Here is a 288358-nt window from a genome sequence, read left to right as displayed (position 1 = left end):
CAATCACCTTAAGAAGCTTTTCTTCGCACGTTATCTCATTTACTTCACAAAGTTTAATAGATAAGTCACAAGGACTAGCAAAGACAAAGCATTTTTACTTTTTCAGACACTTCTTCTGCTATAATAAAAATACTCTACGCAAAAGTTCTTAAAATCAGAAAAAATAAGATTTTACTCACCGGTAAATCTATTTCTCGTAGTCCGTAGTGGATGCTGGGAACTCCGTAAGGACCATGGGGAATAGAAGGGCTCCGCAGGAGACTGGGCACTCTAAAAGAAAGATTAGGTACTATCTGGTGTGCACTGGCTCCTCCCTCTATGCCCCTCCTCCAGACCTCAGTTAGGATACTGTGCCCGGAAGAGCTGACACAATAAGGAAGGATTTTGAATCCCGGGTAAGACTCATACCAGCCACACCAATCACACCGTATAACTCGTGATACTATACCCAGTTAACAGTATGAAATATAACAGCCTCTCAACAGATGGCTCAACAATAACCCTTTAGTTAGGCAATAACTATATACAAGTATTGCAGACAATCCGCACTTGGGATGGGCGCCCAGCATCCACTACGGACTACGAGAAATAGATTTACCGGTGAGTAAATTCTTATTTTCTCTGACGTCCTAGTGAATGCTGGGAACTCCGTAAGGACCATGGGGATTATACCAAAGCTCCCAAACGGGCCGGAGAGTGCGGATGACTCTGCAGCACCGAATGAGAGAACTCAAGGTCCTCCTCAGCCAGGGTATCAAATTTGTAGAATTTTGCAAACGTGTTTGCCCCTGACCAAGTTGCAGCTCGGCAAAGTTGTAAAGCCGAGACCCCTCGGGCAGCCGCCCAAGATGAGCCCACCTTCCTTGTGGAATGGGCTTTTACTGATTTAGGATGCGGCAACCCAGCCGCAGAATGCGCCAGCTGAATTGTGCTACAAATCCAGCGAGCAATAGTCTGCTTAGAAGCAGGAGCCCCTTTTTTGTTGGGTGCATACAGGATAAAAAGCGAGTCGGTTTTCCTGACTCCAGCTGTCCTGGAAACATAAATTTTCAAGGTCCTGACTACGTCCAGTAACTTGGAATCTTCCAAGTCCCTAGTAGCCGCAGGCACTACAATAGGTTGGTTCAAGTGAAAAGCTGATACCACCTTAGGGAGAAAGTGGGGACGAGTCCTCAATTCTGCCCTATCCATATGGAAAATCAGATAAGGGCTTTTACATGACAAAGCCGCCAATTCTGACACACGCCTGGCCGAAGCCAAGGCCAATAACATGACCACTTTCCACGTGAGATATTTCAGATCCACAGTTTTAAGTGGCTCAAACCAATGTGATTTCAGGAAACTCAACACCACGTTGAGATCCCAAGGTGCCACAGGAGGCACAAAAGGGGGCTGAATATGTAGCACTCCCTTTACAAAAGTCTGAACTTCAGGCAGTGAAGCCAGTTCTTTCTGGAAGAAAATCGACAGAGCCGAAATCTGGACCTTAACGGAACCCAATTTTAGGCCCATAGTCACTCCCGACTGTAGGAAGTGCAGAAAACGACCCAGCTGAAATTCCTCTGTAGGGGCCTTCCTGGCCTCACACCACGCAACATATTTTCGCCAAATACGGTGATAATGGTTTGCGGTTACTTCTTTCCTGGCTTTTATTAGCGTAGGAATGACTTCCTCCGGAATGCCCTTTTCCTTTAGGATCCAGAATTCAACCGCCATGCCGTCAAACGCAGCCGCGGTAAGTCTTGGAACAGACAGGGCCCCTGCTGTAGCAGATCCTGTCTGAGCGGTAGAGGCCATGGGTCCTCTGATATCATTTCTTGAAGTTCTGGGTACCAAGCTCTTCTTTGCCAATCCGGAACCACGAGTATCGTTCTTACTCCTCGCCTTCTTATTATTCTCAGTACCTTTGGTATGAGAGGCAGAGGAGGGAACACATAAACCGACTGGTACACCCACGGTGTCACCAGAGCGTCCACAGCTATCGCCTGAGGGTCCCTTGACCTGGCGCAATATCTAGTTTTTTGTTTAGGCGGGACGCCATCATGTCCACCTGTGGCCTTTCCCAACGATTTACCAACAGTTGGAAGACTTCTGGATGAAGTCCCCACTCTCCCGGGTGTAGGTCGTGTCTGCTGAGGAAGTCTGCTTCCCAGTTGTCCACTCCCGGAATGAACACTGCTGACCGTGCTAAGACGTGATTTTCCGCCCATCGGAGAATTCTTGTGGCTTCTGCCATCGCCATCCTGCTTCTTGTGCCGCCCTGTCGGTTTACATGGGCGACTGCCGTGATGTTGTCTGATTGGATCAGTACCGGCTGGTTTTGAAGCAGAGGCCTTGCCAGACTTAGGGCATTGTAAATGGCCCTCAGTTCCAGAATATTTATGTGTAGGGACGACTCCTGACTTGACCAAAGTCCTTGGAAATTTCTTCCCTGTGTGACTGCCCCCCAGCCTCGAAGGCGGGCATCCGTGGTTACCAGGACTCAGTCCTGTATGCCGAATCTGCGGCCCTCTTGAAGATGAGCACTCTGCAGCCACCACAGTAGAGATACCCTGGTCCTTGGAGACAGGGTTATCAGCCGATGCATCTGAAGATGCGATCCCGACCACTTGTCCAAGAGGTCCCACTGAAAGGTTCTTGCATGGAACCTGCCGAATGGAATTGCTTCGTAAGAAGCTACCATTTTTCAAAGGACTCGTGTGCAGTGATGCACCGATACCTGTTTTGGTTTCAGGAGGTCTCTGACTAGAGATGACAGCTCCTTGGCTTTCTCCTGCGGGAGAAACACTTTTTTCTGTTCTGTGTCCAGAACCATCCCCAGGAACAGTAGGCGTGTGGTAGGAACCAGCTGTGACTTTGGAATGTTTAGAATCCATCTGTGCTGTTGTAGCACTTCCCGAGATAGTGCTACTCCGACCAACAACTGCTCCTTGGACCTCGCCTTTATAAGGAGATCGTCCAAGTACGGGATAATTAAAACTCCCTTTTTTCGAAGGAGTATCATCATTTCTGCCATTACCTTGGTAAAGACCCTCGGTGCCGTGGACAGTCCAAACGGCAGTGTTTGGAATTGGTAATGGCAATCCTGTACCACAAATCTGAGGTACTCCTGGCGAGGATGGTAAATGGGGACAAGTAGGTAAGCATCCTTGATGTCCAGGGATACCATGTAATCCCCCTCCTCCAGGCTTGCAATAACCGCCCTGAGCGATTCCATCTTGAACTTGAATTTTTTTATGTATGTGTTCAAGGATTTCAAATTTAAAATGGGTCTCACCGAACCGTCCGGTTTCGGTACCACAAACAGTGTGGATTAGTAACCCCGTCCTTGTTGAAGTAGGGGCACCTTGACTATCACCTGCTGGGAATACAGCTTGTGAATTGCCTCTAGCACAGCCTCCCTGCCTGAGGGAGTTGTCGGCAAGGCAGATTTGAGGAAACGGCGGGGGGGGGGGGGGGGGGGGAGACGCCTCGAATTCCAGCTTGTACCCCTGAGATACTACTTGAAGGATCCAGGGATCCACCTGTGAGCGAGCCCACTGATCGCTGAAATTTTTGAGGCGGCTTCCCACCGTACCTGGCCTGTGGAGCCCCCGCGTCATGCGGTGGACTCAGAGGAAGCAGGGGAAGAATTTTGATTCTGGGAACTGGCTGACTGGTGCAGTTTTTTCCCTCTTCCCTCGTCTCTGTGCAGAAAGGAAGCGCCTTTGACCCGCTTGCTTTTCTGAAGCCGAAAGGACTGTACCTGATTATACAGTGCTTTCTTAGGCTGTGAGGAAACCTGAGGTAAAAAATTTTCTTCCCAGCTGTTGCTGTGGATACGAGGTCCCAGAGACCAAACAATTCCTCACCCTTATAAGGCAGAATCTCTATGTGTCTTTTAAAGTCAGCATCACCTGTCCAGTGTCGGGTCTCTAATACCCTCCTGACAGAATGGACATTGCATTAATTCTGGATGCCAGCCGGCAAAATATCCCTCTGTGCATCCCTCATATATAAGACGACGTCTTTAATATGCTCTTATGTTCGCAAAATAGTATCCCTGTTTGACAGGGTCACAGACCACGCTGCAGCAGCACTATCTGCAGGTCTCAGTCTAGTACCTGAGTGTGTAAATACAGACTTCAGGATAGCCTCCTGCTTTTTATCAGCAGGTACCTTCAAAGTGGCCGTATCCTAAGACGGCAGTGCCACCTTTTTTGACAAACGTGTGAGCGCCTTATCCACCCTAGGGGATATCTCCCAGCGTAACTTATCCTCTGGCGGGAAAGGGTATGCCATCAGTAACTTTTTAGAAATTACCAGTTTCTTATCGGGGGAACCCACGCTTTTTCACACACTTAATTCACTCATTTGATGGGGGAACAAAACACTGCCTGCTTTTTCTCCCCAAACATAAAACCCTTTTTTAGTGGTACTTGGGTTAATGTCAGAAATGTGTAACACATTTTTTATTGCCGGGATCATGTAACGGATGTTCCTAGTGGATTGTGTATATGTCTCAACCTCGTCGACACTGGAGTCAGACTCCGTGTCGACATCTGTGTCTGCATTCTGCGGGAGCGGGTGTTTTTGAGCCCCTGATGGCCTTTGAGACGCCTGGGCAGGCGCGGGCTGAGAAGCCGGCTGTCCCACAGCTGTTACGTCATCCAGCCTTTTATGTAAGGAGTTGACACTGTCGGTTTATACCTTCCACCTATCCATCCACTCTGGTGTCGGCCCCACAGGGGGCGACATCACATTTATCGGCATCTGCTCTGCCACCACATAAGCCTCCTCACCACACAGCCGTTCCGACACACCGCACACACACAGGGAATGCTCTGACTGAGGACAGGACCCCACAAAGCCCTTTGGGGAGACAGAGAGAGAGTATGCCAGCACACACCAGAGCGCTATATAATGTAGGGATTAACACTATATTGAGTGAATTTTTACCAATAGCTGCTTGTATATTCAATATTGCGCCTAAATTTAGTGCCCCCCCCCTCTCTTTTTAACCCTTTGAGCCTGAAAACTACAGGGGAGAGCCTGGGGAGTTGTCTTCCAGCTGCACTGTAAAGAGAAAATGGCGCCAGTGTGCTGAGTGAGATAGCTCCGCCCCTTTTTCGCGGACTTTTCTCCCGCTTTTTTATGGATTCTGGCAGGGGTATTTATCACATATATAGCCTCTGGGGCTATATACTGTGATATATTTGCCAGCCAAGGTGTTTTTATTGCTGCTCAGGGCGCCCCCCCCCCAGAGCCCTGCACCCTCAGTGACCGGAGTGTGAAGTGTGTATGAGGAGCTGTGCGCTACCTTGGTGAAGACTGATGTCTTCTGCCGCCGATTTTCCGGACCTCTTCTTGCTTCTGGCTCTGTAAGGGGGACGGCGGCGCGGCTCCGGGAACGAACACCAAGGCCAGTTCCATGCGGTCGATCTCTCTGGAGCTAATGGTGTCCAGTAGCCTAAGAAGCACAAGCTAGCTGCAAGCAGGTAGGTTCGCTTCTTCTCCCCTTAGTCCCTCGATGCAGTGAGCCTGTTGCCAGCAGGTCTCACTGTAAAATAAAAAACCTAAAATAAACTTTCTTTCTAGGAGCTCAGGAGAGCCCCTAGTGTGCATCCAGCTCGGCCGGGCACAGAAATCTAACTGAGGTCTGGAGGAGGGGCATAGAGGGAGGAGCCAGTGCACACCAGATAGTACCTAATCTTTCTTTTAGAGTGCCCAGTCTCCTGCGGAGCCCGTCTATTCCCCATGGTCCTTACGGAGTTCCCAGCATCCACTAGGACGTCAGAGAAATAAACTGTCTGAGGTTCCATGATCGTTTTTTTTTTTTTTTTGCTTTATGTTGTTACTTAGATAATATAAAAAAAAAAAAAAAAAGACCACTTAATAAAAAAGGTGGTTCAGTAGTCAACAGCACCAACATTGAAAGTCGGTTTAAGAGACGTATACCCCTCCACAAATGCAGCTATACCCTGGGTTTTTTGCACATAAACACGCCCTAAGTTCCAGGTTCACGACCATGCTCCTGACTAGGGTCATGGAGCAGAGACCTGGGAATTTGCTGGCTTGCTAGACCTGGCAAAGTCCAGGTCACATGTCTGAAAGCAGCATAACTGGAGAAATATTTAAATCCCTATAACTACTTTTTGAGCACTTAAATAAGTCAGTAACCATCTCCCAATGCAGTTTGGACACATGCATTATAAGATTAACTGGGAAAGGGCGAGACGCAAGAAAATAAATCCTACACAGCAGTGCATAAAAACTGGAAAGTCCTATATAAAATAAAGGTTCTAATGCATCATTGGTCACGTTTACAAACGTACTTCTAATGACATAAGGTGCACACACACTTGCCCACATTTTCACCCTTCCTAAGAGACGTTGCTCACTTTCTCGGAAAGTGTGTATGCCGCCGCTGAGCAATGCCCCGTTAACGACCCTCCGTGTCGGCCGTGGATGCAGCTCAATTTGGACTGTCATCCAAGAGCTGCCTGCATGGCTCGGTGGCAGCGTGACGTTACTGAGCGATATGGTAGTCATATCGCTCAGTGTGTTTGCCCTGCCGCCAACCGCCCCGGCATGGGAGGGGAAACACTAGGCGACGTCGCTCAGAGCACGCCCATACCCACCCATATTGTACTTTCTTATATTTGTTGTTTGACATGGTTTGTTTGTTTTTTTAACAGAAGGAATACATCAGGCATGTTGCCAGGTGTTTTTTCAGGTGTTGAAAATATATCGGACTATTGACCACAAAATAATTACAGAATTTTGCTTAAAACATGAAAAGTATAAAAGCTCTTCTCATTTACCAGGCACACAGAAGAGTCACTTCTCTCCAAGAGTAACTTGAACTGTACATTTGCCTGGTTGAAGTACAAGTCAAAACTATAATTCCCATGCTTACTTAAGAACTATCATCAGTGAGCATTTCATTTTGCATACTCTAAAACTCATGTTCATCGTCGCATGCAAGATGCTGATTAATCAGACAACTGATACCAAGGGAAAAACCAAGGACCTGTAACAGTGTAGGGTTTAAAGGCACTGTAAGGCAATAATAACACGGTAGTCAGCAAATACAGTCTTCAAGATGAATCACGGATGACTGCAGCCGAGAACCAATGGTTGATGAGCTTTCTAACATTGCATTCAAGCAGGAAGTCAAAAGTAGTATGGGATTTAAAATAAAAATCACATGTTGATTAAAAAGGAAACAAAATTCAAGGAACAGCTTGTTAAGTGAACTTTGTACAAATGAATGCAGAAGTTACAAAGGATAACTAAACAAGTTAGCAGTTAAGAGATCACTATTTACTGTATATGGTGTACAACTGTATAATAGATATAAAAAAAAAAATATATATATATATATATATATATATATATACACACACACACACACACACACACACACACACACACACACACACACACATATATACATACACTGCTCAAAAAATAAATAAAAGGGAACACTTAAACAATGCAATGTAACTCCAAGTCAATCACACTTCTGTGGAATCAAACTGTCCACTTAGGAAGAAACACTGATTGACACTCAATTTCACATGCTGTTGTGCAAATGGAATAGACAACAGGTGGAAATTATAGGCAATTAGCAAGACACCCCCAATAAATGAGTTGTTCTGCAGGTGGTGACCACAGACCACTTCTCAGCTCCTATGCTTTTTGGCTGATGTTTTGGTCACTTTTGAAAGCTGGCTGTGCTTTCACTCTAGTGGTAGCATGAGACGGAGTCTACAACCCACACAAGTGGCTTAGGTAGTGCAGCTCATCCAGGATGGCACATCAATGCGAGCTGTGGCAAGAAGGTTTGCTGTGTCTGTCAGCGTAGTGTCCAGAGCATGGAGGCGCTACCAGGAGACAGGCCAGTACATCAGGAGACGTGGAGGAGGCCGTAGGAGGGCAACAACCCAGCAGCAGGACCGCTACCTCCGCCTTTGTGCAAGGAGGAACAGGAGGAGCACTGCCAGAGCCCTGCAAAATGACCTCCAGCAAGCCACAAATGTGCATGTGTCTACTCAAACAATCAGAAACAGACTCCATGAGGGTGGTATGAGGGCCCGACGTCCACAGGTGGGGGTTGTGCTTACAGCCCAACATCGTGCAGGACGTTTGGCATTTGCCAGAGAACACCAAGATTGGCAAATTCGCCACTGGCACCCTGTGCTCTTCACAGATAAAAGCAGGTTCTCACTGAGCACATGTGACAGACGTGACAGAGTCTGGAGACGCCAAGGAGAACGTTCTGCTGCCTGCAACATCCTCCAGCATGACCGGTTTGGCAGTGGATCAGTAATGGTGTGGGGTGGCATTTCTTTGGGGGGCCGCAAAGCCCTCCATGTGCTCGCCAGAGCTAGCCTAACTGCCATTAGGTACAGAGATGAGATCCTCAGACCCCTTGTGAGACCATATGCTGGTGCGGTTGGACCTGGGTTCCTCCTAATGCAAGACAATGCTAGACCTCATGTGGCTGGAGTGTGTCAGCAGTTCCTGCAAGACGAAGGCATTGATGCTATGGAGCCCGCCCGTTCCCCAGACCTGAATATAATTGAGCACATCTGGGACATCATGTCTCCCTCCATCCACCAACGCCATGTTGCACCACAGACTGTCCAGGAGTTGGCGGATGCTTTATTCCAGGTCTGGGAGGAGATCCCTCAGGAGACCATCCGCCACCTCTTTAGGAGCATGCAAAGGCGTTGTAGGGAGGTCATACAGGCACGTGGAGGCCACATACACTACTGAGCCTCATTTTGACTTGTTTGAAAGGACATTACATCAAAGTTGGATCAGCCTGTAGTGTGTTTTTCCACTTTAATTTTAAGTGCGACTCCAAATCCAGACCTCCATGGGTTAATAAATTTAATTTCCATTGATTATTTCTGTATGATTTATTGTCAGCACAATCAACTATGTAAAGAACAAAGTATTTAATAAGGATATTTCATTCATTCAGATCTAGGATGTGTTATTTTAGTGGTCCCTCTTTTTTTTTTTGAGAATATATTATATATATATATATATATATATATATATATATATATATATATATATATATATATATATATATACACACATATATACACACACATATATCTATATCTTTTTCTTTTTAAATCATGTGGATCACAAAATCAGTTTACAAAAGTTAGAAATTGGCCATCCACTAGAACATAGGTTATCAAACTCTGTCCTCAGGACCCTGAAATTTCATGTTTTCCAGGTCTCCTCACAGAACAAGTGACACACTAGATGTATGAGGCTTCGTTAAGGGGTATAGCGGTCTCTGCAGACATTAAGTTCTGCAGATCCAGCTTCTCCCCATGTATTAATTTGGGGTTGTGTGTTAAATGATTAGGGACGCCCTGTCATTATCGGTGCTGCTATCTACAAGATAGCGCGCCGACCTGACAGCCAATGTATGAATATAGTGGCCCTTAGAAAAGGCTGATTATGTACTGGAGACTACTCTCTCATTAGATTAGGTTGACTGTTTCTTGACAGCTAAGCCCTACCCCAACTACAATTACACAAAATAAGATGGTGAGGTGTCCATACGACCAATCCAACCAAAGTAATGACTTCAGTGTTCAGACATTTTCTTAAATACTTATGCTAGCCATACATCAGACCAACTTTCCTCCAACTGACCAACCATCCAACTTTTTGTCCAACTAAAACTCTGCCCCACACACCTAACCAACTTTTTCATCTGACCAGCCAACCTGCAAACTTTTTTTTATCAGGCCAGCCAACTTCTCTCCAACTTGTGATGTCACAGAAGTAGGCGGACAGTGTCTGCCTACTTCTGCATGTTTTTTTTTGTTTTTGTTTTTTTTGGGGGGGGGGTTAAACTTACATGTCTATTTATTCCAGTAAAACCTTTTTTTTTTTTTTTTTTTTTTTAGGGGGGGGGGGATTGGAAGTGTTACCTGTAAAGGGGAGGGTGGGGGTGCAGGTGTGCAGCACCATCTGTGGCAGGTGGGAAGGATTGGAGGTGAAACTTTCAGGTAGGAGCTAGTGCTGAACGGGGGGAGGGGGGCGTCGGTGGTCCTGTTGCAGGAAGAGTCTGAGTCCATCGTGGGCGGGGAGAAGCAGTGTTAAGGTGCTGGTTGATGGGAGCCTTTTGCGGGGCTTTTTTTAGACATACGCACAATTCTGGTAGCTTGGCCGAGACCTGGCAAAAACCTGGGATTCTCACTATGGGGAGGGGGGGGGGTGGGTATCCAATTAGCCACAGTAAATTACTGCGGCTAACTGATCCACTGGGGGCTAACCAATAAGCTAGCTCGATTTATCGGGGATGTTCTTTCACCTGCTTCCAGCAGCGGAAACCACATCCATGGAAACAGCCCCGTTTCATGCGAAAACTGAGCCGTTTCTAGCGAAAACACACAGGTTTCACTGAACCTGTGCGTTTTCGGGAGGTATGCTATTTTTTTTTATTTATTTATTTTTTACGGATAATCCTAATTGGATAGCACCCAATGTTTTTTCACCTCTAATTGGATACTCCCCTATCCCCCATGTCTGAAATGGGTATTAATCATCCTGGCTGTATTTTTCAGTGCTTATGCACAGTTGAAAAAAAGTGTAAATTACGGAACAAAAAAGGCTAACAATGCATTTGCATCAAACTATACACTAAAGCCTCTTACACACTTGACGATATTGTGAACAATATCGCTCAGAAAGGGCTTTCCGAGCGATATTGTGAACAATATCGCCTAGTGTCATTAACAATGCGACATGTACAGACGCGGGAGGTCTTTGTTAACGACAGCCATCCACCACACCCCTGACGTCATCAGCAAGTGTTTATGCACTTGCCAATGCTGGCACCCCGCTGAGTCACCGCCGCCACCAATATCGGCGTCGCCAGGGGCTTAGCTAGTGTATATGGGGCTTAGCAGTGCTAAACTTACAATTACAAGTAATGATAATTTGAAAAAATAATTTAAGTACCAGAGGTTGTAAAAATAATAATTTCTATGAAGGATATTCAGCTGATTGCATTGTCCATAAAGTGCCCTCCAGCGGAGGCCCAGAGCCATCGCTGGTGACAGGGGGGGGGACCCGGGCCCAGAGCCATCGCTGGTGACAGGGGGGGGGGGGGGGACCCAGAGCCATCGCTGGTGACAGGGGGAAGGGGGGGGACCCAGAGCCATCGCTGGTGACGGGGGGGGGACCCAGAGCCATCGCTGGTGACAGGGGGGGGGGGGACCCAGAGCCATCGCCTGGTGACAGGGGGGGGGGGGACCCGGGCCCAGAGCCATCGCCTGGTGACAGGGGGGGGGGACCCGGGCCCAGAGCCATCGCCTGGTGACAGGGGGGGGGGGGGGGGGGACCCAGAGCCATCGCCTGGTGACAGGGGGGGGGGGGACCCAGAGCCATCGCCTGGTGACGGGGGGGGGGGGGGGGGACCCAGAGCCATCGCCTGGTGACAGGGGGGGGGGGGGACCCAGAGCCATCGCTGGTGACAGGGGGGGGGGGGGACCCAGAGCCATCGCTGGTGACAGGGGGGGGGGGGGGACCCAGAGCCATCGCTAGTGACAGGGGGGGGGACCCAGAGCCATCGCTAGTGACAGGGGGGGGGACCCAGAGCCATCGCTGGTGACAGGGGGGGGTACCCAGAGCCATCGCTGGTGACAGGGGGGGGGGGGACCCAGAGCCATCGCTAGTGACAGGGGGGGGACCCAGAGCCATCGCTGGTGACAGGGGGGGGGGGGGGGACCCAGAGCCATCGCTGGTGACAGGGGGGGGGGACCCAGAGCCATCGCTGGTGACAGGGGGGGGGACCCAGAGCCATCGCTGGTGACAGGGGGGGGGACCCGGGCCCAGAGCCATCGCTGGTGACAGGGGGGGGGACCCGGGCCCAGAGCCATCGCCTGGTGACAGGGGGGGGGGGACCCGGGCCCAGAGCCATCGCCTGGTGACAGGGGGGGGGGGGGGACCCAGAGCCATCGCCTGGTGACAGGGGGGGGGGGGGGACCCAGAGCCATCGCTGGTGACAGGGGGGGGGGGACCCAGAGCCATCGCTGGTGACAGGGGGGGGGGGGGGACCCAGAGCCATCGCTGGTGACAGGGGGGGGGGGGGACCCAGAGCCAGCGCTAGTGACAGGGGGGGGGGGGGACCCAGAGCCATCGCTAGTGACAGGGGGGGGGACCCAGAGCCATCGCTAGTGACAGGGGGGGGGTACCCAGAGCCATCGCTGGTGACAGGGGGGGGACCCAGAGCCATCGCTGGTGACAGGGGGGGGGGGGGGACCAAGAGCCATCGCTGGTGACAGGGGGGGGGGGGACCCAGAGCCATCGCTGGTGACAGGGGGGGGGGACCCAGAGCCATCGCCTGGTGACAGGGGGGGGGGGGGGACCCAGAGCCATCGCCTGGTGACAGGGGGGGGGGGGGGGACCCAGAGCCATCGCCTGGTGACAGGGGGGGGGGGGGGACCCAGAGCCATCGCTGGTGACAGGGGGGGGGGACCCAGAGCCATCGCTGGTGACAGGGGGGGGGGGGGGGACCCAGAGCCATCGCTGGTGACAGGGGGGGGGGACCCAGAGCCATCGCTGGTGACAGGGGGGGGGGGGGGGACCCAGAGCCATCGCTGGTGACAGGGGGGGGGGGGGGGACCCAGAGCCATCGCTGGTGACAGGGGGGGGGGGGACCCAGAGCCATCGCTGGTGACAGGGGGGGGGGGGGACCCAGAGCCATCGCTGGTGACAGGGGGGGGGGAGACCCAGAGCCATCGCTGGTGACAGGGGGGGGGGGGGGACCCAGAGCTATCGCTGGTGACAGGGGGGGGGGGGACCCAGAGCCATCGCTGATGGCACGTTTTATACTTAAGGTGTGGACCCTACCTTACTGTAATGTTATACAAAGTTGTTGGCTCTATACAGTATGTGTTGGAGCTTTTCACCTCAGGACCCTTCCAGCAGGAGGAGGAGTGCAGTGAGGAGACTCTTGCAGCTGGATGGGCCTCCTGCAAAGACCCCGCTTCTGCACCCAAGGCTTCTGGATGGAAGATACTTTGGCGGCCCGACGTCCTCGCATCTGTGGTGCTCCCTCCACTTCCCCGACTCCTACCAATGATGCATTCCCGAACCCGGGAAGCACAGCCTCTCCCAAACCAGTGCTGCTGCCCGTGGTGATCGCGGGCGGGAGTATTCCGGTTCCGAGTGTCTCCTGGTGATGGGGTGCGAGCATGGGGACACTTGGTGTGGGTGATGATCGCGTGGGAAGGGGGAGGGAGGGCAGGTGCTTGGTGACCTCTAATGGGGTATATGCTGCAGTCCAGTGTGGGAAGGCTGACCGTGGGTACCAGCAGGATGGGGGGTGAGAGGGGACAGGGAGACTGACCTGCAGCAGCTCCTGTCCGTCCTCCTCCCGCTCCTCTGCCGGGGTGACAGGGGCAGCCCCAGGTAACCAGCAATGATGGTGACAGAAGTAGGCGGACACTGCTGGCCAGTGTCCGCCTACTTATCGTTCAGTTGGGGGAAAAGTTCCCCCTACACCTGAACAATCAGTTGGAAAATCAAACCGGTTTGATTTTTCCAACAAGTTGGACTGACCATTTTTGGGCGTTTTTCTGCATGTGAGAGCAAATGGCTGATTATCATTTTCTCCCACACAGTGCCCAACTATTGTTCAAACCAGCCAACTAGTTGGCTGGTTGGAACAATATTGTCTTGATGTATAGCTAGCATAAGCAATTGTCTCTTGTTCCATGTAAAAATTCATGGAAACCATGTAATGTGTTAAATCCGCATTTTATGCACGCGTCTGATAAATAAAATCATGATGTTTAAGCATAAGTGGATAAACACTAAATATTTTAACTGCATGTTATTGCACTTTACAGGTAGTCCTAGAGAGGTTTTAAATTGTATTAGCACATGTCAGTAGAAGTTATTATGCGGGCACTGTAGAAAAGCGCAACTGAAATACACATAAAGACAGCGGTCTATTCATGAAGCAGTGAGAAGAGTGGAGAAGTGAGCCAGTAGAGAAGTTGCCCATGGCGACCAATCAGTGCTGATGTAACATGTATAAAATGCATGCTCTTGAATTATAAATTCCATTTTTTAAATGCACAATTTTAAACACCAATGTGTACGCAGCCTAACAATGATTTCACTACATACTTTGTTCTTGAAGTGGACAGGCAACATATTTCTCACTACCACTGCCTGGATGAAACACCATGTGAAGAATTATTGCACAATAGCTGAGTAATAGTTGCCTTTGCAACTCACACTGGGAATTTTTCAGCTGTAAGGTAACCTACATAACTACAAAGCACAAGTTCTACAGCAATTATCAGATGCTCTCAATGGTTTTTGTGCAAGTTCCAGTTTTTACAAAAACTTGTTATTATGCGCCAGATTTTTAGTTGTATCAAATGAATGGCAGACCTCCAGGACTTAACCAAATAGGGAATGACTGGCAGAAGTGTAACAAGGTCACAGGATACGTTTAGCAACCCTGTTAAGCCAACTGTACAAATGAACACAATACTTATGTGTAAACTCTCTGAATGCTTTGTTATTTTATCAGCATACCATCAATTTTTTCCAGTACAAAACAGGCCGCTTATAAATGATGGTGCAATGTGTATTACATTTTCAACCCAACTGGTTATTGATGCTAAAAGAAGAGTTTAATGATTATGAAACCAAATATAGAAGAATTTAAAAAATAAAAAAAAAAATATTGAACTCTGAAATCAATGTAACCCAGAGGGCCCACATTTCCAACACTTTTTTCCTATCATTTCTGCATGTGTACACTTAATCCAGAGGAGCACCATACTTGGGAGTAGGACTTTTCCTTAATTATATAATGTTAAGTTAAAGGGCTGACTTTATAGGTAGTGGGTATAATACAAAAATCAGGGGTGAATAGATAAACACTTTAGTTTGTACAAAGGCAAGTAATCTTAAGGGCCCCATACACTACAGCGATATGTCTGAGGCTGAAGTCGGAGACGATTTCCCTTGAACTCTCCCGGGAGTGGTTCCATACGATTTGGTACATTTTGTATGCGATAGATCGTATGTGATCCCAGCCATGCCTGAGGGAACTGACATATCACGAGTGCAGCACTAACGATCTGGGGGAGCCGATCCGACCCTCACGAGAACATTGGTCGGATCGGAAACACCTCCAAAATGCCCGATTTCACACGATATATCTGCCCGAAATTGGATGATATCGGGCTTTATCGTTCTAGTGTATGGGGCCCTTAAGAGACACTTCCCTAAATATCTGAGAGCTAGAATGCAAGCGATTCATTCATCACATTTTATACCACTTTCAGACAGAAAAGTCTGAAAGTCCTGGCAATTACCCACTATTTCAATTTTGGGTCATTTTGCCGGGATCTGCCTGACCCCCTCTTTCACACAGACATGCAAATTACTGGGTCGAGAATTTTGACCCGGTAATTTGCAGATCAACACAGGTATTTTGTCTGTGTGAAAGGGTCTGCCCGTGTTGAAATTCCTGTGTCTCTGACCCTGGTAGATTCCAGGGTCGAAGTCTCAGAAATTTCAACTTAGGTCGACTCTTTCACACAGAAAAAGGACCAGTGTGTTACATGAAATTATCGGGTGGAACTGCTTCACCCGGTAATTTCATTTTCTGTCTGAAAGGGGTATTAGTAACATCCCTTTCATACATAAGCAAAAACCTGGGAATTTGCTGGGGCACAGCAAGTCGACCCGGGTCCTGTTTATGTCTGAAAGGTCAGACAAAGATTGACAGTCCAGGATGCATGAACCTGCAATGGACTAGGATTATTCCCGGGACTTGCAGCCCAGGTCAGTTCCCTGGCTTGTGTGTGAAAGGTAAGACCCAGGTCATGTCTAAAAGGAGTTCATTGGCGGTCACAGTTCCGCTTGGAGAGCATCCACTGCTAGATGAAGACCTAGGTCCGGTGTCAAGGTTGACAACCTGGGTCCATCACGGGTGAACAAGAGTAAAGAACTGAAACACCGGCTTCTACCGGTTTTCTGTGCCCAAGCAGGGATAAAGTCAGTATTAAAATCTGTAAGCGGTATAATAAACAGGTTTGGAAAAGAGACAAATGTTAAGAACATAGGCCACATAAGATCACTTTTGAATTAGAAAAGGCAGGTGAAACAGAATCCCTGATAAGCCGTGGCTCGCATATGCTTTTTGGGGACAATAGGATAGACCCCCACTATTCAATTACCTGCGGAAAATGACTGCGGGTAATTGGATACTGGCCAAAGACTACTAACACACAACATTCTAGCATCTTAAACAGTACATTATCTGTTGAAATGGTACACAGTTTTATTATCGTATTGCAGTAGCAATTACATTTATTCAGCATGTGTAAAGAGGAGAAGTTAATGGTGCACATTGCCATGGAAGGCAGGTGATAATCAGCAGCAACTGGCATATTTAGCTGGTTTGACCAAGCCACAAGAATTGCAATTCAAATGCTTCATTTCTGCTGGACAATTGTGTTTCTAGGCGACTTATCCAAACCAATGTGATATAAACACCAATACTTAAATTATTGGCCTAACAGGAGTAGTCACAAATGTGACCATCTACATAAATGGTAGAGTGCATTCCTCTAAATAGTATGAATATGGATTGTAAGTGGAAAAAGCTATAATATGTTGAAGGTGTAAATAGCTATAAATAAAGAGATAATTCTATCATTCTGTAGTGAGTGTTATGTAAAGAAACGTTACAGGCAGCTGAAGTGAAGACGGAGTATGTAAGATCACACAATGTGACATTGTAATTGGTGCAGTATTGGAGTCCCATGCATATCAACTAGGACAAACATGATTTACAGCCTGAAAGGTGAGTTATCGTTAGAGAGACTCAAGAAAGCATCAGCATAATTAGAAAATGAAAAGAAATGGACATGTTTTCAGGCAACACAGAAAACAATGAATGGGAGGTAAGGTCACCTACTCTATGAATACAGTTTTCCTTTCATGTTTAACAGTCAATTTCATAAACAACCATACGTGCATTAAAGAACTCCCAGTACCAATGAATGGATATACCGAACTGGGTGAAAGAGGCCTAGATTTTCCAGTCTCAAAATTTCTGGAACAGATCATTTAGATATATATGTCCATAGAAGCATGACAGCAGCACAGGCAGGAGATTTCCTTCCTCTACTGTAAACAGCCCATTCCCCTTCTGAGGGACACCATGCCATCTACACCCACACTACATACACATACAGAGAGCAGCCAGACCTCACACAATACCTTTCCCTGTACACATCCCTATGCTTGCTGTGTAGAGATGGCAGTCACACGGGTCTGTGCCCATGTACACACTTATTCGTGTCACAATACAGAGCAAAAGGTGTGCAGTGTGTAAGTGCATATGACGTGTGTCAGGGACTCAGGCTTCTTCCCCAGACCCCCGCCAGCTCCTCACACAGAAGCCCCAGGCCCTGTCTCTGCTCTAGATGGTAATCACTCAGTGACGCCGCCAGGCTGCGGAGGTGCATTACATGTACGGTGTTACACAGCAGGAGCACACTGGCGGCAGCATACTGGAAATAAAGCTATGGCGGTATCTATGTACATAGGTCCACACACCGGGGGATGATGAGAGGGGAGAGCTGCAAGCTGACACCCCCGCCCCGGGGATGGGGGTAACGGAGGGGGAATAGCAGGAGGTGTGACCCCAGACCTAGCAACACACACGGGGATAGTACTAGTGGCCGCACACTTACGTGTAGATGATGGAGAGGAAATGCATGAACCACAGCACGAAGAACAGAATGACGCCGAAGATGGCGAGACCCTGCAGAGCCAGATCCAGGACAGCCATAGCCAGGAGCACAGCACGCCGGATAGATCCTTCCCCTGTGTAGCGAGTGAAAGGCGAGGTCCGGGCAGCCGGTGACCAGTGTCAGCAGCCTGTCACCGCGCACGGCATGGACACGGCGGAGGGCGGCGCTAGGGAGCGGGGTGCCGGACTCTCTCGGTGACCGGTCTGGGGCTAGCGGGCGTTTGGTAGGGGGTCTCCGGCCGCTGCTGCTCTGCGCGAGGGGAGAGGTAACTGACACCGGCGCGAGACAGAGCAGCGCTCCAGCACAGCCACAACCACCCTTCTCCGCCACACACGTGACCCCGCCCACTGCTCGAGCCACGCCCACTCCATGTCCGGCTCGCTCTGTAAGCGCCAGCACCGTCCCCACCACTCCTGCGCTCGCCTCTCCCGCGTACACGCCCACCATGGCTTCACGATAACCACGCCCCTAAACAGAAACCCTCCTCCTACGTGTAAAGCAGCAGGTGGGCGCGTCTCCCTGCGGAGGCAGCCGTGCAGGATGGGTTTGCTTTTACTGTCAGCCGGACACCATTACATCAGCGGCAGGGGGCGGCGCCGGGTGTAGTGTAGTTATAGTATACGTGCGTGGGGCAGCAGCTGCGGGCTCCGGGTGTGTCATGTCTCATTACTGGCAGCATTTGCTAGGTGCTTCTTCTCCTGCTCGGAGTGATCTCCAGAGGCATGCCCTATCACCTCCAGTGCCTCTACCCGACCCCATAGTAGCACACGCCACATGGCTGCTCCCTGCTGGTGCTGCTGCCTGGCATCAGAGCCAGCTACTAATTCACATTTATATTCGGGACGGGTTAGTGTCTCTAGTTATTTACATATAGTACAGTGGCGGAACATGTGCGACAAAATGCTTTGGGCGCCCCCCCCATCTAAGTCCACCGCCTCACCCCTGGAGAGGATCTGGTGAGGGGGACCTGCTCAGGGCCAGGGAAATGGATACCTAGCAACAGTGCCGTAATTAGTCATTTTAGTGCTGTGTGCAAGAAACGGCATCGGTGCCCCGCTCCTCTATGTAAAACGGGCAGTGCGCGCCGCAGGCGTGCAAAAAAAATAGGGGCGTGACTTCATGGGGAAGGGGTGTGGCCACAAAATAATACCAATTCATATAACAGTGCACAGTAGTCTTAATTATTCAAATTACGCCGCACGGTACTACCACTGCACCATGTAGAGACCCTTTTACACATTATGGCGGACAGCTTCCCCTTTTTTACACATTACGGCAGACAGCGTCCCCCTTTTTACACATTACAGCAGACAGTGTCCCCTTTTTACACATTACGGCAGACTGCGTGCCTTTTTACACATTACGACAGACAGCGTCCCCTTTTTTACACATTACGGCAGACAGCGTCCCCCTTTATTACACATTACGGCAGACAGCGTACCATTTTTTGCACATTACGGCAGACAACGTCCCATTTATTACACATTACGGCAGACAGCGTCCCATTTTTTGCACATTACGGCAGACAGCGTACCATTTTTTGCACATTACGGCAGACAGCGTCCCATTTTTTACACATTACGGCAGACAGCGTCCCCTTTTCTCTGACGTCCTAGTGGATGCTGGGAACTCCGTAAGGACCATGGGGAATAGACGGGCTCCGCAGGAGACTGGGCACTCTAAAGAAAAGATTAGGTACTATCTGGTGTGCACTGGCTCCTCCCTCTATGCCCCTCCTCCAGACCCCAGTTAGAATCTGTGCCCGGCCAGAGCTGGGTGCTCCTAGTGGGCTCTCCTGAGCTTACTAGTAAATTTATTAGGTTTTTTATTTTCAGTGAGCTTCTGCTGGCAACAGACTCACTGCTACGTGGGACTAAGGGGAGTGAAGCAAACCTACCTGCTTGCAGCTAGCTTGTGCTTCTTAGGCTACTGGACACCATTAGCTCCAGGGGGTTCGAACACAGGCACCTGTCCTCGATCGTCCGTTCCCGGAGCCGCGCCGCCGTCCCCCTCGCAGAGCCAGAAGAACAGAAGCTTGAAGATGACGAAATCGGCGGCTGTGTGCGCCATTGCTCCCAGCAGACTTACACACTCCGGTCACTGTAGGGTGCAGGGCGCTGGGGGGGGGGGGGGGGCGCCCTGGGCAGCAATTGAAGTACCTTTTGGCATTAAAATACATATATACAGTCTGGCACTGTATATATGTAAAAAACCCCGCCATTTTTTACACAGAAAGCGGGACATAAGCCCGCCACTGAGGGGGCGGGACCTTCTTCCTCAGCACACCAGCGCCATTTTCCCTTCACAGCTCCGCTGGAAGCAGCTCCCCAGGCTCTCCCCTGCAGTATCCAGGTACAAGAAGGGTAAAAAAGAGAGGGGGGGCACATAAATTTAGGCGCAAATAAGACATATAAAGCAGCTATTGGGTAATCACTTATTATAAGTGAAAATCTCTGTGTTATATAGCGCTGTGGTGTGTGCTGGCATACTCTCTCTCTGTCTCCCCAAAGGACTTTGTGGGGTCCTGTCCTCAGTCTGAGCATTCCCTGTGTGTGTGCAGTGTGTCGGTACGGCTGTGTCGACATGTTTGATGAGGAGGGTTACGTGGAGGCGGAGCAAGGGCAGATAAGTGTGGTGTCGCCCCCGTCGGGGCCGACACCTGTTTGGATGGATATGTGGAAGGTCTTAAACGACAATGTAAGCTCCTTACATAAAAGGTTTGATGACGCTGCAGCCTTGGGACAGCCGGGGTCTCAGCCCGCGCCTGCCCAGGCGACTCAGACAGATGGTTGACACAGATGTCGACACGGAGTCCGACTCCAGTGTCGACGATGATGAGGCACATTTATAGTCTAAAATGACCAAGGCCATACGATACATGATTATTGCAATGAAAGATGTATTACACATTTCTGAGATTAACCCTGTTAATACCAAGAGGGTTTATATGTTTGGGGAGAAAAAGCAGCCAGTAACTTTTCCCCCATCTGATGAATTAAATGAATTGTGTGAAGAAGCGTGGAGTTCCCCTGATAAGAAACTAGTGATTTCTAAGAGGTTACTGATGGCGTACCCTTTCCCGCCAACGGATAGGTTACGTTGGGAAACATCCCCTAGGGTGGACAAGGCGCTGACACGCTTATCTAAAAAGGTGGCCCTGCCGTCTCAGGATACGGCCGCCCTAAAGGAGCCTGCGGATAGAAAGCAGGAAGCTATCCTGAAGTCAGTGTATACACACTCTGGTACTCTACTGAGACCTGCTATTGCTTCAGCCTGGATGTGTAGTGCTGTAGCAGCATGGACAGATACTCTGTCAGACGACATAGATTCCCTCGACAGGGATACTGTTTTGCTAACTCTGGGCCATATAAAAGACGTCGTCTTATATATGCGGGATGCTCAGAGGGACATTTGCCTGCTGGGCTCTAGAATTAATGCTATGTCCATTTCTGCCAGGAGGGTCTTATGGACTCGGCAATGGACAGGAGATGCTGATTCTAAAAAACACATGGAGGTTTTGCTTTATAAGGGTGAGGAATTGTTTGGGGACGGTCTATCGGACCTCGTGTCCACAGCGACAGCTGGAAAGTCGACTTTCTTGCCTCAGGTTTCCTCACAGCCCAAGAAAGCACCGTATTATCAAATTTAGTCCTTTCGTTCTCAGAAAGGCAAGAGGGTCAGGGGTGCATCCTTTCTTGCCAGAGGCAGGGGTAGAGGTAAGAAGCTGCACCATGCAGCCAGTTCCCAGGAACAAAAGTCCTCCCCTGCTTCCACTAAGTCCACCGCATGACGTTGGGGCTCCAGAGGCGGAGCCAGGTGCGGTGGGGGCGCGTCTCCGAAACTTCAGCAACCAGTGGGTTTGCTCACAGGTGGATCTCTGGGCTGTACGAATTGTATCTCAGGGATACAAGCTGGAATTCGAAGCGACTCCCCCCCGCCGTTACCTCAAATCAGCCTTGCCAGCTTCCCCATGGAAAGGGAGGTAGTACTGGCGGCAATTCACAAGCTGTACCTCCAGCAAGTGACTATCAGGGTGCCCCTCCTTCAACCGGGGAGGGGTTACTATTCCACAATGTTTGTGGTACCGAAACCGGACGGTTCGGTGAGACCCATTCTGAATTTAAAATCCTTGAACACTTATATAAAGAAATTCAAGTTCAAAATGGAATCGCTCAGAGCGGTTATTGCAAGCCTGGAAGAGGGGGATTTTATGGTGTCACTGGACATCAAGGATGCTTACTTGCATGTCCCCATTTACCCACCTCACCAGGAGTACTTCGGGTTTGTGGTACAGGACTGTCATTACCAGTTCCAGACGTTGCCGTTTGGTCTGTCCACGGCACCGAGAATATTTACCAAGGTAATGGCCGAAATGATGATACTCCTTCGGAAGAAGGGAGTTATAATTATCCCGTACTTGGACGATCTCCTCATAAAGGCGAGGTCCAGGGAGCAGTTGTTGATCAGCGTAGCACTCTCTCAGGAAGTGTTGCAACAGCACGGCTGGATTCTGAATGTTCCAAAGTCGCAGCTGATTCCTACGACGCATCTGCTTTTCCTGGGCATGATTCTGGACACAGAACAGAAGAAGGTGTTTCTCCCGGTGGAGAAGGCCCAGGAATTAGCATCTCTGGTCAGGGACCTCCTGAAACCAAAACAGGTATCGGTGCATCACTGCACGCGAGTCCTGGGGAAAATGGTGGCTTCATACGAAGCCATTCCCTTCGGCAGATTCCATGCGAGGATCTTTCAGTGGGATCTGTTGGACAAGTGGTCCGGATCGCATCTTCAGATGCATCGGCCAGGGTGTCTCTTTTGTGGTAGCTGCAGAGTGCTCACCTTCTCGAGGGCCGCAGATTCGGCTTACAGGACTGGGTCCTGGTGACCACGTATGCAAGCCTCCGAGGATGGGGGGCAGTCACTCAGGGAAGAAACTTCCAAGGGCTGTGGTCAAGTCTGGAGACTTCTCTACACATAAATATACTGGAACTAAGGGCCATTTACAACGCCCTGAGTCAAGCAGAGCCCCTGCTTCGAAACCGGCCAGTGCTGATTCAGTCAGACAACATCACGGCGGTCGCCCATGTAAACCGCCAGGGCGGCACAAGAAGCAGGATGGCAATGGCGGAAGCCACAAAGATTCTTCGGTGGGCGGAGAATCACGTGCAAGCAATGTCAGCAGTGTTCATTCCGGGAGTGGACAACTTGGAAGCAGACTTCCTCAGCAGGCACGACCTCCACCCGGGAGAGTGGGGACTTCATCAAGAAGTCTTCACACAGATTGCAAAGCGATGGGAACTGCCACAGGTGGACATGTGGCAGACAATGTACCATTTTCTGTGTCCTCCATCTGGGGGACGCTGCGCCGTTACTTGTGGGTTAGAGGTGTGTGGTAGTGGAGTTTGGCACAGAACTATCAAAAGCTGACTCCTCCCCCCTCTAACCCCTCCCATCTCCTTCCTGCTCAGCCATATTCAGTTTTAGTTTTGTGCCTGTGGAGTACAGACACAGTTTTTATTTCTCTTTAGGTTTTTAATTCTTTTAACAAGTACCTAGTCCCTGTTTACAGGTGACAGGTATAACAGTGGAGGGGGTTAGTATCCCACTCCAGACTGCTGTATGGAGGCCACTATACCTTGGTCACCGGGGCCTTCAGGGAAGAAACGGCAGAATCAGGTACCGGACAGCCACAATCTGTCACTGACAGTATTGGGCTGTCCCTACTTCCTATTTCCTTGGGGTTTTACCATTTATATGTGCACCCCCCCCCCCCCCCCCCGGAGCGCGCGACCATCCACTGACAGCCGGACAGACTTTAGGTGGCTGAACTGAGATGGATTGTGGTGGGGGCGGACTGTGTTTAGGTCCGGGAGGGTGTTATACACTCCCTGGGACCGTTACTGTGCTACCGTGACAACCGCTCTGTGTAGCGGCGTACGGGAGCCGAACTTCCGGTTTCGCCGGAGAGGGGAGAAGTTACGTCAGGCGGGCAGGCCCGTCTTCCCGCCCAGCTCTGCCCGCGCGCGCGCTGCTGTTCACGGCGCCATCTTCTCTGCCTGCAGACGGGGGGACGCTGTACTACGGACACTTACACAAAAACCGCAAGTATATGAGGGGGGGGATCACACAGACTTGGGGGGACAAGACATAGTACATCAGGGTACAGGATGACCAGTAAGCCAGAGAAACCTGCAAAGGGAAAAACAACCTCAGTGGTTTATTTTTCATGTTCACAATGTGGCACAAAGCTGGCTAAGGGGAGTGCTGACGCAGGGGCCCTCTGTACATCATGCTCTGGTGCACCAGCGGCAGATCAGCAGGGCAGCTCCACAGATCAGTCGATGCCCCCTTGGGTCAAGGCCATGGTGGATGCAATTTCAGATTTGCGTCAGTCAAGGTCGGAAGCAGCTTTGGCCCAGACTCAGGTGGAACCGCTTTGGGCCCAGAATATGGGAAAGTGTCTCACTGATTTGACTCAGTCTGTAAATAAATTTGTAAATTCTGCCAGTAGTTCGGCGGCTTCTAAGCGAACGCAGCCGTTGCCCGCTATTACGTTTCCGGGAGAGGAGTTGGATACTCTGACATCTCCATTGGAGGAAGGGGAGGTAGATCCTGAATGGGACGAAAATTCGGCTTGGGAAGATGAGGAATTATCTACTAGTTCAGGTGTTAGGTTACTAATCGAAGCCATTCGTCAGACCCTTAATATTCAGGATGAGGCAGTAGCCGAGACTTCTTCCCCTTTCTTCAAACGACAGAAGAGACAGGTTACTGCCTTCCCTTCTTACTCGCACTTTGCGGATATTTTAAAAGAACCCTGGCTAAAACCGGATTCTCGTTTCCAGGCTCCTAAAAAGCTACGGTTATTCCGTCAGTACAGTCTGTGACTTTAAAAGACTCTACCGATAGGAAGATAGAAGCATTACTAAAATCTATGTTTTCCTTATCAGGTGTCTCTCTCCGTCCAGTTCTGGCGAGTGCCTGGGTGCTTAAAGCCGTAGATGAGTGGCTTGCACAGGTTGTATCTGGGATGCAGTCGGACGATCCGTCGGAGGCCATTCAATTGGCAGAACAGATTTCAGAGGCTCTTACTTACGTGGGTGAGGCCTTATTGGATTCGGTGGCGCTACAGTCCCGTGTTTCTGCCTTAACAGTATCCGCAAGACGGTCTCTTTGGCTTAGGGTTTAAAATGCTGATTCGGACTCAAAGCAGACCTTGACGGCAGTTCCTTTTGAAGGCGAGTTTCTCTTTGGATCAGAGTTAAAGAAGATTATTTCAGATACTACGGGAGGAAAGAGCCCTTTCCTTCCGTCTGCTCCTAACAAACCAAAACCTACAAGATTTCGGTCCTTTCGTACGCAGGGCAGAGGTAACTTCCAGTCCTTTCGCCCCTTCTCCAGATTTCCACGGAGGGGATCATTCAGAGGTAGAGGAGCTCAGGCTACTCGCAGACTGGCCATTAAGCCTGCCGACAAGCCTGAGGCATGACGCTTCGGGCCCTCTGGAGGGATCAATACAGGTTGGGGCTCATTTACTTCAGTTCAGGGAAGTGTGGCTCCTATCGAAACCAGATCGGTGGGTAATGAGGGTCATTTCTAGAGGATATATGTTGGACTTCGAAGAGACAGTCCCAACCCGACTATTCGTCACACTTCTCCCAGACGACCCCTCCAGACGTCAAGCTCTCCTTCAGGCAACAGCAACCTTATTACAAAATGGAGTAATCCTTCCGGTCCCTGCCCCTCAAAGAGGTCGGGGCTTTTACTCGGGTCTTTTTCTCGTGGACAAGCCGGACGGTTCGTTTCGACCCATTCTAAATCTAAAAGCTCTCAATCCGTACCTCTCATCCCAAAAATTCAGGATGGAATCCATTCGCTCCATTATCGCAGCCATGGAGCCAGGGGAATATTTGGCTTCAATAGACATAAAGGACGCATACCTACATGTTCCAATTTGGATAGGACATCAATCTCTTCTGAGATTTGCAGTAGGTCCGTGGCATTTTCAGTTTTGGGCCCTTCCCTTTGGTCTCTCTACGGCTCCCCGGGTTTTTACAAAGGTCCTGGGTCATGTCGTCGCAGTTCTCCGTTGCCAAGGGGTCAACATCACCCCATACTTGGACGACCTGTTGATCAAGGCCCCGTCACCGGAGATTCTCAATCAGAACCTGCGTCTAACGACAGAGACCCTACAGTCGTTCGGGTGGATAATCAATTTTCCAAAGTCGTCTTTACTCCCGTCACAGAAAATGGTTTTTCTGGGTCTTCTATTCGACACCAACAGCCAGAGGGTGTTTCTTCCTACAGACAAGATTCAGGACTTACAAGCCAGAATCAGAACCCTGTTAAAATTGCCGGCAGTGTCAGTCCTCAGATGCATGCAGGTACTGGGCAAGATGGTGTCCTCATTCGAGGCAGTTCCATACGCCAGATTTCATGCCCGACCTCTTCAAGCTCAGATTCTCCACTGTTGGACTCGGACGGATTCACGTCTCGAACTGCAGTTGATACGCTTGTCGGTAAGGACTCGTCAGTCGCTCCACTGGTGGCTTCACAGTCGCAATTTGAGGAAAGGTGCGCCGTTCACAGTCTGGTCTTGGATGATGGTAACCATGGACGCAAGCCTCAGCGGTTGGGGAGCAGTGATCCAGACTCATCATTTACAGGGGCGCTGGAGCACTCAAGAGTCAAAACTACAGATCAACATTCTGGAATTGAGGGCGATCCGGTATGCACTCATTCGGATTCAGACCATGGTGCAAGGCCATCCAGTTCGGGTGCAATCCGACAATGCCACGGCAGTGGCTTACATCAACAAACAGGGAGGAACTCGCAGCTGGTCCGCAATGAGAGAGGTTGCTCAGATTCTCACGTGGGCGGAGCGTTGGATTCCCGTGCTTTCAGCAATTCACATTCCGGGAGTCGAGAACTGGGAGGCAGATTTTTTGAGTCGTCACACGATTCATCCGGGAGAATGGGAACTTCACCAGGAAGTGTTTCTTTCTCTAGTGGATCGCTGGGGAATGCCAGACATAGACCTGATGGCGTCACGCCTCAACAAAAAACTTCCTCTTTACGGATCAAGAACTCAGGATCCTCAAGCATTTCTGATCGATGCACTAACAGCTCCGTGGCAATTTCAGCTGGGTTACGAGTTCCCGCCAATTCCATTGCTTCCACGTCTACTCCAACGCATTCGGCGAGAAGGCCTTGCAGTAATTCTGGTGGCTCCAGATTGGCCGCGCCGACAGTGGTACACTCTTCTAAGCAGCATGGTCGTCGGAGATCCTTTTCGCCTCCCTCTGCGACCAGATCTTCTTCTTCAAGGACCTTGTCGCTACCCAGATTTAAATCGGCTGGCTTTGACGGCTTGGTTCTTGAATCCAACATTTTGAAAGCAAAGGGTCTTTCTCGTGCGGTTGTTCAGACGATGATTCGGGCTAGAAAACCGGTGACTTCTGGCATTTACCATAGAGTATGGCGTATTTACATTGCTTGGTGCGAAAAAAGGGACTTGACTCCGCATTTGTTTAGGCTTCCTCGCCTGCTCTCCTTTCTCCAGGAGGGTCTTGACAAGGGTTTGAGACTTTCTTCCCTGAAGGGTCAGGTTTCGGCCTTGTCGGTTCTTTTTCAAAAGAAATTAGCAATCATCCCAGAGGTTCAAACATTCCTGCAGGGAGTACTTCGAATTCAACCACCTTTTGTTCCTCCGATTCCTCCCTGGGATTTAAACTTGGTACTTACGGCCCTTCAAAATTCTCCATTTGAACCTTTAGAATCTGTGGAACTACGTTATCTAACACAAAAAGTTGTTTTTCTTTTGGCTATTGCCTCAGCTAGACGAGTGTCTGAGTTGGCGGCTCTTTCTTGCAGACCGCCCTTGTTAGTGTTTCATGAAAATCGGGTGGTTCTGCGGACAAAGCCTTCATTTCTTCCAAAGGTTGTTACAGCATTCCATTTAAATCAGGACATTGTTCTTCCAGCTTTTAATCCGTCATCTTCTCAGGGGGAAAATTCCCATTTGGCCCTCTTGGATGTTGTTCGGGCCTTACGTATTTATTTGTCTCGCACGGAGTCTTTCCGTCGTACAGATTCCTTGTTGGTATTGATTGATGCTCCCAAACGAGGTTGGCCTGCCTCTAAGAACACTGTGGCCCGTTGGGTAACTTCGGCCATCAGACAGGCTTACGTATCCTCAAACGTTTCGGTTCCTGACTCAATTAGGGCTCATTCGACTAGAGCAGTTGGAGCGTCTTGGGCTGTTCGCGGTGGTGCATCTGTTGAGCAACTATGCAGGGCGGCGACCTGGTCGTCAGTCCATACGTTCACAAAGTTTTACCGGTTTCATACTTTTGGTTTGGAGACTGCCTCTGTTGGGCGTCGTATTTTACAGACGGCTATGCCGTCAACGTCTCCCTCCTCTCATTAGCTTGCTTTGGGAAGTCCCACAAGTAACGGCGCAGCGTCCCCCAGATGGAGGACAGAGAAATTGGGATTTTTGTTTACTTACCGTAAAATCTCTTTCTCTGAGTCCATCTGGAGGACGCTGCGATCCCTCCCATAGTTTGTCTGGTTTAATTGGTTAATTTTTTTATTCTGGTCTATCTCCTTTGGCTTGGCTAAACGTTAACTGAATATGGCTGAGCAGGAAGGAGATGGGAGGGGTTAGAGGTGGGAGGAGTCAGCTTTTGATAGTTCTGTGCCAAACTCCACTACCACACACCTCTAACCCACAAGTAACGGCGCAGCGTCCCCCAGATGGACTCAGAGAAAGAGATTTTACGGTAAGTAAACAAAAATCCCAATTTTTGCACATTACGGCAGACAGCGTACCATTTTTACACATTATGGCAGACAGCGTCCCATTTTTTGCACATTACGGCAGACAGCGTATCATTTCTTGCATATTACGGCAGACAGCGTCCCATTTTTTGCATATTACGGCAGACAGCGTCCCATTTTTTGCATATTACGGCAGACAGCGTCCCATTTATTACACATTACGGCAGACAGTGTCCCATTTTTTACACATTATGGCAAACAGGATAGATAGATAGAGGGGGGTGGAGGGGGAGCATCCCAGCATTCACAGCAGCGAAGGGCAGCCTATGGTAAAGGAGAGGGCCAGCAGCAGCAGCGCTTCTACCAATGACATAGCGCTGCTGCGGCTCCCTCCTCCACCCCCCCTCCTCCTCCCAAAGCCGGTGCGCATCCTCTCCTCGGCGGCGGCACACAGCGGCAGCCAGGCGGTATGTAATGAGTCAGTTTGACTCATTACATGCCGCTCTGGCTTTGGGCCCCTTGACAGAGGCGGGCCCCAGTCTGCACTGGCACTAGTTCCGCCTCTGATATAGTATATATGATAGGACTTTCATCTGCGCTTATGAAATATATATGAAATATATATATAACGTTACACTGCATTATATGGGATGATAATTTGTGACAGCAGTGTTTTATTTTTACAAGAATTGGAAGAGTTGGTTACTGATCATGCACATGTACAGCCCTGGGTACATGTCAGAGACTGCTGCACCTCACACCCCTCTGCACTGTAATATGCAGCTGTGTTGTATACAGTATGATGTGACACACAATCATTTGCTTGTCTACAATCTTGTTCAGCGGTCAGTTATCACCTTAAGCATCTCTCACCTACATGAAATGTTCCTGGCACACTTTAGTCACGCTGGTATAATTGTGGCAGCAAGGGGCAGGACTGTAGAAGGCAGCTGTCTTTGCAGCTACACATTTTACCTCATACATGTGATCAGGAGAAGGACTGGCCATCTGTCACTTTGGGCAAATGCCAGAAGGGCTGATGGGCCGTCCAGCTCTACAGCACCCAGAGAGACAGGAGCTGCCAAAGCAGCTCCACCTCCTGGCACGCTGCTCGACCACCCTGCATACAGAGAGACTGGCCCTGTCCAGGCATTCGTGACTCGTGGCACACCCCCTTGAGATGTGGCCATACCCCCTTGTCGCGCACAGTACAGTGCCAGGGCTGATGTAGATGGGATGTAGTTGATATGCTGGCACTCGGGATCCCGACGGTGAGCAAGCTGACGCTGCAATCCCGAACACTAAAAATACATACAGTCGTAATGCCAACCCACAGGCTCTATTCCCACTCGTGGGTGTCCTAGGGGCTTTGTTGCGCTTGCCCCCCGCCGGCATTCTCGTTGGGATCTTGGCAGCCGATATACCATACCCAATCCATTTAGACACCCAGTCCCGTCCCTGCATGTTTTAATATGGACGCAATGGGAAATTTGTCAAATTTTGAAGAGAGATAGATAGGACCTGATTCAGAGGTGGACACACTGCCAATGTCAGACTTATACCCCTTTCACACCGCAAAAATATTCTGGTATCGACCCAGCATATTGCCGGGTTCACACGGGTCAGTGTGCGGTGTGAAAGGCCATGGTCGAATTTCCGGGTCACCTGACCCGGTAATTCCACCCTGGGAATAAAGCAGTGTTATTCCCGGGTTGAATACCGGGTCAGTGGTAGCGTAAACTGGTTTCCGGGAACCCATTTACTACAATAGGGAGAGGCGGTGCGGAGATGATCTCATCTCCCAGCACCGACTCTGCCCCCCGCCGCTATGGTAACCCGCCCGGCATATTGCCGGGTCAGGGAAGCCTGCTGAAGGGTCCAATGCTGTGAAAGGGTTATAATACTGCTTTCACATCGCAAACCCAGGTTGGACCCGGCTTTTGAACCTGGGTCCATCGCGGGTCCGAGTATCCTCAGACCCTATCACATTGCAGTTTTAACCCGGTATGGTGCCTTTCACACTGAACCTGGGTCACCCATGTTAAATACTGTGATGTGATTTAAAATGGACTTTTCTGGCTCACATTGACGAGTGTAGATGTGCTGTAAATCAGGTAAGACTCATGGACTCTGGAGTGTAGAATAACACATTTACCTGGTTTCACATCAGTAACTGAACTGACTAACAAACAGGAGGAAACTCCCTCCCATCATGCATAGCCCCAGGTAGAGTCCTATGCTGCAGGGTCCTAGCAGGATACACATCTACATCCCTCCCTTCAAGAATATAGTAAAAGGGTAACAAAGGGTAAAGAGAATGAGGAAGAGAATTGGTGAAGGGAATTTATGTAACATAGCCCTGGAATCGGGAATTAGGTTTGCATAAATGTCCTGACTTGGTGGTACTGTATACAGGTAAATCATGGGTGGCTGTTCATTGAGCGTAATGGCTGGAGGTGCCATTGAGGCAGACAGTGTTTCACTATCGACTGAGAAAGAGATAGCTGACAACCCAGAGTGGGATGTGGTGTGAGGAGAGTCTCTGACATCCACTGTTACACTGGGCGCAGTAATAGTCTCCTCAGGTAGACTCAACAGGTGGCAACAATTACGTTCATACACAGTTCCATCTGCCTGGACAACATAACTGTTGGGCCGGCTGGCTTCCTTTAAGATGGTAGCAGGCTTGTCATATCCCCAAGTGGTCTGTATTCGAACAGCTTATCCTGGAAACAACTGAGGAAGGGCATGTGCTGTACGGTCATAATTTCTTTTATTATACATGCGCTTGGAGGCAAGCGTCATCTGCACTTGCGTCTAATTTAGGTTGTAATTGATGTTTAGTAACTGGAATTTGGATTCTGGTGTGATGTGATAATAACCGTTGGGCAGGGGTGGTATTCCGTCCTGTGGTGTGTTGCATAGGGTTAAGAGAGCTAAAAAGATGTCAGTCTGGTCTCGTGTGCATTTCTCCAATAGATGTTTGGCTGAGCCGGCAGCTCTCTCTGCAAGCCCATTGGATTGTGTGATAAGTTTCTGAGGTATTACATGTGTAGCAAAGTGTCCTTTGAGCTTGGTAATAATGGTGGGGCTTGTAAAAGTGGGCAAATGATCAATCTCGAACCACCCTAAGTAAGAGTCTACAAGAACCAGGTACTCCTTACCCTTTCATACAAAAATATCAGCTGCAGTGGTGGACCACGGAAGATCTGGGATGTCATGTGGATGCAGAAGTTTGTGTGGTTGGTGTACATGAAAAGCCGCCCATGGGCCACAAACAGAGAAGGTCATTAAACATGGTGTACAAATAGAGCAGTTCCCTGGCCCTGCACTTGGAGGCCTCCAGGCCAAGGTGTCCTTGGTGCAATTGCTTGGTGTAGTACTTTTGTAAGGTGTAGGGTATAACAAATCCCTTAGCTCTCAAGATGATCACATCTGACAGAGATAACTCATCTCGCATGGCAAAGAACGGGTGTAAGTCTTGGGGATGTTCCTTTGTGGACTGAGGCCAGCCTTGCAGGACAACCTGAGATAGATGTTGACACAAATCATCTGCCAGAGAGTCTCTTCGCAGCTCATCCAAGCAAGCAGAGGACAGGATTTGCACAGATATCACATCATAGTCATCGTCAACCTGCAGAGGTGCACAAACATTTCTTTGCCATGTGTGTAGACGATGTCTAGGTGGTACCTCTGTAATTTGAGCATCCTCCTCGATACGGGCAGGTGCATTGTGCAGAGGCTTTCTCATGATAGTGATGAGCGGTTGGTGGTCAGTTTCGACACAGTGACTGGCCGGCCATAGATGAAGTCATAGAATTTGTGGCAAGCAAAAACCGACGCCAGCAGCTCTTTTTCAATCTGCGCATAACGGGATTCTGTTTCCACCAGTGCCCTGAAATGAAAAGCAATTGGTCTATTCTTTTGGAGGCAGACTGCACCCAATCCGTGCTGCAAGGCGTCAGCTGAGATTACCACCAGCAAATGTACATTGAAGTACTGCAGTACAGGAGGGCTGGTGAGCATGCTCTTCAAACTTGACACTGCAGCATGGTGTGGTTTTAACCAACACCACTCTGTATCTTGGTGTAGAAGTTGTCATAGGGGTGCAGTGATCTCCTTGTAATTGGGGATGAATTTGAATAGGTAATTAGTCATTCCTAAGAAACATTGAAGACTGAGTTTGTCCACCGGCAGAGGCACCGCCGTTTTGTCAGGGTTGGGTTTAACACCTTGGTCTGTGAGGAGGTAACCTACGTACGGAACTTCAGCCACTCTGAATCTGCACTTGTCTGGGTTGAACTTTAAGTTGATTGCTTGTATTTTTTCCAATACCTGTCGGAGACACTCATCATGCTCTTGCTTATTACGGCCCCAGATGAGGATGTCGTCAACTATAATCTCACAGGGGTATCCTGCAAACAATTGTTCCATACACCTTTGAAACACCTCACTGCCAGTAGTCAGGCCATATGGCATGCGTAAGAAAGCATATCTCCCAGCTGGTGTCATAAAAGCAGTGAGAAGTGATGGTTCTTTGTCCAACTGGATTTGCCAAAACTCACTTTTGTCATCTAATGTGCTGAAGACCTTGGCTTCCGGCATGTTAGCAATGACTACAGTTCTCAATGGGTGACGGGGTCTTAGTAACGCTTTATTGAAGTGCACGGGGTCTATGCAGATCCTTACAATCCCATCTTTTTTTACAGCATCTACCATTGCAGATACCAACTGGGTTGCTTCTTCAATAGGGGTTATGATGCCAAGTGCGGTAATGCGCTCCAGCTCAGCTAGGACTCTGGGCCTAACTCGGTAAGCAGAATTTGCAATTCTTTTGTTAGCATGCTGGGGGCTGTCCATCGTAAGGCAAGATGCCCAGCATGCTGACCGCCCCCCCCCCCCCTTTAACAAGCAGAAATTGCTTATTGGGAAAAATGACGTTTGCTTAGCTGCGCCTGCAGGAGGCCCGCCACCATATTTCCGATCGAGGCTGCTGCTTGTGACATCACGTAGCCACTGCGATCACGCCCATTTCCCCCCCCCTGTTTCTCCATCGCCATCCCCGCAATGCTCTGTCTCCGTCCTGGAACCGGAGCGTTGCCGGACACCCCCTCACCGCCCTGCGACTGCATCTGCCTAATTGACAGACACTTTTACATATTTTTTGCGGTTGGATTGCACACTGTGATCCAACCTGAATGAGGTCCTTTGTCTTCATAGCGATTGGAACCCGCCGAGGTGCACACACTGTAATGATAACAGATTCATCCAAGCGCCATGTGGTAGATGACAGGTAGCTTGCCAGTGGTGTCACAAGTGAATAAGTCCTTAAAGTCACGGAACTCTGGGGTATCTTGCTGTATCAGGTGTACTTCTGTCCCCAGATGTATCAGCCCAAGACGAACACTGTCAGACAGTCCGAGCAATGGTCTAACATCACTATGTGGAAAAGCAACGTGGCACACATGTATTCGACAGTGGCTGTGCCTACGGTTTTGATAATTTGACCTCCATATGCCACTAAATTTACAGTGTCTGTGTGGTCTATTGTTGCCTGAGGGCTAGTTTGGTGCAGCAGGATCCTGGACATTACGTTGCATTTGGCATCGGCAGGGGTTAAAGTGGGCCAGCACGGGGCGGAACTGTGTTCCGTCAGTTGTATTGGGAGGCAGAACTAGTTCCGCCACCTCCAGTCCACTTTACCCGGCGATGTGACTCTAGGGGCAACGCTGCCTGACTGACTACACCATCCCCGCCTCTCACTGTGCGCTGCGCCGTACTGAGCCACCTACATTAATAGATCGGAAGGGCGGCCAGCACTACTTTATAGCCAGCCTCTGCAAGTTCCCCTCCAATAGCGCTGGCCGCGGCGGTGGGATTTAGATGATGCAGTGTCATCACCACCTGCCTGTCTTTCCTGCCTTGTAAAAGCACAAGAGGACAGGAGACCCACGCTGACGCTGTTAGTGGCTCTCAATGGCAGGGGCAAGCGACGAGAGTAATGGCACAAGGAGAAAGAGGTAGGAAAAAGGGGCTGGCGGGAGAGGGAGGGAGGGATGTTGTGCACTGTGTCATGGATTAAATGTGCTGGGGGGAGCTGTATGTGGGATTACATGTACTGAGGAGGGGGAGCTGTGTCAGAGATTATATGTGCTGGGGAGGGTAAACTGTGTTAGGGATTATTTGCTGGGGAGGGAGAAATAGTGTCAGGGATTAAGGACCTCATTCTGACCTGATCGCACGTAGAAACTTTTTGCTGCCCGTGCGATCAGGTAGATGCCGCCTATGGAGGAGTGTTTTTGCATAGCAAGGCTGCGTTCGCTTGTGCAGCCCTGCTATGCCAAAAAAGTTTTGTGCAGAACTAGACTAGGGTAAGAGTTACTCAGCCTGTGTGATCACTTCAGCGTTGCAGGTCCCGGAATTGACGTCAGACATCCGCCCTCCAAATGCCTTGACACACCTGCGTTCGGATCTCCACGCCCCGATAACAGTGAGTTGAAGCCCGGATTCGCCTTCTTCCTGTCAGTCTTCTTGTGGTCGCCGCTGCGACCGCTTCCTTCGTTGGAGGCGTTGCAGCGACGCACCTGCGCAATGTGGCCGCCGCACATTCGCTGTTCCGACCCGATTGCATGGCTGCGAAGAAGCTCATCGTGCGATCGGGTCGGAATGACCCCCTGAATGTGCTGGGAGGGTGAAGCTGTGAGTGGGATTATATGTTTTATTATTATTTATTATGGGATTATTATATATGGGGGGGAATTTGCTGTGTCATGGATAAATGTGCTGGGGTGGAGAGCTGTGTGTGGGATAAAATGTGTCGGGGAGGGAAAGCTGTGTAAGGGATGTGTCGGGGAAGAGCTGTGTGAGGTATTAAATGTGTTAGGTGGGGAGAACTGTGTCTGGGATAAAATGTGTGAGGGATAAACTGTCAGGAGGACGAGCTATGTGAAGGATAAACTGACACATTTTCATGGCCTTTTAGAGCATCCGCTTCAATCCTGGCATTAAGGGGTTTTTTTTCAATCCCAAATCCTGGTATTAGTAAAATGGTGCTGGATTGGCTTCCCTAGTGCAGCCCTTATAGTTGTAGGGTTGGTTCTAAATTGGAGTGGGGTAAGGGACCTTTGACATCACCAGGGGGTGGAGCTACGTCACCTGGGGGAGGAGCTACGCCCGAACAGGGTACCCGAAAAGTACTGTTGCAGGCTCGCTTCGCTCGCCACCAGGTTACTAAAGGTAATAGTTGGTGGCGTGGATAGTAGAAGAACTATCCCGCTGGCCTAGTTCCTCCCCCTGGTGACTTGGCTCCTTCCCCTGACATCATAGGTCCCTTAGGCCACTTGGATCTAGCATCTACCATAGTTGTAGTAGTCCCTAAAGGTTCCCCAGGGAGGGTCTGAGATTAACATGGTTCATCCAAAGCAAAGGAAGCAGTGACAAAATTTCGATAGAAATTCCTGTAACAGGGATTAGTGAGTCAAAAGGACAGTAAATCGCATTAGACTGTCACTGGCAACTTTACAGGTGAAATATCCCACTGAGGGATAAATTGATGAAGATATGTGTATTGGGGGGTCCCTTTTGGCTGGGTGCATCAGGGGACACTCCTCCCTGTTGCTCCAGCCTAGATCTGGTCTGCACATACTGTAATACAAGTCTAGCCAGATTGCAGAGGTGTTTGGTGGACTGTATGATCCAGTTACACAGAAATGTTGGTCTGAGGACAATGAGATGTGTGAGTGTAGAAAGAGAAAATAGATATATATATTTTTTTGTGGACTGTTAGAAGGTTATTGGGTAGGATAGATTATGGAGGTAGTGGTTGTTCTGGAATATGATAAACTGCCTCAAGGATTGCTTAAAGGTTTGGAGACCTGAAGAAAGTCTTGTGCACAGAGTGGGTGCTGCAGGAAAAAAGTCCTGGAACTGCGACTGAGAGCAGGTAATGCGTGTGTGAGATACGCAGATCTTGTGTATAAGTATTTTATATGGAAATCGGTAAACTACAGGAAGACAATGGAAGGACTGACAGAGTGGAGCAGCAGAAAATGTATGTATTGCAATGTGGGCAAGAAGGTGAGGGGCTAGGAGTATGGCTTCTGCCAGGTGGGCAAGAAGGGGAGGAGCTAGTGATATGGCAGAGGGGTTGGGAGGGTGAGTTCCACCACCTCCCTAGGACCACTTTAAGCACTGGGCAGCGGTGTCAATTTTAATCTTCAAGGTATTGGCACAATTTTTATCATACAGGTCAGTGAAAATCTCTCCTTGTTTTTCAATTCACAATATATGGTCTCAGCGGTGTGTGGTGTGGACTCCGTGCCCATGTGATTTACTTTATGCATTTGTCTTTCTCCCTGCGTCACGTGTGGCTCACTGTGGGTCTAATTCAGGTAGGCGCTTAATTCCAATGATGCAACCATTTATATAAAAAACAATGTATTACAAGACGGGAAATAAAAAACTATTTAAAAACAGTGATATAGACCAAGATGTATAGTATACTATTTCAACCTGAGGCCTATGATACCTCTAGTATATATAGCATACACATTTTATATTAAAGAGAGTTTCACTAATAGTAAAAATAAAATAGGTATAATACTTTAAAAATAATCGCTGATACTCGTATATAGGAGACTCTCAGGATAATTCTGTCAGTCTCTCAAGCTTAATTAGCAGCCCACAGTGTAAATATGGATAAGTCCTCCAGCTGATTAGTTCAATGTATATAACCATACAGGGATGTATCCTGAACCAGTATGGACTCTATCACAAATGAAAAATGTCCATCCACTTTATAATCCGCTGTATCAATATGGTGAGTATACAGTTGTATATACACTAAGTGGTTGTTCCTACTCACTGCACCAGTACTGGCTGTCCTTGCGACAAAATCGATTGTGAAGAAGCCGCTCTGTACCACCCTTTGCACGGGTGAGATGTCTGTTAGCGGCGCGGTCTGGTGTGTGCTGTTCCCGGCAAGTGGTGATGGGTTCTTGCAGGGGCGGATTGGGAACAAAAAGCGGCCCTGGAAAAATTTGTTTTTAGTGGCCCCACATAGGCAGCACCAGAGGTGTAAGGTCTAGCCATGGGCCATGGCAGCAGCACCCTCCACCCAAGACTTTCCAGATAGTGGGGATGTCCAGCATCAAGGGGGAAGTTAAAAAGAAATAAAATTAAATGTTATGAGCACATTATATGATACACCTTCAGAATTTAGGAAACTATATCATTCTTTAGAATTATTACACCAACCGTATCCCAATCACTATTCAATCTTATATGTCAGCCAAGCAGGCAGACAGAGCATACACTAGATCATCTGCAATCACAGGCTAAGTGGCAATAATTTTTATATATGCAAATTATTTTGCATCTTATTCATTATGTCTATAAAAAGGACCACATGTCCTCAAACAAAACAGGCCCCACGGGTGCGCCGGCCCACCGGGGATCTTCCCTGTAAGCCCTATGGCCAATCCGCCTCTGGGCTATTGATAAAGCCACCCTGTGTGCGGAGAAATGCATTGAGGGTACAGAGAGAGGGATCGCTGATACCTATAGTGCCCACAGGAGAATACATCACCTCCAATAGCTGATTGTTCATCACCACAGAGCGACATCGTCTAATGTGTATGGGCCTTAAGAAAGCTATGGAGTCTCTCCCATATAAAGGTAGTGTCTTGTTTGGTGAGGGTCTCCCTGATTCGGTATCTACGGCTACCGCGAGTAAGTTGTCATTTTTGCCTTATGTTCCTCCACAACAAAAGAAAGCTCACCACTTTCAGATGCAGTCCTTTCGGCCAAATAAATACAAAAAAGGCAGAGGTTATTCCTTCCTTGCTAATAGGGGAAGAGGAAAAGGTAAAAGATCTCCGGGCGTGGCAGGTTACCAGGAGCAGAAGTCCTCCCCGGCTTCTGCTAAATCCACCGCATGACACTGGGGCTCCTCTGCGGGAGTCCGCACCGGTGGGGGCACGTCTCAGGCTCTTCAGTCAATTCTGGGCTCGTTCGGCCCTGGACCCATGGGTTTTAGAAATAGTGTCCCAGGGGTACAAACTGGAGCTTCAAGACGTTCCCCCTCACCGATTTTTCAAATCGGCCTTACCACCTTCTCTTCCGGACAGGAAGGTTGTATGCGATTGACACAATAAATACAAATATCTACCGGGCGCTGACTAATTCAGGGACAGTCTATCTCTTTAAGATTTAATCGATTCTGGAGTACTGCTGCTTCATAAGGAGATCACTGTATCTCCACAGAAAACAAGAAGAAAAAGCAACAAATAAAGCGCTGTATTACCAGATTCTTTTGATAAAAATAAATTTATTTATCCCACCATATCCTATAGCAAAAATACATATAATTAAAACAAAAAGACAAAAAACACACATGGCCGGTGTCAATGATTAATTAAAATATTCCAATAAAAACACCAACAATGAATCATTAGTCATATAATTAGAGGATTCAAAACTTCTAAATATGAAGTAATTAATTTAGGTTTAGTCAGGGTAACAAAGTCACCCCAAGCTCAGCAGTTGAAAAGAATCCAATCTTAATGACCAATATTCACTGCAACTAATCCAAATCTGTGATACTCAATTGAGCCCTTAAGCATGATTGATATCAGACAGGTCAGAAATACGTAATACTCATATTACTATTAGTCAAATTACGACTCTGAAAACAATAATTCACCTAAAATTGAACTGCAGTATTAATCTCTATTGAATATTATAATCCTCCGTTTAGCCAGACACTTTCTTAACTCGAGCTCAATTTGATTCAGAATGGTATGTTGATCTAAACTTTTTCCAATATTCTGATTAGTATCTGTGATCCTTTATTATATCCAGCAGTCTTCTCCAACTATCCTTTTAGAGGCACAGTCCCTTAATCAGAGCCCAATCAGCTCTCACTGGTGGATAAATAAACACTGATATATTCAGCTCTCACTCAGGTGATTATTGGTTATTCTTTAACATTATTTCATGAGTTCCGCAGATGTTAGTAAATCATTGGTCCATGATTAGTGTATTAGTAATCAATGTAATTCAACATTTTCAGCAGTTAGTATTCATGGTGTTAATAGCTAGGTCTCAAGCAAATCGTCACCTCTTAAATAGGGTACGGGACACAGTAATTCGGCAGACCTTATTTCCTTGCTGATGCAGTTAGAGCACTCCCAATGGAACTGGCTGTTCTCACCATAAAGCGTTCCCTCCTTGGAGCCTCAATAAGTACGTGCCGCAAGTCAGTCCATAGTGTCCCCTCAGAGTCTTAGCTGTCAGATCCGGACCCGTGTGTCCCTTCTCAATGCGTTTCTCCGCCTGTATTATCGACGGCTTCCTCAGGAGAATATTGAGGAAGCCGCCGATAATACAGGCGGAGAAACGCGTTGAGAAGGGACACACGGGTCCGGATCTGACAGCTAAGACTCTGAGGGGACACTATGGACTGACTTGCGGCACGTACTTATTGAGGCTCCAAGGAGGGAACGCTTTATGGTGAGAACAGCCAGTTCCATTGGGAGTGCTCTAACTGCATCAGCAAGGAAATAAGGTCCGCCGAATTACTGTGTCCCGTACCCTATTTAAGAGGTGACGATTTGCTTGAGACCTAGCTATTAACACCATGAATACTAACTGCTGAAAATGTTGAATTACATTGATTACTAATACACTAATCATGGACCAATGATTTACTAACATCTGCAGAACTCATGAAATAATGTTAAAGAATAACCAATAATCACCTGAGTGAGAGCTGAATATATCAGTGTTTATTTATCCACCAGTGAGAGCTGATTGGGCTCTAATTAAGGGACTGTGCCTCTAAAAGGATAGTTGGAGAAGACTGCTGGATATAATAAAGGATCACAGATACTAATCAGAATATTGGAAAAAGTTTAGATCAACATACCATTCTGAATCAAATTGAGCTCGAGTTAAGAAAGTGTCTGGCTAAACGGAGGATTATAATATTCAATAGAGATTAATACTGCAGTTCAATTTTAGGTGAATTATTGTTTTCAGAGTCGTAATTTGACTAATAGTAATATGAGTATTACGTATTTCTGACCTGTCTGATATCAATCATGCTTAAGGGCTCAATTGAGTATCACAGATTTGGATTAGTTGCAGTGAATATTGGTCATTAAGATTGGATTCTTTTCAACTGCTGAGCTTGGGGTGACTTTGTTACCCTGACTAAACCTAAATTAATTACTTCATATTTAGAAGTTTTGAATCCTCTAATTATATGACTAATGATTCATTGTTGGTGTTTTTATTGGAATATTTTAATTAATCATTGACACCGGCCGTGTGTGTTTTTTGTCTTTTTGTTTTAATTATATGTATTTTTGCTATAGGATATGGTGGGATAAATAAATTTATTTTTATCAAAAGATTTAGGTTGTATGCGATGCATTACAAAAGTTGTGTCTAAATCAAGTCATTATCAGGGTTCCCCCGTCACAACAGGGAGAAGGCTTTTATTCAAGCCTGTTTGTGGTCCCGAAACCGGACGGCTCGGTCAGACCAATTCTGAACCTAAAGTCCCTCAATCTTTACCTAAGAAAATCCAAATTCAAGATGGAGTCTCTCCGAGCAGTGATCTCCAGTCTGGAGGAAGGGGATTTCATGGTGTCGGTCGACATAAAGGATGCATACTTACACATCCCCATATATCCTCCGCATCAAGCTTACCTGAGGTTTGCAATTCAGAATTGTCATTACCAATTTCAGACGTTGCCGTTTGGTCTGTCCACGGCTCCAAGGATTTTCACCAAGGTAATGGCGGAAATTATGGTTCTCCTTCGCAAACAAGGAGTCACAATTATCCCTTACTTGGACGATCTCCTGATAAAGGCGAGATCCAAAGACAAGCTGAAGCAGGACATTGCGCTCTCCCTGACAGTTCTGCAGCAACATGGTTGGCTCCTAAACTTGCCGAAGTCACAGTTGAATCCGACGAAACGGCTGTCGTTTTTGGGAATGATTCTGGACACGGAATTACAGAGAGTTTTTCTTCCAGAAGAGAAGGCTCTGGAAATTCAGAGTTTGATCAAACAAATTCTGAAACCAGCGAGCGTATCAATCCATCAATGCACTCGATTGCAGGGGAAGATGGTGGCGGCCCTACGAGGCCATTCAATTTGGCAGATTCAATGCCAGAGTGTTTCAGTGGGACCTACTGGACAAGTGGTCCGGATCCCATCTGCACATGCACCGGAAAATAATCCTGTCCTCCAGGACCAGAGTCTCACTCCTGTGGTGGCTGCACAGATCTCACCTCCTAGAGGGACGCAGGTTCGGAATCCAGGACTGGATCCTAGTAACCACGGATGCGAGTCTCCGAGGCTGGGGAGCAGTCACACAGGGGGAAACCTTCCAGGGAAAATGGTCAAGCCAGGAAGTTTGTTTACACATAAACGTTCTAGAGTTAAGGGCCATTTACAACGGCCTTCTTCAAGCGGAACATCTTCTTCGCAACCGGCCCGTCCTAATACAGTCGGACAACGTAACAGCTGTAGCGCACATAAACCGCCATGGCGGAACAAAGAGCAGGGCGGCAATGGCAGAGGCCACAAAAGTTCTCCGCTGGGCAGAAAGACATACAAGCGTTCTGTCAGCAATCTTCATTCCAGGAGTGGACAACTGGGAAGCAGACTTCCTCAGCAGACACGATCTCCATCCAGGAGAGTGGGGTCTTCATCAAGAGGTCTTCACAGAAGTGACAAGTCTTTGGGGAACTCCTCAAATAGACATGATGGTGTCTCGCCTCAACAAGAAACTGCAGAGATATTGTTCCAGGTCGTGGGACCCTCAAGCAATAGCAGTGGACGCGCTGGTGACACCATGGGTGTTTCAATCGGTGTACGTGTTCCCTCCGCTTCCACTCATTCCGAAGGTGCTAAAGATCATAAGGAGAACAAAGGTTCAGGCGATCCTCATTGTTCCGGACTGGCCAAGGAGGGCTTGGTATCCAGATCTTCAGGAATTACTCATAAGAGATCCCTAGCCTTTTCCTCTACGAGAGGATCTGTTACAGCAGGGGCCGTGCGTATATCATGACTTACCGTGGCTACGTTTGACAGCTTGGCGGTTGAATGCCAGATTCTAGCCTGAAAGGGTATTCCCAGTGAAGTCATTCCTACAATTCTTCAGGCTAGAAAAGGAGTAACGTCTAAACATTATCACAGTATTTGGAGAAAATATGTGTCTTGGTGTGAATCCAAGAAGGCTCCTACGGAAGAATTTCAGCTAGGGCGTTTTCTCCATTTCCTGCAAGCAGGTGTGGATGAGGGCCTAAATTTAGGCTCGATTAAAGTACAAATTTCGGCCTTATCGGTTTTCTTTCAAAAACAATTGGCCTCCCTTCCAGAAGTTCAGACTTTCGTGAAAGGAGTTTTGCACATCCATCCTACATTTGTGCCCCCAGTGGCACCATGGGACCTTAACGTGGTGTTGCATTTCCTTCAGTCACATTGGTTTTAACCTTTACAGAAAGTAGAGTTGAAATTTCTCACTTGGAAAGTGGTCATGTTATTGGCCTTGGCATCCGCAAGGCGGGTGTCTGACTTGGCAGCGTTGTCTCATAAGAGTCCTTATTTACTATTCCATGAAGATAGAGCGGAGTTGAGGACTCGTCAACAATTTCTGCCAAAGGTGGTTTCATCGTTCCACATGAACCAGCCTGTTGTGGTACCAGTGGCTTCTGACGCCTTCGTGGAGTCAAACTCGCTCTATGTTGTTAGGGCCTTAAAGATTTATGTCACCAGAACAGCTCAACTTAGGAAAACGGAAGCTCTGTTTGTCCTGTATGCTGTCAACAAGATTGGGATGCCTGCTTCCAAGCAGACTATTGCTCGCTGAATCTGTAATACGATTCAGCATGCTCATTCTACGGCTGGATTGCCGTTACCGAAATCAGTGAAGGCCCACTCTACCAGAAAGGTGGGCTCGTCCTGGGCGGCTGCCCGGGGAGTCTCGGCATTACAACTCTGCCGAGCAGCTACTTGGTCGGGTACAAACAATTTTGCTAAATTTTACAAGTTTGATACCCTGGCTGATGAGGACCTCATGTTTGGTCAATCGGTGCTGCAGAGTCATCCGCACACTCCCACCCGTACTAGAGCTTTGGTATAAACCCCATGGTTCTTTAAGTGTCCCCTCTAGGACGTATGAGAAAATAGGATTTTAATACCTACCGGTAAATCCTTTCTCATACGTCCTAGAGGATGCTGGGGATGCTTCAAGAACCATGGGGTATAGACGGGATCCGCAGGAGACATGGGCACTTTAAGACTTTAAATGGGTGTGAACTGGCTCCTCCCTCTATGCCCCTACTCCAGACTCCAGTTAGATTCTGTGCCCAGTGAGACTGGATGCACACTGAGAGGCTCTCCAGAGTTTCTCAGAAAAAGACTTATGTTAGGTTTATTACTTTCAGGGAGACCTGCTGGCAACAGGCTCTCTGCATCGAGGGACTGAGGGGAGAGAAGCAGACCTACTTCTGTGAGTTTCAAGGCTCTGCTTCTTAGGCTACAGGACACCATTAGCTCCTGAGGGTGTGATCGCTAGGTACGCCTAGATGCTCATTCCCGAAGCCCCGCCGTCACCCCCCCTGCAGAGCCAGAAGTCAGAAGACAGGTGAGTAGAAGAAGATCAGAAGACTTCAGTGACGGCTTTGAGGTACCGCCATGCTCCCACACACACACAGCGACACTAAGGGTGCAGGGCGCAGGGGGGGCGCCCTGGGCAGCATGAATCCTCAGTATTAACCTGGCAGAAGTGGCTTACAGTGCCTGGGCACTAAAAATCGGACCCCCGCCAGTATAAAAATTTAGAAAAATAGCGGGGCTGAAGCGCGCCATCGAGTGGGCGTGGCTTAGCCCTCACTGCTCTAATCGGCGCCATTTTCTCTTCACAGAGCTGCAGAGACGCTGGTCCTGGCCTCCTACACTGCTGTACAAGTAACAGGGTGCAAAACGGGGGGGGGGGCACAGTGTTTTTGGTGCTGTTTTTAGTAATATAAAAGCGCTAACAGGTCTGAGGCATCGGGATAGGCGCTGGGTTGTGAGCTGGCAAAACTCCCTCTGTGTTTCTCCAACAGGCTTTGCTGTGGGTCTGTCCCCTATAGCCCCAGTGTGGTTGTGGGTTCCGGTACGCGTGTGTCGACATGTCTGAGGCTGAGTGCTCTTCCCAGGAGGAGGCTGGAGGGGGAACAGAAAAGACTGTGGGAGTGACCATGTCGGCACCGCCGACAGCTGATTGGGTAAATATGTTGAGTGTTTTGAATGCAAATGTGACTCGGTTGAATAAGAGATTAAATAAATCTGAGTCTCAGAACCAGACATGGAGAAAATCCATGGAGGATGCATTATCACAAGTACAGATCCCCTTGGGGTCACAGAAGCGTTCATTTACCCAGATAGCGGATACAGATACCGACACGGACTCTGATTCCAGTGTCGACTATAGTGATGCCAGATTGAATCCTAAACTGTCTAAGAGCATTCAGTACATGATTGTGGCGATAAAAGACGTATTACATATTACGGAAGACCCTGCTGTTCCGGATACTAGAGTCTGCATGTTTAAAGGAAAGAAACCTGAGGTAACGTTTCCTCCCTCTCATGAACTGAACGCACTTTTTGAAGAAGCTTGGGAAAATCCTGACAAGAAGGTACAGGTTCCCAAGAGAATTCTGGTGGCATATCCGTTCCCCTCTGGGGACAGAGAAAGGTGGGAGTCAACCCCCACGGTGGACAAAGCTCTATTGCGGCTGTCCAAAAAGGTGGCACTTCCGTCTTCTGACACAGTGGCCCTAAAGGATCCTGCGGATCTTAAGCAGAAAAATATACTAAAATCCATTTATGTCACTACAGGTACACTGCTCAGACGTGCCGTTGCATCGGCATGGGTGAGTAGCGCTATTGAAAAGTGGGCAGATAACTTGTCATCTGAGATAGATTCCCTGGACAGGGATAGCGTGTTTTTGACACTGGGTCATATCAGGGACGCTGCAGCATATTTAAAAGAAGCTGTAAGGGATATTGGCCTTTTGGGATCAAGGGCCAATGCCATGGCAGTCTCAGCTAGAAGAGCATTGTGGATTCATCAATGGAATGCTGATGCTGACTCTAGGAAGACTATGGAGTCTCTGCCGTATAACGGTAGTGTCTTGTTTGGTGATGGCCTCACTGACCTGGGCCAAAATTTACTAATCTTCGTGTTTTAGCCGTTTTTAAGGGTGTTTGAAATCGAATGGTATCGGGTGCATTTTATTGCAACTTTTTGAATCCTGATACGGTCAGTTACTAAGCTGCCGAGTTTTCCACATTCGTTTTTTCCGATGTCGATGTGATTCGTAATGTCAGGCAGTGATTTACGGGAGTGATGAGTAAAACACTGCCTGACAAAACACAAGGAATCCCGGCCGGATCTGTGAGATCTGTGCAGGGCTTCATTGTGCACCTTTATAAATAAAATTAAAGTGTTAAAAATCAAGAAAAAAATTGCGTGGGGTCCCCCCTCCTAAGCACAACCAGCCTCGGGCTCTTTGAGCCGGTCCTGGTTGCAAAAATATGGGGGGAAAATTTCCAGGGGTTCCCCCATATTTTAACAACCAGCATCGGGCTCTGCGCCTGGTCCTGGTGCCAAAAATACGGGGGACAAAAAGCTTAGGGGTCCCCCATATTTTTGGAGCCAGCACCGGGCTCCACTAGTCAGAGAGATAATGCCACAGCCGGGGGACACTTTTATATAGGTCCCTGCGGCCCTGGCATTACATACCCAACTAGTCATCCCTGGCCGGCGTACCCTGGAGGAGTGGGAACCCCTTAAATCAAGGGGTCCCCCCCTCCAGCCACCCAAGGGCCAGGGGTGAAGCCCGAGGCTGTCCCCCTCCCATCCAAGGGCTGCGGATGGGGGGCTGATAGCCTTGTGAAAAAAATAGAATATTGTTTTTTGTAGCAGTACTACAAGTCCCAGCAAGCCTCCCCCGCAAGCTGGTACTTGGAGAACCACAAGTACCAGCATGCGGTGGAAAAACGGGCCCGCTAGTACCTGTAGTACTACTACAAAAAAAATACCCAAATAAAAACAACTCACACACCTTGAAAGTACAACTTTATTACATACATGCACACCTACATTCACACATACTTACCTATGTTCACACGAGGGTTGGTCCACTTCTCCAAGTAGAATCCATGGGTTACCTGAAATTAAAATTATACTCACAAAAATTCAGTGTAGATCTGTCCTCTTCTGAGCTTGTAATCCACGTACTTGGCAAAAAAAACAAACCGGAAACCCGACCACGCACTGAAAGGGGTCCCATGTTTACACATGGGACCCCTTTCCCCCGACTGCCAGGACCCCCCCTAACTCCTGTCAAAGAGGGTCCCTTCAGCCAATCAGTGAGCGCCACGTCGTGGCACTCTCCTGATTGGCTGTGTGCTCCTGTAGTGTCAGTGAGGCTGCACACGGCAGAGATACAATGTTGCGCCTATGCGCTCCATTGTATCCAATGGTGGGAACTTTGCGGTCAGCGGTGAGGTTACTTTCGGTCAACCGCTGACGCAAAGTACCTACCATTGGATACAATGGAGCGCATAGTTAGTGATTTAATGCCAGGGCCGCAGGGACTTATATAAAAGTGTCCCCCGGCTGTGGCATTATTTCTCTGACTAGTGGAGCCCGGTGCTGGTTCCAAAAATATGGGGGACCCCTACGCTTTTTGTCCCCCGTATTTTTGGCACCAGGACCAGGCGCAGAGCCCGGTGCTAGTTGTTAAAATATGGGGGAACCCCTGTCAATTTTTCCCCCATATTTTTGCAACCAGGACCGGCTCAAAGAGCCTGAGGCTGGTTATGCTTAGGAGGGGGGACCCCACGCAAATTTTTTTTCCAGTCTTTACATTAAACAGACCCTTTCCCATAGATAACCATGCACAGATCTCACTGATCCGTGCATGGTTATCCAAACTCGACTGGAAAAAGCAGGTCTATTTTTTTGCTGCTTTTTTTAACGATTCGCAAAAAAATACACCCGCACTTGAGCACTCAGAGACTAACACCCAAATACGAATGAATAGTGAATACCCGTGTTGTAGGAAATAACAGCCGCGTTTGATCGATGGTCTATTCATTCGTATTTCTGAACTTTGTCATTCAAATCATTATGAATAGTCCAAACACTGCCGAGATTTGTGCTTAGTGAATTCCCGTGTTGGGACTTAGAAAAAAAAACACAAATCGGACAAACTCGATTTTTTAGTAAATTTTGGCCCTGGTATCTACGGCTACCGCGGGTAAGTCATCATTTCTACCTTATGTTCCTGCACAACAAAAGAAAACGCCACACTATCAGATGCAGTCCTTTCGGCCCAATAAATACAAAAAAGGACTGGGGTCTTCCTTCCTTGCTACGAGGGGAAGAGGAAGGAGGAAAAGGTCACAGGCTGTGGCAAGTTCCCAAGAGCAGAAGTCCTCCCTGGCTTCTACCAAATCCACCGCATGATGCTGGGGCTACTCTGCGGGAGTCCGCACCGGTGGGGGCACGTCTCCAACTCTTCAGTCAGGTCTGGGTTCGCTCGGCCCTGGACCCATGGGTATTAGAAATAGTAGCCCAAGGGTACAAATTGGAGTTTCAAGACGTGCCCCCGCACCGATTTTTCAAATCGGCCTTGCCAGCTTCTCTTCCAGAAATGGAGGTAGTATGCGCTGCGATACTAAAGCTGTGTCAAAATCATGTCATTGTCACGGTACCCCCGTCACAACAGGGGGAAGGCTTTTATTCGAGCCTGTTCGTGGTCCCGAAGCCGGATGGCTCAGTCAGACCAATTTTGAACCTAAAAAACCCTCAATCTCTATCTAAAAAAATTCAAATTCAAGATGGAATCTCTCCGAGCAGTGATCTCCAGTCTGGAGGAGGGGGATTTTATGGTGTCGGTCGACATAAAGGATGCCTACTTACACGTTCCCATATATCCTCCACATCAGGCTTACCTGAGGTTTGCTGTTCAGGAATGTCATTACCAATTTCAGACGTTGCCGTTTGGCCTGTCCACGGTTCCGCGGATTTTCACCAAGGTTATGGTGGAAATGATGGTTCTCCTGCGCAAGCAGGGAATCACAATTATCCCATACTTGGACGATCTCCTGATAAAGGCGAGATCCAAGGAGCAATTACTGAAAAACGTTACGCTCTCACTGACAATTCTGCAACAACATGGTTGGCTCCTAAACTTGCCAAAATCACAGTTGGTTCCGACAACACGGCTGTCGTTCCTGGGTATGATTCTGGATACAGAAATACAGAGAGTTTTTCTTCCAGAGGCAAAGGCTCTGGAAATACAGAACATGGTAAAACAGATTCTGAAACCGGCAAGAGTGTCGATTCTTCAATGCACTCGATTGCTGGGGAAGAAGGTGGTGGCCTACGATGCCATTCAGTTTGGCAGGTTCCATGCCAGAGTGTTTCAGTGGGGCCTGTTGGACCAGTGGTCCGGGTCTCACCTGTACATGCACCGGAAAATAATCCTATCTTGTAGGACCAGGATCTCTCTCCTGTGGTGGCTGCACAGCTCTCACCTCCTAGAGGAACGCAGGTTCGGGATTCAGGATTGGATCCTGGTGACCACAGATGCAAGTCTCCGAGGTTAGGGAACAGTCACACAGGGGAGAAATTTCCAGGGAAAATGGTCAAGCCAGGAAGCTTGTCTGCACATAAACATTCTGGAATTAAGGGCCATTTACAACGGCCTTCTGCAAGCGGAACATCTTCTTCGCGGTCTGCCCATCTTGATTCAGTCAGACAACATAACAGCAGTGGCGTACATAAACCGACAGGGCGGAACAAAGAGCAGAGCGACGGAGGCCACGAAAGTTCTTCGCTGGGTGGAGAGACATGCAAACGCTCTGTCAGCAGTCTTCATTCCAGGAGTGGACAACTGGGAAGCAGACTTACTCAGCAGACACGATCTCCATCCAGGAGAGGGGTCTTCATCAAGAGGTCTTTGCAGAAGTGACAAGTCGTTGGGGAATTCCTCACATAGACATGATGGCGTCTCGCCTCAACAAGAAACTTCAGAGATATTGTTCCAGGTCGAGGGACCCTCAAGCAATAACGGCGGACGCCCTAGTGACACCGTGGGTGTTTCCATCGATCTATGTGTTCCCTCCACTTCCACTCATTCCAAAGGTGATAAAGATCATAAGAAGTACAAGGGTTGAGGTGATACTCATTGTTCCATACTGGCCAAGGAGGGCCTGGTATCCAGATCTTCAGGAGTTGCTCATGGAAGATCCCTGGCCTCTTCCTCTACGAGAGGACCTGTTACAACAAGGACCGTGCGTGTATCAAGACTTACCGTGGCTGCATTTGACGGCATGGCGGTTGAACGCCAAATCCTAGCCCGAAAGGGTATTCCTAGTGAAGTCATTCCCACACTTCTTCAGGCTAGAAAATAAGTAACGGCAAAGCATTACCACCGTATTTGGAGAAAATATGTATCTTGGTGTGAATCCAAGAAGGCTCCTACGGAGGATTTTCAGCTGGGGTGTTTGCTCCATTTTTTGCAAGCAGGTGTGGATGCGGGCCTAAAGTTAGGCTCCATTAAAGTACAAATTTCGGCCTTATCAATTTTCTTTCAGAAAGAATTGGCCTCCCTTCCAGAAGTTCAGACCTTCGTGAAAGGCGTACTGCACATCCAACCTTCCTTTGTGCCCCCCAGTGGCACCATGGGATCTTAATGTGGTGTTGCAGTTCCTGCAATCTCATTGGTTTGAACCTTTACGTAAGGTTGAGTTAAAATTCCTTACTTGGAAAGTAGTCATGTTGTTGGCCTTGGCATCCGCAAGGCGGGTATCTGAATTGGCGGCTTTGTCTCACAAAAGCCCCTATTTAATCTTCCATGCTAATAGAGCGGAGTTGAGGACTCGTCAGCAATTTCGGCCAAAAGTGGTTTCGTCGTGTCACGTAAACCAGCCTATTGTGGTGCCAGTGGCTACTGACGCCTTGGCGGAATCGAAGTCTCTCGATGTGGTCAGAGCTTTGAAAAGCTATGTCGCCAGAACAGCTCAAATTAGGAAAACAGAGGCTCTGTTTGTCCTATGGGCTTCCAACAAGATTGGGGCTCCTACTTCCAAGCAGACTATTGCATGCTGGATCTGTAATACGATTCAGCAGGCTCATTCTACGGCAGGATTGCCGTTACCGAAATCGGTGAAGGCCCATTCTACCAGAAAGGTGGGCTCATCCTGGGCGGCTGCCCAAGGGGTCTCGGCATTACAGCTTTGCCGAGCTGCTACTTGGTCGGGATCAAACACTTTTGCGAAGTTTTACAAGTTTGATACCCTGGCTGAGGAGGACCTCTTGTTTGGTCAATTGGTGCTGCAGAGTCATCCGCACACTCCCGCCCGTTCTAGAGCTTTGGTATAAACCCCATGTTTCTTGAAGCATCCCCAGCATCCTTTAGGACGTATGAGAAAATAGGATTTTAATACCTACCGGTAAATCCTTTTCTCTTAGTCCATAGAGGATGCTGGGCGCCCGTCCCTGTGCGGACACTATCTGCAGTACTTGTTTAATAGTTATTGCTTGTGTTACACAAAGGTTGTGTTTCAGTTATGGTCAGCCTGTTGCTGATTTTGTTCATGCCGTTGACTGGAATTCTGTTAGTGCCATATTGTACGGCGTGTTTGTGGTGTGAGCTGGTACGTATCTCACCCTTAGTTTAACAATAATTCCTTTTCCTCTAAATGTCCGTCTCCCTGGGCACAGTTCCTATAACTGGAGTCTGGAGGAGGGGCATAGAGGGAGGAGCCAGTTCACACCCATTTAAAGTCTTAAAGTGCCCATGTCTCCTGCGGATCCCGTCTATACCCCATGGTTATTGAGGCATCCCCAGCATCCTCTACGGACTAAGAGAAAACGATTTACCGGTAGGTATTAAAATCCTATTTTTCTCTCAGTCCGTAGAGGATGCTGGGCGCCCGTCCCAGTGCGTACTATATCTGCAGTTATTAGTTGTGGTTACACACATGTTGTGTTACGTTTATAGTCAGCCTGTTGCTGATGTTGTTCATGCCGTTGACTTGCGTTGTCTTGAATGCCAAGTTGTACGGCGTGCATGAGGTGTGAGCTGGCATGTATCTCACCTTAGTTTAACAATAAATCCTTTTCCTCTAAATGTCCGTCTCCCTGGGCACAGTTCCCATAACTGGAGACTGGGGGAGGGGCATAGAGGGAGGAGCCAGTTCACACCCATTCAAAGTCTTAAAGTGCCCATGTCTCCTGCGGATCCCGTCTATACCCCATGGTTCTTGAAGTGTCCCCAGCATCCTCTACACACTAAGAGAAAAGGATTTACCGGTAGGTATTAAAATCCTATTTTTATTTTTTACTATTAGTGAAACTCTCTTTAATATAAAATGTGTATGCTATATATAATAGAGGTATCATAGGCCTCAGGTTGAAATAGTATACTATACATCTTGGTCTATATCACTGTTTTTAAATTGTTTTTTATTTTCCGTCTTGTAATAAATTGTTTTTTATATAACTGGTTGCATCATTGGAATTAAGCGCCTACCTAGTATTTTTTGCATTTGTCTTACTGTTTGAGGAGGCTGGCTACCCCCTCACCAGGTGGCTGCTAATCCTAGGGTGTATACCTACATAGACCTGCCCAGCGCCAACAAACCTTGTTTTTTGTTTGTGGGTCTAATTCAGGGTTGATCGCAGCAGAAAATTTGTTAGCATTTGGGCAAAACCATGTGCACTGCAGGTGGGACAGATATAACATGTGCAGAGAGAGTTAGATTTGGGTGGGGTGTGTTCAAACTGAAATTTAAATTGCAGTGTAAAAATAAAGCAGCCAATATTTACCCTACACAGAAATAAAATAACCCATCCAAATCTAACTCTCTCTGCACATGTTATATCTGCCACACCTGCAGTGCACAAGGGGCCTCATTCAGACCCAGTCGCACGCTGCAGTTTTTTGCAGCCATGCAATCGGGTCTGTATTGCGCATGGGTTGCAATGCGCAGGTGCGTCGCTGGCCGGCGCCGGGCAGCGACAAAACAAACAAAGAAAGCAATCGCAAGAAGATTGACAGGCAGAAGGCATTCGTGGGCGGCAACTCACCGTTTTCTAGGAGTGTCCGGAGAAACGCAGGCATGCCAGGCCGTTTTCTGGGAGGGTTCCTGACATCATCAACATCATGGATCGTCGCAGCTGCTCCAGCTCCACACGCCTGGTATGCTGTTTTATATTTTCATTAGTGGATTGCTCTGATGCTGAACTCTAAGGACCATGGGGATTAGTGGCTCCGCAGGAGACTGGGCACAACTAAAGAAAGCTTTAGGACTACCTGGTGTGCACTGGCTCCTCCCACTAAGACCCTCCTCCAGACCCCAGTTAGATTCTTGTGCCCGGCTGAGCTGGATGCACACTAGGGGCTCTCCTGAGCTCCTAGAAAGAAAGTATATTTAGGTTTTTTATTTTACAGTGAGATCTGCTGGCAACAGACTCACTGCAGCGAGGGACTAAGGGGAGAAGAAGCGAACCTACCTAACAGGTGGTAGTTTGGGCTTCTTAGGCTACTGGACACCATTAGCTCCAGAGGGATCGACCGCAGGACCCGACCTTGGTGTTCGCTCCTGGAGCCGCGCCGCCGTCCCCCTTACAGAGCCAGAAGCATGAAGAGTCCAGAAAATCGGCGGCAGAAGACTTCGGTCTTCACCAAGGTAGCGCACAGCACTGCAGCTGTGCGCCATTGCTCCTCATGTACACCTCACACTCCGGTCACTGATGGGTGCAGGGCGCTGGGGGGGGGGCGCCCTGAGGGCAATATATGACACCTTGGCTGGCAAATCTACATCATATATAGTCCTAGAGGCTATATAGATGTAAAATTACCCCTGCCAGTATTCCAGAAAAAGCGGGAGAAAGTCAGTTGAAAAAGGGGCGGGGCTTCTCCCTCAGCACACTGGCGCCATTTTCTCTTCACAGTGCAGCTGGAAGACAGCTCCCCAGGCTCTCCCCTGTAGTTTTCAGGCTCAAAGGGTTAAAAAGAGAGGGGGGGCACTAAATTTAGGCGCAATATATGTATACAAGCAGCTATTTGGGGAAAAATCACTCAGTTATAGTGTTAATCCCTGCATTATATAGCGCTCTGGTGTGTGCTGGCATACTCTCTCTCTGTCTCCCCAAAGGACTTTGTGGGGTCCTGTCCTCAGTCAGAGCATTCCCTGTGTGTGTGCGGTGTGTCGGTAGGGCTGTGTCGACATGTTGGATGAGGAAGGTTACGTGGAGGCGGAGCAGAGGCCGATAAATGGGATGTCGCCCCCTGTGGGGCCGACACCAGAGTGGATGGATAGGTGGAAGGTATTAACCGACAGTGTCAACTCCTTACATAAAAGGCTGGATGACGTAACAGCTGTGGGACAGCCGGCTTCTCAGTCCGCGCCTGCCCAGGCATCTCAAAGGCCATCAGGGGCTCAAAAAACGCCCGTTACCTCAGATGGCAGACACAGATGTCGACACGGATACTGACTCCAGTGGCGACGAGGTTGAGACATATACACAATCCACTAGGAACATCCGTTACATGATCTCGGCAATGAAAAATGTGTTACGCATTTTCTGACATGAACCCAAGTACCACATAAAAGGGGTTTTATTTTTGGGGAGAAAAAGCAGCCAGTGTTTTGTTCCCCCATCAGATGAATGAATGAAGTGTGTAAAGAAGCGTGGTTTCCCCCGATAAGAAACTGGTAATTTCTAAAAAGTTACTGATGGCGTACCCTTTCCCGCCAGAGGATAGGTCACGTTGGGAGATATCCCTTAGGGTGGATAAGGCGCTCACACGTTTGTCAAAAGGTGGCACTGCCGTCTTAGGATACGGCCACCTTGAAGGAACCTGCTGATAAAAAGCAGGAGGCGATCCTGAAGTCTGTATTTACACACTCAGGTTATATACTGAGACTTGCAATTGCCTCAGCATAAATAGGGCTGCTGCAGCGTGGTCTGATACCCTGTCAGACAATATTAATACGCTAAGACAGGGATAATATTTTGCTAACATTGAGCATATTTAAGACGTTGTCTTATATATAAAGGATGCACAGAGGGATATTTGCTGGCTGGCATCCAGAATTAATGCAATGTCCATTCTGCCAGGAGGGTATTAGAAACCCGGCAGTGGACAGGTGATGCTGCCTGTAAAAGGCACATGGAGTTTCTGCCTTATAAGGGTGAGGAATTGTTTGGGGATGGTCTCTGGGACCTCGTATCCACAGCAACAGCTGGGAAGAAATTTTTTTTACCTCAGGTTTCCTCACAGCCTAAGAAAGCACCGTATTTTCAGGTACAGTCCTTTCGGCTTCAGAAAAGCAAGCGGGTCAAAGGCGCTTCCTTTCTGCACAGAGACAAGGGAAGAAGGAAAAAAGCTGCACCAGCAGCCAGTTCCCAGGATCAAAAATCTTCCCCCGCTTCCTCTGAGTCCACTGCATGACGCTGGGGCTCCACAGGTGGAGACAGGTGCGGTAGGGGCGCGTCTCGGGAACTTCAGGGACCAGTGGGCTTGCCCACAGGTGGATCTCTAGGTTCTGCAAATAGTATCACAGCGATACAGGCTGGAGTTCGAGGCGACTCCCCCTCGCCGTTACCTCACATCAGCCTTGCCGGCTGCCCTCGGAGAAAGGTAGTACTGGCGGCAATTCACAAGCTGTACTTCCAGCAGGTGAAAGCAAGGTACCCCTCCTTCAACAAGGCCGGGGTTACTATTCCAAAATGTTGTGGTACCGAAACCAGACGGTTCAGTGAGACCCATTCTAAAATTGAAAGCCTTGAACACTTATATACGAAGGTTCAAGTTCAAAATGGAATCGCTCAGGGCGATTATTGCAAGCCTGGAGAATTTCATGGTATCACTGGACATCAAGGATGATTACCTGCATGTCCCTATTTACCCTCTTCACCAGGAGTACCTCAATATTGTGGTACAGGATTGTCATTACCAATTCCAGACGTTGCCGTTGGTCTGTCCCCGGCACCGAGGTATTTACCAAGGTAATGGCCGAAGTAATTATCCCGTACTTGGACGATCTCCTTATAAAGGCGAGGTCCAGGGAGCAGTTGTTCGTCGGAGTAGCACTATCTCGGGAAGTGCTACAACAGCACGGCTGGATTCTGACTATTCCAAAGTCGCAGCTGGTTCCTACGACGTGTCTACTGTTCCTGGGTATGGTTCTGGACACAGAACAGGATAAAAAGGGTTTCTCCCGGAGGAGAAGTCCAAGGAGTTGTTGTCTCTAGACAGAGACCTCCTAATACGTATACAGGTGTCGGTGCATCAATGCACGCGAGCCCTGGAAAAGATGGTAGCTTCTTACGAAGAAATTCCATTCGCCAAGTCCCATGCAAGGATTTTCCAGTGGGATCTGTTGGACAAGTGGTCCGGGTCGCATCTTCAGATGCATCGGCGGATAACCCTGTCTCCAAGGGTCAGGGTGTCGCTGTTGTGGTGGCTGCAGAGTGCTCATCTTCTAGGGGGCCGCAGATTCGGCATACAGGACTGGGTCCTGGTGACCACGGATGCCAGCCTTCGAGGCTGGGGGGCAGTCACACAGGGAAGGAACTTCCAAGGCTATGGAAAAGTCAGGAGACTTCCCTACACATAAATATTCTGGAACTGAGGGCCATTTACAATGCCCTAAGTCAGGCTAGACCCCTGCTTCAACACCGGCCGGTGCTGATCCAGTCAGACAACATCACGGCGGTCGCTCATGTAAACCGACAGGGCGGCACAAGAAGCAGGATGGCGATGGCAGAAGCCACAAGGATTCTCCGATGGGCGGAAAATCATGTGTTAGCACTGTCAGCAGTGTTCATTCCCGGAGTGGACAACTAAGAAACCTCCACCCGGGAGAGTGGGGACTTCATCCAGAAGTCTTCCAAATGATTGTACACCGTTGGGAAAGGCCACAGGTGGACATGATGGCGTCCCGCCTCAACTAAAAGTTACAAAGATATTGCGCCAGGTCAAGGACCCTCAGGCGATAGCTGTGGACGCTCTGGTAACACCGTGGGTGTACCAGTCGGTGTATGTGTTCCCTTTTCTGCCTCTCTTACCCAATGAGAATAATAAGAAGGAGAGGAGTAAGAACTATACTCATTGTTCCGGGTTGGCCAAGAAGAGCTTGGTAACCAGAACTCCAAGAAATGATCTCAGAGGACCCATGGCCTCTGCCGCTCAGACAGGACCTGCTGCAGCAGGGGGCCTGTCTGTTCCAAGACGTACCGCGGCTGCGTTGACGGCATGGCGGTTGAACGCCGGATCCTGAAGGAAAAGGGAATTCCGGAGGAAGTTATCCCTACGCTATTTGAAGCTAGGAAAGAAGTGAACGCAAACCGTTATCACCGCATATGGCGGAAATATGTTGCATACTGTGAGGCCAGAAAGGCCCCAAAGGAGAAATTTCAGCTAGGTCGATTTCTGCACTTCCTACAGTCAGAGGTGACTATGGGCCTAAAATTGGGTTCCATTAAGGTCCAGATTTCAGCTCTATCGATTTTCTTCCAAAATTGAACTGGCTTCACTGCCTGAAGTTCAGACTTTTGTTAAGGGAGTGCTGCATAGTCAGCCCCTGTTTGTGCCGCCAGTGGCACAGTGGGATCTCAACGTGGTGTTGGATTTCCTGAAGTCGCATTGGGTTGAGCCACTTAAATCCGTGGAGCTATAATACCTCACGTGGAAAGTGGTCATTCTGTGGGCCTTGGCGTCGGCCAGGCGTGTATCAGAATTGGCGGCTTTGTCATACAAAAGCCCTTATCTGTATTTTATATGGATAAGGCGGAATTGAGGACTCGTTCCCAATTCCTTCCTAAGGTGGTATAATTTTTTAATGTGAACCAACCTATTGTGGTGCCTGCGGCTACTTGGGACTTGGAGGATTCCAAGTTACTGGATGTAGTCAGGGCCCTGAAAAGTATATGTTTCCAGGACAGCTGGAGTCAGGAAAACTGACTCGCTATTTCTCCTGTATGCACCCAACAAGCTGGGTGCTCCTGCTTCTAAGCAGACGATTGCTCGCTGGATCTGTAGCACGATTCAACTTGCACATTCTGCGGCTGGACTGCCGCACTCTAATTCTGTAAAAGCCCATTCCACGAGAAAAGTGGGCTCTTCTTGGGCGGCTGCCCGAGGGGTCTAGGCTTTACAACTTTGCCGAGCTGTTACTTGGTCGGGTTAAAACATTTTTGTAAGAGTCTACAAGTTTGATACCCTGGCTGAGGAGGACCTAGAGTTTGCTCATTCGGTGCTGCAGAGTCATCCGCACTCTCCCGCCCGTTTGGGAGCTTTGGTATAATCCCCATGGTCCTTACGGAGTCACAGCATCCACTTAGGGCGTCAGAGAAAATAAGATTTTACTCACCGGTAAATCTATTTCTCGTAGTCCGTAGTGGATGCTGGGCGCCCATCCCAAGTGCGGATTGTCTGCAATACTTGTTTATAGTTATTGCCTAACTAAAGGGTTATCGTTGAGCCATCTGTTGAGAGGCTCAGTTATATTTCATACTGTTAACTGGGTATGGTATCACGAGTTATACGGTGTGATTGGTGTGGCTGGTATGAGTCTTACCCGGGATTCAAAATCCTTCCTTATTGTGTCAGCTCTTCCGGGCACAGTATCCTAACTGAGGTCTGGAGGAGGGTCTTAGTGGGAGGAGCCAGTGCACACCAGGTAGTCCTAAAGCTTTATTTAGTTGTGCCCAGTCTCCTGCGGAGCCGCTAATCCCCATGGTCCTTACGGAGTCCCAGCATCCACTACGGACTACGAGAAATAGATTTACCGGTGAGTAAAATCTTATTTTTTTTTATCCCATTGAAAGCCAATAAATCTATTTCCAGGAACTGGAGAGATCTGCAGTCAAGCAAGCTGCCCTCCCACCAGAAAATGATGAATATTAAGCCCACTCTACTATCCACCCCTCCCCTGTGTATTAAACACCCCCTTCCACCCTGGAAGTCATGTACCGGGGCCCCTTCATTCAGCATAATTCCCCCTTGTACAGTTTAGAGTTCGATTTCTCGTCCCATCTCCCACCATCTGTGCAGTAAAGGAGTAATTAGCAGAAATGACTGCTCCAGGTCCTACATGCTGAGCGGAACATAGAACTTCACCTACCACCCGCTGGACATCAAAGCTGCTTCTGATAGCACCCCCCACCCCTAACACTGGAGGATTTGTAGGGGTCTCAGTGCATTACATTGCCCAGCGGCCTACACTGCTGTTAATACGGCCCCGCTTTTAATGGCATTTGCATAAAGTTGCAGATGGGCAACCATAAATAGACACAGCTGTGGTCGTTTCTGCATCCACCTCTGAATCAGGTCCATAAAGTGGAGAAGATGCTCATAGTTTTTTTTCTAGCACATCCTGTAAAATGATAGAAGTGGATTGGTTGTATGGGCAACTTCACTATGTTATTCTAAGATTTAATAAATCTTCCCCTTAGTATCACAATAATACTTAGGAATATGTTACTAGTATTTACCTAACTTCCCTGTCCATCAGGTTTAAGCAGAGTCCACCTCCTCCACTGAGTCCCCTGGTGTATTGCTGGCAGCCTAATCCTGTCGGTGATGGGATGCTGGCTAATGAGCATGAAAAATCTTGCTGGATCCCCATTGCTAGCAATTAGTATTGTTCTGCTGATGTTATCAGTGGCCAATGGCGTAACTTCCACCCCCGCAGCCACTGCGGAGACGCAGGGCTGCGGGGGCACCGCCACTGATTGCTGCTGTGTGTGAGTTCGGGAAGGAGCCGGAGGGTGCAGCGTGCACCTCTCCTGTGTCCCTCCTGGGTCTCCGGCAGCTGCGGCGTGTCTGTCAAATGAAGTGCCGGTTTGTAAGCCAATCAGAGCTCGGGGACCGGCAGCCAATCAGGAGCCGCAGCTGCCAGTCCGCAAGCTCTGATTGGCTCACGAACCAGCACTACATTTGACAGACACGCCGCCGGAGACACAGGACGTACACAGGAGAGGTGTGTGCTGTGCCCTCCGGCTCCATCCCGGACTCGGACTGTACCCTCCTTCCCGGACAGCACAGCAGCGGGGGGTGGGTGTGTAGCTGGCACTGGGGGGGGCATATTTGGCACTGGGGGGCATATATGTAGCTGGCACTGCGGGGGCATATGGGGCACATGTGTATCTGGCACTGGGGGGCATATTTGGCACTGGGGGCATATGTGTATCTGGTACTGTGGGGGCATATGTGTCAATGGGGGCATATGTGTTTCTGGCACTATAGGGGCATATTTTTATCTGGCACTGTGAGGGAATATCTGGCACTGGGGGCACAGCCCTAATAACAAGCATTACCCCCGGCTATCAAGCATGACACCCAGCTCATGAAATCCCTGGCAAAAAGCATTACCCCCTAGAAACGAGCATGACACCCAGTGCATGAAACCCCTGGCAACGAATGTTACCCCCGGCAATGAGCTTGACACCCAACACATGATACCCCTGGCAATGAGCATAACACATAGTGCATGATACCCCTAGCAACGAGCATGACACCCTGAGCATGGAAACCCCTGGCACCGTGCATGGAACCAAGAGCATGAAACCCCTGGCAACGAGCAGGTAATTTAAAAGTAATTACAAGCCTTACTGTAGGGCTTAATGTGTAATGAGCATTGCGGTGTGTGTGTGTGTGTGTGTGTGTGTGTGTGTGTGTGTGTGTGTGTGTGGCATAATGTCTCGGGCATTGCAGTGTGTGGCATAATGTATCATGGACATTGCGGTGTGTGTCATAATGTGTCACGGACATTGCGGTGTGTGTCATAATGTGTCACAGGCATTACAGTGTGTGGTATACTATATCACGGGCATTGTGGTATGTGGTATAAGTCTCGGGCATTGCAGTGTGTGGCATAATGTATAACGGGAATTGCAGTGTGTGGCATAAGGTATAACGGGGATTGCGGTATGTGCCACAGGCATTACGGTGTGTGGTATACTATATCACGGGCATTGTGGTATTTGGTATAATGTCTCAGGGACATTGCAGTGTGTAGCATAATGTATAACAGGCATTGCGATGCGTGGCATAATGGGGGTAATTCTGAGTTGATCGCAGCAGCAAGTTTGTTAGCAATTGGGCAAAACCATGTGCACTGCAGGGGGGGCAGATATAACATTTGCAGAGATAGCTAGATTTGGGTGGATTTTTTTTTGTTTCTATGCAGGGTAAATACTGGCTGCTTTATTTTTACACTGCAATTTAGATTTCAGTTTGAATACACCCCACCAAAATCTAACTCTCTCTGCACATGTTATATCTGTCCCCCCTGCAGTGCACATGGTTTTGCCAAACTGCTAACAAATTTGCTGCTACGATCAACTCAGAATTAGGCCCAATGTGTTACAGGCATTACAGTGTGTGGCATAATGTGTCAGGGGCATTACGGTGTGTGGCATATTGTGTAATGGGCATTATAGTGTGTGGCATAATGTCTAAGGGCCATTGCAGTATGTGGCATAATGTATACTGGGCATTACTGTAAGGAGGAAAAACTATATATAAGGGGCATGAATCAGGATTATTTTTTTTTCCTGTGGTGGCCAACGTCTGGGCGTGCAGGTTACAAAACTGGGGTATAAGGTAGTATTTTCCTGCAATGCCACGCCTCTTTGAGCAAAGCCACACCCATTTCAGCGAAGCCATGCCCCCTTTTATGCGCGCACAGATTCATCACGCCAGAGAATGTTTTGGCTTGGGGGAGAAGAATTTCTAGTTACGCCATTGTCAGTGGCGTATCTATATTGGATGCAGTGTGTGAAGCAGTGGCGTAACTACTGCCCCCGCAGTCCTCGCGGTGGCTTGGGGGCGAGGGGCTGCGGGGGCGCCACTGATTTACAGCAGACTGACATGCGGACGAGCGTCCGCATGTCAGTCTGCAGTCTCCTTCCCTCCGCCGCTTGTTGGAGGGACACGGAGGGACAGCGCGCCTCCCTGTGTCCCTCCTGCTGCATCATCTCCGGCGGCCGCGGGTCTAATAGGGGGAAGTGCTGTCCGTGAGCTCTAATTGGCTCACGAACCGGCACTTCCCCCTATTAGACCCGCGGCCGCCGGAGATGATGCAGCAGGAGGGACACAGGAGAGACGAGCTGTGCCCTCCGTGTCCCTCCAAAAAGCGACGGCGCGGGGGGGGGGGAAATATCTGGCACTGGGGGCATATATGGCACGGGGGGGGGGGGGAATATCTGGCACTGGGGCATTTCTGGCACTGGGGGGAATGTCTGGCACTAGGGGCATATCTGGCACTGGGGGGGGGGTATCTGGCACTGGGGCATATATGGCACTGGGGGGGAATATCTGGCACTGGGGGCATATCTGGCCCTGGGGGGGATATCTGGCACTGGGGGCATATATGGCACGGGGGGCATATATGGCACTGGGGGGAATATCTGGCACTGGGGGCATATCTGGCACTGGGGGGGGGATATCTGGCACTGGGGCATATATGGCACTGAGGGAATATCTGGCACTGGGGGGGGGGGATATCTGGCACTGGGGCATATATGGCACTGGGGGGAATATCTGGCACTGGGGGGGGGATATCTGGCACTGGGGGGGAATATCTGGCACTGGGGGGGAATATCTGGCACTGGGGGCATATATGGCACTGGGGGGGATATCTGGCACTGGGGGCATATATGGCACGGGGGGAATATCTGGCACTGGGGGGGAATATCTGGCACTGGGCTTATATATGGCACGGGGGGAATATCTGGCACTGGGGGCATATTTGGCACTGGGGGGAAATATATGGCACTGGGGGCATATCTGGCACTGGGGGCATATGTGGCACTGGGGGGGAATATCTGGCACTGGGGGCATATGTGGCACTGGGGGGGTATATGTGTACCTGGCACATGGGGACGACGACTATATTTGGCACTGGGGCATGTAAGTACACTGGGGACATATGTGGCACTGGGAGCACAGCCCTAGCAACAAGGACTACCTCCTAGCAACGAGCATGACACCCAGTGCATGAAACACCTGGCAACGAGCATGACACCCAGTGCATGAAACCCCTGGCAACGAGCATGACACCCTGAGCATGAAAACCCCTGGCACCGTGCATGGAACCAAGAGCATGAAACCCCTGTCAATGAGCATGACACCCAGTGCATGAAACCCCTGACAACGAGCAGGTAATTGAAAAGTAATTAGAAGCCTTACTGTAGGACTTAATGTGTAATGGGCATTACGGTGTGTGGCATAATGTATCACGGACATTGCGGTGTGTGTCATAATGTGTCACAGGCATTACGGTGTATGGTATACTATATCGCGGGCATTGTGATATGTGGTATAATGTCTCAGGGTCATTGCAGTGTGTGGCATAATGTATCACGGACATTGCGGTGTGTGTCATAATGTGTCAGGCATTACGGTGTGTGGTATACTATATCACGGGCATTGTGGTATGTGGTATTATGTCTCAGGGTCATTGCAGTGTGGCATAATACATAACGGGCATTGCGATGTGTGGCATAGGGCATAACGGGCAGGGCATTGCGGTATGTGTCACAGGCATTACGGTGTATGGTATACTATATCACGGGCATTGTGGTATAATGTCTCAAGGTCATTGCAGTGTGTGGCATAATGTATCACGGACATTGCGGTGTGTGTCATAATGTGTCACAGACATTGTATGTGCTATAATGTATCAGGGGCATTGCAGTGTGTAGCATAATGTATAACGGGCATTGCGATTCCTGTCATAATGTGTCACAGGCATTACGGTGTGTGGCATAATGTGTCACAGACATTACGGTGTGTGGCATAATGTGTCGGGGGCATTACAGTGTGTGCATATTGTGTCGTGCATTATTGTGTGCGGCATAATGTCTAAGGGCCATTGCAGTATGTGGCATAATGTATACTGGGCAATACTATAAGGAGGAAAAATGACAAATAATGTAAGGGGCATGAATCAGGATTATTTTTCTTTCCTGTGGTGGCCAACGTATGGGCGTGCAGGTTGCAAAACTGGGGTATAAGGTAGTCTTTCCCTGCAATGCCACGCCCCTTTATGCGAAACCACGCCCACTCCAACAAAACCACGCCCTTTTTTGGTGCGCGCGCCGAAGGCGCGCGCATATTTATCCCTTTCTTGCTCCCAATTATGGAGCATGAAGGGGGGGGGGGGGGGCGCCGAAGAATTTTTTGGCTTGGGGGAGAAAAATTTCTAGTTACGCCACTGGTGTGAAGTCAACACAGGGTGCAGGTGGGCCCACACTGCACACCCTGCACTTATTTTTAAAATACCTCTCCGGAGTCCCCCGCCGACATCAGCATCTCTCAGCAAATCTCCAGTAAATGATGTGGCAGCGCCTCTCTAGAGTCTGTGCCTCTCTAGTGCTCAGACTCTATGTGCTGACGGCTGCAGAGGAGGGGGCCCTGATGGAGGAGGATGGACACAGGCCTCCTCTTCTGTTAATACACCCGTGGATTGCGTAAGTGGTAACGTTAGAAACAACAGTAAGCTAAGTTTACCACTGTCTGCTAAGAGTTCTATTCATAAAGATACTGATGTGGGTCACGGTATATTTCAAAATAGTTTGTATCATATCGATGTGATATATTTTCAAGTTATAGAGTGATTCAATAATACCTATCTTGTGATGTCCTACGACATCCAGCATTCTCATCATAGCAGTCTATCAGCGCAGTGCGCAAAATACTGTGTCAGTTTCCTGGGATCCCATACTGCCGGTGAAGTCTGTGCATGCACATTGAAAGCCCTTCGATTGCTGCACATATATCAGATTTGCCAAAGTTGTGCTACGACTTCTTTGTGTCTCCCAACAAAAACTGCTTTCGGCTGTTACAAAATGCCGTAGCCAGTCTGTTCTCTAAACAGCAATGCCATTGCCACATAACACCCATTCTCTACTCCCTGTAAAATGGCAAATCTACCTTAAGATTTGATCACTGACTTTCAAAGCCCTACATAACCAGAGACCAAGGTACCTTAAGCAGCTTCTGATTCTTTATGCTCAGTCTTGCTTACTTCAATCTATAGATGAAGGACTAATAGAAGTACATAGAAACTCCCTAATTCATCTGTGGGCTGAGCTTTTAGCTTTGTGGCTCTGATTCTCTGGAAATCACTTTCTCTCACAATGGGGGTAATTCCAAGTTGATCGCAGCAGGAAATTTTTTAGCAGTTGGGCAAAACCATGGTGGTCATTCCGAGTTGTTCGCAGCAGTTCATCCCATTGCAAACGTCGAAAAATCACAAACTGCGCATGCGCGAATACTGAAGTGTGCATGCGCAAAGGGAGCGATATGACGCGTGTGCAAACTTACTAACTGAAAATCTGCTTGTACTACACCGCCGAAAACAGGGAGTGACGGAGGCGTGACAGAGGCTCGGCTTCGCTATCTAACGAAATGGGCGGCTAGTGTGGGAGTATGCAACCAGCAGCAGGCGTGTTTTTAGCAGAAATGCGTATCCGATGGTAAAATGTACACAACAAATGTTCGCTATCTTGTCGCAGCCGAGGAGTAATGGGCCCTACACACATGCCGATATTTTGAAAGATATGAACGATCTCGTTCATAAATGAACGAGATCTCGTTCATATCTTTCAGTGTGGAGACTAAAGCGATGAACGATGCGCGTCCCCGCGCTCGTTCATCGCTGGTCTCCTGTCGGCTGTGCATGCTGGCCAATATGGACGATCTCGTCCATATTTGCCTGCACGTCTATGGAGCCGGGTGACGGGGGGAGTGAAGAAGCTTCACTCCCCCCGTCACTGCCCCCCCCGCCGCCGGGTCGCTCGTCGGCCGTATCGGCCGTCGGGCACCTCGGCCAGTGAGTAGGGCCCTTAAGTCTGCAGCTACTCTGCACTTGCGAAGTACTGTTACAAGTGTGTGTGCCCTAATTAGCAATTAATTTGCAAACGAATTCAACTGTTGACCAATTACTTGGCAAACAATGCTCTGACAAAATACTACAAACAGCAATTGTCTGGCCACATAACATTTTTATTGTGAGCACCTATAAATGTGAAACGCTACCACATAATGCCTTTTTTTTTTTTATTTCAAAATAAACTTTGATGTTAAATGCATGTTGTAATTATTTATGTAATACTATCAAATGTAATCAAGTGTGAATAAACCAACTTCTAAACTACATCAGCTAAATCTTCTCGACATAGACATATTCCTTTGTACATACCAAATAACATGAACAACATAATGCAGCCTACACTTAATGTTACTTAATACAATTTTTTAGAAATTTGGTGGGAATATGTGTCCATATCTAATATTATGCCATGTTGCCCCTAGTAACCCAAGGTCCTATTTTTTTATTTTTTATTTATATGCCCAGTTAAGTGTTGTGCAAGGCATACATGTTTTAAATTATAATATGCAATGTTTGTATGAATGGGGCAGATGTATTAACCTGGAGAAGGCATAAGGAAGTGATAAACCAGTGATATGTGCAAGGTGATAAAGGCACCAGCCAATCAGATCCTAACTGTTAATTTACATATTGGAGCTGATTGGCTGGTGCCTTTGTCACCTTGCACACATCACTAGTTTATCACTTCCTTATGCCTTCTCCAGGTTTATACATCTGCCCCTTTATTCTTATTGTTCCCTTGTTCCACAAATGTCTATATGCCATGTTAAAGTTTACAGGGCTCAGTTTTCCATAGTGCATAACCTTTAATAAAACACACAAACAATTTTGTAATCATTATTTTTTTACTGCAAAAAATATCTTAAATCAGAAACACAACATGGCTACAGATGAGCATCACATACAAAGATGGACATAGCAACACACAAACACAACCATACACAGCATGCTAGGAAGAGGAAGATGGCTCAGGTGTAGACGAAAATAACTCACAGGCTACAATTTAAATAAACACAAATATACCCTTTCCAGTGGCGCACCCAGGGGGGGGGGGGGGGTTCCGAGTACCCAGAAACCCCCCTCCACTAAAAAAAAAAAAATATATATATATATTTTTTTTTTAGCTGCATGAGTATTATTAATGACTGTCTAGCGTCCTCTGCAGCCTGCTGTCTTCCTGGTGGCACTTGCAAGTGCAATAAAAGTTTACTTTATTTTAATTATAGTACATATATATCCATGTGCATACATATATACACATGTATATACATACATACATATTAACACATATATATATGTGTATATATCTGTGTACTGTATGTGTGTGTACATATATATATATATATATATATATGTACATGTATGCATGTTTAATATGCTATGTATATGTGTATATGGGTTCACTACGATCTCCCGGCGGCCGGCCTCCCGGCGACCAGCATACCGGCGCTGGGAGGCCGGCCGCCGGCTTACCGACAGTGTGGCGAGCGCAAATGAGCCCCTTGCGGGCTCGCTGCGCTCGCCACGCTACGGGCACGGTGGCGCGCTACGTGCGCCACACTATTCTATTCTCCCTCCAGGGGCGTCGTGGACCCCCACGAGGGAGAATAAGTGTCGGTATGCCGGCGGTCAGGCTCCCGGCGCCGGTATGCTGGTCGCCGGGAGCCCGACCGCCGGCATACTGAAGACCACCCGTGTATATGTATGTGTGTGTGTGTGTGTGTGTGTATGTATATATATATATGTGTATATATATATATATATATATATATATGTGTAGATATATGTATATATATATATATATATATACACACACACACACACACACACACACACCGACACACTAGTTTTACGGACCCAGCATATACTGGGTCACCTCAGTCCCCACCCCCGTGATTGGCTCCGCCCAGTTCTGGAAACCCCCCCATGCAAATCCTGCGTTTGCCACTGCTTTCACTTTGAGGGAGCTGTACATTCTGGCCACACAAGCCAAAATAAAAATCAACATCGAGGCAACATGTAAAACATGGGTGCTGCCCATCTGGAGAGACATCACTTTCTCTTCTTTTTACCCGCCTGATGTAGTTCTTCACGGCTCAGTCTGCGAAGCGACGTTCGAGGGCCCTGCCCAGCGGGATGTTCTTCCTGGGCAGAGGGAGGGGAGGGAGCAGATATGGCTGGCTCTCTGCCACTGTAGGCAAGGGAGACAGCGATGTCCTGGAGCCCTTGCAGAATGGAATTTGCAATTTGTTGGAAGGAGGAGGCGAGTTGCTCTTGGCCCTGCCTGATCTCTGCCAGAACTTGGCAGAGTTGAGCTACACCTTGTTCCACACTGGTTCTGTGCTCAGTGAGCCGGACAGGTATCTGCCTTACCTCCCGGATCATCCTGTCTTGAAAAGCATTCAGGCTCTCACCATACCTTACAATTTCAGACAGGATGTCCGGGATAGCAGAGAGTTGGGTGGGGGGGGCCAGTTGGAATCTGGATGGATGGAATTTGTGGTCCCACAGTGCCAGAGACATTAGGTCCCCCCACCTCAGCCTCAGCCACATAACCCTCCTCTGACTCTACCTGCTCACCCACCTGTGCTGTGTTATGTTCAAAACAAAAATAAGAATGAGTAGAAAAAGAGTAGAAAAAAACTACATGAGACTTTTTGAACCACTAAATTAGTTGTTTAGGAATATGTGTGTAAACTTACCTGGCAAGTCATGTGCATTCAGTATTTCAGGCAGGTCCGTGTCCATATGAGACACTCCAACCCCCTCCTCGTAACTCACACAGTCCATCGCCATCTCCTCAAGATCTGTGTACTGCACAGTGGCAGCTGGACCTCCCCCTGTTGCCCTCGAGGCATTCCACTCCGCAGACCTCTTGCCCTTCAGGCAGGATTTGAAGTCGGCCCAAATACATATGTGATGAAAAATAGGGGCAAGGTACAGAAAAGTTATGAATACCTGCTTTAATTGATAGTACACATGTTATGTATTTGGTTGCTATAGGCAACATCACATCTAGCTAAGTTTTAAATAATACTTGGGTCAGAAAATGGTGTGTCAATATACACTTACCGTCTTCTAACTTCCTGTGATGTGCGGTCTATTGAGCCGACTTCATTAACAGAATCAGTGATGTCCCTCCAGATACGCTCTTTGGATGCAGCACCCATGTTTTTGGGTCCTCAATGAATTTTTTCCATGGCCTGTGTGACCAAAACACGTAACTCCCTCTTAGTGAAGGCGGGCTGTCTTTTTTTTTTTTATGTAGCCTGTGAGCTATCGTCCTGGCCCTCCTCACCATCTTCCTCTTCAGTAGCTGCTTGTGTACTTTGTGTTTGAGTTGGTAATACAGAATCTCCCTCAGTTTCCACAGTATCTATGTCTGGCAGGGGATTCACTCCTAACTCCTGGGTATCAGAAGATGGAGTTTGTACAGTACTGGGTCCTGCTATTTAAAAATCCAAACTTGCAGCTTCCAGCATCTGCCTCCGCAGCGCTAGGCGCCTATGTGTCAAAGCGGACATCTGCTGCTGCACCCGGTCCATCTCTGCTGCCATCTGCTCACGAGTAGCCATGTTGCTGGTGGCATGTGTGTTTGCACAGCTGTCTAGCGATTTATAGCTGTGTGTGGTTTCCAGTGCGGGATTCGCACAGGTGTCAATTATGCTAATACTTCCATTAATTGTACAGCCTATTTAAAAGCCTCTTGCAGCCTGTGTGAGTGGGTGTATGATGCCAAATGCTGTTTGGACGTGTTTCATGCAAGGTGGTCGTGTTTGCTCACACATTTCTGAGTTTTTATTGCAGTATATTGCAGAAAAATGTGCGTTTGTTAGCTTGCAAATGTTTTACTGTTGTGTTGCAGAGTGCATATTTTATGCTAATTTTTTGTTTTGAGAAAAAAAAAATAGGATATTAACAAACCAAGTATGTATGGGTGTGCAATGGTCCTTTGTAGTGTTTTAAACAGGGTATTAGTAGTTTGGTGGTTAATGTTTTTGCCTATAAATTTAATATCATGTACTATCTAATAGTTTTGTTATCTGTAATTTACAGTGTGTCCGTTCTATTGTTGAGAGTGTATATTTGATTTCTTATAGTCCATTTCTCTCTCTTGTAGGTGTCTCTTTTCTGCTTTATTTTCAGACCTTTACCGTGAAGAACTACATCAGGCGGGTAAAAAGAAGAGAAAGTGATGTCTCTCCAGATGGGCAGCACCCATGTTTTACATGTTGCCTCGATGTTTATTTTTATTTTGGCTTGTGTGGCCAGAATGTACAGCTCCCTCAAAGTGAAAGGGTATATTTGTGTTTATTTAAATTGTTGCCTGTGAGTTATTTTCGTCTACACCTGAGCCATCTTCCTCTTCCTAGCATGCTGTGTATGGTTGTGTTTGTGTGTTGGATCCAGAATCGACCTCAGTTCCCCTAAAAGTTTCGTCTGGCTGGGGGTTCACAACATATACTTAGTAAATATTAAACATCATATTTTGTCAGAAGATGGTGTTACCATAGTACTGGGTTCTGCTATGTGAATTTTGGCACTGGCATCTGCTTGTTGCTATGTCCATCTTTGTATGTGATGCTCGTCTGTAGCCATGTTGTGTTTCTGATTTAAGACCAGGAAGACAGCAGGCTGCAGAGGACGCTAGACAGTCATTAATAATACTCATGCAGCTAAAAAAAAAATATATATATATATATATTTTTTTTTTTAGTGGAGGGGGGTTTCTGGGTACTCGGAACCCCCCCCCCCTGGGTGCGCCACTGGAAAGGGTATATTTGTGTTTATTTAAATTGTAGCCTGTGAGTTATTTTCGTCTACACCTGAGCCATCTTCCTCTTCCTAGCATGCTGTGTATGGTTGTGTTTGTGTGTTGCTATGTCCATCTTTGTATGTGATGCTCATTTGTAGCCATGTTGTGTTTCTGATTTAAGATATTTTTTGAAGTAAAAAAATAATGATTACAAAATTGTTTGTGTGTTTTATTAAAGGTTATGCACTATGGAAAACTGAGCCCTGTAAACTTTAACATGGCATATAGACATTTGTGGAACAAGGGAACAATAAGAATAAAGGGGCAGATGTATTAACCTGGAGAAGGCATAAGGAAGTGATAAACTAGTGATGTGTGCAAGGTGACAAAGGCACCAGCCAATCAGCTCCAATATGTAAATTAACAGTTAGGATCTGATTGGCTGGTGCCTTTATCACCTTGCACATATCACTGGTTTATCACTTCCTTATGCCTTCTCCAGGTTAATACATCTGCCCCATTCATACAAACATTGCATATTATAATTTAAAACATGTATGCCTTGCACAACACTTAACTGGGCATATAAATAAAAAAAAAAAATAGGACCTTGGGTTACTAGGGGCAACATGGCATAATATTAGATATGGACACATATTCCCACCAAATTTCTAAAAAATTGTATTAAGTAACATTAAGTGTAGGCTGCATTATGTTGTTCATGTTATTTGGTATGTACAAAGGAATATGTCTATGTCGAGAAGATTTAGCTGATGTAGTTTAGAAGTTGGTTTATTCACACTTGATTACATTTGATAGTATTACATAAATAATTACAACATGCATTTAACATCAAAGTTTATTTTTAAATTTAAAAAAAAGGCATTATGTGGTAGCGTTTCACATTTATAGGTGCTCACAATAAAAATGTTATGTGGCCAGACAATTGCTGTTTGTAGTATTTTGTCAGAGCATTGTTTGCCAAGTAATTGGTCAACAGTTGAATTCATTTGCAAATTAATTGCTAATTAGGGCACACACACTTGTAACAGGACTTCGCAAGTGCAGAGTAGCTGCAGACTTACTCGTCGGCTGCGACAAGATAGCGAACATTTGTTGTGTACATTTTACCATCGGATACGCGTTTCTGCTAAAAACACGCCTGCTGCTGGTTGCATACTCCCACACTAGCCGCCCACTTTCATGCCCATTTCGTTAGATAGCGAAGCCGAGCCTCTGTCACGCCTCCGTCACTCCCTGTTTTCGGTGGTGTAGTACGAGCAGATTTTCAGTTAGTAAGTTTGCACAAGCGTCGTATCGCTCCTTTTGCGTACGCGCACTTCAGTATTCGCGCATGCGCAGTTTGTGATTTTTCGCCATTTGCGATGCGATGAACTGCTGCGAACAACTCGGAATGACCACCATGGTTTTGCCCAACTGCTAAAAAATTTCCTGCTGCGATCAACTTGGAATTACCCCCAATATGAGAGGTCTCCATTGTAGAAACCTACAAAAACCAAACTTAAGACTTTTCTACTGAAGCATTTCATCAATACCCCTTTAGTTACTGAAAAACAAATACAACCCAAATGCTTAGCTCTCTCTTCTGTAGTGTCAATTTGTATTATATTATGTGTTTTTAAAACTGTTAACCTATGACTGCAATCACAGTTGTTTCTGTGACGCAAGAGACGGTGACTCCCTCTTACCAGACATGGCACTGTACCTTTATCTGCTGGGGTGCTCTCGCTGTCCACTATAGTAAACATAAACATATTGAGTCTTGTTAGCTGCTGGTGATTTAGGTCTGTTTCTGGATTCAGCATTGCATGGGTGCCGCCATGTTGGATTGATCAGCTGACTCCGGTTTCTCCCAATCACAGAGGGGCAAGCTTCCACAGAGCAGAGGCACCAATGACTGATCAGCGCACCCTATTTAAACCCCCCACTTACATCTGCCCATTGCCAGTACAACTTCTATCTTATCAGTTCCTGGTTCCACTATCTGCAACTCCGATTCCAGGTTGGATTGCTGTATCTGCCATCTGGTGCATCTTCCATGGTGCACACTCAAGTTCTGAGTTCATCAGTTCTTGTTCCCTGTTCCAGTTTCTCTTAGCTTGTGTCTTTATTCAATCCTGGCAGTTCACTGCTCATCAACTTCATCTAGAAAAGCCTGTGCATTTAACCACTGCAATCCTCTGCAGTTCCACACTGCTCATTGGGGCAGATGTATTAACCTGGAGAAGGCATAAGGAAGTGATAAACCAGTGATTTGTGCAAGGTGACAAAGGCACCAGCCAATCAGCTCCAATATGTAAATTAACAGTTAGGATCTGCTTGACTGGTGCCTTTATCACCTTGCACATATCACTGGTTTACATATCACTGGTTTATCACTTCCTTATGCCTTCTCCAGGTAAATACATCTGCCCCATTATTTCAAGTAGAACAGCCTGTGCAGAATCCACATTGCTAATCCATACCTCCCAACTTTCATTGATACAGAGTTGGGACTCCCCTGCGCAGTGAAGTCGCATGTGTCCAAAAAGGGGCATGGGTTTGCGGGAATGCCGCACAGAATGCCGCACAGAGCGCTAGGCATGCCCCCACAATTATGAAAATGGGAGGCGTGCTCCCATTTTCATCATTGTGGGGGCATGCCTAGCGCTCTGTGAGCTGCTGGCGTGCCCCCAGTCCCTCTGTGTTCTGTGGATAGATGCTGTGCACATGCTCACAACGTCTATTCACCTCTTCTCTACAGAAGAGCAGTGAGTGACAGGAGCCTCGAACTTCTCCTCCCCCACCACAGGACACTGCGCATGCTGGAGGGACAGTTCCAAAAAAAAGGGACAGTTCCAAAAAACGTGAGAGTACCACGAAAATCGGGACAGTTTGGAGGTACAGTATGCTAATCATCATTAGCTTGCTAAGCCTATGCAGTTAAAACTGTTGTCTTGTGCAATCCCAGTCTGCTATCATTCCCATATTCAGTATAAACATGCATTTCACTCACTAACTGCAGAGTGAACATTCATCACCTGTGTGCATTTATTCACAGGCTATAGTTTGTACAACCTATACCTGTGTGTGAATACCATCACCAGCAGGGTGTCAACCTCATCACTGTACGGTGTACACAGTCATTTCACTAGCAGAGACTATTCGTGTACACCTGACTGCAAGCTCCTCCAGCAAGTGCCTGCTTCTATTGCAGGACAGGATCTCAGCTCAGTGCTTCATCCCAACTTGTATTCTTGTTCTGTTTTGCTATTCTAGATTAGATCGAAAATGTCTGCATGGATTACGTATGGATAACCACAGTTTGTCAAAGGTTTTCTTAAAAATAGTACCTCTTTTTCTTTACTCTATGCACTTTTAAATATTGACTTTCATTTTCTGTAATGGGTTGGGTATGTTGTCTGGTTATCACAAGCAGTCACCAGAACACATACGCTAAGGAATGGTTTTCTTGCCTGTTGACAGAAACGATCTGAAAATAGGTATCGTTGGAAAAAAAATAGGAGGATGAAGAAAATTGAGACACTTATAGAACCCCTTCCAGGGATTTTTGCCCTTGTGCTGGTGGTGAGCCATATGTAAAGTGGTCCGAGTTTAAATCACCACAGAACTCTGGGGAGCTTCAGAAATGTGTCATTACTTCATACATGCCGACATTGGGAGGGTGGCAACGTGCATTACACACCCCTGGCAACGAGCATGACACCCAGAGCATGAAACCCCTGGCCACGAGCATTACACACCCTGGCAATCAGCATGATACCCAGAACATGAAACCCCTGGCAACGAGCATTACACTCCTGGCAACGAGCATGACACAGAGAACATGAAACCCCTGTCAACAAACATGGAACCAGAATATGAAACCCTAAACAACGAGTAGTTAATTTAAAAGTAATTAGAATCCTTACTGTGGGGCATAGTGTGTAATGGACATTGTGGTGTATGGCATAATGTATCATGGGCATTGCAGTATGTGACATAATGTATAATGGGCATTGCTGTGTGGCATAATGTATAACGGGCATTGCGTTGTGTGGCATAATGTGTCACAGGCATTATGGTGTTTGGCATACTGTATCACAGGCATTGCGGTGTGGGGTATAGTGTGTCACAGGCATTGTGGTGTGTGGTATAGTGTGTCTGGGGCATTGCAGTGTGTGGTATGCTGTACCACAGGCATTACGGTGTGTATCATAATGTATAATGGGCATTGCAGTGAGTGGCATAAATGTATCATTGTCTTTGCGATGTGTGGCATAATGTTTCACAGGCATTACGGTGTGTGGCATATTTTGCAATGGGCATTATGGTGTGTGGCATATTGTGTAAGGGGCATTACGGTGTGTGGTATAATGTGTAATGGGCATTAAGGTGTTTGGTATAATGTGCAATGGGCATTGCGGTGTGTGGCATAATGTGTCACAGGAATTACGGTGTGTGGTATAATGTGCAATGGGCATTGCAGTGTGTGGCATAATGTGTAAGGGGCATTACTATAAGGAGGAAAAATGGCATTTAATGCAAATGTACCCCGTTGGGAAAATTGTATAAATATATAGAGGAATTAGTATTGTTTAAAATATATGTACTATTGTGAGTCTTGTATATATATATAAATATTGTGCGGGGGGTAGAAATGGGGAATGTAATTGCATGCACTGGGAGTACTCTCGATGCGAGAGTACAGCACCGCGTGGAGAAAGGTCTAGAAGAAGGGAGAGCACGAGGAGAGACAGGGCTCGAGAGACAAGGGTTGAAGTGGTGACGCAGCCTGGAGAGTGAGGAGAGACGAGCAGAGAGAGAGAGGAGAGAGGACGGAGGTGCTGCTGGGGGCCGAGGGAGGAACGGAGAGAGAACTCAGCTGATCGGAGTAACAAGACACTGCCTGCCCGCTAGTGTCAAATGAGAAGCGGGATTACAGGAGAGGAGAGACGGGGGAGTGGCTGTGCAACCTGGAGAGCGTCTGCAGTGACAGCGTCGTCGAGGAGAAAGGAGCTGATGCACTTACCTCCAATAACCCGGTTAATGATGAGACTTCTCTATCCTCTCATGATCGATTGAGGCGGACACCGCTTTATCTTTGGAGGTAGGAGCTGAAAGAAATAACGCGTAGGAAGTGAACAAATACTAGTCAGGCAAGCCTAGTATCCATTAAACTCTGTTGTGGTGGGGAGTGATCCACAGGCAGCGGAAGATCTGCATCCCTTAACCAGGGGAGTGGCTAGTGTAATGTCAGCCAGCTGCTGAGGAGGAGAGGGGAAGGGATAACTTGAAAGAGGATTGCTACATTGACCTATTACGGCTGGATGCTAAATCACTATACATTTACAGCCCCATTATACAGCTTACTCTTGAAATATACTCCCAGTAACTTTTAAGCTGTGGTCTGTTATGAACCAATATAAAGCTATAGTGTAGCTGGATGAACTAATTACCAGTTGTATCCCAAGTATATAAATTATCTCCGTTACCTGGGTGACATGTTGAATTAAATTATTTCACAATGGGATTAATATTCAGAATAGCATCCCAATGAGAACTGTGATCACCATCAAGGCTAACACTTAATGGATACCGTTGAAAAACATATTTACCCGTGCCGATATACTGAAGCTGAGACTCAGTACCGACGTTCCTTATTCAATGTATACTAAATTATACTTATTAGTATAATATCCACTACAACCCCTTCGAGAACAGAGTAGTAGAAGGAAGAGATATATGTAAGAATTTGTATTCTCAATCAGCACAGGGTGCTCAGTGATTATTTACATATGGATTACTCTGTGACAAAAGACTATATCAGCATATAGGATACTCCATTGCGCTGAACATACCTAAGTCTTTAATTGGAATTACAAAACAAGTAAGTGACCAGCGGAAATAAGGTCAGGAAGAAAGGTTGACTATCTGACTACTATTATTTATCATACCCACCTCCGAGGTATAAGGAATTTCAACTCAGTATTATATTAGGGAAGACCGGAGTTTCTACCGATTAACTCTCACTATCTTTAATATGCACAGAATATAAAAGGGCCCCAACGAGTGCACTATAAACAACTACATTACCCGGGTAAATATACAATAATAATAGGAGGAGACGAGAGAGGTTTTGTTTTTGTATTGCATGCAAGGGTTTTTATTGTATAGGTTCCTTTAATTATAATTGTATAAATTGGAAGCTTTATTTATTGCTATTTAATTTGTTGCACTATATATGTGAAAGTTAAAAGGACTTGATATTTAATGCATAGTGTTACATATATATTATTAAAGATATTGTACTTACCAGCTAAACGGGTCCGGATCACTTTTCCAAGAAGCCTGAAACGACAAGAAACAAGGTAAACCATCAATATATATATATATATAAAGGTAATTATAATACTACCAGCATATTTACCTTGGTATAATTATTTTTAAACAAGACAAGTTAGGCTTATCCCAAGCCGGCCTAACATTTAACTCTTAGCTTGGGTGGAGGCACATATACATTTAATAATATTCATAGTGGCCCTGAAACAAATGGGGTTACATTTATGGAGGCACTGCTGAGATTGTGAACCTTTATATACAACTCCTGATTTATTTTAGGCTAACATGGAGATCGTAAACGGACAGGACATATATCGATGGTGTAGCCAAAATAGAGTTGAACCTACTTGCAGTTTTGGTATAGGGGGAGATTTTCAAACAGTGACTGATGAAGATGTGATGAAAGCAGTGAATAGATTGTATGGGTTAAATAATCCATATATAGTAGATAGGTGGAGGGGGCCCGGCGGAGATACAGTTGCTTTGCTAATTGGCAATAGATCCCCTTTAGATTTCACTTTATTACCAAGTAGGATTATGATGGAAAACATTGCAGACAAGAAGTTTCAGTTGATCTGGCCAGATGCTAGTCCTGAAGAAGAGGCCGCGTCATTCGGTGATGGGACTGGTACGGAGCAACCCCATTTAGTGGGGGAAACTATTCTCCCTATAGTTAGTAATATGGGTAACGGATCGGCCCCCATTAAACCAAACACTACAGAGTCACCTGCCGAAGCGGTGGTAGAGAAAGTCGTCAGCCAGTTAGAAAGATGGCATTTTGAGGGAGGATATAGGCGGTTACGAATTTTTTCCGGTATTACTCCAGTGCCTGCCGGTGAGGAGACGTATGAACTGTGGCGAGAGGCCGCAATTCAGCATTCCAAGGAGTGGCAATGCCCAGAGCATAACAAGAGGCAAAGAGTAGGGGAGAGTTTGAGGGGTCCAGCCATGGGTGTAATTCAAGCCACCCGGAGAAGCAATCCACAGGCCACTTTAAGTGATTACATTGAGGCTTTAGATTTTTCATATGGAACCGTGGAAGATGTTGGAGATCTTTTATCTCGACTGAATAGCACTTTTCAGGAGTATGGGGAAACATTGACCCACTACATATACAGGGTGGATCGATTAATTTATAAGATTGTCGATAAAGGTGGTATTCCCAAAGACCAAGTGGATGAAAGACGTATCGTACAGGTACTTAAAGGAGCACTTACTACTAGCCCCGTGGCGCAGAAGTTACGGTGCACATTGTCCAAAACCACACCCCTCACCTTGAACGAATTGGTTAAGGAGGTTAAACTCGAAGAGGTCCAGATTGAAAAGCGGGACAAAGCCATAAAGAAAGTAAAGGTAGTGTTACCAACTGCCGAAAAAATAGAAAAACCAATTATGGATGACAGGTTAATCAAACTATTGGAAGAGCAAAATAGTAAAATGGATCAGTTGATTGCCCTGCAGACCACCAGTATAGTGAAACCGAATTTGTCATCTGGTATGGGACGAGGACGTATACGACGGGGAGACAGCAGGTTACCCATAGTGTGTTATTCGTGTGGACAGCCTGGACATCGTTCATTTGAGTGTACTATGAACTCTCGAAGTCGACAGGGAGGTAGGACGTATAATCAGTGGATGCCAGATCTGCCGGAAAACTCCAATGGGAGTCCTGTGACCCCCTCACAGGCTCCCCGATAATAACCGTAAATGCTATGGGGAGTGCACAGTGGTTGGATGATGTGCCAGAAAGTCTTATGGGGCCAGCCCCTGTTGTAAGAGCTATGATCAATAGACATGAATGCTCTGTACTCCTGGACAGTGGGTCACAAGTATCTATCATCTTTGAGACCTGGTATCAAACTCATTTGACCGACATTCCCATACTACCTCTCAGTGGGCTCACAATATGGGGCCTTAGCGAACAAAAATACCCGTATTTGGGATATATTGTCACCAGAATAACATTCGATCCAGGACTCGGTATAGCTAATGAAACTGTCCTCCTAGTAGCCTTGGTATGTCCGGATTCCCCAGGAGATAATGGGAGGTTGCCAGTAATTGTGGGGACTAACACCAATTTGTTTAAAAATCTAAAATATTGGTGTGAGAAGCAGGGGCAGGTCCATTCATGTGAGGCGATTGACCTAAGTCGAGGATGCAATAGGGTTTGTAGTGATGTGAACTCCCAGGATAAAGAGGTAGGAAGGACAGATGCACATGTTGACCCCCCTATATGTCTGGAGATATGTTTTAAGGGCAGTGATATTAATTTCAATGAAAAATGCAAGTTACTAGAGCAGTTGTATATGCGAGAAAACGTGTTCTCTCGAGGAGAGTGGGATTTAGGGACGGCTAAAGATGTAGTACATACTATTAAATTATTGGATGACACCCCGTTCAGAGAGAGATCAAGGCGGCTAGCTCCAGCCGACTTTGAAGATGTACGGAAACATTTAAGAGGATTGCTGGAAAATCAGGTTATAGCTGACTCTGAAAGTTCGTATGCATCACCTATTGTTGTGGCAAGGAAAAAGAACGGGGAAATACGACTTTGTATTGACTATCGCACATTGAACAACAGGACTGTGACAGACCAGTATACCGTACCTAAGATAGACGAAGCGCTGGATTGTTTACAAGGGAGTCAATGGTTCTCGGTACTAGATCTCCGTAGTGGATATTATCAAATACCCATGAGTGTAAATGACAGATGCAAGACAGCTTTTATATGTCCTATAGGGTTCTTCGAGTTTTTAAAAATGCCGCAAGGAATAAAAGGAGCTCCGGCAACCTTCCAAAGGATGATGGAAAAAACGATTGGCGACATGAGTTATAGGGAAGTATTAGTATATCTGGATGATGTGATTGTATTTGGAAGGACTCTCGAAGAACATAATGTCCGTCTGCTAAAAGTGTTAGACCGTCTGCAGGCTAAAGGACTAAAACTATCCATTGAAAAGTGCTGCTTGTGTCAGTCAGTGGTAAAATACTTGGGACATATTGTCAGTAGACAGGGAATTGCAACTGATCCTGACAAAGTACAAGCTGTGAAGGATTGGCCAAGGCCCACATGCTTGAAGGAGTTAAGATCTTTTCTGGGATTCTGTGGGTATTACAGGAAATTTGTTCCACAGTATTCTAAGATGGCTCAACCCCTTACTTCGCTAACAAAAGGATACCCGCCTAATAACTTGAAAAAACGAGCTAACAGGAATCTGAACAACCAATATTTAAGGCCCCAGGAACCATTTGGTGACAGGTGGGATGAGTTATGTGAACAGGCTTTTAACCAATTAAAGTGGAGTTTGATACAGGCTCCGGTACTAGCCTATGCTGATCCTTCCATCCCCTACCATGTACATGTAGATGCATCTTACGAGGGACTGGGGGGAGTGCTATATCAGGAGCATAGTGGTGATATGAAACCCATCTCCTATGTTAGTCGAGGACTGTCTACTAGTGAACGAAATTATCCAGTGCATAAATTAGAGTTCCTCGCTCTGAAATGGCCAGTATCTGACAAGTTCCACGATTATTTGTATGGGGTGCCATTTACGGTACTTACGGATAATAATCCATTGACGTATGTACAGACGACGGCCAAACTTGATGCCACTGGACACAGGTGGTTAGCGACCCTGTCCAATTACGAGTTCACCATAAAGTATAAACCTGGAATTAACAACATCGATGCGGATGCCTTATCTAGAATGCCACGACAAGAAGATCCTGGACAGCAATCATCTGAAGAATGGATCGAAGTTCCTGCCTCTACTGTGAAGGGATTATGTTTTCAAATTAGAGAATTGAGGGACATTCCTATCCCGGCAGTGGTTTCCATGGGTGTTTCAGTGGATGCCCTACCTCCCTTATACTGTTGGCTAGATTATGCCGATATGGATGGTTTAGATGTAGTGACTCCTGAACATATGAGTCAAGAGCAGCGTGCCGATAAGGATATATATCCTGTCCTGCAGATGGTAGAGCGGAGGTTGAATAACCTCTTGGATGTACCCATGACTCCCAACGCAAGGATGTTAGTCCGACAGAAAAGAAAGTTGACTATTCAGCAAGGAATATTGTTCCGGAAAACTCGAAAACTGGATGGTACATATAGAATGCAATTGGTGCTTCCTAGCAAATACATTGCTACCGTATTGAAATCTCTTCATGATCGTCATGGACACTTAGGGTATGATAAGACCCAGTGGCTAATTTCTGAGAGGTTCTATTGGCCTTACATGAATAGGGATATAGAAGTGTACTGCAAGACTTGTGGAAGGTGTATTGTTCGGAAAAAATTGCCTGAAAGAGCTGCACCATTGGTTAACATCGTTAGCAATGGGCCGATGGACCTCGTATGTCTTGATTATCTGTCTTTGGAAGATCCTGGAGGAAAGGAAAGTAATATACTAGTGGTGACAGATCACTTCACAAGAATCTTACTTTAATATTAGAAAAAGACCTCAGCCGCTTTTACTTTATCAAAGGAGCTAAATACCCTGTTTGGAGAATCGTGGGTTAATCCAGATAAAAAATTTCAAATTCCTAGGCGGTTATCATCTTTTCCTTTTCCTCCTGACGATAGGAAAAAATGGGAAAATCCACTGATAGTGGATGTGTCAGTCTCCAGGCTCTCATGTAAAATTGTAATACCTGTGCCTGGTGCAGCCTCCCTAAAAGATGCGGCTGATCGCAAGATTGAGACTACACTCATATCTTTGTATACTGCTGCCGGGTTGGCCCAGAGACCCACTATAGCATGTGGGTGGATTACAAGAGCCATTGCTAAATGGTCAGGTAATTTAATTGAGGGGTTAGACACCTAACCTCAAGAGGAAATTATTTTGCTCCTGCAATATATACAAGACTCTGCGAACTTTATGGTGGAAGCCATAAAAGAAATAGGTTTGCTTAATTCACGCACTACAGCTCTGTGTCAGCACGCAGAGGATTATGGCTTCGTCAGTGGACTGCTGATGCAGACTCCATGAAAGGAGTGGAAGGCCTACCTTTCACAGGAGATGCCTTATTTGGAGATGAACTCGACAAATGGATCTCCCGAGCTACTGTGGGTAAGTCCACATACCTACCTTCTGCAGCTCCGCCAGCTAGGAAGGCCTACTCAGGACCTAATCTACAGTCCTTTCGGACTGCAAAGTTTGGGGGCAAGGCCAGAGGTTCTTCTACCACCACCAGAGGTGCTAGAGGTAAACCACGCAAACCAGCGACTGCTGGTTCACAGGAACGGGGCTCAGGCCCTGCTACCTCAAAACCTTCCACATGGAAGTGGACCGCGATACCTGAAAGACATGAGGGTGGGAGCCCGGCTAAAATTCTTCAGTCACATCTGGACAGGATCATGCCAGGTTCCCTGCGTCATAGACAGGTTCCCAGGGCTACAGACTGAAGTTCCAGGAGCTCCCACCTCTGAGTCTTCAACTCAGGCTTACCAGTTTCACAAGAGGCGAGAGTAAACTTACACAACGCCATTCAAAAACTGTTACATACCCAGGTCATTATTCCATTTACACCTCATCTACACAACCAGGGTTACTATTCCAGCTTGTTTGTAGTACCGAAACAGGACGGTTCGGTAAGACTGATTCTGAACCTCAAGTCCTTGAACCCGTACTTACGAGTGTTCAAATTCAAGATGGAGTCATTGAGAGCGGTGATCTCAGGTCTGGAGGAAGGGGAATTCCTAGCGTCTCTGGATGTCAAGGATGCGTACCTTCACATTCCGCTCTGGCCGCCTTATCAGGCGTATCTACGGTTTGCACTGCAGGACTGCCACTATAAGTTTCAGGCCCTGCCATTTGGTCTCTTCACGGCATCGAGGGTATTCACCAAAGTGATGGCAGAGATGATGATGCTCCGCAAATTGTTTGCAGCGCAGTGATCAGGCTTAAAAACAGCAGTTCTGAGCATGCGTATGCAGCGCAATGCGCACGTGCGACTTACGGTCACAACGAACGATGTAGTTTTGCACAGGGTCTAGCGAAGCATTTCAGTCGCACTGGTGGCCGCAGAGTGATTGGCATGAAGAGGGAGTTTCTGGGTGTCAACTGACCATTTTCAGGGAGTGTTTGGAAAAACGCAGGCATGGCTGGGCAAACGCTGGGTGGGTTTGTGACGTCAAAACAGGAACTGAACAGGCTTACGTGACTCAATTCTTTAAGGCAGAGTTCTTCGGCCACGTCTTTCAAGCCACAGTTCATTATTCCACAGCTCGTTCTCTCCAGCCACATCTTTCAAGCCACAGTTCATCATTCCGCATATCATTCTCGTCAGCCACATCTTTCAAGCCACAGTTCATAACTCCGCAATTCTTTCTCTTCAGCCTCGTCCTTCTTACCGCAGTCACAAGCCCGCAGTTATTTTCTTCAGTCTCGTTTCTTCAACTACTACTCATTGACTCCTAGCTCAGTCTACGTCTTCCATTGGCCTATATCTCATGAGAAGGAACTATATCCAGCCCCCTCGTCTTCTTCATCCACAGGCGGTTGCTTCCTCGGGCAAGTCTCAGTCGCCGGATCCTCAATTCCAGCCGAACGTGACAGAGAGGGCTCTGCTCATGAGAGCTTACATTCTTAAGGAGAGGGGAAGACAGTCAGGGGTTACACAGATGGGGTAGAAGTGAGCCATGTAGCAGACGGTTAGGATGAGAGATGGGGTAGAAGTGAACATGTATCAGAGGGTTAGTAACAGAGATGGCTGGGTTTGATCAAGAAGTTGGTCTTGAGAGCCCGTTTAAAGTTTTCTAGAGAGGTGGAGAGTCTGATAGGTAGAGGTAGAGAATTCTAGAAGTAGGGAGCACCAAGGTCAAAATCTTGGAGGCAGGAATGGTAGGAAGTAATCAGTTGGCAGCAGAGGTGGCATGAATTTGTGGAGTGAAGAGGGTGAGTAGGAGTGTAAGGGAAGATAAGGACAGATATGTAAATGGGAGAGGAATGGTTGAGCGCTTTGTAAATGAGTATGAAAAGCTTGAATGGCTTCATATGGGAAAGGTGAGCCAGTGTAGGGCTTGTAAGAGAGAAGAAGTAGACATAGTATGCTTGGAAGGAAGATGAGCTGGGCAGCAGCTTCAAGGATAGATTGGTGTGAAGAGAGGCATTTTGTCAGGGAGGCCAGTTAGGAGGAGATGACCAGTAAGTGGATGAGGGTCTTTGTAGCATCCAGGGCGAGAAAAGGTCTGATCATGGAAATATTTTGGAGATGGCAATGGCAGGACTGCAAGAGGTACTGAATGTGTGGTTTGAAGGAGAGAGAGGAATCAAGGATAACTCCAAGACAGCATACTTGAGGGCTAGAGGAGATAGTTGTGCCGTCAATATATTATGAAATTGTGGGAGGAGAGATTATGCCGAAGGGTAGAATGAAGATCAGTTATGTTTAAAAAAGCACTGGAGCATCCAACCAGAGATAGCAGAGAGACAGCTGGAGATACTTGTGAGGAGAAAGGGTGAGAGGTCTGGGGGGGGGGGGTAGATTTGAGTGTTATCAGGTGTTATCAGCAAAGAAATGATACTGGAGGTCAAACAAGAGAATGAGCTCACCTAAAGAGGATGTATAGAGTGAGAAAAGGAGAGGCCCAGGAACAGAACCTTTGGGGACACCTACTGTTAGGGGAAGTGCGGGAGTGGTGGAGTCATAAGAGGAGATAGACAAGGAGCAGTCGGAGAGGTAGGAGGAAAGCCAGGAGAGGGCAGTATCACACAGACCAATGAAGTTAAGGATTTGCAGGAGAAGAAGGTGGCCCGCTGTTTCAAAAACAGCAGAGAGGAAGTGGCCCCTGGATTTGGCAGCATGGAGGTCATTGCAGACTTTCGTGAGGACAGATTCAGTGGAGAGGATGGAAGCCAGACTGAAATGGGTCAAACAGGGAGTGGGAGGAAAGAAAGGCAGTAAGGCAGCTGTAGACAATATGCTCAAGGAGTTTGGAGGCAAAAGGGAGGAGAGAGATGGGTCAGTAGTTGGAGAGTGTTAGGATCAAGGATAGGATTTTTAAGAATAGTCATGTTGGAAGGTAGAGGGGACAGTGGCTGATGAGAGAGAGAGATTGAGGAGGTGGGCAAGATGGTAACAGGCAGAAGGAGAGAGGTAGCGAAGAAGGCGGGAGGGTGTAAGGTCAAGTGGGGAGATAGGGGGAGAACCGATTGAGGGCCACTACTTCATCTCTGGTCACGGGAAAAAAGAAGTCAGAGTTGGTGAGATGGACGGAAGAGTGGACAAGGGAAGGAGGGGGCAGGATGTTGAGGGTCTGTTGGGAGGTGCTGTCCTGACATATGGAGTCAATTTAGGATGTAAAGTAGGTGGCAAAGTCAAGGGCACAGAGTGAAGAAGGGGGTCGAGGTGGGGGTGGGCAAAGGAGGGAGTTGTCTCAAAGAGACACCGGGGGTTTGAAGATTGGGAGGAGTTTAGGATTCCTTGTCTCTGTCCAGTCTCCACAAGACTGGTCCTCAGTCAAGTTTAACTTTTAATTGCAGCGCAGTGGGGCATATAAGTGCCAAGTGCCCCTCCAAGCAGAAGTCAGCACCCCATTCTGTGGGAGGTCCAGCAGGGAAATCCGTGCCAGCTATTCTGTGTGTGTTGAGGGAACCCAGAAGCGACCAAGGAACAATGGCCCTCATTCCGAGTCGTTCGCTCGGTAATTTTCATCGCATCGCAGTGAAATTCCGCTTAGTACGCATGAGCAATAATCGCACTGCGACTGCGCCAAGTAATTTTACCATGAAGATAGTATTTTTACTCACGGCTTTTTCTTCGCTCCGGCGAACGTAGTGTGATTGACAGGAAATGGGTGTTACTGGGCGGAAACACGGCGTTTTAGGGGCGTGTGGATAAAAACGCTACCGTTTCCGGAAAAAACGCAGGAGTGGCCGGAGAAACGGGGGAGTGTCTGGGCGAACGCTGGGTGTGTTTATGACGTCAAACCAGGAACGACAAGCACTGAACTGATCGCAGATACCGAGTAAGTCTGAAGCTACTCTGAAACTGCTAAGTAGTTTGTAATCGCAATATTGCGAATACATCGGTCGCAATTTTAAGAAGCTAAGATACACTCCCAGTAGGCGTAGGCTTAGCGTGAGCAACTCTGCTAAATTCGCCTTGCGAGCGATCAACTCGGAATGAGGGCCAATATGCAAGAGATACAAGTCACAGCACCCTTCACCAGTCTGTACTCAGATATGCCAACCTGGCACAGATGGGCGGTCGTGACATGGGTTTTACTCAAGCCGCCACCATGAAGAGTATTGGAATGGCGCTCATGAAATCTACGAAAGACTGTGAAAATTTGTGTGTTGTCTGCAGGTTCCGGTAGTGTGTGCTACAGGTAGAGTTTCTTAAATTTGAGAAACTTGAAGAGGATAGTGGAATGAGTACTATGTCTGTGCACATAGGGGGTAATTCAGAGTTGATCGCAGCAGCAAATTTGTTAGCAGTTGGGCAAAACCATGTGCACTGCAGGGGGGGGGACAGATATAACATTTGCAGAGAGAGTTAGATTTGGGTGGGTTATTTTGTTTCTGTGCAGGGTAAATACTGGCTGCTTTATTTTCACACTGCAATTTAGATTTCAGTTTGAACACACCCCACCCAAATCTAACTCTCCCTGCACATGTTATATCTGCTCCCATCCACTGCACATGGGCCCTCATTCCGAGTTGTTCGCTCGCTAGCTGCTTTTAGCAGCATTGCACACGCTAGGCCGCCGCCGTCTGGGAGTGTATCTTAGCTTAACAGAATTGCGAACGAAAGATTAGCAGAACTGCTACTAAATAATTCTTTGCAGTTTCTGAGTAGCTCCGGACCTACTCACAGATTGCGATCAGTTCAGTCCGTTTAGTTCCTGGTTTAACGTCACAAACACGCCCTGCTTTCGGCCATCCACTCCCCCGTTTCTCCAGACACTCCCGCGCTTTTCCCTGACACGCCTGCGTTTTTTTGCAAACGCCGGGAAAACGCTGAGTTACTACCCAGAAACCCCCCTTTCCTGTCAATCATTCACAGATCAGCAGTGCGACTGAAAAGCGCGGCAGAATCCACAGCAAATCTGCTAAGTTTTTAGTTAGCTGTTGCAGTTTGCAACAAATCGCAGCATAGCGAAAATCGGCAACGAGCGAACAACTCGGAATGACCTCCATGGTTTTGCCCAACTGCTAACAAATTTGTTGCTGTGATCAACTCTGAATTAGGCCCATAGTGTTTCATGTACAAAATTGCTCTGTGCATGCACAGAGCGCAGTCACACACATAATGCACTTATGCAGAATTGCGTGATTCTGCCACTTACACCTTTCTGCATCTGGAGAGGTAGAATGGGGTTGGAAGGGAATTCTAATGTAGGCTGAGTATACATTTGGTGGTATCCAATTAGGTGCAATAAAACATTGGGAGCAAAAAATTAGAGTTTTTCCGGATTTTTCCTGATGTTTCACCAATATACACTGCTCAAAAAAATAAAGGGAACACTTAAACAACACAATGTAACTCCAAGTCATTCACACTTCTGTGAAATCAAACTGTCCACTTAGGAAGCAACACTGATTGACAATCAATTTCACATGCTCTTGTGCAAATGGAATAGACAGCAGGTGGAAATTATAGGCAATTAGCAAGACACCCCCAATAAAGGAGTTGTTCTGCAGGTGGTGACCACAGACGACTTCTCAGCTCCTATGCTTTCTGGCTGATGTTTTGGTCACTTTTGAAAGCTGGCGGTGCTTTCACTCTAGTGGTAGCATGAGACGGAGTCTACAACCCACACAAGTGGCTCAGGTAGTGCAGCTCATCCAGGATGGCACATCAATGCGAGCTGTGGCAAGAAGGTTTGCTGTGTCTGTCAGCGTAGTGTCCAGAGCATGGAGGCGCTACCAGGAGACAGGCCAGTACATCAGGAGACGTGGAGGAGGCCGTAGGAGGGCAACAACCCAGCAGCAGGACCGCTACCTCCGCTTTTGTGCAAGGAGGAACAGGAGGAGCACTGCCAGAGCCCTGCAAAATTACCTCCAGCAAGCCACAAATGTGCATGTGTCTACTCAAATGATCAGAAACAGGTGGGGGTTGTGCTTACAGCCCAACATCGTGCAGGACGTTTGGCATTTGCCAGAGAACACCAAGATTGGCAAATTCGCCACTGGCGCCCTGTGCTCTTCACAGATGAAAGCAGGTTTTCACTGAGCATATGTGACAGACGTGACAGAGTCTGGAGATGCCAAGGAGAATGTTCTGTTGTCTGCAACATCCTCCAGCATGACCGGTTTGGCAGTGGGTCAGTAATGGTGTGGGGTGGCATTTCTTTGGGGGGCCACACAGCCCTCCATGTGCTCGCCAGAGGTAGCCTGACTGCCATTAGGTACCGAGATGAGATCCTCAGACCCCTTGTGAGACCATATGCTGGTGCGGTTGGCCCTGGGTTCCTCCTAATGCAAGACAATGCTAGACCTCATGTGGCTGGAGTGTGTCAGCAGTTCCTGCAAGACGAAGGCATTGATGCTATGGACTGGCCCGTCCGTTCCCCAGACCTGAATCCAATTGAGCACATCTGGGACATCATGTCTCACTCCATCCACCAACGCCACGTTGCATCACAGACTGTCCGGGAGTTGGCGGATGCTTTAGTCCAGGTCTGGGAGGAGATCCCTCAGGAGACCATCCGCCACCTCATCAGGAGCCTAGGCGTTGTAGGGAGGTCATACAGGCACGTGGAGGCCACACACACTACTGAGCCTCATTTTGACTTGTTTTAAGGACATTACATCAAAGTTGGATCAGCCTGTAGTGTATTTTTCCCTGTAATTTTGAGTGTGACTCCAAATCAAGACCTCCATGGGTTAATAAATTTGATTTCCATTGATAATTTTTGTGTGATTTTGTTGTCAGCACATTCAACTATGTAAAGAACAAAGTATTTAATAAGAATTTCTGCTGCGGGGTACACTGGGCTCCACAAGGATAGACATTGGGGTGTAGAGCAGGATCTTGATCCGAGGCACCAACAGGCTCAAAAGCTTTGACTGTTCCCAAGATGCATAGCGCCGCCTCCTCTATAACCCCGCCTCCCTGCACAGGAGCTCAGTTTTGTAGTTGGTGCCGCAGATAGCAGGCACATAACAGAGGGGCTGCTCCAGGCAAGATGAGATTTTTATGAAGAAAAGTGAAGACTTCAAGGGCTGCAGCAGTGTGTAGATGTCAGGAGACATTCACTGCTGCAGCTCCGGCTCTCCCCAGCGGCGCTGTACACTCCCGTACTCTGGTTGCCGGGTACCTACAGCAGGAGGCTCTGGTTTTCTTCTCGTCAGGCACACACGACTGGGGCTCTCCGGGATCGCGTGGCCGCGCTTCGGGAGGTGGTAGTGGTGTATCGCGATCCGACGCGGTCGGTGGGAGGCGGGCCGCGCGCGCTGGCGGTGGACACTGTAGCATACAGGCGATCCCACTAGATCACCAGGGCATGGGTGCAGGTCAGGTTTTCTCTCTAAACCGTTTTACTAGTAGCCCGCAGTACCAGGTGGTTTTGCCAGCAGGGGGATAAGGCTTAGACCTGGAGCCCCTCCCCCAGCCCCAGGGCGTCATTTACAGTAAATGTTCCCGCCCTGGAGCTGCATATCTGTCTCTCCCTCACTCCCTGTCAGTGTTTGGGCGCCATTTCTCTCAGCTACACTGTTCCTGGGACTGCTTGGGCAAATCCTCCTTTGTAAAGCCGCCTGATAGTCAGCGCTGTGACTTTACAAGACACTTAAGTATTCTACATGTCATTTAGACAGTGATAGTTAAGAAAGAGTGCATTTAGTCAGGGTTATCTGGTACAAGTACCCTGTGCTATACATCCAGTTCTTACTGTGCAGTGTTATATCTATTGACTACATAGCTATATACAGTGGCGGAACTAGCGAGCGGTGGGCCCAGGTGCGACAAAATGCTTTGCCCCCCCCCCCCATCCCATCCAAGTCCACCCCCTCACCCCTGGAGAGGATCTGGTGAGGGGGACCTGCTCAGGGCCAGAGAAATGGACACCTAGCAACAGTGCCGTAACTAGACATTTTAGCACTGTGTGCAAGAAACTGAATCGGAGCTCCACCCCTGCATGCAAAACAGGGGCAGTGCCCGCCGTAGGCGCGTGCAAAAATACATAGTGGCGTGGCTTCGTGGGGAAGGGGTGTGGCCACAAAATAATACCAATTCATAAAACGGTGCACAGTAGTCTCCATTATGCAAATTACGCCGCACAGTAGCACCACTACACCAGGTACAGACCCTTTTACACCTTACAGCGGACAGATTCCTCTTTTTACACATTACGGCAGACAGCGTCCCCCTTTTTACACATTATGGCAGACAGCGTGCACTTTTTACACATAACGGTAGACAGCGTCCCCTTTTTACACATAACGGCAGACAGCGTGCCCTTGTTACACATAGCGGCAGACAGCGTACACTTTTTACACATAACGGCAGACAGCGTGCCCTTGTTAAACATAGCGGCAGACAGCGTACACTTTTTACACATAACGGCAGACAGCGTCCCCCTTTTTACACATTACGGCAGACAGCGTCCCCTTTTTACACATTACGGCAGACAGCGTACACTTTTTACACATAACGGCAGACAGCGTCCCCTTTTTACACATTACGGCAGACAGCGTGCCCTTGTTACACATTACGGCAGACAGCGTCCCCCTTTTTATACATTACGGCAGGCAGATTACCCCTTTTTACACATTGCGGCAGGCAGATTCCCCCTTTTTACACATTGCGGCAGGCAGATTCCCCATTTTTACACATAGCGGCAGGCAGATTCCCCATTTTTCCACATTGCGGCTGGCAGATTCCCCCTTTTTACACATTGCGGCAGGCAGATTCCCCATTTTTACACATTGCGGCAGGCAGATTCCCCATTTTTACACATAGCGGCAGGCAGATTCCCCATTTTTACACATAGCGGCAGGCAGATTCCCCATTTTTACACATTGCGGCAGGCAGTCCCAACACAGAAAGAAAGAAAGAAAGAAAGAAAGAAAGAAAGAAAGAAAGAAAGAAGGAAAGAAAGAAAGAAAGAAAGAAAGAAAGAAAGAAAGAAAGAAAGAAAGAAAGAAAGAAAGAAAGAAAGTGCAGCTTGACGATTCCCGGGCAGTAGAGAAGGAGGAGGAGGGAGGTGGAGGAGGGAGCCGCAGCAGCGCTGTGTTATTGGTGGAGGCGCTGCTGCTGCTGCCCCTCTGCTTCACTATAGGCTGTTCTCGGAAGACAGCCTATAGTGAAGCAGAGGGGCAGCAGCAGCAGCGCCTCCACCAGTAACAAAGCGCTGCTGCGGCTGCCTCCTCCACCTCCCTCCTCCTCCTTCCCCCGTACCGCTGCTCCTCTCCTCTCCGGGCGGCTGTGCGCTGCGGGCAGCGGTTGCCCACAGCACACAGCGGCATGTAATGAGTCAGTTTGACTCATTACATGCTTTGGGCCCCTGGACAGAGGCGGGCCCCAGTGCAACGCACTGGTTGCACTGGCGGTAGTTCCGCTCTGGCTATATATATATAAGCTAGTCCAGAGCAGTATTATTGTTTGTAATAACCTCTGCATTGTACAGCTGTGACTATATGTGTGTGCATTAGCTTGCTGGGTGATTTTCATTTCGTGTCTCTCACTCAACTTGCTATCCCTATATTCTATGACCTGAGGGGGCTTGGTGCGTCAGGTTTATAATACTGTAATATAGGAAATTCACAAGATATACTCTAATTGTATTTTTCTCTGTGATTTTAGTCACCATATCTCTCCTGTATCCCTGCTTGTGCTGACTACATTGCGCAGGGGTTTTGGTAAGAGGTATTGTGCTGCTGACAATTGTACTGTGTTACCTGATATTGCAAGTTATATCATGTCTGTTTCTGAGGGTAACGGTTCTGGGGCTGAACACACTACTGGTGTTGCTGACGCCACAGACCCCTATGAGGAGACTATAGCAGCTACGGGCTCTGGTTCTGGGGGCTCTTTTGCCCACCAGTGGGACTGTGGCAACGGGGGTCCATAATGACCCACCGTGGGCTATCTTCTCCACACTTCTGAATACGCTAGTTACTAAACTGACACCCCCTATGGAACCTCCTCTGCCGGTTCAACCGTATGTGGTGCTCACGGCTAACCCGCCGTGGGCGGATAACTTGTCTGTTCCATTGAAGAAATTGAACCAGTCTTTGACTACAAAAAAGTCTGACCTTCGCTTGCCTAAGACCAAGGGGTCCTCTAAGCGAGCTCTTACCTCCTCACAATCCACTGCTGTCACTGACACCTCGTCTGATGAAGATGGCAATTACACTGACCCCACAGATTCTGACACAGATACTGCTGATGGGGAGGGTAGCTCACAAGTGGATATTCCTGATCTTTTGGAGACTATTAAGTTGATTCTACAGATTACGGATGATCCCGAGCCATCCGTCCCTCCTAAGAAACCAGATAGGTTCAAGCGTCAGAAGGTGGTTAAACAAGTTTTGCCTCATTCTGATCACCTAGTGGATATACGTCAGGAATTCTGGGAAAATCCAGGGAAGAAGTTTGTGCCTCACAAGAAGATGCTGGCTCGCTATCCCCTCGTGCCAGAGCTGGCAAAAAATTGGGAAACGCCTCCTCCAGTGGACTCGCATGTGGCAAGGATGGTGGTTTCCTCAGCTCTACCTGTCACTACCGTCACGTCTCTGAAAGAGCCTACGGATAAACGTGTGGAGGGTTGTCTGAAAGCAATTTACACCCTCACAGGTGCTGCACAAAGGCCCACTATTGCAGCGACATGGGCTGCAGAGGCTATTGAAGCGTGGGCCCTAGAGTTGGAAGCTGAAATCTCTTCTGACCATGCTAGACAGTGCTTGTCATATATTGTCACAGCTTCTCACTATATCAAAGAGGCGGCTTCTAATGCCGGTATTCTGGCAGCCAAGGCCTCTACTACATCAGTCCTGACTTGCCGGATATTGTGGCTGAGATCCTGGTCAGTGGATCTGGATTCTAGAAAAACCCTGGAGGTACTCCCTTTCAAGGGAGATATTCTGTTTGGGGAGGACTTAAATAAGATAGTGGCTGATTTGGCTACTGCCAAAACTGCCTGTCTGCCAAGTACCGCTCTTTCTGTGTCAAAAGCTAAAAGTACTTCCTTTAATCCTTCCGGTAAAGCAAAAGGTCAGGCGTACCACAAACAGGCCCGCACTTCCAAACCTGGTAAGCCAAAGCCCAAAAGAGCCTGGGCTGCCCGTCAGCCAGCTTCCAAGACCAATGAGCCTGCCGCATGACGGGGCGGGCCTCCCCCTGGGGGATCCCAGGGTGGGGGGCCGGCTTCTAGGGTATACCCAGGATTGGTTGAAGTCCACTTCGGATGCCTGGGTACGGGAAGTCGTCACTCGAGGTTACGCAATAGCCTTCAAAAACCGCCACCCTCATCGATTTTGCCTGACAGTCGTCCCTTCGGACCAGACAAAGGCAAAAACTCTCCATTCAGTGGTACAGACCCTCCTGGACACAGGAGTGGTAGTACAGGTGCCTTTTGCTCAGAGAGGCCAGGGGTACTATTCTCCGCTATTTCTAGTCCCGAAACCGAATGGGTCCTCCCGGCCCATTCTCAACCTCAAGGCATTGAACAAGTTTGTGAGAGTCTCCAAGTTCCGTATGGAAACCCTTCGCTTTATCGTTCTGGCCTTGGAACCTGGGGATTATATGGTCTCCCTGGATATACAGGATGCTTACCTGCATATTCCTATAGCAGTGTCACACCAGTAATACCTGAGGTTTGCGATTGGCAACCTCCATTACCAGTTTCGGGCGTTACCTTTTGGTTTAACCACGGCTCCGCGAGTCTTCACCAAAGTTATGGCAGTGATGACGGTGGTACTCCGCCGTCAAGGGGTCAAGATCCTACCGTATCTGGACGACTTGTTGATCCTGGCAAATTCCCCAGAACTTCTCCTACGTCACCTAGATCTGACTGTCCGGTTTCTGCAAGCCATGGGTGGCTCATCAACTGGAAGAAATCCTCCCTGGTCCCTGCTCAGAGCATGGTGCACCTGGGAGCGCTATTGGACACACTCAACCAGCGGTTGTTCTTGTCTCAGGAGAAAGTCCTGAAGCTTCAGGACAGGATTCGTTGCTTCCTCTCTCGTCCGCAAGTGTCGATACATTCGGCGATGCAGGTGCTGGGCCTCATGGTGTCAGCATTCGACATGGTGGAGTATGCTCAATTCCATTCTCGCCCCCTCCAGAGGCTGATTCTGGCCAAGTGGGACGGCCTGCCTCACCGGATCAGGTCTCACATGATCTCATTGACTCCGGAGGTCCGTCTGTCGCTGTACTGGTGGCTCCAGGACCAACGATTGTGCAGGGGCCGTCCCTTCTGGATATCCGACTGGGTCCTGTTGACGACAGATGCCAGTCTAAGGGGTTGGGGTGCGGTGTTGGAGCAACACTCCCTTCAGGGTCGGTGGACCAAGGAGGAGTCTCTCCTCCCGATCAACATTCTGGAATTGTGGGCGGTCTTCAACTCCTTGAACCTGGCCCAGCATTTAATTCAGAACCGTCCTGTTCAAGTACAGTCGGACAACGCCACTACTGTGGCCTACATAAATCATCAAGGCGGCACTCGAAGCCGCTTGGCAATGAAGGAAGTTTCACGGATTCTTCAATGGGCGAAACGCCATCTACCGGCCATATCGGCGATATTCATTCCGGGAGTCCTGAATTGGGAAGCAGACTTTCTCAGACGTCAGGACGTACACGTCGGAGAGTGGGGCCTCCATCCAGAAGTGTTTCAACTCCTAGTGGAAAGGTGGGGCCTTCCAGACGTGGATCTGATGGCGTCTCGACACAATCACAAGGTTTCGGTCTTCGGAGCAAGGACAAGGGATCCTCAAGCAGCATTCGTGGATGCGCTGGCAGTGCCGTGGAAGTTTCGTCTGCCGTACGTGTTCCCTCCGGTGTCACTCCTGCTCAGGGTAATTCGGAAGTTCAAGCAGGAAGGAGGAATCCTGCTTCTCATAGCTGCAGCGTGGCCCAGACGGCACTGGTTCTCAGACCTTAAGGGTCTCTCGTCAGAGTGTCCAATTCTACTTCCACAACGCCCAAACCTCCTCGTTCAGGGCCCCTGTGTCTACCAGTGTTACGTTCCTGATGCTCAGAACTAGAAAGATGTTGCGAAGTGAGTCCAGAGCACCAGGACGTGACGCTGAAATAGGGAGGGAACGGGAATAGCCCCTAGCACCCTACCTCCGTTGTTTTACCCGTGTGGTCAGTTCACACCTGAGTGACTATGGTTTCTTGGGCCCACGGCAGCCGCGTTTGAAGGGCGGATTAGGTCTGCCCAACTCCGATGCCCCCAGGTCTTAGAGTGAGACAAAGCGTGAACCGAGACAGGATAATAACAAGGGGACCTCTAACTAAAGCAAATAGAAGCTAGGGGCTACTAACTACCCTAAAACTAAATATATGTGCGGCACGCCGCCAAAGGAAAAGAACAACAAAAGATATCACTGTCCACTCCCCCATACGGCACCGCCGAGTTCCGGGGAGGACAGTGAAAAGCGGAAACCTCCGCAAAAACCACCAATACAAAAAGTACCAAAAGGACTAAGCGGCCTAGGCCGCAACATGCGGCAGAAGCCGCTACTCACGAAACCGGGAGAGAACCCCAACAAACGAGAACCCCCAGATGACTGCAACAGGTTCACTTGAACAGGAAGGATTCCCAGGACCGGCTTCAGAACTCCAGGACTCTGGAGCACAGGGAGCAGGATCGACCAGATACAGCTGACCAGGAACAGACGTTACAAGGCAGGAACAGCATACAGGAAGCTACCACCGGCGTCTGTGCCAGGTAGTGAGGGAGAATATAACAGGGAGCCCTCCAATAGCTGCAGCGAAGCTTAATTAGTAATGACGTGCAGCTGCCCTGCTGCACGACCAGAGCTAACAGGTGTATTGATTGATAGGAAGCAACGGGGAACGCGGTTCGTCTGTGGCGTCCCCGTTGCTAAGGGTCCGACGGCTACGCGCGCACGGCGTCCCAGCGTTGCCAGGGACCCGGCGGCTCAGCACGCACGGCGTCCTGGCGTTGCCAGGGACCCGGCGGCTCAGCGCGCACGGCGTCCTTGCGTTGATAGGCGCCGGGCGGGCAGGAAGGGAGGTGCGGCGGCCGTGAGCGTCGCTCGGAAGCAGACCGAGCGGCGCCGCGGACCGCGGCACCTAACAACCAGGACCTGGCCCGGCTGTCTTTGACGGCGTGGCTCTTGAAGTTTCCGTCTTGAGGGCTAAAGGGTTTTCTGAGGTGGTCATTCAAACTATGTTGCGGGCCTGGAAACCGGCTTCTGCTCGGATTTACCATAGGGTCTGGCATTCTTACTTTGTTTGGTGCGCATCTAACAATTATGATGCTTCCAAGTTTAGTACAGCCAAGTTGTTGGCTTTTCTTCAGCAGGGCCTGGACTTAGACCTGCGTCTGGCCTCCCTCAAGGTTCAAATTTCTGCCTTGTCGGTGTGGTTTCAGAGAAAAATTGCGACCTTACCTGATGTGCATACCTTTACTCAGGGTGTGTTGCGTATCCAACCTCCCTATGTCCCGTCTGTGGTTCCTTGGGATTTGTTGATGGTTTTGGAGGCGTTACAAGAGTCTCCGTTTGAACCTCTTGGTTTAGCTGATCTTAAGTGGCTTTCCCTTAGGGTGGTGTTTTTCCTGGCTATTGCCTTAGCTAGAAGAGTGTCGGATTTGGGTGCCTTGTCTTGTAGTTCCCCATATCTGATATTTCACCGTGACCGGGATATTTACCTAAGGTGGTTTCTTCGTTCCACCTTAATCAGGAGATTGTGGTTCCGTCACTTGTTTCTCCTGATCTGTCTCCCAAAGAGCGGTCTTTGGATGTGGTACGGGCTCTCCGTATCTATGTGAAGAGAACTGCGTCTATTAGGAAATCTGATTCTCTCTTTGTTCTGTTTGGATTTCACAAGCAGACTTTGGCCAGATGGATTAGAATGGTGATTGCACATGCTTATGTGAAGGTCTGTCAGCTCCTGCTCACATTACGGCCCATTCTACTCTGTCCGTTGGTCCTTCTTGGGCGGCCCGCCGTGTTGCGACCCTTGAACAATTGTGCAAGGCGGCTACGTGGTCCTCAGTGAACACGTTCATAAGGTTCTATGCCTTCGATACTGCCGCTTCCCAGGATGCTTCCTTTGGACGCCGGGTTCTTGTGCCCGCTACAGTGCGTCCCATCCCATAAGGAACAGCTTTAGGACATCCCCAATGTCTATCCTTGTGGAGCCCAGTGTACCCCACAGCAGAAAACGAGTTTTATGGTAAGAACTTACCCTTGTTAAAACTCTTTCTGCGAGGTACACTGGGCTCCACAAGGCGCCCACCCTGACACACTTAGCTTCTTTGGGTTTGTATGGCATTAGCCGCTGACACTTCTCCTGTCGTGAGAGTGTGGTGTATGTGGCTACTAACTGTTGTCGTATCTTTTTCTGCTACTGCATTGGGCTGGTTAACTAAAAACTGAGCTCCTGTGCAGGGAGGCGGGGTTATAGAGGAGGCGGCGCTATGCATCTTGGGAACAGTCAAAGCTTTTGAGCCTGTTGGTGCCTCGGATCAAGATCCTACTCTACACCCCAATGTCTATCCTTGTGGAGCCCAGTGTACCTCGCAGAAAGAGTTTTAACAAGGGTAAGTTCTTACCATAAAACTCGTTATTTCATTCATTCAGATCTAGGATGTGTTATTTTAGTGTTCCCTTTATTTTTTTGAGCAGTGTATTTTTATGGGGTATCCTATTAGATCTCCCGTTAAAAAATATAAAAAATATTTGTGCGAAAACACTCCGGTTCAGTGAAACCTGTGTGTACTCTCCACTGCAGCCCCGAAAAGCCGGCGCTTATCGAGAATTTTGTTTTGCCTGCCTGACGCAGGTGAAACAAAATCTCCGATAATCCATGGCAACCCCTCCAGTCAGTGCCCCACGCCTGCCACAGCAGCAGCAGCCAGGGACTGCAGGGAGGGTGCCCGGGAGCCAACACTCATCCCCGTGACTCATATCTGCCTTGGCCAGGCGGGGGTTATGTGACGGGGGATTCGGATTTGTCGGAGGAGCCAGAGCACAGGAGCAGGATCACGGGAGCAGCCAGGAGCCGGAGCACGGTAGCAGCCAGGAGCCGGAGCACGGGAGCAGCCAGGAGCTGGATCATGGGAGCAGCCAAGAGCTGGAGCATGGGAGCAGACAGGAGCCGGATCATGGGAGAAGTTAGAAGCCAGATCATGGGAGTAGCCAGGAGCCGGATCACAGGAGCAGCCATGGGAACCAATGTCCGGTGCACCTATGCACCGATGCAGGTGACACAACCTCAGTAAGCCGTGGCTTATTGGGGGTAATAGGATAACCCTGGGCGATATCATTTCCTGCGGTAATGTACCACGGGTAATAGGATATCCCCCTAAGGGTGTGTTCATACATTTCAAAACACATGCAAACCAGAACACAGATGCATTTATGCCTGAGAAAGCTGTATTACTTACATATACCGGATGATGATGATGATGCCGACAGTCACCAGCACTTGCAATCCATTAAATTGTGTCCATGCTGCCTTCCTGAGCCAACCTTATTTCTTCTCACTCTAGTGGATATGCTTCATAGGGAATCTCTCCACCTTTATCTGGTGCTCTACTCTGCATCTTGCAGCCACCTCCCTCTCTCTAGAAACTTTTATGAGAGCTTTCCCTCTCCAGATGTGGAGATGACTCCCCCCTCCTTCTGATAATTATGGCCCTAGGGGGAGATTTATGAAAGCTTTTCAGAGAAATAAAGTGGAGAGAGATAAAGTGCCAACCAGTCAGCTCCTGACATTTTTCAGAATCACGCTTCCCTTCCCTGGACACCCACCTTGGAATCGCACAGAGCTTTTGAAACACAGTCAAGACACTCCCGCAAGACAGGGCGCTCACAAGACAGGCATTCGCATCATTGCTGCCCCAAAATGCACAATTTCACTAAAACACAGATTTGACTGAGGGCCTGATTCATTATGGATTGCTATTGAGGCTGAGATAGTGATGTTCACAAATCTGCTATTGCTAAAAATCGCATGAGAAGAGCCGCCCATAAAGGATAAAAGACGCCCACCAATGCATTTGTAAAAAAAGGACATGATCGACATTTGCGGCTGACCCCAGCATACTCAAATCAATGAGAATACAGTCGCACTGGGTGCCACTTTTTTTAAAACCGTGTTCACAGATGACGTCAGATACACGCCTCGAAAATGGCCATGACACACCTGCGTTCTCCCAACCACTCCCCACAACTGCCATGTTACCACCCACAAACGGCCACTTCCTGTCAATCAAAGTGCGTTCACTTTACAATTAGGCTGCATACGCAAGGCGATCGCATTTTGCACTTCACATGCGCAGTTTGCCAATAAATCGCTCACTGCGTGCAGTCTCACATTTTCATTTGTTAATGAATCAGGCCCTGAGTTCCATCCAACTCAAAACAGCACAAAGAAATGCAAAACAATGCATGTATTTGCTTCTGCTCATGCACTGTATGCAAAAAAAGGTCACCATTTGCGCCAACGCATAGAGATCCATCTGACTCCGACCATCCGTCTTCACCAATTATTTTTTTGTGTACTTTGTTCTTCCTATTAAATGTGATTTGGTCTTTGTTTTATAGCGACTTTCTGGGCGGGATGCACCAACTTGTGGCCAAACCTCTGAAAATGGTGTTTTTGGAGTTTGGCCACTTACCGCATACGCACCAGGGCCGGAATGCATTAGATTCCGCAGCTTGGATGCAGTTGGCAGTGCCGTCTTTAGATGGTGTTGCCCAATAAAAGCATATGGGCTTCTTTTGCATCTTCGCCCTGAGCCTCTCAGTACCGCCTGTGTCAGCCCACACATGCGCAAATAGGACACCATTATGCTTGCGAAGATTAGCGAGATGCAAGCAAAACCGGATGCTTGGTGCATCCCGCCCACTATCTATTAACTTCATTCTGTTTATTTTTATGTTTAGATATTTACTACTATTAATGTATCAAAAGTATAACTTGACAGTTTTTATTTTTAAAAGCATGTTTGTGAAATCCTCCAAAGGAAATGGTGCACATATGAATCACAAGAGCAACATCACTTAAATTCCCCTTATTAACAAAACAGGAAAGCCAGTCTAGAGCACTGCTTTGCTGTGGTTGGCAGGACACTTGATGCCATGAAACAATTACTCATATATATATATATATATATATATATATATAGCTTTCTCCAGCCGGATGTCAGAAATCCTCATCTTTTAGCTCTGTATACCCGGTGAAGGAAAGTAGCATTGTGAAAGAGAGAGAGCACTGAGATGTGTGACGTTATTGCTTGCTAAATCACCTGACGCTTACCAAAGGCAAGGCATTCTCGTGATTGTGTCATCATCAGACATCATCAGGAGAGTGATATAGTTCACAAATTGTCCAGAGTCCACCATGTGAATTACTGTTTTGCTATAGGCAAGTACTAGTAACTAGGTGATTCATCGCGCCCTATGGGGACTCTTCACACCGTCGTAAGGGGCTACGCCCCTTAACCCTTGCACACCCTTGTGGCATGCAATGTATGTATTATATGGAGTATTACCTCAAATCATAATTGTGTGAGTGGTTAAATATTGCACGGACAAAGGGCGTGTGATGGTTAAGGGGTCGTAGCCCCTTGCAACGGCGTGGACAGCGCACGCAGGGCCTGATGAATCACCTAGTAGGTGCTGTGGTTGGGAGAGTGGCGGATGTGGGAGAGACACGGATGGGGGAGAGGGTCCGGGGATGCCGCGGATGGTGGAGGGGTCCGGGAGTGCTGCGGGTGGGGAGGGGCAGTTGCGAGGGTGGCGCGGGTGGGTGGGTGTCGTTGGTAGGGGTGCTGGGGCGGTGGTGCCGCGGTTGGGGGAGGGGGTCCTGAGCCACTGCGTGTGGGGAGGAGTGGTTGCGGGTGGGGGAGGGGGTGCCGCGGGTTGGTGGTGTGGGTAGGGGGCGGGGTCCAGAGCCACCGCAGGTGGTGGAGGGGGGGGTGCCGCATATGGGCCCTGGAAGTACTGCGTGTGGGGGAGGGGCGGGTAATGCTTCTCCTGCTTCTCCTCCTGGGAACAGCTAAGCTGCAGTCCTCCCTTTGGCAGTGGCTCTCCCGGAGACTCGCACAGCAGCCAGTCACTATTGTTAGCGCTGGTGTCCCAACGCGCCGCATTACAGGGAAGAAGATGCACTCGATAAAGTACAGCTCCCAGCAGCACTTAGCGCCGGAATGCTTTGGCGCTAAGGGCTGAGGGAGCTTTAGTTTATTTAGTGCGTTGGGACACCGGCGCTAATAATAGTGACTGGCTGGCAGAACTGACTGACTCGCTGAATCAATGTAAAAGCTGAGAGTGCTGTGCAGTGTCAGTGACACTGCACACCCACTGCACTGCACAGCACTGTCACCTTTTACATTGATTCAGCGTCCAGACATAACCCTCCGTGATATCACCCACTCTATCCATGACATTAGCCATCTCGGGGCTTCCAGGCCGCCAGCCCAGGTGCTGTGTTGCGGAGTCAGGGCCTCTGGGGATCTGTGCGCGGCTGTGGTGGGAGGCACTACTGTGACATCATGCGCGGAGGAGGCTCTGGGGCTCAGAGAGTATGCGGCGCAGGGAGGGCTATGAAAGGCTTCCGCTGTGCCGCTTTCATACACGTCTATGCCGGTGGCCGCAGCAGCTTTTGTTCCACCTGCGCTGCGGCTAGGGAGTGGGAATTGTTGATGCCGGAGGGGGCAGGTGTACTGGCAGTAGGACATAGGACGCTGCAGTAAAAGGATTTTTTTCCCCCTATCTACAGCGCCGAGACTTGCTGCAGATGCAGTGGCATACACTCCAGCTGTACCTTCTTGGCAGGTACAGTCCCTTTTTTCATGGCCTGTACCGATTTTTGGCTTTCCAAACTCCCATTGAAAGTATTGGAAAAGGGGTGTGGCCACGTTACGTTACCCGTGGCCACGCCCCCTTTTCGGATTTGTACCGATTTTTAGGTGTAAATTGTTGGAGGGTATGTTGCTGCAGGTGCAGTGGGCATATTTTGGGGTGTGGACCTGGAGCTGCAGCTCCATCAGCCCCATTGTTAATCCTGCTCTGGGAATACACAGCAGCCAAAGGGCAAAGCCTCCCATTGGATGTAACCTGTGTGGAAGGGCGTTTCTCACCCAATCAGCTGTGGACTAATTGTGATAGACCTGCTGCTAACCCAATGAGAGCTTCTAGTCACGCCCAGCATTATACACACAGGGCTATTATATAGGAGATAGAGACCTTGTTAATGTTTAGCTGACATTTATTACAAAGTACTTATGAAATATTTTATCAAGACAATTATTGTATAAATTACAGTCATTAACATTTTCAGTATTTTATGTATATTAATGTGCAGTTTGCTCAAAGCCTAAGTAGCAATAACCCTTTGTTGCATAAAAAAATACCAGTGCCCCCTTGCAGCACAATAACAAAAAGTAGTGTCCCCTTGTAGCATGATAATAAATAGGATTGTCACCTTATAGCATGATAATAGCACTGTCCTCTTGTAGCATGATAATAAATAGTAGTGTCCCCTTATAGCAAGATAATAGAAGTGTCCTCTTGTAGCATGGAAATGATAGTAATGTACCCTTGTAGCATGATAATAAAATAGCAGCAGAGCCGGAACTAGACATTTTGGTGCCGTGTGCCAGAAAGAGAATTGGTGCCCCCCCATATTTAAAATAGGGACAGTGTGCGCTGAAGGTGCTCTCCCAAAATATAGGTCTGTGGCTTCATGGGGAAGGGGCATGGCCACAGAATAGTACCAATTCATATTACACCATACAGTACTCCTTTTACACGTTACGCTACACAGTAGGGCCACTTATGTACATTACACCACACAGTAGTACCTCTTATACACATTACAGCAGAGCCCCTTATACACGTTATACCATGGTAGAGCCCTGTACACAAAATACACCACAGTAGAGCCCCTTACACACATTATGCCAGGTTGAGACCCCAAAACTTATTCCATTGTGGGTGGGAGGACCATAGGCAGCACATGCAACGTACCTCCAGAAATAATGGAGCAGAGTGTGCCCCAGAGGTGGTGCAGTAGTCCTGAGGTAGCTGAGATGAGTCACTAATGTTCCTGGTGGGGATGACCCAGTTCTGTTTGTGCTGGTGCTTGGCTGACATGTTCCCAGCATGGAGTATGTGAGTGTAGTAAAATTTAGTGAGGTTTACAAGAGGGGAGAGAGAGTGAGGTGGGAGGGAGAGAGAGAGGTATGGGAAAGAGAGAAAGGGAGGGATGGAGAGAGAGGGAGAAACAGGGAGTAAGAGAGTGAGGGGGTGGGAGGAGGAACAAAAGAGAGAGGGAGAGAGAGATGGGAGGGTGAGAGAGAGGGGTAGGAGGGAGACAGAGAGGGATGGGAGAGAGAGGGGGGAGGAAGAGAGAGGATAAGAGGAGACAGGGAGATGGAAGGAAAGAGAGAGGGAGAAACTGGGTGGGAGGGAAGGGGGTGGGGTAGGGAGAAAGAGGGGTGGGAGGAAAACAGAGGGATAGAGAGAGAGAGGAACGCTGTGGCTTACTTTACTTGAGTGGCAGCAGGCAGCAGCGGGTGGTCTTCAGGTTGCCGGTGGACGGGCTCCCGGCAACCACCATACCGGCGCCGGCATACCGACATCTTTTCTCCCTCTTGAGGGTCCACGACCCCCCTGGAGGGAGAATCATGTGCCACCGTGCCCGCAGCGTGGCAAGCTCAGCGAGCCCGCAAGGGGCTCATTTGCGCTCGCCCAGCTGTCGGTATGCCGGTGGTCGGGATTCTGTCGTTGGTATGCTGGTCGCCGAGACCCCGACCGCCGGCAAGCCATACTACACCCAGCAGCAGCAGCTGGCTCCAGTACCCTTAAGTACCTCTGCAGGAGAGGAGGGGTGGCTAAGCACAGGGGGAGAGACATACATGATGCAGATGGGAGCACACATGACACACACAAGCACATATGATGAGCCGGTATGGGCAGTAGAGCCCCTTGTACCATTAAAAAATAGATAGTTGTGTCCCCTGGAAGCATGAAAATAAAAAGTAGTTTCCTCATTATAGAATGAAAATAAATAGTAGTGCATACCTCCCGAGTCCCAACCATCCTGATTTTAGCGGGACAGTCCCGCTATTCCAGGACTGTCCCACCGGCGGGCTACAGTGTCCCGCGGGCAATTAGGAGGTTTGGGGACTGAGCAGCAGTGCTAAGGTTGTGAATGGATGCCATGCGCATGTGTGCAGTGTCCATTCAGTGCACAGTGTAGTCTAGGGGAAGCCCAGCAGCCGCTGGAGTATTGGGATCTTCCCCAGCATGACGTGATGTCATGAAACAATTACTCATACATATATAGCTTTCTCCATCCGGATGTCAGAAATCCTCATCTTTAGCTCTGTATACCCGGTGAAGGAAAGTAGCATTGTGAAAGAGAGAGAGCACTGAGATGTGTGACGTTATTGCTTGCTAAATCACCTGACGCTTACCAAAGGCAAGGCATTCTCGTGATTGTGTCATCATCAGACATCATCAGGAGAGTGATATAGTTCACAAATTGTCCAGAGTCTACCATGTGAATTACTGTTTTGCTATAGGCAAGTATTAGTAATAGAAACCTTGTTAATGTTTACATGACATTTATTACAAAGTACTTATGTAATATTTTATCAGGATAATTATTTAGTAAAATAAAGTTATTAACATTTTCAGGTATAGGAGGCAATTTATTAATTTGCAGTTTTCTCAAAGCCTAAGTAGCTGTAACCAGTTGTTGCATGGAAATAAATAGCAGTGCCCGCTTGCAGCACAATAATAAATAACAGTGCCCCCTTGTAGCACAATATAACAGTATAACAATATAACAAATAACAGTGCCCCCTTGTAGCACAATATAACAGTATAACAATATAACAAATAACAGTGCCCCCTTGTAGCACAATATAACAGTATAACAATATAACAAATAACAGTGCCCCCTTGTAGCACAATATAACAGTATAACAATATAACAAATAACAGTGCCCCCTTGTAGCATGATAATAAATAGCAGTGCCCTCTTGTAGCATGATAATAAATAACAGTGCCCCCTTGTAGCATGATAATAAATAGCATTGCCCCCTTATAACATGATAATAAATAGTAGTGTCCCCTTGTAGTATGAAAATAAATAGCAGTGCCCTCTTGTAGCATGATAATAAATAACAGTGCCCTCTTGTAGCATGATAATAAATAACAGTGCCCCCTTGTAGCATAATAAATAGCATTGCCCCCTTGTAACATGATAATAAATAGTAGTGTCCCCTTGTAGCATGATAATAAATAGTAGTGCCCCCTTGTAGCATGATAATAAATAGCATTGCCCCCTTGTAACATGATAATAAATAGTAGTTTCCCCCTTGTAGCATGATAATAAATAGCAGTGCCCCCTTGTAGCATGATAATAAATAACAGTGCCCCCTTGTAACATGATAATAAATAGTAGTGTCCCCTTGTAGTATGAAAATAAATAGTAGTGCCCCCTTGTAACATGATAATAAATAGTAGTGTCCCCTTGTAGTATGAAAATAAATAGCAGTGCCCCCTTGTAGCATGATAATAAATAACAGTGCCCCCTTGTAGCGTGATAATAAATAGCAGTGCCCCCTTGTAGCATGATAATAAATAACAGTGCCCCCTTGTAGCATGATAATAAATAGCATTGCCCCCTTGTAGCATGATAATAAATAGCATTGCCCCCTTGTAGCATGATAATAAATAGCATTGCCCCCTTGTAGCATGATAATAAACAACAGTGCCCCCTTGTAACATGATAATAAATAACAGTGCCCCCTTGTAGCATGATAATAAATAGCAGTGCCCCCTTGTAGCATGATAATAAATAGTAGTGTCCCCTTATAGCATGATAATAAATAACAGTGCCCCCTTGTAGCATGATAATAAATAGCATTGCCCCCTTGTAACATGATAATAAATAGCAGTGTCCCCTTGTAGCATGATAATAAATAGCAGTGCCCCCTTGTAGCATGATAATAAATAGTAGTGTCCCCTTATAGCATGATAATAAATAACAGTGCCCCCTTGTAGCATGATAATAAATAGCATTGCCCCCTTGTAACATGATAATAAATAGCAGTGCCCCCTTGTAGCATGATAATAAATAGTAGTGTCCCCTTATAGCATGATAATAAATAACAGTGCCCCCTTGTAGTATGAAAATAAATAGCATTGCCCCCTTGTAGCATGATAATAAACAACAGTGCCCCCTTGTAGCATGATAATAAATAGCATTGCCCCCTTGTAGCATGATAATAAATAGCATTGCCCCCTTGTAGCATGATAATAAATAGTAGTGTCCCCTTGTAGTATGAAAATAAATAGCAGTGCCCTCTTGTAGCATGATAATAAATAACAGTGCCCTCTTGTAGCATGATAATAAATAACAGTGCCCCCTTGTAGCATAATAAATAGCATTGCCCCCTTGTAACATGATAATAAATAGTAGTGTCCCCTTGTAGCATGATAATAAATAGTAGTGCCCCCTTGTAGCATGATAATAAATAGCATTGCCCCCTTGTAACATGATAATAAATAGTAGTTTCCCCCTTGTAGCATGATAATAAATAGCAGTGCCCCCTTGTAGCATGATAATAAATAACAGTGCCCCCTTGTAGCATGATAATAAATAGCATTGCCCCCTTGTAACATGATAATAAATAGTAGTGTCCCCTTGTAGTATGAAAATAAATAGCAGTGCCCCCTTGTAGCATGATAATAAATAACAGTGCCCCCTTGTAGCGTGATAATAAATAGCAGTGCCCCCTTGTAGCATGATAATAAATAACAGTGCCCCCTTGTAGCATGATAATAAATAGCATTGCCCCCTTGTAGCATGATAATAAATAGCATTGCCCCCTTGTAGCATGATAATAAATAGCATTGCCCCCTTGTAACATGATAATAAATAGCAGTGCCCCCTTGTAGCATGATAATAAATAGCAGTGCCCCCTTGTAGCATGATAATAAATAGCAGTGCCCCCTTGTAGCATGATAATAAATAGTAGTGTCCCCTTATAGCATGATAATAAATAACAGTGCCCCCTTGTAGTATGAAAATAAATAGCATTGCCCCCTTGTAGCATGATAATAAACAACAGTGCCCCCTTGTAGCATGATAATAAATAGCATTGCCCCCTTGTAGCATGATAATAAATAGCATTGCCCCCTTGTAGCATGATAATAAATAGTAGTGTCCCCTTGTAGTATGAAAATAAATAGCAGTGCCCTCTTGTAGCATGATAATAAATAACAGTGCCCTCTTGTAGCATGATAATAAATAACAGTGCCCCCTTGTAGCATAATAAATAGCATTGCCCCCTTGTAACATGATAATAAATAGTAGTGTCCCCTTGTAGCATGATAATAAATAGTAGTGCCCCCTTGTAGCATGATAATAAATAGCATTGCCCCCTTGTAACATGATAATAAATAGTAGTTTCCCCCTTGTAGCATGTTAATAAATAGCAGTGCCCCCTTGTAGCATGATAATAAATAACAGTGCCCCCTTGTAGCATGATAATAAATAGCATTGCCCCCTTGTAACATGATAATAAATAGTAGTGTCCCCTTGTAGTATGAAAATAAATAGCAGTGCCCCCTTGTAGCATGATAATAAATAACAGTGCCCCCTTGTAGCGTGATAATAAATAGAAGTGCCCCCTTGTAGCATGATAATAAATAACAGTGCCCCCTTGTAGCATGATAATAAATAGCATTGCCCCCTTGTAGCATGATAATAAATAGCATTGCCCCCTTGTAGCATGATAATAAATAGCAGTGCCCCCTTGTAGCATGATAATAAATAGTAGTGTCCCCTTATAGCATGATAATAAATAACAGTGCCCCCTTGTAGCATGATAATAAATAGCATTGCCCCCTTGTAACATGATAATAAATAGCAGTGTCCCCTTGTAGCATGATAATAAATAGCAGTGCCCCCTTGTAGCATGATAATAAATAGCAGTGCCCCCTTGTAGCATGATAATAAATAGTAGTGTCCCCTTATAGCATGATAATAAATAACAGTGCCCCCTTGTAGTATGAAAATAAATAGCATTGCCCCCTTGTAGCATGATAATAAACAACAGTGCCCCCTTGTAGCATGATAATAAATAGCATTGCCCCCTTGTAGCATGATAATAAATAGCATTGCCCCCTTGTAGCATGATAATAAATAGTAGTGTCCCCTTGTAACATGATAATAAATAGCAGTGTCCCCTTGTAGCATGATAATAAATAACAGTGCCCCCTTGTAGCATGATAATAAATAGCAGTGTCCCCTTGTAGCATGATAATAAATAACAGTGCCCCCTTGTAACATGATAATAAATAGCAGTGTCCCCTTGTAGCATGATAATAAATAGCAGTGCCCCCTTGTAGCATGATAATAAATAGTAGTGTCCCCTTGTAACATGATAATAAATAGTAGTGTCCCCTTGTAACATGATAATAAATAACAGTGCCCCCTTGTAGCATGATAATAAATAGCATTGCCCCCTTGTAGCATGATAATAAATAGCATTGCCCCCTTGTAGCATGATAATAAATAGCAGTGCCCCCTTGTAGCATGATAATAAATAGTAGTGTCCCCTTATAGCATGATAATACATAGCAGTGCCCCCTTGTAACATGATAATAAATAACAGTGCCCCCTTGTAACATGATAATAAATAACAGTGCCCCCTTGTAGCATGATAATAAATAGCATTGCCCCCTTGTAACATGATAATAAATAGCAGTGCCCCCTTGTAGCATGATAATAAATAGCATTGCCCCCTTGTAACATGATAATAAATAGCAGTGTCCCCTTGTAGCATGATAATAAATAACAGTGCCCCCTTGTAGCATGATAATAAATAACAGTGCCCCCTTGTAGCATGATAATAAATAGCAGTGCCCCCTTGTAGCATGATAATAAATAACAGTGCTCCCTTGTAGCGTGATAATAAATAGTAATGTCCCCTTGTAACATGATAATAAATAGTAGTGTCCCCTTGTAACATGATAATAAATAACAGTGCCCCCTTGTAGCATGATAATAAATAGTAGTGCCCCCTTGTAGCATGATAATAAATAATAGTGCTCCCTTGTAGCGTGATAATAAATAGCAGTGCCCCCTTGTAGCATGATAATAAATAACAGTGCCCCCTCGTAGCATGATAATAAATAGCATTGCCCCCTTGTAACATGATAATAAATAGTAGTGTCCCCTTGTAGCATGATAATAAATAGCATTGCCCCCTTGTAGCATGATAATAAATAGTAGTGCCCCCTTGTAGCATGATAATAAATAGCATTGTCCCCTTGTAACATGATAATAAATAGTAGTATCCCCTTGTAGTATGAAAATAAATAGCATTGCCCCCTTGTAGCATGATAATAAACAACAGTGCCCCCTTGTAGCATGATAATAAATAGCATTGTCCCCTTGTAACATGATAATAAATAGCAGTGTCCCCTTGTAGCATGATAATAAATAACAGTGCCCACTTGTAGCATGATAATAAATAACTGTGCCCCCTTGTAGCATGATAATAAATAGCAGTGCCCCCTTGTAGCATGATAATAAATAGCAGTGTCCCCTTATAGCATGATAATAAATAGCAGTGTCCCCTTGTAGCATGATAATACATAGCAGTGCCCCCTTGTAGCATGATAATAAATAGCAGTGCCCCCTTGTAGCATGATAATAAATAAGAGTACCCACTTGTAGCATGATAATAAATAACTGTGCCCCCTTGTAGCATGATAATAAATAGCAGTGCCCCCTTGTAGCATGATAATAAATAGCAGTGTCCCCTAATAGCATGATAATAAATAGCAGTGTCCCCTTGTAGCATGATAATAAATAGCAGTGCCCCCTTGTAGCATGATAATAAATAGCAGTGTCCCCTTATAGCATGATAATAAATAGCAGTGTCCCCTTGTAACATGATAATAAATAGCAGTGCCCCCTTGTAGCATGATAATAAATAACAGTGCCCCCTTGTAGAATGATAATAAATAGCATTGCCCCCTTGTAACATGATAATAAATAATAGTGTCCCCTTGTAGCATGATAATAAATAGCAGTGCCCCCTTGTAGCATGATAATAAATAGCATTGCCCCCTTGTAGCATGATAATAAATAACAGTGCCCCCTTGTAGCATGATAATAAATAGCATTGCCCCCTTGTAGCATGATAATAAATAGCAGTGCCCCCTTGTAGCATGATAATAAATAGCATTGCCCCCTTGTAGCATGATAATAAATAACAGTGCTCCCTTGTAGCGTGATAATAAATAGCATTGCCTCCTTGTAGCATGATAATAAATAACAGTGCCCCCTTGTAGCGTGATAATAAATAGTAGTGTCCCCTTGTAGCATGATAATAAATAGCAGTGTCCCCTTGTAGCATGATAATACATAGCAGTGCCCCCTTGTAGCATGATAATAAATAGCAGTGCCCCCTTGTAGCATGATAATAAATAAGAGTGCCCACTTGTAGCATGATAATAAATAGCAGTGCCCCCTTGTAGCGTGATAATAAATAACAGTGCCCCCTTGTAGCGTGATAATAAATAGCAGTGCCCCCTTGTAGCATGATAATAAATAGTAGTGTCCCCTTGTAGCATGATAATAAATAACAGTGCCCCCTTGTAGCATGATAATAAATAACAGTGCCCCCTTGTAGCGTGATAATAAATAGTAGTGCCCCCTTGTAGCATGATAATAAATAACAGTGCCCCCTTGTAGCATGATAATAAATAGTAGTGTCCCCTTGTAGTATGATAATAAATAACAGTGCCCCCTTGTAGCATGATAATAAATAGTAGTGTCCCCTTGTAGTATGAAAATAAATAGCATTGCCCCCCTGTAACATGATAATAAATAGTAATTTCCCCATTATAGAATGAAAATAAATAGTAGTGCATACCTCCCAAACGTTACGATTTTAGTGAGACAGACCCGCTATTCGAGGATTGTCTCTCTTTCCTACCCGCAGGCTACAGTGTCCCACGGGCAATTGGGAGGTTAGGGGACTGAGCAGTAGTGCCAGCTAAGGTGGTGAATGAATGCCACGCGCATGTGTGCAGCTTTCATTCAGTGCAGTGGAGGCTGGGGGAAGCCCAGCAGTTGCTGGAATGCTGGGCTCTTCCCCAGTATGATGCGAAAATGGAGGTTTGTCAAGCGAGCACACCTCCAAAATAGTGTCATTTAGGGGGTGGCCTTTTCAGATATGCAGAGGGTGTCCCGATCTGCATAAGTGGGTGGTATGGTAGTGTCCCCATGTAGCATGAAAATTAACAGTGGTGTTTCCTCGTAGCATGAAATTAAATAGGGGCACTCCCATTGTAGCATTAAAATATAACACCCAAAAACGAAAAACAAGTATAACTTAATTAAAATGTGTTTATTTGTTTGTTCTATGGTACATCTCCACTTTTTAAAGGTCCTAAAAAAAATGCACTTTACTATATTTTGGTCTTTTTAAAAAAAAAGAAAACCCACAAAATATACTTAAACACTTCTCATCCTTAGTTTCAGAGAAGGACAACCAAGCTAAGAAAGCAACTTGCACATATGAAACAGAAGAGGAGACATTTACACTAAATGTGAGGCCAGTGAGTGAGCCCCCCACAACACCACCAATGATGCCTCCAACACCACCACACTGCAGCCAGTCACCACCCCCACTAGCAGCAAAAAAATGCTGGTCGCTATATTAAAGCTAAAAGCTACAATGTTTGGAAACCCAAGTGCAAATTACCTTCCAGACCAGAGGCACCCACAGGATTAACCAAATATCACAACTTTAACATCGGGGAAGACCAGATTAGCCAACAAGCTGGAGAGATGCGGAATGATAATCACTTGCATGACTGATTCCTACGCTTGATGGAGGACAACCAACAGTTCCATCAAGTGTACATACGCATTGGAGGCCAATACCACATATCAGCAGACTCTCATCCGCATGGAGTCATAGAACACTGCCACATGGGACTTAAATATCACCCTGCTCAATTTATGGACACAGTTAATTGCATGCTAACCTGATGCTTCCACAAGCACTTTGGTAGGTACCATCCCATACACAACTCTCATGGCTTCACCAAAATGGTGCACACTGCACACTAATGAGCCAAGTGAAACTCCTCGTAGAAGGTGGGCCTCCTCTAGTAGACACATCATTTTGTGTATTTTATTTAATAACGCCCTTTTCTCTAACGTCCTAGTGGATGCTGGGGACTCCGTAAGGACCATGGGGAATAGTCGGGCTTCGCAGGAGACAGGGCACTTTAAGAAAGAATTTGGATTCTGGTGTGCTCTGGCTCCTCCCTCTATGTCCCTCCTCCAGACCTCAGTTTGAATCTGTGCCCGGAAGAGCTGGGTGCTGTTTAGTGAGCTCTCCTGAGCTTGCTATAAGAAAGTATTTTGTTCGATTTTTTTATTTTCAGGGAGATCTGCTGGCAACAGACTCCCTGCATCGTGGGACTGAGGGGAGAGAAGCAGCCCTACTCTCTGCAGATAGGTCCTGCTTCTTAGGCTACTGGACACCATTAGCTCCAGAGGGATCGTACACAGGATCTCACCCTTTGTCGTCCGATCCCGGAGCCGCGCCGCCGTCCCCCTCGCAGAGCCGGAAGACAGAAGCCGGGTGAAAGAAGCAAGAACACTTCAAAATCGGCGGCAGAAGACTCCAGTCTTCACTGAGGTAGCGCACAGCACTGCAGCTGTGCGCCATTGCTCCCACACCACACCCACATACTCCGGTCACTGTAGGGTGCAGGGCGCAGGGGGGGGGGCGCCCTGGGCAGCAATTAGGACCTCTTGGCAAAAGTTGGACATATATACAGTTGGGCACTGTATATATGTATGAGCCCCCGCCATAATATTGTACAGAAACGCGGGACAGAAGCCCGCCGCTGAGGGGGCGGTGCTTCTTCCTCAGCACTCACCAGCGCCATTTTTTCTCCACAGCTCCGCTGAGAGGAAGCTCCCCAGGCTCTCCCCTGCATATTCACGGTAGAAGAGGGTAAAAAGAGGGGGGGCACATAAATTAGGCGCAAAAACATAATATACAGCAGCTACTGGGTTAACACTAAGTTACTGTGTGATTCCTGGGACATATAGCGCTGGGGTGTGTGCTGGCATACTCTCTCTCTGTCTCTCCAAAGGGCCTTGTGGGGGAACTGTCTTCAAAAAAGAGCATCCCCTGTGTGTGTGTGGTGTGTCGGTACGCTTGTGTCGACATGTTTGACGAGGAAGGCTATGTGGAAGCAGAGCGGGAGCAAATGAATGTGGTGTCTCCGCCGACGGCGCCGACACCTGATTGGATGGATATGTGGAAGGTTTTAAATGATAATGTTAATTCCTTGCATAAAAGGTTGGATAAAGCTGAAACCTTAGGACAGTCGGGTTCTCAGCCTATGCCTGATCCGATGTCGCAGAGGCCGTCAGGGTCTCAGAAGCGCCCACTATCCCAAATTGTTGACACAGATACCGACATGGATTCTGACTCCAGTGTCGATTACGATGATGCAAAGTTACAGCCTAAATTGGCTAAAGCCATCCGTTATATGATTATAGCAATGAAGGATGTGTTGCACATCACAGAGGAAACCCCAGTCCCTGACAAGAGGGTTAATATGTATGGGGGGAAAAGGCAGGTGGTGACCTTTCCCCCTTCACATGAGCTAAATGAGTTATGTGAAAAGGCTTGGGAATCTCCAGATAAAAAACTGCAGATTTCCAAACGGATGCTTATGGCGTATCCTTTCCCGCCAACGGACAGGTTACGCTGGGAATCCTCCCCTAGGGTGGACAAAGCTTTAACACGCTTATCCAAGAGGGTAGCCCTGCCGTCACAGGATACGGCCACCCTAAAAGATGCTGCGGATAGAAAGCAAGAGGGTACCCTGAAGTCCATTTATACACATTCAGGTACCTTACTAAGGCCGGCAATTGCGTCGGCCTGGGTGTGTAGTGCTGCAGCAGCATGGACGGATACCTTATCTGAGGAACTTGATACCTTAGACAAGGATACTATATTAATGACCCTGGGGCATATAAAAGACGCTGTCCTATATATGAGAGATGCTCAAAGAGACATTAGCCTATTGGGCTCTAGAATAAATGCAATGTCGATTTCTGCCAGAAGGGTCCTGTGGACTCGGCAATGGAGAGGCGATGCCGACTCAAAAAGGCACATGAAGGTTTTACCTTACAAGGGTGAGGAATTGTTTGGGGAGGGTCTCTCGGACCTGGTCTCCACAGCTACTGCTGGAAAGTAAAAATTTTTGCCATATGTTCCCTCACAACCTAAGAAAGCACCGTATTACCAAATGCAGTCCTTTCGATCACAAAAAGGCAAGAAAGTCCGAGGTGCGTCCTTTCTTGCCAGAGGCAGGGGCAGAGGAAGGAAGCTGCACAACACAGCTAGTTCCCAGGAACAGAAGTCCTCCCCGGCTTCCACTAAATCCACCGCATGACGCTGGGGCTCCACAGGCGGAGCTAGGCCCGGTGGGGGCGCGTCTCCGAAATTTCAGCCACAAGTGGGTTCACTCCCAGGTGGATCCCTGGGCAATAGAGATTGTGTCTCAGGGATACAAGCTGGAATTCGAAGAGATGCCCCCTCACCGATACCTCAAATCGGCCCTGCCAGCTTCCCCCTTAGAGAGGGAAATAGTGTTAGCTGCAATTTACAAATTGTATCTTCAGCAGGTGGTGGTCAAGGTTCCCCTCCTTCAACAAGGAAAGGGTTATTATTCGACCATGTTTGTGGTACCGAAACCGGACGGTTCGGTCAGACCCATATTGAATTTAAAATCCCTGAACATATACCTGAAAAGGTTCAAGTTCAAGATGGAATCGCTCAGAGCGGTCATCGCAAGCCTGGAAGGGGGGGATTTTATGGTGTCTTTGGACATAAAGGATGCATACCTTCATGTCCCCATTTATCCACCTCATCAGGCGTACCTCAGATTTGTGGTACAGGATTGTCATTACCAATTCCAGACGTTGCCATTTGGTCTCTCCACGGCACCGAGAATATTTACCAAGGTAATGGCGGAAATGATGGTGCTCCTGCGAAAGCAAGGGGTCACAATTATCCCATACTTGGACGATCTCCTCATAAAGGCGAGGTCCAGAGAGCAGTTGCTGATCAGCGTAGCACGCTCTCGGGAAGTGTTACAACAGCACGGCTGGATTCTAAATATTCCAAAGTCGCAGTTGATTCCTACGACTCGTCTTCCCTTCCTGGGCATGATTCTGGACACAGACCAGAAGAGGGTTTATCTCCCGATGGAGAAGGCTCAGGAGCTCATGACACTGGTCAGATACCTATTAAAACCAAAACAGGTGTCGGTGCATCACTGCACGCGAGTCCTGGGGAAGATGGTGGCATCGTACGAGGCCATTCCCTTCGGCAGGTTCCATGTGAGGACCTTTCAATGAGATCTGTTGGACAAGTGGTCCGGATCACATCTTCAGATGCATCGGCTGATCACCCTATCCCCCAGGGCCAGGGTGTCTCTCCTGTGGTGGCTGCAGAGTGCTCACCTTCTCGAGGGCCGCAGATTCGGCATTCAGGTCTGGGTCCTGGTGACCACGGATGCAAGCCTCCGAGGGTGGGGGGCAGTCACACAGGGTAGAAATTTCCAAGGGCTGTGGTCAAGTCAGGAGACTTGCCTTCACATCAACATCCTGGAACTAAGGGCCATATACAACGCCCTACGTCAAGCGGAGTCCCTGCTTCGCGACCAACCGGTTCTGATTCAGTCAGACAACATCACCGCAGTGGCTCATGTAAACCGCCAAGGCGGCACACGGAGCAGGGTGGCGATGGTGGAAGCCACCAGAATTCTTTGCTGGGCGGAGAATCACGTAAGCGCACTGTCAGCAGTGTTCATTCCGGGAGTGGACAACTGGGAAGCAGACTGCCTCAGCAGGCACGACCTCCACCCGGGAGAGTGGGTACTTCATCAAGAAGTCTTCACACAGATTGCAAGTCGGTGGGAACTGCCACAGGTGGACATGATGGCATCCCGCCTCAACAAAAAGCTACAGAGATATTGCGCCAGGTCAAGGGACCCTCAGGCGATAGCGGTGGACGCACTGGTGACACCGTGGGTGTTCCAGTCAGTCTATGTATTTCCTCCTCTTCCTCTCATACCCAAGGTGCTGAGAATCATAAGAAAAAGAGGAGTAAGAACAATACTCATTGTTCCGGATTGGCCAAGAAGGACTTGGTATCCAGATCTGCAAGAAATGCTCACAGAGGACCCGTGGCCTCTGCCTCTAAGACAGGACTTGTTGCAACAGGGGCCCTGTCTGTTCCAAGACTTACCGCGGCTGCGTTTGACGGCATGGCGGTTGAACGCCGGATCCTAGCAGAAAAAGGCATTCCGGATGAAGTTATTCCTACGCTGATAAAGGCTAGGAAGGATGTGACAGCTCAACATTATCACCGTATATGGCGAAAATATGTGACTTGGTGTGAGGCCAGTAATGCCCCTATGGAGGAATTCCAGCTGGGCCGTTTCCTTCACTTCCTACAGGCGGGAGTGACTTGGGCCTTAAATTGGGTTCCATTAAGGTTCAGATTTCGGCCTTATCCATTTTCTTTCAAAAGAACTGGCTTCTCTGCCTGAAGTTCAGACGTTTGTAAAGGGAGTGCTGCATATTCAGCCCCCTTTTGTGCCTCCAGTGGCACCTTGGGATCTTAACGTGGTGTTGAGTTTCCTGAAATCACACTGGTTTGAACCACTTAAAACGGTGGAATTGAAATATCTCACGTGGAAGGTGGTCATGCTATTAGCCTTGGCTTCAGCTAGGCGTGTGTCAGAATTGGCGGCTTTGTCACATAAAAGCCCTTATCTGGTTTTCCATGCGGATAGAGCAGAATTGCAGACCCGCCCACAATTTCTGCCGAAAGTGGTTTCATCCTTTCATATAAACCAACCTATCGTGGTGCCTGTGGCTACTACTGACTTGGAGGATTCCGAGTCACTGGATGTGGTCAGGGCTTTGAAGGTTTATGTAGCCAGAACGGCTAAGGTCAGGAAAACAGAATCTTTGTTTATCCTGTATGCTTCCAACAAGCTTGGGGCGCCTGCTTCAAAGCAAACTATTGCTTGCTGGATCTGTAACACGATCCAGCAGGCTCATTCTGCGGCTGGGTTGCCGCTGCCTAAATCAGTTAAGGCCCATTCCACAAGGAAGGTGGGCTCTTCTCGGGCGGCTGCCCGAGGGGTCTCGGCATTACAGCTTTGCCGAGCGGCTACTTGGTCAGGTTCAAACACCTTTGCAAGGTTCTACAAGTTTGATACCCTGGCTGAGGAGGACCTTGTGTTTGCTCATTCGGTGCTGCAGAGTCATCCGCACTCTCCCGCCCGTTTGGGAGCTTTGGTATAATCCCCATGGTCCTTACGGAGTCCCCAGCATCCACTAGGACGTTAGAGAAAATAAGATTTCCTTACCGGTAAATCTATTTCTCGTAGTCCGTAGTGGATGCTGGGCGCCCGTCCCAAGTGCGGACTTCTTCTGCAATGCTTGTATATAGTTATTGCTTAAATAAGGGTTATGTATAGTTGCATCAGGGTTGATCTGATGCTCTGTTGTTGTTCATACTGTTAACTGGGTAAAGTTATCACAAGTTATACGGTGTGATTGGTGTGGCTGTCAGGTCTTCCGGGCACAGTTTCTATAACTGAGGTCTGGAGGAGGGGCATAGAGGGAGGAGCCAGAGCACACCAGAATCCAAATTCATTCTTAAAGTGCCCTGTCTCCTGCGGAGCCCGTCTATTCCCCATGGTCCTTACGGAGTCCCCAGCATCCACTACGGACTACGAGAAATAGATTTACCGGTAAGTAAAATCTTATTTTTTGTGTGCTAAGACAAAATTAGCATAGGTCCAGATTGCAAACTCAGGCCAATGTGGACCACAGAATCCACAAGTTAGTGAGCACTAGCTTTAGCTTTCACTTTTGTTTGTCCACAAATAACCACAAAAACACATGAGGCTAAATGTAATAAGGTGCGATTTCAGAAAACGTGCGATTTTTACCGCAAATTTGCCCGTTTTCCGAAATTTGCAAATGTAATAGCTTGCGATTTTGCTTAAAATCGCAAGTTTTTAACATATACCAAAAATAGCAAGTAAAAAATCACATCCAGATTTTTCCCATTGAAAACAATGAAAATCGCAAATGTAATAGGATGTGATTTTTTCACTTGCACACAAAACTTTAGACCTAGGAGGCTGTGGAAAGTGCTTCACTCAGCTGAACGGCGGTGGCTAGCGATGATGCTGGAGCGCACATCCGCACTCATCGCCCGGCCATACACACATGATGAGTTTCAGCACAAAGTACCTCAAAATGCCAAAAGTGAGCTACTTTGAGCTCAAAATCACCCAGTGTGTATGGGCCATTAATGTTTCTCAGTGTATCTCTTTAATTGAATACAATGTATTCCTCATCAGAACACAGCACATTCTATTTCCAGCTCATGTTGGCTTTGAGCATGATATATCTGTACCGCAACTTTGTTGAGCTGTAAATGTAAGTGACACTAATTTGAGAATATGATTAGGTTGTCACACGCTAAATTGTATATACTATCAGAGTAGCCTAATATACTGGTTATGGCTCAAATAGATAGTAATTGCACAGTTGCCTAACACTATTATAGTTATACAGAATGTGTCTTAGTGCTCTTAGATAACAATATATTTGCTACAACCACAGCATAGGTTTAGTTGTGGTGCAAATGAGCTTAGAGAGACATATATGTATTATAGGCACAGCGTTAGTTTTGCTGCAATGTGGGGAGGTTGTGAGGAGCCCAAATCTGATTGCGCTCCGCCTGCATCCCACTATCCCATACACCACACTGGTTTGCTGTGCGAACTGACAATTGGACACTACACAATAGTCTATAACGTTAACACACACATGATAGACTGTGAACTGCCAACGCGCGTTTCACAGAACAGTTCCGTCAGGGCTAACCCAAGTGTATCCACTGACTAAACTATACAGATAAGCTTGGAGCAATCGCATGGATCTCCGTCGGTCACATGATTGGCATAGCCAGTCACGGGCACCGCATAAGAGTGAGAGGGCTCTAGTGTCCGTGATTTGCGGTCACATGTTCCCGTTGAGCCAATGAACTCTTTAGATTCTATTTACAAGGGAAATATCCCTTCAAGAAGGGTGGTATTCATGTGACCGCCAGTCAGCTGACCGACAGTCACATGACCTCCTCCACCAGCCCGACGGGTCACTATCCCGATGGTCGGCATGCCGACCAACAGGGACTATTTCCACTCATGGGTGTCCACGACACCAATAGAGTGGGAATAGAACTCGTGGCGACCGCAGGTCGCCACCGAGCCCGCAAGGGGCTTGCTGCACTCGCCCCTCCCCGCCGGGATCCCGGCGTTGGTATGCTGCCGCCGCCGGTCAGCAGTACTACACCCCTTCAAGAATATGGTCTCCAATAAGTCTATCATGTGTGTGTTAATGTTATTGACTAATCTGTAGTGTCCAATTGTCAGTTCGCACAGCAAACCAGTGTGGTGTATATAAATAAATAAAAGTTATATTTTATACAATTCATCTTGACTCATTTATCTTTCCTAGCGCCACTAAAAGACCAATCCTTTTTCTTTCTTGAATTGATATTATATATGATATGGGGCCTAATTGGATCGCTTATGCGACCCTTACTGCAGTTTTTACAGCTGGTCGGGAAACTGTACACGTGCAGAACCCATTAGGAGGGAAGTATGGGGGCCGGGGCAGCCAGCATTGTGGAAAATGGGGGCATACCACCCCCTGTTTTCTGGAAGTGGTGAGACCAAGGACTGCTTTGCGTATGCAGTTTTCTCAGCCTCGCAAGCCACACTGCGACAGCAAGCCTCAATAAGCTCAGGCTTATTCAGCCTGCCGTCACAGATGAACATCGCGACCAATCACATTACAAATGCAGAAAGGAGGTGGTATGCACCTCCACCTGCATTTGCATTGCAAAGGATTGCATTTGCAAAGCTGCTGCAAGAAGCTTTGCAATTGCAATCCTTACTGAATTATGGGCCTGATTCAGCATGGATCGCAAAAGCAAGATCTTTCTCTAATGGGCAAAACCAAGTGCACTGCAGGTGGGGCAGATATAACATTTGCAGAGAGAGTTAGATTTGGGTGGGTTATTTTGTTTCTGTGCAGGGTAAATACTGGCTGCTTTTTTTACACTGCAATTTAGGACAGTGTGAACACACCCCACCCAAATCAAACTCTCTCTGCATACAGTATGTTACATGTGGCTCTGCTGCAGTGCACATGGTTTTGCCCATTAGAGAAAGATTTTGCTTTTGCAATCCATGCTGAATCAGGCCCTAAGACCATTATTATAAGCTGAAAGAAAGTTTTGCACTTCAGAGACATGGGAGTGCAATGTCCTGGCACACGTAAGGTGACAGAGTGCTTACAGTTGATTTGAACCATTTTTTTCTGGCAATTTGTCAACATGTACCACTACCACTGGGGCCTTTTTTAGAGTATTTTCCATGAGCACATTAAATTCTTTATGCTCTTTTTATTCTTTATCAGTCAGTTAGATGCTGTATTGCATATATGACACTAGAATGATCTCTGTATTATATGTTGGTCTCGTGGATGCTCTCTGATTTGTATAGCGGAAGCTCTGAAACTCTGAATTGTGTATAGAACCTAATATGCCTGCCATGGTAACAATTCCAGACATAAACCCTGGTTTGCATTTGTTGGGCAGGGGGGCATTATGAGTCTATTAGCCTAGGGCAGCTGTAACCATTAATCAAGCCTTGCGATTGGGACCAGGCTCTGGAAAAAAAAAAAAAAAAAGATCTTTATTTGTAAACATTAAAGTTTAATTTTAATGATACTTTAGAATACATAACCTCATTATTATTCTTCTGGGATTCTTTTTGATTTACAAATATTTTTTGATGATTAGACAAATGTATTTCTTCTTGTACAAAGGGGTGCCCCACTTATGATAATCCTTTTTCTCCTGAGGTATGATTCTGTCAGGACTTTTCCTGCATGCACAGTCTGGTGTTTATCTCATTCAGGGGGGGTCGGAATGGGGGGGTCAAGGAAGCAGCTCGTTCCCCCCAAAACAAGAGAGAGGCGCCATCCACCTGGACCCACAACTGCACGCCTGTGCAGCAGCCACCAGCAGCTTCAGCGCTGCCGGCTCTGTATTAGCAGTGCTGCATCCGGCACTGCTACTATTACTTTACACAGAAGCTCTACTGTATTGTAACATGTAAGCTAACGGATGCTAATGTGTGGTGTGGTGCGGTGTAATGTGACGGACGTTACTGTGTGGTGTAATGTGAGGGACGCTACTGTGCGGTGTAATGTGACGGACGCTACTGTGCGGTGTAATGTGAGTAACTGAGGCTACTGTGAGGTGTAATGTGAATTGATACTATTCTATGGCCATGCCTCTTCCACATGAAGCCACACCCCTATATATTCCACTAAGGGGCGCCAAAATATATTTTTGCTTACTAAAAAAACTGGCCAACCCTACCTCGTTTCCTGAAGTGTCTACGCTCTGCAGAGACGTGCTGCTTGTGACAGCAGAGGTAAGCAGCAGCATAACTGCTGGCTGTGGGGAAGGAGTAGGGAGAGGAGCAATAAGGAGGAGGTGCTCTATCTAGCAGATGTGTATAATGGGCTATATCTCGCGTAATGTGTAACGTGTAATGGGCTCCACAAGGCATAATGTGTATAATGGGCTCTACCAGGCATAATGTGTAACGTGTTTTGGGCTCTACCAGGCGTAATATGTATAATGGGCTATATCTGGTGTAATATGTATAACTAGGTGATTCATCGCGCCCTACAGGCGCTCTTCACACCGTCGTAAGGGCTACGCCCCCGTAATCCCTCCAGAAACGTTAAGGTGTACAATAGTAGTTGTATAGTTTGTTTTGGTGGAATGGGAGTATTGCTCGTGGGGAAATTTAGCATCACAAAAGGGAATGTGATGCTGAATGGGGTGTAGGCACAGCGCACAGTGTGGCAATGTATATGTGGCACTGTGGAGGCATTGTATATCTGGCACAGGGGGCCATGCACAGCGGGGGGAAATGTATATCTGGCACAGCGGGGCATTGTATATTTGGTACTGTGGAGGCATTGTATATCTGGCACAGGGGGGCATTGTATATGTGGCACAGCGGGTGGGAATGTATATCTGGCACAGCGGGCCATTGTATATTTGGCACTGTGGAGGCATTGTGTATCTGGCACAGGGGGGCATTGTATATCTGGCACAGCAAGGGGGGGGAATGTATATCTGGCACAGCGGGCATTTTATACCTGGCACTGGGGGGGCAATGTGTATTTAGCACAGGGGGGCATTGTATATATGGCACAGTGTCGGCATTGTATACCTGGCACAGTGTGGGCATTGTATATCTGGGACTGTGGGGGAATGTATATATGGGACTATGGGGGCAATGTATGTATGGCGCTGTGGAGGCATTGTATATCTGGGACTGTGGGGCATTGTATATCTGCCACAGTGGGGCATTGTATATGTGGAACTGTGGAGTGAATGTATATCTGGCACAGGGGGCCAATGTATATCTGGCACAGTGTGGGCATTGTATATCTGATACAGTGTGGGTATTGTATATCTGGGACTGTGGGGGCAATGTATATGTGGGACTGTGGGGGCAATGTATATCTGGCACTGTGGGGGCAATGTATATCTGGCACTGTGGGGGCAATGTATATCTGGCAATGTGGGGGCAATGTATATCTGGCACTGTGGGGGCAATGTATATCTGGCAATGTGGGGGCATTGTATATCTGGCACAGGGGGCCAATGTATATCTGACACAGGGGGGCAATGTATATGTGGCAATGTGGGTGCATTGTATATGTGGCACTGTGGGGTCATTGTATATCTGGCACTGTGGGGGCATTGTATATCTGGCACTGTGGGGGCAATGTATATGTGGCACAGTGGGGGCAATGTAAATCATACACAGTGGGGCATTGTATATCTGGCACTGTGGGGGCAATGTATATATGGCACTGTGGGAGCAATGTATATGTGGCACAGGGGGGCAATGTTTCTGTGGCACTGTGGGGGCAATGTATATCTGGCACTGTGGGGGCAATGTATATCTGGCACTGTGGGGGCATTGTATATCTGGCACAGGAGGCCAATGTATATCTGACACAGGGGGGCAATGTATATGTGGCAATGTGGGTGCATTGTATATGTGGCACTGTGGGGTCATTGTATATCTGGCACTGTGGGGGCATTGTATATCTGGCACTGTGGGGGCAATGTATATGTGGCACAGTGGGGGCAATGTATATCATACACAGTGGGACATTGTATATCTGGCACTGTGGGGGCAATGTATATATAGCACTGTGGGAGCAATGTATATGTGGCACAGGGGGGCAATGTTTCTGTGACACTGTGGGGGCAATGTATATCTGGCACTGTGGGGGCAATGTATATCTGGCACTGTGGGGGCATGGTATATCTGGTACTGTGGGGGCATAGTATATCTGGCACAGGGTGGGGGGCATTGTATATGTGGCACAGTGGGGCATTGTATATCTGTCACGGCGGGTTCTGGGCAGCGTGTCTGTGTTGCGCCTTCACGTAGGTGGTGGTGCTGGGCTTTTGGGGAGGGGGGATTGGTGGTGTGGTGTGCGTCTGCAGAGTGTCTTCGTCCGTGGTGCGGACGGCGGGGCCCGGGCAGCGTGACCCTAGCGCGGCTGCATGTAGCAGGTGCTGATGGGCTTGTGGGGAGGGGGGGATTGGTGGTGTACAGTGCAGCTGCAGAGTGTGTTCGTCCGTGGTGCGGACGGTGGGTCCCGGCCAGCGTGTCCCTGGCGCGGTTGCATGTAGCAGGTGGTGCTGGGCTTGTGCGGAGGGTGTGTTGGGTGCTGTGGGGTGAGGGTGTCCAGGGTGTGCTCGTGGAGATTGGTGCAGGGGTTTTGTAGAGGGCGGGTGTCGGGGGTGTGGGGTGCGGGTGTAATTTGGGGTGTAGGTGGCTGTTTTTGGGGTTAAACCTAGGGAGAGGTCCATGGTTACTGGGCACTGTGCTGCGTCCGTCCACTGGTGGGTTCCCTCTGGGGATGGTGGCTGGATTCTGTGGATGCTGCTCCCTGTGCACGTACTGCTAAGTGGTGTGCTGGCACAGGGCAGGAGCTGTTAACTCCCCCCAGGCCTGTGACTCCACCCAGCTTTAGAGGGCCAGGCACAGAGTCACAGGGCTAAAATATAGGAGATGGGCTCTACCTGGCTTAATGTGTACAAGCGGCTCTACCAGGTGTATTGTGTACAAGCATCTCTTCCTGGCATAATGTATGTAATGGGCTCTACGAGGTGTAATATGTATAATGGGCTCTACCCGGCGCAATGTGTAACATGTGTAATGGGCTCTACCAGGCGTAATGTGTACAAGCGGCTCTACCAGGGTAATGTGTACAAGCGGCTCTACCAGGCATAATGTGTATAATGGGTTCTACCTAGCAAATGTGTGTAATGGGCTCTATCTGGCATAATGTGTATAAGGGGCTCTACCAGGTGGTATGTGTACAAGGGGCCGCACACTCCCAGCTGCTCCATAGAGTTCCGTACAGGTGAAGTGACCCATCTATGGAGGCTAGAAGCTAGAGGCGCCAAATAGAGATTTTATCTTGCCCCCCACCCCCAAGCAAAAAATGTTCTGACGCCCCTGATCTCACCTCACACTTCTATTCTCATTAAGGGGGAGAAGATGCCCAAAGCAACCAGTCATGTTATTTATCTAGCACACTCTTTAAAATGACAGAAGCTTATTGGTTACTGCACCCATTATAGATACACCAGTGCTGTCTACAACAATTGCCATGTTCCATGCATGCTGGTCATACTCACTCTAGTAGCCCCTCTCTAGAAATCAAATGATTTTCAGTGAGACTCTCTGAAGTTCCAGGAAAGTATGGTAATATTACTCTATATTTAAATTTCAACAAGAATGGCTAGGTTGCACTAGAGCAATGTTATACCTGCTAACTATAGCCTTTTTTCTAAATGTTTTTACCATTTCCTTATTAGATTAATATGAATATGTATTCAAATATGCATTCATGTAGCAACTACTATTAAGGTGTTGGTCCTGGATTACGTTTTCTAATCAACGAACACAAAGTATTTGCAGTCTCAGGTTACAAAATTACATTCTGTTGAAGAGGAAATAGTTATTTGTAGTTATTTGTGAAAGGTAGAACTCATGACTGCACACGTCCGTACTTTCTTTTGTCTATCACAATAACAGCTATCCCACCTCTGTCACACCTATTACTAGTGACTCACACGGTGATGTATTTTCCTTACTTGTGATGTGAATGGTGATATCATAGTTTGCACAGCACCACAGTTTGCTAACTGGAAAATTGTTTGAAAACATTCAGAAACGTGTAAGTGAACATACTGTAAATAATATAATAGTATCGCCTTTATCTAGCATGAAAGAAAAAATCTTTATTTTCAGCTAAGCAATTTGAAAATCATCAATAGCATTTGTAATACGTTCTTATAATTACTTAGTGCCTTACAAATAGAAGGTACAGAGTAATTATTCCAATGTTAAGTAATATCATGTAATCAAGATTAAGGGGCAGATTCAATTAGACTGATTTTTTGAGGTAGTAGTATCCAGTAAGGTAGTTTGCAGCTCTCTTACGAATTCACAACAGAAGCAAATAGAATATATGGATATACCACTTCAGTATCTAAAGGCCCATACACACTGGGTGATTTTGAGTTCAAAGTAGCTCAATTTTGTCATTTTGAGCTACTTTGAGCTCAAACTCGGCCAGTGTGATGCGTGTTCCCGCATCGTCGCTGGCCGCCGCCATCCATCGGCTTGTTTTACAAGCCGAGTGAACCACTTTCCACAGTCTCCTACTGTGGAAAGTGGTTCACCCCCATGAACTATCCATGTAGTAACCGCATGCTAGCCCCATACAAATTAGGCTGCTTTAGATGTCCATGTACCACTTGTAAACATCTTATCATTGGCGATAGGTTTTGTCATCCTCATTTGGCCCATAAAATACAGATACAACATCGTTTGACGTGTGAATCCACTTTCGTGGTGTATCAGATTATTTGCCCTTGCGGCCTGTGCTACATAGGCAAAAAAATCCGAAAATTTAAGGAGAGGATGACGACTCATCGCTCCGCTATCAGAGCAGCTCTAACTAATGGAACTGGTGACCAACCAGTGGCACGCCACTTTGTGGAAGCACAACATTCTTTCACTAGCCTGAAGTATCGAATGATCGATCATATACCCCCAAGGTTTAGGGGAGGTGACAGACATCAAGCACTACTAAGATGTGAGACAAGATGGATAAAAAAATTGTACGTCATCACTTCTAAGGGACTGAATGAGGCCCTGTCATTGGCATGCTTTCAATATTAGTCTTTTTCCACTAATTAATCCTTTCCTCATTTTGGGAGCAGGACTATGGTATCCATTAATCACTAGATTACTGCATGTCCTCTCTCTATTATTACTATGTTCTTGCAGCCCGCCCTTTGCTTATGCTGCATTAGATATTGGGGGTGATTCAGAGTTGTTCGCTCGTTAGTGTTAGGGTCTCCTGCCCTGTGCTGCCACGTCGTCATGGCAACCGGGAGACAAGTGCTAGTGGAGTAACCTGAGCGCAGCTGATACTCCGGTTCGGGTCTTTTGCTGTGCAGTGGTTATAGGCTCTGTGCACGGCAGGGGATCCGGTGCTGGTTTTTGTGCTCACAGTCTGTGAGGTCTGAGTGGGGCGTGGACAGCACCTGCTTTATAAGGCCTCTTTTCAGGGTAAGCAGATGCTGCTGAATCTCTGTTGGTTAGTCAGTTCATGAAAGTTAGCCAGTACTGTGTAGCTTTGTATTTGTTTGTTGCTTACTGCAAATAGGCCTGGGGATTTGGTATTACACTCTGCCAATCCAGACCTAGCAGTAAGACTGGAGTCAGTCGTTTAGCTTGCTGGGGTTCTGTTATTACTCTGTGAACTTAGCAAGTTTGCGGCTGTATTCTAACACTTGCCTGTCTAATCCTGTCTCACTGTGCTAGGTGTCAGGGGTCAGTTTAGTGGCAGTAAGCTTAAACCTGTGCACTGCAAGTGAGAATCAGGATTGTGGAGGCTCTCCTTGTGTCTATCATTCCATCTCTGACCAAGGAGTTTACTGCCACACCCGTTGGTAACCCTTTAGGGTTTTGCTGTTGCCCTTAGCAACAGCATTTCGGGTTCTCTACGTATTAAAACACAACATCTTGCTTTTTACATCTGAGCAGTTCTAATACAAGGGAGATACCCAGTTCCTTAGCCTCTGGGCTTCTCTGTTCACTGTGTGTGTATTTTGTTACCCTATCACCTTCTGTGTACGTTATGTCATATTCCCCAGTTTGTCTGTGAGTCCATTTGTTTTGCATAACAGTTCAAACACTAGTACTTTCCTGCAGGCACTGGTGTGCATAACATATTCAGCAGCCTAATACTCCTGTTGAAATTTTGTGGGAATATGGAGCATACCCCTCAAAATACGTTGCAACAGGTGGTCGATCAGGTGCAGGTCCTGACTCGGCAATTTAATGATTTGTCCATTAAAATGCACACCTCCCAGGCTGCTGGCGGAGCTCCCGCAGCAGCAGCACCTGCAGGGGTTAAGGAGCCGAAAGTAAATCTCCCGGATCGTTTTTCTGGAGATCGCTCGCAGTTCTTTTGTTTCAAGGAGAGCTGCAAGCTATACTTCCGGCTTAGGCCTCAGTCTTCTGGGTCGGAGATTCAGCGGGTGGGCATAGTGATTTCCTTGCTACAAGGAGACCCACAGGTCTGGGCATATGGGTTGCAGCCTGACTGTCCGTCGCTTAAAAGTGTTGATGCTTTTTTTACGGCACTTCTGTGTACGTTATGTCATATTCCCCAGTTTGTCTGTGAGTCCATTTGTTTTGCATAACAGTTCAAACACTAGTACTTTCCTGCAGGCACTGGTGTGCATAACAGTTAGCTGCTTTTAGCAGCATTGCACACGCTAAGCCGCCGCCTACTGGGAGTGTATCTTAGTTTAGCAGAATAGCGAACGAAAGATTAGCAGAATTGCGAATAGAAATTTCTTAGCAGTTTCTGAGTAGCTCCAGACCTACTCACAAATAGCGATCAGTTCAGTCAGTTTCATTCCTGGTTTGACGTCACACACACGCCCAGCCGAACGCCAGCCACTCCCCCGTTTCTCCAGACACTCCCGCGTTTTTCCCTGAAACGCCTGCGTTTTTCCGCACACTCCCAGAAAATGGCCAGTTTCCGCCCAGAAACACCCACTTCCTGTCAATCACACTACGATCAGCAGAACGATGAAAAAACTTTGTTACACCGTGAGTAAAATACCAAACTTTTGTGCTAATTTACTTTGCGCAGGCGCGCTGCGTACGTTGCGCCTGCGCAGTTTGAGACTAATCGCTCCGTAGCGAAAAAAATAACGAGCGAACAACTCGGAATGACCCCCATTATACTAACATTGGATGTGCAGCTCTGTAGCTTGAGCATCTGTAATTACCTGAATATAGTTATATGCCCCTTACTTCCATTACTTCTATATCTCTATAAGTATATTTATATGCATTGCTCACAGTTCACCCTATTTGGTTAATAGTTTTGTCTTGCAGTCTGTTTACTATAGGGATTTAATATACGGTATCTGGTCTATGTGATGCAGTGCCGTAACTAGGCATTTTAGCGCTGTGTGTAAGAAACGGTATTGGCGCCCCCCCACCTATGCAAGATAGGGGCAGTGTGCGCCGTTGGTGCACGAAAAATATATAGGGGCGTGGCTTCATGGGGAAGGGGCGTGGCCACAACATAATACCAATTCATACTACGGTGCACAGTAGTCTCCATTATTCAAATTACGCTGCACAGTAGCGCCACTACACCAGGTAGAGTGCCTTTTACACATTACGGCAGCCAGTCCCCCTTTTTACACATTATGGCAGACAACGTCCCCCTTTTTACACATTACGGCAGACAGCGTCCCTCTTTTTACACATTACGGCAGCCAGTCCCCCTTTTTACACATTATGGCAGACAGCGTCCCCTTTTTACACATTACGGCAGACAGCATCCCTCTTTTTACACATTACGGCAGACAGAATAGAGAGAGAGACATACTTACCATCTCTCCCCGCTGGCAGTCAGGTTTCTCGTGCTGGCAGATCTCGGGCAGCCGCAGGGGAGGAGGAGGGAGGGGGACTGGAGCCGCAGGAGCGCTATGTAATTGGTAGTGGCGCTGCTGCATCAGTCCCCTCTCCTTCCGCATTGGCTGGCCGCCGCTGTGAATACTGGGATGAGGGAAACGTATCCGAGCATTCACAGTAGCGCCGGGCAGCCAATGCGGAAGAAGAGGGGACTGCTGCAGCGGCGCTACTACCAATTACATTGCACTGCTGCGGCTCCAGTCCCCCTCCCTCCTCCCCTGCCTCAGGCGCTGCTACTCTCCTCCAGCGTGGCGCACACAGCACAGAACAGGCGGCTTGTAATGAGTCAATTTGACTCATTAGAAGCCGCTGGCCGTGCGCCCTCAAGGCAACTGCGCTGTGTGCCAGGCACACCTGGCACACATGTAGTTACGGCGCTGATTTGATGGACATATATGAGCTTCGATGGACATTTATCATTTTAACACTAGAGTTATGTGCTGTTTATAATATAGGATGCTGCTTCTCTATATTATCCTGCTGGTGTCTCCTCCATCATTAGTTTTATTTATATTATGTACACATCTCGGGTTTCAATGGTGATGGGTTTCCGGGATGACAAGAGCCGCGCACAATGCGCTGACATCATCTTCCAGCATCTCAGCCGCCGGGTGCACACCGCCGGACAGGCACCTCTGTCATTCACAATGGTGGGGATATAAGGTAAGCACTTTTGTTATTCTTGCTATCCTGACGACAATTTTTATTAAATTGAAACGTTGAGCTACTGCCAGTGGTCCCTTTGAAGCGTTCATCACCCGAGTGCCGCACATTAACCGCATTGTATATTTTCCGACTGGAAAGTGAGGGCACCGGGGACAGTTATCATTATTATTCTGGAGTGCCGAGCCTGACATACATTATATATATGGTTTGGGACTCACCCTGCCTGAAAATAAATTGCTCCGGTGCCCTCTGGAAAACAGTCGTATAAGGATACCTCTAACAAGCAGTGGCACTCAGAGACTGTCACAGTAGATATTTTCAAAAAGGTGTGCTTTAATTAATCACATCACATCTAAAAAAACAGCCAGTGTTTCGGGACACTAACGCCCCTTTGTCAAGGTGAAGCAAAAGTCAGCCCATTATGAAAAGTCGTGCAAGATGGAATTGTCCTTGGGTCCTCTCACCCACTTTTATGTTGGATACTGAAAAGGACATGTACAATTTAACACACCAAGCACGTCAGTGACAGGGACTGGCACTTTTCGTGGCTGAAATGCTTGGTTTCTTTGGGCCCCCACAAATCAATGTTTTGGAAGTACTACCTCCAATCACTAAAGAGGAGGTTGATGATGAGCGTGTTAATTACATTATAATCTTGTAAAATAAATTTCATGAACTTGCCGCAAATGAAGTAACATGAAGGAGGTGTCTAGATGGTTACTGTCCCTACCTCTACTAACTTTGGCCTCTTAAATGGAGCTGATACCTTCACAAGAATTGTCAGTATTAAAACTAATCCTACACCCAAGAGGTGGCTTTTTTTGGTCTTATGCCCAGCCATCACAATCACTTTCTTTTTATCACGGGCAAGAACTGCAGACACTGGTGGCTGATTTACTGCAACAACAACATCATCAACATCCTCAGAATTAGATAATAGTACTACAAACCTATCCACCTCATCCTGTTCCACTTCCACACAAGCATCCTCAATTTCTATTTTGTCCTTATCATGATCTTTACTTGTACTGCTCGCCACATGTGCAGATGGAGCAGACAAGGTGGAAGGAGGCATAAGAGGCTTCTCTACAAGGACAGTGTGAGAAATGTCAGACTCACATGTGGACACCCTTAGACTCTCCTCAGGGATATGTGATGGGTCTGAACACACAGTTTGTTCTACTACCTTTGTTTTAATTTTTTTACACCTCTTCTAGACTCTGAGAAGGGCTTACATTGTCATGAGAGACAGAATAAGATGCCTCACTGACAGTTGCAGAACCACCACTCATAAATAAAGGCCAAGGGGGGTCATTCTGAGTTGATCGTAGCTGTGCTAAATTTAGCACAGCTACGATCATTCACACTGACATGCTGGGGGACGCCCAGCACAGGGCTATCCCACCCCGCATGTCAGTGCCACCCCCCTGCAGAAGTGCAAAGGCATCGCACAGTGGCGATGCCTCTGCACTTCAAGAATAGTTACCGACCAGCGCAGCTTTAGCGTGCTGGCCGGGAGCTACTCATCGCTCCCCGGCTCGCAGCGGCTGCATGTGATGTCATGCAGCCGCTGCGGTCTACCTTCGGTCCGGCCACGCCTGCGTTGACCGGACCGCGCCCACGCCCCCATCCGCCCAGCCACCGCCTCTGCCTGACAATCAGGCAGAAGAGATTTTAGCGGCCCGACGGCCTTCGGCCATCTGGCATGCACCGGCGCAATGCGGCACTGGCGCAGTTGTGACCCGATCGCACCGCTGCGATGAACTGCAGCGTGTGATCGGGTCAGAATGACCCCCAAGGTGTGAGCCTTTCCGTAACACTGTGTGTAGTGAATGGCATATTGCCAATTTTATATTTTATTTCAGATGCCCTGTCTTACACCTTGAATGCCCTTGGGCATTGGCTTTAATAGATGAAGAACTAGTATTATGACTGGTGGCTCTGGCAGCAGCTGGAGTGCTAGCATGTGGTTGCTGCTCCTGCTCTTCTCTCATATCAACGACCACACAGAAATAGTGCAAACAACAGAACAATATTTTTATTTTCTACTTTCTTCACTGGGAGACAGCACACAGATGTAGCACAAACAATAGAACAATATAAATTTTTTCTACTATTTTTTTCTACTTTTTTCACTTCGCAGCTCAGCTTCTCATACTGTGTGGAGCCACAGCGCTTTTATATGTACGCAAATAAACGCATTGGGGTACAATACACAGAAGTAGCGCAATTAATAGAACAATATATTTTTTGACTACTTTTTTTTCAAATGACAGGAATTATATGTATGCAGACAAGCACAGTGGTGTACAGTATACACAACAATTTGTAAAAAAGAACAAAATTTTTTTCTAGAGATGTGTGGGTTTGGGTTTATCCGGATTCGCCCGAATCTCAAAATGGCATCTTATTGGCCCCCCAGATGTCACGTGTTTTGGATACCCATAAGAAAAATCTGGATAAATACGAATTCACGTTAATTTTGACATAAGAACCGATTAATCTGAACCAACACAGACTCACACCACTTATATTTGGAGTGGACACAGCACAACACAGCAGCCACTGAATGGTGTGTATGGACAACGTATAATGGAGACAGCACAGCCCAGCAGCCACTGACTGGAGTTTATGGACAGTGGCACAGCACAATGGAGACAGCACAACACAGCAGTCACTGAATGGAGTGTATGGACAGTAGACACAGCACAGCCCAGCAGCCACTGACTGTAGTGTATGGATGGACACAGTACAATGGGCACAGCACAGCCCAACGGGTGGTCTTCATTATGCCGGCTGTCGGGATCCCGGCGCACAGTATACCAGTGCCGGAATCCCGACAGCCGGCATACCGACACTTATTCTCCCTCGTGGGGGTCCACGACCCCCCTGGAGGGAGAATAAAATAGCGTGGCAAGTGTAGAGCGCCACCGTGCCAGCAGCGCGGTGAGCGCAGCGAGCCCGCAAGGGCCTCATTTGCGCTCGCCACACTGTCGGTATGCCGGCGGTTGGGCTCCCGGTGCCGGTATGCTGGTCACCAGGAGCCCGACCGCCGGCATACCATACTACACCCCAGCCCAACAGCCACTAACGAGTGTACATATAGACACAGTACAATGTAGACAGCACAGCCCAGCAGCCATCACAGCAGCGTGGACAGTGAGAAATGGCACTGAGTCACCACCGCAGGGTCCTTATATAGAATCCAAAACCCACGAGAATCTCATGCTGGGATGATTAAGTTTTGCCTCATGTTGGAATCCAAGCAAAGTGAGAAAACCCGAACCGTCGCTTGAATTCCCTTGGGTCGGCAAAGTTCAGATGGGCTCGGATTTCTGATATCCGAGCCTGCGCATCTCTAAAATAAATAAATATATATATATATATATATATATATATATATATATTGCGACAGGAATCCAGGAATCACTTAACTTCATCAGTTTATTTATTTTTTTGTTAGGCAGGACTGCGCAGGGATCTTTCAGCGTATAGCAGTACAGGATCACAACAGTACATGTTCATAGCTATACAGGACCACATCAGTACAGGTTCACCTTAGTACAGGTCCAGTGGCGCTAACGTCCCCACACCCCCTTCTGGTTGCTAGTCACCGTCAGAAGCATTGTCCCCTTGTGCCTGGAAGCCTTTTAACACACTCTGGCCCTCATTCCGAGTCGTTCGCTCGTTCTTTTTTTTCGCATCGCAGTGAAAATCAGCTTAGAGCGCATGCGCAATGTTCGCACTGCGACTGCGCTAAGTAATTCTGCTATGAAGAAAGGATTTTTACTCACGGCTTTTTGTTCGCACCGGCGAACGTAGTGTGATTGACAGGAAATGGGTGTTACTGGGCGGAAACACGGCGTTTTATGGGCGTGTGGCTGAAAACGCTACCGTTTCCGGAAAAAACGCAGGAGTGGCCGGAGAAACGGGGGAGTGTCTGGGCGAACGCTGGGTGTGTTTGTGACGTCAAACCAGGAACGACAAGCACTGAACTGATCGCACAGGCAGAGTAAGTCTGGAGCTACTCTAAAACTGCTAAGTTTTTTTTGTTCGCAATATTGCGTAAACTTCGTTCGCACTTTTAAGATGCTAAGATACACTCCCAGTAGGCGTAGACTAAGCGTGTGTAACTCTGCTAAATTCGCCTTGCGACCGATCAACTCGGAATGAGGGCCTCTTACAGGTGCCTGTAAATACACTGCTTCTCAACCATGAGCAACATTACCACCTGACCTGGAATCTCATTAGCCATAATGCTGCAATTCTAAATCCATGGCAGATGTTTGCTGTTTCTGCCACACTAAGTGTATATATATATATATATATATATATATATATATATATACAATACACTGATAGTAATTAATTTAAATAGGACTTTTTGCATTTTTAGATAAAATCATTAATCTGGCTCAACTCAAGAAGCCTTTAAGTTGTTGTTACTAATAATAACACAGTCTGGAGCCAAATGGAAATCACTAGATCACATATACAGGTTATAGGCTCAACCTCTTATATCTGTTTACTTTAAGCTGACTGAATCCAGAAAAACTGGAATAGATCATTTCCCAAATATCCATATAAGTCAACCAAAGTGGCTATGAATAAGCCTTCCAGATATAATTAATCATATGTTGCCCAAAGTTATGTGTATTCTGATGTCAAATCAACTGTAGGGGTCTATCCATGAAGCAGTGATAAGAGTGGAGAAGTGAGCCTGTGGAGAAGTTGCCCATGGCAACCAATCAGCTGCTCCGTTCAATTGTATAGTATGCAAATTATAAATGTTACTTCAATGCTGATTGGTTGCCATGGGCAACTTCTCCAATGACTCTTTTCTCAAAACTTTTCACTGCTTCATGAATAAACCCCTAAGTTGTGTAAGAACAAGATCACACCGATGTCAGTACTTTAACAGTGTCATGAAACAGGGACCGGCTGCTCTACCCTGCCGGGTGCTCTCTCATTTCTCCCGCTGCGGACGCTCCTCCTGCATTGCATTGACTGGCTGCTGTGCCTCCAAGTCCGGTCATTCTCCATTGCAGCCACGGTAGTCTGCATTCCGCATGGAGCCGGCACCGCCATCTTGGCTTTTGACGTGCGCTCCAAGTGCACCAATGGGAAATTAGAGGAAGAGGCATCATTGGTGAGCAGTCAATGGCCAGAGACCTGGGGGTATTAAGTTCCTTCAGAAGCACTTCCCGTTATCAATGATTTGTTGTCCATACCTGCTGAGACCCACTCGGAGTATCTCTCTGACTAAACGTTCAAATATATGACTCCAGTGCACTTCCCACCTTTGGCACGCACTGATTCTCTCTAGTAAATTGGCTTAGCTGGTCCTGCACATTCCAGTGCTCTATCATCTGTGGTACTGCATCAACCAAGCAATCCTGCCTAACTGGTCCTGCACATTCCAGTACTCTAGCTTATCTGGTACTGCATCAACCCAACAATCCTGCCTAACTGATACTGCACATCCCAGTGCTCTAGATTATCTGGTACTGCATATCCCAGTAATCCTACACAGCTGATTCTGCACCATACTCCATCACCAAAGTCTAAATATTCTGTTCTGCTCCACATCCTGGCAATCCTGCAAGCTGGTTCTGCTCCTTATTCCAGCATCAAAGTCAAAGTAGCCGGTAGTGCTCCGCATCCCGGCAATCCTGTATAGCTAGTGCTGCTCCATATTCCAGCGTCAAAGTCCAAGTAGACGGTTCTGCTCTGCATCCCGGCAACCCTGCAAGTTGGTTCTGTTTCGTGCCCCAGCAACACGTAATTTACAAGCCTATCCATCCTTTCTCACTCACCAATTCAGCATGAGGAGGAATTACATCAAGCCGCCTAGTTTCCAACCCAAACCTTCGCACCCTTCTCCTACAACATCACCTAGTCTGAATCCACAAACCAGTCTGAGCCTGACAAACAGTTGAAGAGGGCCACCTTGTCTGTATTGCATTCACATTTAATAGAAGAACCTATTTCCAGCTAAAACTAGAGATGTGTACCGGACACTTTTCAGGTTTTGTGTTTTGGTTTTGGATCTAGATCTCCTTTCACATTTTGGATCAGGATTGGTTTTGCCAAAATCACCCTTTCGGGTTTTTGTTTTGGTTTTGGATCTGTATTTTTTTGAAAAAAACAAAAACAGCAAAAATCGCAGAATTTGCTGTTTTTTTTTGTTTTGTTCCTTCCTACAGTATTATTAACCTCAATAACATTAATTTCCACTCACTTCCAGTCTATTCTGAACCCCTCACACCTCACAATATTATTTTTAGGCCAAAAGGTTGCACCGAGGTAGCTGGATGACTAAGCTAAGCGACACAAGTGGGCGGCACAAACACCTGGGTCGTCTAGGAACAGCACTGCAGTGGCAGGCAGGATGGCAGTTTTAAAAACTAGGCCCCAAAGAGCACATAATGCAAAGAAAAAAAAGAGGTGCAAGATGAAATTGTTCACCCACCCTTATGTTGTTTAAACAGGACATGCACAGTTTAATAAACCCCATCATTTCAGCAACAGGTGGGAACCCTGGAAAAAACTTGCCAACTTCTCCGAATTATAGCTAGCTACAAATATACCACCTCCATATTTGATGACTTTTCACATTATGAGAAGAGGCAAGAGGAAGAGGACAACAAGAGTGTCAACAAGATGATTAAAAATTAGAGAGGCACACGCTATCAAGAACAACACACAGGCTTTCACCTCCACTCCTATCTTGGTGTGGAACAGAAAGACCTTTAACCAAGCAAATGTACAGTATAATTACTACATTACTGGACAAACTGAAAAACTAGAGTCCAAAGCCTCCGAATTTGGGCCCCCTTCTCCATTTTCAGGGATTACAATAATCTCGGATTTAATGCTGGGATGCAAATAAACTGGTTTATACCACAGGATCAAGATTGGATATTTTCCCCTCCTTGGGGGTAAATTTACTAAGATGGGAGTTCTATTTAAGATGGAATGTTGCCCATAGCAACCAATCAGATTCTACTTCTCATATCTAGCACCTTCTAGAAGATAATACCTGGAATCTGATTGGTTGCTATGGGCAACATCCCATCTTAAATAGAACTCCCATCTTAGTAAATTTACCCCTTGGAGTCTGGAGACTTATTTTGTGAAAATCTCATGGGCCTCTTTTTTTCCATTTTTTAATTGCATTTTTATTTACATATTTTGTGGCAGATAACTTATTTTCAGTTTTCATAGCTCCCAGTTACCCGCATGTGAGCATACCTGTGTGTCCCAGTTACACACATGTGAGCATACCTGTGTGTCCCAGTTACACGCATGTGAGCATACCTGTGTGTCCCAGTTACACACATGTGAGCATACCTGTGTGTTTTGTTTATTTTATTCATATTTTATTTTTGAATAAAGCAGCCCCTTAGATGTTTTAGCAGTCCCCCGTGAGCCCCCACAGCAGCCCCGGATCGGGTAAGTTGAGTTCGGGTGGGTTCGGTACAGTACTAAACAGGAATTTCCAGTTAATTTTTTGTTATTCAGCCCCTGCCCTAGTGGGTAAGTTGAGTTCGGGTGGGTTCGGTAAAGTACTAAGCGGGACTGTGCAGTGAATTTTTTGTTATTCAGCGCCTGCCCTAGTGGGTAAGTAGAGTTCGTGTGGGTTTGGTACAGTATTAAGCAGGACTGTGCAGTGAATTTTTGTTATTGAGCCCCTGCCCTAGTGGAGCTTACCACTCTAGAGTCCAAACTCATTTCATACTACAAGTAGGACTGTGGGAGGAAGCAATGCTAACCTCTGTGCAACCAGCATGCCTCAGCCTGGCAAGCCACACAGCTTCCTGGCTGTAAGCCACCATGAGACTCAATACTGGGTCTTTATTCAGTAACTGTGTGTGCATCACAGGAGCTCCTGGCCCATCTAGTGCTGCAGTGCAACAGAAAGCTGAGATTTAATTTTGCAATGCAAGATCACTGAAACTTTGTTCTAACACCGCGAGGTCTTACAATAACCCTACGCAGCTCTTACATTTTACAATTATTAAGGAGAAAATATTTACAAAATAAAGGAAAAGAACCCTGCACAACAAATGCGCATCTTGTAAATAATCCCAAAATGTGGAACATTAATACATCAAAATTGAGGTTGACTAATTGGAGCCATTAATTTGAGTCCCTAACATAAAATAATTGAGAAGAACCTCTCTCTAATGCTGGGTACACAGTGCACACTAGAAGATATATCTACTGGAGATGAGCGGGTTCAGACAGGGCACCCCTGGAATTATATGACAGACATATAGACATACAGTAGGTGTGTTTGGAAAATCTATTTTCTCCAGCAGTTGCCAGAGAAAATGAAGTAGAATATGTTGCCATGTCACGTTCCGCTGGATTATGATTCTGTCTCTTCTGACTGACTTTGGCCACAATTGTGGTCTCTCCCCATTTTGTACTCAGAGTTGTATGTTTATTGGAAAACACTTCGTCAAACTTGGAGTTTCCATTTCCACCTTTGCGGCTATATGTTTTCACAAATCTGGTTGTGATGTTGAAGCTTGTTTCATATTCTGCTCTAGGCTTTAGTTTAAACCTGTGATCAAGTACAGCAGCACCCCTGGATTATACGGCAGCGCCTTTGGATTTATACAGCACATAGGCAACATCCCTAGACATATACAGCATAGGCAGCTGGAGAATTACACAGCACAGCAGACAGGCAGTAGCACCCCTGGACTTAAACGGCAGTGGGGCAGCATTCCTGGACTGATAGGGCAGAGGGACATCACCCCTGTACAGCACCCCTGTCTCTTTTGTCTTGCTCCTGGACTATGGACTGCATCTTTCAGTTGACATCCACCCTTATCTTACAATTGTCTGGATTGTACTCCAGTACGTCTTCAACCAGCTAACTAGTTAGTTACACAGCACAGCAGACAGGCAGCAGAACTTCTGGACTTAAATGGCAGAGGGACAGCACCCCTGGACTTATAGGGCAGCAACCCTGGAATGATATGGCAGACAAAGAAAAGACATGCAAGATCGAATTGTCCTTGGGCATGCACACTTTAATAAACCAATCATTTCAGCGACAGGGTCTGCCACATGACTGTGGCTGAAATTATTGGTTTGTTTGGGCCCCCACAAAAAGAAGCAATTAATCTCTCCTTGCACAAACTGGCTCTACAGAGGCAAGATGTTGTCCTCATTATCCGATTCCTTAACCCCTTCAGTGTTTTCATCCTCACAGAGTATTAATTCGTCCATGCTGGAATCCACCATCACAGGTCCCTGTGTACTTTCTGGGGGCAATTGCTGGTCTTCCTGGGGGAAGTTATAATTCATTTTGATGAACATCATCTACTCCACATTTTGCAGAAGTAACCTCCTATTCCAATCGCTGACAAGGTGACCGGCTGCACTAAACACTCTTTAGGAGTACACACTGGAGGGTAGGCAACTTAGGTAAAATGAAGCCAGTTTGTGCAAGGGCCTCCAAATTGCCTCTTTTTCCTGCCAGTATACATAAGGGCTGTCTGAGATGCTTACTTGGATGCTGTCACCGATATAATCCTCCAACATTCTTTCAATGGTACGGACTACACAGGAACCCCTAGTTTGCACAAAATTCATTGCATCAAAGCGTGCATTACGGACGGGGAACCAGCAAGTCAGCCAGCCGGCAATTATAACCGCCAGCCGCTATCCATTCTTCAGCCGCACGGACGGAATAACATCAGTCAGCTGGCAGCTAATCAAAGCCGCCAGCCAGCCGCTATCCACCCTTCAGCAGCACAGACGGGGAGACATCAGTTAGCTGGCAGCTAATCAAAGCCGGCCGCTAGCCGCTCAGCTATAAATTATACAGCAGCAAGATCACTGCTACTTGTGGAAAAATAAAACCGCTACGTGCGCACTGAATATCTGGACTTCTACTATATAGGGGTAAGGAACTCCTTATATAAATACCAAAATATATATATATTTTTTTTTTCATATGGACTGATCAACATTTAGAGAGGGATAGATATTTATCCAGGTCCCTTATTGGCTGATTTGCAATCCAATCTTATATAGTCCAAAAAGGGCTGTAAACATCTTACTAACCTTCCTTTTTTTTACAGGTTTTGCGCATACACATAAGTATACATAACAAGCGCTCTTTTTATTTCTATATTCTTTTAATGGTGACAGCATCATATGCAGTGACAGTAAACATGTCAGTAATTGTTGGCAGCTCTTTCAGTCTGGGACAGATGTCAAAACTTGCTCCTGACTGCCCTGCATCACTGCCAGTGGGTCGGCAAGGACATTTTAGTTTTTTCCTTGCAGCTCCAATTGCGGGAGAAATTGAAGGAGGAGCTGTTGATGTGTCACGTTCCGCTTGAGCTGACAATTTTCTCACCAGCAGGTCTTTGCACCTCTGCAGACTTGTGTCCGCCAGAAAGAGAGATACAACATAGGCTTTAAATCTAAGATCGAGCACGGTGGCCAAAATGTAGTGAACTGATTTCAACAGATTGACCACCCTTGTATCCTGGCAAAGTGAATGAAGGGCTCAATCCACAAGTCCCACATACTTAGCGGAATTGCTCCGTTTTAGCTCCTCCTTCAATTTCTCCAGCTGCTTCTGCAAAAGCCTATTGAGGGGAATGACCTGACTCAAGCTGGCAGTGTCTGAACTGACTTCACGTGTGGCAAGTTCGAAGGGTTGGAGAACCTTGCACAACATGGAAATCATTCTCCACTGTGCTTGAGTCAGTTGCATTTCCCCTCCTTTGCCTATGTATTTTTGGAGGTGCAGATGTTTCAGGATGGCATATAAACATCTGCACCTCCAAAAAGGTAAAATTCTATAACTAAGAACTTTTTATTAGAATCAGGCCTTTTTGAGGTGTTTTTTTCTGATGGCTTGGGCTATTGCTATGTTTGTTTTTAAACGGAAGCTATTTATTTTTATTTTTAAATATTTTTGTACATTTGTACATTGGATGTTGCCCATCCTGTTTGGGGAATTGTGTGTTATACATTTTTTTCTGGATTGTACATCACGTTGTGGATTGTACATCATCTTGAGTCAACATATCTTATACACCATTTAAAAGTCACCCTATGAAGATTCAAAGTGAAAGATACCTTGATGTGCTTTGAAAACAACTCAATATTGTGAGTAGGGTACGCTTACCATATTTACTAACATAGAAATCCATTTTGGCTGATATTCATTTTGCATCAATAAGAGGGTACTACACGTTGGTTGTCTTTTCTCCTGTTTTTCACACATGTGTGAGATTGAGACATCTGGTGAAATCGCTTGATGATATACTTCTAAGACCCTCAAAAGATACCTTGATGGGCTTCAAACTCTCCATATCATTGCGAGTGGGGTACGCCCTATTTATGCTTCATCATAGAAGTTAAAGATACCTTTATGAGTCTACTTTATCTCTCTATTCGAGTGAGTGGGGTACACCCTTCCTCTTCTTCATCTTCTTCAATATATTAGTAGTTCTATCAAGCTTGGAAGCACTGTGATTATTTCAAGGATAAAAGAACTGTGCACACTTTTGACACTTTTTTCACATTAGGAACATTTATTAGAATGGAAAAATGTTCATAATAGTATGGTCTAAATGTTATCACACAATGTGTATCTGTATTTTTGTTTTATATATGCATAACGTCACTTTAAATGAGGACTGAGCACTGAATGGACCCAAAGACAGGCATTGGAAAATCTTCCTAATAAAAAGTAGTGATGTGCACCTGAAATTTTTCGGGTTTTGTGTTTTGGTTTTGGGTTCGGTTCCGTGGCCGTGTTTTGGGTTCTGACGCGTTTTGGCAAAACCTCACCGAATTTTTTTTGTCGGATTCGGGTGTGTTTTGGATTCGGGTGTTTTTTTCAAAAGACCCTAAAAAACAGCTTAAATCATAGAATTTGGGGGTCATTTTGATCCCATAGTATTATTAACCTCAATAACCATAATTTCCACTAATTTTCAGTCTATTCTGAACACCTCACACCTCACAATATTATTTTTAGTCCTACAATTTGCACCGAGGTCGCTGGATGGCTAAGCTAAGCGACCCTAGTGGCCGACACAAACACCTGGCCCATCTAGGAGTGGCACTGCAGTGTCACGCAGGATGGCCCTTCAAAAAAATACTCCCCAAACAGCACATGACGCAAAGAAAAAAAGAGGCGCAATGAGGTAGCTGTGTGACTAAGCTAAGCGACCCTAGTGGCCGACAAAAACACCTGGCCCATCTAGGAGTGGCACTGCAGTGTCACGCAGGATGGCCCTTCAAAAAAATACTCCACAAACAGCACATGACGCAAAGAAAAATGAAAGAAAAAAGAGGTGCAAGATGGAATTGTCCTTGGGCCCTCCCACCCACCCTTATGTTGTAAAAACAGGACATGCACACTTTAACGAACCCATCATTTCAGCGACAGGGTCTGCCACACGACTGTGACTGAAATGACTGGTTGGTTTGGGCCCCCACCAAAAAAGAAGCAATCAATCTCTCCTTGCACAAACTGGCTCAACGGAGACAAGATGTCCACCTCATCATCATCGTCCGATTCATCACCCCTTTCACTGTGTACATCCCCCTCCTCACAGATTATTAATTCGTCCCCACTGGAATCCACCATCTCAGGTCCTCGTGTACTTTCTGGAGGCAATTGCTGCTGGTGAATGTCTCCATGGAGGAATTGATTATAATTCATTTTAATGAACATCATCTTCGCCACATTTTCTGGAAGTAACATCGTACGCCGATTGCTGACAAGATGAGCGGCGGCACTAAACACTCTTTCGGAGTACACACTGGAGGGAGGGCAACTTAGGTAGAATAAAGCCAGTTTGTGCAAGGGCCTCCAAATTGCCTCTTTTTCCTGCCAGTATACGTACGGACTGTCTGACGTGCCTACTTGGATGAGGTCACTCATATAATCCTCCACCATTCTTTCAATGGTGAGAGAATCATATGCAGTGACAGTAGACGACTTGTCAGTAATCGTTGGCAGGTCCTTCAGTCCGGACCAGATGTCAGCATCAGCAGTCGCTCCAGACTGCCCTGCATCACCGCCAGCGGGTGGGCTCGGAATTCGTAGCCTTTTCCTCGCACCCCCAGTTGCGGGAGAATGTGAAGGAGGAGATGTTGACGGGTCGCGTTCCGCTTGACTTGACAATTTTGTCACCAGCAGGTCTTTGAACCTCTGCAGACTTGTGTCTGCCGTAAAGAGAGATCCAAGGTAGGTTTTAAATCTAGGATCGAGCACGGTGGCCAAAATGTAGTGCTCTGATTTCAACAGATTGACCACACGTGAATCCTGGTTAAGCGAATGAAAGGCTCCATCCACAAGTCCCACATGCCTAGCGGAATCGCTCTGTTTTAGCTCCTCCTTCAATGCCTCCAGCTTCTTCTGCAAAAGCCTGATGAGGGGAATGACCTGACTCAGGCTGGCAGTGTCTGAACTGACTTCACGTGTGGCAAGTTCAAAAGGTTGCAGAACCTTGCACAACGTTGAAATCATTCTCCACTGCGCTTGAGACAGGTGCATTCCACCTCCTTTGCCTATATCATGGCCAGATGTATAGGCTTGAATGGCCTTTTGCTGCTCCTCCATCCTCTGAAGCATATAGAGGGTTGAAATCCACCTCGTTACCACCTCTTGCTTCAGATGATGGCAGGGCAGGTTCAGGTGTTTTTGGTGGTGCTCCAGTCTTCTGTACGCGGTGCCTGTACGCCGAAAGTGGCCCGCAATTCTTCTGGCCACCGACAGCATCTCTTGCACGCCCCTGTCGTTTTTTAAATAATTCTGCACCACCAAATTCAAGGTATGTGCAAAACATGGGACGTGCTGGAATTTGCCCAGATGTAATGCACTCACAATATTGCTGGCATTGTCCGATGTCACAAATCCCCAGGAGAGTCCAATTGGGGTAAGCCATTCTGCGATGATCTTCCTCAGTTGCCGTAAGAGGTTTTCAGCTGTGTGCCTATTCTGGAAAGCGGTGATACAAAGCGTAGCCTGCCTAGGAACGAGTTGGCGTTTGTGAGATGCTGCTACTGGTGCCGCCGCTGCTGTTCTTGCAGCGGGAGGCAATACATCTACCCAGTGGGCTGTCACAGTCATGTAGTCCTGAGTCTGCCCTGCTCCACTTGTCCACATGTCCGTGGTTAAGTGGACATTGGGTACAACTGCATTTTTTAGGACACTGGTGAGTCTTTTTCTGACGTCCGTGTACATTCTCGGTATCGCCTGCCTAGAGAAGTGGAACCTAGATGGTATTTGGTAACGGGGGCACACTACCTCAAGAAATTGTCTAGTTCCCTGTGAACTAACGGCGGATACCGGACGCACGTCTAACACCAACAGGATGACTGCTGTGATATTTCATCTTCCTCGCAAAGGACTGTAGGACAGTCAATTGCTTACTGGAAGTAGTACAAGTGGTCTTCCGACTTCCCCTCTGGGATGGCGATCGACTCCCAGCAGCAACAACAGCAGCGCCAGCAGCAGTAGGCGTTACACTCAAGGATGCATCGGAGGAATCCCAGGCAGGAGAGGACTCGTCAGACTTGCCAGTCACATGGCCTGCAGGACTATTGGCTTTCCTGGGTAAGGAGAAAATTGACACTGAGGGAGTTGGTGGTGTGGTTTGCGCGAGCTTGGTTACAAGAGGAAGGGATTTACTGGTCAGTGGACTGCTTCCGCTGTCGCCCAAAGTTTTTGAACTTGTCACTGACTTATTATGAATGCGCTGCAGGTGACGTATAAGGGAGGATGTTCCGAGGTGGTTAACGTCCTTACCCCTACTTATTACAGCTTGACAAAGGCAACACACGGCTTGACTCCTGTTGTCTGCATTTCTGTTGAAATACTTCCACACTGAAGAGCTGATTTTTTTGGTATTTTCACCAGGCATGTCAATGGCCATATTCCTCCCACGGACAACAGGTGTCTCCCCGGGTGCCTGACTTAAACAAACCACCTCACCATCAGAATCCTCCTTGTCAATTTCCTCCCCAGCGCCAGCAACACCCATATCCTCATCCTGGTGTACTTCAACACTGACATCTTCAATTTCACTATCAGGAACTGGACTGCGGGTGCTCCTTTCAACACTTGCAGGGGGCGTGCAAATGGTGGAAGGCGCAAGCTCTTCCCGTCCAGTGTTGGGAAGGTCAGGCATCGCAACCGACACAATTGGACTCTCCTTTGGGATTTGGGATTTCGAAGAACGCACAGTTCTTTGCTGTGCTTTTGCCGCAAGTCTTTTCTTTTTTCTAGCGAGAGGATGAGTGCTTCCATCCTCATGTGAAGCTGAACCACTAGCCATGAACATAGGCCAGGGCCTCAGCCGTTCCTTGCCACTCCGTGTCGTAAATGGCATATTGGCAAGTTTACGCTTCTCCTCAGACGCTTTTAATTTTGATTTTTGGGTCATTTTTTACTGATCTTTTGTGTTTTGGATTTTACATGCTCTGTACTATGACATTGGGCATCGGCCTTGGCAGACGACGTTGATGGCATTTCATCGTCTCGGCCATGACTAGTGGCAGCAGCTTCAGCACGAGGTGGAAGTGGATCTTGATCTTTCCCTATTTTTTTAACCTCCACATTTTTGTTCTCCATATTTTGCGCACAACTAAAAGCCACCACAGGTATACAATGTAGATGGATGGATAGTATAGTATAACTTATACTTATGGACGACGAGTGACGACACAGAGGTAGGTACAGCCGTGGCCTACCGTACTGCTGCTTAGTGCTTATATATAAATATAATATACTGTATAACGGACCTGGTGGACAGTGTCAGCAGCAGACTGCTAAACTAGTATGAAGAAAGAAAAAAAAAAAACAACACCACAGGTATACAATGTAGATGGATGGATAGTATAGTATTACTTATACTTATGGACGACGAGTGACAACACAGAGGTAGGTACAGCCGTGGCCTACCGTACTGCTGCTTAGTGCTTATATATAAATATAATATACTGTATAACGGACCTGGTGGACAGTATCAGCAGCAGACTGCTAAACTAGTATGAAGAAAGAAAAAAAAAAACACCACAGGTATACAATGTAGATGGATGGATAGTATAGTATTACTTATACTTATGGACGACGAGTGACGACACAGAGGTAGGTACAGCCGTGGCCTACCGTACTGCTGCTTAGTGCTTATATATAAATATAATATACTGTATAACGGACCTGGTGGACAGTGTCAGCAGCAGACTGCTAAACTAGTATGAAGAAAGAAAAAAAAACCACCACAGGTATACAATGTAGATGGATGGATAGTATAGTATTACTTATACTTATGGACGACGAGTGACGACACAGAGGTAGGTACAGCCGTGGCCTACCATACTGCTGCTTAGTGCTGATATATAAATATAATATACTGTATAACGGACCTGGTGGACAGTGTCAGCAGCAGACTGCTAAACTAGTATGAAGAAAGAAAAAAAAAAACACCACAGGTATACAATGTAGATGGATGGATAGTATAGTATTACTTATACTTATGGACGACGAGTGACGACACAGAGGTAGGTACAGCCGTGGCCTACCGTACTGCTGCTTAGTGCTTATATATAAATATAATATACTGTATAACGGACCTGGTGAACAGTGTCAGCAGCAGACTGCTAAACTAGTATGTAGAAAGAAAAAAAAAACACCACAGGTATACAATGTAGATGGATGGATAGTATTACTTATACTTATGGACGACGAGTGACGAGTCGACACAGAGGTAGGTACAGCCGTGGCCTACCGTACTGCTGCTTAGTGCTTAATTATATATATAATATACTGTATAACGGACCTGGTGGACACTGCAGTGTCCGCAGACTGCTAAACAAACTAGCATGAAGAAAGAAAAAAAAAACACCACAGTGTTTTTCAGGCAGACAAACGTATACTGGACTGGTGGTCACTGTCAGCAAAACTGTGCACTGTACTCCTGCTATAACTGCTCCCCAGTCCCCACAATTAGGCAGTGTGAGCAGTGCACTCAGCACAGATATATCATGCAGCAGTGCAGCACACTGAGTGAGCACAGATATGGTGGAGCGTTTTTTTTCAGGCAGAGAAACAACGGATTAAACTCAAAACCCTGCACTGTACTCCCTAACAGCTGCTCCCCGTCCCCAATCCTCCCCACAATTATAACTAACTAAGTTGTAATATAATACAACGGACTCGGAGAGGACGCCAGCCACGTCCTCTCCCTATCAATCTCAATGCACGTGTGAAAATGGCGGCGACGCGCGGCTCCTTATATAGAATCCGAGTCTCGCGAGAATCCGACAGCGGAATGATGACGTTCGGGCGCGCTCGGGTTAACCGAGCAAGGCGGGAGGATCCGAGTCGCTCGGACCTGTGTAAAAAAAAAGGTGAAGTTCGGGCGGGTCGGATTCCGAGGATCCGAACCCGCTCATCACCAATAAAAAGGAACGTATTGTATATCACAAATTTCCTCTACCTAAATTTTGCACTTTATTACTTTTTGTTTTTTCATAATACAAGCGCCTAGGGCTATATATTTTCCACGTTGTTTTTTCCTTGTGTAGATTGTGATGTATGGTGACATCTGAGGGAAATTAACAGTCTAGAGCAGCTTCATCAAGCGCCAGTGTAGCAGGAATCCTTCAATCTTTCTTTGCACATACAGTATAAAGTTGTAATGATGGAAAAAAAAGAATCATCTGGCCCTTATCAATCAGGTGCCGTCCCTCACGTGCCTAGTGGGAAATCCACTACTGGGTACAACCGCACTTTGAGGACACTGAGGTCACTTTTCTTAATGTCCCTGTACAGTCTGGGAATTACTTGCCTAGTGAAGTGGAATCTAGATGGCATTTGGTACCGGGGACACAGTACGTCCATCAACTGTCTAAGAGGGTGATTTACATCTGATTGCTGCTGTGTGTTTTTGCACAGCGAGCAATCAGGTCCTAACTGCGCATGCATTTGCACCACAATGCGCACGCGCATGGCACAACAACAATGGGCATCGCTGGTCAGTGACGAGATGGTGCTAAAAATCCGTTCGCACGGGCGTTCGCAAGGTGATTGACAGGAGAAGGCCGTTTGTGGGTGGCAATTGAGCGTTTACAGGGAGTGTCCGGAAAAATGCAGGCATTACCAAGCATTTTCAGGGAAGGTGTCTGACGTCAGCTACGGCCCTAATCAGCCCGTTCTCATCACACTGGAGGACTAAGTCCTGTGTTGCACACAGACTGCACACACTCGATTTTGGCAGCTCGGCATACACATGCCATCACACAATTGCACGACGAATTTACACTCCCCCTGGAGGCGGCAACTACCTGATCGCAGGACAGCAAAATTAGCAGCCCAGCGATCAGATCTGAATGACCCCCTAAATCCCACTGCACTAATGGCGGGTACCGGACACACGTCTAACACCAGAATAGTTGTTATGGCCTCAGTGATCCGCTTTACAACAGGATGACTGCTGTCATGCTTCATCTTCCTCGCAAAGGACTGTTGAACAGCCAATTGCTTTTTTACAGTAGTACAACAGCAGCAGCATCAGTAGGCGTAGCACTCAATGATCCTCTGGAGGAATCCCGGATAAGACAAGAGTCAGTCATGCCTATGACATGGCCTACAAGACTACCTCTGATACTGATTGAGGAGGAAATTGACGATGAGGGTGTTGGTGGTGTGGATTGCAGGCTCTTGGATACCAGAAGAAAGGGAGCTAGGTGTCACTGGACTGGTCACACACTCCTAGCCACAGTTTCTGAACTTGACAATGACTTTTGATGAATGTGCCGCAAGTGATGTATAAGGGAGGATGTCCTAGGTGGTTATTGTCCTTACACCTACTTATTATGGATTGACAAAGGCAACACATGGCTCGACACTTGTTGTCCGAATTTATGGAGAAATAATTCCACATCGAAGGGGTGGATTTTTTGGTATTTTGCCCAGGCATGACAATGGGCTTTTTCATCCCATGGCCAACAACTGTCTCCACTGGTGCCTTATTCAAACAAACCACATCACCATCAGAATCCTCATCGTCAGCTTCCTCCTCAGTGCCAGCTAAACCAATATCCTCCTCATCCTGGTGTACTGCTACAGTGACATCCTCAATATCAGCAACTGCACTGGCGATGCTCCTCCCAGCAGTTGCAGAGGGCTTGCAAATGGTGGTAGGAGCCTTCTCTTCCCATACAGTGTTGGGAAGGTCAGGCCTAGACATCACAATCGCGGACACACTTGGACTCTCCTTGGGGATTTGTGATAACTCTGAACACACAATTGTTTCCTGTTCTTTAACAAGCTTTATGTTTTTACTTTTTCGAGAGGGAGGAGGGCTTCCATCTTCATGAGAAGCTGAACCACCAGTCATGAACATAGGCCAAGGCCTTAGCCTTTCCTTGCCACTTTATTATTATTATTTATATGGTGCCACAAGGGATCCGCAGCACCCAATTACAGAGTACATAATCAAATAATCAAAACAGTAAAACAGCAACTTACAGTTGAAGACAATATAGGACAAGTACAGGGTAAATAAACATAGCTACAACAGCAGATAACACTAAAATGCAGATGACACTTCATGTCCTGAATGGCATATTGCCAATTTTATGTTTCTCATCAGATAATGAAAAAAATGTTTTGGTCATTCCTTTTTGCTTCTTCGATTTTACATGCCCTCTATGACATTGGGCATTGGCCTCAGCAGATGACGTTAATGAAATTGCATCGTCAATGTCATGGCTGGTGGCAGCAGCACAAGACAGCACCTCTGTACAGTACCCCTGTACAGCACCCCCAACAGCACAGGACAGTACCCCTACAACACACACACACACACACACACACACACACACACACACACACACACACAGTGACCACACCGGACGCCACCACCCACAGAGAGACAAAGGTCTGTCTTGCTCACTCTCCAGTGCTGGAGTGAAGATGGCGTTGATGGGTGGTGTCTTATATATGGGATCCCAAACCCGCGAGATCTAACAGTGGGATGATGATGTTTTGCCTCGATCTGAGATCCGAGTCTGGCAGATAATCCCGAGCCGGACTCGGATCCCGGCTCGGACCGTAAAGTTCAGGAGGGTTCGGATCTCTGAGATCCGAACGCGCTCATCCATAGCTAAAACAGCCCTTATATTACGGGGTACATTTACAAAGGTGTGAGTTTACAAAAATGGAGGTATTGCCCATAGCAAACATTTATTTGATGCATTCTAGAAAATTAGAATTAGAATTTGATTGGTTGCTGTGGACAAGACCTTCTAGTATTCACATTTAATAAATAACCCTCAATTTCCCTAATCTCAGATACACATTCACTTAATAGCCTTCAAATCATGCCAGCATTAAAAAAAACTAATACCATCACTCCACATGAGGCACTATGAAAAACCCCAATTAAATTAAGTAATCTCCCCAAATAAAAATAATTTGCCTCCACCTGTACAATAATTACATATTTCTCACTCCAACCACAATAGATCTTCATTTTGAATTAAATAAATGGCACCTTTTGCTGCCACTACATTTTATAAAAGCCCTTTTTAAAGTTTTCTCTTGTGCCGGAGCGCTGGATCCTGTGGAGCAGAGTGAGTAGGGTAAGAGAGCAAACTCTCCTGAGACTTCCTCCTCTCCCTTCTGTGTTTAAATCATCAGATTAGCAGCATAGGAAAGTGGCGGCCGCAGGGAGATGCGGGTTCTGGCGGTTGCCTAGTGACCGGGACGCGCCTCTCTCCCGCCCACTAGGGCTGCTGGTCCCCGCCTGGCACCTAGCAACAGGCCGGCGCTGGGCACTTTGCATGGTGGAAACCGCCGGGTGCCTAGCAACGGGAATGCCAGAGGCAGACAGCTTTCGCCATTGCTCAGTAATTAACTGTGGGTATACATGCAGCAAGACAGCGGCATAAGATTAATATCATTAGTACTCCTGTGTCTGGATTGGTGCTGCTAACGCCTTTTATATTCTGTTCCTGTACTCTTCTCCAATTCTGGTTATAGTTCCTGATTCTAGTGAAAAACTGCTAGCCCTGTGAACCTCGTGCTGAAAGAATCTTTGCTGGACCCTGACCTGTCTGAATTTGGTCTACCCTTAGCATCTGGTGTAGTTTGAATTTTTTCACACAATATTTATTCTTTGTCTACCTTTATCCTTTGTCTTTCTGAAGTCCTCCATTGTCCTTGTTATTTGCATACAGCTGCTTTATACATTACCACCACACTTGTCTCTTTCACCACAGTACCACTGCACTACAGTGTCTCTCCCTGGTCCCTTGCATATTCATACTTTATCTCGGTTCTGTCAGCCAGTCCTCTGACTCATACTTGGTTTCAGCCATTCTCTTCCTGTCCCTGTTCTTTCTACTGACAGATAACGCTAGTCATCTTGGGGGTAAACCTGTACTGTCGCCAGTGGTATATGTCCTGGTGGGCATCCCAGTACCGGTAGGCGTATAAAGTCTTAAGGGAAAATCGGGTCTTATAGGCAAGAAGACCTGGTGCACTCTACGAGTCTTACACTCAGGTGTCTAGGGTTATTGTCCAGAAGATAGACCACGTGTCAAGTTCGGGTGTGGTTCATCAAATCGACAGTATCTAGGTCGACAATGTTTAGGTCGACCACTATAGGTCGACAGTCACTAGGTCGACATGGATGGAAGGTTGACAGGGTTTCTAGGTCGACATGTGCTAGGTCGACAGGTCTAAAGGTCGACATGAGGATTTATTTATTTTTTGGTGTCGTTTTCTTCGTAGAGTGACCGGGATCCCAAATTAGTGCACCGCGTCCCCTCGAATGGCTCGCTTCGCTCGCCATGCTTCGGGCATGGTGCCTTCACTCCGCTACCGCTTCGCTCGGCACACTTTACCGTTCCAATCGTAGTCCACGTGGATCGTGAAGTATGAAAAAATTCAAAAAAAGAAAAAATGTGAAAAACTCATGTTGACCTTTAGACCTGTCGACCTAGCACATGTCGACCTAGAAACCCTGTCGACCTTCCATCCTTGTCGACCTAGTGACTGTCGACCTATAGTGGTCGACCTAAACATTGTCGAACTAGATACTGTCGATCTTCAGACCGGATCCCGTCAAGTTCACCCACTCATCACCTGCAATCACCCAGTTCTCCGCATCATCCAGTCTAGGTATATCCCTCAGATCTTAACAACTGCTGATTGGCCCCTGAACACCTCTTGCCTCCTGCAGGGCCCACAGTTTTATCTTTCGAAAGTGTCCTGTAGTCACATTTCAGAAAGAGTACTAATATGTCTTGCCAGTTGGAGAAGCACTGCCTTAGGTTGTATGCCGGAACCTCCAGTAGTGGGGTTTGAATGGGCCAGTAAATAAATGATATTTACCATATCATCCCTTTAGACCGGAACACTCATGAATTACACAGGTTCTGTGGCTGGATGACTTTAATCCTGAGTTTCACCTGCTTGTAATCTGCCACAGAACCTGTGTAATTCATAAGTGTCCTGGTTTAAATGGAATGTATGGTAAGCCTATTTTCTGTATTTCTATGCTCCTGTTTTCAATGCAAATAAATTGTACTGCATATCCTTCCAACAAGCACAATCATAACAACCATATTATGCTTCCTTTACATAGAAAAGCAGGGTAGAAATTAGAGATGTGCGACGGACACATTTTCGGGTTTTGTGTCTTGGTTTTGGATCTGGATCCCCGTTCGTGTTTTGGATCTGGATTGGTTTTGGATCTGGATGACTTTTTAAAAAAACATAAAAACAGTTAAAATCACAGAATTTGGGGGTAATTTTGATCCTATGGTATTATTAACTTCAATAACATTCATTTTCACTCATTTCCAGTCTATTCTGAACACCTCTCACCTAACAATATTGTTTTTAGGCCAAAAGGTTGCACCGAGGTGGCTGGATGACTAAGCTAAGCGACACAAGTGGGCAGCACAAACACCTGGCCCATCTAGGAGTGGCACTGCAGTGGCAGACAGGATGGCAGTTTTAAAAACTACGCCCCAAAGAGCACCTAATGCAAAGAAAAAAAGAGGTGCAAGATGGAATTGTCTTGGGCCCTCTCACCCACCCTTTTGTTGTTTAAACAGGACATGCACAGTTTAATAAACCCCATCATTTCAGCAACAGGTGGGACCCCTGGAAAAAGCTTGCAAACTTCTCCGAATCATAGCTAGCTACTAACATACCACCTCCATATTTGATGACTTTTCACATTATGAGAAGAGGCAAGAGGAAGAGGACAGTGTCAAGAAGTCTACTTTGAGGGATTATGATAATCTCGGATTTAATGCTGGGATGCAAATAAACTGGTGTATACCACAGGATCAAGATTGGATATTTTCCCCTCCACGGAGTCTGGAGACTTTTTTTGTTAAAATCTCATGGGTTTCTTTTTTTCCATATTTTTGCATTTTTATTTACATCTTTTGTGGCAGATGCCTTATTTTTGTTTTTCACAGCTCCCAGTTACACGCATGTGAGCATACCTGTGTATCCCAGTTACATGTATGTGAGCATACCTGTGAGTCTTGTTTATTTTATTCATATTTAATTTTTAAATAATGCAGCCCCTTAGATGTTTTAGCAGCCCCTCCTGAGCCACCACAGCAGCCGCGGGTGGGACAAGTTGAGGTCGGGTGGGTTCAGTAAAGTACTAAGCACGACTGTACAGTAATTTTTTTTGTTATTGAGCCCCTGCCGTAGTGGAGCTTACCACTCTACAGTCCAAACTCATTTCATACTATAAGTAGGACTGTGGGAGGAAGCAATGCTAACCTCTGTGCCCACAGCATGGCTCAGCCTGGCAAGCTAGACATCTTGCTGGCTGTAAGCCACCATGAGACTCATTCAGTAACTGTTTGTGCCTCACAGGAGCTCCTGGCCCATCTAGTGCTGCAGTGCAATGGAAAGCTGATGCAATGCATGATCACTGAAACTCTGTTCTTCTAACACCGCGAGGTCTTGTGATAACCCTACGCAGCCCTTAGGAAAAGAAGATCCAACAAATGCGCATCTTCTAAATAAATAATCCCAAAATGTGGAACATAATAAATCAAAATTAAGGTTGACTAATTGGAGCCATTCATTTGAGTGAGTCCCTAACATGAAATAATTGAGAAGAACCTCTCTCTAATGCTCTGGCAGAAAATATCACTTTTACCTATCCGGAAGTTGCGTGGACTATGATTCAGTCTCTTCTGAGTCACACTGACTTTGGCCACAAATGTGGTCTCTCCCAACTTTATCTAAAAACATTTCCACCTTTGCGGCTAGTTTTCACAAATCTGTTTGTGATGTTGAAGCTTGTTTCATGTCTGCTCTAGGCTTTCATTTAAACATAGGATCAAATACAGCAGCACCCCTGGAATTATACGGCAGCACCCCAGGACTTATACAGCATAGGCAGAACCCCTGTAGAATTACACAGCACAGCAGACAGGCAACAGCACCCCTGTACTTAAACGTCAGTTAGGCAGTAACCCTGGACTGATAGGGCAGAGGGGAAGCACTTCATATAGGGCATTACCCCTGGAATGATGTGGCAAAGAAAAGACGTGCAAGATGGAATTGTCCTTGGGCCCTCCCTTATGTTGTATAAACAGGACATGCACACGTTAACAAATCAATCATTTCAGCGACAGGGTCTGCCACACGACTGTGGCTGAAATTATTGTTTTGTTTGGGCCCCCATCAAAAAGAAAGCAATTAATCTCTCCTTGCACAAACTGGCTCTACAGTGGTAAGATGTCATCCTCATCCTCAGATTCCCCCCCCCCCCTTTAGTGTTTACATCCTCATCCTCATGGAGAAATACTATTCAAACAAACACACCACATCATTTAGATGTCAGTGGACTGCTTACGCTATTACCCAAAGTTTCAGAATTTGACAATGACATGATGAATGCGCTGCAGGTGACGTATAAGGGAGGATGTTCCTAGGTGGTTAATGTCATTACCCCTACTTATTATGGATTGACAAAGGAAACATATGGCTTGACACCTGTTATCTGGATTTGTGGAGAAATAATTCTACACTGAAAAGGTGGCTTTTTGGTATTTTGCCCAGGCATGATAATGGGCTTTTTCATCCCATGGGCAACAACTGTCTCCACTGGTGCCTTATTCAAACAAACCACATCACCATCAGAATCCTCATCGTCAACATCCTCCTCAGCGCCAGCTACACCAATATCCTCCTCATCCTGGTGTACTTCTACAGTGACATCCTCAATATCAGCAACTGGACTGGCTGTGCTCCTCCCAGCACTTGCAGGGGGCTTGCAAATGGTGGTAGGAGCCTTCTCTTCCCATACAGTGTTGTGGAGGTCAGGCCTAGACATCTCAACGGCGGACAGTGCCAGCACCCCTGTATTTTCACAACACTCCTGTAAGTTTACAGCATACAAGACAAGGCCAGTGTACATTTATTTTCACTGCACCCCTGTATTTTTACAGCATACAGGACCAGTGTACTTTTATTTTAACAACAGCATCCCTGAAGTTTTACAGCATACAGGGCCAGTGTACATTTTTTTCACTGCACCTCTGAATTTTTACAGCATACATACAGGTCCAGTGTACATTGATTTTCACTGCACCCTAGAATTATTACAGCATACAAGACAGGGCTAGTGTACATTGATTTTCACTGCACCCCAGAATTTTTACAGCATACAAGACAAGGCCAGTGTACATTGATTTTACTGCTCCTCTGAATTTCTACAGCATACGGGGCCAGTGTAATATTATTTTAACAGCAGCACCCCTATATTTTTACAGCATACAGGAGCAGTGTGCTTTTAATTTTTAACAACTGCACCCATGAATTTTTACAGTATACAAGGCCAGTGTAATGTTATTTTAACAGCAGCACCGCTATATTTTACAGCATACAGAAGCAGTGTGCTTTTATTCTTTAACAACTGCACCCCTGAATTTTTAAAGCATACAGGGCCAGTGTAATGTTACTTTAACAGCAGCGCCCCTATATATGACAGCATATAGGAGCAGTGTGCTTTTAATTTTTAACAACTGTGTGCTTTTAATTTTTAACAACTGCACCCCTGAATTTTTACAGCATACAGGACCAGTGTAATGTTATTTTAACAGCAGCACCCCTATATTTTACATCATACAGGACCAGTGTGCTTTTAATTTTTAAGAACTGCACCCCTGAATTTTTAAAGCATACAGGGCCAGTGTAATGTTAATTTAACAGCAGCACCCCTATATTTTACAACATACAGGACCAGTGTGCTTTTAATTTTTAACTGCACCCCTGAATTTTTACAGCATACAGGGCCAGTGTAATGTTATTTTAACAGCAGCACCCCTATGTTTTACAGCATACAGGACCAGCTTTTAATTTTTAACAACTACACCCCTGAATTTGTATATCATACAGGGCCAGTGTAATGTTATTTTAAAAGCGGCACCCCTATATTTTACAACATACAGGAGCAGTGTGCTTTTCATTTTTGACAACTGCAACCCTGAATTTTTACAGTATACAGGGCCAGTGTAATGTTATTTTAACAGCAGCACCCCTATATTTTACAGCATACAGGAGGACAGCTACACCCATGTACAGCTGCAGCACCCATAACAGCACATGAAACACCAGTGGCAGCCAGGATAGCACCCCTAACACAGCACAGGTACACCACAGTGACTGCAGCAGCACAACTACAGAGCACACACTAACCCCCCCTGATGCCACCACCCACAGAGAGACAGAGGTCTGTCTCCCTCACTCTCCAAGTCCGGAGTGAAAATGGCGACAACGTGCGGCTATTTATATGGAATCCAAAACCCACGAGAATCCGACAGTGGGATGATGACGTTTGGCCTCGTTCTGGTTTCCGAGTCTGGTGGGAAGTCCTGAGCCGGACTCCGATCCAGGCTCGGAATGGGATGTTCGGGGGAGGGGGGTTCGGTTGCTCATCTCTAGCAGTAATAGATAAATTTACTTGCCAAAACATGTGAAACTATTGTGCCTTAATAAGACCAATACAGTAAAAACAGTTTGCTCCACAATTTTAATGAATTTATGCACAGCATGTAAAATACATCTACAATAAATTCATTTTTATATTTGAATGTGTTTAATGTTATGTACAGTACTGGTATCATTTTGGCTTCTCTTTTACACCATTATCGTTATTGCAATGGAAAGTGTTAGTGTTTTATCCCAATTGTTCATTGTAATAAAAATTACATAGGTCTGTGATTTGGCTTTATTTTATGTTTGCAGTGGCCAAGACATTAGTTGGATACACTCTGTAGTAGACTAGTAGACTTTATCGAATGCTACCTGAGTCTTTAAGGAAGAACCTCAGTTAACTAAGGCCCTCATTCCGAGTTGTTCGCTCGTTGCCGATTTTCGCTATGCTGCGATTTGTTGCAAATTGCGCATGCGCAAGGCACGCAGGGCGTATGCGCTTAATTATTTTACTGAAAACTTAGCAGTTTTGCTGTGGATTCTGCGGCGCTTTTCAGTCGCTCTGCTGATCGTTGAGTGATTGACAGGAAAGGGGCGTTTCTGGGTGGTAACTGAGCGTTTTCCGGGAGTGTGCTAAAAAACGCAGGCGTGTCAGGGAAAAATGCGGGAGTGTCTGGAGACGGGGGAGTGGCTGGCCGAACGCAGGGCGTGTTTGTGACGTCAAACCAGGAACTAAACGGACTGAGCTGATCGCAATCTGTGAGTAGGTCTGGCGCTACTCAGAAACTGCAAAGAATTATTTAGTAGCAATTCTGCTAATCTTTCGTTCGCTATTCTGCTAAGCTAAGATACACTCCCAGAGGGCGGCGGCCTAGCGTGTGCAATGCTGCTAAAAGCATCTAGCGAGCGAACAACTTGGAATGAGGGCCTAAATAGGCAATATGCCCTGATGCATTATATCAAGAATATCAGCAGGTATAAATTCCATAAGCAGATCACACTGAAGACTAATTTTTAACAGGGAAGATTCTTTAAGATAATACACCCAACAATATAAACCAATCTTAAAGTAAATAAAATAAGAAACCCTACCTTATGGTGGGATGTAGTCAGGATCCATCGTCACCATCCTGACTGTCACAGTCCTGGCTGAGATATACTGACAGTGTAAATCCCAAAGAATCCCAACAGTGAGTATTACGATTAATGTGAGGGTTAGCCACTAGGCTGAAGGTTAAGGTTAGGCTACGGGAGGGGATCGTTAGGTTAGACTGCCAAAGGGAATGGTTAGGGTCAGGCTGCAGGAGTGGTGGGTTAGGGTTACAATACTCATCAAAATCCATCAGGATTTTGACCGTTGTGATGGCACTGACAGCATTGTGACCATAGGTGTGCGCAGGGGGGGTGCCTGGTGCGCACAGGCACCCCCTAATGTCCGGCACCCCGATCTCACATGCCTGATGCAGTGATTGTCGAGCAGACTGATTACTGTCCCCTCTGCGCTGCACCCTGTCAGGACTGCATTACTGATCAGATGCCTGGGTTAATCAAGTGTGCCACTACCACCGGCTTTCAAACTCCCAGCTCCACCTCCATGTACAAAAACAGCGTGATGTGATTACGTCATGCTGCTCGCACGCCCACCCGCCACATGCCCACCTCTCTCCTTCTATGCTATGCCAACGCCAGCCACAGATGAGGATCAGCATGCAGCCAGCATTCCTCTTAGGAAGACAAATTCAATACTGGCAGGCGGACGGCAGCAACATTGACACGTCACTCGTTTTTCCAGCAGCAGCAGTACTAGTCTGCGACTGTCAGTGTCAGTGAGTGACTGACTTGTAAGTAAGCTGCTGCAGCTTGCAGGGAAAGAGACGGGGAGCCAGACCAGGCTGAGGAGGAGCACTGTAATTGCAGTGAGTGCCATCAGGGGTGTTTGTTTGGTTCACACCACAACATCTGACAATGTATCTGCTTTATTAGGATTGGTACAAGGGTGGATATTTTATATTGCGTCGACCGTCAATAGATGGTGCTAGACACGCCCAAAAGGCGGCGCTAGACACACCCCTCCGACGGTGCACCCCCTAATAAAATGTGCTGCGCACGCCTATGATTGTGACTATCGGGATGATAACCGCCAGATTATGGTTAGAATGTAAATAAATCAAAGGTGGATATATCTGTAAGGACCTTTCAGCTCTTTGTCATTTTGCTAATTAAAGGTCATTAAAAACTTAAGGAGGAAAAATGTCCCCTACCCTTTGTTTTATCCAAGAGAAGATCTTGTAAGTCAGGTCATTACTATAATAACCAGGACGGTTTACATGTCCTTCAGACAACTTAGAATGCTTACCACAAAATGCACAATTATTATTATTATTATTATTATTATTATCCTTTATTTACATGGTGCCACAAGAGATCCACAGCGCCCAATTACAGAGTATATAAACACATAATCAAAGCAGGAAAACAGTGACTTACAGTTGAAGACAATATAGGACAAGTACAGTGTACATAAACATAGCTACATTAGCAGACGACACTGGCATAAGTATCAGGGTGGCAGAAATGCGCAGGATTTGGTGCAGTCTAAGATTATTAAACTAAGAAAAGGATAAGCTTATGAAGGAAGAGGACCCTACTCGTGAGAGCTTACATTCTAAATGGGAGGCGCAGACAGACAGGGGTGACACAGATGGGGTAGACAGTGAGCGTGGAACCGAGGGATAGAGTGAGACTTGGCTCAGTTTGGTGAAGAAGTCGGTCTTGAGAGCCCGTTTGAAGATTGGTAAAGAGGTGGAGAGTCTGAGACGTTAAGGTAGAGAATTCCATGGAAAGGGAGCAGCACGTGAAATATCTTAGGGGTAGGAGTGGGAGGAAGTAACCAGTAGGCAGGATAGGCGGTGTGCAAAAGCAGAGCGAAGGAGGGCGGGTGGGCATGTAAAGGGAGATAAGGGCAGAGATGTAAATGGGAGAGGAGTGGGTGAGGGCTTTGTAGGCGAATGTGAGAAGCTTGAATTGGATTCTGAAAGGGAAGGGAAGCCAGTGAAGGGCTTATAGGAGAGAGGAGGTGGACATAGTGCATTTGGTGAGGAAGATGAGCTGGGCTGCAGCATTGAGGATAGATTGGAGTGGAGAGAGGCATTTGTCAGGGATGCCAGTCAGGAAGAGATTACAGTAGTCCTGTCTGGAGATGATCAGTGAGTGAATAAGGGTCTTAGTAGTATCCTGTGTCAGAAAGGGTCTGATCCTGGAAATATTTTTGACATTAAAATGGAAGGTTTGTGAAAGGTGCTGAATGTGTGGTTGGAAGGAGAGGGAGGGGTCAAGGATTACTCCAATATGGCGCACTTGGGGCCTAGAGAAGATAGTTGTGCAATTAATAGATAATAAAATTGTGGGAGGTTAGGTTTTGCGCGAGGGTGGGAAGATGATCAGCTCAGTCTAAGAAATGTTAAGTTTGAGAAAGCGCTAGGACATCTAAGAAGAGATAGCAGATAGACATTTAGAGATATGAGTGAAGAGAGCAGGGGATAAGTCCGAGAAGGAAAGGTAGATTTGAGTATCCTCAGCATAGAGATGATATTGGACGTCAAAAGAACTAATGACGTATAGAGAGAGAAAAGGAGAGGACCAAGAACAGAACCTTAGGGGATACCTACAGATAGTGGAAGTGGGGGGAGGTGGAGTCATGAGAGGAGACAGAGAAGGAATGGTCAGAGGGTTAGGAGGACAGCCAAGAGAGGGCAGTATCACGCAGTCCAATGGAGTGATGGATTTGCAGAAGAAAAGGGTAGTCCACAGTGTCAAAAGCAGCAGAGAGGTCAAGAAGAATAAGCAGAGAGTAGTGACCCTTAGATTTGTCAGTATGGAGGTCATTGCAGACTTTTGTGAGGGCAGTTTCAGCTGAGTGGAGAGGATGGAAGCCAGACTGGAATGGGTTAAGTAGTGAGTGGGAGGAAAGAAAGGAAGCAAGGTGGTTGTAGACAATATACTTTAGAGTTTGGAGATGGGTCGGTAGTTGGAGAGTGTTTTTGGATCAAAGGTAGGTTTTTAAGAATAGGAGAGACAAGTACATACTTGAAGGCAGGGGGACAGTGCCTGATGAGAGGGAGAGATTGAGAAGGTGGGCAAGATGGGAACTGGCAGAAGGAGAGAGGTAGCGGAGGAGGCGGGGTGGGGATGGGGTAAAGTGGAGAGGTGGTTGGGGGGAGAAGAGATGAGGGCCATGACTTCCCCACCAGATACATGGTAGAAAGCTGTCAGAGTTGGTGAGAGGGATGGGGAGGAGTGTTAAGGGATAGGAGGTGGCTGGTTGCTGATTGTCTGGTGGGATTAGAGGTCCTGACATATGGAGTCAATTTTGGATGTGAAGTAAGTGGAAAAGTCAAGACCAGGGAGTGAGGAGGGGAGACGAGGTGGAGGTGGGTAGAGGAGGGAGTTGAGAGTGGCAAAGAGGCGCCGGGGGTTGGAAGATTGGGTGGAGATGAGATTCTTGAACTATGACTGTATTGAAAGGGAAAGGACAGTACTAATGACGAAAACATACATTTGAAATGGGGGAAGTCTACCTTAGAGCGTGATTTCCTACAGTGTCGCTCAGCAGTTTGTGAGCATTTTTGCAGATATCTGATGCATTTGGTGTGCCAGGGTTGAGGTGTTAATTTGCGTGGGTGAATAGTGGTTGGTGGCACGACAGAGTCAAGAGCAGGAGTAAGGGAAGCATTATATTGGGAAGTGGTTTGTTCAGGGCATGAGAAAGAGAGAATAGGAAAGAGATGTGAGTTGAACAGGGAGGATAGGGATGTGGTGTCAATAGCCTCAATGTTATGCTTAGTGATGGTTGTCACAATCCTGTCTAAATTAATATAATTTGATGACTTACCATCTGTCCTGGATCCTGCATGTTTTCTGTTCACTGGGATAAACAGCTCACCAGTATCATGGGTTCCTTAAGTGCTGAGTTCTCTGTCTGGAAGGTGAGAGTTGCTAATGACTCGAGTTGCACTTGTGTTGAATAACCTTCTGTGTGAATACTGAATTCAGCAAGTCTCTCCATGCTGTGTTTACACAGCAATCATTGAGGATTGTTCATGCTTTGCTATGCTACCGTGCCAGCATCCACAAGTCCAGTGGCCATAGCACATCTATGCAAACCATACCATGCCGGAGTTTCCTCCAAAACCAGCTATGGACGTCACCATGACAGTTCCTGGTCAGCTGATCTCCCTGGGTCCAATCCGGAATCCTTTCCTCATCATGTGAGTCGCTCATCCAGTCAGCAGTGAGCAAGGGGTTTAAGTTCCAAGTCCCAGCACTGACAAGCTATCAGTGCTTTGTTGTCTCTCAGCCTGGTGTGAGCTCCAGTATCTCCTGCTGGTAAAGAATTACAATATCCATCTCCAGCACTACCTGACTCCCTGGATGATCTTAAAGGGCCACTACTGCAATTACACTGCAGCATTTCCAGATTCACTGGTGTGCTATTCCAGCGATCCAGAGGGACTGACCCGCATATCATTGCGGTCATAGTGACTTTGCTGTTCCATCCAGTATCCATAAAACCTGCTGTGCTGGTTACGCCCAGCCTTCTGCAAACCTACTCCGCTGGTTCCGTCCAGCATCTGGAAAACCTGCTGTGCTGGTTCGGCCCAGCATTCTACAAACCTGCCTTGCTGGTTCCGCCCAGCATTCTGAACTCCTGCTGTGCTGGTTCCACCCAGCATTCTACAAACCTGCCTTGCTGGTTCCATCCAGCATTCTGAACTCCTGCCTTGCTGGTTCCGCCCAGCATTCAGAGAACTTTCCTTGCTGGTTCTGTCCAGCATGCTGAGCTCCAGCCTAGTCAGAAAGCCAATACCGACATTCTGAAAACCTGCCTAGTCGGAAAGCCAATCCTGACATCCTGAAACCCTGCCTTGTTGTAAAGCCAATCCTGACATCTGGAAAATCTGCCTTGTCAGAAAGCCAATCCCGACATCCTGAAAACCTGACATGTCGGAAAGCCAATTCTGACATCTGGAAAACCTGCCCTGTCGGAAATTCAATCCCGACATCTGGAAAACCTGCTGTGCTGGTTCCGTCCAGCCTTCTGCAAATCTACTCCGCTGGTTCCATCCAGCCAGTAGCGGATCTTGCCACGGGCAAGCAGTACTTTTGCCCGGGGCGCCGCCTTCCGGAGGGCGCTGGCGCCGTCCGGAGGGCGCCGCACCATGGCAAGATCCGCCACTGCTGTGCCCTCCGCTGCCCGCTGTGTCCCCCCGGCTCCTGCGGCTCTGGTCCCGTGAAGGGAACTAGACACGTAGCATCTAGTTTCCCTTCGCAAAGAGGACCATTACTGAGCGGTGCGCGATGATGTCATCACGCACCGCACAGCAAAGGTCCTCTCCGCGAAGGGAACTAGACACTACGCATCTAGTTTCCCTTCGCGGAGAGGACCTTTTGCTGTGCGGTGCGCGATGACGTCATCGCGCACCGCTCAGCATTTAAGCGGCGCTTCTGCTGTACAGGGGGCGTGACTGACCACGCCCCCTGTAGTAAGCCATGCCCCCATTCCCTGCCCGGGGCGCCGAGGGCATTCGAACCGGCCCTGCATCCAGCATCCGGAAAACCTGCTGTGCTGGTTCTGCCCAGCATTCTACATTTCTGTCTTGCTGGCTCCATCCAGCATTCTGACATTCATCACCAAAACATTTCAGTCTTCACAAAGACATTCCATATTGGTGACAACCCAGCTATCTATTGCACTGGTGAGTCACTCCACCAGTGTTCCAGTACCCTCTTAGCTGGTCATCTTCTACCCTAATCTCTCAGCCAACCTGCCATGTCTGCATGAGTAGATCATTTATAAAGCCTGCCCAGTTCTGTCCACAACTCTCAACACCAGACCCAGTATCTAGTCCTAGTCCGGATTCACAAATAACTACAGCCGTGACAATGGTAGCCTTAGGAGGTAGAGATGGGGAAGCAGAGAGAGATAAGTTCAAGGAGAGCAGATGGTGGTCAGAGAGGGGAAATGGGGAGTTGGAAAAATCAGAAATATCACAATGGTGAGTGAAGACCAGATCCAGTGAGCTCCCATTCACATGGGAGGGTGAGGAGGACCACTGTGAGATACCAAGTGAAAATGTGAGGTTAAGGAGTTTAGAGGAAGAGGATTGTGTGGGGATATCGATAGGGATGTTGAAATCTCCAAGGATAATGGAGGGAATGTCAGAAGAGAGGAAGTGAGTGAGCTGGGAAGCAAAGTTGTTGTGGAATTTAGAAGCAATGCCAGGGTGGCGGTGAATTGCAGCTACTCTAAGATGGGCAAGTTGGAAGATGCGTATAGCATGAACCTCAAATGTACAGAATGTAAGGGACAGTTCTGGGGGTATGAGTTGCTAGGAGTATCTAGGGGGTAAAAGGACCCCAACACCACCACCATGGATACCCCTGGGTCAGGTGTGTGTGTGTGTGTGTGTGTGTGTGTGTGTGTGTGTGTGTGTGTGTGTGTGTGTGTGTGTGTGAATGTGAGACCCCCAGCAGAGAGAGCAGAAGTAGAAGTAGTATCGGGGGGAGTAATCCAGGTTTCAGAAATGGCGTGTGGACCAATTTATTAAAAACTAATCTGGCATTCCAGAGGGCACAGGATAGGGGGTATGAGTTTGTGGGAGAGATGTGAATGAGATTAATAGGGTTGCTGTAGCATTGAGGTGAGATTAACTTGGAGGGCAGGGATGATGAGAGAGTAGTGATGGTGCGGGTGCCTGAGCTAGGAAGGGAAACTGCAGGAAGTGGGCAGCTAAGGAGTTCAGTGTGATGTGGATAAGGGTGTGGTCTGCAGGGGGGGGGGGCGGCACTGACATGCGGGGCGGACTAGCCCTGTGCTGGGCGCCCCCCCCCCCCCCCGCATGTCTGAGTTCATGATCGTAGCTGTGCTAAATTTAGCACAGCTATGATCAACTCGGAATGACCCCATAGTGTGGAGTAGGTTAATAGGTGGAGGGAAACTGGAACTAGAAGTGTAGGCTGTAAGGGATCCAGAGCAGAAGATTTGCAGAAACGTAGGTGAGAAAAGCAGTGTAAGCTCAATGGGTTTAAATTTTGTTTGAAGTGAAACAAAAGCATAGATAATATTGGTGTAGAAATTGATTTGTATTGTAAGAAATAAGAAGATGTGACTGAGGGTAAAAAAAGCTATGGGAATTCAGACAGGACTTTTAAGTGTTTGAAGGTAAAATTGCATTGGTACAGATGTGAATAAAAAAAAAATACAAATCAAAGCATGTCTTGGTAAAATTTATGTTTTTTGAAATGTCCAAGTCAGGTCATACAGTGTTATTTTATCAGATTAAACAATCAGGAGATGAATGATATGAAGAGTAAGTGGGTATTCAGTTAGCACCGGTAATCTCTGAGCTATTGAATTATCTCCCCTGCCTAATCAATTGAGTCCCGTTTTCACCCGTTTTTTAGGGACATTTTCGCCAATGCCTTTTCACATTTTTTTTTGTGTGAAAAGGCATTGGTGAAAGATGCATCAAAATCGGCAAAAACGACCCACGTTTTTGCAAGCGCAGGTGAGAGAGCATGTGGATTGGCCAATCCATATGTTTTTCGCTCCTGCTGAATTTTTTGCCTGGGCGAAAAAACAGCCCTGCTATTGAATAGGACAAATCCCCATCTGCCCTAAAAATAGCGAAAAGTCAAATTTTTTCACCTAAGCGAAAAAAACGGACCTAATTGAATACCTCCCTAAGTGAACTAATATTTGTTTTTTAAAATTTGTCCTACAGTTTTCTTTTTTTTTTTTTTTATATAGATTGGTCTCCTTCTGTTATACTTCTGTTTCACTGTGGTTGAACGCTGGTAGAACGCTGCAGTTATGTGTCAATTTCATCGCACTTTGATAAATACGCACACTTGGATAATATATGCACAGTCTACATGATGGAACTTAAATAGAGAAATGCTGCATGTGATCCCAATAATTGGAATCAACAACTACTCTCCACCCCCTGGAATGCCAAGCAATAAAAAATTACCTTAAACAAATAAGCAAGGCATACCACATAGCTAACAACTAGGTCTATACATTTCAAAACTAAAGAAAGTACATCTTTGAGATACTATGCAGTAATGTTTCAATTTGCATTACCTAGGAGTTTCAGGATGCCTATAGAAGTATAAGGCAGTCGAATATGTTGAGAGCTGTAGTCAAATTACCTGTAAATGCAGAGAAGAGGAGTCAATTCTCAATAAGTATCAGCCGAAGATAAATGAACGCTGGAACGCTGCAGTTATGTATACATTTTATTACACTTTGATAAATATTCACACTTCGATAATGTATGCTCAGCCTACCTGCTTTGCAAAGCCTACAGAATGGAACTTAAATAGAAAAAATGCAATGCGCTCACTCCCCACAGATGCCGCCCTGATCTATGTCAGTGCCCAAGTTTGGATGACTAAGGAGCAGGGACGGAGTATTGGCCAATGTTAAAATAACAATAAGTGTTCCTCTAACCAGTCACTCTTTCAGTTGAACCATTTTTTTTAATATAGGTTTTAAGCAAGAAAAACACAGGTACCTGTCTTGTAAATATGTTGCAGACAGCTGCAATATTGTTACAACAAAGTAAAAAAAACGAATCTGTTGTGACTACCTTTCAGGTCTATATTCTATTGTAGTGATAAAAGAGTGGAGAGCCCAGGTGAATACCATGACAAAAGTACTAGATTCAGTACGTGTAAGCTGAAATTAAGTGGTCTCAAATAAATAGGGTAAGAGGTCATTCCTATTAGATCAGGCTTTTTCAACCAGTGTGCCGCGACCAGTTGCAAGGTGTGCTGCGGATCAGTCGTGCTCCGGCCGTGACCTATGCCTTGATGACGCGGCGGTGTGATATCATAGGTCACGGCCGCCGCATCTCACCACCCAGCCAGCCCACCCGCCTGCATACACATCTTCCAGTTCCTGCCTGCATCCACAGCTTTCCTTGCCAACCCACATCCACATCTGAAAAGACTGACAACTGCTGAGTAGCGCCTCAAGTGATGATATGAATATTAAATAGATATGTGGGTATGTAATTGCTCTATCAGCTGCGCTGCCGTAAAACACTGTGTGTGTGTTTGTTACAGGTAAATGACTTGTGACGAAACGCGTCAGGACCCCGTCTCCCTGCACACCTTGATCGTGTTACCTACTTGGTAGCAAGCTGCTTACTGAGCTACTGATATCCCGGCTCCATATCCTGGTCTATTACACGGCTGCCGGCAATTTCCCTCTGTACGCCGCTGATACTGCACTTTCCATCGCTGGCTGTCTGGCCACAGCACGTCCATCTCCTTGCCGCACAGACGGGCACTGGGCACTGCAGGACCGCACTACCGAGGACGCTCGGTACGGACCAGCCCGAGGAGAGGTATTTAATCATCTGTAAAACTACAACTTTCCTTTGCCTTTGAAGCCACCATTACGGCATTTACTATCAGCATGATACTGACCGGCTGCTAATTGGAACTGTGGATACTCAAGTAGAGTTAACAATTGGATCCATGCTTCTTTCCTCCAACAAAAGACATTACTTTGCAGTTCAACTATTCATTTGATCGAGGTGTTGTTACATTTAATCTATGTATGAATGTTTCTACTGAATTTTATACTTAGTTTCAAAGTGTTATAATTAATGTTATTAATATAATAAATTCTCTTTTACTACACGTCAGCTCTTATCATTAACTACTCACTACCAATTCTTATTAATTGCTCTTATACATTTGCGCAGCCGTTCTCTTTTTCCACATCCACACCTGCCCGACCGCCCGCTGCTCAGTATTTGCAGCACTCCACTATGAACAATCCCCGCCACTGAGGGACAGGGAGGAGGACAGCTGACCGGTAGGGGCTAATATTTGTTATTTTAGTTCTCCTGTGGGGAACAATAGGATTTATGTGGGTAGAATAAGGATTAATGAGGGGAACAATGTGAATCATTCATGTGGGGAGCAATAGAATTTATGTGGGGAGAAATGTGATTGATTTATGTGTGAGCAACATGATTTATGTGGGGAGCAATGTGATTGTTTTTTCTGTGTAGGCCAATGTATATGTGGATTTTTTTTTTACTGTGGGGAACTGATGGTGTGCCTTGGCAATTTTAAAATATTGTTCGGTGTGCCGCGAGTAAAAAAAGGTTGAAAATCACTGTATTAGATGATAGCAAAGCATTTATTAGTTAAAGAATATACATTTTAAAAAGTTTAAATTTCCATATAAATAAATATAATAATTTATGAAAAGTAAATCAGCTGAAGCTTTGCAAAAAAATTCTATCCTAGAGTTCTAGTAAAGTGTAGTGGTTAACATTTGTGCAGAAATTTCCACGCCTAAAGGGCCTGATTCTTGTTTGTAAGTAAAGCTAAAAAAGCACGTAAATTTTATCTGGAACAAACCATGTTGCCATGCAAGGGGAGCAAATACATTTATACTTTTTCTGTGCAGGTAAATACTGGCTACTTTTGCATGTAGCCCACAAATGTTAGACAGCTTTATTTTTACACTGCAATTTAGATTTCAGTTTGAACATACTCCACCCAAATCTAACTCTCTCTTCACATGTTATATCTGTCCCCCCTGCAGTGCAGCATGGTTTTGTCCAGCTGCTTGCTTTTTGCTTTACTTACAAACACGAATCAGGCCCAATGAGTGGCCTTGGGCAAACCAAGAGCATTCCTTGCTACAAAGTAGTGCCAAAATGAAAAGAAAAATATTATCCTTTAAATTGTGACACCATGGAAACCACAACATTTTAACAGATTCATCAAATCAGTGATGCTCAACTGATATGGGAAAAAGGGTTAATAAATAAATGCTGTGTAGAGTCCTCTACACAACAATATATCAACTGTATTAAATTCATATTAAAACAATCTTCATAAAAATGTAAATACAAAATGTGGATTTTGGAGTATGTTAAAATCTATTGATGATATTGCACAAGTGGTCAGCAATACTAGTATTGTCAATTAGCATACACATAATAGCTGATTTTGTTAACGATTCATTAATTATTTTTACAGTCTATAATTCCTATCTAAACTTATATGTTTAATGTAATATACTTCATATATTATAATACTGTTAATACATCCCTAGAATGTATTTCCCCTCACATTTTATGGGCATCACTGATTTGATGAATCTGGTAAAATGATTTGATCGGTGTGCCTCACATAAAAAAATGATCTGTTACAAAATGAAGGAATTCTCCCTCCCTTCATTGAAAGGATTAGTGTGATTCCAGATTTAACTTTTGATTTTTGGTTTTCACAGGGCATAGTAAAGTTACAGGATATAACGGAGTTGGGTACCCTGATGTCGTACTCTCAAATTCAATCTAAGTTCTCAAATCCCCAGACTTTTATAAATATCTTCAGTTGAGACATTGGTTCAAGAGCGTATCACCACCTCCCTATCAATTGTCACCTATCCCTAGATATGTACTTGATCTGATTGCTAAAGCAAAAAGTAGAGGTGCCATTTCTAGATAGTACTCCCTTTTGATTACCTCAAACACATCTACAAAACTATCCTCACTAAGCAAATGGGAAATAGACCTCACTTGTACCATATCAGAGGTCATCGAATGTGGCCCGCTACATCTAATGAATGTTGGCGTAATTGTGGAAGAATGGAGGGAGAATATATGTCGGTATGCCGGGTGTCGGGATTCCGGCGCCGGTATACTGTGCGCCGGGATCCCGACATTCGGCATACTGAAAACCACCCCTGGAAATAATTTCTCCCACTGACAGATATATAATGGGTCATATTTTAGCTTCTGTGAAGCTTCTACTAGCACGAAATTGGCGCATGCCTTTATGCCAAAGTAAGTATATTTACAGTGAGTTCATTCAGGAAAATGAATGCAGGAAAATCATGTGTAGTCACAAGTAGTCCAGTATTTGCTATCAGCAACATGAACAGATATTACATACAGTCTTCACTGCCAACACCTTTATCATCAACCTTCTCATTAGTACAGTATGTTGTCCTGCATACCAAGTGCATAATACAATCTATGATTCCCAAGATGAATTCTTCATGTACACTAGGGCTGCTACAGCTTATGGGGATAAAATATCATTGCAGGAGGGTTCCCAGACGACTAAGCATCATAGTTTTAGGCAACAAGTATGGATGCCTGCATACTGTCACAGAGCAGATCACTAAAGTCAAGACAAATATGTTAGCATTGGATCGCTGTCCAGTGTGCATTCCATGAATGTATATGGTTTTGGAAGATTAGTTGTGACCATGGGTTCATAGAACCAAAGTCCATCTTGATTCCATTTCTCCTGAACAGCACTTCCTCAGCTATACCAGGAGGTTAAAGGCATAGTTATTCCCTATGTCACTGTTCCGACTATCCAATTAAGTATGAATATGTGGATTAATTATTAATTATGAACAGTAGTTGTCATTGTCAAATACAAGGCAGCATCATCATCCTCCTCCTCCTCAGGGACAAAGATAGGGGAGTTGGTGGGGCTTGTGTCTCAGGTGACGGATCTTGGAGGCATCAGCGGGGCTAGAAGATTAGTCCAACTGCTTTTGCCATTGTTATGTGGGCTTGTGAAATGTTTGTTAAGTCTATATGTAGGAACAATACTATTTATTTTGTCTTGTTGGTAGTGTCTACCTGTAAGGGCTGTGCCGAGCTGAGCCTGCCCCAGGTGAAAGGAAGCTTAGCTTTGCCCCGATCCTCCCCAGTTTAGTAATGCTAGCACATAACACCAGGCAAGCTATTTTTGTTATTGCTGACATCACTAAGGGGGAGATTTTTCAAAGCTTGGAGAGAGATAAAGTGGTCTATTTTCCAAGCCTTGGGCAGAGATAAAGTGGACAGAGGTAAAGTACCAGCCAATCAGCTAACTGCCATTTTACAGGCTGTTGAAAAATGACAGCTAGGAACCATTTGGTTGATGCTTTATCTCTCTCCACTATATATTACTGTAGATACTCCCTCTAGAAACGTTGGAAAAACCTGTTGGAAAACTCCAGAATGTCATAGCAAAACGTCTCTCCTGAGGATTTCTCTTTACCGATAACAGAGTGAGCATTGTGCATGCATAACAACATGTATTATGCTTTGCACATACAACTGACTTGGTGTGTCAGTATTTTATAAAAATTGAGAGATGCTGCACTTACCATTTCTGGGTACTGTTGGCATTCAGTGACTGCATGTAGAACATTGCTGCAGCATAAAGAAAATATAACCTGCCATTCTACCAAATGAAGCAATAGACAGTAACAAGGTAGAAATCAATACTTTGGACACAAACATGGTGGCTGCGTCTTTCGGTGGTCACCCATCTGTGACTTCATGAAAATGCAGCTACACACCTTGGCCAGTATTTACTAAAAATCAGAGTTTGGCCGATTTGTGTTTTTTTTTCTAAGTCCCAATCCGGGAATTCACTAAGCACCAATCTCGGCAGTGTCTGGTCTATTCGTAATGGTTTGAATGACAACGTTCCGAAATACGAATGAATAGACCATCGGTCAAACGCGGCTGTTATTTCATAGAATACGGGAATTCACTATTCATTCGTATTTGGGTATTAGTCTCTGAGTGCTCAAATGCGGTCGTATTTTTTTGCGATTCGTTAAAAAAAGCGGCAAAAAAATAGACCTGCTTTTTTCAGTCGTGTTTACATGTGTTGCAAATAAAAAAATCACTCACACCTGAATTAGGATGCCTATAAAAGGATGTTAGGCCCATTTCAATACACCTACACTCAGAAATGGCAGCAGGACTGTGGGCCAGTGATCTTTTGTGTGCTGTGGGATTCCTCAGACTCAGACATCAGCCTGTAAGTAAACTGAACATGGTCAGCAGGTTGTACAGGTTCCGCGGAGGCTGCGCAGGCCTCGTTTTTTTAGGGGGCGTTTAAACTTGAACGCATTGTCCGATGATAAGGTCATACAGATGTTCCGTCTAAATCGTAACAACATTTTTCGTCTGTATGACCTTGTCAAAATGGGCCTAGACCCTGAGACAGCACGCTCTCGCCCTGTCTCAGGCCTGCACAAACTCCTGGCTGTGTTGCACTTTCTGGCTACTGGCAGCTTTCAGGCTGTGTCTGGGGATGTCATAGGAATCTCACAGCCCTCATTTTCCAGAATCTTAACACAGGTGATGTATACCTAACTACCTCTTCTGTTTTGTGTTTGTTTTAATTTCTCGGTGGCCAGTTCTGTCCTAAAATCTCATGTTTATTGTTCTTTCAAATATACACACAGGTGTTGGCTGTTTTGCAGCCCCACATCGAGGCCTCAATCTGCTTCCCTACCCAGGAGTCTCAGTGGCATGCCGTCAGGGTAGATTTCTATGAGCTGGCTGGCATGCCCAATGTGCTTTGAGCCATAGATTGCACACACATTTAGCTGAGACCACCTAGGGACAGGCAGCACATATATACAAACCGCCATTTCAAACACTCCACAAATGTGCAGGTGGTTTGTGATGCAAATCTCAAAAAAATGAGTGTTGTTGCTGGTTACCCTGGGGGCTGCCATGACTCCTTCATCCTCAGTCAGTCATCCCTCTTTGATAAGTTTGAGGACGGACAAATGCCAGATGGATGGCTGCTGGGTATGTAATTTGATATGTGTAGGCCTGCGTATACTTTGTCCAAATACAGGTGCAGATGTATTAACCTGTAGAAGGCATAAGGAAGTGTGAAACCAGTGATCTGTGCAAGGTGATAAAGGCACCAGCCAATCAGCTCCAATATGTAAATTAACATTTAGGAACAGATTGTCTGCTGCCTTTATTATCTTGCATATATCACTGGTTTTTCACTTCCTTATGCCTTCTACAGGTTAATACATCTGCCCCACAGTGTGTTACTTATGTGTTGCTGTATCTTAACATGAATCACGTTACTATATCTGTCTTTTAGGTGATGGAGGATATGGCTGTTTCTCTTGGCTTCTAACTCCATTGTCCCGACCTGATACCCCTGCTGAACACAATTACAATCATGCACATAAGTCCATGTGGAATGTGATAGAAAGATGTTTTGGTGTGCTGAAATCTAGGTTTCGGTGTCTGGATAAGTCTGGTGGCCTTTTGTGGTATAGTCCCTCCAAGGTGACTCAAATTGTGTTCTGCTGCTGCTTTCTTCATAACATGTGTTTGCAACAACATCTGCCACATGTTGAGGAGGAGGAGGAGGAGGAGGAGGAGGAGGAGGAAGAAAGCAGCCAGCAAGCAGAGGAATTAGAGACATCTGGTGATACTTGGAGTACTGATGTAGGGAGGCAGGTTAGGCAACAGATCATCAATCGCTATTTCTAAGGTAAGCTTGGTTTGCTTATTTCATTTGTTGTGTAATCATAAATAGATGTTTTGCCTTTTTAACCAAAAACCATTACTCAGAATGTGTCTGTCTCCTTGACACATACAAACATACCCTCGCTATATGAAAAACAAATGTCGCATGTGTATTGTGTGTATTTTTAATCTCAAAACAACAGATTATGAGTGGCATGCATTAAGTCTGGATAAGTGATCATAAACTTGCAGTGCTAATTTCTTACAAGCCCACATCATCCATTTAGTATTTCACTTTATCATTGTGTGTAACGTCCTAATGCACAGGTTCACAAACTCGGCCCTCAGGACCACACACAGTGCATGTTTTTCACGTAACCCAGTAGAAGCACAGGTGTATGAATTACTCACAGACATATGTTATAAGGTTCACAGGTGGAGGTAATTATGTCACTTGTGATTCTGTGAGGAGACCTGCAAAACATGCACTGTGTGGGTTCCTGAGGGCCGAGTTTGAGAACCTGTGTTCCCAAAAAACACTCCTCAACATATAATATGTTAGCCTTGAGGAATACATATGTCCCTATGTGTGGTGCACCATCATATTTAAGACTCACAAACTTTCTGTAATCAGGAATAATTTATTTCCTAATGTTTGATGCTGTAAACTTGATGATGTGTAAGTAAATACACAGTTTGCCACACATATACATTATTATACACAGTTTGTGTTTTTTGTTGTAAAATTACATATTTGTTTGTTTCAGCATCACGTGTAAAAACATTCTTAATAATTTTTAACACACACAAACATGTCCCAACAATACTGACATTCATTTGGACAATGTTTTCAGGTTTTTTTGGTGGCTGCATGTCCTGCCCTTTGCCTTTAGCACTGTCATGTTGTCGTGCTCTGGTGGACCGTCTTGGTGGTGATGAGACTGGCGTGATATTTGGAGTAGTCGTACCAGAACTGCTGCTTGTTTGCTGTTGGTGCATGCATCTGAGTGTTTCATTCAGGTTAGTGAGGGTGGCATTGAGTTCACGTGTAGCAGCATTTTGATTGTCTACTATTCGGAATAAACTTTCATTAATCTTTTGATTGTTTTGAAAAATGCTCATATAACTTTGCTGTTGTCTGTGCTGTTCTTCCATTATGCGCTGTAAGTTGCCCATGACCTGTGTAATGTCTGTACGCATGAGTTCCATGGTATTGCCTATTCTGGTTGTTTGTTCATTTTGTCTACTCAGATTTCTTGATATTCTTCTGAGGTGAGATGGTAGGCTTGCAAACATTTGTGTCTGCTTACGTGGCAATCTTCATTAGTGGCCTGCTGTCTAGCCCAAATAGTCCAAAACACCTGATCAGGGCCTTGTGTTCCTGGTGTTGTTGGGCTGTGTTGTGGTGGTGGTGTGCTTTGCTGTGGTGGTGTACTCACAGGTGCTGGGGGACTCATTTCTTGCATTAATGGCTGCATTTCTAAGATGTTTGTCTCCTCCATGTCACTGTGTTGGTGTTGTTGCGGAGGGATGCTGCTCCCAGGACTCGAAGCTGAAATGTTAAACAAATCTCCGTTAGCTATCCATATGTTTGTGAAATGTTTAAAAAAACACTACACATGGAACACATGTCATTCACTGTTGCTTTCAACTATTCTGGCTAGCAACATCATCACTCATAGCTTAAATACATACATATGCCTGTTTGAGGCAAATGTGTCTGGTTACTTAATTGGGAAAGCAAACACTTTTATTTTTATTGTAGCTCACACATACTCCACCATAAAAACACATTGGAATACATAATGTGTTACCTTATAGCTTTGTTCAAACAAACATAGTAATGTTTTTATATGTATTTTGCAATGTTACCTCAAACACACATGTGAAATATGGAAAAACAACCTTACTTTTTGCAAACAAACCAACATGCTTTTTTGTTGCAGCATCTTACACCCAATTTCATACTGTATGGCTCAAGTGGACATACATATCTTTACTGAATGTGGACAAGGCCATTTAGCTTGGATTCCATTTCTGCTTTTACTTACTGCAGTAAGTATTTTAGTTTTTGATGTGTTTTGACTTAATGCGGTTATGACTGATTTTGATTATGTTCTGACATTTAACTCATTTTTTTCAGTTTGATACTCACAATCAAGACGAGGGCAGTGTGAATGACGTTTTGGAGGTGTGTCCAAAATTTGGAGTGGGGGTACAGAACACACGGACGATAATCTTCGTGGCGGGGTAGCCTGCTGTGTTTGTGCCGGAACATACGACCTTGCTTTCTTTTCGGCCACAGGTTTTTTGTGGTGATGTCTTACAGAAGTGCCACTTCTGCTGCTCCATACTTCTTTTGATGGACCTTTTAATGAAAGTGCAATTTTGTTATGCCCATTCCTTTACAAGCATACCCTATACTACAATGGACACTTTACCTGCTTCCGCAGCGTCATCATCATCAGATGTGCTAGGAGTTACTGGGCGACGAGTAGTACTGCTTTTTTCAGACACTGTATAAAAAAAAAAAAAAATCATGCTATTGTGTATACATCCACCCATTATGCTTATAAACATTTATTCTTTTAGAAATGCTTGGTTTTTATTTAAAACAAACATAATGACCAGAAATTTAAAAAAAAAAAAAAAAAACAATGACCAAAACACATATGCACTATGGCAACATCAACACAGGAAAACATGTACAGGACACTGACATAGGCCACAAGTTCAAGAAAAGATTTAAAAAAAAAAAACACACACAACTTCATTTTGTATTGGTTTGAAAAATATTACAGATGCAATATATAATTTGCTCTGTGATGTGGCACTCCAAAGACACATTACCACTATATGAGCAAAAACAAAATGCAGAAATTTATATAAAAATTACACTGCAGTGTGGTGTCACGGTACAAATACAAGCAAAAAATAAAAAAAAAAAATTTGTTTTGAAAATTAAATAATTAACATTATCTAAAGATGACATTACACATGTAAGTGGTTTCCAAACCACTTTCCAGTACTCCAGCCTCTAACATGACAACCACTGTTTTTAAAAAATTGCACATGGATCACTTAAATATAAAACATAGTCACAATTTTTAAAAATAAAACGCCCAAAAGGAAAACATTATTGCAGGACAATTCAGAGACACACCAAGTCCAAACTACACATGCAAAATATCTGTCAGAAAAACACATGACATACAATAAAGTAAGATGTTACATTGGCTTTTGTATAAAACATTAACCAAAACAATGTATTTGCTGACACACACTTGAAGATGGGAGTAATATGCAACGTCACATGACACACATTTAAAAAAAATAAATTAAAAAAACCATAGAATGTAAATGCAAATACACATGCTCACCATTCTTCCTGGGCCTATCTGAATCCCGGACATGGGTTGCAGAGACAACTTCTGGAGGGATTACACTCCGCATGGGCTCCTCATACTCCAGATAACTTGCAATATAGGGCTGCCCACCACCGGTTTTCCGAGCCGACTTGGCCTCCTTGGCCATTTTGGACTTGACACGTCACTTTATGTACCGTTTGCGGCACGTGTCCTCTGTCCGCTTGACCACCCCCTTACTATTGATAGCAGCAACAACTTTGCCCACAACACCGTCTTCCTCCGTGTTGGCACCTTGGCGGACTCAGGGCCAAATAGCTGCCTCTGATACTTCATCAGCTCACGCACCAATGCCACATTTTCAGCAAAACTAAACTTTACATTCCGCCCAGTCTTAGTAGTGGTGCGTAGCTGCGGAGCACTCTGACTGTCACTATCACTTGAGGCTGCTGCAGCAACCTCACCCACCTCCTCCACCTCACTAACCTCACTAACACTCACCTCCTCCACCTGACCAACCTCCTCCCCCTCACTCACACCCTCCACCTCAAACATAATTGTGTGTGTAAACAGTTAACACAGGGGGAAAAAAAGACAAACAACACACTCCTCCACTACCACTACACAACTCACACACACACACACACACACACACACACACACACACACACACACACACTGACAAGGGACTATAAAGAAAAATAACTTGGACTAAAAATGAGACAAAACCACAAAAAACAAGACAACAAGAATGACAAGACGACTTTCAAACACAATACCACACTCAGAAATCGCTACCAACACTCCTCACCAAACCACAAATTCACCTACCTCCACAGCACAACCTCCCTCCTCCTCACCACTAACTAAACCCACGAGGTGCGGACGGTTTGGGGCGTATTTATTAGAGATGAGCGCCGGAAATTTTTCGGGTTTTGTGTTTTGGTTTTGGGTTCGGTTCCGCGGCCGTGTTTTGGGTTCGACCGCGTTTTGGCAAAACCTCACCGAATTTTTTTTGTCGGATTCGGGTGTGTTTTGGATTCGGGTGTTTTTTTCAAAAAACACTAAAAAACAGCTTAAATCATAGAATTTGGCGGTCATTTTGATCCCAAAGTATTATTAACCTCAAAAACCATAATTTACACTCATTTTCAGTCTATTCTGAATACCTCACACCTCACAATATTATTTTTAGTCCTAAAATTTGCACCTAGGTCGCTGGATGACTAAGCTAAGCGACCCTAGTGGCCGACACAAACACCGGGCCCATCTAGGAGTGTCACTGCAGTGTCACGCAGGATGTCCCTTCCAAAAAACCCTCCCCAAACAGCACATGACGCAAAGAAAAAAAGAGGCGCAATGAGGTAGCTGTGTGAGTAAGATAAGCGACCCTAGTGGCCGACACAAACACCGGGCCCATCTAGGAGTGGCACTGCAGTGTCACGCAGGATGTCCCTTCCAAAAAACCCTCCCCAAACAGCACATGACGCAAAGAAAAAAAGAGGCGCAATGAGGTAGCTGTGTGAGTAAGATAAGCGACCCTAGTGGCCGACACAAACACCGGGCCCATCTAGGAGTGGCACTGCAGTGTCACGCAGGATGTCCCTTCCAAAAAACCCTCCCCAAACAGCACATGACGCAAAGAAAAAAAGAGGCGCAATGAGGTAGCTGTGTGAGTAAGATAAGCGACCCTAGTGGCCGACACAAACACCGGGCCCATCTAGGAGTGGCACTGCAGTGTCACGCAGGATGTCCCTTCCAAAAAACCCTCCCCAAACAGCACATGACGCAAAGAAAAAAAGAGGCGCAATGAGGTAGCTGTGTGAGTAAGATAAGCGACCCTAGTGGCCGACACAAACACCGGGCCCATCTAGGAGTGTCACTGCAGTGTCACGCAGGATGTCCCTTCCAAAAAACCCTCCCCAAACAGCACATGACGCAAAGAAAAAAAGAGGCGCAATGAGGTAGCTGTGTGAGTAAGATAAGCGACCCTAGTGGCCGACACAAACACCGGGCCCATCTAGGAGTGTCACTGCAGTGTCACGCAGGATGTCCCTTCCAAAAAACCCTCCCCAAACAGCACATGACGCAAAGAAAAAAAGAGGCGCAATGAGGTAGCTGTGTGAGTAAGATAAGCGACCCTAGTGGCCGACACAAACACCGGGCCCATCTAGGAGTGGCACTGCAGTGTCACGCAGGATGTCCCTTCCAAAAAACCCTCCCCAAACAGCACATGACGCAAAGAAAAAAAGAGGCGCAATGAGGTAGCTGTGTGAGTAAGATAAGCGACCCTAGTGGCCGACACAAACACCGGGCCCATCTAGGAGTGGCACTGCAGTGTCACGCAGGATGTCCCTTCCAAAAAACCCTCCCCAAACAGCACATGACGCAAAGAAAAAAAGAGGCGCAATGAGGTAGCTGTGTGAGTAAGATAAGCGACCCTAGTGGCCGACACAAACACCGGGCCCATCTAGGAGTGTCACTGCAGTGTCACGCAGGATGTCCCTTCCAAAAAACCCTCCCCAAACAGCACATGACGCAAAGAAAAAAAGAGGCGCAATGAGGTAGCTGTGTGAGTAAGATAAGCGACCCTAGTGGCCGACACAAACACCGGGCCCATCTAGGAGTGGCACTGCAGTGTCACGCAGGATGTCCCTTCCAAAAAACCCTCCCCAAACAGCACATGACGCAAAGAAAAATTAAAGAAAAAAGAGGTGCAAGATGGAATTGTCCTTGGGCCCTCCCACCCACCCTTATGTTGTATAAACAGGACATGCACACTTTAACCAACCCATCATTTCAGTGACAGGGTCTGCCACACGACTGTGACTGAAATGACGGGTTGGTTTGGACCCCACCAAAAAAGAAGCAATTAATCTCTCCTTGCACAAACTGGCTCTACAGAGGCAAGATGTCCACCTCATCATCATCCTCCGATATATCACCGTGTACATCCCCCTCCTCACAGATTATCAATTCGTCCCCACTGGAATCCACCATCTCAGCTCCCTGTGTACTTTGTGGAGGCAATTGCTGCTGGTCAATGTCTCCACGGAGGAATTGATTATAATTCATTTTAATGAACATCATCTTCTCCACATTTTCTGGATGTAACCTCGTACGCCGATTGCTGACAAGGTGAGCGGCGGCACTAAACACTCTTTCGGAGTACACACTTGTGGGAGGGCAACTTAGGTAGAATAAAGCCAGTTTGTGCAAGGGCCTCCAAATTGACTCTTTTTCCTGCCAGTATAAGTACGGACTGTGTGACGTGCCTACTTGGATGCGGTCACTCATATAATCCTCCACCATTCTTTCAATGGTGAGAGAATCATATGCAGTGACAGTAGACGACATGTCCGTAATCGTTGTCAGGTCCTTCAGTCCGGACCAGATGTCAGCATCAGCAGTCGCTCCAGACTGCCCTGCATCACCGCCAGCGGGTGGGCTCGGAATTCTGAGCCTTTTCCTCGCACCCCCAGTTGCGGGAGAATGTGAAGGAGGAGATGTTGACAGGTCGCGTTCCGCTTGACTTGACAATTTTCTCACCAGCAGGTCTTTCAACCCCAGCAGACTTGTGTCTGCCGGAAAGAGAGATCCAAGGTAGGCTTTAAATCTAGGATCGAGCACGGTGGCCAAAATGTAGTGCTCTGATTTCAACAGATTGACCACCCGTGAATCCTTGTTAAGCGAATTAAGGGCTCCATCCACAAGTCCCACATGCCTAGCGGAATCGCTCCGTGTTAGCTCCTCCTTCAATGTCTCCAGCTTCTTCTGCAAAAGCCTGATGAGGGGAATGACCTGACTCAGGCTGGCAGTGTCTGAACTGACTTCACGTGTGGCAAGTTCAAAGGGCATCAGAACCTTGCACAACGTTGAAATCATTCTCCACTGCGCTTGAGACAGGTGCATTCCACCTCCTATATCGTGCTCAATTGTATAGGCTTGAATGGCCTTTTGCTGCTCCTCCAACCTCTGAAGCATATAGAGGGTTGAATTCCACCTCGTTACCACTTCTTGCTTCAGATGATGGCAGGGCAGGTTCAGTAGTTTTTGGTGGTGCTCCAGTCTTCTGTACGTGGTGCCTGTACGCCGAAAGTGTCCTGCAATTCTTCTGGCCACCGACAGCATCTCTTGCACGCCCCTGTCGTTTTTTAAAAAATTCTGCACCACCAAATTCAAGGTATGTGCAAAACATGGGACGTGCTGGAATTTGCCCATATTTAATGCACACACAATATTGCTGGCGTTGTCCGATGCCACAAATCCACAGGAGAGTCCAATTGGGGTAAGCCATTCCGCGATGATCTTCCTCAGTTGCCGTAAGAGGTTTTCAGCTGTGTGCGTATTCTGGAAAGCGGTGATACAAAGCGTAGCCTGCCTAGGAAAGAGTTGGCGTTTGCGAGATGCTGCTACTGGTGCCGCCGCTGCTGTTCTTGCGGCGGGAGTCCATACATCTACCCAGTGGGCTGTCACAGTCATATAGTCCTGACCCTGCCCTGCTCCACTTGTCCACATGTCCGTGGTTAAGTGGACATTGGGTACAACTGCATTTTTTAGGACACTGGTGAGTCTTTTTCTGACGTCCGTGTACATTCTCGGTATCGCCTGCCTAGAGAAGTGGAACCTAGATGGTATTTGGTAACGGGGGCACACTGCCTCAATAAATTGTCTAGTTCCCTGTGAACTAACGGCGGATACCGGACGCACGTCTAACACCAACATAGTTGTCAAGGCCTCAGTTATCCGCTTTGCAGCAGGATGACTGCTGTGATATTTCATCTTCCTCGCAAAGGACTGTTGGACAGTCAATTGCTTACTGGAAGTAGTACAAGTGGGCTTACGACTTCCCCTCTGGGATGACCATCGACTCCCAGCAGCAACAACAGCAGCGCCAGCAGCAGTAGGCGTTACACGCAAGGATGCATCGGAGGAATCCCAGGCAGGAGAGGACTCGTCAGAATTGCCAGTGACATGGCCTGCAGGACTATTGGCATTCCTGCGGAAGGAGGAAATTGACACTGAGGGAGTTGGTGGGGTGGTTTGCGTGAGCTTGGTTACAAGAGGAAGGGATTTACTGGTCAGTGGACTGCTTCCGCTGTCGCCCAAAGTTTTTGAACTTGTCACTGACTTATTATGAATGCGCTGCAGGTGACGTATAAGGGAGGATGTTCCGAGGTGGTTAACGTCCTTACCCCTACTTATTACAGCTTGACAAAGGCAACACACGGCTTGACACCTGTTGTCCGCTTTTCTGTTGAAATACCTCCACACTGAAGAGCTGATTTTTTTGGTATTTTCACCAGGCATGTCAACGGCCATATTCCTCCCACGGACAACAGGTGTCTCCCCGGGTGCCTGACTTAAACAAACCACCTCACCATCAGAATCCTCCTGGTCAATTTCCTCCCCAGCGCCAGCAACACCCATATCCTCCTCATCCTGGTGTACTTCAACACTGACATCTTCAATCTGACTATCAGGAACTGGACTGCGGGTGCTCCTTCCAGCACTTGCAGGGGGCGTGCAAATGGTGGAAGGCGCATGCTCTTCACGTCCAGTGTTGGGAAGGTCAGGCATCGCAACCGACACAATTGGACTCTCCTTGTGGATTTGGGATTTCGAAGAACGCACAGTTCTTTGCGGTGCTTTTGCCAGCTTGAGTCTTTTCAGTTTTCTAGCGAGAGGCTGAGTGCTTCCATCCTCATGTGAAGCTGAACCACTAGCCATGAACATAGGCCAGGGCCTCAGCCGTTCCTTGCCACTCCGTGTGGTAAATGGCATATTGGCAAGTTTACGCTTCTCCTCCGACAATTTTATTTTAGGTTTTGGAGTCCTTTTTTTACTGATATTTGGTGTTTTGGATTTGACATGCTCTGTACTATGACATTGGGCATCGGCCTTGGCAGACGACGTTGCTGGCATTTCATCGTCTCGGCCATGACTAGTGGCAGCAGCTTCAGCACGAGGTGGAAGTGGATCTTGATCTTTCCCTAATTTTGGAACCTCAACATTTTTGTTCTCCATATTTTAATAGGCACAACTAAAAGGCACCTCAGGTAAACAATGGAGATGGATGGATACTAGTATACTTATGGATGGACTGCCGAGTGCCGACACAGAGGTAGCTACAGCCGTGGACTACCGTACTGTGTCTGCTGCTAATATAGACTGGATGATAATGAGATGAAATCAATATATATATATGTATGTATATATAATATCACTAGTACTGCAGCCGGACAGGTAGATAATATATTTATTAGGTAATGATGACTGATGACGGACCTGCTGGACACTGTCAGCTCAGCAGCACCGCAGACTGCTACAGTAAGCTACTATACTATAGTAGTATGTACAAAGAAGAAAGAAAAAAAAAAACCACGGGTAGGTGGTATACAATTATGGATGGACTGCCGAGTGCCGACACAGAGGTAGCTACAGCCGTGGACTAACGTACTGTGTCTGCTGCTAATATAGACTGGATGATTGATAATGAGATGAAATCAATATATATATGTATGTATATATAATATCACTAGTACTGCAGCCGGACAGGTAGATAATATATTTATTAGGTAATGATGACTGATGACGGACCTGCTGGACACTGTCAGCTCAGCAGCACCGCAGACTGCTACAGTAAGCTACTATACTATAGTAGTATGTACAAAGAAGAAAGAAAAAAAAAACCACGGGTAGGTGGTATACAATTATAGATGGACTGCCGAGTGCCGACACAGAGGTAGCTACAGCCGTGGACTAACGTACTGTGTCTGCTGCTAATATAGAGTCTAGACTGGATGATAAATTATTGATAATGAGATGAAATCAATATAATATCACTAGTACTGCAGCCGGACAGGTACTATATATATTTATTATGATGACGGAGCTGCTGGACACTGTCAGGTCAGCACAGCACCGCAGACTGCTACAGTAAGCTACTATAGTAGTATGTATAAAGAAGAATGAAAAAAAAAACCACGGGTAGGTGGTATACAATATTATATATATATATATATATTATATACAATTATATATATATATATATATATATATATATTAAACTGGTGGTGATTGATTATTAAACTGGTGGTCACTTCAGGACAGGTCACGTTGCAACTTGCAACTAGTACTCCGAGGCCTAAGCAGACAATCACAAAATATATTATTATACTGGTGGTCAGTGTGGTCACAACAATGGCAGTGTGGCACTGACTCTGGCAGCAAAAGTGTGCACTGTACGTTATATGTACTCCTGAGTCCTGCTCTCAGACTCTAACTGCTCCCCACTGTCAGTGTCTCCCCCACAAGTCAGATAATACACTTACAGTCACACTATCTAATCTATAAATATCACTTCAGCAAGTAGTATAGTAGTATACAGTAGTACTCCTCCTAATAATGCTCCCCGAAAATACTGTGTCTCTCTCTTCTCTAAACGGAGAGGACGCCAGTCACGTCCTCTCCCTATGACTCTCAATGCACGTGTGAAAATGGCGGCGACGCGCGGCTCCTTATATAGAATCCGAGTCTCGCAATAGAATCCGAGCCTCGCGAGAATCCGACAGCGTGATGATGACGTTCGGGCGCGCTCGGGTTAGCCGAGCAAGGCGGGAAGATCCGAGCCTGCTCGGACCCGTGTACAAAACTTGAAGTTCGGGCGGGTTCGGATTCAGAGGAACCGAACCCGCTCATCTCTAGTATTTATATGGTTGCGCACAGACACTCCTACCATCTGAAACACAACCAATCACGAACGGGGTTGAAAATCGAAACTGAAAGTGAAAATGCGGCCGCTGGAAAAAAAAAACCCGGCCGCATTTAACGTAGGAAAAAAAACAGCAAATACAACAAAAACACGTACGCAAACGACAATGACGGCCGTAAATGTGGCAAAAAAACCAAACTACTGGCATCGACATCGGAAAACACGAAAACCATAAAGTCGACTGCTTCGTAACTTTGCGTATATGGATTCAAAAAGTTGCATGAAAATGCACCCGATACAAAACGAGTTTAAACACTACACAAACCGACTCAAACACGAATATTAGTAAATATTGGCCCTTATATTTACCCTCTTGTGAGTGTATTTATGTGCAAGGACTGAGACACCCACTTTCATTGTCCGTACATGCTGCTATACCATCTGGTGCCTCTTTAGACGACCACCATTGGTCGCACCATTGAAAGATGCTCCATCCCTATGGCAGGTGCAGATTTAGGCAAACATCAATGACATTCTCATGCCACTCTCTATTCATCTGACCATCTCTATTCATCTGTTTAGCCACCACTCAGCATGGTTGAACTGGCCCATAGGGGTACAGAGGAAACCTCTGGTGGGCCCCACTGCCTGAATGGGTTCACTACGGCTGGCCGGCGGTCGGGCTCCCGGCGACCAGCATCCCGGCGCCGGGAGCCCGACCGCCGGCTTACCGACAGCTTGGCGAGCGCAAATGAGCCCCTTGCGGGCTCGCTGCGCTCGCCACGCTACGGGCACGGTGGCGCGCTACGCGCGCCACACTATTTTATTCTCCCTCTATGGGGGTCGTGGACCCCCACGAGGGAAAATAATTGTCGGTATTCCGGCTGTCGGGCTCCCGGCGCCGGTATACTGAGCGCCGGGAGCCCGACCGCCGGCAAACAGAAGACCACCCGCCTGAATCCCCATCCATTCCTCTAGGGATCAGGTTTTAGACTGCGCACATGCATTATATATATGTTACATTATACTGCACAGTATTCACTACAGTACATTGATGCATTGCTGTTATTAATCTGATACATTATCATGCATGCACTAGCACTATTTACAAGATATATATTTATAAAGGGGCCCAGATTATGCACTCTCTAATAGTTAGCCAAGCCTCTATGGTGGATGACCGCACCACTAAGCATGGGCCCCTATCACTAAATTTATGCCCGAGTTTGACACTGCCCCTCAGTCACTGACAGAAATGGACAGCACTTTTTCTAGACCTCTCTGGTACCATGCCTCTCAATCACAATAGGGCCTTTTAGGGATGAGCGGGTTCGGTTCCCTGAGAACCGAACCCTACCGAACATCACGTCCCGAGTCCGGATCCGAGACTTCCCACCAGACTCGGAAGCCAGAACGAGGCAAAACGCCATCATCCCGCTGTCAGATTCTCACAGGTTTTGGATTCCATATAAAGAGCTGCGCGTTGCCACCATTCTCACTCCGGAATTGGAGAGTGTAACGAGAGGACGTGTCTCCATCCTCTGTGTCTGTGCGGGAAAGTGGGGTGGCGATTTTAGTGCTGTCTTGTACTGCTCAGTCCAGTGTAGTGTCTTATGCTGCATCGGTCCAGTCACAGTGGTGGTGTCCACTGCTGCCATATGTCCAGTATAGCTGTATAAGTCCAGTGCAGTGGTGCTGTGTTGTCCTGCATCAATACAGTGGAAGTGTCTTGTGCTGCATCAGTCCAGTCACAGTGGTGGTGTACCTCTGCTGCCATATGTCCAGTGCTGCTGTATAAGTCCACTCCATTGCAGTGGTGCTGTGTTGTCCTGCATCAGTGCAGTGGTGGTGTCCCTGTGCTGCCATATAAGCCCAAGGGTACTGCTGTATAAGTCTTGGTGTACTGCCGTATAAGTCCAGTACAGTGGTGCAGCTGTATAAGTTCAGGGGTACTGCCATATAAGTCTTGGGGTACTGCCATAAAAGTCCAGTACAGTGGTGCAGCTGTATAAGTTATGGGGTACTGCCATATAAGTCTAGGGGTACTTCTGTATAAGTCTTGGGGTACTGCCATATGAATCCAGTATAGTGGTGCCGCTGTATAAGTTCAGGGGTACTGCCATATAAGTCTAGGGGTACTGCCATATAAGTCTAGGGATACTGCCATATAAGTCTTGGGGTACTGCCATATAAGTCCAGAACAGTGGTGCAGCTGTATAAGTTCAGGGGAACTGCCGTATAATTCTAGGGGTACTGCCGTATAAGTCTTGGGGTACTGCCGTATAAGCCCAGTACAGTGGTGCAGCTGTATAAGTTCAGGAGTACTGCCGTATAAGTCTAGGGGTACTGCCATATAAGTCTTGGGGTACTGCCGTATAAGTCCAGTACAGTGGTGCCGCTGTATAAGTTCAGGGGTACTGCCGTATAAGTCATGGTGTACTGCCGTATAAGTCTTGGGGTACTGCCGTATAAGTCCAGTACAGTGATGCAGCTGTATAAGTTCAGGGGTACTGTCGTATAAGTCCAGTGGTACTGCCATATAAATCCATTCCAGTGATACTGCAGTATAAGTCCAGTAGTACTGCCGTATAAATCCAGTGGTACTGCCATATAATTCCAGTGATACTGCCGTATATGTCCAATGGTACTGCCGTATAAGTCCAGTGATACTACCGTATATGTCCAGTGGTACTGCCGTATAAATCCAGTCCAGTGGTACTGCCGTATAAGTCCAGTGGTACTGCCATATAATTCCAGTGGTACTGCCATATAATTCCAGTGATACTGCCATGTAAGTCCAGTGTTACTGCCGCATATGTCTAGTTGTACTGCCGTATAAGTCCAGTGATACTGCCATGTATATCCAGTGGTACTGCCGTATAAATCCAGTGGTACTGCCGTATAAATTCAGTCCAGTGGTACTGCCGTATAAGTCCAGTGGCACTGCCATATAATTCCCGTGGTACTGCCATATAATTCCATTGATACTGCCATATAACTCCAGTACAGTGGTGCTGCCATATAAGTTCAGTGGTGCTGTCCTGTGCTGTATATTATTTACTCCAAATAAAGGTGTTATTAATATTTAATCCAAATAATTTTTACAGGGTTTGCCCTGTGTGGTGTAGAGGTACGCTCTCCTGTGCTGCATTTTGTTATATAACTCCAGAAAAATAATGGAGAACAAAAATTTGGAGGATAAAATAAGGAAAGATCAAGAACCACTTCCTCCTACTGCTGCCGCTGTTGTTGTTGCTGCTGGGAGTTGATTGTCATCCCAGAGGGGAAGTCGGAAGATCACTTGTACTACTTCAACTAATCAAATGACTGTCCAACAGTCCTTTGCGAGGAAGATGAAATATGACAGCAGTCATCCTGTTGCAAAGCGGATAACTGAGGCCCATCTTGGGTATCTTCTAAAACCTATATCCTATCAGCCAGTACTCTGCCTATGTGTTTGAAAGGTGTTGGGTGCTTGTTAGGTTAAGTTGTAAATGAATGTAAATGAATGTTAATGAAATAAATAGTAACATAGGAACAAAAGGGGATGCAATCAATATACTGGCTGTTTGGATCCTGGCGTTCTGGACACCGACACTGGAATCCCGACAGCTGGCATTTTACTGACAAACAGAATCCTGGCACCCGCCCGGTATTCACACTCGGTTGGTGGATTCATGCCATCAACCGAGTGGGAATAGAACCTGTGGCGAGCAGAGTGAGCCACTGGGCTCGATGCATAGCCGGGATTCTGGCAGACGGGATAGTGACGGCTGGAATCCTATCTGCCGGGATATCATATGTATCCCGAACAAAACAGCTCCAAAATACTTGCTTTTATTTGTTTTGAAATAAAACAAAAAAAATGGTTTTGCCAAAACCAAAACTCAAAGATGATTTAGAACCAGTAGCGCACGCAGGGGGGGGGGGGGGGGGGGGGGTTCTGGTTGCACAGAAACCCCCCCTGATGGACTGAATTTGCTTTTTAGAGATGGAGACAGCTGTGTCTCCGTCTCATGAAAAGCCGGCTTCGCGATCCCAGCTACCGCTGCAGGGAGCTCTTGCCAGCAGTCTCCCTACAGCGTCTGTCAGTGAGAGGGAGCTGCTCGTGCATAGCAACTCCATATGTCCTCCTCACTGTGTCCTCTGCAGCTTCCGGCTACTGTATGTATACTATTGTGAATACAGTAGCCGGAAGCTGCAGAGGACACAGTGAGGAGGACATATGGAGTTGCTATATATGTGTGTGTGTGTGTGTGTGTATATATATATATATATATATATACATATATATATATATATATACATATGTATATATAATATGTATGTATATGTATATATAATATGTATGTATGTGCGTGTGTGTGTATATATATATATATATATATATATATATATGTGTGTGTGTGTGTATATATATATGTATATATATATATATATATATTTAAATAAAATATAGAAACCCCCCTCAGTAAATCCTGCGTTTGCCCCTGAGAACCATCGGCATTGCATCATAACTTAGGCCAGGGACGTGCAGTCAGGGAAGGTAGTGCCTCCCCTGTCATACTACTCCAGAGTTTTGACTATAACAATTAATAGAATAATGCAAACAAGATATTTATAACTTACATATCTTCTTTGCAGTATTCTACTAATGTTCATAGTTTCTGCAGGGAGAGGAGGCAGGGAGAAGCCAGGCAGAGGCAGTGAGCAGCGCTGCCTCCTCTCCTTATGACTGTGGCTGGTGCTGGGGACAGGGCCGTGCTGGGCCGTGCTGCAGCCAATAATGCTGCATAGAAAATGGAGCCTGTGAGTACGGATGGCCATCGACCATTGATGATTCTAAATCATCGATGGTCCATCACGATGGTAACTACTTTTACCATCGATGGGGGAGAACCAGACAGTTTCCCGACATCGATGGTAAAGAGCTATCAAATATTTTTTTTTATTTTTTCTCTAGGGTGTCAGGGACTTGGAGCATAGCTCTGCCCCTGGACACCCATCAAGCCACTCCCCCAGGCTCTGATTGGCCCACGTCCACCTCAATACTAAAGTAATGGGGACCATCGATGTGCAAAACCATCGATGGTTCCCTTACAGATGGTTGACAACCATCAAGGTTATCTACTGATGGCACCATTGATGGTAACCATTGATGGATAGCCCAACGATGGCCATTCCTACTTGTGAGGCTCCATCAGATCTGCCTCAGGAGGGGGCGTGGCCTGTGCTCACACTTCCCTGCAGCACAATCTCAGCAGCCTCTCTCCCCTCGTACTCCCCGCTCCCTTCCCATGCTGCTGATGGAAGAGCCACTGGTTGTCACTCTGGGGGAGGACCCAGCAGCAGCAGCAGAGGACTCAGGAACAGCAGCAGCAGAGGACTCAGGAACAGCAGAAACAGTTGAGGACCCAAGAACAGCAGAAGCAGTTGAGGACCCAGGAGTATCAGCAGCAGCAGCAGCAGCTGAGGATCCACTGGGAGCCTGACACAGTGACAGGAGGCAGCAGTATGTGCTCGCAGTACTCCTGCAGTGCATGGTGTAACCCAGCAGCCGGCTACCACCAGGTACTGTGCCCATCATTTCCCTCCTCCCACTCCAGGTGTTATCCAATTCCCCACTTTGCCACGTGTTACCCTGTGCCCCCTAGGCCATATGTTAACCTGTGCTCCACTTGCCATGTGTTACCTTATGTTACCCTGGGCCATGTGTTAGCCTATGCTCCCCCGTGCCATGTGTTACCCTGTCCTCCCGGCGTAATGTATTAACTTGTGCCCCCATGTACCATGCATTACCCTGTGCCATATGTTACCCTGTGCCCCCTATGCCATGTGTTAATCTCTGCCCCCCTGTGTCATGTTTTACCCTGTGCCCCCCTTGCCACGTGTTACCCCGTGCCAAAACAAAACTGCTACTGCTTACACTCGTATGCTGGGGGCCGCCCAGCACAGGGCAAGGCAGCCCAGCATGCTAATCACCGCCCAGATATGCAATTGTATCTCAGAAATCTGCAATTTGTGGAAGCCCCCTGCATGTATGCAGGCGCATCGCCACCATGTTTGTTATTGCAGAAAATGCAGGTGACGTCATTGGGGCGCCCCAAAAACAGCCATAACACGCCTGCGTTTCCTTCTCACCCGCCCCAATGCTGTGTCGCCACCCCTCGAAGGCCCGCCGCCTGTCACTGAAATTGCGATCGCATCCTTCCGGGATACGATCGCAATGTAAAAGTCCATGCACAAATGGCCGAAAAGCGTCCATCTGCGATTTTAGCAGTTCTACAACTGCTACTGAAATAGGCCCTGTGATTGCTGCCCATTGCTGTGCTGCTTGCAGATGGGATGGACTACATATAGGGTGGTATATGGAGTAATCCTAGCTCTGATACTAGCCAGTGCCTCCCCAGCCATTGACCTCACCGCACGTCACTGGCTCAGGCTAAAATCTCTATTCCAAATGCAACAACATATTTATAAAGCCATACAAATATGTTAATTTAAAGTAAATTTTGCATAGACAAATAATATACCCTACTTAATTTATTAAATAATCCCACAATCCCACTATGTCCTTTAACAATTGTATATACAGTATGACAGGATTTCAGTCCCAAATAGGTAGAATGATGATAGGAATTCCATTCTGCATTGTTGAAAAATGAGATACTGCAATAACCATGGCCCTCATTCCGAGTTGTTCGCTCGCTAGCTGCTTTTAGCAGCATTGCACACGCTAAGCCGCCGCCCTCTGGGAGTGTATCTTAGCATAGCAGAATTGCGAACTAAAGATTAGCAGAATTGCGAATAGAAATTTCTTAGCAGTTTCTGAGTAGCTTGGGACTTACTCAGCCATTGCGATCAGTTCAGTCAGTTTCGTTCCTGGTTTGACGTCACAAACACTCCCAGCGTTCGCCCAGACACTCCCCCGTTTCTTCAGACACTCCCGCGTTTTTCCCAGAAACGCCAGCGTTTTTTCACACACACCTATAAAACGGCCAGTTTCCGCCCAGAAACACCCACTTCCTGTCAATCACACTCCGATCACCAGAACGATGAAAAATCCTTGTTATTCCGTGAGTAAAATACCTTACTTTTGTGTAAAATAACTAAGCGCATGCGCTCTGCGAACGTTGCGCATGCGCAGTAAGCGACTAATCGCAATATAGAGAAAATCGTCAACGAGCGAACAACTCGGAATGACCACCCATGAGTTATCCTTTACATATACTGTAGCAGTACATACAGTATAGCAGTCATTATTTAGCAAAACATATGATTCTCCTCCCCATCCCAAACATACTGTCTCAGTTTACTAATAGTGTTAAAATTAATTCAGTTGAATTCTGCATGACATAGTACAATTCTTGGCAGATGGGTTCTGGCAAAAAAAGATAATAAAATATACATGACACATTAATAGGAATACCTATCTTTGTCTCAAAAATGCTGGTTGCTAGGATTAAGAGCAGTCATGCATGGAGACTGAGCAGGAGTCATGTGCAGATCAGGAGGACTGGCGTAAGATAAGAAGTCAGAAGGTAGGCAACAGGTCCAGGCTAACAAGAAACTATACACATTTACTTTAAGCATCAAGAGTCTGCACTGCTGGTCAAAACTAAAGTGTACATGTTATAAGCCAGTTTGAGTGCAGTCATCATTACTTATTCAATTTTAATAGCCCCAATATGCTATAATATGGCTGCATTTATATATCAGCATTTCGGGACACAGACAGTCCCTTCCTCAGGTAATGAGGTACATTACCTGAGGAAGGGACTGTCTGTGTCCCGAAATGCTGCATCGTTGAATATGCCTGTGCTTTGATTTATTCACACTGCATCACATATATCTGTGGTTGTGCTCACCCAGAATATGTATATATGCAGGCCGTTGATTCACTTTGGATATTAAACATATCCATTGATTTATAGTCCATACATACATACTGTACATACACCAGTGCACAAACACACAGACATACTGTACTTACAAACATACAAATACACACATAAACACTGGCTTCAAACTTACATGATCCATCAGGGGCTGGAAGCAGAAGGACGGAAGAGTGAGGACGGAGGGAGCTGCTGTTGCTGAGCATGCGCAGCCAGCAGCTCCCCCGGGACATTCTGTAAGCAGAGAGCGCCACAGCTCTCTTGCTGCTGCAGCTCCGCTGTCGCGATCGCGGTCACAGCTTTTGCTGAGACGGAGACAAAGCTGTCTCCGTCTCAAAATAGAAATCTCGGCTCATCAGGGGGGGTTTCCAGGTACTCGGAACCCCCCCCTGCGTGCACCACTGCTCATTGATGTCTGCTGTCAGCCACTGGGAAAGCAAGGGTGAAGGGGGCTGCACAGGAGGTATGGCCTTGCATCACTGAAAGGGGGTGTTGTCACAGCTACAGCTGATGACGGCTCGACCTAAGTTTATAAAGACTCAGGTTCCTAGCGTTCATGTGTTGGAGGCGGACATTTTAGCTGGGACAGCAGGACAGGAGGGAGATTCCGCAGTACCCTGGTATTTGGGCGGAGGGGGGGGGGATGGGTGGTCCTAGCCAAACAGCTCCATCACACAAGAAAGCCCCTATGTAAAAAAGTGTCTCCCGGACAGTAATTTCCTGTGCCCCGACAGGAGGGGTAGTCACCCTCATGAGGTCTGAGAGAGGGCAGCTCCAATGAAAAAGAGGCACCATTGGAATCACCCCCTACTTTCAGAAGAGGAAAGCCCTCTGTAAAATAATTGGGTCCCTGTAAGGAGTCCTCATAAATAAGAGGAGAAGTCCCTCCAGGATAAAGAGCTTGTGAGTTCCCCATTCAGAGTAACAGACGAGGGGAGGGATGTCTGTGTAACTAGACTGCTGCTGAACCGAGTGGCTGCAGCTGGAGTGTCCCCGCAAAGAACACAAAGGGGGTGCTGCCAGGCACAATATAGCACGTGAGAGAGAGAGAGCTATAGGGAGATCCTCACCTTTAGGGGTTTCCTAGATGAACAACACCAGGTACGAATCTCATGAGAGAGCGTAGATGGGTGAGCGGTTGGAAGCCACATGTCATGCTTAGGAGCCCCCATTTAAGTAGAGCCTCATTATTTTCCTGCCGTTACCTGAGTGCCTGTGACATTGTCTTTTTCTATGGGGCCTAATATGTTTGCGTTTTTCCTGTAGGTGCCAGTGTGTTTATTTCTTATGTGATGATTTTTGCCTACGCATGCATCAGAGTTCCACTATGCATACATCCCAATGGTGTTCATACAGAGTAGATACACGCACAAAGAAGTGTATTAGAAATGTTTTCCTGGGCGGTTGCGGGGCTTTGACTAAGCAGATGCAGATGAAACATAGTATGGGGCGGCGTGATATGTATGTATGGGCATTTTAGTATTGGAGCAGAGGCCCTAGGTACTGCAACCCAAGCCAAGCCACTGCCAGCTCTTGCAGGAAATTGACAGACCAGCCTCAACTGCAGCTGCACTGCACTGTCACTGAAAAGTTGCTGCCTAGCATCTCTGGTCACCTCAACATCTCATCCCAGCTGAACACAGCACCAGATTGATGAACATACTAGAGTGCCATGAGGCCATGCCCATCCCACCATGAAGTCATGCCCAATTTCCCATGCCTTAGTAACAGCACAGGGGAAGGGGGGGGGGGGGGGGTATACACCAGTGCTCCTTCTGGGAAAGGGCACCAGAATACCTAGATATATTACATATGCACAGTGATTTTTTTCAACGAATGAAGGTTCTCACCAATAATATGTCACTGTATTTTAAATCGAGATGTGCGGCTGACACTTTCCGTGTTTTGTGTTTTGGTTTTGGTTCTAATTCCACTTTCGTATTTTGGTTTTGGCTTGGTTTTGCCAAAACCACCCTTTCGTGTTGTGATTTTGGTTTTGGATCTGGATGATTTAAAAAAAAAAACATAAAAATGAGTAAAATCACAGAATTTGGGGGTAATTTTGCTCCTACATTATTATTAACCTCAATAACATTCATTTCCACTCATTTCCAGTCTATTCTGAACACTGAACACCTCACAATATTGTTTTTAGGCCTAAAAGTTGCACCAAGGTGGCTGTATGACTAAGCTAAGCGACACAAGTGTGTGGCACAAACACCTGGCCCATCTAGGAGTGGCACTGTAGTTGCAGATGACACTATTCAAAAACTAGTCCCCAAACAGCCCTTGATACAAAGAAGAAAAAAGGTGCAATTAGGTAGCTGGATTGCCAAGCTAAGCGACACAAGTGTGCAGCACAAACACCTGGCCCATCTAAAAGTGGCACTGCAGTGTCAGACAGGATGGCACTTTTCAAAATCTAGGACCCAAACAGCACCTTATGCAAAGATGTCGAAGAGGTGCAATGAGGTAGCTGTATGACTAAGCCAAGCGACTCAAACAATTGGCCCATCTAGGAGTGGCACTGCAGTGGCAGACAGGAGGGCAGATATCAAAAAACACCCCAAACAGCACGATGCAAAGAATAAAAAATGGTGCACCGAGGTTGCTGTATGATTAAGCTAAATGACACAACCACCGGGCCCATCTAGTAGTGTCACGCAGTGGCTGAATGTCGAGAGTGGGGCGCAATTGTTCGGTCCACTGACAGCATCTCCAGCACGCCCCTATCATTTTTTTTAAAATTCTGCAATTGCTGGACTTATACGGCAGTACCCCAGGACTAATACAGCAGTACCCCTGGACTCATACGGCAGTGTCAGACAGGATGGCACTTTTCAAAAACTAGGCCCCAAATAGCACCTCATGCAAAGATGTCGAAGAGGTGCAATGAGGTAGCTGTATGACTAAGCCAAGCGACACAAACAATTCCCACTGGAATTATACGTCCAAATCACTGGAATTATACGTCCAAATCACTGGATTTAAATGGCAAAATCACTGTAATTATACGTCCAAATCACTGTAATTATACGTCCAAATCACTGGAATTAAATGGCAATACCACTGGACAGATACGGAAGTGTCAGACCAGATGGCACTTTAAAAAAATAGTCCACAAACAGCACATGATGACAAGAAGAAAAAAAGGTGCAAGATGGAATTGTCCTTGGGCCCTCCCACCCACCCTTATGTTATATAAACAGGCCATGTACACTTTAACAAACCAATCATTTCAGCGACAGGGTCTGCCACACGACTGTGGCTGAAATGAGTGGTTTGTTTGGACCCCCACCAAAAAAAGAAACAATCAAACTCTCCTTGCACAAACTGGCTCTACAGAGGCAAGATGTCGACCTCATCCTCATCCTCTGATTCCTCACCCCTTTCACTGTGTACATCCTCATCCTCACAGAGTATGGAATCCACCATCACAGGTTCCTCTGTACTTTCTGGAGGCAATTGCTGGTACAGGTCTTCCTGGAGGAATTTATAATTCATTTTGATGAACATCATCTTCTCCACATTTTGTGGAAGTAACCTCCTATGCCGATTGCTGACAAGGTTGCCGGCTGCACTAAACACTCTTTCGGGGTACACTGGAGGGGGGGGGGGGAACTTAGGTAAAATAAAGCCAGTTTGTGCAAGTGCCTCCAAATTGCCTCTTTTTCCTGCCAGTATACATACGGACTGTCTGACATGCCTACTTGGATGCTGTCACTCATATAATCCTCCACCATTCTTTCAATGGTGACAGAATCATATGCAGTGACAGTAGACATGTCAGTAATCGTTGGCAGGTCCTTCAGTCCGGACCAGATGTCAGCACTCGCTCCTGACTGCCCTGCATCACCGCCAGCGAGTGGGCTAGGAAATCTTATCCTTTTCCTTGCAGCCCCAGTGGTGGGAGAAATTGAAGGAGGAGCTGTTGACAGGTCACATTCTGCTTGAGTTGACAATTTACTCACCAGCAGGTCTTTGCACCTCTGCAGACTTGTGTCTGCTGGATAGAGAGATACAACATAGGCTTTAAACCTAGGATTGAGCACGGTGGCCAAAATGTAGTGCTCTGATTTCAACAGATTGACCACCCTTGAATCCTGGCAAAGCGAATGAAGGGCTCCATCCACAAGTCCCACATACTTTGCGGAATCGATCCGTATTAGCTCCTCCTTCAATTTCTCCAGCTGCTTCTGCAAAAGCCTGATGAGGGGAATTGATGAGGGGAATGACCTGACTCAAGCTGGCAGTGTCTGAACTGACTTCATGTGTGGCAAGTTCGAAGGTTTGGAGAACCTTGCACAAGACAGAAATCAGTCTTCACTGTGCTTGAGTCAGGTGCATTTTCCCTCCTTTGCCTATATCGTAGGTGGATGCATAGGCTTTAATGGCCTTTTGCTGCTCCTCCATCCTCTGAAGCATATAGAGTGTTGAATTCCACCTCGTTACCACCTCTTGCTTCAATTGATAGCAGGGCAGGTTCAGGAGTGTTTGCTGGCACTCCAGTCTTCGGCACATGGTGGCAGAATGTCGAAAGTGGTCCGCAATTTTTTGGGCAACAGACAGCATCTCCTGTACACCCCTGTCATTTTTCTAAAAATTTTGCACCACCAAATTAGCCCAGATGTAATGCACGCACAATATTGGTGGGGTTGTCCGATATCACAAATCCCCAGGAGAGTCTAATTGGGGTAAGCCCTTCTGTGATGATGTCCCTCAGTTTCCGTAAGAGGTTGTCAGCTGTGTGCCTCTTACGGAAAGCTGCGATACATAGTGTAGCCTGCCTAGGAACGAGTTAGCGCTTGCGAGATGCTGCTACTGTTGCCGCCGCTGTTGTTGCTGCGGGAGGCCATACATCTACCCAGTGGGCTGTCACAGTAATATAGTTCTTAGTCTGCCCTGTTCCACTTGTCCACATGTCTGTGGTTAAGTGGACACTGGATACAACTGCATTTTGTAGGACACTGGTGACTCTTTTTCGGATGTCTTTGTACATTCTCGGTATCCCCTGCCTAGGGTAGTGGAACCTAGATGGGATTTGGTACCGGGGACACAATACCTCTATCAATTGTCTAAATTCCACTGCACCAATGGCGGATACCGGATGCACGTCTAACACCAACATAAGTGTCAAGGCCTCAGTTATCCGCTTTGCAACAAGATGACTGCTGTCATATTTCATCTTCCTCACAAAGGACTGTTGGACAGTCAATTGCTTAGTTGAAGTAGTACAAGTGGTCTTCCGACTTCCCCTCTGGGATGATGATTGACTCCCAGCAGCAACAACAGCAGCGCAGCAACAGCAGGCGTACCACTCAAGGATCCTCCGGAGGAATCCCGGTTAGGAGAGGACTCCTCAGTCTTGACAGTGACATGGCCTGCCGTACTACTGACATTCCTGACTGAGGAGGAAGTAGACGTTGAGGGAGTTGGTGGTGTGGCTTGCAGGAGCTAGGGTACAGGAGGAAAAAGGGATTTAGGTATCAGTGAAATAATTCCACACCGAAGAAGTGGCTTTTTTGGTAGTTTGCCCAGGCATCACAATGGGCTTCTATATCCCACAAACAGGTGTCTCCCCCAGTGCCTGACTTAAACAAACCACATCACCATCAGAATCCTCATCATCAACTTCCTCTTCAGCACCAGTGTGACGACGCTGCCGGCCAATTCCACAAATATGCCAATTTGAGAATTGTCACGTGTGCGCCGTGCGGGTCACCTTTGACACATGGGATTACTTAAATACCTTCAGCTGCCACCAGCAAAGACTTTTCAACGTGTTACGGATTTTGCAGGCGTCTTTAGCTTTACCTGTCACACACACACTGCAATACTAAGAAAAATAGGTAGGCGTGAGCCACACAGGCCCTGAGTTCATAAGATTCACAGAATCAGAACTAAAAACTAGAATTTTAATTTCAAGAATACTTCAGAGCTTTAGTTACAAAAAGGTTACAAAGATGATTAAGAATATTTTAAAAACACACACAGAATACAGCAATCTCAATAAATGAAAATAAATAAAAACTGCAGAAACCCTAATTCACTTACTCTAAACTAATTTAGTTGTTTCTGTTGTGGGGGAATTCAAAGAATAACTCAGGTCATCTCCAACGTATTGTTGAGTCCCCAAGAGATCACACTTTCTGTTTTCATGAGCTTCATCCGGCCCCCTCCCTTGGGATTTTTAACTACTTCCCTTCTGGACTCTAAACATACACCAGGTTTACATACTTGGTGCTTGGCAACAGCCAAGGGGGGAGGTAAGGGGTGTAGCCCAAAGGTATACTGTATGAATTTCTTTCAAAGAGAGTGAGATTTATGACATTAGCCAGGAAATAGGATTCCTGCATTCCAATCAGGACATTTGGTCACACTTCCCTGGTCTGTTTACAGCTCCTCTGTTGACATAACAAACAAATTGGCCTTATCAGCCCTCAATGTCCAGAGCTTGGCAATATCTGCTTTTGATGTAGAAATGTAATCCCCCTTTACAATGGTCATGTCAGGATCCAGGCCACAGATAATTTATATTTTGGACAGTGATTTCTAACGGAGGTACCTCTCATCAGTTTCCTTTCTACATGTATTTCAGCTCGTGGACGCACGGCTGAATTTTATGAAGCATCAGTGCAGCTCTTAATCAAGGTCTATTAGACTTTTTTTTTACACATATCGGTTCAGGAGTCATGGCAGTCCTATACATATTTATATAATAATTTTTTTATTATCATTGTTCTAACAGTTTATTAGGCTATTCTATGTATTGTATTTTTATGTGCTTAATATAATAACATTTTATTAATAATAAAAAAAATATGGGGGCGTGGCCACGGCGGTGAAGGAGTAGGCAGCGGATCCCGGGAGCTCCCCGATTTTACAACTCCTGCACCCATCCTGTGTCCCTCCGGAGTGTCTACCCCCCGGTGCTGGTCCCCCCTCACCTCCGAGCAGCGGCGGGCACCTTTGTCCGGGATCTCTGGGTGCTGGCTGGCCGCGGCGGACGACTTCCGGCATTGCGGCCTGTGACTCCTCCGGATCCCCGGCCTCGAGTTTGGCGCTCCCGGCCGCGCGGCTCCAGGGCCCTCTTGACGGACGGACGAACGGGCGGGCGGCGCTGTCTGGTGCTGGGCACATTGCAGGAGACACTGAAGGCCCTCCTGTACCTGGCTGAAGGGGACCTGAGACTCCTGGCTGGACAATAAGGCGCAGGTACTCCAGTGAAGGGGTGAAGTGCTTAAAAGCCCGGGGGCCATTTTGGGTGCAGTTCCATAGACAGCCTCAGCACACAGCTCTCCCTGTCTACCCTGCAAGGACTGCATGCACACTGCAACTCAATGCACTATTGTGTTACACTAATAGCTCACAGTGTATTACACACCAATACCCTGCTTCTACCTGGAATTTGCTGCAGGACATTCTCCCCTCAACAACATCAATATCATATACTATTTTTTATTTTTACACAAAGCCTGTGCTCTTGTCCATTGATATTTTGACCCAAAGATCCGTCACGGCTGCTTCCCGGCTTTAAAAGCATATAGCCTGCTGTCTTCTAATTATACTTTATACTACAACTCTACCCGGAGGAGTGGGTGACCGACATCTGTCAATATGGTGAAGGGCGGCCAGAGTGCGGCCGCGGCCAAACTAGAAAGATTTGCTAGGCAACCCAACCCCAGGGGGTCATCGGCTCCACCTCAGGGTGCCTCTCCAACACACTCAAGCTCCCCTCCTGCGTCTACCGCCAACTCCCCAACGGCAGCGGAGGCGCCGTCTATTCAGCAGGTGTTGGAGGCTATAGCCGGTAGTGAGCAGCGTCTCTCCGATAAGATGGAAAAGGTGCAGTGCGACCTCTCCTTACTTCGACAAGATGTTCAGCGTATACGTGAGCGAGTGGGTGAGGCGGAGACGCGTGTCTCCAACTTGGAGGATGTGTGTGGCCCCCTTAAGCAATCCGTGTCCGCAGTGACCCAACAGGTCTCATCTCTCCAAACCAAGCTCCTAGACATGGAGGGTCGACTGCGCAGAAACAATGTCCGATTTGTGGGTCTGCCTGAGAGAGAGGAGGGCTCGCAGCCGGAGGACTTCCTCGAATCCTGGCTCAAAGAGATCTATGGTGCTGAGTCCTTTACAGCACAATTCACGGTGGAGCGAGCGCATAGGATACCATCTCGGCCGCTACCTCCTGGTGCCCCTCCTCGCACCTTCATCGCCAAATTCCTGCACTATAAGGATCGTGACTCGGTCCTCCGCCTTGGCCGTACGAAGGGCCCATTGGTCCGCAACGGAGTCAGAGTGTCGGCCTTCCCGGACTTTGCCGCGGACGTCCAGAAGGACAGGGCCCAGTTTATGCCTATCAAACGACGTCTGCGGGACCTCAACCTCTCATATTCCATGCTGTTTCCCTCTCGGCTCCGAGTGGTGGCGGATGGGGAGACCAAGTTCTTTAATTCTCCTAGAGAGGCGGCCCAGTGGCTGGACGGATATGCGCCGGGTGCCCGTCAGCTAGCTCCGGACTGATTCCCTGCGCTGAAGATGCTGGGATCTTGACCACCGGAGGAGACGACCACAATTCGGGGAGCCCCCCACCTTTTGCATTGGTGGCTCAAGACTTTTCACGTTCAAGTGCTACTGGTTAAGAGGGTTTAGGTTAAGTTGAGAATCTGGGCCTTCTTAGCATTTGGTAGTTGGGATTGGCGTTTTGGGATATAAGTATGCCAGAGTTCGGGGTGGTGTACGGGGAGGGGAGGGATGGTTGGGAAGCTGCTAGTTGCGGCTCTTCTTGTTGTTTTTGGTTTTCTTTCTTTAGTTTATTATTTTTCATATCTATGTTTTTTCTGAAACTAGGATGTTTGATATACCAGATATTATGGCTTATAACGCAGAGCTCTTATGAGATATATGTTACTATGGCTAGTGGTGCTGATTTTTGGATATATATTGTGAGATGTCTATCCGTGTGGCACATCGAGTATATCTGGGGTCATGAGTAACTTGAAATTTCTGGCATGGAATGTCCGGGGTCTAAATAACAAAATCAAACGTTCTTTGGTTCTAAATATGATTAGGAAATATGACCCGGATATTGCATGCCTTAGCGAGACCCACTTGCAGGGAAATAGGTTGTTATCTCTAAGACGGGCCTGGGTGGGATGGGCTTACCATGCCTCTCATTCCTCCTTCTCCAGGGGTGTGTCTGTCCTGATTAAAAAAACGGTGCAATTTGAGTTAATATCGGTCAAAACTGACACATATGGCAGATTTGTATTTCTGGAATGCAAACTGAGTTCCCAGCCCTATTACATTTTGGCAGTGTATGTCCCCCCTCCTTTTTCATACGCTGTATTGCAGCAAGCTGCATCTTTTATAGCTTCCTCCCCTACCACTCCGGTGATATGCCTGGGCGACTTTAACAATATATTAGATGTCTCTTTGGACCGATGGCGGTCTCCGAATGATGTGATGGTGGGTAGTGGTTCTACCAAATTTGCTGATTTCTTGAATAATTTACAATGGGTAGATGTGTGGAGGCTTCGCCACCCTGCAGTCCGTCAGTTCTCCTGTTTCTCCAGCACATATGGCTCCTTTTCTAGAATAGACCTGGTACTGGTGTCCCCCGCCCTTATCCCTGCAATCACTGACGTCCGCTACGAGGCCCGAGGGATCTCTGACCATTCCCCTTTGCTGATGACTCTCGCTGTGAAGGGTCAGAGGGGACACTCTTATTGGAAGTTGCACCCTTCTTGGCTGACTCAGCTAGGTGACTGCGGAGACCTGGAGACTCAGTGGGAGGGTTACTTTAGCGACAACACAGGATCTGCCCTGGGAACTATGGTATGGGATTCATTCAAGGCTTTTCTGAGGGGCTCTTATATAGGACGCATAGCAGCTCATAAAGTGTCCTCTAGAGAAAGGGAAAAGGCCCTGGAGAGTGACGCCAGAGATTTAGAGTCCCAATACTTGCTAGATGGTACCCCCACGACGAAAGCACGTTGGCTGGTGGCCCAGTCGGCCTGGCTTGCCCACCTGTCCGATAAAAACTCACGGTCCCTCCTCTTTAGGGCCACTAATATTTATATGCAGGCTGATAGGACGGGTGGCCTCCTGGCCCGGCTGATACATCAGGATCGTCCTGGGACTGTAATTACACAAATGTCCGATGGGGATGGGTCCTTTGTTGACACCACGCCGGACATTGCGCAGTTATTCCGATCCTATTACACCAAGGTTTATAGCTCACAGTCGACATGCTCCACTATGGATCTCTCCCACTATTTGGCGGGTATTCCGCTTCCCGCGCTCCCCTCTGAGGCCCGTGAGGTACTGGAAGCGCCCTTGACACTCGCGGAGGTGACTGCGGCTATTGGTGTGTCCCCCAATGGCAAGGCCCCGGGGTGTGACGGAATTCCCTCAGAGGTATACAAAACTCATGTTGATTTTTTTGGGCCCAGGCTCCATGCCTTATACCTAGATATATTTACCAATAATGAACTTCCCCCCTCTATGTCAGAGGCAATTATAATAGTGATCCCAAAGCCCGGTAAGGACCCTAGGTCTCCGGACTCCTATAGACCGATATCCCTAATCCCCACCGACGCTAAGATCCTGGCAAAGATATTGGCAGTACGACTTAACACAGTGATCACCTCCCTCGTTCATCCAGACCAGACTGGCTTCATGCCTGGGAAGTCCACGTCTATTAACCTACGTAGACTGTATACCATTTTACAACTCCCACATGACTTCCCTTCTGACTCGGCTGTGGTCTCGCTGGACGCGGCCAAGGCCTTTGACAGTATTGAATGGGCTTATTTATGGGAGGTGATGTCTTGTATGGGCTTTGGGCCCAACTTTATCAGATGGACTAAATTACTGTACCAGCATCCGAGTGCCAGGATCTTGGTAAATGGCTATGTATCCCCCTCCTTTCAATTGTCCCGGGGTACCAGACAGGGCTGCCCCCTATCCCCCGCACTGTTTGCTTTGGCCATAGAGCCCTTGGCCTGTTTGGTACGATCGCACCCAGATATTGTGGGAATTTGCACGGGCTCACGCGAGGATAGGATAGCACTTTATGCCGACGACATGTTATTATTTTTGCAAGACTACGCCAGGTCAATGCCCGTTCTGCTGCGTGTGATTGAGGACTTTGGTGCTCACTCGGGCCTTCAGATCAACTGGTCTAAATCATATATTATGCCAGTCATAGGCCCCCCTCCTACTGTTCCAAAAATTTCCCTACCATTATGTTGGACAATACAATTTAAATACCTCGGAATTCAAATAACTAATGACCCTTCTGATTTCATCCCTCTGAATCTGGACCCGATCATGCAGCAGATCATGTGCAAATCCAAAACCTGGTGTAGGCTTCCACTGACGGTGTCTGGCAGGGTTAATCTCATTAAAATGATCATACTGCCCAAACTTTTATACATTATTCTTCAGTCCCCTGTATATATCTATCCAACATTCTATAGGAAACTAAATAGTGTTCTGTCCTCACTCGTTTGGGCTAACAAACGACCTAGGATACAATTAAATACCCTCACAAGGCTGCGCTCTGATGGCGGCCTAGCTTTGCCTAATTTCCAGATGTATTACTACGCTGCTCAGCTGACTCATATTAGTGTATGGGTGCAGGATTCTGGTGATGATTCCTTGCAGTGTGAGTTTATTCGCTGCTATTTTCCTCACCTCTCTCCTATGCAGGTGCTGCTGAGTGGGAGCGTGGCCCGGTTTCTTCCCCCTATTATTTTTCAGGCCTTAAAGATATGGCGGGCCCTGAGAGACCTCTTAGGGTACGACGACCTGGACCCAGACACCCCCCTTTGGTACTCTGACTGGCTTCCTGAGTTGCATGCGCTTGAGGGACGGGAGGTGTGGGCCCCTAGATCTGTGGTCTCTATTTCCCAACTCTATCTAAATAATTTATTCAAATCCTTTCAGCAACTGAAAGATGAGTTTGGGTTACCTAACTCCTATTTTTTCAGATACCTTCAACTTCGACATGCCCTCCAGTCCCAGTTTGCAGAGTCCCCCCCACGAATCCTCCCATTTCCCATCAAGACTTTTGTAACTACATTGGGTCGAACTAAGATGGTTTCCCTTGCGTATGGATATCTTCTCACCAAACTCCATACGGACCCTTTGACGCGTCTCCGTGGAAAATGGGAGGAGGATGTAGGTCTCATGGGTGAGGAGGACTGGGCCCTTGCTCTGGAATACCCTGCTACAGTCACCAAGTCCCTCAGATACCAACAAATCCAATTCTTCATTCTACATAGAACATATATGACTCCAGCTAGACTGGCCTCTTTTGGGACTGGCAGATCTGGCCTCTGCCCTAAGTGCGAGGCGGATATGGGAAAATTTTGGCATATGGTGTGGGATTGCCCAAGACTACGGGTGTTCTGGTCGGGGGTTAGGTCAATACTGGAGAGTACGGGAGTGACTGGCGGACTGCTTACCCCACAATTCTGTGTTTTGGGGATAGGAGGCTCTACTTCTGAGACTGGCCCGGTGGATCTATATGCTCACAATGTATGTGCCTTGGCTAAGGTTTGCATTGCGAGGCTCTGGATGGCCCCTAGCGGCCCTTTAGTTTCTGCGCTCAAGACCTTAGTTAATGATACAATATTCAAGGAAAGATATATTTATATGAAACAAAACGCATCAGCCAAATTTGAAAGAGTCTGGTCTCGTTGGCTGGAATCTCCCCACTCCCACCTGGTCCCTCAATCATAGTGGATATCGAAGAGCTATTGTGCCACTGACCTACTGTATAATGATGTATGTTTAGATGGTTGGCAGCTGAGCTCTGCGGGCTCGCCTAATTACATATACGACTGATAAGGTCCTGGTTTAGATGACTATTTCTTACTATGTTTCTTTCTATGTTTCTTACTTCTTTCTTTTTCTTTTTATGTACCCTTTTTTGGGTTAGTTTAAGGGCGAAAAATCCAAAAATGTCATGGTGATTTATATATTGGTTGCGGATGTTGCAGGCTCAAACGTGCCGATAAACTGTATGTAAACGAGGATGTGATTAATTTGATATATGTGATATGCCGTTGATATGCAATGTCTGTAACTTAATCTCCATATTATTGAATAAAAATTACTCTATTTAAAAAAAATAATAAAAAAAATATATACTAGATTCATCCAGCGCTCCCATTTTCTTTTTTTAAGATATTGTACTGGCAATGTGCTGTCAGCAGTTCCTGGTATAAATAGGATAGTCTAGTTGTTGATAGGCTGAGCGGTGATGTGACTGATGTGTCTGATGTGACCGAAGTTGCTGGTAGAGCAGGTTATGTGACCTAATCCAAGATGCCACTGCTCATGACTCAGAACGATGGAAACCACCAGGAGAATACCAGCCAAAATAACAGATAAGTGCCTAAACAATTTGGGATGCTGCAGGAGGCTAGCAGGGACATGAACATGGAGGCCACCATGTGACAGCACCGAAAATAGTACCCAGGTCCTGGACTCTAGCGTGTAACAGCTATGCCTCTGCACCCCAGGAAATATAGTAAATCAATAAAGGGATTACTTGCACTCCAGGTCATATAATAATTCAAGAAAATATTTCAAGAGAAGGATGCCTGCCCAACGGTTCTATAACCAAATTTAATATTACTACAAAACCAGAACTACAAATGTCATAAGACACCTTCATTCTGATCTGTTGTTATATTAGGCACATGTATATTTCTAGTAGGGAATTAGGCCTACATCATATGTTGCATAGACATATGCATGATTTAGTGAAACCATATAATGTGTGTTATTTGTCCAACTGAATGTCAGAATATGACAATGTGTGATATCTATGCAAAGTTAAAATAATGACTGTCCAATCAAGAGTATTATTATGTTTCTGTAAGGTTAAGATTAAGGTTAAAGTGAATTAATATGTAAAAAATATGAATTTATGCTACACAAATAACAGTTAGCAAAGGACCATAAAATGTGGTCAGAAGGTCAGCCAGCCACTCACAGGAGTTCTGTTATACAGTGTTCTAAAAGGTACTGCAACTGTTCGTTTTGTGTCCGTTTTGGGGGAACACTGGAGTTTGAGAAACTGCACAGATATCTGGCCTTTCCTCCAGTTAGCAAAATATACAACCTGACATGTTATATTTCCTCGAATTTTTTATTTTGAATTTCTATACATGTATTGTAACCTTATCATCATCATCATCATCATCATCATCATCATCATCATTCTTTTGTTAAAAAAAAACATAGTATACTTTTTGTAAATAAAATGTTTCTTAATTAGTCTAGTCTGTCCATATATGTCTGGAAACCTTTGTCTTTAATGTAAACAGTCATATAAAAGGAAGGGGAAAATGGGGATGAATCTCTGCACCAGTATAGTAAACTCAATAAATTAACAAATACCCCGACCTGTATTCATCAGAGGGGACTTATATCCATGTATGGAGAATTCCGGGGGTGTTGCCAGAGACAACATCTATGAACATAGAGAAACCAAAGAGGAAAGAATGTCTCTTTGTTGGCACACAAAGGGATAATTCATTACAATATAACTTTTATTAAATCCATAAAACTCATCTAATCACAAAATAAGGACAATACATATATTACATAAAGTGAAAAAATATTCAAAAATATTGATGTTAAAATCAAGGCACGCTACTTGTCTATTATATCTTAATTAGTACCATGACTGAGGATGAAGCACCACGCTATTCTACTAAAGGACTTATGTGGGTAAGTATTGAAGATATAATATCTATTGGTAAAATCTCTGTGGGTACGTATTGGAGATATAGTATCTATTGGAAAGATCAATGTCATGTAAGTTTAAATAGTGATGGATTATGTATGTGAGTATGCATGTAACAGGTAAGTAGTGATAGAGTCTATCGGTAAGGCTGTGAGTATATACAGACGTATAGACTCTATCACTACTTACCTGTTATATGCATACTGTTAATCGCTTAGGCTGCTGTACCTTAAAACTAAGGAGTTATTGTGAGGCTAATACTGAGTTATAGTTTGTGTCATAGAGAGTGCGTAGGTGTAACTTAAGTTTCAACCTGTGGCCCTTATACCATAGCTGGTGGCAAGCAACTCAGTGATGCAGATAGATACTTACCCAGGGGGAATGTGTCATTTAAATGGTAGAATGATAAAAAAAATAATTTTAGTTAATTTATAGTAGATCTCCATGAGCTCATGTTTGACAGTATTGACAAGCTGTATTCTCTTATTCTAACTTATTGATATGTGGAAGAATACAGGTTAATAATGAAATGTTATATACAGTATAAATGTAAATATAATATACACTATGATCAGTGTCATTTTCCTGCTATCACCATACAAGGTGTTCACGATATATATTTATATCATCTTAGAGGAAGTAAAATACAAACCCCAAACCACCAGATAGATTTACAGACTGTGTCTTACAACAAGGAAATACATTTATGGATCTATATTTTCTTATGAAAAACATCCTATCTGGCGCCATGCATCTACTTATCAAATAACCATACATAAGAGAATAACATTATTAATGGACTGTCAGCCGTGAATTTGATTCCACTCTTAACCGTGACTATAATTATGTATTGATCTTTTTGGCCTATTGTTTCAAAATTCTAATTTTACCCTTGAGTTTGCATTAGCAATCATGCACTTACATTTTTTTCCACAATATTATTTTTAAACCAATCTAAAGTCATTGGAACCACTTAGGAAAGTGTGTAAATGAAGCATTCAATACTTGCTACAGTATATTTTTTAATACCAGTGATGACAGTTTCACACAGACAGATTAGTCATTTTGCTCACTCCAACGTACAGTATATTATTAAATCACTCAATACCACTCAAATCAGTAAAGCCCCAAAGTGGCAAATGAGATCCTTTAAATCTCATAATTTCAACATTGATTAACCTGGTCAAGATGTTTTTGATAGGATACAATTTTTATTTGAGCCATTAAGTTTGTATTTTTCACATGAGTAAAGCCAGATGTAAAACAGGTGCAAATATGTGATCCACCTGAGACTCAGTCATGCACAGAAATGGACCAGTCCCTAGGTCTTCTTTCACAGACCTCCTCTACGCCAGCCAGGTTGTAAAACCTCCCAATTGCAAACCCCATTGTCAGAAATGTGCAAAGGCCACCTTAATTACGGAATATACTGCGCTATATAAGAAACTATTATTATTATTAATAATAATAATAATAATAATACTGTACTGAACATATCCTATTAAGGTCCACCTTGCAGATGATTCCACATTTGTAGAACACTATTGCCAAGATCCCTTGTACAGGCCCTTTGCCGCATCTTATAAATCTGCTCTGCAGTGGTAGTTACAGTGGGAGCAGTGATTAAAGTGGGCAGGAATGGGGTGGAACTGAGTTCCATTATCTGTAATGGTACAGTAGGTGTTGGGACAGAATGGACTGCTCCAGGCCCATTCTGACAATGTTTTAGCACAGAATTAATCAGTCAGCTATTGTTCTTAAACAGGGCCAGGTGTGATGTTTTATTCTGGGTCAGTCACTTCCTATAAAGACACTAAGAACAGGAAGCTGGGAGCAGCTGGAGGACCTCTGATGTCACAAATGACTATAAAGGGTTAAAACAGGGAGTGACTGGCTATCATCCACCGTCACCAAAGGATTAATTGCATCAAGAACCCATTGTTCTCCCCTACACTGGGTCATGAAAACAGCAGGGGGGATCTCCTCATGACTCATCCCTTTTACAGACCCTCATTGAGCTCTACCAATCAGGGGAGGTTTTTACCTAAGACCACCCTTTGCAGGAGGGACTTTAGTGGTTGAAATTTGAACTCTTTTTAAAAAGAGAAGGCAAGAGAGCTCCTGAGGAAGGGGGGTTTTGGCTTCTGAAAGCTACTGGTCTTGGAGTCTCAGCTCCTACCAGTGTGCTGAGGATTGTGTCTGGAAGCAGTGTGACTACTGGATTACAAACTTCTCTTGAGATTTGCACTTGTTGGCTCTGCCTAGTTTATGATACAATTAGGGACTCGCAGACTTTTTGGCTCTGCTATACAGAAACTTCATCAAACTCCTGTGATCCTGCAAATTATATTGCATCTGGACATGACAGTGTGGGAGAGCGCTGGGGAGTCTGACAGTAAACTGGTGTTTATTGGGACCTGTTGTTCTAGTTTCATATATTATATGTTTATCTTATAGTTGATTTAGAGACCTTATATTAAGTAAATCTCTAATAAATATATTGTTTTATCTTTATCTGTCTCCTGTCTGCGTGACCTGGCCCAGAAGTCCCGGGGTATACTCTGTGATTTTAGACTCTAAAACTCCAGGTCTGTCGCCTCTGCCAACACCCTGCACAGAAATTCTAATAGTGAACCCTGCTCCGCCATCCATGTTAATAGATGATGTGGGATGATGTGGGTGGCACTAGTGTCAATGATGTCAATGATGTACTGTGTCCACCTGCCCCTTCCACAGGTCCTGGTAGCTCCATGGTCCTCCTACACCTGCGGCCCGCCCCCCATGGTACTCACACACACTGTGTCTGTTGGCCGGTATTCATCCCCTCCTCGTCATATTCGTCTCGGTGGCTTCCTTTACCATCATAAAGTATTTGATATCATGCCGTCACTGCTGCTGAAGTGGAGAAGAGACACGAAGAGGAGCAGGCTCTGTGCATACTGAAGACAAGATGAGAGGGGACTGGAGAGACTCAGAGAGACGAGGAAGCTGCTGGAGTGACAGAGGCAGAGATGTGTATAAGGGGCACTAATGTGGGATTCATGTGTATAAGGGGCACAACTACTGTGGACATTATGTGTATAAGCAGCACTACTGTGGGTTTAATGTGTAAAGAGCACTACTTCTGTGTGTAAGGGACACTACTACTGGGGACATTTTGTGTATAAGCGGTACTACTATTGTTGGCATTATGTGTAAGGGGCACTACCACTGTGGGCATTGTGTATTGGGGCACTGCTACTGTGGACATTGTGTATAAGGGGCACTGTGTGGTGTAACGTGTATAAGGGCCACTACTGGGCAGCATAATGTGACTAAGGGGTACTACTGAGTGATGTAATGGGCACAACTCTGTGTCTTAATGTTAATAAGGGGCACTACTTTGTGGTGTAATATGATTTAAGGGCACTATGGGGTCATTCCGAGTTGATCGTAGCTGTGATAAATTTAGCACAGCTATGATCATGTTCCCTGACATGCAGGGGGATGCCCAGCACAGGGCTAGTCCGCCCCGCACGTCAGTCCGGCACCCCCCCCCCCCTCTGCAAAAATACAAACGCATCGCGCAGTGGCGATGCCTTTGTATTTGAGGAGTAACTCCCGGCTGCAGCTCCTGCGGCTGGCCGGTAGTTGTTCGTCGCTCCCGCTGGCCGCAGCAGCTGTGTGAGACGTCATGCAGCTGCCGCGGGCCGCCCCCCAGTGGTCCGGCCACGCCTGCATTGACCGGACCGCTCCCCCTAAACGGCAGCTTAACGCCGCCGTTCAGCCCCCTCCCGCCCAGGGACCGCCTCTGTCTCAGAGGCGATTGCTAGGTAACAAAAGCTGCCATGCGCCGGCGCACTGCGGCGCGGCACATGCACAGTTCTGACCCAATCGCTGCGCTGCGACAAACTGCAGCGAGCGATCGGGTCGGAATGACCCCCTATGTGCAGTCTAATGTGAGTAAGATTGTGCTATTGTGTGGCATCATTTTAATTGGGAGTACTATTGTGTGGCCACCCCCTTACTTGTAAAACCATACCCCTTTTTTGCAATGCGCACCTTCGCCACATATGGTCCCTTTGTAAAGTATGGGAGGTAGGGCACAAATTTGTAGTTTGCGGGAGTTGGGTAGTCAAAAACCTTAGCACCAGTCCTGGCTCCGCCTAATGGTAGGGGGGAGGGGCAGGTGGCAGGGGAAATGAGTTCTACCATCTCTCCAGGACAACTTTAAGCCCTCGGTGGGAGGCAACCCAGTGGTACAGTTTTATGCACCGCTTCCTAATTCTTACACTCTAGAGGAGATACTCCAGCTTTGTGAACATCTACCTGCTTTATGTACAAAGAAGAGAGATCTTCTTACCGTTACACTTTTTCCTGGAATGTTCTTGTGATATTTGCCTATGAGACAGTTGGAGATTGAATGGAATTATAGAATACAGGCTTCTGGGAACTCTTAGCTTCTACTGCAATGTAGAGTAAAACAGAGGAAAGGAACCTACAGTAGATACCAGTAGTGCAGTGGTGCATTGGAGGCTGTAGTGATATTTTTTCTAAAAAACATTCACATATTGTTAGTTTTTTTATTTACTAAAGTTTCAAAAGTATTTTTAATTATATTTTAAATATTTCATTGAAAAAAAATATACCTTGTGGGAGTTCCCCCCCCCCCCCATTTACATTCCATGCTTCCTATCCCCCAATGATAAAATTACTCCCACCGACCATCAAAAATAGGCCCCCCCACCAGAAAGAGATCTCCAGCATTATCAAGGCCCACCCCTACTGGTAATAGATTCCAGTGTCCCAGCCACAACCCCCACCCTGTGTCAGTAGGCTCCCACTGTTTAGTGCCCCTCTGTCAGGACCAACTGATTTTGTGGATCCGTTAACCTTAGACCAACCGAAGGTGTATGTGCTGGTGTATGGTGAAAACAGGGAGGACGAAGATAGCTCTGTTTCATATATTTATTAATAGACAACAGTTACAATAAGGAGTTAAATAACAATCATTAGTCACCATATATAAACTGACGTATTGCAATTAATGGCATAAAGATAAGCAGGGTCAGAATTGAAGATGCATTGAAGAAATGTTCATATGAATAAGATAAAACGTGCCTGAAGATTAATGAAGAATTGTCCAATATAAAGCAATGATTGGTGCCAAACTGTAAGAAGTGTTAACTGGATATTGTAGACACAGATGAATAACTGTGAAGACTTGTTACCGATGCTTAAAGGCTGAACTGAAGAACTGTGTAGAGCTGTCTTTGAATGATGCAAAAATGAAGATACAATACTGAAAGGAATACTTGCAGGTTGTGAAGATAATACTTATAACACTGAAAAGCTGAAGCAGACAACAATGGTGAAGAATAGGTTAAGCTGAGAGCTGAGTAAACGAGGACCAGGATTTAGTAGAACTTCCACAGGCTGAGTGATTGAAGCAAGGCAGTCACTGAACGACAGGGTCACCTCTCACAGGACTCTGGAAATCCACTTGTTGCCACTTAGAGAGCGATTGACTGACAGCACAGTAGGGAGCTGGTGGATCTCTTGCGGTGAAGGCTGCAGGCAGACCTCTGGGAGCGGAGGCGATATCAGGACCACTGGAATCACACAGAAATCCACGGATAGAGCACATAGCTAGAACAAAGCACTGGCCAAGAGAGCAATAATTCCAGCCTACTTATAGGCAGGACAAGCATGGGATTGGCTAACACCCACAGGTGCTGCATTTTGTCTCCAACATGGCCACCTCCTGAACTCCAGACACACAGAGGCGCCTCTGGCCATTCAGTCCCCGCACTCCCGACTCCCAGAACCTGCATCACCTCTGCCGCCGACCACACCGCGTCCCCACACGGCCGCACAGTGAGTGATCGGTTTGTGACACCCTCCATGTATCACTACATTTAATTTATTATTTCTGCTGCGGGGTACACTGGGCTCCACAAGGATTAACATCGGGGTGTAGAGTAGGATCTCGATCCGAGGCACCAAAAGGCTCAAAGATTTTGACTGTTCCCAAGATGCAAAGTGCCGCCTCCTCTATAACCCCGCCTCCATGCACAGGGAGCTCAGTTTGTAAGTTGGTGCCATGCAGTAAGCAGGCACTTAACAGGAGGGCTGCATTAGGCAGCCTATTCATTGCTTTATTTGAAAGAAAGAAGAAGATTATTTTGTCAGACTACAAGGGCTGCAGCAGGCAAAATCTCATAGACTTTCCTGCTTGCAGCTCCGTCACCCACAACGGCGCTGTATACTACCGCACCCTGGTTGCCGGGTCACTGCAGCGGAGGCGCCGGTTCCTTCAAAACGTGAGTCACACACACACCGCCGTCCTCCCGGATTGTGGCGCCGCAGGTACGGGGGAGGTAAGGGGCTTCTGTGCCTGCACTTTACCGCGATCCAGCGCGGTCATAGGAAACGGGCCGTGCGTGCGCTGGCGTGGACACTGATTACTGGGCAGCCGCTCCACTAGCCACCAGGGACACTTAATCGGCACAGGTCAGGGGGCTTTTATTGTACATAAACCCCATTTTTAGTGCCCGCAGTGCTCGGTGGGGATGCCAGCAGCGGGAGCAGGTCCCCCCAGCCCCAGGGTGACATTTCTACAAATGTTCCCGCCCTGGAGCTGCTCTCTTCTCCCTCATTCCCGGCCAGCAGCCATCAAAGATAGAGCCTTGCTGTTCCTGGGACTGTTAGGGCAAATCCTCCTCTGTAGAACCGCCTGATTGCCAGTGCTGTGCTTCCCACAGGACACTTAAGTATTCTACCTGTCACTGGGACAGTGTTAGTTCAGAAAGAGTGCATACATTAGGGTTGTGTGGTACAAACACCCTGTTATATACATCCAGTAGTTACTGTGTTTGTTAGGGTTCACTACGATATGCCGGCGGTCGGGCTCCCGGCGACCAGCATACCGGCGCCGGGGCCCGACCGCCGGCTTACCGACGGTGTGGCGAGCGCAAATGAGCCCCTTGCGGGCTCGCTGCGCTCGCCACGCTACGTGCGCCACACTATTTTATTCTCCCTCCAGGGGGGTCGTGGACCCCCACGAGGGAGAATAAGTGTCGGTATGCCGGCTGTCGGGATCCCGGCGCCGGTATACTGTGCTCCAGGATCCCGTCAGTCGGCATACTGAAGACCACCCGTTTGTTATATCTATTATTAACACATATAGCCATACTGAGTATTACTTTGTATTGCTAGTCCAGTGCAATTTATGGTACTTAATTTCTGCATGGTACGCTTGTGACTCTATATGTGTGTGTGCATGTAGCTGCTATGTGGTTGCCTTATTAAAGGGTATCTCACTCAGTGGGCTACTCCTATATTGCTATACCTGAGGGGGCTAAGTGTATCAGGTTTTTCTTCTATATAATAACTGAGTCAGCAACGTTGCTCTGGGCAATTTGCTGGAGCTCATAGAAGTCCTTTTATCTCTCTTGATGTAGAGTGATTCATTGAGGGAGTCAGCTGACCGAACTGAGGCTTGCGGTAAGTGGAGCAAAGATCAGCTGACCACCGGCAAAATGGCAGAGCCCAGCAGTGAGAGATGGCAGGGGAGGCTGTGGAGTGTATTGGGGTGACGTAGCAAACTCAGCGGGATTTAGGATAGTGACCATTTTTCTTAGGACCCAGCACCATCCCTACTCTCTATACCCAATCACAATTTTATCTCTGGAAGTAGGCGTTTTCTTCCATTTGTGAGTAAGGGGGCTGCTTAGTCCTAAGTTCATTGCAATTATTTTGATCTCTCACCATTATTTTTAGTCTTGCACACATGAATGAAAAACTATCCAATTAATGGATGATAGTCCATATTCCTATTCCTATTAACACCCATTCCAAGAAGGCATGAATTATTGAGCATGCCATTGACATACATTTGTCCTGATTCATGTGTTTTTCACCAGACGCATTTCATATCCTATTCCAAAATGTAGTCTTTATTGACATTCACACTGTCCAAACTTTACAACTCCCATATGGCTGCAATAAAATAATTATGTGCCTACATTTTTATTCTTTAATTTTTCACTAAATATCTCTAATTAATGGACCAATAATGAATCATCTGAACTTCCCAGAGTCTTCTTCTTTGGAACCATCCCAAGTGGAGAACTCTGCATATTCTAATGGTAGGTGTTTGAATACCCAGGGCCAGCGACAGTGTACCGGGCCCCAAGGGTCAGAGGGGCCCCAAGGATATGCCACTTAGTGCCTGGCAGGGATGTGAGCAGTCTTGTTCAAATAGGGTAGCAAGCTGTAGGCAGTGTGGGCACAGCCTCAGAGTGACAGGAGCCTCTCAGACACAGTGACTGTGCGTCCGCTCTTTTGGGTCCAGCTCTGTTGCAGGCAGTAATGGGACATGCAGCAGCTCTGCTGACTAGGATTCCCATGCCCTACGCCGGCCTCTTCTGGTGGGGTGTGAGGGCCACATGGTACCTGCTGTACGGTGTTTGGGTCTGGAAATTGGGGAGTGCAGCGCAGGTGAGTAAGAGTGGATTGGTGAGGGGATACAGGGCTATAGGATAGGGGACCTGGGAATGCAGCAAGAAGTCATTGGGAATGCAGTATGGCGTTGTACATACTGTATATATAGGAATCCACCACACTCGCCATTCCCAGGAATGGGGTGCACACATGCGCTCTCCATCCCTAGGTTGGGGTTCAGTGGGCTGTGACCACCTGCTCACATATACATATACAGAGAACCCAGCACTCTCCTCAGTAACCTCATTCACTTCAAAACTTTAATACATAACTAGATAAATGATGGGGGTTTAGTTCATGAATTGTACAATGCATTTAAGCTTGCAGCCCACATCACAGGACCGAATTTTACTGCAAGTCCTAGTCTATCACATACATTTTTCTCATAGAATTAATGGAAACCTGGAAACTGCTATCCAATAGGAGAAATGTGCTTACCTGGTTTAAAGCTCACTTGCCAACAAACTTTTGGCTTTTAAAGGTGAGATAATCACCAACACAACACCACTCATGTGTTTACCTGGTTTAAAGCTCACCTGCAAACTGAGTTAACTGACTACTGGCTTTTAAAAGTGAGACAGTCACCAATACACCAAAGAAACAGCTAACACAGGTGAGTCTCTCCCTGGGGTAAGAGTGGTTTGGTGAGGGGATACAGTGCTTTAGGATAGGGGAGCTATGAATGCAGCATGGAGTTGTAAACTTTAAAAAACATTTTTTACAAAAATGCTACTTCCCTGCTCACATATACAAAGACATTGTATTTAGTGCATTGCCTAAATTCTCACCATCATCATCCCCTTTTATCCCATAGTCTCCCTGTTTGCCTTATCTTCCTGTCTTAAAACTCATGGTGAGTGGTTAGCTACCTCCACACCCCAATAACGTATTCTTGAAACTGCAGAATGGCCAACTTACACTGTAGTCATTACACAGCCAGAATATCCCCATTCTTGTTGAAGCCAATGACCCACTTGCCCTGGAGCACAAACAGACCCTAGAATGGAATGCGGCTAGATTTTTGCTATTTTTTTTTTACCACGTAAACCCAACCTCATCATTCCTTAAAGTCCAGGTATTAACAACTCATCCCAGGCAGTATTCCCTACTTTGTAGTGCTATTGCCCCACCCAATGTCTAGGCTATCCTGTATTGCTCCACCAGTGTCTGTTCTTGAGCCTCCAAACCTCATACCTATCTACCATTATGTAAACTAGAACCAGCTGGCTTACTCAACTAGACCTCTATTCGCTTTCATCATTTTATCAGGCCAAATAGCAGTACTCCACACAGTGAAAATAGGGCATGCTTCATGTTTGTAAGTAAAGCAAAAAAAGCAAGTAACTTTGTGTCTGGAACAGGTGTGATACTAAATGCCAACTGTCGTGTTGTAGGTGGTCACATGACCGACCACAGAGTATAGGCTTTTAAAATGCCGACAGGGGACGGAGTAATTAATTTGGGGTGGCTATGGACATAGGGGGGTGTCGGCTATGGCTAATACCCCTCCGGGGTGCCTAACCTTTCCCCCATCTGGAACAACCCACGTTGCCATGTAAGGGGAGCAAATATACATTCTTATTACATTAATGTTTGTGTAGGGTAAATACTGACTGCTCTTGCATGTAGTCTAGAATTGTTAGACAGTTTAACTGTGCATGCAAAAAACTCTGGGCCACACATCATGTTCCCAGTGACCTGTGCAGTGCTGCTGCCGCCAATGAGGGGCTTCGGAGGGGTAAGTATTCAAAAATCGATGCAGGGTGGGTGACATGGGCCTTCTTGGACCCAGGGCCTGTGTGCACCGCATGCCTTGCACCCATTATAGATAAGTCATAGTCTCTCTGCAGCTTACATCTGCCCCACCTGCAGTGCCCAGTTGCTTGCTTTTTTGCTCTTCTTACAAACATGAATCAGGCCAATAGTCCCTAGGATCCCTGACCATTGTATCAGAGTGAAAACATAGACACATAGGGGGTAATTCCAAGTTGATCGCAGCATGAATTTTGTTAGCAGTTGGCCAAAACCATGTGCACTGCAGGGGAAGCAGATTTAACATGTGCAGAGAGAGTTAGATTTGGGTGTGGTGTGTTCAATCTGCAATTAATTTGCAGTGTAAAAATAAAGCAGCCGATATTTACCCTGCACAGAAACAAAATAACCCACCCAAATCTAACTCTTTCTGCACATGTTATATCTGCATCCCCTGCAGTGCACATGAGCTCTCATTCCGAGTTGTTCGCTCGCTAGCTGCTTTTAGCAGCATTGCACACGCTAAGCCGCCGCCCTCTGGGAGTGTATCTTAGCATAGCAGAATTGCGAACGAAAGATTCGCAAAATTGCGAATAGAAATTTCTTAGCAGTTTCTGAGTAGCTCCAGACTAAAGGGCCCTACACACTGGCCGATTTTTTGAAAGATATGAATGATCTCGTTCATAAATGAACGAGAACTCGTTCATATCTTTCAGTGTGGAGACTCCTGCGATGAACGATGCGCGGCCCCGCGCTCGTTCATCGCTGGTCTCCCGTCGGCTGTGCATGCAGGCCAATATGGACGATCTCGTCCATATTTGCCTGCACTTCAATGCAGCCGCGTGACGGGGGGAGTGAAGAAACTTCACTCCCCCCGTCACTGCCCCCCCGCCGTCGGGTCGCTCGTCGGCCGTATCCGCCGTCGGGCAGCTCGGCGGCGGGTCGGCCAGTGAGTAGGGCCCTTTACTCTGCCACTGTGATCAGTTCAGTCAGTTTCGTTCCTGGTTTGACGTCACAAACACACCCAGCGTTCACCCAGGCACTCCCCCGTTTCTCCAGACACTCCCGCGTTTTTCCCAGAAACGGCAGCGTTTTTTCACACACACCCATAAAACGGCCAGTTTCCGCCCAGAAACACCCACTTCCTGTCAATCACACTCCGATCACCAGAACGAAGAAAAATCCTCGTAATGCTGTGAGTAAAATACCTAACTTTTGAGTAAAATAACTAGGCGCATGCGCTCTGCGAACATTGCGCATGCGCAGTAAGCGACTAATCGCAATATAGCGAAATTCGGCAACGAGCGAACAACTCGGAATGAGGGCCATGGTTTTGCCCAACTGCTAACAAAATAAGATTTTACTTACCGATAAATCTATTTCTCGTAGTCCGTAGTGGATGCTGGGGACTCCGTCAGGACCATGGGGATTAGCGGCTCCGCAGGAGACAGGGCACAAAACTAAAGCTTTAGGATCAGGTGGTGTGTACTGGCTCCTCCCCCTATGACCCTCCTCCAAGCCTCAGTTAGGATACTGTGCCCGGACGAGCGTACACAATAAGGAAGGATATTGAATCCCGGGTAAGACTCATACCAGCCACACCAATCACACCGTATAACTTGTGATCTAAACCCAGTTAACAGTATGACAAACGTAGGAGCCTCTGAACAGACGGCTCACAACAATAACAACCCGATTTTTTTGTAACAATAACTATGTACAAGTATTGCAGACAATCCGCACTTGGGATGGGCGCCCAGCATCCACTACGGACTACGAGAAATAGATTTATCGGTAAGTAAAATCTTATTTTCTCTGACGTCCTAAGTGGATGCTGGGGACTCCGTCAGGACCATGGGGATTATACCAAAGCTCCCAAACGGGCGGGAGAGTGCGGATGACTCTGCAGCACCGAGTGAGAGAACTCCAGGTCCTCCTCAGCCAGGGTGTGCCCCTGACCAAGTAGCAGCTCGGCAAAGTTGTAAAGCCGAGACCCCTCGGGCAGTCGCCCAAGATGAGCCCCCTTCCTTGTGGAATGGGCATTTATATATTTTGGCTGTGGCAGTCCTGCCACAGAATGTGCAAGCTGAATTGTACTACACATTCAACTAGCAATCTTCTGCTTAGAAGCAAGAGCACCCAGTTTTTTGGGTGCATATGCATACAGGATAACAGCAAGTCAGTTTTCCTGACTCCAGCCGTCCTGGAAATCTATATTTTCAGGGCCCTGACAACATCTAGCAACTTGGAGTCCTCCAAGTCTCTAGTAGCCGCAGGTACCACAATAAGCTGGTTCAGATGAAACGCTGACACCAACTTAGGGAGAAACTGGGGACGAGTCCGCAGCTCTGCCCTGTCCGAATGGACAATCAGATATGGGCTTTTGTGAGAAAAAGCCGCCAATTCTGACACTCGCCTGGCCGAGGCCAGGGCCAACATCATGGTCACTTTCCATGTGAGATATTTCAAATCCACAGATTTGAGCGGTTTAAACCAACGTGATTTGAGGAATCCCAGGACTACGTTGAGATCCCACAGTGCCACTGGAGGCACAAAAGGGGGTTGTATATGCAGTACTCCCTTGTCAAATTTCTGGACTTCAGGAACTGAAGCCAATTCTTTCTGGAAGAAAATCGACAGGGCCGAAATTTGAACCTTAATGGACCCCAATTTGAGGCCCATAGACACTCCTGTTTGCAGGAAATGCAGGAATCGACCGAGTTGAAATTTCTTAGTGGGGCCTTCCTGGCCTCACACCACGCAACATATTTTCGCCACATGTGGTGATAATGTTGTGCGGTCACCTCCTTCCTGGCTTTGACCAGGGTAGGAATGACCTCTTCCGGAATGCCTTTTTCCCTTAGGATCCGGCGTTCAACCGCCATGCCGTCAAACGCAGCCGCGGTAAGTCTTGGAACAGACATGGTACTTGCTGAAACAAGTCCCTTCTTATCGGCAGAGGCCCTGAGTCCTCTGTGAGCATCTCTTGAAGTTCCGGGTACCAAGTCCTTCTTGGCCCATCCGGAGCCACGAGTATAGTTCTTACACCTCTACGTCTTATAATTCTCAGTACCTTTGGTATGAGAAGCAGAGGAGGGAACACATACACCGACTGGTACACCCCTGGTGTTACCAGAACGTCCACAGCTATTGCCTGAGGGTCTCTTGACCTGGCGCAATACCTGTCCAGTTTTTTGTTCAGGCGGGACGCCATCATGTCCACCTTTGGTCTTTCCCAACGGTGCACAATCATGTGGAAAAAACTTCTCGATGAAGTCCCCACTCTCCCGGGTGGAGGTCGTGCTGAGGAAGTCTGCTTCCCAGTTGTCCACTCCCGGAATGAAAACTGCTGACAGTGCTATCACATGATTTTCCGCCCAGCGAAGAATCCTTGTAGTTTCTGCCATTGTCCTCCTGCTTCTTGTGCCGCCCTGTCTGTTTACGTGGGCGACTGCCGTGATGTTGTCCCACTGGATCAATACCGGCTGACCTTGAAGCAGAGGTCTTGCTAAGCTTAGAGCATTGTAAATTGCTCTTAGCTCCAGTATATTTATGCGGAGAGAAGTCCCCAGACTTGATCACACTCCCTGGAAATTTTTTTCCCTGTGTGACTGCTCCCCAGCCTTTCAAGCTGGAATCCGTGGTCACCAGGACCCAGTCCTGAATGCATAACTGTGGCCCTTTAGTAGATGAGCACTCTGCAGCCACCACAGAAGAGACACCCTTGTCCTTGGAGACAGGGTTATCCGCTGATGCATCTGAAGATGCGATCCGGACCATTTGTCCAGCAGATCCCACTGAAAAGTTCTTGCGTGAAATCTGCCGAATGGAATCGCTTCGTAAGAAGCCACCATTTTTCCCAGGACCCTTGTGCAATGATGCACTGACACTTTTCCTGGTTTTTTGGAGGATCCTGACTAGCTCGGATAACTCCCTGGCTTTCTCCTCCGGGAGAAACACCTTTTTCTGGACTGTGTCCAGAATCATCCCTAGGGACAGCAGACGTGTCGTCGGAGACAGCTGCGATTTTGGAATATTTAGAATCCACCCGTGCTGTCGTAGAACTACTTGAGATAGTGCTACTCAGACCTCCAACTGTTCTCTGGACCTTGCCCTTATCAGGAGATCGTCCAAGTAAGGGATAATTAAGACGCCTTTTCTTTGAAGAAGAATCATCATTTCGGCCATTACCTTGGTAAAGACCCGGGGTGCCGTAGACAATCCAAACGGCAGCGTCTGAAACTGATAGTGACAGTTTTGTACCACGAACCTGAGGTACCCTTTGTGAGAAGGGCAAATTTGGACATGGAGGTAAGCATCCTTGATGTCCAGGGACACCATATAGTCCCCTTCTTCCTGGTTCGCTATCACTGCTCTGAGTGACTCCATTTAGAATAGGTCTCACCGAGCCGTCTGGCTTCAGTACCACAATATAGTGTGGAATAATACCCCTTTACTTGTTGTAGGAGGGGTACTTTGATTATCACCTGCTGGGAATACAGCTTGTGAATTGTTTCCAATACTGCCTCCCTGTCGGAGGTAGACGTTGGTAAAGCAAACTTCAGGAACCTGCGAGGGGGAGACGTCTCGAATTTCCAATCTGTACCCCTGGGATACTACTTGTAGGATCCAGGGGTCCACTTGCGAGTGAGCCCACTGCGTGCTGAAACTCTTGAGACGACCCCCCACCGCACCTGTTTGTACGGCCCCAGCGTCATGCTGAGGACTTGGCAGAAGCGGTGGAAGGCTTCTGTTCCTGGGAATGGGCTGCCTGCTGCAGTTTTCTTCCCTTACCTCTATCCCTGGGCAGATATTATGGGGACGAAAGGACTGAGGCTGAAAAGACTATGTCTTTTTCTGCTGAGATGTGACTTGGGGTAAAAAAGGTGGATTTTCTAGCTGTTGCCGTGGCCACCAGGTCCGATGGACCGACCCCAAATAACTCCTCCCCTTTATACGGCAATACTTCCATGTGCCGTTTGGAATCTGCATCACCTGACCACTGTCGTGTCCATAAACATCGTCTGGCAGATATGGACATCGCACTTACTCTTGATGCCAGAGTTTCGCATATATAGAAATGCATCTTTTAAATGCTCTATAGTCAATAAAATACTGTCCCTGTCAAGGGTATCAATATTTCCAGTCAGGGAATCCGACCAAGCCACCCCAGCGCTGCCCATCCAGGCTGAGGCGATCGCTGGTCGCAGTATAACACCAGTATGTGTGTATATACTTTTTAGGATATTTTCCAACCTCCTATCAGTTGGCTCCTTGAGGGCGTCCGTATCTGGAGACGGTAACGCCACTTGTTTTTATAAGCGTGTGAGCGCCTTATCCACCCTAAGGTGTGTTTCCCAACGCGCCATAACTTCTGGCGGGAAAGGGTATACCGCCAATAATTTTCTATCGGGGGAAACCCACGCATCATCACTAGAGATGAGCGGGTTCGGTTTCTCTGAATCCGAACCCGCCAGAACTTCATGTTTTTTTTCACGGGTCCGAGCGACTCGGATCTTCCCGCCTTGCTCGGTTAACCCGAGCGCGCCCGAACGTCATCATGACGCTGTCGGATTCTCGCGAGGCTCGGATTCTATCGCGAGACTCGGATTCTATATAAGGAGCCGCGCGTCGCCGCCATTTTCACACGTGCATTGAGATTGATAGGGAGAGGACGTGGCTGGCGTCCTCTCCGTTTAGAATTAGAATAGATTAGAGAGACACTTGATTTACTAATTTTGGGGAGCATTAGGAGTACTCAGTAGTGTACAGTGCAGAGTTTTGCTGATAGTGACCAGTGACCACCACTTTTATTTATAATCCGTTCTCTGCCTGAAAAAAGCGATACACAGCACACAGTGACTCAGTCACATACCATATCTGTGTGCACTGCTCAGGCTCAGGCCAGTGTGCTGCATCATCTATTATCTATATATAATATTATATATATCTGTCTGACTGCTCAGCTCACACAGCTTATAATTGTGGGGGAGACTGGGGAGCACTACTGCAGTGCCAGTTATAGGTTATAGCAGGAGCCAGGAGTACATAATATAATCCGTTCTCTGTCTGAAAAAAGCGATACACAGCACACAGTGACTCAGTCACATACCATATCTGTGTGCACTGCTCAGGCTCAGGCCAGTGTGCTGCATCATCTATTATCTAATCTATATATAATATTATATATATCTGTCTGACTGCTCAGCTCACACAGCTTATAATTGTGGGGGAGACTGGGGAGCACTACTGCAGTGCCAGTTATAGGTTATAGCAGGAGCCAGGAGTACATAATATATTATATAGTGAGTGACCACCAGACACACAGTGCAGTTTATTTAATATATCCGTTCTCTGCCTGAAAAAAGCGATACACACAGTGACTCAGTCAGTCACATACCATATCTGTGTGCACTGCTCAGGCTCAGGCCAGTGTGCTGCATCATCTATATATATATTATATATCTGTCTGACTGCTCAGCTCACACAGCTTATAATTGTGGGGGAGACTGGGGAGCACTACTGCAGTGCCAGTTATAGGTTATAGCAGGAGCCAGGAGTACATAATATTATATTAAAATTAAACAGTGCACACTTTTGCTGCAGGAGTGCCACTGCCAGTGTGACTAGTGACCAGTGACCTGACCACCAGTATATAATATTAGTAGTATACTATCTCTTTATCAACCAGTCTATATATTAGCAGCAGACACAGTACAGTGCGGTAGTTCACGGCTGTGGCTACCTCTGTGTCGGCACTCGGCAGCCCGTCCATAATTGTATATACCACCTAACCGTGGTTTTTTTTTCTTTCTTTATACATACATACTAGTTACGAGTATACTATCTCTTTATCAACCAGTCTATATATTAGCAGCAGACACAGTACAGTGCGGTAGTTCACGGCTGTGGCTACCTCTGTGTCGGCACTCGGCAGCCCGTCCATAATTGTATATACCACCTAACCGTGGTTTTTTTTTCATTCTTTATACATACATACTAGTTACGAGTATACTATCTCTTTATCAACCAGTCTATATTAGCAGCAGACACAGTACAGTGCGGTAGTTCACGGCTGTGGCTACCTCTGTGTCGGCACTCGGCAGCCCGTCCATAATTGTATATACCACCTAACCGTGGTTTTTTTTTCTTTCTTTATACATACATACTAGTTACGAGTATACTATCTCTTTATCAACCAGTCTATATATTAGCAGCAGACACAGTACAGTGCGGTAGTTCACGGCTGTGGCTACCTCTGTGTCGGCACTCGGCAGCCCGTCCATAATTGTATATACCACCTAACCGTGGTTTTTTTTTCTTTCTTTATACATACATACTAGTTACGAGTATACTATCTCTTTATCAACCAGTCTATATATTAGCAGCAGACACAGTACAGTGCGGTAGTTCACGGCTGTGGCTACCTCTGTGTCGGCACTCGGCAGCCCGTCCATAATTGTATATACCACCTAACCGTGGTTTTTTTTTCTTTCTTTATACATACATACTAGTTACGAGTATACTATCTCTTTATCAACCAGTCTATATATTAGCAGCAGACACAGTACAGTGCGGTAGTTCACGGCTGTGGCTACCTCTGTGTCGGCACTCGGCAGCCCGTCCATAATTGTATATACCACCTAACCGTGGTTTTTTTTTCTTTCTTTATACATACATACTAGTTACGAGTATACTATCTCTTTATCAACCAGTCTATATATTAGCAGCAGACACAGTACAGTGCGGTAGTTCACGGCTGTGGCTACCTCTGTGTCGGCACTCGGCAGCCCGTCCATAATTGTATATACCACCTAACCGTGGTTTTTTTTTCTTTCTTTATACATACATACTAGTTACGAGTATACTATCTCTTTATCAACCAGTCTATATATTAGCAGCAGACACAGTACAGTGCGGTAGTTCACGGCTGTGGCTACCTCTGTGTCGGCACTCGGCAGCCCGTCCATAATTGTATATACCACCTAACCGTGGTTTTTTTTTCTTTCTTTATACATACATACTAGTTACGAGTATACTATCTCTTTATCAACCAGTCTATATATTAGCAGCAGACACAGTACAGTGCGGTAGTTCACGGCTGTGGCTACCTCTGTGTCGGCACTCGGCAGCCCGTCCATAATTGTATATACCACCTAACCGTGGTTTTTTTTTTCTTTCTTTATACATACATACTAGTTACGAGTATACTATCTCTTTATCAACCAGTCTATATATTAGCAGCAGACACAGTACAGTGCGGTAGTTCACGGCTGTTGTCGGCACTCGGCAGCCCGTCCATAATTGTATACTAGTATCCAATCCATCCATCTCCATTGTTTACCTGAGGTGCCTTTTAGTTGTGCCTATTAAAATATGGAGAACAAAAATGTTGAGGTTCCAAAATTAGGGAAAGATCCACTTCCACCTCGTGCTGAAGCTGCTGCCACTAGTCATGGCCGAGACGATGAAATGCCAGCAACGTCGTCTGCCAAGGCCGATGCCCAATGGCATAGTACAGAGCATGTCAAAACCAAAACACCAAATATCAGTAAAAAAAGGACTCCAAAACCTAAAATAAAATTGTCGGAGGAGAAGCGTAAACTTGCCAATATGCCATTTACCACACGGAGTGGCAAGGAACGGCTGAGGCCCTGGCCTATGTTCATGGCTAGTGGTTCAGCTTCACATGAGGATGGAAGCACTCAGCCTCTCGCTAGAAAACTGAAAAGACTCAAGCTGGCAAAAGCACCGCAAAGAACTGTGCGTTCTTTGAAATCCCAAATCCACAAGGAGAGTCCAATTGTGTCGGTTGCGATGCCTGACCTTCCCAACACTGGACGTGAAGAGCATGCGCCTTCCACCATTTGCACGCCCCCTGCAAGTGCTGGAAGGAGCACCCGCAGTCCAGTTCCTGATAGTCAGATTGAAGATGTCAGTGTTGAAGTACACCAGGATGAGGAGGATATGGGTGTTGCTGGCGCTGGGGAGGAAATTGACCAGGAGGATTCTGATGGTGAGGTGGTTTGTTTAAGTCAGGCACCCGGGGAGACACCTGTTGTCCGTGGGAGGAATATGGCCGTTGACATGCCAGGTGAAAATACCAAAAAAATCAGCTCTTCGGTGTGGAGGTATTTCACCAGAAATGCGGACAACAGGTGTCAAGCCGTGTGTTCCCTTTGTCAAGCTGTAATAAGTAGGGGTAAGGACGTTAACCACCTCGGAACATCCTCCCTTATACGTCACCTGCAGCGCATTCATAATAAGTCAGTGACAAGTTCAAAAACTTTGGGTGACAGCGGAAGCAGTCCACTGACCAGTAAATCCCTTCCTCTTGTAACCAAGCTCACGCAAACCACCCCACCAACTCCCTCAGTGTCAATTTCCTCCTTCCCCAGGAATGCCAATAGTCCTGCAGGCCATGTCACTGGCAATTCTGACGAGTCCTCTCCTGCCTGGGATTCCTCCGATGCATCCTTGCGTGTAACGCCTACTGCTGCTGGCGCTGCTGTTGTTGCCGCTGGGAGTCGATGGTCATCCCAGAGGGGAAGTCGTAAGCCCACTTGTACTACTTCCAGTAAGCAATTGACTGTTCAACAGTCCTTTGCGAGGAAGATGAAATATCACAGCAGTCATCCTACTGCAAAGCGGATAACTGAGGCCTTGACAACTATGTTGGTGTTAGACGTGCGTCCGGTATCCGCCGTTAGTTCACAGGGAACTAGACAATTTATTGAGGCAGTGTGCCCCCGTTACCAAATACCATCTAGGTTCCACTTCTCTAGGCAGGCGATACCGAGAATGTACACGGACGTCAGAAAAAGACTCACCAGTGTCCTAAAAAATGCAGTTGTACCCAATGTCCACTTAACCACGGACATGTGGACAAGTGGAGCAGGGCAGGGTCAGGACTATATGACTGTGACAGCCCACTGGGTAGATGTATGGACTCCCGCCGCAAGAACAGCAGCGGCAGCACCAGTAGCAGCATCTCGCAAACGCCAACTCTTTCCTAGGCAGGCTACGCTTTGTATCACCGCTTTCCAGAATACGCACACAGCTGAAAACCTCTTACGGCAACTGAGGAAGATCATCGCGGAATGGCTTACCCCAATTGGACTCTCCTGTGGATTTGTGGCATCGGACAACGCCAGCAATATTGTGTGTGCATTAAATATGGGCAAATTCCAGCACGTCCCATGTTTTGCACATACCTTGAATTTGGTGGTGCAGAATTTTTTAAAAAACGACAGGGGCGTGCAAGAGATGCTGTCGGTGGCCAGAAAAATTGCGGGACACTTTCGGCGTACAGGCACCACGTACAGAAGACTGGAGCACCACCAAAAACTACTGAACCTGCCCTGCCATCATCTGAAGCAAGAAGTGGTAACGAGGTGGAATTCAACCCTCTATATGCTTCAGAGGTTGGAGGAGCAGCAAAAGGCCATTCAAGCCTATACAATTGAGCACGATATAGTAGGTGGAATGCACCTGTCTCAAGTGCAGTGGAGAATGATTTCAACGTTGTGCAAGGTTCTGATGCCCTTTGAACTTGCCACACGTGAAGTCAGTTCAGACACTGCCAGCCTGAGTCAGGTCATTCCCCTCATCAGGCTTTTGCAGAAGAAGCTGGAGGCATTGAAGAAGGAGCTAAAAGGGAGCGATTCCGCTAGGCATGTGGGACTTGTGGATGCAGCCCTTAATTCGCTTAACAAGGATTCACGGGTGGTCAATCTGTTGAAATCAGAGCACTACATTTTGGCCACCGTGCTCGATCCTAGATTTAAAGCCTACCTTGGATCTCTCTTTCCGGCAGACACAGGTCTGCTGGGGTTGAAAGACCTGCTGGTGACAAAATTGTCAAGTCAAGCGGAACGCGACCTGTCAACATCTCCTCCTTCACATTCTCCCGCAACTGGGGGTGCGAGGAAAAGGCTCAGAATTCCGAGCCCACCCGCTGGCGGTGATGCAGGGCAGTCTGGAGCGACTGCTGATGCTGACATCTGGTCCGGACTGAAGGACCTGACAACGATTACGGACATGTCGTCTACTGTCACTGCATATGATTCTCTCAACATTGATAGAATGGTGGAGGATTATATGAGTGACCGCATCCAAGTAGGCACGTCACACAGTCCGTACTTATACTGGCAGGAAAAAGAGGCAATTTGGAGGCCCTTGCACAAACTGGCTTTATTCTACCTAAGTTGCCCTCCCACAAGTGTGTACTCCGAAAGAGTGTTTAGTGCCGCCGCTCACCTTGTCAGCAATCGGCGTACGAGGTTACATCCAGAAAATGTGGAGAAGATGATGTTCATTAAAATGAATTATAATCAATTCCTCCGCGGAGACATTGACCAGCAGCAATTGCCTCCACAAAGTACACAGGGAGCTGAGATGGTGGATTCCAGTGGGGACGAATTGATAATCTGTGAGGAGGGGGATGTACACGGTGATATATCGGAGGGTGAAGATGAGGTGGACATCTTGCCTCTGTAGAGCCAGTTTGTGCAAGGAGAGATTAATTGCTTCTTTTTTGGGGGGGGTCCAAACCAACCCGTCATATCAGTCACAGTCGTGTGGCAGACCCTGTCACTGAAATGATGGGTTGGTTAAAGTGTGCATGTCCTGTTTTGTTTATACAACATAAGGGTGGGTGGGAGGGCCCAAGGACAATTCCATCTTGCACCTCTTTTTTCTTTTCTTTTTCTTTGCATCATGTGCTGATTGGGGAGGGTTTTTTGGAAGGGACATCCTGCGTGACACTGCAGTGCCACTCCTAGATGGGCCCGGTGTTTGTGTCGGCCACTAGGGTCGCTAATCTTACTCACACAGTCAGCTACCTCATTTCGCCTCTTTTTTTCTTTGCGTCATGTGCTGTTTGGGGAGGGTTTTTTGGAAGGGACATCCTGCGTGACACTGCAGTGCCACTCCTAGATGGGCCCGGTGTTTGTGTCGGCCACTAGGGTCGCTAATCTTACTCACACAGTCAGCTACCTCATTGCGCCTCTTTTTTTCTTTGCGTCATGTGCTGTTTGGGGAGGGTTTTTTGGAAGGGACATCCTGCGTGACACTGCAGTGCCACTCCTAGATGGGCCCGGTGTTTGTGTCGGCCACTAGGGTCGCTAATCTTACTCACACAGCTACCTCATTGCGCCTCTTTTTTTCTTTGCGTCATGTGCTGTTTGGGGAGGGTTTTTTGGAAGGGACATCCTGCGTGACACTGCAGTGCCACTCCTAGATGGGCCCGGTGTTTGTGTCGGCCACTAGGGTCGCTAATCTTACTCACACAGTCAGCTACCTCATTGCGCCTCTTTTTTTCTTTGCGTCATGTGCTGTTTGGGGAGGGTTTTTTGGAAGGGCCATCCTGCGTGACACTGCAGTGCCACTCCTAGATGGGCCCGGTGTTTGTGTCGGCCACTAGGGTCGCTAATCTTACTCACACAGCTACCTCATTGCGCCTCTTTTTTTCTTTGCGTCATGTGCTGTTTGGGGAGGGTTTTTTGGAAGGGCCATCCTGCGTGACACTGCAGTGCCACTCCTAGATGGGCCCGGTGTTTGTGTCGGCCACTAGGGTCGCTAATCTTACTCACACAGCTACCTCATTGCGCCTCTTTTTTTCTTTGCGTCATGTGCTGTTTGGGGAGGGTTTTTTGGAAGGGACATCCTGCGTGACACTGCAGTGCCACTCCTAGATGGGCCCGGTGTTTGTATCGGCCACTAGGGTCGCTTATCTTACTCACACAGCGACCTCGGTGCAAATTTTAGGACTAAAAATAATATTGTGAGGTGTGAGGTATTCAGAATAGACTGAAAATGAGTGTAAATTATGGTTTTTGAGGTTAATAATACTTTGGGATCAAAATGACCCCCAAATTCTATGATTTAAGCTGTTTTTTAGTGTTTTTGGAAAAAAACACCCGAATCCAAAACACACCCGAATCCGACAAAAAAAATTCGGTGAGGTTTTGCCAAAACGCGTTCGAACCCAAAACACGGCCGCGGAACCGAACCCAAAACCAAAACACAAAACCCGAAAAATTTCAGGCGCTCATCTCTAATCATCACACACTTCATTTAATTTATCTGATTCAGGAAAAACCACATGTAGTTTTTTCACACTCCACATAATACCCTTTTTTGTGGTACTTGTAGTATCAGAAATATGTAACATCTCCTTCATTGCCCTTAACAAGTAACATGTGGCCCTAAAGGAAAATACGTTTGTTTCTTCACCGTCGACACTGGAGTCAGTGTCCGTGTCTGTGTCTGTGTCGACCGACTGAGGTAAAAAGGACGTTTTAACGCCCCTGACGGTGTTTTAGACGCCTGGACAGGTACTAATTGGTTTGCCGGCCGTCTCATGTCGTCAACCGACCTTGCAGCGTGTTGACATTATCACGTAATTCCTTAATTAAGCCATCCATTCCGGTGTCGACTCCCTAGAGAGTGACATCACCATTACCGGCAATTGCTCCGCCTCCTCACCAACATCGTCCTCATACATGTCGACACACAAGTACCGACACACAGCACACACACAGGGAATGCTCTGATAGAGGACAGGACCCCACTAGCCCTTTGGGGAGACAGAGGGAGAGTTTGCCAGCACACACCAAAAACGCTATATTATACAGGGACAACCTTTATATAAGTGTTTTTCCCTTATAGCATTTTAATATATATATACATATCGCCAAATAAGTGCCCCCCCCTCTCTGTTTTAACCCTGTTTCTGTAGTGCAGTGCAGGGGAGAGCCTGGGAGCCTTCCCACCAGCATTTCTGTGAGGGAAAATGGCGCTGTGTGCTGAGGAGAATAGGCCCCGCCCCCTTTTCGGTGGGCTTCTTCTCCCGTTTTTCTGAGACCTGGCAGGGGTTAAATACATCCATATAGCCTCCAGGGGCTATATGTGATGTATTTTTAGCCAGAATAAGGTATTATACATTGCTGCCCAGGGCGCCCCCAGCAACGCCCTGCACCCTCCGTGACCGTTGGTGTGAAGTGTGTGACAACAATGGCGCACAGCTGCAGTGCTGTGCGCTACCTTCATGAAGACTGAAAAGCCTTCTGCCGCCGGTTTCTGGACCTTCAATCTTCAGCATCTGCAAGGGGGGTCGGCGGCGCGGCTCCGGGACGAACCCCAGGGTGAGACCTGTGTTCCGACTCCCTCTGGAGCTAATGGTGTCCAGTAGCCTAAGAAGCCAATCCATCCTGCACGCAGGTGAGTTGAACTTCTCTCCCCTAAGTCCCTCGATGCAGTGAGCCTGTTGCCAGCAGGACTCACTGAAAATAAGAAACCTAAAAACTTTTTCTAAGCAGCTCCTTAAGAGAGCCACCTAGATTGCACCCTGCTCGGACGGGCACAAAAACCTAACTGAGGCTTGGAGGAGGGTCATAGGGGGAGGAGCCAGTACACACCACCTGATAATAAAGCTTTAGTTTTGTGCCCTGTCTCCTGCGGAGCCGCTAATCCCCATGGTCCTGACGGAGTCCCCAGCATCCACTTAGGATGTCAGAGAAAGGGGGTAATTCCAAGTTGATCGCAGCAGGACATTTTTTAGCAGTTGGGCAAAGCCATGTGCACTTCAGGGGCAGCAGATATAACATGTGCAGAGAGAGTTAGATTTGGGTGGGTTATTTTGTTTCTGTGCAGGGTAAATACTGGCTGCTTTATTTTTACACTGCAATTTAGATTGCAGATTGAACTCACCATACCCAAATCTAACTCTCTCTGCACATGTTATATCTGCTCCCCCTGCAGTGCACATGGTTTTGCCCAACTGCTAAAAAATTTCCTGCTGCGATCAACTTTGAATTACCCCCATAGTTAACTTTCAAATTATGTTTATTTGAATATTACTAGAGATGAGCAGATTTGGTTTTCTGGAAACCAAATCCACCCGAAAGTAGGTGTTTACCAGCAGGGGCGTAGCCAGAACTTTGTGGGCCCCATAGCAACATTTTGAAGACACCTCTGTCCCAATACTTCTAGAGAGACACCTCTCTGCAGCAGTTGTTAAATTTATGTCCCATAATAGTACCCTAGTTTTTTTTTTTTAATGAACCATAGTAGTGCCTTAGTTAATGTTATGCCCCATAGTAGTTCCCTAGTCTATTTTATTATGAACAATAGTAGGGCCCTATGTCACTTTATGTCACATTGTAGGGCTGCCAGTACACATTATGCCATACATAATCCCCAATTTATATTATGCCATTCAGCATCACAAGTTCATATTATGGCACATTGCAATGCCCTCAGTTTATGTTATGCCACACTATGGTGCCTCCACTTCATATTATTCCACATTAAAGTGCCCCAGTTCACATTATGTCACATTGTAGGGCTGTCAGTACACATTATGCAACACAGTATCCCCAATTCACATTTTGACATACAGGGGGGAATTCAAATGTTTGAAAAGTTGGTTGGGTGTCTGTTTTTTCCTGTCTATCAGATAGGAAATAACAGATACCCAACTGACTTTTCAAACATTTGAATTCCCCCCCACTGTCTCCCCAGTTTATATTATGCCACATTACAGTGTTCCCACTTCATACTGTGCCACATTACTGCCTCGGTTCATATTATGTAACATTATAATGCCCACCAGTTCATTTTATACCACATTACAATGAGCAGGTCCAGGGGCATACTTAGATATATTGTAGGCCCCAAGGCAAAAGTTTGTGAGGGCCCCACTGTACTGCACAATGGTGAAAAATGTATACAACACATGTAACTTAAACAGGGAATGTGGGCCCCTCTCAACTCCGGGCCCCATAACAGCTGCTCTCCCTGCACCTATGGTAATTATGCCCTTAGTTCCAAGCGGATCTGAGTCCCGTCTCAGATTTTCCTGTCGGGCTCGGCTCCAAACACAGAGATCCCAGCATTAGGTTTTGTGTTTTGGTCCGGAACTGTATTCTGTCGGATCCAATCAATGTCCGCTGGCCATAGTAACAGGCCGCTGGTTTGCTGAGAATGACACTCTTTCAGTCAGTCAGTGTCCTGTTAAAATGGTAGTGGACGTTGATTTCATGCATTCTGCCGCTGACATGTTGCCAGCAGCCGTCACCAGCAACCTCTAGCTGTGCCCCGCTTCTGCTTTCCCCTTCCTGACAGTCCAGTACCACAGCAGCAGAGTCACTGGGAGCAGGGAGTGACCACCCGCCCCACCTGTCCCCACTCAACCACCGAGCGGGAGGTTAATTCATGTGAGTCTGTCTGTCCCCCCTTACCCTCGGACCCCTCACAAGGTTGCCCGTGTGACAGCTCTCCTTGTCTCCCACCTCCTCAGCGAGCATAAGGATAGCAGTGCCGGCGGTGATGGCCTGTGTGTGTGTGTGTGTGCTAGTGTAGTGTTGTTTAATCCTGTGTGTATGCTGGTGCAATACGGTGCAACCCTGTGTGCCGAGCTGTAAGTAGACTTTTTGGTGCCCGGTGCCAGAAAGAGAATTGGTGTGCCCCCCTGATATTTTTCCAATTGGGACATAAGGTGCATGCCTCGCAGGGAAAGGGCATGACAAAATTGATCCCAGAGAAATCCCACGCTATGGTGCCCCTTTTTATATATATATATATATATATATATATATATATATACTGTGTATATATATATATATATATATATATATATATAATACACACACATTTATAGAACACTGCAAGAAAATGGATTTAGACATATATCCTCTTTATACCACATTCATGCACTCAACCCGAGAGCTTGCCACCATTCAGCTGCAATTCCCCTCATTAAGTATCATATTTCAATTAGTGATGAGCGGGTTCGGTTCCTCGGAATCCGACCCACCCGAACTTCACCTTTTTTTTACACGGGTCCGAGCGACTCGGATCCTCCCGCCTTGCTCGGTTAATCCGAGCGCGCCCGGACGTCATCATCCCGCTGTCGGATTCTCGCGAGACTCGGATTCTATATAAGGAGCCGCGCGTCGCCGCCATTTTCACACGTGCATTGAGATTGATAGGGAGAGGACGTGGCTGGCGTCCTCTCCGTAATAGAAAAGACTAAGAGTGACATTGTTATAATTGTGGGGAGGATTGGGGACGGGGAGCAGCTGTTAGGGAGTACAGTGCAGGGTTTTGATTATACCACCAGTGATTTTAATCCTTTGTTTCTCTGCCTGAAAAAAAACGCTCCACCATATCTGTGGCTGTGCTCACTCAGTGTGCTGCACTGCTGCATGATATATCTGTGCTGAGTGCACTGCTCTGCTCACACTGCCTAATTGTGGGGACTGGGGAGCAGTTATAGCAGGAGTACAGTGCACAGTTTTGCTGACAGTGACCACCAGTCCAGTATACGTTTGTCTGCCTGAAAAACACTGTGGTGGTTTTTTTTTTTCTTTCTTCATGCTAGTTTGTTTAGCAGTCTGCTGACAGTGTCCACCAGGTCCGTTATACAGTATATTATATATATAAGCACTAAGCAGCAGTACGGTAGGCCTCGGCTGTACCTACCTCTGTGTCGTCAGTGCACTCGTCGTCCATAAGTATAAGTAATACTATACTATCCATCCATCTACATTGTATACCTGTGGTGTTTTTTTTTTTCTTTCTTCATACTAGTTTAGCAGTCTGCTGACAGTGTCCACCAGGTCCGTTATACAGTATATTATATATATAAGCACTAAGCAGCAGTACGGTAGGCCACGGCTGTACCTACCTCTGTGTTGTCAGTGCACTCGTCGTCCATAAGTATAAGTAATACTATACTATCCATCCATCTACATTGTATACCTGTGGTGTTTTTTTTTTCTTTCTTCATACTAGTTTAGCAGTCTGCTGACAGTGTCCACCAGGTCCGTTATACAGTATATTATATATATAAGCACTAAGCAGCAGTACGGTAGGCCACGGCTGTACCTACCTCTGTGTCATCAGTGCACTCGTCGTCCATAAGTATAAGTAATACTATACTATCCATCCATCTACATTGTATACCTGTGGTGTTTTTTTTTCTTTCTTCATACTAGTTTAGCAGTCTGCTGACAGTGTCCACCAGGTCCGTTATACAGTATATTATATATATAAGCACTAAGCAGCAGTACGGTAGGCCACGGCTGTACCTACCTCTGTGTCGTCAGTGCACTCGTCGTCCATAAGTATAAGTAATACTATACTATCCATCCATCTACATTGTATACCTGTGGTGTTTTTTTTTTCTTCATACTAGTTTAGCAGTCTGCTGACAGTGTCCACCAGGTCCGTTATACAGTATATTATATATATAAGCACTAAGCAGCAGTACGGGAGGCCACGGCTGCACCTACCTCTGTGTCGTCAGGGCACTCGTCGTCCATAAGTATAAGTAATACTATACTATCCATCCATCTACATTGTATACCTGTGGTGTTTTTTTTTTCTTTCTTCATACTAGTTTAGCAGTCTGCTGACAGTGTCCACCAGGTCCGTTATACAGTATATTATATATATAAGCACTAAGCAGCAGTACGGTAGGCCACGGCTGTACCTACCTCTGTGTCGTCAGTGCACTCGTCGTCCATAAGTATAAGTAATACTATACTATCCATCCATCTACATTGTATACCTGTGGTGGCTTTTAGTTGTGCGCAAAATATGGAGAACAAAAATGTGGAGGTTAAAAAAATAGGGAAAGATCAAGATCCACTTCCACCTCGTGCTGAAGCTGCTGCCACTAGTCATGGCCGAGACGATGAAATGCCATCAACGTCGTCTACCAAGGCCGATGCCCAATGTCATAGTACAGAGCATGTAAAATCCAAAACACAAAAGATCAGTAAAAAAATGACCCAAAAATCAAAATTAAAAGCGTCTGAGGAGAAGCGTAAACTTGCCAATATGCCATTTACGACACGGAGTGGCAAGGAACGGCTGAGGCCCTGGCCTATGTTCATGGCTAGTGGTTCAGCTTCACATGAGGATGGAAGCACTCATCCTCTCGCTAGAAAAAAGAAAAGACTTGCGGCAAAAGCACAGCAAAGAACTGTGCGTTCTTCGAAATCACAAATCCCAAAGGAGAGTCCAATTGTGTCGGTTGCGATGCCTGACCTTCCCAACACTGGACGGGAAGAGCTTGCGCCTTCCACCATTTGCACGACCCCTGCAAGTGTTGAAAGGAGCACCCGCAGTCCAGTTCCTGATAGTGAAATTGAAGATGTCAGTGTTGAAGTACACCAGGATGAGGATATGGGTGTTGCTGGCGCTGGGGAGGAAATTGAGAAGGAGGATTCTGATGGTGAGGTGGTTTGTTTAAGTCAGGCACCTGGGGAGACACCTGTTGTCCGTGGAAGGAATATGGCCATTGACATGCCTGGTGAAAATACCAAAAAAATCAGCTCTTCAGTGTGGAAGTATTTCAACAGAAATGCGGACAACAGGTGTCAAGCCGTGTGTTGCCTTTGTCAAGCTGTAATAAGTAGGGGTAAGGACGTTAACCACCTCGGAACATCCTCCCTTATACGTCACCTGCAGCGCATTCATAATAAGTCAGTGACAAGTTCAAAAACTTTGGGCGACAGCGGAAGCAGTCCACTGACCAGTAAATCCCTTCCTCTTGTAACCAAGCTCGCGCAAACCACACCACCAACTCCCTCAGTGTCAATTTCCTCCTTACCCTGGAAAGCCAATAGTCCTGCAGGCCATGTCACTGGCAAGTCTGACGAGTCCTCTCCTGCCTGGGATTCCTCCGATGCATCCTTGAGTGTAACGCCTACTGCTGCTGGCGCTGCTGTTGTTGCTGCTGGGAGTCGATCGTCATCCCAGAGGGGAAGTCGGAAGACCACTTGTACTACTTCCAGTAAGCAATTGACTGTCCAACAGTCCTTTGCGAGGAAGATGAAATATCACAGCAGTCATCCTGTTGCAAAGCGGATAACTGGGGCCTTGACAACTATGTTGGTGTTAGACGTGCGTCCGGTATCCGCCGTTAGTTCACAGGGAACTAGACAATTTCTTGAGGTAGTGTGCCCCCGTTACCAAATACCATCTAGGTTCCACTTCTCTAGGCAGGCGATACCGAGAATGTACACGGACGTCAGAAAAAGACTCACCAGTGTCCTAAAAAATGCAGTTGTACCCAATGTCCACTTAACCACGGACATGTGGACAAGTGGAGCAGGGCAGACTCAGGACTACATGACTGTGACAGCCCACTGGGTAGATGTATTGCCTCCCGCTGCAAGAACAGCAGCGGCGGCACCAGTAGCAGCATCTCGCAAACGCCAACTCGTTCCTAGGCAGGCTACGCTTTGTATCACCGCTTTCCAGAATACGCACACAGCTGAAAACCTCTTACGGCAACTGAGGAAGATCGTCGCAGAATGGCTTACCCCAATTGGACTCTCCTGAGGATTTGTGGCATCGGACAACGCCAGCAATATTGTGCGTGCATTACATCTGGGCAAATTCCAGCACGTCCCATGTTTTGCACATACATTGAATTTGGTGGTGCAGAATTATTTAAAAAACGACAGGGGCGTGCAAGAGATGCTGTCGGTGGCCAGAAGAATTGCGGGCCACTTTCGGCGTACAGGCACCGCGTCCAGAAGACTGGAGCACCACCAAAAACACCTGAACCTGCCCTGCCATCATTTGAAGCAAGAGGTGGTAACGAGGTGGAATTCAACCCTCTATATGCTTCAGAGGATGGAGGAGCAGCAAAAGGCCATTCAAGCCTATACATCTGGCCACGATATAGGCAAAGGAGGTGGAATGCACCTGTCTCAAGCGCAGTGGAGAATGATTTCAACGTTGTGCAAGGTTCTGCAACCTTTTGAACTTGCCACACGTGAAGTCAGTTCAGAAACTGCCAGCCTGAGTCAGGTCATTCCCCTCATCAGGCTTTTGCAGAAGAAGCTGGAGGCATTGAAGGAGGAGCTAAAACAGAGCGATTCCGCTAGGCATGTGGGACTTGTGGATGGAGCCCTTCATTCGCTTAACCAGGATTCACGTGTGGTCAATCTGTTGAAATCAGAGCACTACATTTTGGCCACCGTGCTCGATCCTAGATTTAAAACCTACGTTGGATCTCTCTTTCCGGCAGACACAAGTCTGCAGAGGTTCAAAGAACTGCTGGTGAGAAAATTGTCAAGTCAAGCGGAATGCGACCCGTCAACATCTCCTCCTTCACATTCTCCCGCAACTGGGGGTGCGAGGAAAAGGCTCAGAATTCCGAGCCCACCCGCTGGCGGTGATGCAGGGCAGTCTGGAGCGACTGCTGATGCTGACATCTGGTCCGGACTGAAGGACCTGCCAACGATTACTGACATGTCGTCTACTGTCACTGCATATGATTCTCTCACCATTGAAAGAATGGTGGAGGATTATATGAGTGACCGCATCCAAGTAGGCACGTCAGACAGTCCGTACGTATACTGGCAGGAAAAAGAGGCAATTTGGAGGCCCTTGCACAAACTAGCTTTATTCTACCTAAGTTGCCCTCCCTCCAGTGTGTACTCCGAAAGAGTGTTTAGTGCAGCCGCTCACCTTGTCAGCAATCGGCGTACGAGGTTACTTCCAGAAAATGTGGAGAAGATGATGTTCATTAAAATTAATTATAATCAATTCCTCCTTGGAGACATTCACCAGCAGCAATTGCCTCCAGAAAGTACACGGGGATCTGAGATGGTGGATTCCAGTGGGGACGAATTAATAATCTGTGAGGAGGGGGATGTACACAGTGAAAGGGGTGATGAATCGGACGATGATGATGAGGTGGACATCTTGCCTCTGTAGAGCCAGTTTGTGCAAGGAGAGATTCCTTCTTTTTTGGTGGGGGCCCAAACCAACCAGTCATTTCAGTCACAGTCGTGTGGCAGACCCTGTCGCTGAAATGATGGGTTGGTTAAAGTGTGCATGTCCTGTTTATACAACATAAGGGTGGGTGGGAGGGCCCAAGGACAATTCCATCTTGCACATCTTTTTTCTTTCATTTTTCTTTGCGTCATGTGCTGTTTGGGGAGTATTTTTTGGAAGGGCCATCCTGCCTGACACTGCAGTGCCACTCCTAGATGGGCCAGGTGTTTGTGTCGGCCACTAGGGTCGCTTAGCTTACTCACACAGCTACCTCATTGCGCCTCTTTTTTTTCTTCTTTGCGTCATGTGCTGTTTGGGGAGTATTTTTTGGAAGGGCCATCCTGCCTGACACTGCAGTGCCACTCCTAGATGGGCCAGGTGTTTGTGTCGGCCACTAGGGTCGCTTAGCTTACTCACACAGCTACCTCATTGCGCCTCTTTTTTTCTTTGCGTCATGTGCTGTTTGGGGAGTATTTTTTGAAAGGGCCATCCTGCCTGACACTGCAGTGCCACTCCTAGATGGGCCAGGTGTTTGTGTCGGCCACTAGGGTCGCTTAGCTTACTCACACAGCTACCTCATTGCGCCTCTTTTTTTTCTTCTTTGCGTCATGTGCTGTTTGGGGAGTATTTTTTGGAAGGGCCATCCTGCGTGACACTGCAGTGCCACTCCTAGATGGGCCAGGTGTTTGTGTCGGCCACTAGGGTCGCTTAGCTTACTCACACAGCTACCTCATTGCGCCTCTTTTTTTCTTTGCGTCATGTGCTGTTTGGGGAGTATTTTTTGGAAGGGCCATCCTGCCTGACACTGCAGTGCCACTCCTAGATGGGCCAGGTGTTTGTGTCGGCCACTTGGGTCGCTTAGCTTAGCCATCCAGCGACCTCGGTGCAAATTTTAGGACTAAAAATAATATTGTGAGGTGTGAGGTGTTCAGAATAGAATGAAAATGAGTGTAAATTATGGTTATTGAGGTTAATAATACTATGGGATCAAAATGACCCCCAAATTCAATGATTTAAGCTGTTTTTTACGTTTTTTTGAAAAAAACACCCGAATCCAAAACACACCCGAATCCGACAAAAAAAATTCGGTGAGGTTTTGCCAAAACGCGTTCGAACCCAAAACACGGCCGCGGAACCGAACCCAAAACCAAAACACAAAACCCGAAAAATTTCCGGTGCACATCACTAATTTCAATACATTGCCACACCCAGGACTCAAACCTACAACATCCCAGCCAAACACCCCACCCATGAGCCACTCGAACCCACATAAAAACTATGAGATTTCTAACTATATGAAGCTACCTGTCCACTGTAAAAAAAATAACCAGCACCATAATCGAGCAGATTCATGCAGTGTGCTTCCTCACATCCAATCCCTTTCAGCCACACACTACATAGATCTGCCCAGCCGCAATGCTGACACACAGGGGCTTCAAAAAGGGAGAGGCTGCAAGTGAAAGTATTTAACTAATTCTTAATTGACAAGTGCTACCAACAGTGCCCCCAACCCTGTAGCGCTATGTGCAGAGTACACTACTTACGGCACTGCCTGTGTGCGTGCAGGTGCAGTGCAGTGTAACCCTGTATGTGTGCTGCTACAGTGTGGTGTAACCCTGTGTGTCTGCTGGTACAGTGTGGTGTAACCCTGTGTGTCTGCTGCATCAGTGTGTTGTAACCCTGTGTGTCTGTTGGTATAGTGTGGTATAACTGTGTGTATGTGTGCTGGTGCAGTGCGGGGAAGGGAAGGAGGAATGATGATGGGGAGGACTGATGAGGAATAAGGAGGGGATGTAACATAGTATAATGTGTATAAGAGACTCTTCTGTAGCATAATGTGTATAAGTGGCTTTACTGTGATATAACATGTATACGGGGTACTACTGTGTGGTGTAATGTGACTAAAGGATACTACTGTACGGCGTAATGTGTAATGTGCCATGTATTTGTGTCGCTGCTCTGTCACTTAGTTTAAAAAGATCGATAGCCTGTATAGGCTAGAGAGAATATAAGCACCCTGTTTGTTATGAAGCTAAACTGGCTGGAGCTGGTTTGTGTGTTGATATTTGCGTATAGGTGGTTAAGGTCGTCAGTAAGCCAATGACATATCTTCCAACATTAAACACTCGAAAACCTGTACAAGTTAGGAAAAAGGGCGTGGGCACGGGTAAAAAAGGGCGTGGCCACGCCCCCTTTCCTATACTTTCTATGGAGATTTAGTGAGCAAAAAATCGGTACAAAGCCCTTTTTGGCCGGTACAGACTATAAAAAAACAATACTGTGCCGGCCAAAAAGGTACAGTTGGAGGGTATGGAATGAGAGGACGACTTGTATGCGTGTTCTGTTAGGTTATATAAGGGGTGGCTGAGGAATTCAAATTCCTCTTGCCATTTTGTGAGCCCTGGGACTGGTAAAGTACTGGTATCACTCTGCAGGTTTTATCAATATTATCCCCTGTTTTTCAATTTTATGTCTTTCTGAACTGGGTTATTTTCTGCTCTATTCTTTAGCTCTTAATTTGCTATATTTTACTGTCATTTTCATTTGTTCATTTAATTAGTATTGTTTATTTGTATTCATTTACGCTACTGGTTAAATTTTACCCCAGCCTGTTATCATGCCCCATCCCCGTCGTAATACTCCCCCCTCCTCGCCGTCTGGTGGAAGCAGCAAGGTCACTTGCGGCTGCTCCCTCTTCTCCCGCAGTGAGAGGAGCCTGGCGCTTTGCGGCGCGTGCCGCCACTCACCCTGCTCCTATTGTGGGCTCTGCTTCAGCTGCGGCTGCGGCGAGTGGACCTCCGTCGCATACCCCCTCAGTGCTGCGGGACTGGCTGACGAGCAAAGCCGCAAGTCCTGCAGGCACCCCCCGCTGGCCATCCTCCATACAAGGCAGTGATTCAGGGGTGAGCCCCGCCCCTTATTCCATGGGAGTCATTTTAGGTAGGTCCTCATCAGCCCAGTCATCTACCACAACTTTAGCTGTGGCGATGGCTTCACCAGGCATGGACATGTGGGCTACAGGGGGGAAGTGATTTGTTAGCCTCTCCCACTGCAGGGGATGGATTTATTGCTAGGCAGCAAATGGTGGTGTCGCCCAGGGGTTATAATCCGCCCAGGTTGGTGTTCCAAGAGGGTGAGTCACAACGGGCATTGTACAGAATGCCTGCTCCTGTGCAAATGCAATCATTATTGCAAGGCAGTGTGCAGCCCCCACCGGTGGCTAAGGTCATCGTATTTTAGTCAGGGTGCTGCGCAGCAGTTAGTTCACTTTCCTTTCGCTGGACAGCAGTAGTTTATTAACCTTTATCATGAGGCCTACTGTGACAAATTACATGGCCCTATGTGGGCACTGCTATTATGTAGTGTTTGGACTGCTATCAGAGAAGCCGTGAAGTGGCTCAGCAGCTTAAGCATGCGTTTGCAAACATGTGTGACTAATTCTCTGAATTCTATTACCAGATAGGTTCAGGTATGGTTACAGGTAATTTTTAGTGTGCTGAAGGGAAATTTAGGGGTGGAGATTTGCACCCTCCACCTCTCTGTCTGTTGTTTGACTGTGACCCCTCCCCCCTTCCAGCACCTGATACATAATTATCTCCAGGAATGAGCAGCAACTACCAGGCATTGAATGGGAGCAGTATTTGGAAGGCATGCTGTTCCTTGTAGTGCCAATGGGAGATCCTGGGGGTGGCTTCCGGGTAAGTTAGCTCTCTGTCTGATATGTTTTAGTAATAGCCTTTATCATGTGGCCTACTGTGACAAATTACATGGCCCTATGTGGGCACTGCTATTATGTAGTGTTAGGACTGCTGATATCAGAGAAGCCGTGAAGTGGCTCAGCAGCTTAAACATGCGTTTGCAAACATGTGTGACTAATTCTCTGAATTTCTATTACCAGATAGGTTCAGGTATGGTTACAGGTAATTTTTAGTGTGCTGAAGGGAAATTTAGGGGTGGAGATTTGCACTCTCCACCTCTCTGTCTGTTGTTTGTCTGTGACCCCTCCCCCTTTCTAGCACCTGATACATAATTATCTCCAGGAATGACCGAGCAACTACCAGGCATTGAATGGGAGCAGTATTTGGAAGGCATGCTGTTCCTTGTAGTGCTAATGGGAGAACCTATGGGGGTGTCTCCCGGGTAAGTTAGCTCTCTGTCTGGATATGTTTTAGTAATAGCCTTTATCATGAGGCCTACTGTGACAAATTACATGGCCCTATGTGGGCACTGCTATTATGTAGTGTTAGGACTGCTGTTATCAAAGAAGCCGTGAAGTGGCTCAGCAGCTTAAACATGCGTTTGCAAACATGTGTGACTAATTCTCTGAATTTCTATTACCAGATAGGTTCAGGTATGGTTACAGGTAATTTTTAGTGTGCTGAAGGGAAATTTAGGGGTTGAGATTTGCACCCTCCACCTTTCTGTCTGTAGTTTATTAACCCTCAATTCCTTCAGCCTTTAGGGCATTTGTTTCAGCCATGTATCTACCTGCAATTTTCCCAATTTACATCAGCTCCACAGGTGTACAATCAGTATGGGCAGTTAGTGCAACCAGTGACAAGCCATTTTACTGGCACGCAGCAGGTTGGGCTGCCACCTTTGCCTCAGGCCCTTCCCCTAGTCAGGCCTCCGTCTCTGCGCCAGCCGCCCGTGGATCCTCCTCCCATACTTCCTCAGGTGCAGATGCCGCCGGATGCACCTGGGAGGCTGGATTCTTCTGTTCCAGCAGGGTTTAATGTAGATTTGTTAAGTCCGCAGGTTGTAGCTTCTCATACAGATTCCGAGGCTGCGTCGGTGGCAGGTGAGGTACCAGATGATCAGCCATCGACGAGTCAAGATGCAGCGGGTGCACCGCGCAATGTGGGACAAGTGGTTTCAGGAGATTTAGATGCGGGTCCTTCCGCTTCAGGAACTGGTGAGAAAAACTTAGAAGTGCAGCTCAGTGCCAATTGTCTCTCATTCTGAAGATTCATCGGATTCATCTAGTTCGCTAGAGAATTTATGCGAACATTCATTCAGCATATAAGAGGGAAGCGTAAGGGTTCAAAGGGAGTGCATAGTGTAGCGGGCAGCTCGGTTCCCGATGCAACAGGAAATACTGTCCATTGTGCCAATACGGCAATATTGAGGGGAGTTAGGTCTAGGATTAGGGATAGAATCGAGAAGGGTCGTTTTGTGGACATGTTTGCGATTACGCATGATGCAAAGAAAGCTTTGGACACAGCAAAGGCTTGGGGCCCTGCCGCTGAGGAAGCAAGGAGGAGTTATCATAATTCGCTTTCAGGAATTTATATATTTGTGGCCTGCTGTATAGAGCCTCGTCCATCAGAATTGTTGAGTGTTCTTAAATACTTGCATTTGGTACATAATATGTATTTGACGCTTAGACATAACGTTTGGTGTCCGGATGACGAGTTGTTTAGAAAGAAGCAAGATGGTCAGAAAATTCTGAGTTTAGGTTTTAAAGATGTTGAAGTTTGGCTGGAGGTGAGTCAAAGTAACAGGCCTTCAGCAGAGTTGGCGGGACGTAAGCAGCTCTTTCAGGCCAGACCGGGGTTTAATACCTGTTATGCACACCAGTGCCTGCAGGAATGTACTGGTGTCTGAACTGTTATGCACACCAGTGCCTGCAGGAATGTACTGGTGTCTGAACTGTTATGCACACCAGTGCCTGCAGGAATGTACTGGTGTTTGAACTGTTATGCACACCAGTGCCTGCAGGAATGTACTGGTGTCTGAACGGATAGGGATGCAAAACAAATGAACTCACAGACAGACTGGGGAATATGACATTACGTACACAGAAGGTGATAGGGTAACAAAATAAACACAAAGTGAACAGAGAAGCCCAGAGGCTAAGAAACTGGGTGTCTCCCTAGTATTAGTAATGCTCAGATGGAAAAAGCAAGATGTTGTGTTTTAATATGTAGAGAACCCGAAATGCTGTTGCTAAGGGCAACAGCAAAACCCTAAAGGGTTACCAACGGGTGTGGCAGTAAACTCCTTGGTCAGAGATGGAATGATAGACACAAGGAGAGTCTCCACAATCCTAATCCTCACTTGCAGTGCACAGGTTCAGCTTACTGCCACTAAACTGACACCTGAACACCTTGCACAGTGAGACAGGATTTAGGCAGGCAAGTCTGAGAATACAGCCGCAAACTTGCTAAGTTCACAGAGTAGCAAAAGAACCCCAGCAAGTTAAACGACTGACTCCAGTCTTACTGCTAGGTCTGGATTGGCAGAGTGTAGTACCAAATCCCCAGGCCTATTTGCAGTAAGCAACAACAAATACAAAGCTACACAGTACTGGGTAACTTTCAGGAACTGACTAACCAACAAAGATTCAGCAGCATCTGCTTAACCTGAGAAGAGGCCTTATATAGCAGGTGCTGTCCACGCCCCACTCAGACCTCACAGACTGTGAGCACAAAAACCAGCACCGGATCCCCTGCCGTGCACAGAGCCTGTAACCACTGCACAGCAAAAGACCCGAACCGGAGTATCAGCTGCGCTCAGGTTACTCCGCTAGCACTTGTCTCCCGGTTGCCATGACGACGTGGCAGCACAGGGCAGGAGACCCTAACAGTACCCCCCCTCTGACGAGGGGTCAAAGAACCCCTACCACCGGGTTTATCGGGGAACTGCGAGAAGAAAGAGCGTATCAGTCTGGGGGCATGAAGATCACAACTGCGCACCCACGACCGCTCCTCCGGGCCATACCCCTTCCAGTGCACCAAAAATGACAGCCGACCCCGAACCATCTTGGAGTCAAGAATCCTTTCAACAACAAACTCCCTCTGGCCACGTATCAGAAGAGGGGAAGGTCTTCCACTGGAAGAAGGATTACTAATCGCCCGTTTTAAAAGGGAACAATGAAATGTTTTATTGATACCCAAGGAACGGGGCAGATCTAACTGAAATGCCACCGGATTGATAACCCTGGTGATCTTATAAGGGCCGATGAACCGGGGGCCTAACTTATGAGATGGCTGTCTCAACTTCAAATTCTTGGTAGACAACCAGACGAAGTCTCCTAATTTGAAGCTGCAGGGTCTTTTCCGCTTATCAAAAACCCTTTTGGTCACTAATGACACAGACACAAGGGCTTTCTTCACTTTCCTCCAAATACCTCTAAGGACCGAAACCACAGAGGAACCACCAGGCGTGGAGTCCAGGGGGTCAAAAGAATTGGCCTTAGGATGATGCCCATACACACAAAGGAAGGGAGAGATCCCTGTAGCAGAGTGAGCCGCGTTGTTATAGGCAAACTCCGCCATGGACTCTGACACTTGGAGACATAACACCTGAGGAACTGCTCCAAGGACTGGTTCACCCTTTCAGTCTGCCCATTAGACTGCGGATGGTAGCCTGACGACAAGCTGACAGAAATCTGGAGATCGGAACAAAATGCCCTCCAGAATTTGGCCACAAACTGGGATCCGCGGTCAGAGACCACATCAAGTGGCAACCCGTGGAGACGCACAACATGCAGCATAAATAATTCAGACAGGCGTCTGGCCGATGGCAGCCCAACCAGTGGAACGAAGTGCGCCATCTTCGAAAACCTGTCAACGACAACCCAGATGGCTGTCATCCCCGAGGATTTGGGCAAGTCCACAACAAAATCCATTGAAATGTGGGTCCATGGCTTAGATGGGATAGAGAGTGGATGTAATGGGCCAAGAGGAACCCCTCTAGGAGTCTTATTTCGGGCACAGATGTCACATGCCCGAACCCACTGATCCACATCCTTAGCCACCGAGGGCCACCACACCGCCCTAGATAGCAACTCCCGAGTTCTGGCAATACCCGGGTGACCTGCCGACTTCTTGGCATGGAATTCCAGGAACACTCGCTGTCTTAACCTAGGAGGCACAAACAAAAGACCTACCGGAAGGTCTGGAGGAGCCTGCTCCTGTGCTCTAAGGACTAATGATAAGAGGTCCTGGGTAATGCCCACTTTAATACATGATGGGGACACAATGGGCAACGGCTCCTCGGTGGTCTCTTGGATTGGAGCAAAACTCCGCGAGAGCGCATCAGCCTTGATGTTTTTTGACCCAGGGCGATATGTTATCAAAAAATTAAAGCGAGCAAAAAACAAAGCCCATCGTGCCTGCCTGGCATTGAGACGCTTCGCTGACTCTAAATATGCCAGATTCTTATGGTCGGTGAGAATTGAGACGACAAGCTTAGCCCCCTCAAGCCAGTGTCTCCACTCCTCGAGTGCATCCTTAATAGCCAACAATTCCCGGTTACCCACGTCATAATTCATCTCGGCAGGCGAAAATTTACGGGAAAAGTAAGCTCAGGGATGAAGGCGATTATCAGACACTCCCATCTGAGAGAGCACTGCCCCAATACCCATCTCAGAGGCATCCACCTCCACCACAAAAGGACGCTCTGGATCTGGGTGTCGCAGCACCTTGGCCGATACAAATGCCCTTTTGAGACGGGCAAAAGCCGCTTTAGCCTCACAAGACCAGTGAGCAACATCCGCCCCTTTCTTAGTGAGTGCCACCAAGGGCGCCACTATAGACGAAAATCCAGCGATAAATCGTCTATAAAAATTCGCAAAGCCCAGGAAACGCTGAAGCGCCTTCAAACTAGTGGGCTGCACCCAATCCAGGACTGCCTGTACCTTGGAACCCTCCATTTGGAAACCTTCTGGGGAGATAATATATCCTAGAAATGCGATTTGCTGAACTTCAAATTCGCACTTCTCCAGCTTCGCCCCAAGCCGGTGGTCTCTGAGTTTCTGGAGGACTAAGCGTACATGCTTCCGATGTTCCTCCAGGGAATGGGAGAAGATTAGGATGTCATCTAAGTATACAACTAAGAATCTATCCATATATTCCCTGAGTACATCATTCATGAAATCCTGGAAGACTGCTGGGGCATTACAGAGCCCAAAAGGCATCACCAAATATTCATAATGCCCTGAGTGGGTATTAAAGGCAGTCTTCCATTCATCCCCCTCTCTTATTCAGATTAGATTGTACGCACCGCGTAGGTCAATCTTAGAAAAAATGGTGGCAGTACGAAGCTGGTCAAACAAGACCGAAATGAGAGGCAGTGGGTATGAGTTTTTAATCGTGATACGGTTCAATTCCCTGAAGTCGATGCAGGGTCGCAACGAACCGTCCTTTTTACCCACGAAGAAGAACCCCGACCCAACTGGAGACTGTGAAGGTCTGATAAATCCCTTAGCCAAGTTCTCCTGAATGTACTCTGCCATAGCCTGAGTCTCAGGACGTGACAGGGAGTACAACCTGCTCTTGGGAAGCTTAGCATTTGGCAACAAATCAATGGCACAGTCATAGGGGCGATGGGGAGGTAGTACCTCTGCAACTTTTTTGGAGAACACGTCCGCAAAATCTGTATAACACCCTGGCAATCCTGGCAAACTTAGCTGCGAGAGCCTGACTGGAAGGCTCAAGCAACTCCTGGAACAATCAGTACCCCAACTAAGAATCTCCCCAGAGACCCAGTCAAATTGAGGATTGTGGGCCCTTAACCAGGGTAACCCCAACACCAATGGGGCAAAAGTACAGACAGTCACATAAAAGGACAATTTTTCAGAGTGTGTGGCTCCAATAAACAAAGAAATCTGGCTAGTGCAAGAGGTAATTTTACCTTGGGATAATGGTTCCCCGTTTAACCCACAAATCTCAATTTCCGATGCCAAGGGTACTAAGGGAACAGAGTGTTTCAGGGCGAATTGGCGGTCCATAAAAACCCCATGGGCCCCACTGTCCCCAAAGGCCTCAGTCTTGACAGTTTGACCGAGGATCTTCAAGGTCACCGGAATGATAAAAGTCTTCTTGGGAAATTCTGACTTCTGGCCTGACAGGATATTTCCCATCACCCTCAGGCCCTGAAGTTTTCCGGCTTTTCTGGGCATGATACTACCACATGACCTTTATTCCCACAGTACAAACACAACCCCTGCTGTCTCCTCCGCGTCTTCTCACGCGAGGAGAGGCGGGTAGCCCCAATCTGCATAGGCTCCTCGGAAAATTCCTCAGAGTCTGAGGTTCCCTTGGGAAAGAAGGAAACCTCGGTCTCCCTTTCAAGCCTACGCTCTCTCAGCCGTCTATCCACCCGGATGGATAACTGCATGAGCTGATCCAAGCTATCAGGCAAGGGATATTGTACCAGTTGGTCTTTTATCTGGTTAGAAAGACCTCTTCGGTACTGGTGTCTCAGGGCTGGGTCATTCCACTGGGTATCATGGGCCAACCTCCGAAACTCCGTACAGTAAACCTCAACTGGCCTTCGCCCTTGCTTAAGGATCGAAATCTGAGCCTCGGCTGAGGCCGTCTTGTCAGGGTCATCATACAACATGCCCAGTGCCGTAAAAAAAGCATCAACACTTTTAAGCGACGGACAGTCAGGCTGCAACCCATATGCCCAGACCTGTGGGTCTCCTTGTAGCAAGGAAATCACTATGCCCACCCGCTGAATCTCCGACCCCGAAGACTGAGGCCTAAGCCGGAAGTATAGCTTGCAGCTCTCCTTGAAACAAAAGAACTGCGAGCGATCTCCAGAAAAACAATCCGGGAGATTTACTTTCGGCTCCTTAACCCCTGAAGGTGCTGCTGCTGCGGGAGCTCCGCCAGCGGCCTGGGAGGTGTGCATTTTAATGGACAAATCATTAAATTGTTGAGTCAGGACCTGCACCTGATCGACCACCTGTTGCAACGTATTTTGAGGGGTATGCTCCATATTCCCACAAAATTTCAACAGGAGTATTAGGCTGCTGAATATGTTATTCACACCAGTGCCTGCAGGAATGTACTGGTGTCTGAACTGTTATGCACACCAGTGCCTGCAGGAATGTACTGGTGTTTGAACTGTTATGCACACCAGTGCCTGCAGGAATGTACTGGTGTCTGAACGGATAGGGATGCAAAACAAATGAACTCACAGACAGACTGGGGAATATGACATTACGTACACAGAAGGTGATAGGGTAACAAAATAAACACAAAGTGAACAGAGAAGCCCAGAGGCTAAGAAACTGGGTGTCTCCCTAGTATTAGTAATGCTCAGATGGAAAAAGCAAGATGTTGTGTTTTAATACGTAGAGAACCCGAAATGCTGTTGCTAAGGGCAACAGCAAAACCCTAAAGGGTTACCAACGGGTGTGGCAGTAAACTCCTTGGTCAGAGATGGAATGATAGACACAAGGAGAGTCTCCACAATCCTAATCCTCACTTGCAGTGCACAGGTTCAGCTTACTGCCACTAAACTGACACCTGAACACCTTGCACAGTGAGACAGGATTTAGGCAGGCAAGTCTGAGAATACAGCCGCAAACTTGCTAAGTTCACAGAGTAGCAAAAGAACCCCAGCAAGTTAAACGACTGACTCCAGTCTTACTGCTAGGTCTGGATTGGCAGAGTGTAGTACCAAATCCCCAGGCTTATTTGCAGTAAGCAACAACAAATACAAAGCTACACAGTACTGGCTAACTTTCAGGAACTGACTAACCAACAAAGATTCAGCAGCAAAATTCTGCTTAACCTGAGAAGAGGCCTTATATAGCAGGTGCTGTCCACGCCCCACTCAGACCTCACAGACTGTGAGCACAAAAACCAGCACCGGATCCCCTGCCGTGCACAGAGCCTGTAACCACTGCACAGCAAAAGACCCGAACCGGAGTATCAGCTGCGCTCAGGTTACTCCGCTAGCACTTGTCTCCCGGTTGCCATGACGACGTGGCAGCACAGGGCAGGAGACCCCAACAATACCGCAGGAAAGGGGAAATGCTATGCGTTTAATAATACACAATTAGTAGGGGAACAACATGTCATTATAGGCACGTCTGTATGCTGTGTGGAGGAAGCCACGCAGCAAAGGATTGCAATAGGCCTGCAGATCAGTCAACTGGTAGACGGGTGCAGAGAGCCGTCACTAGATAAGGCGGAGTCGCCGGTAAAGGTCGAAATTTTAGAACGGTGGTTGGGCCGCTATCCTCTTAGGGAGGAGGCGGCCTTCTTGTTGCAAGGTTTTCAAATTGGTTTTCATTTGCCAATGATTAAGCCTGTTTTAGTTTCAGTTAAAAGGAATCTTAAATCAGCTAGAGATTTTCCGGAGATTGTGAGTGCTAAGATTGCAGCTGAAGTTGGGTTAGGGTGTATGTGTGGTCCTTTCAGGAGTCCGCCTTTAGCTGATTTTTGTGTTTCACCATTGGGTGCCGTTCCGAAGAAGGAGCTGGGAAAATTTTGGATTATTCAGCACCTTTCTTACCTGGAAGGGTGCTCAATAAACGAGGCGCTAGACCCGTTTTTTTGTAGTGTGCAGTACCAGTCGTTCGATGATGCTCTTAGTTTGGTGCAAGGTTTTGGATTAGGAGCTTTATTGGTGAAGGTAGATATAGAATCAGCATTTAGGTTACTGCCTCTTCATCCTGACTCATTTAAATACATTGGTTTTAAACTAAATGGTCAGTACTTTGCGGATAGGTGTTTGCCTATGGGTTGTTCGGTTTCATACTTATATTTTGAGTGTTTTAGTTCATTTCTCCAGTTGTGCATACAAGCAGGCACAAAGCAATCTGGAGTCGCTCATTACCGGTGTGAGGAAAGATGTGCCGAACTCACCACTGGAGCAACAGTTCGATGGTGAGCATCGATCGATACAGTGGTCCGATGTTGTGTGGAATGATATGCAGGGCAATATATGAATGCTGCTGGAGATGACGTGAAGCACCGCTGTAGGCAAATGGTAACACCAATCACTGCTGGAAGCTGAAAACAATGAAAGTGACACGCTGGAAGCTGGAAGCCAAAGACACTTTACCACAGAAGCTAGTGAGCGATGCCGTAGATAATGGAAGCAATAACAATACCAGGACACCGCTGGAAGCTGGAGGCAGAATAGAACCAATGCTGGAAGCCGATGTCAGGACCACAGTAGAAAGCCAGGAAGCAGAGCTGGAACACTGCAGGAGTCAGGCTGCACCGCAGGATGGTAATTGGTGCCGGTCTCTTGGAGAAGCTGAATCACAGGAGCTGGAATACCTGGAAAGTCAAGCTGAGAATTCACCAAACAGGAGAGACATGTATGCAGGATTGACAACCAAAGCACTGACGAATATCCAGCCCTGGAGCAGGATATTTATACCAGCTGGTGAGCAGAGTCCAGACTGCAGCGGATAGGCTGAAAACAACATGTGATGAAAACAAACATGGCTGCGCCCATGTTTGAAACTGGAGGGAAAGTCTGTATTTTACATGTGAGAATCGGCAGTAATGGCGGTGGAGGCCGCAGAGGGCAGGAGACGCCATACTTTAAACAGATGAATGTTTAATATAATGTTGCCATGTCAGCGCTGCTGTGATCACAGAGGAGAACCCTGAGACACAGATATGCAGCGCGCTGCCCGCAGACAGCGCAGGTGGAACCCAGGCCTGGAACGCCGGGCCAGTCTCAGAAGGCACTTAGCGGGTAAATAATGGGGGCTAATAACCCGGATCGTGACACCATGAGCTTCAATTATTCACAGATGCTTCAGGGTCAATAGGTTTTAGGGCGTACTTTGAGGGTGAATGGTGTGCTAAGACTTGGCCTAAAGAGTGGCATGAGAAAGGTCTTATGGGTAGTATGCTTTTGCTTGAGCTTTTTCCAAACATTGTCGCAGTTGAGATCTGGGGTTATAGATTTAGTAATCATAGAATTGTGTTATTTTGTGATAATTTGGGAGTGGTTCAAGCAATTAATAACCAGAGGATGTTGTGTTTGCATGCACTGCGGTTGCTGAGGCATTAAAGTTTAAGGTGTCCGCAGAAAAATATTGATTTGATTGCTAAGCATGTGCCTAGGGTTGAGTATGAGATAGCGGATGCATAATCTCATTTTCAATGGGATAGATTTAGAAGATGAGCTCCAGCAGCTAAGGTGGATGGTTTGTCATGTGTTGATTTTGTATGGCAGATCATCAAGCCGGCATGAAAGCTTTAGCGATGAAAGCATTCGACCCTGGAACTTTGAAAACATATTCTGCGGCTTGGGGTGACTCACAGGCGTACATGGCTTCCAGTGGTAGGGGTAAGAGTTTGCAGGATGCTATTTTGGAGTTTGTATGGTTGTGGCATGAGAGAGGTCATTCTAAGGCGGCTATGTCAGGTGCGTTAGCAGGAATATCTTATTTTTCACGCTTAGAAGGGTTAATCGATCCCACTAAATCTTTCATTCTATCAAAGGCACTGAAAGGATGGGCTAGGGAGTAAGCGAATTTAGGTGATGCTAGTAGGCCGATTGATATAGGGCTTTTGAAAGATTTAATACTGGCTGCTTCGGGAATTGCATTGGGAAGTAATGAAATTAACCCTTTTAGATTAGCCTTTACTTTAGCTTACTTCTGAGCTTTAAGGGTAGGAGAATTGGTTGCATGGAGTAAAAAATTGGTTGATACAGGTATTATGGCAAATAATGTAGCGGTTAAGAGAGATATGTTGCTTGTCAGAATACACTGTTCTAAGACGGATCAGCTAGGGAGAGGTTAATGGATTTCTATTCCTGCGCATCCGGAACCGAGCATTTGCCCAGTAAGGTTAGCTGAAAGTTATTGCCGGAAGCGTCCAAGTGGGGGGAAGCAATGGCTGGTGCACGAGTATCTTATTCCTTTATCAAGGTTTTAGTTTACCAGTGTGTTCAATAAGTGTCTGATAGCGTTGGATCTTCCATTGGAGCAGTACTGGATGCATTCTTTTAGGATCAGCGACGTTTGTGACATCATCTGGTTCTTCCAGCGAAGCTATTAAACGGCTAGATCGTTGGAAGTCAGATGCTTATAAGGGTTATATTCAGGGTGATAAGTTGCATAGCTAGGTGCTTCCAGCGAGTTTGTTTTTTGGGAAGCTCAGGGCCTTAAGCTAACCTCCGTTAAAGGGGATTTGGAGTTCTTTTCACCTTTTTCCTCATAAATTTTTGAGGTTTGGTGTTGTTCATCTCCATCTGGGTCACCTAAACAACTCAGTTTTTACCTACCCTGCAAGCAGTCGGCTCTGAATTAGTTACTAATGGTAAAAAAATGTTTTACTGTTTTTCACAGGTTTTCTGACATTGTCAAGCCGGGTGTGGATTGTTGGTCACTATTATGTCTATTGGGCTGGTAGGCATTTGGCATCTAAATCATTCCCCTTTAGTGTTAGGTGGATAGGGGCAAGGGGAATGAGATGGCGTAATTTATTGAACTTGCTCTGGCAATCAGAAGCGAAGTGGGGTGCCTCAGATTGTTTAACTGTGCACTGGGGAGGTAACAATCTTGGTACTTGTATAGGAATTTAATTCATTAATGACATGAAGAGGGATTTTCAGTTAATTATGGAGCATTGGACATTGGTTAAGGTATTGTGGTCAGAGATTATACCACGTAGATTTTGGAGAGGCACCCAAAGGGGCGCAGCTTTGGATAGGGTGAGGAGAAAGCTCAATGCTGCGGTCTCTAGATATGTGTTTAGTTTGGGGGGGGGAAAGTTGTAAAGCACCCTGAATTGCGTTACGAGGAGGTCAATTTATATAGAATGGACAGGGTGCATTTATCTGAGAGTGGTATGGAGTTATTTGTCACAGCCTTGTTGCAGGGTTTAAAGGAGGTTTGAGGTGTTTAGTTTATGGTGGCAGTTTCGTAGTCTGGCGTCTTCGAATTTGACGGAAAGCAGTGTTCCTCAGCGGCTCAATTTAGCGCAGCAGAGCTTGGCTAGCATTTCCCCTCTGAGAAAAGGCGAGTCAGTCACTACCTCAGGGGAGGACCAGGTCACCATCTTAAGGAGGAACCAGCACTGTGCTAGTTAAGGGGAGATGGTTATACCCAAGACAGATTATGCAAGGGGTGGAAACTCTGCCCCAGTTGTTTAGTGATTCAAACTTTTTAAGTCATGGCCGAGGTGGCACTGCTTTTTTCACCACCATTGATGAATATTTCCAATTCTAATTTGAATTTAATAAATTTGTCTGTGACCTCCTTTTTTCCAATCTAAACAGTGGTATTATTAACCTCAATAGCATTCATTTCCAGTAATTTCCAGTCAATTTTGACCACCTCACAGCTCACAATATTGTTCATCAAAGGCTGCTGGCTAAACTAAGCAACAGAGCAGCTGTACAAATACATGGCAGTTATTTCTATTTAAAAACATTTTGCAAATTGGTAATGTATGAGCAATAACCTATCAAACCAACTTGCAAGTATTTTCAATAGAAAATAAAACACAGAAATTTACTAAGAATCGTGTTTGGAATGTCATTGTTCTAAAGTAATAGTAGATAACAAAAAGCAAAGATAAAAATCCTAAACCATGTGTAAAATAGCAACAGCAGATATGGATGCCCCATGCACAAGTGCACGTGCCCCCAGCACATGCCTATTCTCAGTTCCCAATGTGTACCTCCCTCCTGGGGGCCCTGGACCACTGATGACTGGCACTCTGTGCCAATGTAATCTCCAGATCAATCAGCCTTTTTGTTGAGCAGTTTGCCAAAATTTCACCAACCATAAAAACAGTGTTCCATGCCTGTGGGTTGGATACAGTGCAGGTCGGATACAGTGTGGGTTGGATACAGTGTGGGTCAGATACAGTACAGGTTACAGTGCAGGTCAGATACAGTGCAGGTTGCATACAGTGTGGGTCGGAAACAGTGCAGATCGGATCCAGTGCAGATTACAGTGTAGGTTGGATACAGTGCAGGTTGGATACAGTATGGATTGGATACACAAATAGTGCACTTACTATGACAGCAGGCGGGAGGGGTGCCCCCGATGATAAATTCCCCAGGTGGTGTCTGTAAGAAGTATTATGCCAGCGGTGTTGGCAGTGCGGTGGTGCCGGCTGTGTCCTCTGTGCGGGTGTGCCAGTGATGTCAGCAGCACTGGGGTGCTGGCGGTATCCTCTGTGCAGGGGTGACAACAGTGTCCTCTGCGGGGGTGCCAGTGGTGTCGGCAGTGTCCTCTTTGTGCAGGTGCCGGCTGTGTCAGCAGTGCAGGTGTGCCGGTGGTGTCCCCTGTGTGTTGGAGTGGCGGTATCCTCTGTGCGGGGTGTCAGCAGTGCAGGGGTGCTGGAGGTGTTCTCTGTGCGGGTGTGCTGGCTGTGTCTTCGGTGCAGGGGTGCCAGCGGGGGATGTCGGCAGTGTCCTCAATGTAGGGGGGGTGGCGGCCAGTATTTTTAATGTTGTGCCCATTGAATTCTATGTACAAGCGCTAATTGACTGAGACCCGTGACAGGTGGCTCTCTTAGCCAATCAACGGTCAGCCCATTGAATTCAATGGGACAGGCACCCGAGGCAAAACCACAAAATCCAACAGCGGGGTCTCAAGGTTTTGCCTCGATTTGGAATCCATGGCAGGCAGGGAGATCCGAGCCAAAGCTCAGATCACCTCGGATCCCGGAAGCTCGGATGAGTTCGGTTTCCATGAAAACCAAACCGCTTAGGTCTAAATAAAACCAAAACATGTGAAGACGGTTTTGGCAAAACCAATACCAAAACACAAGGGTTATACAGGTTGAGTATCCCTTATCCAAAATGCTTGGGACCAGAAGTATTTTGGATATGGGATTTTTCCGTATTTTGGAATAATTGCATACCATAATGAGATATCATGGCGATGGGACCTAAGTCTAAGCACAGAATGCATTTATGTTTCATATACACCTTATACACACAGCAGGAAGGTCATTAGCCAATATTTTTAATAACTTTGTGCATTAAACAAAGTGTGTGTACATTCTCACAATTCATTTATATTTCATATACACCTTATACACACAGCAGGAAGGTCATTAGCCAATATTTTTAATAACTTTGTGCATTAAACAAAGTGTGTGTACATTCTCACAATTCATTTATGTTTCATATACACCTTATACACACAGCAGGAAGGTTATTAACCAATATTTTTAATAACTTTGTGCATTAAACATAGCGTGTGTACATTCACACAATTCACTTATCACTTATGTTTCATATACACCTTATACACACAGCCTGAAGGTCATGTAATATATCTTTAATAACTTTGTGTATTAAACAAAGTTTGTGTACATTGAGTCATCAGAAAACAAAGGTTTCACTATCTCAGTCTCACTCAAAAAATACTGTATTTCGGAATATTCCGTATTTCAGAATATTCGGGGTATACTCAACCTGTATATAAAAAATAATATATTTTCTTCTTTCTTGGTCTGTCATTAACCAAACTGAAAAAAAAAATGTTAAAACAAAAACAACACACTACCGAGCCTGCCCACAAACTGTCACTGTCTATCAATTTGCAAAGAAATCCTCATATGAGTGGCATTGCTAAGGTACCTTGGTGCTTGCGCATTGTGACTGTGACGCAGTTGATTGGTAATGGCGCAACTACATAAATATAAGCATTGTGTAAATCTCTGGATCAGGCTCAATATTCCTATGAGGCTTGTACAAAGACAACATTTTTGTGTATTTAGCAAACTACCATTTTTGTGTGCTGTGGCTGAATGTACAGTATATACTAGGGATGTGCACTTGAAATTTTTCGGGTTTTGTGTTTTGGTTTTGGGTTCGGTTCCGCGGCCGTGTTTTGGGTTCGACCGCGTTTTGGCAAAACCTCACCGAATTTTTTTTGTCGGATTCGGGTGTGTTTTGGATTCGGGTGTTTTTTTCAAAAAACCCTAAAAAACAGCTTAAATCATAGAATTTGGGGGTCATTTTGATCCCAAAGTATTATTAACCTCAAAAACCATAATTTCCACTCATTTTCAGTCTATTCTGAATACCTCACACCTCACAATATTATTTTTAGTCCTAAAATTTGCACCGAGGTCGCTGGATGACTAAGCTAAGCGACCCTAGTGGCCGACACAAACACCTGGCCCATCTAGGAGTGGCACTGCAGTGTCACGCAGGATGGCCCTTCCAAAAAACACTCCCCAAACAGCACATGACGCAAAGAAGAAAAAAAGAGGCGCAATGAGGTAGCTGTGTGAGTAAGCTAAGCGACCCTAGTGGCCGACACAAACACCTGGCCCATCTAGGAGTGGCACTGCAGTGTCACGCAGGATGGCCCTTCCAAAAAACACTCCCCAAACAGCACATGACGCAAAGAATAAAAAAAGAGGCGCAATGAGGTAGCTGTGTGAGTAAGCTAAGCGACCCTAGTGGCCGACACAAACACCTGGCCCATCTAGGAGTGGCACTGCAGTGTCACGCAGGATGGCCCTTCCAAAAAACACTCCCCAAACAGCACATGACGCAAAGAAGAAAAAAAGAGGCGCAATGAGGTAGCTGTGTGAGTAAGCTAAGCGACCCTAGTGGCCGACACAAACACCTGGCCCATCTAGGAGTGGCACTGCAGTGTCACGCAGGATGGCCCTTCCAAAAAACACTCCCCAAACAGCACATGACGCAAATAAAAATGAAAGAAAAAAGAGGTGCAAGATGGAATTGTCCTTGGGCCCTCCCACCCACCCTTATGTTGTATAAACAGGACATGCACACTTTAACCAACCCATCATTTCAGTGACAGGGTCTGCCACACGACTGTGACTGAAATGACGGGTTGGTTTGGACCCCCACCGAAAAAGAAGCAATTAATCTCTCCTTGCACAAACTGGCTCTACAGAGGCAAGATGTCCACCTCATCATCATCCTCCGATATATCACCGTGTACATCCCGCTCCTCACAGATTATCAATTCGTCCCCACTGGAATCCACCATCTCAGCTCCCTGTGTACTTTGTGGAGGCAATTGCTGCTGGTCAATGTCTCCACGGAAGAATTGATTATAATTCATTTTAATGAACATCATCTTCTCCACATTTTCTGGAAGTAACCTCGTACGCAGATTGCTGACAAGGTGAGCGGCGGCACTAAACACTCTTTCGGAGTACACACTTGTGGGAGGGCAACTTAGGTAGAATAAAGCCAGTTTGTGCAAGGGCCTCCAAATTGCCTCTTTTTCCTGCTAGTATAAGTACGGACTGTCTGACGTGCCTACTTGGATGCGGTCACTCATATAATCCTCCACCATTCTTTCAATGGTGAGAGAATCATATGCAGTGACAGTAGACGACATGTCTGTAATCGTTGTCAGGTCCTTCAGTCCGGACCAGATGTCAGCATCAGCAGTCGCTCCAGACTGCCCTGCATCACCGCCAGCGGGTGGGCTCGGAATTCTGATCCTTTTCCTCGCACCCCCAGTTGCGGGAGAATGTGAAGGAGGAGATGTTGACAGGTCGCGTTCCGCTTGACTTGACAATTTTGTCACCAGCAGGTCTTTGAACCCCAGCAGACTTGTGTCTGCCGGAAAGAGAGATCCAAGGTAGGTTTTAAATCTAGGATCGAGCACGGTGGCCAAAATGTAGTGCTCTGATTTCAACAGATTGACCACCCGTGAATCCTTGTTAAGCGAATTAAGGGCTCCATCCACAAGTCCCACATGCCTAGCGGAATCGCTCCCTTTTAGCTCCTCCTTCAATGCCTCCAGCTTCTTCTGCAAAAGCCTGATGAGGGGAATGACCTGACTCAGGCTGGCAGTGTCTGAACTGACTTCACGTGTGGCAAGTTCAAAAGGTTGCAGAACCTTGCACAACGTTGAAATCATTCTCCACTGCGCTTGAGACAGGTACATTCCACCTCCTATATCGTGCTCAATTGTATAGGCTTGAATGGCCTTTTGCTGCTCCTCCAACCTCTGAAGCATATAGAGGGTTGAATTCCACCTCGTTACCACTTCTTGCTTCAGATGATGGCAGGGCAGGTTCAGGCGTTTTTGGTGGTGCTCCAGTCTTCTGTACATGGTGCCTGTACGCCGAAAGTGTCCCGCAATTCTTCTGGCCACCGACAGCATCTCTTGCACGCCCCTGTCGTTTTTTAAAAAATTCTGCACCACCAAATTCAAGGTATGTGCAAAACATGGGACGTGCTGGAATTTGCCCATATTTAATGCACACACAATATTGCTGGCGTTGTCCGATGCCACAAATCCACAGGAGAGTCCAATTGGGGTAAGCCATTCCGCGATGATCTTCCTCAGTTGCCGTAAGAGGTTTTCAGCTGTGTGCGTATTCTGGAAACCGGTGATACAAAGCGTAGCCTGCCTAGGAAATAGTTGGCGTTTGCGAGATGCTGCTACTGGTGCCGCCGCTGCTGTTTTTGCGGCGGGAGTCCATACATCTACCCAGTGGGCTGTCACAGTCATATAGTCCTGACCCTGCCCTGCTCCACTTGTCCACATGTCCGTGGTTAAGTGGACATTGGGTACAACTGCATTTTTTAGGACACTGGTGAGTCTTTTTCTGACGTCCGTGTACATTCTCGGTATCGCCTGCCTAGAGAAGTGGAACCTAGATGGTATTTGGTAACGGGGGCACACTGCCTCAATAAATTGTCTAGTTCCCTGTGAACTAACGGCGGATACCGGATGCACGTCTAACACCAACATAGTTGTCAAGGCCTCAGTTATCCGCTTTGCAACAGGATGACTGCTGTGATATTTCATCTTCCTCGCAAAGGACTGTTGGACAGTCAATTGCTTGGTGGAAGTAGTAAAAGTGGGCTTACGACTTCCCCTCTGGGATGACCATCGACTCCCAGCAGCAACAACAGCAGCGCCAGCAGCGCCAGCAGCAGTAGGCGTTACACGCAAGGATGCATCGGAGGAATCCCAGGCAGGAGAGGACTCGTCAGAATTGCCAGTGACATGGCATGCAGGACTATTGGCATTCCTGGGGAAGGAGGAAATTGACACTGAGGGAGTTGGTGGGGTGGTTTGTGTGAGCTTGGTTACAAGAGGAAGGGATTTACTGGTCAGTGGACTGCTTCCGCTGTCGCCCAAAGTTTTTGAACTTGTCACTGACTTATTATGAATGCGCTGCAGGTGACGTATAAGGGAGGATGTTCCGAGGTGGTTAACGTCCTTACCCCTACTTATTACAGCTTGACAAAGGCAACACACGGCTTGACAAATGTTGTCTGCATTTCTGGTGAAATACTTCCACACCGAAGAGCTGATTTTTTTGGTATTTTCACCAGGCATGTCAACGGCCCTATTCCTCCCACGGACAACAGGTGTCTCCCCGGGTGCCTGACTTAAACAAACCACCTCACCATCAGAATCCTCCTTGTCAATTTCCTCCCCAGCGCCAGCAACACCCATATCCTCCTCATCCTGGTGTACTTCAACACTGACATCTTCAATCTGACTATCAGGAACTGGACTGCGGGTGCTCCTTCCAGCACTTGCAGGGGGCGTGCAAATGGTGGAAGGCGCATGCTCTTCACGTCCAGTGTTGGGAAGGTCAGGCATCGCAACCGACACAATTGGACTCTCCTTGTGGATTTGGGATTTCGAAGAACGCACAGTTCTTTGCGGTGCTTTTGCCAGCTTGAGTCTTTTCAGTTTTCTAGCGAGAGGCTGAGTGCTTCCATCCTCATGTGAAGCTGAAACACTAGCCATGAACATAGGCCAGGGCCTCAGCCGTTCCTTGCCACTCCGTGTGGTAAATGGCATATTGGCAAGTTTACGCTTCTCCTCCGACAATTTTATTTTAGATTTTGGAGTCCTTTTTTTACTGATATTTGGTGTTTTGGATTTTACATGCTCTGTACTATGACATTGGGCATCGGCCTTGGCAGACGACGTTGCTGGCATTTCATCGTCTCGGCCATGACTAGTGGCAGCAGCTTCAGCACGAGGTGGAAGTGGATCTTGATCTTTCCCTAATTTTGGAACCTCAACATTTTTGTTCTCCATATTTTAATAGGCACAACTAAAAGGCACCTCAGGTAAACAATGTAGATGGATGGATACTAGTATACTTATGGATGGACGAGCGACTGCCGACACAGAAGTAGCTACAGCCGTGGACTACCGTACTGTGTCTGCTGCTAATATAGACTGGATGATAATGAGATGAAATCAATATATATATATAATATCACTAGTACTGCAGCCGGACAGGTATATATATTTATTATGTAATGACTGATGACGGACCTGCTGGACACTGTCAGCTCAGCAGCACCGCAGACTGCTACAGTAAGCTACTATAGTAGTATGTATAAAGAAGAAAGAAAAAAAAAAAACACGGGTAGGTGGTATACAATTATGGATGGACGAGCGACTGCCGACACAGAGGTAGCTACAGCCGTGGACTACCGTACCGTGTCTGCTGCTAATATAGACTGGATGATAATGAGATGAAATCAATATATATTATATCACACTAGTACTGCAGCCGGACAGGTAGATATATTTATTATGTAATGACTGATGACGGACCTGCTGGACACTGTCAGCTCAGCAGCACCGCAGACTGCTACAGTAAGCTACTATAGTAGTATGTATAAAGAAAAAAGAAAAAACACGGGTAGGTGGTATACAATTATGGATGGATGAGCGACTGCCGACACAGAGGTAGCTACAGCCGTGGACTACCGTACTGTGTCTGCTGCTAATATAGACTGGATGATAAGGAGATGAAATCAATATATATATATATATATATATAATATCACTAGTACTGCAGCCGGACAGGTATATATATTTATTATGTAATGACTGATGACGGACCTGCTGGACACTGTCAGCTCAGCAGCACCGCAGACTGCTACAGTAAGCTACTATAGTAGTATGTATAAAGAAGAAAGAAAAAAAAAACCACGGGTAGGTGGTATACAATTATGGATGGACGAGCGACTGCCGACACAGAGGTAGCTACAGCCGTGGACTACCGTACTGTGTCTGCTGCTAATATAGACTGGATGATAAGGAGATGAAATCAATATATATATATATATATATATATATCACTAGTACTGCAGCCGGACAGGTATATATATTTATTATGTAATGACTGATGACGGACCTGCTGGACACTGTCAGCTCAGCAGCACCGCAGACTGCTACAGTAAGCTACTATAGTAGTATGTATAAAGAAGAAAAAAAAAAACCACGGGTAGGTGGTATACAATTATGGATGGACGAGCGACTGCCGACACAGAGGTAGCTACAGCCGTGGACTACCGTACTGTGTCTGCTGCTAATATAGACTGGATGATAAGGAGATGAAATCAATATATATATATATATATAATATCACTAGTACTGCAGCCGGACAGGTATATATATTTATTATGTAATGACTGATGACGGACCTGCTGGACACTGTCAGCTCAGCAGCACCGCAGACTGCTACAGTAAGCTACTATAGTAGTATGTATAAAGAAGAAAGAAAAAAAAAAACCACGGGTAGGTGGTATACAATTATGGATGGACGAGCGACTGCCGACACAGAGGTAGCTACAGCCGTGGACTACCGTACTGTGTCTGCTGCTAATATAGACTGGATGATAAGGAGATGAAATCAATATATATATATATATATATATAATATCACTAGTACTGCAGCCGGACAGGTATATATATTTATTATGTAATGACTGATGACGGACCTGCTGGACACTGTCAGCTCAGCAGCACCGCAGACTGCTACAGTAAGCTACTATAGTAGTATGTATAAAGAAGAAAGAAAAAAAAAACCACGGGTAGGTGGTATACAATTATGGATGGACGAGCGACTGCCGACACAGAGGTAGCTACAGCCGTGGACTACCGTACTGTGTCTGCTGCTAATATAGACTGGATGATAATGAGATGAAATCAATATATATATATATAATATCACTAGTACTGCAGCCGGACAGGTATATATATTTATTATGTAATGACTGATGACGGACCTGCTGAACACAGTCAGCTCAGCAGCACCGCAGACTGCTACAGTAAGCTACTATAGTAGTATGTATAAAGAAGAAAGAAAAAAAAAAAACACGGGTAGGTGGTATACAATATTATATATATATTATATACAATTATATATATATATATATATATATATTAAACTGGTGGTGACTGGTGGTCAGGTCACTGGTCACACTATCAGCAACTTGCAAGTAGTACTCCTAAGCAGACAATCACAATATATATTATACTGGTGGTCAGTGTGGTCACAATGGCAGTGTGGCACTCTGGCAGCAAAAGTGTGCACTGTACGTTATATGTACTCCTGAGTCCTGCTCTCAGACTCTAACTGCTCCCCACTGTCAGTGTCTCCCCCACAAGTCAGATAATATACAGTCACACTATCACTTCAGCAAGTAACTAGTACTCCTCCTAATGCTCCCCAAAATTACTACTGTGTCTCTCTCTACTGTCTCACTCTCTTCTCTATAAACGGAGAGGACGCCAGCCACGTCCTCTCCCTATGAATCTCAATGCACGTGTGAAAATATATAGAATCCGAGTCTCGCGATAGAATCCGAGCCTCGCGAGAATCCGACAGCGGGATGATGACGTTCGGGCGCGCTCGGGTTAACCGAGCAAGGCGGGAAGATCCGAGTCGCTCGGCCCCGTGTAAAAAAACATGAAGTTCGGGCGGGTTCGGATTCCGAGGAACCGAACCCGCTCATCCCTAGTATATACAGTGACTTTTTAAAATGAATCACACATTTCTATATGTGACTAGATTCTGCAGCTGAATGCAGACTGAGAGCATTATCATTAGTATTCCAAGGCTGAAATGGATAAGTCTGGGATGCAGACAGACTATTGCTGAGGAGATGACATCCTTGAAAAGTATAATTTGTTAAGACTGCAAGAGGTTGTACAGAGGGTGTGTGAGTCTGGTGAAAGGGCGGATGTGTAATGGAATGAAGGCTGTTGTGTGTAAGCAGAAAAATTCCATAAACTGATTCTTGAAACTATGATCTGATTAACAACTATAGCAGTAGATGGTATTAACAAAGATGAGAAGCATTTGTTAAGCCTTTATTTTGGCATGTCACATTACGTATTGTGCTGTATGTAATATATGTACTGGCTAGTTATCCCACGGATCAGCAGCGCTGTGTGTATTAAGCCGTCGTGCGGCACCCGCAACTCAGCATTATGCTTCACTCTTGTTCAGTGGTTCCCAACCTCGGTCATCAAGTACCCCCCAACAGTTCATGTTTTCCAGGTCACCTAGCAGTTGAACAGGTGTACTCATTACTCACTGACACATTTTAAAAGACCCACAGGTGGAGCAAATTATTTCACTTGCAATCCCGTGAGGAGACCTGGAAAACATGAACTGTGTACTTGAGGACCAAGGTTGGGAACCACTGATCTAGTTCTAAGCCGGACACCATATTCATGTGAAACTAGCAAATGGGAGTCTGTGGGCAGGCTTAGAAGGAGAGTGAATCCTAATGCTGCTGAGTTCTGAGTGCAACACGGCGGCTGTGATCCACACAGCGCTGCCAATCTCCGGGATAACAAGCCAGCACATATATTACATACAGCATAATTTCTATGTTTTGTATCTGCTAAGCCAGCGGCTCCCAACCTCGGTCCTCAAGTACCCCCAACATTTCATGTTTTCCAGGTCTCCTCACAGGATTGCAAGTGAAATAATTTGCTCCACCTGTGGGTCTTTTAAAATGTGTCAGCGAATAATGAATACACCTGTTCAACTGCTAGGTGTCCTGGAAAACATGAACTGTTCGGGGTACCTGAGGACTAAGGTTGGGAACCACTGTACTAAGCCACCGCTAATAGCGTCTGTTTCCATCTTGTACAATTACTGGAGATAAGGTCAAAGCAGAAAATGGCTGGTGACACAGCATCTAAAGACCACAGCAGACGAGATAAACTGAAGCTTCTCAAAAACTTAGGCACAGGTGACTTTATTTATTTATTTATTATTTATTTATTTATTTATTAACAGTTTCTTATATTGCTCAGCAAATTCCGTTGCGCTTTACAATTGGAAATAACAATGATATAACAAGACTGGGTAATAACAAACAGTCATAGAGGTAGGAGGGCCCTGCTTGCAAGCTTACAATCTATAGGGAAATAGAAATGGATACACAAGGATAGGTACTATCTATTGCAGAGTCATCCACCAGATTCCAAAGGTTCCTGGTGGGCTATATGATATGGTCACACAGCAATGATGACCCGGGGTCGAGAGGAAGGGAAAGTGAAGAATGAGAAAACATGTGAGGATATGTGTGGATTGTGCGGAGTGGATGCAATTTGATAGGAAGGTTAATAAAAGTTATGTGAGCAGTTCTGGAATTTGATACGCTTGCCCGAAGAGGTGAGTTTTCAGGGAACACTTAAAGGTTTGGAGACTAGAGGAGAGTCTTATTGTGCGTGGTAGGGCATTCCACAGAGTGGGTGCCACCCGAAGAAAGTCCTGCAATCGTGAGTGGGAGTGCGCAATGAGTGTGGATGAGAGACACAGATCTTTTGAGGAGCGAATAGGTCGGGTTGGGAGATATTTCGAGATAAGCAAAGTGATGTACATTGGTGTAGTTTGGTTAATGGCCTTGTGTGTGAGTAAAAGTATTTTATATTTGTAACCCTATCTTATCTCTAGATATGAATCACCAGTGCCTCCACCCAAGCTAATTGTTATTTTGGCTTGCCTGGGAAAGCCTTGCTGTAAAAGGGTGTACTAATTAACCTATACACATTTAATACCCAAATCCCCTTAGTATAATAACATATTTAATACCTGTTCTTCTTTCCTTTTCCTTAGGATCCGGAGAAATCACCACAATATCTTTATGGTAAGTATATTTTTATATTAAGATATATATATATATAGGTATACTCTAATTACATACATATACAATTACTAATTGACAATTTTCCTCTATCTAAATAACAATGCATGTAATACACAATGACACATATTATATGCTCTACTTGAGTGACCCGGGTACTCTCAGTCTTCAAATGTGCAGTTGGGGCCCAATGAGTGTATTTTATCCTTTTAGACAAGTGTCGATGAATTAATCCTCCTTTCTAGCTTGGATTTTACATAGATGGTTACAATGCATTGCAAAGAAAAGTGAAATACCATTACTTTGTATCCTGAAGCCTAAACTTGTTATTTAGTTATTTATAGTGGTCCTTCCAGTCTTTTCACTGTAATAAGTTACTTTCTTTAGAATACAATGTCTCTAATATCCTTGCTTTCCTTTTTTATTCCTCAGTGAAGAGTCTCTCTACTGTGTAGCTAGCAGATGGTAAGTATGATATTGTATACTTAAATATTTATTATTGCTCCTCTGTAGATGAAGTCTCTTTACCAGTGTGAATATAAATATATACAATTACTATCTCCATCTCCGAAGTATGCAGCGTTCTATTTAACTGGAGTAAATATTCTATTCTCTCCTGCAGCTTTTCTGAATACTTATAAGCTCAGGGTAGTCCAGTAGCGTTGTAGGAGGTTATAAATATAAGATATTCAGGAAATATTATATAAGCTAGATATAATTATGTTAGGCAGCCTATATGTATGTCTTTACTTGGCTTCCTTAGAACTAGCTGCCTCTATGTCTTTAGTTAATAACCATTAAACTCTCTCAGATCCGGCATAATAAAGTCTATTGCCATGTAGTGTTTCCCTTTGCTGACTGAAGAGTTTAAAATCCTATTAGTTTTTTCAGGGAAAACATAGTCTATATTTCTGATGCTATAGGCTAACCCCTTTGTTTTGTATATGTATATATTTATATACTCTGTCCATAGTCTTAGGGGTTAATTATGGACTACTTGTGCCTTCAAAATGTTTATCACCATCTGAGCCCAAGTGCAGCTATATGATATATGTCTTCTATATATTTGAGGTGCCTTTGCTGTGTTACACACATACAGGTGTCAATTTGTTCACTTACACCTCCGGGATTGGTCAGCCACGCTTTCAGACACTCCCCTGGCTCTCCTCACTGGCTTATCACTGCAGGCACCGCCTCCCTTCTATCTTGAGCTTTAACACAGGAACAGCCTTTACTGACTTCTCTGCTGCCACTAGCCCCGCCTTCCTGTCATTTCTGCTACTGGGGCACATGGGCTCTCATCCGTGTCACCGCCTTCAGCCTTTTCTTACTGCCCGCCAAGATGTTTACAGCAGCGGCGGGGCAGTGGCATTTCAGCGATGCACGTTATAGAGCCTGCCGCCTGGGGATCTTAGAGCAGGTAGGCAACCTTATCAGCCTTTCCTGTCGCTCAAAACCCGCTCTGATCTCCAGCGGCTCTCCCTGTATGGCTCCGCTACCTGGTCTCTCTCTGGCGGCTGCTGTAATGTTTACAGCGGTTACAGCTCATCAACAGCGCCAGAGATACCAAGTGCGAGCACTACAAGGGCGATCTGCATTCTGCCCATCGCCGGCTGAGCTCGCCTTATATACACTCCCTGGTACTGGTCTCGAGGGCCCCCCTTTGCACCCGGCTCCCTGATACTAGCCTCGCGGGTCCCCTTTTTGCACCCGGCTCTCTCTGTCTGCCGGCGCGCGGTAGCCGTCTATGCACACGGCTCCCGGCGCGTGATCGGTAATTTCTCCCTGGCACATGGCTTCCCCACAGCTCCCTTCTCTTCTTACCGGCGCGCGGTAGCCATCTATGCACACGGCTCCCTGCGCGCGATCGGCAATCTCTCCCCCTGTACTATCTCTGTTATAAATCATGCAAGTATGTACATGTAGAAATATAACAATTATTCCTATCCCTATACACATTTTTCATCTAATTACATTACATTATACCTTGCTTTCTTATATATATGTTTGTATTACAATAAATATACATACTTCACTACTTATAATATATATATATATATATTCATACAATACTTACTACTTTATAAATACATATAAAGCAAATAAAATCAATATTTCCGCTACATTTTGAATACGGTTGAATACAGGTAACCAATGGAGGGACTGGCAGAGTGGATTTACAGACGGTGAGGGTCTAGTGAGGAAGATTAGCCTCGCAGCTGCATTCAGAATGGATTGTAGTGGTGAGAGTCTCGTTTTGGGAAGACCAGTTAGGAGACTATTGCAATAATCAATGCGGGAGATAATGAGAGCGTGGATTAGAGTTTTAGCAGTGTCTTGTGTAAGGTATGGTCGTATTTTGGATATGTTTTTTAGATGCATGTAACATGATTTTGAGACAGATTGAATGTGGGGAACAAAAGACAGATCAGAGTCAAGAATGACACATAGGCAGCGAGCTTGTGGGGTACGGTTGATTGTCGAGTTTTCAACAGTGATAGAGATATCAGGTTGGTACCTACTATTGGCCGGTGGAAATATTATTAACTCTGGTTTTTAAATATTAAGTTTGAGGTGGCGAGATGACATCCAAGATGAAATGGCAGAAAGGCATTCAGTGACACGGCCCAGTACAGATAGGGACAAATTAAGGGAGGATAGATAGATTTTTTATGGTTACCAGGCCTGGAGGTGTGTGTGTGAAGTGGAGACCACCATGTGCCAGTGCTGCAGCAGAGGCTGTGTCTGATTGTGTGAGCCAAGTTTCTGTTATAGCCAGAAGATTGAAGTTGTTAAATATGAAGAGGTCATGGCTGGATGTTAATTTGTTACAAACAGAGCGTGCATTCCATACGGCACATTTTAGTGATCTGGAGGGTGATAGAAGACAAGTGATGTTTATGAGGTTAGCTGGATTTCTATGTTGCTGTGAATCAGGTGAATGTGAGCGATGCAAGTGGTTGGGTCCTGGATTTGGTGAAATGTCACCAACTATCAGAAGCTAAAGAAAAAGATAAATGTGGGTTTCAGAGGTCTGTGAAACTTTTTTATGGTGAGTGGTTGTAGATGTTATGGTCAATGAAGTCCTACCTGCCAGTCACGGTCACTACAGGTAGTCCCATTGGGAGGTGTATCCTCCCTCTGGGACTGCCAGACCAGGCTGAGATTAGCAGACAACTGACTTCCAGTAGTAAGCCAGCTCCCTGCCTTGTCAGCTTTAGCCGGATTCTATGGGCTGCATCCGATGCTATCCATAGAAGCTGTGGTTTTGTGCATGCGCCAGGTCCTGACGTCTGTGAACTGTACATAGTACAGGTGCCAGGACCCAGGCGGTGACAGAGACAAGCATTACCAGTAGCAGCCTTCCTCCTCCACCAAGGTAGGAGCCGCTGCTGCTCTGTTCTATACCATGCCTTTCGTACCACACCACAGAACTCCCAGTTAAGACATGGGCAGTTACGTATATCAGGTACATGGAAGTGATGCCCATACTCTGAGCCACAACCCTGAGAGTGCTAACCTCTAACTGGCTATTAGAATCCAGATATTCCACCCAGGGCTGGTTGTAGACCTTGTGGCGCCCAGTGTGAACGTTTCCACTGGCGCCCCCCCCGCGGTAAAACAGTTAGTGTGCGCCAAAGACGCGCAGCAAAAATAGGGGCGTTGGTTCATAGGGGAGGGGCGTGGATGCCCCCAGTAGTTGTGCCCCCAGTAGATTTGCCCCAAGTAGTTGTGCCCCCCAGTTGATTTGCCCCCAGTAGATTTGCTCCCTGTACCTATGCCTCCAGTAATTGTGCCCAGAGTAGATTTGCCCCCTGTAGCTATTACCCCAGTAAATTTGCCTTAGTAGCTGTGTCCCTTATAGCTTTGCCCCCTGTCACTGTGCCCCCAGTAGTTGTGCCCCCTGTCGCTGTGCCCACAGTAGTTGTGCCCCCTGTCGCTATGCCCACAGTAGTTGTGCCCCCTGTCGCTGTGCCCACAGTAGTTGTGCCCCCTGTTGCTGTGCCCCCTGTAGTTGAGCCCCCTGTTGCTGTGCCCCTTAGTAGCCGCTTACAAACACACACACACACATACACACAAAAAAAAACAATACTTACCACTGCCTCGCTCCTGCTTCCCGACCGCTGCTGCTTCTCCGTCTGGCCGCCCGTGGCTCCTCTCTATGGGAGAGACATCATGAGATGCCATAGCAGCGCCGCACAGACACTAGAGGTAAATAATGACCTCTAGCGTCTGACAGGTGCACCGGCTGCAGCAGACACCCACACATCCCACTGCGTCTGCTGCAGCCGGGGAGCGGGGTGCGGGTAGGCGGCGGGCGCCTGTGGGGTGACTGCGGCCGTGGCCTCCGGGCGCAGGCACTGCTTGCCCACACCAAGAATCGCTCCTGATTCCACCTATACGTGTGACAGACTTTTGTCAGCATGATCATGAACACAATGCTGTTCATGTGCAGATAACATCGCAGATTAACACATTTTCTGCAATTAAATATATTTTAAAATGTAATTATATAATAGCACTTCTTCAAGGAGAAAAGTGCAATACTATGTTCCATTGAAATAGAAAGACTGGAAGAGGGCATCTCTCATGGCATTATTACATTAATGTTGTGATTTCATTGGAAATATCAGTTTAAAAGTTCTTCCATACAAAGATGTATTATTTCTGTGTAAATATGTGCCTTTGTGTTTGCTTTCATATAAACACACCCTATTGAAGGTTGGTGTCCTTTTAACCTATCTAAAAGTTATACTATAAATACAGTGATCAGTAAAATTAACATCATAGAGTAAAGGGCCCCATACACTAGAACGATAATGCCCAATTTCATCCAATTTCGTGCATTCGGGCTGATATATCGGGTGAAAGTGGGTATTTTCCCATCTGATCCGATGCGCGTTCCCGTGAGGGTCGGATCGGCTCCCCTAGATCGTTAGTGCTGCACTCGTAATAGGTTCCTGCAGGCATGGCTGGGATCGCATAAGATATATCGCATGCAAAATAGAGATGTGCACTGGAAATTTTTCGGGTTTTGTGTTTTGGTTTTGGATTCGGTTCTGCGGCCGTGTTTTGGATTCGGACGCGTTTTGGCAAAACGTCCCTGAAATTTTTTTGTCGGATTCGTGTGTGTTTTGGATTCGTGTGTTTTTTTTCAAAAACCCCTCAAAAACAGCTTAAATCATAGAATTTGGGGGTAATTTTGATCCTATAGTATTATTAACCTCAATAACCACAATTTACACTCATTTTCAGTCTTTTCTGAACACCTCACAATACTATTTTTAGTCCTAAAATTTGCACCAAGGTTGCTGGATGAATAAGCAAAGCGACCCAAGAGGGCGGCACAAACACCTGGCCCATCTAGGAGTGGCACTGCAGTGTCAGACAGGATAGCACTTCAAAAAATTGGCCCCAAACAGCACATGATGCAAAGAAAAGAGAAAAAGAGGTGCACTGTGGTCGCTGGACAGCTAAGCTAAGCGACACAAACACCTCAATATCACAGGAATTATTCGTTCTAATCAATGGTATTATTTGTCCAAATTACTGGAAGAAAATGACAAAATCACTGGAATTATTCGTTCTAATCAATGTTATTATTGGTCCAAATCACTGGAAGAAAATGACAAAATCACTGGAATTATTTGTTCTAATCAGTGGTATTATTGGTCCATATCACTGGAAGAAAATGATAAAATCACTGGAATTATTAATTCTAATCAATGGTATTATTGGTCCAAATCACTGGAAGAAAATGACAAAATCACTGGAATTATTCGTTCTAATCAATGGTATTATTGGTCCAAATCACTGGAAGAAAATGACAAAATCACTGGAATTATTCGTAAACATTTGTAGCAAATCGCTGCTTTCTGATTACAGAAATACTCAAATATTCCTGCGAATCCACAATCCCTTCCCAGAGGAAAAAGAAATTGAGAAACCGTTGTTTGAGAACGTTTGTTCTCTTTCCCTTATAAAGGAACAAACCACTTTCCAAGAAGACTGACGTTTTTGGGATTATGGAGACATAATGTTTTTGAATATAAATCCTAAAGCAGGTGGTGTATTAGAGCAAAAGAGTGCAAGAGACCAGCCATGCAGTTTCTGAAATATTATGACAAAATGTTACTGTATTTCATAAGCACTCATTCCTAACTCTGCTAAGTACTGTTTGGTATATGTATCTGGCTTCCATGAGGTAGTTGTCCATCCTTTCAGCTTCCATTGAACTTTTTGAAAGCAGTAGAAGTTATCTATCCTTTTTTTTCCCCCCCTATTTTTAATTTTCTCCTGCATAGCCCTTAAAATGTGCAATGTTAAGTATTGACTTGTGCCTTCTGGGGGTCCACTTCTTCACCAAACCGAGCCAAATCTCATCCTAACCCTCTGTTCCACGTTCTCTATGTACCCCATCTGTGTCACCCATGTATGTCTACCCCTCCCCTTTAGATTGTAAGCTCTCACGAGCAGGGTCTTCTTCCCTCATGTACTTATCCTTTGTCTTACTTTAATAATCTTCAACTGTACCACATCCAGCAGTCTTCTGCCACCTGATACTTATTCCAGTGTCATCTGCTGATGTAACTATGTGTATTTACCCTGTACTTGTCCTATACTGTCATCAACTGTAAATTGCTGTTTTCCTGTTTGATTATTTATGTTCTCTGTAATTGGGTGCTGCAGAACCCTTGTGGCGCCATATAAATAAAGGATAATAATAATAATAATAATAATAATATAGGGTGTATAATCCCCAGGTGTATCTCACACATCACACAGTACAGTATATAGGATGTATAATCCCCAGGTGTATCTCACACATCGCTCAGTAGAGATGACAGGATGTATAATCACCAGGTGTATAACACAAGTCGCACAGTACAGTGTACATACTGGTAACAACAATGCAACAGATATTGAGCACTGATCAGGATACTAGAAGTGACACAGAGCTGCAATATAGAGCAATGGCCTACTGTACTGTACTATATATGTATACTGCTGGTCACCAAAATGCTGCACTGTCCTACTATATACTGCTCACAATAATGCAGCACAGATATGGAATGGATACTTGCAGTGACACAGAGCTGCAAGATACAGCAGTGGCCTACTGTACACAACTATATACTGTTGGGTCACCAAAATGCTGCACTGTAGTACTATATATACTGCTCACAAAAATGCAGCACAGATATGGAATGGATACTTGCAGTGACACAGAGCTGCAAGATACAGCAATGGCCTACTGTACACAACTATATACTGTTGGGTCACCAAAATGCTGCACTGTAATACTATATATACTGCTCACAAAAATGCAGCACAGACATGGAATGGATACTTGCAGTGACACAGAGCTGCAAGATACAGCAATGGCCTACTGTACTGTACTACTATAAGTATAATTATATACTGGTGGTCCCCAGTCCCCACAATAAAGCACATTGAGCACAGATATTTGCAGCACACTGAGCACAGATATGGAGCGTTTTCAGGCAGAGAACGTAGATATTTTTAGCACACTGAGCACAGATATTTGCAGCACACTGAGCACAGATATTTGCAGCACACTGAGCACAGATATGGAGCATTTTCAGGCAGAGAACGTAGATATTTTCAGCACACTGAGCACAGATTATTTGCAGCACACTGAGCACAGATTATTTGCAGCACACTGAGCACAGATATTTGCAGCACACTGAGCACAGATTACGGAGCTTTTCAGGGAGAGAACGCAGCCACGTCCTCTCCGTTCAATCTCCAATGCACGAGTGAAAATGGTGGCGACGCACGGCTCTTTATATAGAATACGAATCTCGCGAGAATCCGACAGCGGGATGATGACGTTCGGGCGCGTTCGGGTTAATCGGGTTAACCGAGCAAGGCGGGAAGATCCGAGGCTGCCTCGGAACCGTGTAAAATGGGTGAAGTTCGGGGGGGGGGGGGGGGGGGTTCGGATCTCGGAGAACCGAACCCGCTCATCTCTAATGCAAAATGTATCAAATCGTATGGAATCATATGGAACCAGTCACGGGAAGCTCCCTGGAGAGTTCAAGGGAAATCGCCTCCGACTTCAGCCTCAGACATATCGCTGTAGTGTATGGGGGCCTTAAGTTGTATTCAGCAATAATATAAATACCACTGTTAAGTGTCCTCTGAAAAGCATTTCCGCTCCACCCAATTGCAATACTAACTTGTATGCATAAACAGAAACATATAAAGGCATTTTAAACATTTAAAAATAGTTGTGTGTATTTTGAATAGTTTAAAATAATCAACAGCTTGTAAAATGAGATATCACCCTTATACTATATTGTGCTAGAATAGTGGTAAAAGAGCTTTCAGTTTTAGACAGAATGATATAATACAATACCTATATTATTACAATTTGAAAAAATCTATTTCTCCTGGCTTTTCCCTTACTCTCCATCTACCCCTTGTCTTGTTGCTTATTCTTATTGAAATAGTTACTGTTACTTTATATTGTAATTGATTTTTTGTTGCACCCGTGAGCTTAGTTGTTTTTATGATGATTTTTTTTGGAACACGATAGCAAAACCGGCTTTCTCTTATATGATCAACTTCTTTTCAGAAGTCGAGCTGGTACCAGTATGTTATATTGCTATTTTTGTCTGTATACCATTTAAATTTTTGAAATATGTTTGTTATAACCATATTTTTCTTGAAAACCGAAATAAAGAATATATAAAAAAATAAAAATAAAATCTTCGCACTGGATGTAGTTGTTATGTCGATATTCATAATGGTGACAGCACAGTGTCACCAGTTATGATGTTGAAATTGGGGGTGATTCAGACCTGATCGTTTTCGCCCAGCGGGTGATCAGCAATAAACTGCGCATGCGTATGTACCGCAATGCGCTTGCGCGTCAGCTAACTACAACGGGCATCGACGGTCAGCGACAGGATGGTGCGAAAATTTAAATCACACGGGCGTTCACAAGGTGATTGACAGCAAAAGGCCGTTTGTGGGTGACCATTTACTGGGAGTGTCCAGAAAAATGCAGGCGTTCCCAAGCGTTTTCAGGGATTGTGTCTGACGTCAGCTCTGGCCCTGATCAGCCTGTTCTCATTGCACTGTATGCACTGAATGCAGTGATTAAGTCCTGGGCAGCGCACAGACTGCACACACTGGATTTCTGCAGCTCGGAGTACACATGCCATCGCACACTTGCAGTATAGCACAGTAAATTTTCACTCTCCCATGGGATGTGACTATCTGAACACAGGACAGCAAAGTTAGCAGCCCAGCGATCAGGTCAGATCAGGTCTGAATCACCTCTATTGTTTAAATGTCAACATTGAACATGTCAGCATTGCAGAATGTCGGTATGTTCACAAGGTTGAGATGTGAAATGTTGTCATTCTACCAGAACCAGAGGGCTAGGGTTAGACTTTGGCAAGGGAGGTTAGGATTAGACTACAGGAGGGGAAAGTTAGCCACTAGGGTTTAGGGTTAACAAGACTCACTGCTGGAGGTGCTGCAGGATCCGATGTAAGTCTTCAGGACATCACTGCTAACCCAAAAGACACCAATGGAGTTGCTGGACCCGCGATACCAGGTACATCACTACTAGACTAGCAGGGACATCATGTTGACATCTCATCATTGTAGACTTGATGAATAACAACATAACGACCATGGGGTTTATTTACTAATATTCGTGTTTTTGCCGTTTTTAAGGGTGTTTGAACTCGAATGGTATGACCAGAGGTTGACCAAAAGTAACCTCACCGCTGACCGCGAAGTTCCCACCATCGGCTACAATGGAGCGCATAGGCGCTACATTGTATCTGTGCCGTGTGCTGCCTGACAGACACTACAGGAGCACACAGCCAATCAGGAGAGTGCCACGACGTGGCGCTCCCTGATTGGCTGAAGAGACCCTCTTTGACAGGAGTCAGGGGGGGTCCTGGCAGTCGGGGAAAGGGGTCCCATGTGTAAACATGGGACCCCTTTCAGTGCGTGGTCGGGTTTCCGTTTTTTTTTTTTAGCCAAGTACTTGGATTATTCAAAGGTCGGATTCTACCCTGGATTATGTGAGTATAATTTTTAACACAGGTACCCCTAGGATTCTACATGGAGAAGAGGACCGAGCCTCGTGGGAACATAGGTAAGTATGTATGTATGGAGGTGTGCATGTATGTAATAAACTTATACTGTCACGGTGTGTGTGTCCTGTTTTTTTTGGGGGTATTTTTTTAGTAGTAGTACTACAGGTACCAGCGGGCCCGGTTTTCCACCACATGCTGGTACTTGTGGTTCTCCAAGTACCAGCTTACGGGGGAGGCTTGCTGGGACTTGTAGTACTGCTACTAAAAACAATATTCACAATTTTTCACAAGGCTATCAGCCCCCCATCCGCCGCCCTTGGATGGGGGGACAGCCTCGGGCTTCACCCCTGGCCCTTGGGTGGATGGAGGGGGGGGACCCCTTGATTGAAGGGGTCCCCACTCCTCCAGGGTACCCCGGCCAGGGGTGACTAGTTGGGTATGTAATGCCAGGGCCGCAGGGACCAGTATAAAAGTGTCCCTCGGCTGTGGCATTATGTACCTGGCTAGTGGAGCCCGGTGCTGGTTTCAAAAATACGGGGGACCCCTACGCTTTTTGTCCCCCATATTTTTGGAACCAGGACCATACGCAGAGCCCGGTGCTGGTTGATTAAATATGGGGGAACCCCTGTCATTTCCCCCCCCATATTTTTTCTACCAGGACCGGCTCAAAGAGCCCGAGGCTGGTTATGCTTAGGAGGGGGGACCACACGCAATTTTTTTCCCCGATTTTACACTAAACAGACCCTTTCCCATAGATAACCATGCACAGATCTCACTGATCCGTGCATGGTTATCCAAACTCGACTGGAAAAAGAAGGTCTATTTTTTTGCTGCTTTTTTTAACGAATCGAAAAAAAACAGACCCGCACTTGAGCACTCAGAAACACCCAAATACAAATGAATAGTGAATGCCCGTATTCTATGATATAACAGCCGCGTTTGACCGATGGTCTATTCATTCGTATTTCGGAACGTTGTCATTCAAACCACTACGAATAGACCAGACACTGCCGAGATTGGTGCTTAGTGAATTCCCGGATTGGGACTTAGAAAAAAAAACACAAATCGGCCAAACTCGGATTTTTAGTAAATACTGGCCCATGTCGGAATTCTCATGTTGACATTATGAATGTTGACAAAATATACCACACCAGTTAGCACAATTAAAATATAACAATATTATTTAGATATTTTAATGAGCAAACTATACTATATTTTTTATCACGATTCCGGCGTGGCAATTCTTCAGATACGCCAATCTGAGAACGCTGCCTTTGACACCTTACTGATTACCCGAGTGTGGTAAATCCATGTGGTAACTGCCACCAGCAGAAGTACCAGTCGCTGTGCCAGACAGGCTAAGCGACTTTTGAGGGACTATGCCCCAGGTGAGCTTCTGCTCTCAACCTAACACAAAATTATTAATACGTAAAAATTTGGTAACATGAGCCTCTCAAGGTTTTCGGTGTGAAAACACAAATTCCAGCGGCTGACCAAAAGTAACCTCACCGCTGACCACAAAGTTCCCACCATTGGTTACAATGGAGCGCATAGGCGCTTCATTGTAACACTGCCGTGTGCTGCCTGTCATACACTACAGGAGCTCACAGCCAATCAGGAGGGTGCCACAACGTGGCGCTCCCTGATTGGCTGATGGAACCCTCTTAGACAGAAGTCAGGGGGGGTTCCTGGCATTCGGGGAAAGGGGTCCCATGTGAAAACATAGGGCACCTTTCAGTGCGAGGTCAAGTGTCCATTTTGTTATTTTGCAAAGTACCAGGATTACAAATAGAAAAGAAGAGGAGCCATCTACACTGGATTTTGTGAGTATTATTTTTTCAACAGGTACACCATGGATTCTACATGGAGAAGAGGACCGACCCTCGTGTGAACATAGGTAAGTATGTGTATATGGAGGTGTGGATGTATGTATTAAACTTTTACTTTCAAGGTGTGTGTCTTCTGTTTTTATTGGGGTATTTTTTTAGTAGTAGTACTACAGGTACCAGCGGGCCCGGTTTTCCACCGCATGCTGGTACTTGTGGTTCTCCAAGTACCAGCTTGCGGGGGAGGCTTGCTGGGACTTGTAGTACTGCTACTAAAAACAATATTAATTTTTTGACAAAAAGGCTATCAGCCCCCCATCCGCAGCCCTTGGATGGGGGGGACAGCCTCGGGCTTCACCCCTGGCCCTTTGGTGGCTGGAGGGGGGGGACCCCTTGATTGAAGGGGTCCCCACTCCTCCAGGGTACCCCGGCCAGGGGTGACTAGTTGGGTATGTAATGCCAGGGCCGCAGGAACCTATATAAAAGTGTCCCCCGGCTGTGGCATTATGTATCTGGCTAGTGGAGCCCGGTGCTGGTTTCAGAAATACGGGGGACCCCTACGCTTTTTGTCCCCCGTATTTTTGGAACCAGGACCAGGCACAGAGCCCGGTGCTGGTTGCTTAAATATGGGGGAACCCCTGACATTTTCCCCCCCATATTTTTTCAACAAGGGCCGGCTCAAAGAGCCCGAGGCTGGTTTGGCTTAGGAGGGGGGACCCCACGCAGGGGGATCCATGAGATCCGTGCATGCCTATCCGAACACGGTAAAAAAAAGCAGGTCTGTTTTTTTTTAGCACTTTTTCACGATTTGTATTTTAGCACGGCAGTGTTTGGCTATTGTCGGCAGTGTTTGTGATTTGCACTTTTTAGTAAATGACCGATTTCTACCAAATTCCTGGTGTATTTGACCGATGGTGTATTGATTCGTAATTTTTTCCTAGGACTTCCAAAATAATACGAATGCCCTCATCACTGCCGTGATTTGAGTTTAGTAAATTCCCGAGATGACACTTTGAAGAAAAAACATAATCTCGGTCAAAATCGGGACCTTAGTAAATATATCCCTGTGTTTCTACTAGGTTGCAGGGTGGACCCCTGCGGTGTTTATACACAGATTCCTGTCACATACACAGGATCTTAGGGCTGATTAGCATCTTGTCTTTGGAGTTCTGTGGCTATGATTAAATACTAGCAGATCAATTAACTTTCAACAATTTGGCATGCAAAGACATTTAACTGGTATAATACATTGGTACATCGATACAGCAATCAGAATAATAGCAATTTTAATCATACCCATTTCGATATAAAATTGGCTGTTCCTTACATTTTTAATAAATTAAATCAGTAGTTATAGTTATCTAGACAATTTCTTGAGGGTTGGCATGTGTGGCACCACAGGGAGTAATCTTTGTCAATCTGACTCTGGGAAAAAAAGCACAAATATATAACAATAAGTGAAAATATGTGGTGACATTCAGTGAGGTTTATATGTATCAAGAGCTATGAAGAGCTGAAAACTATTTTTTAGTTCTGTGTTTAGAAAGAGTTGTTTTAACAAGAACACTTGTTTATATCTTGCAGAGTGTTAAGCCTACATCTGCTCATAAAAACTACCAGCTTTGACGTGGTATAAAACAAATACAAATGTTCTTACAAGTTTGCAGTGCAAAACATTTTATTAACAACAAAACATAAACCACCTACGTTACAGCTGCTAAAAGTAAAGGTCATTTAGGGACCACAGTGATGTAAATGCTCTTTTGTGATGTCCTACAATTAGTTTTGCCCAAGGACTCCTAGTTTTGCAGGTATGTGCAAGTGGGTGAAGTCTGCGTGGTGCAAAAGTTTCCACAAGTTGATGAGAAAACTTCAGTGGATCAGGCGTTCCTTGCTAATTACGGATGCATCCTACTTTTCCGTAGAATCTTCTTACATGTATATTCACCTTGGGCTGTACAATATAAAACAATAAGGGCATTTTTATCAATTGTTGGAAGTTCACATCAATAAGAAATTAAGTAATGCTGGTATTTAAGAAACATCACATGCAGTGATAAGGGGCTTTGGTATATTTCGAAGCTTAGTAATTTTAGAATTTTAGCAGACCTCCTAGAAACCTATGGGGTCTGCTTTGCAAGTGAAAACATGGAACTATGGTCCCTATTCAACACGGATCGCAAAACTGACAAAACACAATCCGGCCAATTATCAAACAACTACTCATGTACAGAGTTTGTATTGCACATGCATGCCCGTGATTTATTTATTACCGCATCGCTTTACAGAGAATATTTGGACATTCACATCAGTCCCTGCTCCAGTGGAGCTTACAATCTATATTCCCTACCACATGTACAGACACACACACACACACTCAAACTAGGGTTCATTTTTGTTGGGAGCCAATTAACCTACATGTATATTGTTGGATTGTGGGAGGAAACTGGAGTGCCCGGAGGAAACCCATGCAGTACGGGGAGAATATACAAACTCCACACAAGCGTGGCCATGGTGGGAATTGAACCTACAAAATCAGTGCTGTGAGGCAGTAATGCTAACCATTACACCATCCATACTGCCCTGCAATTATTTGAAATTATTTGTGTGCACACATTGTGCTTCAATGCAATTGCATTTTGATTAACAGGAAGCCAGTGTTTAGGGGAGGAAACATGGGGGGTAATTCCAAGTTGATCGCAGCAGGACATTTTTTAGCAGTTGGGCAAAACCATATGCACTGCAGGGGGGGCTGATATAACATTTGCAGAGAGAGTTAGATTTGGGTGGGTTATTTTGTTTCTGTGCAGGGTAAATACTGGCTGCTTTACTTTTACACTGCAATTTAGATTGCAGATTTAACTCACCACACCCAAATCTAACTCTCTCTGCACATGTTATATCTGCCTCCCCTGCACTGCACATGGTTTTGCCCAACTGCTAAAAAATTTCCTGCTGCGATCAACTTGGAATTACCCCCCTTGGCGTTTTGTAGGTTTGTAAAAATGCATGTGTGGCAAGGCGTTTTTTTGGGTGGGACTCTGATGTCAGCGATGTCCACTTCCAGCCTCTTGCATATGCAGCATTGTGGATGACCTTGCCTGGCTCAGATGGAAAAACTCTTTGATGTTCGGGTATTTGCGTATAGTTATGCAATCACATCGCGCATTGTGACACGTTCGCAATTTCTGCAATGGGCATTTTTTCTTGATTTCTTGGTGGCAACTATATGATCGTAGCAACTGCTTTTTAGCAAGTTTTGCGATCAGTGCTGTTTGGGTCCTATATCACCTCCACTGTGGCATAGCGTCATCGGGAAGGGCAAAGAAGGCAGAGCAAGTACAGTAGCTATTCATTTATGCAAACAGAACTGGGTGCAAGGGATCAGTGTCTAGTTAGGAAAATAATCACAAACATTTCACTACACATGTTATGGGTGGATTGCTTAATGTCCATTACTGTTTCAGGCTCAACTCTTACAGACAGAAAATACTCTCATGTCTACAGTATATCTATCTGTTAATAACCAGTCTTGTTTTATTACTGTGTTTCCAATTGTAAAGCACCATATATTATGCTGGTGCCTAGTAAATAAATGTTAATAATAGGTATAAGATGGCTGGTCTTGAAGATCGCAATGATAGTTCCAACTTTTTTACCATATAAGCAATGAAAACTATTTTTATTGTTTTCATGGTAAAAGTACCATATTAAAAAGCTTCCCTACAGCTCACCTAATGACAGGGATTGCCCATGGGGCAAGATACTAGTTCGGTGGGAGGCACCAGCCACCATCAAGCAGAGTACGTGGCTCTCTTTATGGCTAGTGTTTACTCCAAGAATCATCACAATGTGGATTACATTCTACACAACGGATTAAGTATTGTTTATTATTATTATTATTATTATTATTATTATTATTATTATTGTTATTACCAGTTATTTATATAGCACACACATATTCCACAGCGCTTTGCAGAGAATGTTTGGCCATTCACATCAGTTTACCAGCGGACGGGATGCCAGCTGTCAATATCCTGACAGGGGCATGCCGCCCTCCAAAATGCCGACAGCTGCGCTCACCACAGGATCTATTCCCACTCTATGGGTGTCGTAGACACCCATGATTGGGAATAGCCCTGATGCGACGGGATTCCACTTGGCGGTATTGTCGGCTGTTGGGATTCCGGTGTTCAATATCTTGACCACTGGTAACCTGACAGCCAGCAAATGAAACGCATCCCCTACACAACCTAGGCCATTCACCTAATTTGGCTAGGGTGGGATCTGCATTGATTGCCAACGCTAATCTAGCCTGGGAGTTTACACAGCAGTACTATCTTTTGAACTTCCTCTATGAACATCCTAAACTCCAAAAATCACCCACAGAAAAATCATGGCTAGTCTTAGCCTTCTTTTTGTCAGTGACACAGTCTAGCAACCCTTTAACCAGAAGAAAGACAAAACCTTAATTAGACATGTTGGTTTTTAGTAGTGATGAGCGGGTTCGGATCCTCGGGATCCGAATCCCCCCGAACTTCACCCATTTTACACGGGTCCGAGGCAGACTCGGATCCTCCCGCCTTGCTCGGTTAACCCGAGCGCGCCCGAACGTCATCATCCCGCGGTCGGATTCTCGCGAGATTCGTATTCTATATAAGGAGCCGCGCGTCGCCGCCATTTTTCACTCGTGCATTGGAGATGATCGTGAGAGGACGTGGCTGGCGTCCTCTCAGTTTCTATGTTCAGTGGGCTGCAAATTGTGCTGCAAATATCTGTGCTCAGTGTGCTGCAAATATCTGTGCTCAGTGTGCTGCAAGTGCAAATATCTACGTTCTCTGCCTGAAAAACGCTCCATATCTGACTGTGCTCAGTGTGCTGCAAATATCTGTGCTCGGTGTGCTAATTGCTTTATTGTGGGGACTGGGGACCAGCAGTATTATATAGTAGGAGGACAGTGCAGAGTTTTGCTGAACAGTGACCACCAGTATTATACGTTCTCTGCCTGAAAAACGCTCCATATCTGTGCTGCATTGTAGTATATAGTAGGAGGACAGGGCAGAATTTTGCTGACCACCAGTATAACTATATATATAGCAGTACGGTACAGTAGTCCACTGCTCTACCTCTGTGTCGTCAAGTATACTATCCACCCATACCTGTGGTGCATTTCAGTTTTGCACACTTTGCTGACCACCAGTATAACTATATATATAGCAGTACGGTACAGTAGTCCACTGCTCTACCTACCTCTGTGTCGTCAAGTATACTATCCATCCATACCTGTGGTGCATTTCAGTTTTGCACAGTTTGCTGACCAACAGTATATGCTATATAGCAGTACGGTACAGAAGGGCACTGCTCTACCTACCTCTGTGTCGTCAAGTATACTATCCATCCATACCTGTGGTGCATTTCAGTTTTGCACAGTTTGCTGACCACCAGTATATACTATATAGCAGTACGGTACAGTAGGCCACTGCTCTACCTACCTCTGTGTCGTCAAGTATACTATCCATGCATACCTGTGGTGCATTTCAGTTTTGCACAGTTTGCTGACCAACAGTATATAATATATAGCAGTACGGTACAGTAGGCCACTGCTCTACCTACCTCTGTGTCGTCAAGTATACTATCCATGCATACCTGTGGTGCATTTCAGTTTTGCACAGTTTGCTGACCAACAGTATATAATATATAGCAGTACGGTACAGTAGGCCACTGCTCTACCTACCTCTGTGTCGTCAAGTATACTATCCATCCATACCTGTGGTGCATTTCAGTTTTGCACACTTTGCTGACCACCAGTATAACTATATATATAGCAGTACGGTACAGTAGTCCACTGCTCTACCTACCTCTGTGTCGTCAAGTATACTATCCATCCATACCTGTGGTGCATTTCAGTTTTGCACAGTTTGCTGACCAACAGTATATGCTATATAGCAGTACGGTACAGAAGGGCACTGCTCTACCTACCTCTGTGTCGTCAAGTATACTATCCATCCATACCTGTGGTGCATTTCAGTTTTGCACAGTTTGCTGACCACCAGTATATACTATATAGCAGTACGGTACAGTAGGCCACTGCTCTACCTACCTCTGTGTCGTCAAGTATACTATCCATGCATACCTGTGGTGCATTTCAGTTTTGCACAGTTTGCTGACCAACAGTATATAATATATAGCAGTACGGTACAGTAGGCCACTGCTCTACCTACCTCTGTGTCGTCAAGTATACTATCCATCCATACCTGTGGTGCATTTCAGTTTTGCACAGTTTGCTGACCACCAGTATATACTATATAGCAGTACGGTACAGTAGGCCACTGCTCTACCTACCTCTGTGTTGTCAAGTATACTATCCATCCATACCTGTGGTGCATTTCAGTTTTGCACAGTTTGCTGACCACCAGTATATACTATATAGCAGTACGGTACAGTAGGCCACTGCTCTACCTACCTCTGTGTCGTCAAGTATACTATCCATCCATACCTGTGGTGCATTTCAGTTTTGCACAGTTTGCTGACCACCATTATATACTATATAGCAGTACGGTACAGTAGGCCACTGCTCTACCTACCTCTGTGTCGACAAGTATACTATCCATCCATACCTGTGGTGCATTTCAGTTTTGCACAGTTTGCTGACCACCAGTATATACTATATAGCAGTACGGTACAGTAGGCCACTGCTCTACCTACCTCTGTGTCGTCAAGTATACTATCCATCCATACCTGTGGTGCATTTCAGTTTTGCACAGTTTGCTGACCACCAGTATATAATATATAGCAGTACAGTACAGTAGGCCACTGCTCTACCTACCTCTGTGTCGTCAAGTATACTATCCATCCATACCTGTGGTGCATTTCAGTTTTGCACAGTTTGCTGACCACCAGTTTATACTATATAGCAGTACGGTACAGTAGGCCACTGCTCTACCTACCTCTGTGTCGTCAAGTATACTATCCATCCATACCTGTGGTGCATTTCAGTTTTGCACAGTTTGCTGACCACCAGTATATAATATATAGCAGTACGGTACAGTAGGCCACTGCTCTACCTACCTCTGTGTCATCAAGTATACTATCCATCCATACCTGTGGTGCATTTCAGTTTTGCACAGTTTGCTGACCACCAGTATATAATATATAGCAGTACGGTACAGTAGGCCACTGCTCTACCTACCTCTGTGTCGTCAAGTATACTATCCATCCATACCTGTGGTGCATTTCAGTTTTGCACAGTTTGCTGACCACCAGTATATAATATATAGCAGTACGGTACAGTAGGCCACTGCTCTACCTACCTCTGTGTCATCAAGTATACTATCCATCCATACCTGTGGTGCATTTCAGTTTTGCACAGTTTGCTGACCACCAGTATATAATATATAGCAGTACGGTACAGTAGGCCACTGCTCTACCTACCTCTGTGTCGTCAAGTATACTATCCATCCATACCTGTGGTGCATTTCAGTTTTGCACAGTTTGCTGACCAACAGTATATACTATATAGCAGTACGGTACAGAAGGCCACTGCTCTACCCACCTCTGTGTCGTCAAGTATACTATCCATCCATACCTGTGGTGCATTTCAGTTGTGCGCAGTATATATAGTAGTAGGCCATTGCTATTGATATATTACTGGCATATAATTCCACACATTAAAAAATGGAGAACAAAAATGTGGAGGGTAAAATAGGGAAAGATCAAGATCCACTTCCACCTCGTGCTGAAGCTGCTGCCACTAGTCATGGCCGAAATGATGAAATGCCATCAACGTCGTCTACCAAGGCCGATGCCCAATGTCATAGTAGAGAGCATGTAAAATCCAAAAAAATAAAGCTCAGTAAAATTACCCAAAAATCTAAATCAAAATCGTCTGAGGAGAAGCGTAAACTTGCCAATGTGCCATTTACGACACGGAGTGGCAAGGAACAGCTGAGGGCCTGGCCTATGTTCAAGGCTAGTGGTTCAGCTTCACATGAGGATGGAAGCACTCATCCTCCTGCTGGAAAACTTAAAAAAGTTAAGATGGCAAAAGCACAGCAAAGAACTGCGTTCTTCTAAATTACAAATCCCCAAGGAGAGTCCAATTGTGTTGGTTGCGATGCCTGCACCTCTTTTTTCTTTCATTTTTCTTTGCATCATGTGCTGTTTGGGGACTATTTTTGGAAGTGCCATCCTGTCTGACACTGCAGTGCCACTCCTAGATGGGCCAGGTGATTGTGTCGGCCACTTGGGTCGCTTAGCTTAGTCACACATCTACCTCATTGCGCCTCTTTTTTTCTTTGCATCATGTGCTGTTTGGGGACTATTTTTTTGAAGTGCCATCCTGTCTGACACTGCAGTGCCACTCTTAGATGGGCCAGGTGTTTGTGTCGGCCACTTGGGTCGCTTAGCTTAGTCACACAGCTACCTCATTGCGCCTCTTTTTTTCTTTGCGCCTCTTTTTTTCTTTGCATCATGTGCTGTTTGGGGACTATTTTTTAAATCTGCCATCCTGTCTGACACTGCAGTGCCACTCCTAGATGGGCCCGGTGTTTGTGTCGGCCTCTTGGGTCGCTTAGCTTAGTCATCCAGCGACCTCGGTGCAAATTTTAGGACTAAAAATAATATTGTGAGGTGTGAAGTGTTCAGAATAGACTGAAAATGAGTGGAAATTATGGTTATTGAGGTTAATAATACTATGGGATCAAAATGACCCCCAAATTCTATGATTTAAGCTGTTTTTGAGGGTTTTTTTGTAAAAAAAACACCCAAATCCAAAACACACCCGAATCCGACAAAAACTTTTCAGGGAGGTTTTGCCAAAACGCGTCCGAATCCAAAACACAGCCGCGGAACCGAATCCAAAACCAAAACACAAAACCCGAAAAATTTCCGTTGCACATCACTAGTTTTTAGCGTGCTAGGCTAGCTGATGTCCCTGTAGGTAGTTTAGATCTTACAGTATATTTAAATCTGTAAGATAATCAGAATCAGTAGGTAACAGATAAGCAGGTGGGGGGGGGGGGGGGGGCAAGTAAAGTCATACAGGTTAGTATACCGTAGGGACACAAGAGAGTTGTTTCTTGTACGTCTAGTCAGTCAATGTTCAGGAGTTCAGCAGGCAGACCGTTTGGGGAAAGAAACTTTTGAGGCTTCTGGTGGACACGGTAGGGACGACCCTGTAACGCCTGTCTGAAGGAAGCTAGTTAAACATGCTGTGGCCTGGGGTGTAGCTGGTCCTTTACTATCTTCATTACCCGCTTTTTAGCTCTGGACAGGTACAGGTCCAGGACTGAGGGAAGGTCGGCCCCAATGATCTTCTCTGCGGTTCTGACCACCTTTTGGAGTCTGTATCTGTCCCTAGCGCTGGCGGAGCCGTACCATACCAGTATCAAGGAGCACAGTACCGACTCCACAGTCGCGGAGTAGAAGAGGAGCAGAAGCTTCTGTGGGATGTTGAACTTCCTTAGTTGCCTGAGGAAGAACAACCTCTGATGCGCTTTCCCGACAGTGGCGTCAGCGTTGGATCCCCATTTAAGGTCCCGGGAGATTGTGGTCCCTAGGAACTTGAAGGAGTCCACTAGCGACACGTCAGTCAGCAATCGTTAGTGGAGGTGCACTTTAGTAAATACTTTACTATAGGGGGATAAGCTTTATTTGCAAAATGAAGTAAGTTAAATCAACTCTTCATAAGATTTTTAATGTCATCCTAAATTAAGTAGAACAGCAAAAAAAGAATATTTAAATATAGACCTAGGATTTTATGTATTTTTGTGATATATGAGTTCTGCTAGTTAGCACTACTGTTACCAATATAATTCATTGGAATTATTTATCTGATGATGCCAGATGTCCTACATTTTTGTTGAGAAATCAATTATAGGAGAACATTTCTTCTGTTTTTAAATTCTAATCATTAAAAC

General features: G+C 46.4%; 1 protein-coding gene and 2 long non-coding RNA genes across 3 annotated transcripts in view; 1 reads left to right on the top strand and 2 right to left on the bottom strand.

Annotated features, from left to right (window-relative positions):
* Window positions 1-18242, bottom strand: part of UGCG (UDP-glucose ceramide glucosyltransferase) — a 151749-nt gene extending 133507 nt beyond the window's left edge. The window contains exon 1 of the mRNA XM_063914694.1: window positions 17757-18242. Coding sequence (XP_063770764.1) covers window positions 17757-17854 — 98 coding nt within the window. The 5' untranslated portion in view covers window positions 17855-18242. The remainder of the gene's footprint in view (window positions 1-17756) is intronic.
* A 57142-nt stretch (window positions 18243-75384) lies between these two features.
* LOC134932789 (uncharacterized) lies at window positions 75385-188967 on the bottom strand. The gene is made up of 4 exons (XR_010179486.1): window positions 188843-188967; window positions 165943-166010; window positions 76663-76697; window positions 75385-75463 (listed from the first exon to the last, which is right to left on the bottom strand). It is a non-coding gene; the product is annotated as an uncharacterized LOC134932789 (long non-coding RNA).
* A 507-nt stretch (window positions 188968-189474) lies between these two features.
* On the top strand, window positions 189475-266996 carry LOC134932747 (uncharacterized). Its single transcript, XR_010179476.1, has 4 exons — window positions 189475-189784; window positions 206814-206865; window positions 266503-266533; window positions 266963-266996. It is a non-coding gene; the product is annotated as an uncharacterized LOC134932747 (long non-coding RNA).
* Window positions 266997-288358: the final 21362 nt, after the last annotated feature.

The sequence above is a fragment of the Pseudophryne corroboree genome, chromosome 1 (genome assembly GCF_028390025.1).
Source record: "Pseudophryne corroboree isolate aPseCor3 chromosome 1, aPseCor3.hap2, whole genome shotgun sequence".
Lineage (NCBI taxonomy): Eukaryota > Metazoa > Chordata > Amphibia > Anura > Myobatrachidae > Pseudophryne > Pseudophryne corroboree.
This window is presented reverse-complemented; position numbering and strand designations above follow the sequence as displayed.